Source organism: Podarcis tiliguerta, assembly GCF_965153285.1.
Source record: "Podarcis tiliguerta genome assembly, chromosome: 2".
NCBI classification, from domain to species: Eukaryota; Metazoa; Chordata; class Lepidosauria; order Squamata; family Lacertidae; genus Podarcis; species Podarcis tiliguerta.
Genome location: NC_139535.1, coordinates 110,095,124 through 110,383,481, shown reverse-complemented (window position 1 = coordinate 110,383,481; position 288,358 = coordinate 110,095,124). Strand labels below are relative to the sequence as shown.

The following is a 288,358-nucleotide window of genomic DNA, read 5'->3' as shown; positions in this document are numbered from 1 at the left end:
TTTGTGTTCCTTGTTCAGGATGCTTTCTTCGCATTACTTGAGAGCCGGAGGGGGATGCCTCTCCCTTACTTCTTGGAGGATAACCCTGAACCTCATACAGAAGGATAAAACTGGAGGAATTTCAACTCAACATTCATTTTCGCAATAGATAAAGCAAAGCAAAACAAAACAGCACCTTTCTCATGGAACTGCCACCTTCGCATTGCTGATCTCAAATCAACATTTATGCTCTCCATTGGCAAAAACAACAACAGCACACACCTTTATCTCGAAACCGTGATCTTCTCATAGCTATTCTTTTCCCTTCCAACCCTCCTTTTAAAAAAATCAATCCTTATTCTCCACCACCACCACCCCACCCCAACATCAACCACCAGCGCAACAACTTGTTAATCACATAACTGAGCAGAGTCAATGTTTTTTAGTCAACAGTTACTTAGCTTTCACAGATCTCCTCAGTTGGGTGAAAATAAAGCAGATTCTATTCCAGTCTATGTTCAGAAAGCTACAGTGTGACTTGAGCTCTTGCTAGTGATAGCCCACCCTGGATTTTAGCATGTAAAATGGCTATTAAATTTTAAACCTGAGCTGTTTGGATTCTTAAGGAGACAGAGCGAGCCTTGGCTCCCCGTTTACTGCTTTGTTCTTCAATGCACCTTCAAGGAACATAATATGCTATAACTTATCTGATTTAATACTCAGAGTACTGGCCAGGATATGGCAACAGGAGATTGCCATAGAAGTTACTAGGCTGTAATTTTAGCCTTCCAATCACCGTCAACGTGCCGGTTTATTGAGCGCACACACACATATATATTAGCATCAGTCACCACACATATTCTTTGGAGATATTCTTCTCTGAGATCCTCTCAGAAATCTGAAGCATTCGAAAGAACCAAAGACAGCGCATACGGAAGACACAGAAAGAACGAGAGAGAGGGGGCACCCGGAACACTCGCGGGTGACACTCGGACAACTCTCGAGGCCTTAACTTGAGCCAACTCAATAATTCGATGAGGAATTCTCAAGGAGGGACTCCGTTTTGTCCGCCTTGACAACAACGTCGGCCAGAAACAATAGCAGCCGGCAAAATTCATCTAAGTCCATAAGTAGCCGTATGTGGTTAAGGGAATTGGAGTGGGAGACTCTTGGGGAAGATGAGGGGGGGGGGACTTTAGTGCGAACCTGCTTCCTTCTACCCAGTCATGCCCCCCCCCATTTGTCTCCCCCCTCCCTCTTTCTATTTTTGGAATGACAAAAAATCTGCACGAAACATTTTGCTCTTTTGGATTCCCTGCGTTTTATTTCTTTCTTTATTTTATTTTTTTTAATTGTTTCTCAGCTCTGATCTCGTTGCGTGTGAGTAACGGAGAAGGAGAAGGAGAGGGAGAAAAAGAAGAAGAAAAGGGAAAGGGACGATTGCCCTTGATGAAGACTAACTGACGTAATTAAGGCAGTTTCGTGTTGCCGAGTTAAAAGCCAACCCCAACAACATGAAACTACCTAAACCACGGATCAGCTGCATGAAAGGGCGGAAGATCCACACTCATTTCTGTCAGAAAGGAGGAAAGACAAAAAAAGGGGGGAAGGAGGGGGGGGAGAGAAAGGGGGGGGGGAGAGAGAGAAGAAATCCAAGCCCTTTGTGGGCTCTGGTGTAGTGTCACGGCTGCCTTTTCGCTCTCCAAAGTCAGGAGCCAAGCAGCGCCAGAGCCAAACCATCATCCCCAAGAAAACATTCTTCAAATTAAGGCAACATCTTTAATCTCTTCATTAAGATCCCCCCTTTTCCTCCCCCTTCCCCCCTCCTCCCCCTCCTCCTCCCCTTTTAATAGAATCTGCAGTCAACTCTCCCTGCTAGTAGTCTGTGTCTCTGTGGTTGAAACGTTTAACTGAGCTGCTTGAAAATCCTGAATTATAGCACACTCCGCTATCCTTCACTGGCAAAGTGGCTCTGTTCTGACATTATCCATTTTCAATTGCATATGTAACTGCTATTGCAGCTTTTCCCAAGGAACGGGGAAAGGGGGGGGCGGGAAGAGAAAATCCACAAAGGAAAGAGGGGGGGGGTGGAAGTATGCGTGTGTGTGTGTACAACATTCCGAAATACCACCAAATGTTTCAGTCTTCCACTGCCTTTAGAAGCCCATGCAAGCCAAATTCTGAAATCCAAAGGCATGTGAAAGTGAATACCCGCAAATGAAACATGCTCGGAATAGCCATAGTTCCGCCACCATATAAACAAACCAACCAAAGACCTCAGACTCTATGGTGTCTACCTCTTAGCAAGAGCCCGACTTCATCACCAGTAAGTTTTAAAAAAGAAAGAGAGAGGCGGTGGGGAGGGTGGAGTAGGGTGTTGGTGATTGTGAGGATCAAAATGGAAATCTAGGCACCACCGTTCCTCAAGCCATGCAAATTCTGCTCTGAAATGAGCTGTCACGCAGGAATAAGGAAAACTCGAACCGAAAAGACAACTCCGAAGAAACCCAACCGAACGCCCCATCCGTGCAAAAGCTCAGTCGCTTCAAAGTGGAGTTCACATCCATTCCGCCTTTGCCTTGGGTATACATACAGAAGCACAGTACCACTTGCACCTCAGACATGCATCTTAGCCAAGAAATCGTCTGTCTTACCTTTGCACGTCTTCCACCGTGACATCCCATTCTCGGTGTTTGTTGTTGGTGATGTTCTGTGGAGAGGCTGGTGTTTTGTTTTGCTTTAATAAAAAAAACGTGTATTCCTTTTTTTTTTTTTTAAATAGAGGGATCTCTTCCAGAGGAGGCAAAAGGAGCGTGCTTTTCCTTTAAAAAGAAAAAAGAAAAAAGAAGAAAAAAGACCCAAAGCCATGAGGAGTCTGCATCCCAAGAATGCTGCTCAGCTTCTGACTTGCTTCCCTCCTCCACAGTCACCTTTAAATGCATCTTTTACTGCTGCAGCACATTATATTTGCAGATCATAAAATCCACCTCCAGCGCTTACCAAGACTGTCCTGACATTACTGTTTTATGACCTTGACTTATTGTGGTCACCTGGATAATATTTAAATCAACGTTATGGTCTCTCACTTATATTAAACCCGCTAGGATACTCTCCTGAAAGCCTTAAAAGGATGAGTCCTGGGGAAAGAAAATACTCTACATAGAGAAATAGAAGAGGGGGGAGCGGGCTGCTTCTTTTGGTGCTGGTGGGGTCACTTTGAAAAATACCCAGTTATACACGGTTCTAAGAAATTTATTTGGCTCCATAAAGGAAGATACATGCAAAGGATACCACATACAGAATATATTTAAATAACAGTCACAAAAGGAAAAACCCCAGACGTCCCCCCCATTATAAGATATCAATACTGCTTTATTATTTTCTTTTCTTAAATATAATGGTCGATAGTACCACCTCATTGGAAGGAGACTGCATTACTACACAATGTGAGCATGTTCTCACTGCCACTTCCATGTACAGACACATAATGCAATTCATTTTAGTCATTATCTTTATTATACAATAGGCAGGCTACACCTAGGATATGAAAAGCAAACTTTCAGACGCACCTAGTCCCCTAAACATAAAAAGGCAATAGAAATAGGTCCTTCAGTGTTTTCCCCTTCCCTTCCCTTTGTGCTGCTCCTGAATAACTTAAACATCTTAGAAGCTGTTTTTTTAAAGCAACCGCCTTACTCTTTATTTTACATAGAAACATTGATGCAATATATATATATTCTCATGCTTATACCGATGGATGCGCCTTCGCTCTACAAACTGTAAATACCCAAATCATAGAACTGCACACTAGCCTGAGGTCTTGATTATTATTATTATTATTATCTCTCTCTTTCTCTCTTTCTCCCCCTCCCTCCCATACGCATTGCATTTATACCCAGGGAAAAAAATTAAAAAAGAATACTGCACAAGATTTGTAATGACTCCCACCCCTGTCCCTTCCCTTTATTGAACACTTTCAAGTGAAATTAAAATTGGAAGTCAGTTCGCGAATTCGATTCTCTCTGTTCATTTTCTTGAGTTTCATCCTGCGGTTCTGAAACCAGATTTTGACTTGTCTGTCTGTTAGATTAATACTCTTGCTAATCTCCAGGCGGCGCTCACGGGTCAAGTACATATTGAATAAGAATTCTTTCTCCAGTTCCAACGTCTGGTGTTTAGTGTAAGGACATCTTTTCTTTCTTCCGCTCTTTGCTGTCAGCCAATTTCCTGTAGTGTTTTCTGCCTTTATATCCTCTGTTAAAAATAATATTATTAAATAAGTATCTGTGGAATAGCAAAGAGAGTTTCCTAGGCTTAAGACTGTATTATTATTTTTTAGAGGAAAAAACAATAACAAAAAGAGCACCTTCTTTTAGTAATACAATAATCTCTATACTATACTCAAATAAATGTCTCCGTCTCCCTTGTTTATTATTTACAGATGTTAGCATTCTAATTAAACCATCGCTTCAAGCTAACAGAACCCAGTGTCTCTCAAAAAGCAGTGGATTAAGCCTCCCATTCACAATATTCACCTGGGCGTCAGATGCATAACACCAGATCTTAACTTACACAACGCCAGATCTTAACTAATGGTTTGAAAAACTATGCATACTTCACGTAAGGGATACCCTTAGTGATGCAAAAATGGCGTTGAGGCTGTTTGCACTCTTCTCGGGTGTAGAGTTTTTCCACGTGTCAAACATGTCAACAGGATATAATTTTGTGAAATTATTCCTGCACCTTGAGCACGCCACAAAGGCTCCCCCCCCCGCCTCTTTTTTCTTTTCTGTTTTGAAAATCAACAGTAGCACTTTAATAATTGCTCGAGCAAGCTGTAGCGTTTATGCCACAACACGACGCAAGCTCAGCCCTTGACTCGAAATGGACCAGCTTTTATTTAAAACGAGGCAAAACACAAAACACCATTCTGAAAATTACATTACGGGGATAACTTTCTGTTTGTGTGTTTGTTTAACTGGCTGTGAGTGTTTTGTATCCTCGCCCTACCCACCAATGGACTAGACTCGATTTTTCTTTGACGTTAAGGCTCTGTGAAATGCATCATTTTGTTATTGGCAAAGAATAACTTTCCACACTTAAAACAAAAACGAAACCTACACTTGTTTGTTTTCCACCCCAAAATACTGTACTGACGTTCTCCAAGTAACCCTCAAGCAGGCACATACAATTTCCATAGAGGCAGCCATTGCAACATACTTCAGACGCGCATCCACATACATAAACACCTCGGATTTGAATTTGGATATGCTGGAATGTTGGCAGTAGTAACACGCTAACATTTATCCAAGGTGTGAGTGTGTGAATGGAGGGGAGGTGTTTTGCAATTATAGCAGCCTACGGGTCTAATTTTCCCCCTTTCTTCATTTGTGTGTGCGCCAGATTCACACAATCACTTACTTGGAATTCTGGTCAGAACCTTGAAAGACAAATAACCTTTCCCCAAAAAAACAACTCGAAGAAGCAAACCCATGTTGTGGTTGCATTGCAATGCATCTCACACATTCACCACCACTGCCATTGAACCCTGTAAATTCCTTCGAAAGCTTTCCATTTTTCTAAGCTCTAAAACTCACATTTCCAAATCCCGGCTTGGGCAGGACTGATGAAACATAAGCGGAAATTAAGAGACCATTTCCAACAAAAGAAAGGGTGGAGACTTTTAAAATAGTAGTAGTAGTAATAGTAATATCCATATCTAAATGGCACAGTATGAAATATTGTATTCAATGGCAAATCATTCGTTCCTTCCCGCCGGGGGAAAAAAAAGGAAAGGGAAGTTTGAAAATCTAGGCGGGACATTTCGCAAACAAATCATGATGAAAGGAAAAATATTTTATTCTAACGCTTCTCTCATTCCAAATCAGAACGCCAATCATGTTTATTTATTTCTGCTAATTTGACTTAGACGAAAATATAGGACTTTTGCAGCAAAGAAAACACCTTTGGCTGATACCTTTAGCGATTTCCACCCCCCATAACCTTGACTTTGCAATTTTTCTCTCTCTCCACTAAGGCAGTTGAACTGGCGGATTAAAATAATTCATTTCTCGGTGCCCCGAAAAGGAACGTGTGGGTATATATATATATATATATATATTACTATTTCAGGTGAGAGAAACAAGAAGGAATGGAAAGCCTGCTTCCTTTTGTGGTACCCAAGCAGGCAATGTGCGTATGCATATGTATTGATGAAGGCATACATACGTACATACATATGTATGTACCACAGGTATCCATGTATGTGTCTATGCACGTGCTTACACGGGGCTACATATAACCCGATAATACATCTCTCTTCTGCTTGTTTTCTAAGCATATTCCCCAATGCTTAGGCTCTGAGAGGATTTGAATCCGCACAGCAAAGCCAAACTCATAAAAGGCGTTGTTCTTATCTGAAACCGCTCCCAGTTGCATTTTTGGTCTACACACATTTCATTCCCTTTTTACAACAGAAGACGTTTATGTGGCTCCTCTTTCTTTCATCTTTCTTTCTCCTTAAATAAATACTTAGATCCCCTCTTTTCCAAATGGATCTAATAAAAGCCAGGCAGATCTTCGCCTTCAGGATTGTTTATTTTAAACGCACAAACCACCACCAATGTAACACACCTCATCATAACTGGAAGGCTCTTTTTCCTAGAATACCTAAACTTGAAACAGATGCTCCACGCACGAAAACGCTGGGGATGAGGTGGGGAAGCTGTTTTCTGTACAAACAAGACTCTAGATGCCGGGAACCGCGGTTATCAATGGGGAATGCAGCAATGATAATGAAACTCAACAATCAAGTCCACTCTGAAGTGTTTGGCAAACCATCTCTACTGCCCATCTCTCCCTCTCCCTCCCCCCACCCACCCCCGCCGCACCTTTAACAAGCAACCCAGACTTCGCAAGTAAAGAGAAAGAGATAGCAAATTGTTACCCAGGGGGAAAGAGGAAAGAAAAACGATGGGAGAACCAGAAGCATCAACCACGAAGAAAAGAAAAGGAGGGGAAAACACATACACATTTCTAGCGGAAATAACCTTGGTAGAATTTTCCTGCAAGCCCAAAAAGGCATTCGTCCATACTAAGATTATTTCATAACCTCCCTGCCACAGACTTAGCAACTTAGCAAATATAAAAACCACGACGTTGCTCGCAACTTCACCCAGAGTACGTACCACCCCCAAAAAACACAATCCTCTCCAAAGGAAGGAAGAAAACACACACACAAACACACACACACACACAGCAACATGGACTTCTAATGCTTTTTTGCATTTGCACTAATTTAAATGCTTCATAAATAAACTCCGTTTATTTCGATTGTTGTTGTTGTTATTATTATTATTATTATTATTATACTACTCTTATTTAGGGAAGTGAGCAGAAAGCGTAAGCTGTTTAGAAACGACTGCATTAAAAAGGGCAGAGAGAAAAGTTAATGCATCTAATGAACCACAATGCCAGGGTCATTGCTTTCTTAATAATAATAATAATAATAATAGAACTAACAACTTTCACGATGAATATTGCAATTTTAAAGTCTGTTGCCTAAGGTGCAGAAGAGTCCCCTTACCTTTTGCTTCGTTGTCAGAATTGTCAGTACTGGTGTCTGTGCATTTATTCATGTCCTTCTCAGTTTCCGACGAACTGATTTTGGCAGCGGGGAGACTTTTTTCTGTTTTAATTTCGTTGGCGGACGTGTTCTGAGGGTTATCAGACTTTGCGTTGTCAGGGAAGCTGACTTTAGCTCCTGGTTGGGACAGTGGTGGCGGTTGCTGCTGCTGTGGTTGCTGAGGTGGTGGTGGTGGAGGTGGTGGTGGTGGAGGAGGTGGAGGTGGTGGTTGTGCTGGTTGTTCAAGATGCTCACTCCTTTGGCTGAGACTCGCCCTGGGTTCAAAACTTGCCTCAAACTCGCTTGGGTTGCTGCAGTTTGACGCCTTTTCCATGGAGGAGTAACCTTGGCTGGCTCGGTAGTAGCTGGGCACGGGGACTTCATGGTCATTTAGGCAAGGTTCAGGCATCTGATTGGGGTAGAGGGTCGCCTCAGTGGCGTTTTTTGCTCTTTTGTCAGCATTGTACATACAGCAAGCATTTTCTTCCTTGACATTGGTTGGGAAAGAGCAGGAGGGGAGTTGTCTCGCAACAGGTTGTTCGATTCGGTAAGTATTTTTGGGGTCACACCAGGTGTCTAGCTGAGAAAGGTAAGATGGATAGGTGTTGAGAGACAGGCTGGCGTTATTCACCTCGTCTCTTTTGGAAAGAGACGGGATAATTCCACAGTTCCTCATCATTCCACAGTTGAAGTCGTTCCCAGATTGCATATACATTCCTTGGTTAGAGGAATAATTCTCCCCTCTGCAGGTACCGGCTAACGAGTCCATCAAAAACGAGTTAGAAGTCACATTGTTGGGACATGACATTTTCAGAGAGGGATTTTAAAGAGGAATACTACAGCCAGGGGCTGACATCTTTTTTTTAGGGAAAAATATCAGCACCATAATTATCCACGCATTGGTCCCAACCACGTGACTGTCAGGCCAATGAGGATTGAAAATGGCCTTGATGATTCAGACGCCGGTGACGTCACCGGGGTCAAGTTGTTGAGAGAGGAGAAAACCAGCGTGGAGCAACAGCGACATCTATCAGTTTCTGAAGGGTAGAGAACCCAGGACCTTCACGTTGAACAAAGGAGAGAGACCCCCTTTTCCTCCAGTTTGTTTACCAATGAACGAACGCGTGTCTACAGCAGAGTGGGGGGGAAATAAAGGAAGCGAACGCGTAAATAGAAGCAAAGTCAAATTCAAATTAAAAGGTCAGCAAAAAATCCACCTTCATCTCCCACTCTTTTCTTTCATTCTTACCCTTTCTTTTTTCCTCGCCTAACCCCTTAAAGATAACTCTGATTTCTTGTGGGCAAATAATTAATCAACCCCAAACCCCAAAAGAACTCCCCCGCCATTCCTTCTCCTTATATCGAATTTCTCTTTCTTTTTCGTTCTCTCCCTCTTTCTTCCCCCGCTCCCCACCCCAATAGCTAAACTTGAAATGCATGAAAACTGTTCCTTCAGACATTTTTTTTTCTTGTTTCAGAACTACTTTGGTAGATTCATTTTGATTTGGAAAACAAGCAAACAAACCTCGCTATATTGAATGCAATTTCCTAAAGATGTAGGTCAAAGCACCTTGAGAAATCTGAAGCAGTGTCGTTAGGGTCACTTTATATTAAGTTCAGGTGTTTCTTGCGTGAGGAACCAGCTTAATAACTGAAATGGCGACATTTTAGATTTTGTTTCCTGAGAATCGTTCTTCCTAGTCTGTTATAAAATTGTTCTCTCCGTTGGTTTCTCTCTGGAGTACTTTTGTAAAAATATTTCCCCTGCAAATACTGAATGAAACGTTCTTCTCCTTTCTAACAACCCCCAAACCCGCAAACTTTCATCATTCCTGCTTTCATTGACGCAGAAGCTCTGCACAGGTTTGTTAATAAACTTCCCAAAATTGCATCAAAATAAATATATCAATGGGAGATGGCACAGAAGTATCCTCTACTCTTAGGGTATAAGTCTGGACATTCCCCACCCCTCTTCAGGAAATTACGACAATTAAATAGAATGAAATTTTAAAATATTGGGTATTTTAGGGGTGCTTTATTCAGCAGAAAGGTTGTCCGATCAAACACGGTTTTTTATTTGACCTTATTTTCATTGATTAAACTCCAAGCAAATATCTATGTGTGTTTATTTCTTCTTAATTTCCCTACTCCAGTCTCGTTCAGTCTTTATGATCCCGTCTCCCTTCTGCTTCTCGCTTTCTCCCTCTCTTTTAACTTAACGATCTCAGAATAATAACTGGTATTACAGATATAAAGATATGTTGAACGAGGTGCTTTCATTGTGCTGTTTCCTTTATTAGACGTTTTCTAAACAGGCTAGCAATTAAGCCAAATTATTATTTAGTGTATATCAAATTGACTACACTGTTAGAATCCCGCTTTGACAATGATGTCTATAGTTTTGGGTGGTTGTGTGTGTGGTTTTTTTTTAAAGGAATCTGACACTTTGTGGCTAAATCCATGAAAAAGAGAGGAATAGTACTAGACCATGAGAATATTAATACTACCAATACTTATAATGGCAGCTGGGAACAGAATTAGCTAAACGGCTGGAATCTCAAGATCATTACGACGGATCTGAAACCTTTTAAAGAGTTCATAGTCATTCTCAAGGAGTGGGAGGGAAGGCGTTTCAAATAGAAGAGGAAAACGGTGAGGAAAATTGAGCCAGAAAGTTTGGTAGGCTGTGGGGTTATGTGGAGAGAATTGAGGAACTTGACCAATTTCAGTAATGTATATTTTGGTGTTATTGTTTTAAATGCAGTGCTGGCTGCCCAAAGCCATCAGACCTTGACGACAATGTTTTCTACAACAACTGTTTTACAATTCCACTCGGCTGTTGCTTCGGAAGGGCTTGCAGCCTGCTCGCCCCCACCTTCAAAACCAGCCCCCTCCACATCTTCAAGGGTGAGAAGTTTTAATATCTTAGGCCAAGGAAGTCTTAAACCGCATCATTCTATTTGTCTCAACCACCCCCCACCCCCACCCCCCGACCGCCCCACAATCCACCTCCACCCCGAAATACAGCCACGCTAAGAGCTTTTTTCCCTGCACTTTAAACGCCGTTTGCTTCCTCTGGAAAGCTATTTGAGACTTAATAGCCTCTATTTGTGTTATCTGCATAGGTCTTTTTAAAACAGTTTGATAGAAATCGTTCAGTTTTATGATATCCAACGAAAATTCCACATAATATTTATAAGCAAAGAATAAAACTTTAGCATGGGAACCAATACTTCCTCATTTATAGGTGATGAAATTAAAGACCAATGCAGTTTGGCATTATATGGCTTTTTTCCCGTTCTCTCCCTCCCCCCCACCCCTCCCCCACCCTTCCCTTCTTTATTTTTTTGCAGATCATGTGGCTGACTCAATATTTTTAGGCTCTGAAGCCCTACACGTCTTCATATGTGCATTTTGTGGCGGGGGTGAGAGAGACCAGCATTTGACCCCGTTTCCTTCCCTGTGAGTGAAAATGAAAATGTGTTTCCAAGTCTTTTATATCCTTATTTACTGCTGTGCATTCTTGCTGTGTGTTATATTCCCCCTTTCTCTCTCTCACACACGCATACTAGGAAGCAGGAAGAGGAATTTACAAACCGCACTGTGGTGAAACCTGTCAAATAATTTGATTTTTATCCTCTTCACAGATTCACACACCGCCAAGGAATTTTCAGTGGATGAGATGTTGTACCCATATCTCTGAAGACAAGATAGAGGGCGTTTTAAATGTGTGAAGATGATGAAGATAAAATAAAATGTTGTGGGTGGGTGGGTGTGTACACACACACATAAACATATATATATATACATGTGTGTATATACTGGTGGTTTTGACTATCATTGTTTTCACTGAGGATTATTGACATATTCATACATATGTATTTTAAGGAGCGTAGGTGTCTCGGAAGTCATTTTTTAAAATGTAAAGCCATAGAGTTATTTAATTCCAGGCGTCTCTTGTGGGCTTTGACGGTCAAAGTCTTACCCAAAATAAAACAACAGCCAGAGAGAAGGAGCGAGAGATGGTCATAGTAGATGGAGGGACGTGGAGGAGAACCCGTTTCATCACAAACAGCGAAATGCATATTTCCTGACATCATTCTAGGTCTTTTGATATCTGGCGGATCTGGCGCTGAAGGAATGCTGGGGAATGTCTCCAGGAGACCGAATATTGTTTAAAGTTAAAAATAATTAGAAGTATGATAAACATGGGTCATTAATGGGAAGAGAAATAAAATCCATCAGCCTAAGTAGAACCCCCGTTGGGAAAAATGCTTTAGTCTAATTGCAGAAAATAAATACCAACAAATGCTATTAAAACTTAAAAAGGAGAAAGCCTGTGTGTGGAATAAAGACCTATAACAGCCTGCTCTGGGTTTTTACACTCCTTTGGAAATCAGGGTGGAAATGAAACATGCAGTGCCCCTTATTAAAAAAAAGGAATGGAGGGGGGGGAAGAGGGTAAGAAAGATTGGGGTGGGTGGGGGAAATTATACATATGTAGACTTTAAGTTGGCTCACATGTAGAGTGGGGTTCGGCAGTGTCTTATTCTCTTGCTTTGTGGCTACTTCGGTATGATTTCGCGGGAGTAAAAGCCAGGAAGTGGTTTTTTTAAAAAAGTCAAAGAGGAGTTAAAAAAAAATAATTAGGGGATTTCTTCCTTCCTTTCTTCCCAGTGTCTGGACATATGAGGCAAACTGCAGACGGTCCTGCTATTGTCTTTGGTGTCTGATTGCTCTCTCTGTGAATGCCAAAGGCAGACAGTTCAGTTGACCCAAAAGAGGGGGCGAGGAGCCTTGAAACCCTTTGCCTTCCTAGAGCTTTGCTCTGGGCTGGAGACGGAGGGCACGCGGCTGCGAGGGGTTATGGGGTGGGTGGGAAACACAAACAGGCGCGCTGCCAGAGCACCACATTTCCCATAAAAATCTAAAGAATTTTTCTCCCCCAAAAAAGCAAGCAAGGAAGAAAAAAGATGCACGTGTCCAATAATTCACGTAAAAGCACATCTCAAACTTGCACATAATATTTTACCTGTTCCCTTTTCCTTCTAATTATTTAACCGTGAGTTATGCGTGGAAAGTGTCTCTTACGTCCATTGTATTTTTTAACCAACTTCCCCCCCTTAACATTTTTATAGCGAGCATTCATTTTCGCTTCTAGGAAGTATTTGGTGGCAACACTTTAATGATTACCTTAAATTTGTATTTTTTCCCCCTGCCTGGTATTATGCCCCGTGTTGTGGAGGAAATAATTCTGATTTATGGCAAAGTACACTAGAGTACAATAACAGTGATGCAAAAATAAAACCCACGCCTTTAGATGTTGGCTTAGAAACTGTAAACTATCACCACCAGAAATCTATCAAACTTTACAATCCCTCTTATACTGCTTCCTTCTTTCGGAGTAACTTAAGTCAAAGAATTATGGAATGATATTATGTTCCTTGAGGTGGTATTGAAAAGTGCTCAAGTTATTTCTACCTCCAACATAGAATCTTCAGTCACCAAAAGACCGGCCTGAGGTTGGCCACCTTTCTTTGTTTTGCATGGTGGAGACCAAAGTTGTCCAGAGTTACTTCGTGGTGTTCGCACACACCAGTGACAGTATTCAAGTTGCTGCTCCTATCTCTCTCCCTCTCTCTTTCTACGTGTGTGTATACAGTTACACATATCCCCAATGCACACAGAATGCAAAAAAAAAAGGAGTTTAAGCAATGTTAAAGATTGCATTGGGAACATCAAAGTCGCTGGGCCGCTGGCCTTATCCGTCAGGCTCTTCTTAACTAAAATCACACACTGAGAAGAGAAGCAATAATGTGAATATATTGCCTACTATTTGTTAGCATCTGATTTTTCCTGATACCGTTCCAATTTCAGCTTGAAGGGTGATGTGAAAAAAGCTTTGAATTTGGGGTGTGGGTATCTGGTCCTGATAGATGAGGGGATATCTATCTTTATACCTATCTGGCTTATGAATACTTTATTCTTGCAAACTACTTCGTACAATTAGCTTGATAAGTTGACAAAGAAGCAGAGAAGGCTGAAGGGGGTCATACCATTCGAAGCTGCGTTTATTAGGAGAGAAACCATCGTACTATGCCTGGTATTTTCGAAGGATTTTCTGACTTAGTTCCATTATTGGGTTAAAGTGTAGTTCAATTGTTTTCAAAAAATACGTGCTCATTTACACCGCTGCTACCTCTTTTTCTAAGAAAACTTTAAAAATACGAATGAAAGAAATAGTATTTTTCCCAGGGAAGAGAACAATGTTATATTCTTAGTGGGGAAGAAAAAAGAAAAACGCGCGGAATGAAAGAATTTTAGGATACACAGAATTAGTTAACTACCTGTTTTTAAAACAACCCAAAGACAAACTAACGACAAAAGACCTCAGAAACTGTCTTTCCTCCAATGGCAGTATATAACCGGGCAGGCTATCGCATAAGATGTGCAAAAACACATTTCCCGATTATTTCGAAATATGTATTCTTTCCCTAGTTTTGCCCTCGGCTGTTAAAATGTATTAATAGTGATAAGGTGTTGGAATCCTTTCTCCAAAGCGAGAAGCCGTCGGTTCAAACAAAACCTCGGCTATAAGTCCACCTAAAGTCTGTATCCTGCGTCGCTATGTTCCAAAGATCTGTGGCACGACGTGTGGATGCTATTTCATTCAACTAGTTAACAATTCAGTATAGGTGTTTTCAATAGGAAGCGATAAGTGCTTCAGGGAGTTTAGTTATATATGCAAGCGCCCACACTAGCATATCCTTAGTTGTAATGTTGATATCAGCCGCAGCCGCGGCTCATTTTTTAAGGTGCAATTTCTGTGGAAAAAAACTCGATCGGCACAAGGGTATCCAATTATTTTAGCAATCGTTTGAACCGAGACATAAGGTTTACATTAAAAACGTTTGAAAAGAATGGCTGCAGATGGGACTGTACATGTATTGCTTAGATCGGCTCTTTTAAAATGTTGTCGACTTAATTTTAACCACGTAGAGAAGCGTCTTTTTTTGTTCTGCTTTCAGTCCATAAACAACATTGATTGTTCATTTTATTATTTTATTTTTCGCCAGAATAAACATACATATACATTTTTGGGGGGGTACGGCTCCTATCAACAGCGTGATCAATTTTCATTCGCTGCAGCAGAGATTCGAAAGTCTTCCGAGGCTGCAAGCCACATTCTTGTGGTTTCATGTTGTAATTCGGTGGTTATCAAAAGCAGAGAGACCTGCTTGGGTCTAACATATGTTGAACATCCGTATAGTTCGCAACTTTATTAAAAGAGTATAAACGAGGCCTTAATGAGACGCCATTTTAAGGGTGGTTTTTGTGAAAAATATATAGCAAGAATGATGGTGCATGATATAATGTGAAAGCCTGATCAATTTTGCTCTCAAAGTAAACTTCAGATTCATATAAGGATTATCTAAATGGGGGGATTGAAAGTATGGAAGGATGTGGGGGGGCCTATTTTTGCTGTATTGCTATCAATGCCATTCCCCACTGCATTCATACACAAATCCATATTAAAAAGAGGAAAAAATAGGCCTTATCATAGTCCACCTCCCCTTTATCCAATTTTGTGCCCATCAGATGTGCAAAGAAAGGCAAGAGACAAAATTAATCGTACATTCAATTATGCTTTTGGAGAGGAGGGGAGGGAGGTTGCTCTTAACGACCCACAAGAGTCTCTCGCCCTAGCAAAATGGGGGATCGCGGGGGCATTTTATTTACAGGCACGCAGGCATGGCTGGTTCTCTTCGTCGGGGGCTCGGAGGTGCCTCCTGCAGAAGTTACTTGCAAGCAGAGCGGCGAAAGTCACCCCCCTCCCCGAATCCACAACCAGGCGAAGAAGACCGGCTCAAGGCGATAGGAGCTTCAAGTCCACTTGCCAAAGCCACTGCCCCCTTTCTGTCCTCGACAGGCTTCTCCAGGGTCCATTGAGGCCAAGTTTCCGAGCCCCAAAGTCCAAACTCTTTGCGGACCTCCAGTGGTGGTGGAAAGCTTTGCCCAGGGCGATTGGTCTGGCGGCTCTTTTGCTGGGTTGCTTAACAGGGTTGCTTTATTTACATGATGCCACCGGCGAGCAGGCTGCACAGTCAAGTTTATGTTTCTCAACTCCAGAACTCAGAGGAGGAGGAGTGTTCTCTGGGCTGCTCTGGGACCACTTGCCGAGAGGTGCGTGGGTCTGCATGCCCGTGAACTGCCATGTTCAACATACAAGCTGTAGCCTGCACAAACCACGCCAGGCACACGCAGAAATACACCCGGACGCGCACACATCTCCATCTCCCCCAGCTCTAGTGCCCACTGATGGTTGTGGTGGGGGGACCAGCTTGCACTTCGCAAACAAACAACAAACAGCAACAATAACAAAACGGGAGGACTTATTTCTTGCACTCCAATTAACATTTAAAAACAGAATAAGTCCTGCCCAGAATCCAATTAAAAAACTCGCCCCTCACCTTCCTCACTCTGAGCTATATCTCCCAACAATGTCACCTCCTAGCAGCTTCCAATACGTTAAGGAGGGATTCCAGGCAGGGGGACAGGAAACAGGTTCGCTTAGCTGTGTGTTTGCACGTCACACCGAGAGGTCCTTCGCAATTAGCCTGTGTGCCATTAACGTGGCTTTACACCGAGATCCCCAGCCTATGAGGGAGAGGACCTTATCCTGATGGACCTTCCGAGCGAGAAATAAAGTTGTCTTATGCAAAGCCCCAAATGCGTGCTAGGAATTTAGAGGGAGGAGGAAAAGAAGGAGGGGGGGAGAGAGGGAGAGAGAGGAGAGGGGCACTTGTAAAACTTTTATGCCAAACAAAGTTATAAAAACTTTCCATGCGTTAAGATATCAAAAGGTTTATAACAATAATAAAGCTTGAATGTGTGCTGGTGTGTGTGTTTGTGAGAGGGGGGGGGGGGATAGAGAGAGAGAGAATGAGAGAGAGAGAATTCCAATATTCCAAGCAATATTAAATCGCTGAGCAACTGAGTTAAATATTAAGTACCATAAACACCAGGCTTGGTTCGAAATCGGTATTTGTAATGCGTGAGTCCATATATATTCAAATGGGTGTGTGTGTGTGTGTGTGTGTGTGTATCCCACACCCACAAACCCACACCCACGTATCGCCGCCTGCTGCTGGACTCTTAACTCAATAGGCGGGAACATTTAAAAAAAAAACGAAAAAAGAATCTGAAGGCCTTTCTGATTCCGGTTTATTACAAAAGGGTTAAAGGTGATGGACTTGACTCCATTGAAGTTCAAAGACATCATATATTCACATTTTTTGTTGTTGTTCTTGTGGTCTTCGTCTCTCCCCACCCCCCACCCCAAAACACAATGCAACCAACATAACGCTAGCGTATAAAGTACAGTTGGCTATTAGGCTATATTGCCGCTAGATGCCTCGACTTTGGGGAGGGAAGGGAGGCAGAAGGCTAAAAAAATTACACCCCTGCTCCTAAATGGTACCCCCTCACTCCCCTAGCTAAATAGTCCCCTTCCAAAAGAAAAAGGAAAAACCCCGAAGAACATTAACGGGTTATCCCTACCTCGCACTGCTGCTTAATACCCTTGTAAAGTCCCACATGGTCTATAAACTTGGATTTTACAACTGGCATTCCATTTTAGCTCGAGAAAACTTTGAACTAGGCCTCCAGTTTCATTGTGTCGCAGCCCCAGCCAAAGACGTGGAAAAGGAGGTGGGATGGGGGGGGGGCGGAGAGGAGAGGAGAGGGGGAAAGTTAGGAGTCAGAGCGTGTGTGTGTGTGTGTGTGCAAGGGGGGGGGGACTGGAAGAAAGCTAAGCAAAGACACCCTTATTTGTTTACTATTTACTGCGGAAGTCTTTTTCTATGGCCAGACGGTGGTAATTAAGGAAAAATTAAGCTGTTTAGTGCTGCAGTCTTTATTACAATGTCTAGACTAGTCGCCCCCTTTGTCCAGACAACGGCCGCAGTCACGGGGTATTGACTGGACTTTCTGACCTGGCGATGGGCACCTTATTGCACCTACGTTTTAAGTTTCTCCCTAACCTTGGGAAAGTTTAGAAGTCGCCCATTAAAGAGAGGCGGGCGCCTTTCTCCCCCATCAGAAAGATGCGCCATTTTGTTTCCTCTGTATTCCCCGCGTGTGAGTGGGGTGGTTTTGGCTCCACTTTTCTCCTAAGGGCTGTTTCGGACCTTCTTTGGTCCACCTTGGGTTCCAATGCACTTCCCACACCCTTCTGTGCTCTGGGCACCACAAACCAAAGAATCGCCCGTGACAAGGACATATTTACAGTAGACCTTGAGTGTCTAATCCAAGGAAGAGGGAGGTTATAGGCCCTACATCCGTATTCGCCAGACTCTTCAGGGAACAACCGCGCCACCACACACACGCACCAGGAGGAAGAAGGGAGAAAAACAGATAAATGCAAAAATAAAGCAGTTTCCATCCCGTGTATGTATATGTCTGTATGTCTGTTTATATACAAACACGCACATACCCCTATTATTACACATAATCTTTCCCCCTCATCTCTTCTAATGAGAAACATTCCTGTTAACATAACCCTTTCAGATAGCATCATGGCGAACTGGAAGATGGATCTATCAAGGAAGCTAAAGTTTCTTTTCTCTCTGCCTCTTTTCTTGCAAACGAAGCACATTTTTGTGGGTTTCCCCATCGCTGACAAATCAAACCGAAAAGGCAACATCAAAGTATTTGCGTTGCAAATGGTTGCATTTAGAAGCAACCCGTGAGGAACTCACATTGCCTGTGAAGGAGAATATAATTTTGTTACAGCTTGCCCTTTAAGCTAGAGACACCTTCAGACACCAAATGTGAGTAACACGAGGATTCGTCAAGAATCAATTGGTAGATTTAGAGTAGGAGACAGACTGACCATTCAGAATTGTTATATTCTCCACCACCACACAAAATTTTAAAAATACATTCAACTAGTGATGAAAGCGTCTTCCTGCGCATTCCCTTATCACTGTGAAGAAAATTACATTTATTTAACGGAGGGAGGAGTTGTAAACGTAAAATTGCGCTTCTGTCCCTATGTCTGTGAGTTGAACTTGTTTTTGTTTAAGAGAAGGAATTAAGTACTTGACTTTGCATTTGTGCATTGCAAGAGGCAAAAGGGGAGGGGGAGGTACTTTATCCTTGACATTACGAAAATTTCCGCTTCTTTTGTGTTTTCAATCAGAGATGCGCTCATTAGCAGACATCACATTAGTTGTGCTTTTTAAAAAGAAAAAGGGGGAAAAGCACGTTGCAATATTGCTCATTAAGCACCAATTTCAGCATATTGCAATATATTTCTCTTCCAGGGTGGGGTGGGGGAAAAGGGAAAAGAAATAAAAAGATTAACTACATTGGGAAAACAGACAAAGACATCTGGAGCCAAGCACAGGGCTGTATTATTGGGCCAAGAAATTCCTATAAATTTGAATGCAATGATGAAAACAATGAACTCCACAACAAATGTCTAGTTAAACGCAGAAGGTTCATATTAATTTGGCTATATCATATCGCATACGTATGTGTGCGTATATACAGTATATATATATGTATGCATGCGTAGGTACACACACACACAATTTAACCATTTGGCCATAGGAAAGTCCATGCCACGTTGACCGCAATGAGTCTTTTAAGAGGGAAATACTAATAAAATGGTCAAATAAAATCATAATGTAGAACAGCTTGAAATGTCTTTATTTGCCACAGAATTTCACAGAGTTTCCCGGGATTCACTTCTTTACATACACAAAGATTTATTTATAATTGTGGTTGTTACTGTTGTTCTTGTTCTTGCTGCTGCAGTTTGGTCTCCCACGTCCAGGAAAGAAAGGGAAAAAAGCATTTACATACCATTTAAGAGACAGTTATTGCGAATTTATTGTAGTCCATTCCCCATTCCTCCCCCCCCCGCCCATCCCCCACCCCTACCCTCTCTCCAGATGCAAAGAGGGGAAGAAAGAAAGAAAGAAAAAATCAAACCTGGGACTGCATAGAATATGAATATATAAAAGATACATGAGGGAATCAATGGAAATCACATCCTTATAGTGATACCAATTCTTGGACCGGTTATTTAAATTAGATTTCAATGAACAACAGTCCTTGGCATGTACAGCAGTGGAACCCTGATGGAGTGGAGTGCGTGTGCACGGATGAACACGTGTGGGTAGATACACACAGACACACACACATCTGCACGCACACTCAGACAAAGCCCTCCTCCCAACCGAAGACAGGGAGTCTTTGGGAGGTGCTTTTGCGTAGATGCATCATCAACTTGCATATCAAAATAAGGAGAAGTAGGTGCATACTGTCGTGGACACAGCACTGTAGTTTCCTCCATCGAACATAGATGATGATGATGATGGTGATGATGAAGATGAACTGAACAAAACAAAACACCGATGATAAAAATAATTCCATTTCTTCAAGACTAAACGTTAAATTAAAAGTTCGTACACTATTCAAGTCCTTTCAACGTTTAGGTAATCGGGAAAACTGTATAAACCCTGAACCAGGTCCCAAACATACAAATATAAGGAAGGACGGAGAAGGTTGAAAACTCTGAGGGTTGCTTGAAGACTCCACAGTCAAACCGTGCTTGCAACTTCCCTTCTTCATACACAGAATACTTCAACGAGCAGAGGATGTATTTTTTATTTTTTTATTTATATATATATATATAGATATGTATATATAATATACAAAAGAGGTTCACAATAAGGGATTTCCAGAGAAATACTGCAGGCGGTCTCTGCTTAGTTTTTTTTCTTTCATCCTTCTGTTCTGAAACCAAATTTTAACTTGTCGATCAGTGAGATTCAACATTCTGGACAGCTGCAGCCTTTTTTCTTTGTTTATGTAGACATTGAAGAAAAATTCTCTCTCTAGCTCTCTGATTTGGAATTTCGAATAGGGACATCGCTTCTTTCTTGTGCGGGGGGCACCTTTAGGGGGGAGGGAGGGAGAAAAATATAACCAGGAGGGAGTGAAAATAACTAAGCAAATGACACAACAGAGCCCCAATAACCCCCCCCCCCATCACCAAGAGCTCAAATGCATCGCTTCTCTCTCACACGCACACCCATCTGGAAGCACATCCTACGGCCATGTGTAACATCCTAACAGACATGTGTACCACAACACAGCCATGAAGACAGCCTTTCCTGTTCCCAGCCCATGATCATTTCGCCCTGTTTTGGGGGGATTTTCCAAAGGGATTCCTGAGTGCAATAATCAACAATAACTGCTGGGGGGGGGGGAGGAAGCCGGCGAAGCAGCTGGGAAGCATACACGTTCAAACTGCAAATCTGCCGCCTTTCTTACAGAGTCAGCAGGAGCAGCGTTAGAACTATGAGGGCTAAGAATTCTGCTCTGCATAAGTTTTTGATTATCGGGAACGCCACCCTCCAAATACATTCAGCACACACATACACAGAGAGAGAATCAAAGCAACATATCTGAGCAGTCAAAAAATGGGAAGCAATGTGTTCCCCAAGGCAGCAAACAGAATTGCAAATACAACGTGTGCGCGCGCCTGGGTGTGGGTGTGTGTGCCGGTGTGTAAGTTCATGCAGGACTTAGCATTCCATTCACCTATGAATGAAAAAATAAATAAACATCCATAATGCATTTGCTTGATCAGTTGCTTCGATTTAGGGTTGTTGTTGTTGCTTTAAAAATGAAAATAAACCCACTTACATACGAATATCTAAAGGCATCTGAGTATATAAAAATATACTTAAAGTGTGTGTGTGTGTGTGGTAAACACATTTAATAGCAAAATAAGCATTGTCTATTTGAAAAGAAATCACCCAAAGAACTACGCTAAAGCAATGCAATTTGCAGGAAGAAAAGCAACAACAGGAGCAAGAACGACAACACAGGATGCACTGAGGACGTGAAAACGTTGCATTCCCTTTCCCCACATTCATAGCAATATAGATATATATTTGAATTTCTGCATGCATTTTCAATAAGGGGAAAAAATAACACCACCCGCCCCCCCCCCCGCTCGCTCGCGTGCATCTCTCAGTGCCTCCTCGCGAGGACAGGAAGCAAGAGCAGTGTTCTGCCCAATTGCCTTTTACCCTCAGAAGCCCGGGACCAAATCCTTTTAAAATGCTCATGTAAGTTCATGATCAAAGTTAATATTTGTCACCATGGTGTGCTTTTAAAATTTCACAGACTCTGAGATACTGTGTCTGCGCCTAACATCTCCATTTTTCTCAAAGAGCCTTTCCCATCGTAAAAATTCTTCTCGTTGCAAGAAAGAGCTTTGTAGGTTATAATAAAATCCTTTGAATGCTTATAAAACTCCACATAAAATTTGACCGACAAAACAGCGGGCTAGTCCCTTAACCTTTCCATTTACTGCTTTCTCTACCTACTCGAGTTGCTGGTTTTGCTCCCTTCCTTGTTGACAGAGGAGGATGAAGCTGACGAGCCCGGGTTGGTGTTTTCTTCCTCGTCTTCCGGGTCTACGCCTTGGTCGCCGCGGGATGACAGCGCGGTGGGCTGGGAGTCGGTCTCCAGCTTGCTCTCGGTCTTCTGCAAACAGGTCTCGGGCGGGTTCTCGGTGGAGCAGTAGGCGTTTTCGAAGAACCGGTCGAAGCCTTGCGGGAGGACACTGTTTTTGTTCATGCTGGAGTAGAAGCCAGTGGACGCCGGGTGGTTGGAGCTGGGGTGGTGGTGGTGGCTGTACACGCTTTCGTTTTTCATTAGCATTTCGGTCATGGTGGAAGGCGGGAGGCAATCCCTGTGCATCAGATCTTCCGCGGAATAACACGAGGCGTAATTGCTTCTATGGTGCCATTTATTCGAGGGGTCTAGCCCGTAGGAGACCTCTCGCACTGGCTGCACTTGAGAGAGGTTAGTGGAATAAGGGTAGGAGATTTGGCGAGAGGGGGCCTGTGGCAAGAAAGATGACACAGTTGAAAATTCTGGGACGTAATAGGTGCAGCTGGGGAGGTAGAGATTGGAAGCGCAACCTGCTCGCTCTCCAAAGTCAGCACTCCGCTCTTTGCGCGACTGGGAACAGAAGTTTCCTAGGTTCACTGAGTTAAACATCTTTCTCCTTTTCTTGCTCCTATAGATAGATGTTTTGGATCCGATGTGCAGAGGGGGAAAAATTTGGGAAGGCGAGATGACGCGCTATCCGTCTTAGTCGCTCTCTCCAGGACACGTGATCCAAAGTAGATATTGTCATATATCAGTTTGGAGCACTTAGAAGCGTAGGAGTGGTTCACTTAGGTAAGATCTCAGAGGTTCAAACGATTGGTTTTCAAACACCGCAGAAACATTATGAAAATCAATCGCAGATTTGTATTCATTTTCTTCCAGGCACACCCCTTGTAAGCATTCAAAGCAGATAGCGAGGGGATGGCTGGCGAAGTTCTCTCTCTCTCTCTCTCTCTCTCTCTCTCTCTCTCTCTCTCTCTCTCTCTCCTATTTGGATTTTGCTTTCAGTTGTTCAGGAGGATTCAGATATGGGGTTGGGTGGGGGTAGCTCAGGGGTGGAGGAGGCGAGGGAGGGTCTAAAGGATGTGTTAACTGTAATTTTCCCTCTCTTACTTTTTTTTTTAGGGGGTTCTTTCCATGCAAGTCACATTTTAGGCATGATCAGACATATTCTTTTATTTCCCTTTTCCTTCTTCTCTTCTCTGTCTTTTTTCTTTTCTTTTCTTAAAAATGTGGATTCAACTGTTAGAAGCCCAGGGGACTGGATAAAGATTCGTCAGTAAGTTTTCAAACATTTTTCAAGATCTTGCTCCAGGAGTCCGGGGCACATCCCAATATAGTGGGTGTGGGTGGGATCTTTGGAACAGATAGGTATATAGGGGAGCAACTGGCAAGTTTCTCACGTTTATTAATTACTTAGATGCCTATGTATGGATCTCATGTATGCATAAGGACACCTAATCTGCCAAAGAGAATGCACACCTCCAGCAGCATATCCCAAATATGCGAGGAGCCGAATAAACTTTGAAACTTTTCTAGGGATTTAAGCCCGAACCTGAACCCTCTGAGGCATGGGCTTAATGACTTCAGAGTATTGGAATTAGGGAGGATACATCAGGACATAGGACTAATAAATATTCGAAAGCCCCCTTTAACGTTTGGTTAAATATTTATTATGTAAGAGTGGTATATTGAATATTTAATGCAGCTGTTTATTGTCAATCAATGTATGTTCACGGTGCCTTGCGACCTTTATTCTGCCAGCGAAAGAAAAGGCAGGGGGGTGCGCTGAAAAAAATAAATAGGATTCTTATTAAAGTCATTTGTCCTTGTATTTGGTGCTCTTGGAGTCTCTCACCGCCCCCCCTGCAATTCCCTCAGATTTTTAAAGCTGGAAGAAGGAATATTTGTAAAAGGTGTCTTGTAGAACATTCCTCCTGACTTTCAGACAATTGTTAACCTAAAGTGTCTTCTTTCAGTCATGATCCAGAAAGCCATGCTATAAAGGCGTTTAGAGAATATTGACAGTTGATAGAGGCTGCTGGCATATCCAGTAAAGTCCCCCAAACAAAGGATGCGTGCTTAAAACTCTCCTGTCTTTCAGATGATCTGGAGCACACATCACACAGGCTCATCAAACAGATTTTGCGCCTGAATTGACAACTTTTTCATTTGTGTTTTTAAAAAAAGGTCCTGTAATTGGTCTGCAAATAAATAAATAAAAATGTTTAGTTTCCACCTGATGCAAAATATCTCCAATATTCTGTTGTCTTTTTGCTCTCATCTCTGCCTTTATTTCTGTTTTTAATTCACTTTGCTCTTTTCAAAGAAGTGTGTGTGCGTGCGTGTGTGTGTGTGTGTAGGACCCAACAACTTTGCTTTGTTTACATAGAATCCTCCCGCCTTAATCTCCATCGCTGGCTCCAGTTTTGGACAGTTTAAAAGCCTCATAACAAAATTCACACAGCATCAGGAGAGCAAAATGACTTTACTAGTGATATCCTGTCAATTCGTGTTGCAGTAAATTAAACTCTCAGGAACAAATAACAAAGTCCAGGAACATGGCGGGCTGGTATATAAGGATATGTGGGAACTGAGGGGTTGTTGTTTTTTAACGTTATGGTTTTTGTGGTTGTGAAGCTTTTCCTTTGGGTAAGCCTTGAACAAATCCTTAAGAAGAAGAAAAATCTAGCAACTTGGGATACAAAAGGAGACGCTCTGCGATGACCTCATTTGCCCCATAATTCATTTTAATCTGGGAGGCTCTTTTTACTTTTAAAACCACCAGGTAGAGTTTAGTCAGCAGGTAGAACAGATACCTAAGCAGTCTGCAGCGACGAAGACGCCCCAGGAAAGGAAGGGACATCTGCAGAAACCAAAAAGGGAGGATGAGATTAATGAACAGAATGACCGAAACGAAAAATGATTTTCGGTCACGGGGAGGAAACTGACTATATCGGACAGGAGATCAAAATCTTTAAAGGTCGTGTGTGACTCGGGACTGAAGCAAAGCCTTAAAAACCACAGTGGGACTTTTATAGGGTGGGTTCCTTTCGAATCCAGAGTCTTCATTAAGTGATCCTACAGACAAAACCTAAAGAAAACATGGCGGCTCTCTCTCTCTTTCTCGTGAAGCCCTCTGATCAACCTGTCCTTTTAATTTCATACGTCTACGGGCGACGTTCATCACTTTCGACTGTTCTGCGTCTTTGGACTAGGATGCCTCCCCCGCAGAGGGTTCAGATAAACGCGCCTCCAGGTTCCAAACCATTCTGAGCCTCCTCACCAAATACACACCTCTGCGCATGGGGAAGAAGAGATGGGTGTGTGTTGTGTGGGGGAGAGGGGGACAGGAGTAGGGCAAGGCTTCTGCAGGGATGGTCTGTTTTGGCTCTGCCGTTTATGAGTTAGATGCTGCTTTAGACACAAACTTTTAATTAAAGTGTCAGGGAGCCTTTAACTACCCCTTTTTACGCAGCAATATTCATGCTAACTACAAACTAATAAAAATATTGTTTACGGGGATCATTATTTTTCTGCACTCCTTCTTACCAAACCCTATTTATTGAACCTGCCCGAGGTGGGGTGGGGAAACTGAATACATTTGCAGTGCTGGGTGCTGTTTGGGAATGGTTCTGTAACATCCCTTGCAAAGTGAGTTGCCCCAGTCCATTCCCCCCCCCCCACCTCTTCTTCTTTATTCCTTCTTTCCACTTTTCCTAGTGGGGCAGAAATTTCTCCTGTGTCTCATCCGGCTGCATTGGTGGCGAGCAGAAGGGGTCTAAAGCGGGTGGCTGTTGAAAGCATGTGGGGTATAACACACAGGATATCTCCTCTAGGTGTGCGAATAATTTATTGCTCTTAATAGGTAGATATAAGCTCAAGCGAGCCCCAGTGCCGTTGTGTTTTTTAAAGCCCGGTTTAAAGTATAGGATTTGTCGGCTTCCTGCGAAGAAGCACAGAAAAGACAGCTGTGGAGCCACAGCACTTGAATTTGAACCACCAAAGTCAATTCCCTGACTACCATAAAACAGAAGAATGAAGGCTGGAAGTCTCACATTCCTTTTGGTCTCCACTAAAAAAAAATATATAAAACAACACAAAAAAACCAACAGCCCATTGAGCATAAACCGTAGAGTTCTTTGAGTGCTTTACTCGTTGATAGATTTCATATTCACAGCCAAGAAATACTTTTTTAAAACTTTTTTTTTTAATTAGTTGTCTAAAAACCCTCTTTAATATATACGGGAGGGAGAGAAGAAGTAAAAAAAGGAAAAAACCTTTCGAAGTAGGTGCGTTATGACAGTGTCTCCCCAAGTTGTGTGATGGTGTGACTCACTATGAAGATTCATAAGAAAGAGCAGAGCAGGCAGAGAGAACAGGATTGTGTCAATTGCCAGGCAGAGCTTCCTAGGTGTAATTAGACATATGTATATGTTCACCCGGCTGGTTGTCTGTGGCTCGCCAAGTGTACTTCAACATGGCATTGCTGTGTTAATCAGGCAATACATTCCCTTCTTCTGTTGCCGGGTCATTTGCCCGACAGAACCAAGATCACACTATAAACACATTCCAGTATTTTGTTATTGTTATTATTATTATTTAGGCAGAAAATTGTATCCACGTGGACAAGACTTTCTAGGAAACGTACTTTTCTGTGGGTAAAATGAACTTTGAAAGAACCCAGCTCGGATTATAGTTGTGGCGGGTTTGGCCAAAGACATGTTCCCATCGTGGTCAGGACTCCGGTCTCTGGGTTTGTTTGTGTATATTAAGCGAATCAAGACTGAACGGTACACGATGGCCAAAGCGGGTTTGGGAATAACTAACAAACATTTGCCAGCTAGTCTATGGACGGCAAAGATTTGTAGGTGTGGTCGAAACCCGCCTTGGATCTCATATAAACTAGTTTCATCGTCCTCTTATCAGTTTGGGAGATAAATTAACATATGTAAATCAGTGCAAATTTCGATTAACTTCATGGTCCACACCGATTAATGCTTTCATTCAGAGATCGTCATACGGGTCTCTCTTTTAGAAATGTGCAGACTATGACACAAAGACTACCTTCTAGAATATGCATAAATGTAGATATTCTAATCTAAATCTCTATTTTCCCATCTCCCAGCATCTCAGTCATAGGCACATGTACTACCCAACCCTAAAGCTTTTCCTAGGGAGAAATGGGGTCACGAAAATGTTGTTTACCTCTTGCCTTTTGGCCTTTTCTTGGCGGATTTCCCCCGAATTTCAGAATGAAGCGGACGCCCCTAAGGTATTTCTACGGCCTACAATAAGATAGGTTCTCTATACAGGGGGTGAAGGGTTACTTTTGTGAGGTTTGGGGATGGGAAGCCACCCAAACATTTCAAGCAGCCGTTTTCGCATGCCTTCTATGGGCCAAAGAATCCCAAACTTTTGACGCTTTAGGATTGTGACCTGTGAGTCTTCCGCGATGCAGCGCACTGGAAGCAACTGAGTCCCGCTGAATCCTATGCAAGTGACTTACAAGTCAATGTGTTTGGGATCACAGCCTAGGAATGATTTTTTTCCCCGTGCAACAGCGATGCAATTACTTCCCAAGGAAAAATAAAATACCCCGATGTATTTAAATCAAGCCAAAGGGTACTACAAACCTTCGCCAGCAAGCAGATTATCCTCGACTGCTTGTGTGTTCAGGAAATCCGGGGCCAGAGACAATAGCTACAAGTAGGAAGCTCTTGGAAAATATTATTGTCCCCCAATGGCAAAGATAAATTTAATTGGATATAAGCCAGCCTACTAAAGACGACTTCATAAGCTGCTAACGATTCAAAGCGGGGAAGCGGGGAGGGGGAGAATGTTTCAGATCTTCCACAGGCCAGGGTTGCAAGTTCAAAATCATGTGGACCCAATAAAGATAAAAGCTGATAAGCGGTATGCTTCCCAGCCACACGCAAAGTCAACAGTGAGCAGTGTAGCTGCGCTGAGGGATGCCCTGACTAGATGCCCCACGCAGAATTCTACTCTGCGCATTATTGGGGTAATATAAACCATCATAATTGGGAGGATTGCAAATGATACTTGGCATATTGCAATGAATAATAAAGTGCAGTGATTGCTCAGTAGGGTCTGATCCTATGCACACAAGCAAGTTCGATTGAAGCCCATTGTCTACAGAGGGTTGCTTGGCTTTACTCCCAAGAAAAACGTGCATTGGGTTGCAGCCATATCAATATACATGTAAGGATCGTTAGGTCAGTTCCACTAGTTAGCAAGCTAGAAGCGAATAAAAGGAACTCTTACGCCAACATATTTGGCCGACCCTTCCGGTCCAGACACACTTGAATATATACGCTACAAAGCCAAGTTCATTGGAGTTTGCCAATGGCTTATTCCGCTTTCCAAATGAAAGCGGACCTAGTAATTCACCCAAGAAGCCAATTTTCGGTGTGTTTCAGGTTCCTTTCAAAAAGAATAGCTGCACTGGATTGTGTTCAAAAGAAAGTGGGCCATTGACCAACATAATACACAAACGTTTTAAAAGCACCCAACGTTTTAAATAATAAAATTCTACAACACGCAGAGAGTGAATAGACATGCATAGATTTTTTAAAAAATGCTTTATTATCTGGATGAGGTTTTCGGGATGTGGACCATCAAGTCCCATCCAAGGAATTTTTGTTTCACGTGAGAGTTCAGTTTTATTAGCAAATATCTCCGTATGCACGATATAAGCTTTATTGTAACGGGATAGCTTCTTATTAGTATGTGTGAAGGAAGACATAGCAGCCACTGTGAGTGAGATTTTGCCAAAAGGGGTTTAACTTATATGAAACGTTCTGCTTTTGGTTGTGTGTATGAGCTGGATGTTTTTTAGCTTTTTAGTCTACCTTGATACCTAGGTTTCTTTCATTTCAGCCAGCAGGCTGCCTTGTTCCCATCAGACACACCGTGATCAAAGTGAAATCTCAACGTTTTTACAGGGGGGAAAGAAACTTCAATAGCTTATCCTCCCGCTCCCCGATGTAAGTCAGTAGTGCTGGAATCAACCCCAGTATCCACATTTATCAGAATAAAATGAAACAGAATGCCTGGGATAGTTGTGTGGTGACATTCTGCAAACATAGAAACCAGCAATAAGGAATGTTCATTACTTCAGAGCGCCTTTTGGCAATGCTATGAAATATCAGCCTCTTTGTTTGCATGGGGACGTGTGCGCGTGCGCAAGGCAGTCTCTCTCTCTCTCTCTCTCTCTCTCTCTCTCTCTCTCTCTTGTGAAATCTATGTGTCCCTCAATATATGCATATGAGAACAGTTGAAAGTAACTTGATAGCCCACAAGCGCATCTACAGACATCAATTGTTGGAAATTCGCATGAAATGCAACTACAAACGCATGACTCTATATGTGCTTTTCGTTTTGTTTTGTTTTGTTTTGAAATCTGGTGAATTATTATGTCTCATGGTTTCTAGAAATTAGCGGTAGATGAGTTATTTTCAGTGGAGTACAAGATCTAAATGATCCAGTCAAGATCCAGAGTGTGCAAAAATGCATTTAACTTTCAGTCTTGTGCATTCGCTTGGAAACCCTTCTTGAAATCTCAAATTATATTTCTAAAATGAGGTACTTAGTTTAAAAAAATTACTCGGAACAAAACCCAAATGCTGTATTTCTCTGTATGCCATTCCACTTATGAAGTCGGATAGTTATTGTGGTCACGATCCGGCCACAGTTAAATCCCACCAATGTCACTGAGGGACATACTTTATTCACACACACACCCTGAAATTAATTTAAAAGTGACCGTCTTTGGCTGGATCGTGCCCTTGACCATTTACTTGTATTACGGCTGTCCCCCTCTTTTTATTAAACATCAGACTCTTTCTTTCTTTCTTTCTTTCTTTCTTTCTTTCTTTCTTTCTTTCTTCCTTCCTTCCTTCCTTCCTTCCTTCCTTCCTTCCTTCCTTTCTCTCTCTCGTCTCTACCCCGCACTCTCTCTTTATACATATATACATACAGAGTGACTTACGAAACAGAAATTTAAAATATCTGTTTTCTTAGTAACTTTATATCGCTTTAGTTATTGCCTTCATCCTACTAGGATTCAGAACCAGCTGTCTGAAGTGCTGTTTGATGCTTATATTCTCTCCCTCACGCGCACATTCCATCATTCTGCTTTCTTTATCAGACATACTCCCTTTGGGACTTCTTCAAATCTGCTATTCTGTGCCTGCATATAAAAGGATATATTTTTTTTTTACAGTAAGGAGTTTAGGAACTCACATGGTCGCATTGTCCATTTCAGTAAGCGAGAGGGGTGGCTGTAGGGAGACCAAATCCGAAATTGTGCGTCCACTGCACGTTGGAAAAGGATGCAGATTTGTTTGGCTTTGTTCTTAAAATACCTTTAAATGCTAGCAGCGCGATACTAAATATTTTAAACTCGGAGTTCCCGTTGACTTCAAGGATGTGCACATAAGGATGTCTCCTCGTAGTGACTCGCATCGTAGGTAACGTTGCAAGTAGGCTACTGTTTAAAACAAAAATAAAGCAACGCTAATTGATAATGTGGGACTGAAAGGAAAGGACAAGTATATTCCGTGTTGATTTTTAAAAAAAAATACAAACAGAGGCCGTCTTTTTTGAGTTGGAGTCCTGCTTACCAGTTCCCTCCGCCATGCAGGGCAAACGAATCAAAAGAAAGCTCTCCCGTGCCTTCTGCGCCACGCAGAAATCCCAAAACAAACAAATAAACAGGACTGGAAGTTCAAAACGGGGAAGAACTGCAGATAGCGCTGCAAACGCACATCTGGCATTAGTCTGGGAAGAGCCACACAAGCGCGCGCGCGCACCCTGTATAGATTAAGCGGCTTTGGAAACTGTCACTGGGAAATCTGTTCATTTTCTCTAATGGACTAGGAGAACGATTGTTGTTATATTCCTCGCCCATCCCACAACAATATCCTTGCTAAACAGCACGCACGAACGCCGGGTGTCAAGACAATATAAATGATTGGGTTTGGGCTTTTTTTTTTGTTCAGAGGCGTTGCGGCACTGCCGCCTCCGCTAAGTAACAACTGTATCCGCTACCACTATGGAGGAGGGCCATAGACCCAGGCGAAATTTATAGCGGCCCCGGCGTTGCGGTTATGATCTTGCTATGATATTATTTGGGAACAAAGTCCCATTGAGTCCCTTGGAAATCTACTCTCTTGCAAGGGCGTGGGGTTTTTTTTGTTTGGTTTGCAGCTTTCCCTCCCTTACCCCCACCGTCCCCACCGCACTCCCACGTCGCTGCCAATACGAGAAGAAAATGGGAAGCGGTGCGGGGGGGGGGGAGCTACTTGGATAGCCTAAAATTATGGGTTGACCTCGATCGAGATTTAATTCTCATGCTCCCCTCCACCATCTTGCGGTGGTAAAGAAGCGAACCTGCTCTTCTCCTCCGTCTCAGCCAAAACAAGGACTCCAGCCATTTTTCATATGTTTCCTTCGAGAGGAAGACTTATCTTTTACCATAACGTGAACAGCTTTGCCACTGAGAGGGAGGGGCGCTTTCTTTTGGGGGTGGGTGGGTGGGTGGGAAATAAATAAATAAATCCTCTTTATTCACCCACTAGCCACCCACTTTCGCCTCTCTCTCTGTCTTTAAATTTCCTCCCTTTCCCTTCCCTTCCCTTCCCTTCCCCTCTCCTCCATCCAGCCCTTTTTCCTTGTCGCGATATCACCTTATCGGTTCAATCTATGTAAAGACCACCCACCCACTCCCCTCTTTAACCTCCGAATCCCTGGCAGATCTCCTGTGCGCAATTAGGCCCGTTCTGGGACCTCCGACGGACAACCTGTGATATGAGAATGTCTATAATCCAGCCTTCCACAGTAGACAGGCTGCTCAAGACATTGCAGGATCTCCCCTCATTTCCGCTCTTATTAATTTCAGACGCTCTGATCTACCCACCCCATCCCTCCCACCTCCTCCTTTATTTAAAGATTATACGATTAAGACAAGAAAATCTAAACCCTCCTTTCCCTTATCCCCTCCCCCCACCCATTCCCCCCCTCTCCTTACCGAGCGAACTTCATTGTTTTCTGGAGGAAACCGTAATGTTGAGACATTAAACCCTAATTGGGCTTTTCTTTATGACGTTTAATTTCCTCCATCGCAGACGTGTTTGCATCTTGCTGAAAGAGGAGTTGTTTGAAGTCTGCAATCCCGGAGGGGGGGGGGAGGAGAGAGAGGGAGGGGAAAAAAAACTTTCCAAGCAGCGGTCGTCATGCGGACTTCTGGTCTCATTCCCACATAGTCTCACCCTCCACGCACCCCCACAGCCTTCCTCTTGATCGTTGCATTCAGATAGCCCCCCCCTCCCTCAAAATAAGAATGGTGATGTAAAAGAGAGGGGGAAATGGGCCGGGGGGGTGTTTAAAAAGAGAGACAGAGACCCATATGTTTACTTGGGTAAGAAATGCGATGGCCAGTTAGCTCTGTTGTGACAAATCCATGAAAATGGAGGACCGCCGTATACCATATAAGGTAGGATGCTAACTTGACCTTCACTTTGTAATGGCGGCCCCCGCCCACCCAGACAGACTGTTGTAAACAGAAGTCATCCGACCAAAAAAAAAAAAAAAAAAAAGATTAGCACCGGGCAGACAAGGTCTCGCAGAATTGCTAACACATTTGCTGGTTTTTAAGCTGCGGCAAACGAGGTACAATATTCTCTGAACTACAGTAGGGGACGGAGTGGGGGTGGGGGGTGGAGGAGGAGGAGGAGGAGGAAGAAGAAGGGGGGGCGGGCCTCATCATTGGAGATCAACAAAGGTCTCCCCAGATCTTTAGTTTGCTGTATTAAAGGGTTGTTAAGAGGGGGTCCTTCAACGCCGGGCTTCGTATAGATTACAGCGTCCGGAGCTGTTGCGGTTGAATGTGGCCTTGAGGTAGAGGGTGGCTGGGTGACTGGGTGGGGGGGTGGCCGGCGCTTCTCTTAATGAATTTATCTGTCCATATTCTTAAAAAAAAAACAGCAATTCTTCATTATGACGACGACGAGGACGGACGATTTACGAATTCACTCTAATTTTAATGCAGGAGGCCATTCAGAAAATCGCCTCTGCTTTTATTTAAATCTATAGAATGTTTTGTTTACGTCAATCTGAAATGGAAAGTGTAAAAAGAAAGCGCGTGTAGCCTCCCTGCTTTCCTTTTTAAGGAGAGTCTCCTGACTCGCCATTTCCGCAGCAGCCAAATCACAACAGTGGCAAAAAGTTTGTCAGAGTGCAGAAAACAGGTTTAGTTTTGCTTTTCGAAATGCTGGGTTTGGGCCCAGGAAAACGCTAGGTCCGTGGTTGTCAGTGCGGGGAGTTCAGGCTTGTATGATGGTGGTGGCGGCTGTTGGGGGGGGGGGCGGAATCGAGACTGTAGCTGATCATATAATATAATTTATATAGCATATCCTTTTCCTTGTCAGTTACCTAGACATAATGGAGCGCTATCGATAGACGGGTCATGGATCCCGATCCACTGCACGTATTAGGCGATCGTCTCCATTTAAGTCATTTTATTCCCCTTTTAAACCAACCGAGTAATAATGGCTACCAAGTTATTGCATCTTTCACAAACTCAGAACTTTTAAAATCAGCGCCGCATACTTCACTGATGCAACGCCGCCAGTCGTTTATATAGATGAGTAACTAGGAAAGGCACGACCAAAGACCAATTAATTTCAACGAGGAAGAATTAAGCACGTGCTTAATCGACAACAAGGGGACTTACAAGCGCTTCACTTTGACTGGATCCTGCGCTTTCAGGAATACAGAGGAGGCAGTAAACTATAGGTATTGTTAGGCTGATACTGTATCTCTACATTCTGACGCAGATAACTGGCATAGCAAGCGGAGCATGTTTGTTTGCTTGTTTGTATGTTTATTTGTGTGTGTGCGCGCGCGTGGATAAACACAACATTCTAATAAGACTCATCATAAGCATGAAAAAGGGTGAACGTGTTCAAGTCTCTGTCGCCAAGCACAACCACCTATTGCCCGGTCTTGGCGGGCTAATCGTCGCCTTCATTTCAAAGCTGCCGGCTCCCTTTGATTTTAGCAGCAGCTACTGGGAGGTGTGTTTTGTGGGTGTTTAAAGCCCTTCGTTTGGTGGCCCTACGTGTACCTCTGAGACGGAGTACATGCGTTTTCCTTTGTCATTTACATCCAGGATTTGTTCCTTTGAATATTTATTCCTTTATTCCTATGGCTGCTTTGTATGGCCCCTCACTGCCCCCAAAAGTTGCACTACCACGCAAATGCATGCAGAATGTGCAAATATTTTGCCCCCACTCAGTCAGGAATTCTCGAGGGACACAAGGGGTGTCGGCAGCAGGACTTTGCTGATTGTGCAACCTTTAAAGGACAATTCGGTGGAACTCACTCCTCAACTGCAGTAAATGGCAGAGCTCTCGCAGATTTTGATGGTGAGTCTGGAAGGCGCTGGCTGTTATTAGGACTGCCTCCTACTCCACCCTATTTCATATAATAATAATACTAATAATACTAATGATTCTTTCTTTCTCAAAACCTCACACAGCCTCATAATAGATTAATAGTTCTTCATCACAATGAGATGAATTTTCACATGCCCTTTAATTATCATCTCATCTCCAGCGAACACGGGTTTGGAGAAGGTAAAGGGAGGGTCTTGGATACAACTACAAAGATGCTTCCCCCCCCCCCTTGGGAAGATTAATGTTGGCTGTGATTCTTAAAAGATCTTCAGATATAGCCCAGGCTGCTTGCATAACAACAATCAACTACCACAAGGCCTTCATCACATCACTTTATTAAAGGGGGAAAGTATTTTTAGTCCGTCTGTTTCAGACCCAGCCAACCCATAAACAAACATTCTTAAATGCAAATGTGGTCTTATTTGGGTTCCAGAAAGGCAAATGAGATTTCTAACTTTTGGGCATGCCATAAAAGGAGAGTTTTTAAAGCCACCTTCACTCTTAATTATGGGAAAGCCCTAGTTTCCAAATATAGGAAAACGACTCAGTCCAAGTTAAGCGTCAACTTGCTTCTGAGTAAAACTGGATAGGATCCGGCTGCAAAATTTATCGCTTTCAAGTGGGAGAGATTTAAACACCTGCTTTGAGGTTGCAGTTATAGGCAGTCACATTTACTTGGGAATAGATAAATAGGGGTAGGATGAGGGAGCACATCTCTCTGAAATCTATAGAACTCCATAGCCCTTAACTCGAGCTAGACTGTGTGCACATTTCCTTTCAAATTAAGGTTATTGGGAATAATAATAATAGATACACGTAGACATAACCTCATGTTGTTGTTTGTTTGTTGGTAAGTGAGTGGTTTTCTTTAATTGATTCATCAACTCTGCTGGTTAACATAACCTCACAGAAACAAAGGCTGGCTCTAAGAAATTCTAAGCAAACTCTTATGGCTCCTGCAAGGAATACAAATGTATCCATCTTTGTATCTTTCCTATCCTTTTCATCTTTATTATCACTCTTGTTAACAACACCAGCGAGGCTTGATACATATATCTCGTTTAAATGCAGTCAGCCATGAAGCCACTGCAGTTGGTTGCTACAGACATATTAATTAATTTATTCTCTCAACAGTAAAATATTGCTGTGTCTCCTTGCTACCAACCAAGTCATATAAAAATCAGGGTTTATTTTTTTACCCCCTCTGCAGTTCATTAGGCTTTACCTATAAGTTTCCATTTGAAATGATTTGCTTTAAAACTAATTACTCGTATTCTATTTCATTTCCCAATCCCGTGGTGTAAGATGGATTCAAAGGTGGCGTGGGTGGCATATGTTGGTAAACATTGCTAATTATTCCCACTCTGTCTTGATTGTGTATTTATGAACCCACCCATATAAAAGGGGGAGAAAATACTCAGTAAAAGGTGCGCTGGCATATTGATGATAATGGCACATGTTACTTAAAAGAGTGCAATGTCGCTAGGGACAGTGTAAGATGATAATGTAGCAGCCGAGATTTTGTTTAGCAGGTTTCCACTTTGAGAATAAAATATTGGACTCACTCACAGCGCATTCCAATACACACCTACTCAGAAGTGAGCCTCGTTGAGGTTAGGCAACGTGGTGCCCTCCAGGTGTGGTGGACTGCCAAAGCCTATCAGCCCAAGGCAGCATGTCCAGTGGTCAGGGATGATGGGAGTTGGAGTCCAACATCTGCAGGACACCACAGTAGACTATTCATGGTGTATATAGGACTGCAGCCTCGGGGTGAGGAAGAAGAGAATGAGGACCAGAATTATACACTGGGATGACAACAGAAGGCCCAAGCATAGGCTAGCCCTGCACAATGTCTACAGTGCTCCAGGTGTATTCAGAAAAGACTGTTTTTGGGCCATGGCTTCTAGGGAATTTCAGGGACCTCTGTTTGCCTAATTCAGGGGTAGGCAACCTAAGGCCCAGGGGCTAGATGCGGCCCAAACCCCTTCTCAATCTGGCTTGCGGACGGTCCAGGAATCCGTGTGTTTTTACATGAGTAGAATGTGTCCTTTTATTTAAAATGCATCTATGGGTTATTTGTGGGGCATAGGAATTTGTTCATTATTTTTTTCCAAAATATAGTCTGCCCTCCCCCACATGGTCTGAGGGACGGTGGACCGGCCCATGGCTGAAAAAGGTTGCTGACCCCTGGCCCTAATCCCTGAGTAAATGCACTGGCACATAGCTTCAATTGCAATCTCACTTCCAAACAAGTGAGCAGGGCAGACCACTTGCCAGGGGAGCTAGTTGATGGTTACACCTCCTGGGCTGAAACACTTCCTTAATCCCAATGGCAAGGATTTGATCCTCTGTGTTTGCATTTGCTAAAGAGAGGTAAGCCCACATCAGTACTGTTAAGATATTTATTTACCCCTCCAGGGATATCTCTTCTGGTGTGGCTGAGGACTAGTATAGAAATAAAATCAGAAATGAGGGGAAAGTAGATGTTGCTTTCATTTAGCAACATCTAAGAGCCCTCTCTGATGTGGTTTTAAGCTCTTCTGATGTGTTAGCCCTCTCAAATGGAAAACAATGGGACTTAAAGTGTGTTTAACTCTGACTGGATAGGATCTATCATTATCATGATGAAGAATCCAAGAAAAGGTAACCACTTTAAAGTCCTGTTGATTACGGTAGTGTAATCAGAGTTAAACACCTGATTAACTCAAAGAGCTTTTAATTTTGAGTAGATCGCACCCGTTTGTGTAACTAACTCTACTACTCCCACATTGCACCTATATGATAGCGTACCTAGGGTGCCATTAATATAGGGTGCTATATTAATATTTACATAATGTTATGTGAATATTCATTTTTAAGCTTTCCGTTTAAAAAGGTTGGAGAGATTAATAATGAGGGCTATAATATTTCCTCCGGAACACGCCTGGCCCCAATCTTCTGATCGCCCTTTGCTCTTCGGTGTCCCGAAAGAAGACGCATTCGTAACAAAGCCTATCCTTTTTCGAAAATAGACACAGTTTGTACGTGGCAAATGGCGCCTAGTGTCATACACGAGCGAATGACCCTATATAATGGAATTTCATTTTTTTAATGCCCTTCACGGCGAGATTTGTTATGTTATCTTTTTTGCTTTCTCTTCAGCCTGCGGGGTCTTTCCAAAATACCAGAAGAGCATGGGAATGTTTGCAAAACATTTTTGGCTGCAGCCGTTGACGGGATGAAAGCCAAGGCAAGGGAAGAGACAGACAGATAGCTTTGCCGCAGATCCTGCGTGAAGTCCAAGACCAAGGCTTGCTGACCCCCAAGCGAGGGACCATTTGTCAAGAGGGAAGACATCCCGTGCGTCCGGGAAACCGCGAGAAACAGTATTTCAATTGTCTTATATATGCTTCAAAATAGCACCGATTATGAATTCTCAGTAAGTAGATATGTGGCAGTCACTGCAGAGGCTAAGCTTACCGAAATATAAGATAGATACAGGGATTAGAGAGAGACAGACAGATGGATAAGATGGACAGACAGAAAGCGGAGGCAGGCCAACCAGTATTCCACATTTGCACATTAGCACGAGACAATGGCGTTTTAATAATTTAAAATAAAATATTTTTTTAATCACTGGCTTGCACTTTTTTTAAAAAAATAAAAAATCCATGCTAACATTTCCCTACTTGGTAACTTGAAGGAAATGTGTCAAATACTTGTTAGCATTGTTATCCGGATCATAAAATCTGCCTTCTTACTTGGGAACAAGTTCCATTGGAATAACTATGTATAATGCGATATGCTGCTGCTGTTGGTGGTGTAATAAGAAGGAAAAGGACATCGTGTTAAACCCGTCCTGAATGTTGGATGGTCGTTGTGGTGGTGATGCGTGTGGAGCTTACCTGATACTGGCGAGCAAGCAAAACACATCGCTGGGGTTTTCTTGGGACTAGTAAGCATCGCTTCAGATCTATAATATATAATTACGCTTTGCACCATCTTTCTGCACTGAACAATGACTATTATGTGCATATGTTCAGCCCCAGAGGATAAATTCTCTATTTCCCCCCGATAACACATAAAACATTTGCTCACAACCCTTTCGGTATAGAGAACACCTATAGTAAAATAATAATAATAAGGATAAGGATAAAGTATTACTTGTTTTTGGATCAAGCCTATGCGCTTTTGCATATTTCCCATTATTTTGGAATAATTTGCACTGCTGAAATACAACTTAACTGGGTGTGTGCCTGTTGTTGGGGTTTCCCCCCCTTATTCTCTTGAAGGCAGAATTATTCTTTGCAATTCAGGAGATGGGGTTATACTTTCCGCTTCTTAATGAATTCATTTTAAAGCCATAGCTATGAAATACACCCCTATATAAAAAAAGCAGAAGCAGAAGCAGCAGCAGCAAGCAAGCTGAGGAACAATACGCACTTTTACTGCGAGCAACAATTTGTCCTAGCCACTCACTGGTAATAAATAAGTTTTATCTATTTGGGTGAGTGTTTAAGCGTCTTTGGAACCAAGCATTCCCTCTTCAAGGTGAACCGATCCACAATTTTCTACACAATTTATGCCTCTATATACAATCCAGGCTTGTTGGAGATGATCCAGAACCCTATTCACTTCTGTGGAGCCCTTAACAGTCTTCATATGACAACCAACGTTCCGTGCACACCTCCAGTAAAAGAGGCAGAAATGATATTTGTGTGGGTACTTCTTTCGAAGAAATGAGAGTGAAAAAAGAAGAGAGAAACCTTGTGAGTGAAATCTATATCCTTTTGAAGCCAAGGGCAAGTCTCCAATTGATTTTAATGGCGGTGAATGACATCTCTTGAAAGCACGGTGGGGAGTGATTCAGTGAGATGGGCACCCCTAAACAGATGCACTTGAAAGAAAGTCCTACGGAGATACACCAAGGTCCTCTGCGTCCTTACACAGAAGCAAGCCCCACTTAGTTGAATGCAGGTTACTCCCTAGTAAAGGGTGCATAGAGACGGTATTGCTGCTGCTGCTAGCTCTGAGTGTTCAGAGCGCTTCGATCCCTACAACAACCTTGTACGGTAGGTCAGTGTTATTAAAGGTGAGCAGGGTGAGGTTGCCAAGTTAGTAGCTTGTCTAGCGCCTGCTAGGCTGTAACGCTACACAAATTTACCTGCGAGTTAATTCCACTGAACTTAATGGGGCTTACTTCTGAGTAGGCATGTAGAGAATTGAACTCTTAAGGGCCGCAGCGAGGTTTGTGCCAGGGACTAGCCCTCAGCGAAACTTGCTTCTAGATAAGCACCTTAGGCTCGAATTATTACAAGGAAAAGAACGCACATAGCGTTTTCTGTGCTAGAGGAACCAAGAGTTACCTATCTATACCTCGAGACATCCATAGCCGCCATTATGAGCATTTAAATGAATTTGTGCCGGATTCTTAAGGGGAGCAGTGTGAATATTAGAGGAGTCGGTGAATGTTTAAAGGATCAGGGCCCCGTTGTCTTGCAACTTCCCATAGATCTCAATTACTCTTGATGTATCATAGAAATAGTTTCCCTTGAAATGGATATTACATCCTAAAAGCTTCTGGGCTCATATCCAGCCCAGGTACTGAACTATATCGAGTTCCAAATGTAGAATGTTCACCTACAAAGGCACTATAGCCCTGTGAACAAAGAAGCAACGTTTTATATCATTCGTGTCATTAAATTTTAACTCATAGCCCGCTGCTATAATTTCTTCCTGGACTTTATGAAGGATTTCCTATTAATTTCGCGCGCAAACACAAGCACGCACACACACACACCCGCTGCTCCACCCAGTATTTTAAATGCGTGCGATGGGGTCAGAGCTGAATTCAATCGGATGCTGTTGCCGACAAATAAGAGGAGGCTGACCAAACCTGGTATGTTCACCTGGTATGCACACACAATATCCAAATCAGTGCATCCCCCGTGATCCGTCTCTGCTACCGATACGTGTGCGAGTGTCGTTTGGTCACAACTGCAGCTCCTGCACACCGCAAGCCAAGCAGCCTCTCTGGCGCGTCAATATTATGTATGTTCAGAAGGGGGCGTCGCGGGTTGGGGGGAGGAGAGAGGAGTTAGCAAACTGCATCACCGATCTCTAACAATTGCCTTCGCGCAATCTCTTTCTTTCCTTAATGCACCTATACCATAAGAACACAGGACCTCTTTGCAAGGAAGTGCCTTCTTCTAATAACAGGACTAAAGAAAGCGGAGAGAATAGACTGGCATAAGCTCACACCTATCCTATTCCCACTTACTAAGAGTCGAAGGCGCGAAGGATTCTACACGGGGATGAGCAGTTCTTGATCCGCTTTTTGGAGATGGTCTCTCCCTCCTCCCCTTCACAATCCACTTATTGATCTTTTAAAAGGTTTTTGGCGTGCGTGCGCCTGCCGGTGTGTGTATTAATGCATTGCTCCAGCCGCCACTAAACTTTATGGTTGAACCGAAGACCTGAAAGGTGGATAAAGCCATTACATGTAAATCTTCCTTTCCAGAGGAAGATTCCATCTCTCTCTCTCTCTCTCTCTCTCTCTCTCTCTCTCTCTCTCCATACATACATACATACATACATACACTCCCATCCCCTACCACTCATACAACCTACACAATTCATGAAATTTAAATTGACTCTGTGGAATCGCTGCTATAAAGGCACCTGGCTGGATATTCAGAAGAGAGAATAAAACACGAAGCCAACGGGAGGAATAAATATGGGCTTATTGAAGAAGATCGAATCCAAGGCTCGTGAGGGTTTTTGTGTTTTGTTTTGGAGGTGGGGTATTTGTTTTGTTTTTGTTTCTATTACAAGAGTTGCAGATTTAAATTAAAGTGTCTCTTAATCTTAAAAAACATCGATATAATTTTAAATAAATAAATATCTTCCCCCTTTAATCTAGGGGAACTTTGTCTTGGCCTCAGTTGCTCCTGAAATAGAACAAAAAGAAATAGACTGGTGACACTTCTCTTTCCCAGAGAACAAAATATCAGTAATGATTCCGTTTATAAACAAGACCATCAGGAGACATCCCCCCCCCAAAAAACCCCCTTAATATTCGCATTAAACGTTAACATCCCAGATTCATTTACTCTCTTATCTTCTTGGATATATTTTTTTAATTATAGGTATCATTGTGCTCCGAGGCATCCCTTACTTTACAACCTATTTTATATATCCACTTAATTATTTTTTTTAAGGGAAACATGATCTATATACCTCCAAATGTTTCATTGGCTTATTTCTGTGTGCGCCTTACTCTTTTACTAAGCTTGCTCGGTCCTCCTACAGTCGATAGTAAATCACCAACCAGAGGTTTGAAACATTTTATTTATTATCAGAAATCACATAATAATACATTCAATTTATTATTATTATTATTATCGTTATTATTATCATCATCATTATTATTGTGAAACAACTTTTTACATGACTATATAAAGCCGGGGGAACGTGCTATGGACAGACATTTGCATAGGCCCTACATATAATAGCTTGAGGTAAGAAACATTACATATGGACTATATTGCCAACGATGCATATTTAACAACAGCAGGAAACTAGACTAGAGAATAACAAGCGAAGGACCGAGCCACAGACACCGGGAACTAACACAAGACGAACAGAATTCACACGGAATAATAATACTTCAATGCAATCTGAACGAGAATATTGCATATATTTCAACTTCTTCATTTTCAAATTTTAAATTATCACTCCCCCCTCGCTTAAAAAAAATCGTTGAAGTGGCAATTGAGAATCGCCTGTTATGTGCAGTTACACACCAAGGAGACCATTCTCAGGACTCAAGAATCTTGCTGGTGGGTTGTGTATTGTATTTCTAAACATAAAACTCCTTCGCTGCAGATAGAAATCGCTCTCGGCGCGTAAAATATTAACATCAAGACAGTCTCTCGGTCTCTTTCTCTCTGTCTGTCGCCTGCCACAATTTAAAACGAACGCTGCGTTATAACATTGCTCCGTAAACGCTCAAAACCCTGGTAAGCCAGCCGCCAACCCCTTCCAAAACGCAACCTTTTGCCAGCGAGTAACATATCACAGCTTTTCAAGAGGAAGCGATGGTAGCAAACCCAAGTACAATACTGATAAGTCTGATTCCTCGAACATGTTCCTCCTTTACCGCACAGACACAAGACTTCCCTTCTAGATTCATGCAACACACCCCATTACATTTCAGTTGGCTGAAAGTCGTTATGATGACCGAAAATGCTGCTTCTTTCTTATTAATATTATTGAGAAAACTGGGACAAAATGGATGATGGCAGCGCTACCGGCTTAAGCGGTTTCAAGGGACTGCTCTGTCCAAAGGAGGCAAAGCACAGGCTGGACACAAGGGGAATGGCGTTAGACTGAAGCCTACAGTTTTCTGTTCTTCAAGGTACCTTTTTGGAGAAATAGGTAGGCGTCCTCCACATTTAGCCGCCTAGCAACACAGACACCCACATGCGCTCTGTTCATTGCACATAACTGGGGGGAAAAATATATGGATGTCTCTCACACACGCGCCCCCCCCCCCCAATCTATTGCACATAATTGTGACTGGGTACCTATTGGATTCAAAGCCACTCACAGGCAGAGGATGCCTCTACTTTTACAAAGGTTAGAGTTTGTAAAGGGGAGGGGGTGATATACCCAAAGGGTGATACTGGGATGGGGGACCTCTCAAAACTCTGGATATTGGGAGGGGGGCAGGGGAAAGCGGAATAAAGACAAGGAACGATGACACAGCCATGGGAAGCAGACCTAAATATAAGGCTTGCAAGGGCGGAGAATGAGCGGGGCGGGGGACACACAGAGGCATTTTAAGGACTAGACGGCATCCTTTGCAGCTCGTAAAGGCGAGGCATTCCTGCCACCGGCCATGACCATGAACGCCGGGACGGGGAGCCACGTGGTGACAATTGAGTCTGGCCCAGGAAAACGTTGCCTTTGTCATAAAATTAATCCCCTCCGATATAAAAACGAATGAAGCAAAGCCTGTCGTAGCAAAACTCGCCGCTTAGACCGTCTTGACCCCCCCTCACCCCACTTTGCTGTTGTGGCTCATTTGTCACTTCGTCCAGTTCCCGGCCGCCCCCCCCCCCCCGCGGCCCGAGACATTTTTTTTTTTTTTTAAGTATGCAATTAGGAAACCAGCAGAACAGAACGAGAATAGGTTCCTGGACCCCGATGGAATAAGTACCAGGAATATCAAGGGAACTTATTCCCCAAATCAATCATTTAACGGGCTGAGAGGGAGAGAGATTCCTGTCGGGTTACTTTCACGGTTGCAGCAACCCTTGTCTCCCGCCTCCCCTCGCGCCTTCCTCCCCGCATTGAGTGGGAATTTAAGGAATGGGAGTTTAAGCAATGCCCAAACCTGGCAGAGCTATTAGGAAATCTCATGGTTGTCTGAGGCAAGAGCTGAGACCGACAAGGCAACCCGCTCTGCGCTTCCCCTTGCCTGCTTTGGGACTGTTCTACACCGGGGAAAGTACAAAGGGGAACCGGCGGTGGGGGTGGGAGTTAGAAGGATGAATGGATGCGTTGGGCAGAAATTACCGTATATCCCCCAAAGCAGAATGCGTGCGTTTGTGTGGCTGTAGTGGGGGGGGGGGGGGAATAAGGCGACACACCCCATAAATGTTCAGAGTCATCAGCTGCTGCCTATGAAAAATCAGGAATGAAAATAAGTGTGTGTGCATGTGTGTGTGAGAGAGAACACACACACAGACAGCCACACGCACACACACGCACGGGAGAGAGAGATAGAATTCTTGATTCTTAAAGGAGAACTGCCGTGATTAAAAATAAAAATCTAACTAAATATGAGGAAGATTAAAAGAGGGGAGGGGTGGTGGAGGTAGAGGAGAAACATCTCATTCATTTCGAAAATAGCCACCATTAAAGAAAACGTTTTTAATGCCAGAAGAGAACTCTCTATCTTAGAAGGAGGGAAGCTATTAATAGCTTAATTAGCTCCAAGGGGCTGCCACTATAGTTAATGTATAAAAGGGGGCATCTCCCCACCGCCCCTCGCCACCATCTTGATCATCAATAAACACAGTCGCATAATAAGCGGCACGAAGTCTCCTTCAGTGGAGCTATTATCAAAACACAATTTGAAATTATTGTTAGGCGTTCTGTCCCGCTTATGGGGTTGTGGACAGAGGAGACCCACGCAGGCGGCGCGGCTGGGCTAGGAACGCGAGAGGTACCGCGCAATTCTACACAGGTCTACTCTGAAGTAAGCTCCCCTGCTAAACCCCAGCATGCCAAGGAGTATAGGGTTGCAGCTGTAGCCTCTGAAAAGGTTGCATTTTTATAATACCCTAACATGACAAATCATTCCTCACTTTATGGGGTATTGGATTAACTCGAGGTGGGTTTCTCCCCCCCCCCGCTTTTTTTGGTGTTTTGCAGCCCAATCATAGGCGTTGTTTACTTGAAAGTATTCCCACTAGGTACACTGGGTCTAGGTACAGTGGGCATCCTCAGAAGCGCGCGTGTGGGCACCGCCTGCCATTGGAAAAGCCTTGGGAGTGGATGTCTACAAAATTCCATCCTCAGCTCGTCTTTCCCCCAGAAGAGCATCCGAGAAAAGCACCCATATATTTCCCACCCGCCAAGCACGGGGGACAGCCAGCTGAACCTCGAAGTTCCACATATTGGACACCCCTATTATTATCGAGATAGATACGCTGCAAACATCTATCTAGGTACTGAACTTTTTTCCGCCCAGTGTGCCCTGAAAATAAACCCTGGCAAACATAAAACACTGGCTCGCCATTCTCCATCAGAATGGTTACGGTTGATTTAAGGTGAATGCCACATCCACTTAAGCTTTTACTCCAGAGAATGAAAAATCCCAACACACTAAACCGAGATATATATAGGACAGTGACTTTGCTTCCTGGAATGCTCTCTTGCTGAGGACCGGGTTACCGACCAAACAAAGCCAAGGCCAAGGCAATGGAGACCCTCCCTCACTCTGCCCCACACAAAACAGGGAACCCTGTTGCTTAGAGGGGAAACCCTACCTGTGAATGCTCGCACACGCGTAACAAGAGCGAGAGTGTCGGGCTCAAGACTCACATTCAGAACATACTCAACGAGACTGACTGACAAATCTTGGTGAACCATACATTAGAAAAGCCACGCTGATTGATGAAGGGGGGGGGGGGGTTTCCTTTCTGCATATTCACATTTGGTTCTTCCCTAACAGGTCCAGAAGTGGAAGAGAAGCATCCCAACCCCTCATACTCTCTCAATCACACACTTATAACGTAGACACGCCTGCTGTTGGCTGGCTTTCTTTATCTTTTTTAAGGATACTGACTTTCGTTGGTTTGTTTTGTCTTAAAGGAAAAAATAATAATAATCTAAACTGGCTATTCAAACCAGATCAGGTAAGAGTCCCGGTACCACCAGTTGTGATGAAGAAGGCCGGAGAGTCTCTGTGGGGTTTTTTTACCCGATAGCGGACTTGTCTGAACTTTAAAAGAAGGAAAGGGCTTGCTCTCTCAGGAGGAGTCTTTTCTTTTTCATACGCCGGTTCTGGAACCAGATCTTCACCTGCTGGTCACTCAGGTTTAACCGATCTGAAAGCTCCCTCCTTCTTTGGCGAGTAATGAATTCATTGACCATAAACTCCCCTTCCAGCTCCGCTAGCTGTAGCTTAGAATAGGGTTTTCGCTTTTTCCGGGACCTTGTGTGCATCGGGTACCAGGGAGCACCTAAGAACAGCGTGATGGAAAGGAGATTTAAACACATGGAGGGGAAGAGAGAAAGAGAAAGAAAGAAACGAAAAGAAAGAGGGGAGCGGGTAACGCTTTAAAAAAGGGAAAGCTTCCCCCCTCCCTTTTTGACCCACACACGGCTCGTTATTTAATAATATGAGATACACGTTTCTAATGCGCAATCCAGTAAAGATGCTTTAACTTCGAGAGAAAGGTGGGAAGAAGACCTGTACATCTGCGTTTTAGATTCCAAGCTCCTGGGCTCCTGTGTCACCACGCATACCACATAAGTCATACATTGCAGGTTTTCGGAACTATTAGGATTTAAGGAGAGATCGGAGATAAAAGCTGGTTAGGATTCTCTCTCTCTCTCTCTCTCTCTCTCACACACACACACACACACACACACACCGCTGGACTTTTATAACCGGTGGCAACTTTGGCTTATTTATCTTACAGAAAAATAAGCAACCTAAGCTAGCTCTTACAGATCCCGAACAGCCAAAAAGTACCAGCACCATCAGCTAGAATGAATGCTAGAGTGTCTCTGCGGTTACCGTGTAAGACCTCAAGGCACCAGATGGGTTGGCATGCCTTAGGTATCCAGTTTGGGAGATGTCAGATCTGAAGTTTAAGGACGAGGAAGCCTCTGTCTTCAGAGTCCCAAAGACAGATTCTGCAGAGGGAATGAAACATCTCCAGCAGCCAGGGACGCTTCACAGGAGACGAGAACCAACTGGTTCTTGTTCCTGGAAGTGTTTGCTCACCAGAGGATCAGGCACATAACGGGAAGCTTTATGAGAGAGAGTTTGTTTGGGTTGGGTTTGTTTTTGTTTTTTTGTATTTTGGCAAATGGTGTCTCAGCACTGCGTGGAGATATATACTTTTTCTTTATAGAACCTTCCCGGTTTTGTATGGGGATGGGCTGGGATGGCGGGAAGGCGAGAATTGGGTTTTGAAAACCAGGGGGTTTGTTTCTTTTTTTTAATGCAGCGCTTGGCACCATCCTTAGAATGGGTTTTTACCCAGGGTGGCTAATCTCACCGGGGACAGAAAACCCGTGGAAGTTTAGCCCTCCCAGCCCTGTAGTCAGACTTCTACCAAATCTTCCAAATACAATCACACACCCTTCTACATTTCATTTCTGTTGCAAAAGCTTCACGCACCCAGTGGCAAATTGTCCTGCATGTAGCGTGCCTGTTCAGATTCGGGAGGAGGGTGGGGGGAGAGAGAGAAAGAAAGAGAGGCATGAAAATCTGTCTATCTGGGCCATCGCGATCTCTTTTATGGGATATTTACATGTTTATAGGCTTTTCTTTTAAAAGAAGCAGCACCTAATAAAGCACGAGGCATTTGAGTGCTACCCCTAGTGGCCTCGGCACAAATAGACATGCTTCAGTCCCAGCTGCTAATTTCATGGAATTTATAACAGCAAGAGTCGCGAGCAGACTTTTTCAAGCAAGAGAGAGCGCGCGCGCGCGTAAGAGAGAGAAAGAGAGAGGGAGAGAGAGAGAGAGAACACAAAATAAGAATAAAATAAAGAAAAGGCATTGCATAAATTCGCTTTTCTTATTCGTATATATATATATATTTCCTGGTCGCACGTTCTTACCCCCAGCGGAAAGATTGCTTCCTTGGTTGATAGGGGAAACCATTGTGGACGGCTCGCTGGTGGCGCCCTTATTGCCTTCATTGAGTAAGGAGGAGCTGGAGTCTGACTCCAAAGACTGACAAGAGGGGGGATCGTGGGGCACCGCCTCGGGAGCCGGATAGTCAAATTTGCCGAAACTGCCGCTCATTCCATTGGGGATCCCCGATTCGAGAGGCATCAAGGCATTGTCCCTAACCCTCTCCTCCCTTTTGAGGGGAGCGTTCTCGGAGCACGCCTCCCTATAGTAGCACTTGCTCTCTTCCACTCTAGCTAGGTCGCAGGCTCGGCTGAAGGAAGGGTTAATAGACACGGGGCTGCTGAGATAGGGCTGGGGGTATCCGTTGCAGGGTTCTGAGGATGCCCAGGGCAGAGAACAGACATTGTCCCTTCTTGGGTAGGAGAGAGACGGCAAGCCGGGCAGCTGTCCTCCGGAGGCTCGGAAATTGGGGAAATAGAAGGTGTCTCCCGTATGGATGTTCACCAACGGTCCCACAAACCCAGGATTAAGGAGATTATGTTCGCCCATTTCCGCGGGCCTGACCAAGAGCTTCTAGTTTATTGCTATCTGACATTAAACATAGTTAAACCTAAAGGTCCACCCTATTGGTCCGCAGGGGTCACGTGGGCGCCAACTTGCGTTGGAGAAAGGGTGCCACCCACCTTTAGCAATTTGAGACAAAACAAAACACTAAGTTCTGCCTTTCGGTTTTTTATATGCTTTTTAAAAAAATCATAAAACATTTTATAAAATAAAACAACGGGCTTTAAGCACTGGCCTGAGAAACCCAAAGCACTGTAAAAAATAAAAAAAAATTAGTCCGTCCCCCCCACCTTAAAGAAATGACACCCTTCTCCCCCAGCTGCTTTTAGGGTCCCTTCAACAGCTGGCAAAATTAAGCAATTTTCTCATTAATTAGCTCCTTTATTAACTAAAACAGTTGAAATTTACAATATCTCTCAATAAATTACTATTAGATATTGTGTCATATAAAGTTTACAGGCTCTTTAAGGAGACGAATGAGTCTAACCGCAACAGGCTCATATTTACAGATGATAGGGCGAAAGAGTTTTTAAATCTCTTCAACATTTCCACCTTTAACAGGGCGGAGTGCGGGGGGCTTGTGCCTCTGCGCCGCCTCCCCCCCCCCCCCAATTCTGTTTATTTATTTATTTTTTAAAAGATCCAACAGCCTAGTTAGGGTGAATTTGTGTGTGTTTTTTTTCTGGGGGGTGGGTGTGCAAACATTGCCACGGCCAATTTCTGAGGGCTTTAAAAAAGGAATGATCACCCTTATGAAAATTAGATACATTAAAACAAAGGGAACTGGCGGGCGGGGGGGGGGGCGTCGTTTTATCCGCTCCGCTCACCTGAAATAACAGTGAGGAGGACGCGTTAGCGGACCTTCAATTAGTACCCACTCAAAGTGGGACGAATCGGTCCTTTCTAAAGCTCTGAGCTTAGAGGAAGGAGGGAGGGAGGGGACCCCGAAAATAAGAGCTGGTTCTGTCTAGGAGAGAGACTGCTGGGGGCGTCCTCTTCAGAAATCCGATATACTGTGTCAGAGAGATCTCGCTTTGAGAAAGGAACCTTAAAAGGCAATCCCGATTTAGGAATGATCAGAACTAAGCTTCGTGGAGAACAAAGGGGAGAGAGGTTATCTTATGGGAAAGGGGGGGTATATATATATTTATGGGGACTGCATCCCACGCCGCCACCCCTCCAAAAAAAAAGAAGATCTGAGGAATTTTCTCTGCTACCAACTTCCAAGACTACAGAATTCGACGACAAATTACCGTAAATACTCATGTATACGTAAAAACTGATTTGTCGGAGGTCTTGTCGAAGGCACCGAACCCTCGACACCCCACCCCATATAAGCAAACCAACATGAGGAATGGACGGCTACATACCTTTATTTTTATTTTTATTTAAACAATAGCAACCTGCCCCCCTATATTGATGCTCAAAACCCCGGTGTTATTGAAATCCCTCGGAATACATTACCCGGGACTTCCTTTACATTAATGGCTACTCCCCCTTCTCCCGACACGCTCCGTACTTTAGCTCTGCCAGCTATGTAAGAAGGGGGGAAATCACGTGTTAATCAAATAAACACTTTTCTTTCCTAGTTCTATTAAAGGGCCAGCTCCCTAATACCCCAAATTTCCCTTCCAACATGCTCCTCATACACCTAGGTGTAAGTGGACATCCTTTTCGGGCAGATACGTACCTTAATGTGAGAACTTTGTATCCAGCTAAACACTGTTAACCCGTCATTACTTAAGGTTAGTACATTATTATTATTATTAAAAATTCAGGTGCAGTTCCTTGCACTGCTTTGGTTTTAAATGGAGATAGTGCATATCTCTTGACGGAGTAAACCGTTTTACAGCCAGCAAGCGCAGGATCGCCGCAGATGGAGTATAAATTTGGACCTCTTTTAGGGAAAAATAATAATCGTTCTTTGCTTTAATCATTCTACCTTACATTCTCCAGTAGTCTTCGTGGCTTTGTTCTCTTATCGGCACCGGAACATTAACTTTAGCCTCGCGGAGACATTTTAATCCTTCTTTCACTCGCTCTAACAGCGAGGGGAAGAGATAACAATAGTTGCAGAGGCACCGAGGTTTTCCATCCAAGAAGACCGTATCGTTTCTATATTATGAGATAACGCCCCATCCTCTCAAGAATAAAGAGAGCGAGAGAGAGAGAAAACACCCCAGATTATTCTCGTTGGCAGCAGGTCTCGAGCCATCTTAAAACCCAAGGTTAAAAACCTGGTGGTATCTCTCGGTTTGGCTGCAACCGTGTCCACCGCGAGACCTTTTCAACTCTTGTTGAATTCAGTGAGCTAGAAGCCGGTTGACTCTGTCAAGACCGCAGCCCATAACATCAGGGAAGCAGGTTCACAGGTACACAGCGTGACACGTTGATATATTTCTGGCCGGTTTAACAATGATAAAGCTTTATTAGTATTATTTTATTTGGAAACACCGCCCCTCCTCATTGCACCCTTTGCAGCGGTTCACACTGGAATAAATGATGTCGGAGGTCCAAAGGAGGCAAGGGGGGGGGTGAGTCTCGGTGACGGTGTTTAAAGTCTCCAGGTTTCTGTGATAATCTATTTATTGCCAGTAAGGATGCCCATTTCGGTGGGAAAATAATGACGATGATAATAATAATCTGACGGTTATGATTGTCTTCTCTTTTCTTTTTTTAATCCACCCCGTTTACTTGCAGCAAGAGAATGTAATTACTTTACTGCGGTCCTTAAAATAAAACATTCTAAAGACTCGACTAAGGCTTCTTCATGAATAATTTATACTACTAATTTAGAAGAGGAAGGGGGATATATTCTTTTGGAGGGAATATACATATCAGACTCTTTCTTGAGGGATTCAGGGATGCGTGTCCCCGCCCCCCCCGGGGGACCCAGCTCCATGCATTTCTACGTCCACATCGGATTTCTTTTTAAAAAAATTACTATCACATCAAATACCCTAGACCTCGCCCCCCCCCCCCGACATACAGACATTCAGCAACAGCAGTAGCTATCGAGGAAAAACATTAATACAAACAGGCCTGAAATCTACCATGAAGGCATAACGTTAGGTAGGAGAGAAATGTGTCGAAATTTCTCCCCCATCGTCTTTGGAGGCGCCTGTCTTTGATCTAAAGGCATTTTGGATATTTCTGCAGAACCAGTGGAACGCTCCTTCAACGATCCTTTGAAAATGGGGTGCCCACAGAAAGTCGAATCCGAGCCGAGATGGCGCTTGAGCCAGTTCAAGGTCACTGTCTAGTGTATTAAATGGGCTCTACATCTTATGCAAATGACTGTCTTGAAAGAACACCAGCTCTTGCTAGAGGAGAGAGAAAGGGAGACAGAGAGAAAAAAGACCCTCACTGGGTGGGGGGAAAGCTTGCTCTTCCCCGTCGACTCTTTCCAAAGCTTTGTTCCAATGTTATCTTCAGCATTCTGAGATCTGCAATAAAGTATATATTTCTCTCTCTCTCTCTCTCTCTCTCTCTCTCTCTCTCTCTCTCTCTCTCACACACACACACACACACTGATTATACTCCCTATGCCCTCAACTTTTCACTTTCTTTATTTTTAGATTTCTGCTTCCAGCAGCTCTTTACCACCGCCTAAGCTTCTCCCGATTAAAACCCCCGCAAGTTCATATAGTGCCATCCTATACCCGATTCCCCCAAATGTTGTTTAAAATTACATTAAAAATGGACTTAGCAAGACCTGGCAATTGCTGCAAGAAAATACAATTGAACTTAACCTTCTAGCGGAAAATTCCTTTCCCCAACATAAAAACTATACCGCCTTCTATTTCCCCCGCTTCCTTTTTAACACCCAATTGACATAGTCTCAACTTCTCTTTTGTGAGTATGTTACCGAGCAAAACCCAAACTCCGCCTGCAGCCCTAATTTAATTGAATAGCTTGATCACTAAAATTAAAATTAAAAAAATAAACAACACCTCAGACCATCTACTGACATCATTCCATCCTTGAAAATGTCCTTTTTGAGACTAACAGAATATACTTATTAAGAGTGGACCTTACAAGTGGTCTCTAAAGGTTGATAAGGACCACCAATGTTTATGGAAATTATTCTGTTTTAGCTTATCTGAGTGTGAAAGCTTGAATAGATCAAATTGGATAGTTCTTATGAAATGCAGGCGGGGAGAAAAGATGGAAGGGAATAACAGAATGAAATAGACACAGCAAAAGAAATGCAGAGAGAGTAAATCCTTTGGAAATCATATATAAAATTAGATTTTAAAGCGTTTTGCATGGACTTTGAAATCAAATTAGAAGTTCCGTCTATAGTCTCTCTCTGTGCATTGAAGAGTTAAATGCTTATGATGCAGCTACATTTTCCCCAACACTGCCAGCAGAGGCTATCATTCTCCTGCTGGATTTATGTAAACAACTGCCTGCATCTTCAGTGAAGCAAAAGTATATCCCATAGAAGGCGAAGACAAAATAATTATAAGGGTTTCCTTTGTTTGGAGGGATGTTTATCTACATCTGTATATCGTCCTGCCTTGCTGTGCAATGTGCTTTTATGGAGCAGAGAAATCAATTTAATTCTGAATACATTGAAATAAACCTCCTTGCTCTCAATTGGGCTCACTTCCAAGCAGAAAACTTTGGATCTCAATATCCAAAAGTTTTCTCAAACTTTTGTTAAAGGGTGACAAAATAAAGCAATCTAAGGCAACTCTCTCTCTCTCATAGATCTATGGATTTATGGAACATACTTCACTGGTATGGTGTGCATATCTCATCCTCTTTTATTAATAAAACAATTCTAAATGTAATTTCCTGGACTGAGGGTACGAAGGAAGGAAGATGATGAAGAGTACAGCGATTTAGCAACTTACCTCAGCTTATAGCTTGGTGTGAGAGCAAGCTTCCCCCTCCCTCCGTACAAAACAGCAACTTTAAAAACTTTAAAAAAACAACAACTTCAAGTGCAAGTGATACATGACTAGGAAATGGGGAAGTGGAGGAAAGAGGGGGCGCCTTTTACTATAAAAGGCCATAGTTAAGAAGCTACTCAAAGCACTTAATACAAAGGAAAGAAAAGGCTAAACCTGGGAAGCTTCCTTTTCATGCCTTTATTGTTGGCCATTAGGCCGTCTGTCTAGACTTGAAATGACACCTTGTTTATCTGTAAACAGAAGCAAGGGACACTTTGGAGAAGATCAGCCCCTGAGCTGCTGCTAGAAGATCAAGTCCTGAGTTGTTGCTGGAAGATCAAGGCTCTAGCCTTGTTGAGTATTATGAGCGAAGCTCGTGATGTCAAGGTCAAATAGGCCGCATAGTCACGGTCAAGGCTAGCCCAGCAGTGACGTTATAGCGTTCCCAACCAACACCAACGACCAACAAACTTACTCAGCACAAGGTGGACGGTCCCTGTGCATTCAGGGAGAAATGGAAAGGAGAGGGGACACAAAACCATCTTCCATGTCTGTGAAATCCACTGACAACCCCGCCTCCTAACTCCCCACCCCCAAAAGGTTGAGAATTCTGGGTGCAAATACATTAATTAGATTACAAACAGGTTCCAGGCCCACAGCACTGGTCAATTTTACTGGTAGGTTTGTCGGAGACTAGGCTTCACTTTTTTTACAATATCCTTTCTCCTTCCTCTTCTTCCTCACCAATTCTGACTCCCCAAAGATGGTGAAGGTTGTAGAGACACGAGTGCTTCTTTACGATCACAGGTGCCTGTTAAAGTTTAGAGAAGGAAGGAGAACAAGAGGAAGTAAACTTTATACAGCCGTGAGAAAAGTAATGGCGGAAACGGACCTAAGAGGGTACCATAACATGATGCAGAAATCTTTTTATTTCCTCGAACCCTGGTCCTTAAGGTATCTCTTTTATTAGGGGAAGGATAGAAGGGTGGATAGATGGAAGGAGGCAAACAAAGACAGACAGACAGACAGACAGACAGACAGACAGACATATATACCTATAGGAGAGTGCGCGTGTGCGCCTGAGCAGACGCTTTATTCCAAGCACTTTTAATGTTTTTATAAAGTTTCTTCATTTGTGTACATTGAGTCTTTAGACGTCCATATTCCCTTGAAGTCAGCAGCCAATGTGCCTGGTGTTGGTGATTCTGGGACGCACTTCAACGCCCTCAGAATGAGTTGTTTTTGGCTTCACCCATTGATCACTTTCATACAACTCTTCTCCGGATTGCGACACTTAGGATGCGGTAGGAAGTGAGGTGAGTTCTGGTACAATTCAAAGCAACACAATTCTGCAGCACCTTAAAAGAGACTGTTGCTCAAGCCCTTCGCAGACTCCTCTTCGGGAGATATTCTCAAGGGGTCACCTAAGTTGTTATATAGGTAATAAACATGGGTGCCGAGCGAGTTTTACGAAGTGGGTCTCCCAAAGCTAAGAAAACTCGAGGCTAGTCCAAGACACAACACATTTCCATGCCGATCACAGATGTACATTTAAAATTATTGTGTGTGTGTGTTTAGGTTCAGTAAATATGGGGAGAGAGCGATAGAGTAGTACACAGAAGATCCGATTCCCATCTAGGGGATACTATTGAATGGTCTGGAAGATGCCGAGTCCTTTTCTGGCTGTAACATCTCGAGTTATTATGAACTCCAAAAGATCAATGAAACCCCTTTCCAATCAGCCTGGATCGAACGGATAGCGATTAGGGTTTGAGTGAAGTAGGATGGAGAGAGTTTCCCCCCCTCCAATTGCAGGGGGCTGGACCCAGGGATGCTGCCCTGTGTCCTTCTCAACTTAACCCAAAGCAAAGTGCTCAACAAGATCTGAAGAGGAGCGACCGGATCTGTCAACCTGGTAGTGTGTGAAGTTGGTAGGAGTCGCACCCCGATCTTCAACATACTTAGGTGGAAGCAAGGGTGCCTTTAAATATATCCTCGAAGTTAACATTAAAGGGAGATACGTTAACCCACATCATGCAAAGCCTAAGGCTGCAATCCTGTGCAAGGTTCGGAGTGAGCCACATGGAAATCACTGGGGATTTGCTTCCGAGTAAGCACACATAGAATTGGGTTGCTTATTCCTTCAGTCAATGGGTCTGAACTCCCAGTTCATCATTCAAAAGATCATTTATTTTGAAAGGTTTTAGGGGACTAACTTCCCTTTAAATAATTTGCAGAATGAAGTGGACACCAGTTTTAAGAAGAAAACCCGAGTCTGCAATGCTGGACACGCTTACCTAGGAGTGAGTACCAGTGAACTCAGCTGAGTAGACATGGATAAATCAGCTTCAAGAACTCGGGCAGAATTTGATGGGCAACATTTAGTGATGTTGTCCCACGTCCTCCTATTAACTTGGGGGGGGCGGGGGCGGATAGGATCTAATACGTTTGTAAACCGCTTCGAGGTATTTTCTTACAATCTAGCGGTATATAATCTGTATGTAATAAAGCAAACAAAAACTAAATTTCACCAGGAGCTCAGAGAAACTACAAGAGTTTCGTATTTTGCGGGGGGCGGGGAGGAGATGTTTAAATATGTTACATTTTGCTCTCATTCCCAATTTAAATTCTTTATTTGGCTGTTGATATTGTTTTTAGACATAAAGCGCTTTCTTTCAGACATAAGAAGAGGGAACAAGACGAAAACAAGAACCAACTCACAATATGAAGCAATCAAGTCTGTAACTTGAAAGTAACGAGCAGTTCTTATATGCACAACTTAAGCTGGAATCGTTGGATTTAAGCAGATACACAGTCCGATGTACAGGCCAGCTAAGCTAAAAAAAAGGGGGACCTCAGTCTATATTAGTGGAAACTGAAGACAAAATGGCGTCGCTATCTCAATATCTAGGCTTAAAGGGGTTGCGAAATCAACTGCTGTACCGCCCGAACGCCTTGCACTGACTACATCGCAACTTCATCCCATTTAGGCTTATTGGCTTGCTCTTAAGTCACCAACTTTAGGTTGGGTCTGCAATCAATTGCTTTTGGGTTTTATCAATAGTAGATTCAGTTGCTTAGGTAAAGCATATTATTTGAAAATCAATGGGTCTTGCCTGTTAAAAAAAAGGGGGGGCGGGGGTACGATCTACTCTAGCTAAACACAGCATAGCTAAATCCAGTGAACTGGCATATTCCTAAAGAGAATCATTTTCAATTGGAATAAAACGGATCTTTTTGATCAATGCATTTAAGATGGAGTCGTGGGCTTGTGGGAAGAGGGAGAGGTAATGATTCTATGATTCTATGATTCTATGATTCTATGATTCTATGATTCTATGATTCTATGATTCTACGATAATGGAACTTCAGTAAGCAGCAATTCAGATACCCTTCCTATTACCCCATAGCGAGACCCTGCTATAAGAACTCTTTGTCCATGTCCAGGGGTCATAACTGACTAAACTGGTCCAGACTAGACTGAATTCCATATGAGGAGAGTCATGGTATTCTATCTTAATCGGACTTGACTTGAACAGAGCGATATCTTTAGATCTCCCAAACTCAGGAGGGGTGCCTGCCCATATATATTTCCAGATTTTTTATTATCATTGTCAAACCCCAAATCCCAACTGAGCTTAGGAAACTTGAACCGATCTATTTTTCACCTTCTACCTGGGTTTAAAAAACAACCGCCAAAGGACCCAACCCGGGTGAATATTTATAGTTTCTATATTTAAGACGGGAAGGGCGTGTCCGGTGCATTTCTCTTCGAAACCAGAAAGAGAAGGGGTTGTCTTAAGAGTACTTCTACACCACGTACCAAGAACATGAAGAAGGGGGAAGCGGGGTGAGGGCTGGGTAAGATCTCAGAAATGAAAGAGTTCATAACAGATTGGATGAGTTGAATTCAGGGCCTATTTGATTTCGGTGGAGGGGAAATGAGAATCCACCCAGTCTTCTCTTGGCCATCTTTACTGGTTGTGAGTGTGGTGGACCTCCATAAAACATGGTAGACAATCCATACGCTGTTGAATATATGCGATAATTTTATAAGGTTCTGATCATTAGAGGGCATCGAAGAGTCTACTGTGCGTTGGCGGAAGGGGTCAAATGTTCTTGGGCCTAATTTACAGAAAGTTAAGCGCCTAATGCCCTCATTCTGTGAATACTTCCTTGGAAATGCATTACATTGATATTGGTCAGGCTTTCGTGCTAGTAGTAAACAGAATTAGGACTTGGATGCAACAAGTCCCGTAAGATTCACATACCCCATTTAACTTACTCTGAACGGTCTTCACATAACAAAGGTTTGGGATATTAGGTACCTAATTAACCTGTCGTGCGCCCCCCCCTCTTTTTATTAACCGTCCTTTGCACTGCAGACAATGGATCACAACCCGGCAGCGTTGGGGGAGCTTGATCCACATAGATTTTTAAGGGAATTGAAAAGTGAGCATAGTAGTACAGTACATAGGATCGTGGTCAGGAAGGGATTCTGTAGGACACGCAACATATTCAAAATGCATCTTAGGATATATTTAAAAGTTACTCGAATCTACCTTCCTACCTATCTGCCCGCACTTGCTGTCAGAGACGGAACACTCTCAGGACCGGTTGTACGGGACATTGGTGACTCCATAGGCACTCAATGTACGTAAAACCAACATTGGCTTAGCCTACATCGCTTTCAAGGCATTTGCCGCTGACAATTTTACGATGTAATTAATTGGAACAAATATTAAGGAGGGTAGGTCTTGCCTAAGGAAACAAAACTAGTAACTACTGAGACTGGATTTAAGAGATCTTTGGATTTCCAAGGAGCTTTTTTGATCTGGTACTTCCCTCCTTACTTATTTAATATGCAAGGTTTAGCGCTAACTGAGAGCAGATGCACTTTTGGAAATCAGGAGCTTTTCAGCTCGACCCTACAGGTATTTACTCAGGAACAAATCTCACCGGGTACCACGGGATTTATTCGCAAGTAAGAATATAAGAAGATTGGAGCCCTCCTCTGCTGAGCACTCTGGTTGCGATCCTATACACCCTAAACAGGGAGCAAATCTCACTGAGCTCAGTGGGACTTACTGCCGAGTAGACCGCCTGCCTCTCATTCGAAAATCAGTCCCAGCGTCTTAAACAGGACGTGCTCCGGAATGAGGACGCACAGGGCTACAACAGCTCTCAGGAGACGGTAGTTGAACTCGCTGAGGCAAAGGAGACCTTTTCAAAATACTGTACAGCTTTCTGTGGCAGGGCAAGGTCGGGTGGTTTACTGGTCCTTCAGCAAAGTAATTTCCCATAAAGATATGAAGTCAAATGCCAGATTCGCTTGCTACAGCACCTCTCAATGAGGTGCGCTACTCCATCTTCTGCCTGCAGCTCCCTGTCCTATCTCATGTCCCAGCTATTCCGTCCGCTATTTGAAACAACCATTGAAAGTCTTCTAAGCGCATCTCACAACATATTCAATACCTCCTATGAAAAATGTTAAAATATCCACGTTAGTTTCTCCCCCCCCCCTCATTTCCCTGCAAATGTTCTCATCGCATCACCTTTATCTCAATAGATTTCAGTCGGCTGTACATGGGAGAAACAGGTTGGGATCCGTATGTGATCTACTTATAAGTCACTCATCTAAACGTGTGTTTTTTTTTTAATAAAAAAACAAACAAGCCAAAAAACAAACAAATCTGGGTTGAAAAACCAACCCAGTTTGCACTGCAAGCCTTCTCCACGCATGCTTCCCTCCTGGAGTAGTCCTATTGACAACAATGGAATTACTCTTGAGGAAGCAATGTGAGAATCTGAGTCCTCTTTTTTTTCTTTCTGGAAAAAGCCGGATTGGCTTGCGTATCAGTCTGCGTAAATCTGAACCTTTCTTAAAAAATTGAGGGGTGGCGGTGATATCAACTCCCCACTTCTCCTAGTATCAAAAAAAATAAGGTCAGCTAGCCATATGAGTTTTTCGAGGCAGAAAAAAGGGGAGGGGGGAAGAAAGAGAGAGATTTATTTTTAAGAAATGTATTCTGCATTCAGTACATATCATTCGGACACCACATTATATACATATACAAGACATTTTTTTTCTTTAAAAAAATGGATCGCTTTAACATGGAGAATAAAAACACTGACTGCTCTTTAGTGACTGATAATGGGGTGAGGGGGGACAACAACAGAGCAACGTCGCGCACTTTCCATACTGTCGATGGAGAACAAACATTCCAGGTTTTTTGGCGGAAACAAACAAACAAACAAACAACAACAACAACTCAACCTCAGTGAGAACATATTCCAGAAAATTAAAGGTAATAATAATAATAATTAGAGACACGATCCTCCAGCATTAAGACTTGGAATTTATACCCAAACTTGATTCCTTGCGCCCGCTATGAAAATCAAGCCGATCTGGAAGTGGCTATATTCGGCTGGATCGTGTCCTAGGAATTACACAGCCACGGTGCCACTTCAAATTCAGAAGTGACTTCAAATTGTTGCGTGCAATACGGTCTAATATCAGGAACACAGCAACAACAAAACATTCAGGGTAGCAGCCTTATTATTATTTTTCATTCATTTTTTTTAAGGTCCACGTTTAAAAACAAACAAACAAAAGAAATCTAGGATTTCTTCGCTGGATCCGCTGTCAATACCTTCTTCACAGATATATATATATCTATTTCTATATATATATATATTTATCTATTTAATTATAATTATTATTATTTTTACACCATCAGAGACAGAAACAGCCAAAGAAATGGAAAATCTTTGTTCAGCTGCCAGGGGAGAGGTTTGGACTATGATACAGAGCTACAAAATAACATTCAGGATTCCAACGTAGCAAATCTACATATTTGTATGTGTGAGTTCTCCCCTCCCCTCTTTCTCCACCCCCCTCCTTGCTAAATGTGCACATTGAAAACCATATCAAAATGCATGTTTAAAAAGGGCGACCGGATTCACAGTTCGAGACGGCAATGCAGGGACAAAATAAACCGAAGATGGCGGTTTAATGCCCGCCCCCTCCGCCTTGGTGTTTTTAAATAATCAGATTATTCAAAGAGTTCGAATGCGTGTTCTTATTTATACAAATTTACCAGATAAATATTTGTATTTGTTTGTTTGTTTCTCTCCCCCTTTCTTTTTTAATTTTATCTTTTTCCCCCTCCGGAGAGATTTCTTTGTCAGGTAGCGTGAAGGTGAGGTGTCTTAGATTTGCTAACGACTTTTTTCTCTTTCACCCTGCGATTCTGAAACCAGATCGTGACCTGGCGCTCGGAAAGATTAGTGGTCGCCGAAATCCTTCTTCGCTTCTCTTTGGTAATGAACTTGCTGGCGGCGTATTCCTTTTCTAATTCTTTCAGCTGGATTTTCGTGTAGGGGACTCTTTTCTTTCGACCCCTACGGTAGCTGCTCACTTCGGGCTGGAGAGGTACCACATCTGTAAAGATGAGGAGAACAGGAAAGGGGGGGAAAGCAGGAGAGAGAGAACGTGGAAGGAGAGAGAAAGAAAGAGAAAGAGAGAGAGGGTGTATGTTACATTAAACAGCATCTGGTAAACTAACTGGACAATGTCTGTGCTAGACATTATGGAGAGAACAGAGAGAGAAATAAGGAAAAGGAGTTTGTATGCGTGTGGGGAAAAGGATATAAATTAGAGGAAGAGGGGGAAATGCGAAGAGGAAAGACCGAGGGAAAGAAAGAGCGGGAGGTGCTGGGACTCGGATGGGCTGGCTGGCTGGCTGGCTGGCTGAGCAAAGTATTAATATATTAGCATTGGGCGGGGGGGGGGGACTGCTACTATTCCAGGCGATATTTGTCCAGGACAGATATAAAGAAAGAGCACCAAGTCACGGACCAGGCATTTCGCAAGCACAGCACCCTTAACGTTAGCTCCAAAATTAGTAAAAATTGGAGACAGAATCTAACCTTCAGCTCTTCACTCCCCTTCTAAGCATCCGGTCAATTTTAATCTGTCGTTTTAAAAGACAGATCCTCTGATAGCCTAGGCGACCTCATTAATTATGCTAGCTCGTAGGATCCGGGTAGGGGACTTGGTGAGGGGAAGCAGCCGTGTGTGTGTGTGAGTGTGCGCGTCTGTGTTGTTCTAGAGACGCTCCGCACTGATTGATCTATGCAACACAAGGAGCATCTGCAAGCTTGAGGGACCTTGAACTAGCCTTTCCACATCCTTTGTCGCTTATGGTAGAGGCATTAAATAAAATAAAAGGGCCCAGCGGCTTTTTTGACGGTACTCACGCTGTTGAGAAATGTTACCTACCTACTCCTGGTCCAGAACCGGCTGGGGAATCAATGAATTCTCATCACCCCTAATGCATTCAGTCTTCTCCTTAATAGCCCCTTATGCTAAGGCTGTCTATGCCAATTCTTCATGATTAACTGTAATCACTTGCGCATCAAGTCCCTCCCTTCCCATGGCTTCTTGATCTAAAGGTGCAGGCTTAAGACTCCATACGAAATAAGGGCGCTTTGCCGAATAATAATATAAACACTGAAAAAAGAGGGGATCTCTATCGAAGCAAAGCGAAAATCTCTCCAGCCGGTCTGTTCCATAACAGATATAAAATAAAGAAACAGCCTGAACTGCTTTTGAAGACACTTCTCCGTGCGATTGCTCTTCCTTTGTTGCTAAGAAGTGTCTACATAAGCAACATTTACTGGGAATCCTATCAAGGCCCAAGGATAGGAAAGCAAGACAAAATTGTGGTTCACACTACTGCGAGCGCGCTGTCTCTCACACACCTCTCAATGTTTGGGAACTGGTGTATGGGGACTTAATAATATTATCAGAGCTATACAAAAATGGGATCAGAATAAATAAGGTAATGGGGCGGGTTGGGGGTGGGGGTGGGAAGAGAAGAGAAGTTCATTTACAACGTCTTCCACCTTCCTCCCGAGCAATAGTAACGCACGGAGCAGGTCCCTCCAACCTCAACTACATTTTAACCAGGCGGGTGAAAGCAATGAAGATGGGGGAAGTCATCTCATGCTAGGAATCCTATGGACCTCTCTCCCCCACTCGCCGAACCCTCCCTTCAGCTTCCGCAAAGAAGTCTCAATGCCTTCTTTTTTAAAAAACTAGCGCGGGGTGGGGGACTTTCCCCTAGCCATCGACCCTTCCAAGCTCTGACACCAATATGTGGCTGCAACACAGTTAAGATCTAGATAGGCCTTCTCTCCCACACTCGCTACACTCTGATTCCTCTTCCCATGGAAAGGGAAAACCCATCATGCAACGCTCTGCGCAGGCATTGTTGGCAAGCCCTGTCTTATCCGATGGGGTATCCCCTCTCCAGTATTCCTAAGATAAATGTATGTGTGTGTTCTCCTCCTAACCCCACCCCCTTATTTATTTCCCCGGTTACTTTATCTTAATCTCTTCGCTCCAATCCATCCATTCGAATCATTAAGAGGGGCCTGCTTATTGATTACAAGGTGGGGACCCCAAGAGCAAAGGAGACGTCCGTTGGTCTTTCATCTTTCTCCCTCTCCCTCTCCCTCTCGCTCCCTCCCTCCCTGTTCTAAGTGGTAAGGCAGTAAGATAAGCCCGGAGCACTCCCAGCTTTCAGGGTTACTCGCAGGCTGTCACTCATTCCAGATTTCTAACCAGAGGCAAAAGCAGCGCCTTATTTCTCGTTCTCTCCCCACTCGTCTTACAAGGTTCATTTTGTAAGATTCATGTCACTTGACAGCTACTTCTGTAATTGCAATATGATTTACTGTACCTTTACGAAAAGCCCAGCCTTTCTGAGTAAAGAGAAAGAGAGGGGGAGAGAGGGGGAGAGATGCCACCTCTTCCTATGTTCTGAAATTTAATTTAAAATATTCAAAGCGTGCGGGGCGGGGGGGGGGAATCAAAGAAAAAGATAGAGATCCAGGTAAGGGAGCCAACGCAGCGAGGGAAGGAGGGGCACACACGCACATACACAGACAGACACAGGAGTGCAGCTGCCAAACTGGCTGCGAAAGCACCCTGGAGCTCCAAGGTACGTATCTGAATATGAGAACCGGCTGCTTTGTTTCACCTTCTTCCCCATACGTGCCCATGCAAGCGTCCCAAAGCCTATTTTACCTGGGCGGTTAAAGATATAGCATATGCACGCGATCATGCTGCCGGAGCAAAAAAGCGCAGAAGTCGATCTCAAGAGCACCCTACCTGGGAAAGGTGATTTCCAGAGATGGGTAGACTGTGATTGCTCCTTCGAGCAATAGACCTGCCCGTCCCAACCATTAGAAAGAGCCCAGTGTTGGTATCCTTCCATGGGAAGCAGCGCGTCGTGTCTTGGTTCTGGGTGGCCACTGATACCTGGAACCACTGATACGTCCAAATAACCAGGAACCGCCTGGTAGGAGCTGGCAAAGCTCGGGTAAAAAGCAAACTCTTTGGCCCTTGAGGATAGTTCTTCGCTGGGGAGGGAGCCGCTGGGCTCGGGGTATTTTTCAGCTGGGTGGTACGAACAAGGCTTCTGTTGTAAGTTCACGTTGTGGGAATGGGACAATCGGCATCCGTAGTAGCTGCCTCCAAAAGGATAGCCATAGCCCAAGGTGGCGTTGGAGGAGGCTGGTGGCGCGGGGCACTGCCTGGCGGCATCTGGAGCAGGTATATCCGTGTAGACAGAACCCTGGTGAGTCCCAATGGTGCTGGAATGACGACCCAATACCGGGTGACTGATTAAATCCCTGCAGTGGGTAGCTGGGCAGTTCCCACTTAGCCCTTCCATTGCTGGGATTTTATTCTGGTTATTTTCATTCGGGTTCTCCTCATACACGTACATGAAGGTATCCGCCCAGCGTGGATGCAAGATCAGTGAAGTCGTCATATCATGGTCTGCCCGAGCTTTTTAAAACTCGACTTCCCAAAGAGAGACACCTAATTTCCCCAACATATTGTTTACGCAGGAGCATGCGCAGAGGCAGCGGGATGGGTTCGGTTCATTAAGAAATCCGCCGGTCCACGTGACCTGTAAATAGCTCTCGCTGCAGTTAGCTCGGCCATGTGACCCTCCGGCAGCCCTATCACATTGTTCCTCTTGGCTTGGGGAAGAGAGCGGCGAGCTCCCATTGGCTATCTCTCCGCGACAGAAACAGAAATCCTTAAAGGCAAAGGGAGACACCCATTGATTGTAAAGAGCGTGGGGAAATAAATAAGGGGAATGTGGGTGTTTAAAATTTGGCCGACACAAAGAGATTGGGATATGCCATGCTTTGTGCCTTCAGATATCCTCAGGATTAAATATCAAACCAATGATAGGAATAATATACTTCAGAAAAGCAATTATATGTATATTTAAAATGCCCTATCGCTATATAGCATTGACCAGGAGCCTGGTCAATGAACCGCAGAGGGGAAGGGTAACTGGGAGGCTGAAAGGTGAGGAAAACCTAGAAATTGTAATACCAAGGGATATGATATAAAGCGAGGTGGCAGGTAGCAGCCAGTTTATCTGATAAAGAAAAAATAGTGACTATCTGAAGAGGCGCACCAAAAATGAGAGAAGCTCAAATTCTAGAAGACCAAATGACGGACTAGAGCAAGTGAGCTGGAGCTGTGGGGGGCTGGGGGCGCTTCTTTTTTTTTTATTCTTAAAATTCGCTTGCTGTCTGTCTGGCTTTCTTCTCCGCCCTCCCCCTCCCTGCATCTTCTCTTTCTGGGAATCAAGTATTGGATCTTACGGGAAGTAAGGAATCTGGACATTTATCGCCCAGGAAATTGATTTTCTCTCAGTCTGTTTCAGTCTCAAGAGTGAATGGGGAGATTAATATCTGTTTGCTAAATAAATAAATAAATAAATAAAAATCGGCGGATACATTTGCTCAATAGAATTGTGTGTATGTTTTTCTTCCAAAGTACAGAATCTTATTTTTCACAGAAGAAGGTATGTGAATTTTTAACCCCTTGTTTGCTTAACAAAAGATCAACGCATACCTGCTCATTATAATCGCTTTAGCTTTTATTCTAATTATTAAAAATACAATTTCCCACAGAAGGGACATATATGACATCTTTAACTCCTCCTTTGTTCTTGGAGGGGTATTTCTCTATTTCTTTTTTGCTGATGATCAGTATTCTGCTGCTTTTGGGGCATAAAAGAGAAAGAAAGAAAACCGTCCGTCACCTCGCAAGAATATAATAGATGCCTCCAAAACGTTTCGACGTTTTATGGGGTCTGTTCCTTGTATGAGTCCAACCCAATAATGCTTAATCTTTCGTGCTCAACCAACTGGGGATGTTTTAAAGGGACTGGTTGTGATTATGATATTATGTTATTAATTTTTAATACTTGAGTAGTAAATATCGCAGCAACAATGCCTACTATTGAAAGTGTGTGTGAGATATATATATATAATGTTCTCAGTGTTGATTTGTGTGCGTGTGTGAAAGAAAATAAATGCAACTCACATCATACAACGTAAACAGGATCGGAGATGGATGGGTTATAATTAAACAGATGAAATAGAATCGCAGGCTACTCTGCCAGAGATTGATGGCTGCGATACACACACACACACACACAAATTTCTCGGGGACTCATGTCTCCCCAACCTTCAGAATCCTCTCACTGGCCGTTCCTGATTAGATTCTGATCGATGCTTTTGAAATAATGTGAAATTTAACTGAAGAACATCAGGAGAACAGGCTCCTTCCACTTCCCTCCCTACCCCCACATTACAAAATATAAGTTTGACAAATCAGTGCATCCAGATATGAGGATGATAGTGTGCTAATGAAGCTGGAGCAAAGAATTCATAGTTCAGACTTCCGTCCCGCACACAGCTTACAAGCCAGTGCTGTGCGTGCTTACGCGGGGAAGAAAGTCTTACCGAGTTCAATAATATGTACTTTCAAAGAATGGTCGGTAAGCTTCAGTTCAAGTGAAGTCAATGAAATCCCATTGCAGCCCAAGCCTCAGTAGTGATCAAAGGAAGCAAAAAATCTTATGGAACTCTCACCGAACTCTGCATACCCTAAGCTGTTCTTTTCAGTTGAGAACGTCAATACAAACAACTCTATATGTGATTATAAAGGCAGGTGAAAGTCCACTTGCTCTATGTTTTGTTGGAAAGAGAGTACCAAATGCATGTAGTATAATGTATGTGTTAAATAAACATTAATTCACCAGTTAAAATAATCATCATCATTTGCCCATTGTTTGGGAACATGCCTATCACGTTTGGAGTTCTCAGTATGAATTTCCCCCAAATAAATACATATATTTTTTTAAAATCCTCAAATCGCAATGTCTCTCTTTGCAGCAGCATTTGCTGCCTCCAAATTCCTTAGATCTTCCCGTCCTCAAACTGCCATGGTCCAAGTGGAAACTAAGACAATTCCGCCAAAACCCCCAACAAAGAACCCTGTCTAGAAAATGGCTTTCAGAAATGAAGTCTTTAGCAAACGTTTGGTTTTCTCCTGGAAACGTTCTGCCTTCTCAAATGGACTCCATGCTTTTGAAGCAACCGTCGCCCGAAGTCCTTCGGCCACAGCAACCAAATCAGTCCGAAGTCCAAGGTCAAGGCAAAAGAGACAAACTGGCTCGCAATTAGTGTCTAGACAGAAAAGAATGAACTTCACATATAGTGCCTATGTGGCTGGGAAGCCCTCAAATCCAAAGGAACGGCCATTGCTAGAAACGGGGAGTTGGGAGAGAAGGGGGTCACTTTAAATAGTTGGAGGCAAAATAAGGTTAGGGAACCCTGGATGAAATCACATTTTAAAGCAGCGACAAGCAAGACGCTTCAGGTTCCTGGAGTTGGTTGCAAGAGTTGGTGTCTAGAGTGGTTCACATCCCAGTGACCGGTTCTTCAGAAGATATACCTCATTAAAATATAGTTGTATATATATATATATATGGGGTATATGGGCAATTGACAATATCAGCCCAGAAAGGGTGGGGATACATGCATGAAAAGCTGGACTTCTAATGTGGGTGATGGCGGTGGGGTGAGAGAGTGGCTCCGGTAACAAAGGACCCAGTTCTGTGCTTGCAGCAGCGAGGAAGACTCTTCCTGCCGGAGGAGAGTGAACGTTCCGAGGTTGCCTTAGGGCAGAGGAGACACAATCTGGAAATGGACAGATTGATGGTAACCATAATAAGGGACACTACTGGGTTGTGCTTGGTTTTGAATTCGTGCAGAACAAATACCTCATTTCTAGGATGCTTGCTTGCTTGCTTATTTATTTATTTATTTATTTAGGTGTGCTTCCTGAGTAAGGAGGAGAATAGTAGTAGTAGTAAATAAGCAAAAGATGTCCGGTATTTATTTATTTATTTATTGAATGAATGCAAGGCCATTTACAATTCCTATTTCAATGACATATAGGTTTAATTAAAATTGGGGTTTTTACAATTCCGTTTATTGTGGCACATTTGCGACAGGGAAAAGGGGAGAAACCGCAAAGACGAAAACTCGAGGAAAATTTGCACATTTCATGCTCCGGGAAATTAACACTGGCTTTAAACTTTGGTGGAAATTGTAATATAAATAAGGCCGGAGGAATGAATCCATCCAGCCTTTTGTAAGAAATGCAATGTGTGTGTGTGTGTGTGTGTTTTAAAGGAAGTGGGGGGTGGGTTTGCATTTCTTAAACAGCAGGTTTATCCCACGGCCTGGCGTCCCCTTCATTTATCTGCCTTGTCTTGAGCTGCTTTTCATTTCATAAATTGCTTAGCGGTATCTCATTTAAACGGGCTGATCTTGCTAAGATACGGAGCTGTGGATTGATAGCAGGAGTCAATTCTAGTGGGTTAATTAACTTAAAAATGCATAAGGAGGCTTCTATCTTCGGGGGAAGAACACCGAGCAGATCTGTTTACTACATTTGCCGTGATGCAGTATATGAAAAGGGCCCCAATGCAAAGAAAGAAAGAAAGAAAGAAATTTTCCTGGACTATATTAGAATCAGGTATCTGTTGTTATTGCCGATAAGGGGTACATATCCCAACCGCCTCCCCCGTGCATGTTGTAGACATATTGACATAGTGTTTCATAATCAGAACAGTCTATGAGAACAATGCGATAAAAATATAAGTGAGAACACTGAAGAATTTTCGGTATGGAAGTCGACATATACTATGAAGTAAGTCTCACTCGGATCAATAAAGCTTACTCCCAGGTAACGATGTATAAAATCGTCCCACATGCTAGTAAGACCCATCTATATGCCTGGGATCCGACTCTTTATGTGTGAAAAAAACCTGTTCAGCCGAAAACAAGTTTCATAAGAACAATAACATAAATTTCAAATTGGAAACCAGGAGGAGGAAGCAAATGCCAAATTCTTTATTAGTTTGATTGCAAAGTATATGATCTGATTTAGGAAATGAGGGGTGTATTTTTAAAATAATTAAATCAAAGCCCATCAATTGTTTGGGAACAATTGTCAATATTATACAGATCGTTCCTTGGAACTTAGGTATTATCTATTGTAGGAGACAGAAAGTCTATGAGAGCGGTAAGTTTATTTCCCCCAGTACATTATTGTTAGAGAACGTTTGTCACCTGGGCGGATTTTTTCCATGCTGTATGACATTTCTGTCAAAAGTCCAGAAACTAGCCTGACCTGATTAAGACATGAATCCAATACCTTCCATTTGTAAAGTGCTAGAACCCGGTGATGCAAATTCATATATCTTCTCACCCCTACAAAAATTAGAAATAAACATGTTTCCACTAAAATATATACTGTTTATAAACAGAATCTTAGCACAATTCTATACATTCTGATCAGAAGTAAGTCCTATTGAAGTCGGCAAGGTTTGCTCCTTCCGCAAGTATAGGACTGCAGTATTACAGTGCAATTCTAAGCAGGACTACTCAGAAGTAAGCCCCACTAGGTTCAGTGGTACCTACTCCCAGGTAAGTGGGCATAAGATTGCATCCCTAATGTATGACCTGTGGGTAAAAACTTTTTTTAAAAAAGTGTAGATCTTAATTCACTACAGTGGGGACATGTAAGTATATTTTCATGCGAATTAGGGCATACAAACAGTGCGGGGGGGGATAGCACCCCCGGAATACACAGGGATAGTTAAAGGGGTTCACACAGCCAACAAAGTCAATAGGAAGCTGTGGAAGTTAACATTTCATAAGCACACTAGAAGACCAGCAATCCAAAAGTAGCTCCTTGGGTTCCCAGATATATTTATAACTTCCTCAACATACCCATCTGGTGTAATGATTTATTTGTAGTATGTGTTGTTATTTCAAAGGAAACATTTTTAAACACACACAAACCATAGGTATCATTTCCATTTTCCTGCCACTGGTGGCTTTTGTGGCATCTCTTTATTCTTCCTCGCATTTCAGCCCACTGGTGGTTCCACCACTGAATTTTCTTTGTCCATAAATAGTCTGTAATTTTGGCTTTTCGGACCAGTTGCTCCCCACACCGCTGCAGAATCCCCATGACAGATTCCCACAGTAATCTTTATATTAGCATTTCTAGCCCTTCCATCAACAAGGAAATCTGTTGGGTCTGCCCGTCACTCGCCACGAAAGCCCCTATAATAAATATAGGGTTGGAAGGGAATTCTCTCATTCCATCAACATGCTGGGCAAGGAACATAGATTTTGAGCCATCAAGGGAAAACAAAATGCCCCGTACGGGGATATTTTAGCATTAACTGCATATAACTCCCCCCTGGAATGCAAATTTAGCCAAGAAATTGTAACTCTCCGTCTCACTTTATTCAAGTACTGTACGTTCTTTCTTCTACATCCCCCCCTTTTCTTGCTTTGTGTGTGTATAAATATGTGTTTTCTTTAGTTTTTCAAAGACTCGTCTTCTGTTTTTGTTCAAACATGTTCAGTACAAAGCTAAAGCTTTGCAAACTTCTCCGCTCCATTTTGGAGAAAATTAATGGTCATGGTTCCTTCACGGCAGAACTGAATGAATATAATTGTCCCAGGGTTTTTTGGATTCTCTCCAAGGTGTAGCAGAAGACTCTGAAAGTTTGTAAATCCCCCCTCGCAACGGACTGACTGCACGCAGGGTTGTGAGTGAAAAATGGCAGGTCAGTGTGTGTGTTCATACGCAAAGCTATGGGAGACAATAGGCGAAGCATCCACCATCCTATTTCCCCCACTTATTTTTCCCCTATTGACCATCATGAATTCCAGCAATTCACTTCTAAGCACATTTCTAAGATGTCCTCGGAGTACATCGGCTTCAAAGAGAACGTTGACATCATAGGCAGAGACGGTTCTCCAGAAAATCCAGTCGCCGTTCCTCTGCTCCTTCCTCCACGGGTTGGGGCCCAAGGAATCGTCACCGAGTGGAATTGCCTCGAGAAATGGGTTGGGATAGTCCATGTTTTTAGCCATTCCTCGGAGTGAATTTCTGCCCTCCTAGTAACATGTCACGTCCTGGAGGCCTGCAGAAGTCTAGAATTTCACAGGGGCCCAGCCTCCTGGCTCACTTGTTCATTGTTTTGCCTGGCGCTGCAATGAGAAGAGCTCTAATTATTATTACAATAAAACACGTGTTCGTGGGTGCTGAAACCAGTGCATTTATTTATCTGATGATGGTGGTGATGGTGATTATGATGATACTAATAGGACCCCTCCCTTGTCTTCCTTTGTTCCTTGTCATCCTTTCTCTATCCCACCCCCTTAGAATTTTCGCAATAGAGGCGGTTCAATCTCCCTTGGCCGTCTTTTTCCCCATCCCATCCCTCAAGAAACGGCGCGTTTCTTTTCTTTTTAAAAAAAAGCATAAAATACCCTCTATTTTTCCTCGCCTTATTTTCTGTAGGGTAGTTCCTTCCTTCCTTCCTTCCTTCCTTCCTTCCTTCCTTCCTTCCTTCCTTCTTCTCTTCCTTTATTTCCTCTATCTCTTTAGGGAGGCCCTCAAACTTTTCCCCTTTCCATTCTCATTCCACTCCTTTCCTCCAGGGTGAAAGTGAAGATGGTCTTGCTTCTGAATGCTAGGGATAAACAAACAAACAAATAAATACCTCTTTCGTCGTAGGCTCTGACACATCATAACCTAATGTGACGTTCCTTCCAGCTGGCAGCGCTATGTAGTTCTTTGCAGCGACTGAATGGAAGCAGTCACAGCATGGAATACAGGAGGTCAACTATCCCCTTCATTAGAGCGTGCCCCCCCCCCTTTCCTCCTAAAGGAGTATTCGCATCTTTCACCCCCACACCAATACACCCCCTCTACTCACACACGCATACTCTGTCTCCTTCTCTCCCTATAAGCATCGGTCTTAAGGACAAAAGGCTATGGGAAAATGGGGGACTTGTTCCAGAAAGTGTGTGTCCGTGTGTGTGTGTGTGTGTGTGTGTGTGTTCGCGCGCCCTTTATATATTCTTAGTTCCGATGACTTCTCCGTGATGATTTTACACTCTTTTTAATAGAGCACTTTACCCGTTAGGAAATGATTCAGAGGCAGACAAATAAAAATATCTCCTCCAGCTTAGTGCCCTGTCTGGTCGGAAGTCCAAGTTCATTTCCAAGTTAAAAGAGGCGGCAGCCTTTCATTCTAAAGTCACAATGAGAAGGAGGGCCCCCCGTTTGGCCTTGTTGTTTGTGTCAACAAACGGGACACCTCCGAAGGTATTTATCGCTTTGCATCGTTTGGTCGACAATGTTCTTCAGAGGCAGCTGAAGGAAGCAAGGGAGATTTTATGTCTCTTCCTCTCTCTGGGAGTTCTCACACTTCATTTTTTAATTTAAAATAATAATAATATGATTTCCTAAATGAGAGTATTCGGAAGTCTAACAATAGAATTATCCATCTCCACACCCTGAGTCTCCCTGATGCCAGAATAGTTGTTGACTATGGAAACCATCTAAGGAAAAGGATATTGCGATGCAACCAGCAGGCCTCTGTGGGAAAAATCAGTGTCTTTGATTACATAAAGTTGTATTCAACAGCACTGAGGCAGGAAGGGTGTCCCATCAGGTATGTAACAATTCTTACTTTGTTTTCTTTCTTCCTCTGCCTTCCTCTTTTTAATTGCATTTATAATCTCTTTCTCCGGCTAATCTATGGGGAAACCATGGAAGCCTCAGGTTGTGATGTTGAGCGCACCTATTTAGCACCTACCTAAACAGGAGAAGGTTGACTTGGCAATAAAGTTGGTTGGCTGCAAATAAAGAATTGGAATGCTAGGCTGCAAGCCTATACACCCTTATTTGGGATTAAGCCCCGCTGAATTTAGTGAGACTTACTTCTGAGCAGCCATACATAAGATTACACTTACGCAATGGGTTTTTATATTTAATCGTTGTTGTTTTTGAGATGAGCATCAAATTTCAGCAGAAAAAAATTATTTCCACCTAATGCCGAAATCCGGTGTTGGCAATGTAACTGCTGGAAGAGTTACTGGACGTCATTTTGACGTCCAATGAAATGTACAGTGAATGTTGCAACTTTTTTTAAAGCCCTCAATGATCTCCCAAATATCTTCTGGGGAATGCCTAGACACCTGAGGTTTGCATATGCTAGAGGCAAAAAGTAGAACTTTCCTAGTCTCTAAAGTAAACAGGAAATGGTTTCTTGAAACTTCCCGATGCGATCCACCCCCGATTTTTCAGATGCCCTCAGATTACTCAAGTTGGCAATAAATTCATGTAAACAACAACAACCGGACGTCCATTCGCTATATGGCCACTTGGAGCCTCCATCTCTGGAAAACCATTGCCATGATTTTTCCTGCCGCTCCAGTAGCCTTTTCGTTGTCTTCGCGAAAGTCTTATCCTGACGACAGACTTTCGACTGGATAGCAACAATGCCCTGTACATAAGGGGCTATCTTAAATATTAAAGATAATAAACGCCCCTCACTTGTTGTATGATACCTTCGTGGACTCAGCCGGCACAACACACACACACGTGTCTTTTCTTTATATGCCTACTGTGCGTTCATCGTATGTGTTTAGGGGTATATTGCTGAATAGAAGACTTTCCCCCTCAAGAACGATCATTTCTAATGGCTATATAAATTCTCCTTTTCAAAGTTAGTGTCAAAAGTCTGCCAAAGTCTGCCAGAGTCTTCCCCTTGTGAGCTCTGTCTACAGTTGTTTAGTGGGATTTGCTGCAACAGGGCATTAAAACAAATTTATATTTTACTCCCCCAACGCCTGTGCCTTTGTGCTCATGTTAAGTCATCCTCCTTGCATAACTCCATTTCATCATTGAGAACGGAAAGGGACCCTTAAACCAGAGAATTGTCAATTCCTTCCACCCACACGTACATGGCTGAGGGACCCGCCATCTTTCCTCCTTGGATACGAAGATAACCATGCATTTCAATTGTAAGCAATGAAAAATGAATCTATGTTAACCGTAAGGAACAGAGAATCATCGACCTGCGATAATACGAAAGCAGCAGTGTTGGCTTCTTGTTCCTAAAAAATGCAAGGGCAAAACCTCTCGTTTACTGCAGTACAGCAGAATCTCAGTCTATGAGAATTACTTGGCATATTGTAATCGAAATTATATTCTGTATGTGTGTGTGCGGGAGCGAGAAAGAGATGAGCACATGCTTACGGAGAAGGAAGACCCACTGATGTTAAACTTGCTTAGGATCGCTCTGCATGTTTGTCCTGGGACGTACACTGGGCTGGTGGATTTAGTAGACTTTCCATAATCAGCAAGAATTCATGGAGGCGCGGGAAACTATAGGGCAGATAATATTAATTGACTGATTAATTCACCGACCCTGAAAAGGGTGGCACACTCTGAGAGCCAACACATAAACTCGAACAATGTCTGCCGAGTATACAGTTTACCCACCACGCTGCCAAGGGGTGTCACCTCTCCACGCTGCTCTGCAGCGTTTATGGTCAGCTGCTGAGCTGTGCAACAGGAATGCGCCTTGTAACGTATACCACCAGAGGTATGAATTATTTACAGTCCGCATTTCCAGCAGCAATCTCACACATGTGAGATATGAAGGCTTTGAAATGGTCTCAGTACCTGGCTCGAAAGACTCCTTGCCCTAGTGCTTATCAAATGGTGATGTGTTGGTTTCCCTTAATCCACCTCTAGGAAAAAGAGTTGCTCCATTCATACTGTATGTACAGGATGGGGATTTTGACAGATTTCTGACAAATATGCCGAAGGGCTACTGCCTTGTCTTCACATGATATTGAGAAGGCTCAAAAGTCGAGGGGGAACAAACAAATAACCAGGCAGGAGGATTCTCATTCTCTTCTCTATTGTCCACACGCTCCTGTGTGTGCTTAGGCAGACAATGATTATAACTACATAATATGCTCCCGAGTTCCTATATTGTTGTTGTTGTTGTTTAGTCGTTTAGTCGTGTCCGACTCTTCCTGACCCCATGGACCAGAGCACGCCAGGCACTTCTGTCTTCCACTGCCTCCCGCAGTTTGGTCAGACTCATGCTGGTAGCTTCGAGAACACTGTCCAACCATCTCGTCCTCTGTCGTCCCCTTCTCCTTGTGTCCTCCATCTTTCCCAACACCAGGGTCTTTTCCAGGGAGTCTTCTCTTCTCCCTGGCCAAAGTATTGGAGGTGGCCAAAGTATTGGAGGTGGCCAAATTATAGGAGCCTCAGCTTCAGGATCTGTCCTTCCAGTGAGCACTCAGGGCTGATTTCCTTAAGAATGGAGAGGTTTGATCTTCTTGCAGTCCATGGGACTCTCAAGAGTCTTCTCCAGCACCATAATTCAAAAGCATCAACTCTTCAGTGATCAGCCTTCTTTATGGTCCAGCTCTCCCTTCCATACATCACTACTGGGAAAACCATAGCTTTACCTATACAAAATAGTTACATATAATTCAAGCATAGCAGTTTTATTTATTAAGTTAAACTGTTGGTTGTTGTCCATCAGTGACTAAGTTCTGGAATTCTACCGTAGATGTACGATTTTTTAAAAGTAAAAGTTCTGTTTAATCTTTGAAAGTTCACCATAACTCATTCCTCTCTTCGGCCATCTTTATATATACCTTATTTTGTCTTCTTATGCAGCTTCAGCATCTCTCTGTCCGTCCATCCATCCACCCACCCTTCCATCCATCCTTCCATCCAATCAGGCTCTCTGTTTGTCTTTTCATTCCCACTTACATTTTCTCACTTGGTTTCCAACAAACCTTTTTTAAAAACTGAGAAACTTACATCAATACTAAATCACGGTTTATTATCACAAGATTATAAAGTGCTTTGCAGTGTTTTCCAAGCATTTCTGTGCAGCGTAGTGGTCAATTGGGAGGTCACCAGCACCGTCGAAACAAGTTTTAAAAAGCAAACAATAAACTAGTTAGACAGATAAATAGATAGACAGATAGAAAACACTGCCAAAGAACTGACACACTCACGAGAGAGCGAGTTTCCACTTTACAGCACTCTCTTAAGCACCCTGAATTCAACCCAGAAGAAAAATTAAGCACTTTTAAAATCCTTTAGAAATTAATGAGATTCTGTGTATACTTGTAAATCCTATTTAAGTATGCTGAACTTCCTCTGAGTTGAGTTTATTTGGAGACAAGTCCCACTGAAATCGCTAGGATTAAATCCAAGTTAGAGTCGTGGGTGTAGAGCCCGAACAGGTTTATATGGCGTGAGCTGCGATGTTGGCAACAGCCTATTTCATTTGCTTAGGAAAAGGTCATTCCGTAATGGGTGAGTTACACTTCAACCCAGCCTACACTTGGAAACAATAATTTATTGAAGCTTCCTACTCACTGAGATTCGGACTGAAAATACAAGGCTGCGATTTTCTGCACCCTGATTTATGTGGAAGCCCCACTGAACTCAATGTTGATTTCAGAGCAAACACAGAACTGGACTTTTTATCTCCCACTGGTTCGAATGGCACTTAACAACGCTTAATTTTGTCTCCATACCATATTATTATTATTATTATTATTATTATTATTATTATTATTATTATTATTTTGTTTGTTGTTGCTATATTATTATTATTACTGTTGTTGTTTTTTTGTTATTGGTACCATTACACTAGTATCGAAGAATGAATACAATCCAGCCGAAGTTAAGCGTTTTCGGTCAAATGGTTGTGAATCAGTCAACCACCTCCTTACTTCTCTTCTGCTGAAATCTAAATTTCGCTAAATTGGGACTCAACTTTGGTATTCATCGCATCCTGCTCCAATTCCATTGTGACGTGGTAATGTTTAATAGCCGACGCAGCTCGGAGCCAAAGAAATAAGAAGGCCACCAGCAACCGTTCCTTTGATTACACAGGAATATTTCATGTGATGCCTCACTGGAACGTGTGAATCTATTTTAATTGTTGATTTCCCCGTTTAACATCTGAACAACAACGGAGAGGAGCTCCTTGTATTCTTTTAGTTTATTCATTAATTAATGTGGCAAGTTTAAGGTCCTGACATCCATTTTGTTTTGCCTCTGCGCAGTTGTTGTCAATAGATTTACTTTGTGTTTATACCCAAAAGGCAAAGTCTATCCGATCTAGTGTTTAATTGGGTTGTGTTTCGTAGTAAACAAATAAATTAAAATGTACTTAACCTTACCCATCTGTACTCTGTGCTTTCCCACCTCATCCCCCGCCCCCTTTCACTTAGGTTGTTAGTCTACTTTACTCACTAAATTGTTCCCATCGGAGTAGCGAGCAAAGATATTAGAGAGTGTCATTAAACGAATCTCCTTTTATAGAAAACATGCATTCAGTCTATGCAACTCTATTAAGGTAATAATAATACTAATAATACTAGTAAAAGACGCCCAGTGAAATAGTGGGCCTTCAGGAACAATCATCCCAAGAAGAACAATATATGCAACTCTATAATGAGTTAATATACTTCAAATATGGCAACTAATTAGAATTCAAAGACATATGAATAGGCTCGCAACTAATAAAAAGTTTCCATCCTGATTGCCTCTTCCTTAGAAGCACAAAAATAGTCAGACACCGCAGGATGCCTCTTGGGAAATATTCCATATAGACATTTTTGTTATGTTGACCCACAAGAAAAAGTTCACATTTAGGGCAATTCCTTTGTTAAGCCAACTAAAATGCCACAAAATACCGCGCACGTTTCCGAGTTCTCCAGAGCTCTTCGTTAAGGCTAGATGGTAAACAAAGGAAGGAAAGGGGAGGGATTGGCAAACGCTGCCTGGATGGGGTTCACGTTTAGTCACAGTACTAAGATGAAATGTGGGAGGAGGGAGTAGGAACCCCCTGTGTAGAATTTAGAACCTACGTAGTCATGGATCTCCGTTCCAGCCACGTAGACTATGGGAGGTAGGTCCCATAGACCACAACCCCACGCAAGTCTACTCAGAAGTAAGACCCACTGAATTCCATGGGACTTATCGCCATAGACGTGTGTGCACTGTATAGAATTGCAATCTTAATTTCGAGTGTGTTTACCCGGCGCATATAGATCTGTCTGTGGGTCTCACTCCTTTTATTCTCGCCTGAAAGCCAGTGTTGGCTGGGATCAATTTTTGATAAGCTGTTTTTCAGCAGGAAGTCAACGTGGCTGCTTCCGAAGAAACCCCCACCATTCACTGAAACTGGGGCTTGTGAAGGAACGTTCGTCAGTGGTCGGAGCCTTCTGACAAACCACTGGTTTAATTAAAATAGTTTAAACTTAGAGTGGGATATAAAAGAACGTGTAGTTCAAAGTTTCCAAAGTTTTCAAGAGAGGACCACGATGATCCCATTTCAGGTTTTATCTATTTTCAGAATTTTTGTTAGAGCTGAATCAAGATAAAACATGAGAGATATATAGTCATTCTTCCCCACCCCCCTGCCGCCCAGATTGTTAGATGGATAAATTTCCCATTGTTTCGTAAGACCCAGACAACGAACTTGTCGCGTTCTGAAAGGAATAACGAGATAGCGGTGTTTGTTTATGTTTCTATACATAGATAAATCCATTTTTATTATTTTATGTAAAGAGTGGAAATGTATGCAAAACTATGATCTCTTACAGGCTTGCCTTGCAGTTCTGCTGCAGAGCGAAGACCTAGACTCGCAGCTTAAAGTCACTCCTTACGCAACTTGAATTTATTGATATTTCTTCTCCCCCCCCCCCCCGCTAATGTTCTGCATGTGGTACAAAATAAGCGTTTGTTATAAGCCGCTTTGTGCACAGCTTACTGCAGAAAGGCGGCATATAAATGGAGGAAATCAAGTCAACCAAACTTACTTAAATGGAAATACTGGAATTAGAAAAGTTCCAGTCGAGTCAATATGTATCCTAAACAAAGCATTCACTTCTTCAGTTGACCTGTGGAGGGAGAGGACTGTGTCTCCTGCAACAAAACCGCATCTGGAACATAGCTCCTTAGAGTAGACCTTTTTAGCACACCGGAGAGCTTCTAATGGGGGGGGGGGGGACCAGAGGCGGGAAGGCATTGACAAACTTGCTCTCTTTAAACTGAACTTTTGCACTTGCTTTCAAGAACATTATCGGGGTGGGTTACAGGCCCCCTTGGAGACTCGCTTTCCATGCTAAATAATTAATTAACGCGCAGCTGCATCGCGGCCGGGGCGCTCCCGGCTCTTCATACGGCCTGCAAAACTTGCTCCCAAGAAATCATTATACAACTGGGCTGCTGTTGCTTCTCTTTGGCTGCCGTCCTAGGGTCGTGTGCGAGTCATCCGACTCTTATTTTTCTCCCTCTCACTGCAAGACTTTCACGTCTCAGACAGCCGAAATTTAACAAGCATCGCTTGGGAAGAAATGGAAAGGCGATTACATCTTCCGCCCCCACTTTAAAAAAAGAAAGCAAGAAAATAAAAGATGTGGGAAACGTTTAATGGGATGTATAAAGAAATTAACTGCAATTCTATGAGCACTTACTTCGGAGTAAGCTCCAATGAACTCAGCGGGAAGGACATGCACGTGAATGTATAATATGGTCGCCATGGGCAGCAAAATGAACACGCGTGTTGTTTTGCTTGCAAAAACAAAGCGATTTTTAAGGAGAGGGTGCACGTGTGTTACAGCATTTTATCCGACTGGCGATTTTCTTCTTCTTAAATCTGGACCCAGCCAACATGTACACCCGCAGGCCTCAAAGAAGGGACATCCAAGGCTTTTTTTGGAACCATCCCAAACGAAACAGTAACTTAAGCTAGAATGCTGGCGATCTGTTCCCTGGACTCAGTGCTGGACTTCTACCCTTTCTCTCTAAAAGATACTCTGGAAATTTGGGATTCCACTCACTCCTCACTGCATGAGGGAAAATCCACAGGCCATTTATCCCCGGAGCATATTGGCTTCATAAGATTTTAAGACATATCCAAGAACGTGTGTTTAGGACTGAAAGCATCGCTCAGCCGAAGGTGAGATATTTCCGCCAATACCAACCACGTCAAATCTACACCTTGAAAAATGTCCACTCCTCGTCCTCCTCCTTCTATTTTATCCTGCTTTAGCAACAACAAAGAGACCTGCTGGCACCTGAAGGTCTAAGGAACTCATTGTGGAGTAAACTTTCTTCGTGGGCCCGAGCCTACTTTATCCGAACCCTCCTCTACTCTAGCGATGCTTTTATCGGGAGATATTCGCTGGTGCGTTTAACGCAGCTATTCATTTAGGAGACAAGAAGGCTAAAAGATAAAGCTAAATTAAGCGTCAATTGAGTCATTAAACCTCAATCTCCAAATGTAATCAAGATGCTATCATGATTCTAGCCTAACTGATGCTCAGAAGCATTTTAAACACATCCCAGAGAAAGTTAAGCATTTTATTTTTTTAAGTCTTATTGATTTCAAAGGGAAGACTCGAACCGGCGTTTATCTCTTTTTCCCACGGGAATAAATGTGGTGTAGAAAAGCTTAACTTCGGGGGAACCGTGCGCTTTGTTTGAATAGAATGGCTACCTCGGTTCTCCTAAATTATATATATATTTTCAAGTAGCCGAGATCTTTTCCAGCAAGATACATGTCCCACTTACATATGAGTTTACTTTAAAAAATATACATGGCATTTACTTAGAGGTACTTTCCATGGAAAGCAAGGATGCTTATATCCAAGGGACTGTTCTTCTCCCATCCCCCCCAAAAAAACGTGTTTAGGATTAGGGTGCAAAAATTCAGTACGTTCTTCTGGAGCTCCTGGAAAGTGAGGGGCGGAAGAGTCGGGAGTGTTTGCGGTCAGATTCAAGCAACTCAGTTCTTGTTCCCTCAGATGTATAAAACTGGAATGAACAATACCTTCCATATCCAGAGTAGGACACGTAGGCAGCCCTGGGAGGACAGTCAACTATGATCTATGGGCATCAAAGATCAACCCGAGCGCCATCCAGCCCGAAGTTAAGGCATTGTCACGTCCACTGATTTCAGTGGGGGAGAAGGTGCACACGCCTGTCTTATAAAGCACATACTCAACCCTCCGCTTAAAATCAGTGACACTCAAAAAGTGCCTAACATTGGCTGAATCGTGCTCCTTTTTGTTAAAAAGTAGTATGTTCTAAAATTAAAATTTGTCAAACAAGGTTAAATAAAAATGACACCAACAGCTCAGTTGGTCTAGAACTGTAGCCATCTTTATTTTCCATCGTTTTGTAGCCAACATTTCGGGAAGAGTGGAAAAAAGAATTCCATTAAGTAAACAAGGGAGCTGTTAATTCCGAATGTATAGGGGAGAGTGCCTGGAGTAATACCATTCTTTCTGATGGAAATGTCGCATCCTTGCCATCGAATTCCATTTGAAACTGAAGGATGTAAACATTTGGGACCGTATGTGCGTGGCGCTGGAAATATATATATTTCCTAGAGAGGGTTGGGTGGGAGAAAGGGATTTTGTGTTTTGTTTTGTTTTTCAGCATTTTAACAATTTTATTGTGTCATGCACTTTTGTGGACTTACTGTTCACTATAAATGATGTGGGAAGCCTTATCCAGAGTTGCGATAATATATATGTGCACACATATGGTTGAAAAGGGGATTGTAAGCAAGTACAGGGTGGGTGATAATTAGGTATCTAATTAACATACCTAAAACTCAGGATACAGTTGAGGAAATGGACTCTGGTCCATGTATGCTGATGCCATAGTATATATATTTAAGGTGCCACAAGACTATCTGTTATTTTCCCTGCAAGAGACTAGCACTGCTGGAAAAATCTTCCAACAGTAGTTGTAAACTGCCCTGAGCTTTGGAGAGGCAACATGGTTATGATTTAAATTAACAAATAGTGTTGGGGGGAGCAACATTTTGATTGTGTCTATTTTTGGCTTAAAAGGTAAAGGGACCCCTGACCACTAGGTCCAGTCGCGGACAACTCTGGGGTTGCGGCGCTCATCTCGCTTTTTTGGCCGAGGAAGCTGGCGTCAGCTTCCAGGTCATGTGGCCAGCATGACGAAGCCGCTTCTGGCAAACCAGAGTAGTGCACGGAAACGCCGTTTACCTTCCCACTGGAGTGGTACCTATTTATCTACTTGCACTTTGATGTGCTTTCGAACTGCTAGGTGGGCAGGAGCTGGGACCCAGCAACGGGAGCTCACCCCGTCACGGGGATTCGAACCGCCGACCTTCTGATCGGCAAGTCCTAGGCTCTGTGGTTTAATCCACAGCACCACCCGTGTCCCTTATTTTTGGCTTACTCAGCAAAAATTAAAGCAGAGGAAAACTTCAGCCAGACTATGAAGTTCTCTTTGGAATCAAGCAGTAGTTCCACCTGGAATAGGAAAATGCCTTTGACCAAGTCTAACCACTGACCTACCTAACTTATAATTGTCTACACTTCCTGGCAGTGACTCTCCAAGGTTTCAGGCAGGGAAGCTTTCCCATTTCTATCTGGAGATGCAGGGTATTGAACCCTGGGCCTCCTGTGTGCAAAGCAGATGCTCTAACACTGAGCTCTGAACCAGGGACTGTTCAATATACTTTGCTGCCTGAGGCAGATAAGATGACACCTCTCTCATTCTATGTACAAAAGGTGGCCGTACTGGAAGCTGAATCTTATAACGGAACAGCACTCTCCACTAAAATTTATCAAAATTTATCAATTTTCTCAAAATTTTTCTTCTCCTGGAAAAAAGGCCTCCATGATTTTCCTGCCTGGAACCTCCCCCACACATTTGCACACATACACAGAATAGGAGCGTCAATGGTGCCCCTCTGGAGGCTTCACTCAGGGCAAAAAAACCAGGTAGCCTACAAGCTATGGCACTACCTCAGGGCACTTGAAAATTTCTTTAGGTTTTCAAGGTGGGTAGGGTTTTTGAACAAAGGTGCATGCCTTTTTCATTTCAGTAAATATTTTCCCTGCACTCTTCAGCCTCCTTGGCCATGCTTCCTGATGTGAAAAAGCCCCATGGGATGACTTTCCTCATGATGTCTTCCTCTGGGTCTTTATTGAAGCATGTTTAAAGTTTTTTGTATGGAAGAACCCTCAGGTATGTGAAGCCACACCAACCCCTGTGGTCTGAAATAATACAGAGTAAACATAGGAATACTATCTTCTTGAGAATTGGGCCGTCATAAGCAACATTTTGCTAGTAAAATACAATCAGAAAGGGTGAGAGGAGGAAAACAGCCCACAATGTTGTGTTTGTTCATAAGACACAACACAGAATAGGTAGATTCTGTTCTGTACACAAGTATATCCATTGTAGGCTAGCGACAGCAGCGACTAGGACAAAAGTGGAAACAGGCTCTGAGACACTGCCTTTCTTTGGCATAAGATGCACACATTAATGTATTCATATTCCAGTTCATCCTGTCCATTGCTGAATGCTAGCAGCGTAAGACTGTATCAGATACTTCTCGGTTATCATTCCCATCTTCCAAGGAGCTTAAGTAGGTGGACATAGCTTTTGTCCTCACAGCAACCCTGTGAGTATGTTAGGAAGAGAGGAAGTGACTAGGCCAGCAAGATTCATGGATTTTCTGCCAGGGGTTCTCCAGCCCTAGTTCAGCGGTGAAATCACAGCACCACAGTGATTGGCAATGACATGTGTACAAACTATCAAGCAATTATATACTTGTTTCCTTAATTTCCACAAGTAGATTAATTTATTTAAAAATCTGATATCTTCTATGGTCTTTAATGTTGCCATGAAAGATGGAGAGAGTGGAGAGAGCAGGGGAGAAATGCAGGAGGAGGAGGAGGGAGGGAGGGAGGCAGGGAGGCAGGGAGGAAGGAAGGAAGGAAGGAGAAGGAGAAGGAGAAGGAGAAGGAGGAGGAGGAGGAGGAGGAGGAGGAGGAAATGCAGTGAACAGAAGTTAGGAGGCAGGCAGGCAGATAGATGGACCAATGGAGAAGGAGGAGGGGGGGAGGGAAGGTGGACAGGAGCAGAACATACCCCAATGGTTGTGGAGGAAGTCACTGGCAGAGCATAAAAGTGAAAAAAAAGCTAACTTTTTGAATTTCTGGTCCATGGTCTCTCCTGGCTTTGGAGGTGCTGATACATCTCCTTGCCAAAACACAAGGGGCAGTGGTGGGCATTGATACACCTTCTTGCCAAGGGTGCAAGGGAGGAGGGGGTGCAGATATAGTTCCTTGCCAAGGGCACAAGGGAGCCTAGGTATGCCTCTGTGCTGTGAGTGCACTGACAGGATTACTCCTCCAGAGTGACTATCCTGCACTGACCTTCCTGCTGCCCTGCCCCTTTCCCTCCAGGTAAGTGGCAAGAAGACAGCATCGTGGCTCCACACAATCTATTCATCCTCCTTGCTGACAAATAAGAGGCATTATTACAGTTCAAAGAGCAACTGTGGAGCAGGGACAGAGAGGAGTCTGGCCAGGGGAGAATATGTGCCCTGGAGGGAGTCCTGGGAGCCAGATAGAGAGGTTGGAGGTTCGTGATTTGCTCCTAGGCATGAGAATCCCCATCCCAACATATTGGTAGACTGGGACTAAGCCACATTGGTCTCAGTGGAAGACAGAAACTTATTTTCTCAGCTTCTCATTCAGTAGCATTTGGCAATCGCCTCCCACACTGCTTTGGTACAGGCGTTCATGGCTCACATCAAGATCTGTTGTTGCCTACATATCCTACTACTAGTCAGCTATGTATACCAACTGCAGTAGCCTTCAGCTGCTCAAGAGAAGCACATTTGTTCAACATTTATACATCCTCCAAGAGGTAATTCCAAAGGAAATGAAAGAGGGAATGTCCAAAACATGTTTATAAAACAAAATGCTTTAACAAATTCTTCCTTTGTGATATTTTTTGATATGAAGCTGAACCAAGAGCACTAGATTTGGACATAGACATAGATTGCTACAATATTAAGATAATCCTAAATGAGAGCTGAAGATTCAGTAGTTAGTTGGTTTCACCTTGTTTAGGGTTGTGAATTATTTTGTAAAAATATATGTAGATTAGAATAACTTTTAGTCTCTGTAAAATAAATTACCTGCTTGTTTCATTTTGTATTATGTCCCTCTCATCCTCTGGGATTACCTGGGAAATGCCTGGGAGTGGGGCAAAGGAGGTACAATATCTGGTTATAGACAGAAGGAGATACTGGGAAGGGGTAAGGCAGGCCATTTGAAGAGAAAGGGGATCTCAGCATTTAAGATCTGTTTCACCTTCTGGTCCTCTCTTTAACAGCAGTATTCTAAGCAGTAATGCTTAGAAGTAATGCCAAGCTACTTTCATGTTTTAAGGCTGCTGCTTAGTGCCTGGTCAGTTCACAACAAACATTGCTCACCTGATCATTTTATTTCTTATCAATAATATGGGAAGTGCCATTTGGATTTTTCTTCCTCAGAAACTGCTGCATCCTCTCTTTCCTTTCCCTTGTCTGTGTGCGCAGAGCGGCGGTGACTCGTTGTCTCTCTCGGCTTCATCTTGGATTGGCGACTGAGTGTGGAACTATGCAACTCTGAATTCATGCTCAGAATCTGCACAACCTTGAGGTGCCAGGGCAAGAAACAGTAGCTCACCTTAAGGCCCACATCGAGTCCTTGGAGGGCATTGTGCCTGAGGATCAGGTGATCCTCCTTGGCGGAACCCCCCTGGAAGATGATGTGGGCATTGGGCAGTGTGGCATCAGTGACCTCACAATGCTGGAGGTTGCTGCATGCATGCTGGGTGGTAAGGTCCATGGATAAGGTATATGGATACTCCAAGACCAACTACACTTTATCTTTACTCCTCTCTCACTTTCCTTTTCAGTGGTCTGGTGGCTTTGATAGGAAGCTGCCTTTAACTGAGTCAAACCATTTGGTCCATCCAGCTCAGCATGGTCCATACTTGGCTGGCAGTGACTCTCCACAGTTCCAGGCTGGCGACATTCCCAGCCCTACCTAGAGACACTACCTAGAGAGCCAGTGTGGTGTAGTGGTTAAGAGCAGTAGACTCGTAATCTGGTGAACTGGGTTCGCTTCCCTGCTTCTCCACATGCAGCTGCTGGGTGACCTTGGGCTAGTCACACTTCTTTGAAGTCTCTCAGCCCCACACACCTCACAGAGTGTTTGTTGTGGGGGAGGAAGGGAAAGGAGAATGTTAGCCGCTTTGAGACTCCTTCGGGTAGTGATAAAGCGGGATATCAAATCCAAACTCTTCTTCTTCTTCTACTGGGGACTGGATCATGGACCTTCTGCACACAAGGCAGCTGCTCTGCCACTGAGCTCCAGCCTTCTGGTTCTCCGCAGGTGCTAACAAGTTTTGGGCTATCCCTATGACCAATATACCCCACTAACCTCCCAGTGAGAATGCTGCAACTCCCATTATCCCCACTACCAGCACCACACACTGCTTATACTGAGGGATACTTCACATGTAACAAGAAAAAATAACAGAGAATCTATATGAAGCCCTAATTTAAGCTAGGTTTGAGAAAGATTTTTTCTATTTAAAGGATGTATTCCTGCATGGGCAACCTCCTGGGAGGCCAGTGGTAGGAAGAACCAGAGCCAAAAAGTGGGTGGAGTGTGGGAATGTTCAGGGAGGCAGAAGAGGATATATTGCTTAATAGTATTCTTAGCAACTTGCCCTAGCAAGTTCTATAATTTAGCAGAGTAACATTCTCTTTTTAAACTTACACAGTGGATAACTTGTTGCCAGGCTTGCTTAAGCCTCTAAAATAAGTTTCCTGGTAATTTCCCTTCTAAAAAGAATAGACATGACACAGTCTTGTATAAAAGATATAAAATAGTTTACTCACACATTCTGTTCACAGATGGATCCCAGAAGGCAGACTTAAGTCACAAAATCTATACACTTGGAATCTATCCCATAAGGAGGTAGTTCCTTTGTCCTCTCTTGGCTGGAGGCCAAGAGAGCATCTCAGGCTAAGGAGATGTTGCTTCTTTGAGGAATGGAGTCAGAGAGAGAGAGATGGTTGCCTGCCTGTGCTATTTTGTTACCTGCACAGGTAAGGTCACACCCACCTCTGGTCACATGTAGAGGAAGTTTGTTGCAGCCCAGGAGGAAACAGGAAGTTTATCTACTGGCTGGACAAACATTCTTCTCTAGGAATGTTGTATTTGACTGTTCTGTGTTTCACATCCCACATGGAGTAACAGATGGGCCACATTCCAGCCACCCAAGAACCAGAGGTGTTGCACCTCTCATGCATACACCTTGCTATCGCTGCAATCAAGAGGCATCATTACAGTTCAGGGACACACTGCATCCAGCAAGAGTGATGGAGTGAGGCACAAAACATGGACGGGGAAGGATGTGCCTTGGGGAGGATCCCAATGGCCATATGGAGAGGCTTGATGGGGGTCATATTTGGCCCCCAGGCCTGAGGTACATGCACCCATGCTTTAGGCGAATATACAAAGATTACATTTGCATGAGTTCTTGATATGAGTGCAGAATCTTCCACACCCATATTGCAGCTCTCTGCAGTGAAGATGTACAAGTTTTCCTTTTACTTAATGGCCTTGGACCAGAAAAAGAGAACCCTGAAATACTTGTGTTTCTTTTTCTTCATAACCTGTGAAGTCGTTAATTAAGAATAATTTAGTCCTTTTGAGGAAAGGGCATTTCCACAAGGGACACGGTTGCATAAACACAATGTATATTTTATTGGACTTCCATCAGTTTTGATTCTGTTTGACTAATGACTTTTGACAAATGACAAATTTATGCTCACATATAAAAACAGATTCTGAGGGAAATGTTGTGAATGTCTGAAAATAGATACACATTTTACCATTTGTCCAACATACACCACTGAATATTGATAGTTCACTGAATTTTTGGACATTTACAAAACATGACCAGTCCCAGACAGTAGCATGCATTTTGAACAAACTGTGTTTTGAATTAATTGCAGTTTTAAAAAAGCATTTTAAACTGCTTTTTCAAAGACAGCCTCATATACAACCCATGACAGTAGTGCAATGTGGAGATTCCTAAACCTCCATGACTACCAGGATGCCTCTGTCCAGAGGGAGCTGTGCATCAGCTGATGAAAGGTCTTCTGAGACTGCTTGGGCCTCCAGCGTCAAAGACAGATCAAGGAGCACACCCAAACTGCAAACATTCTTCTTAGTGGGTGTCCAGTTCGGTCTAGAACAGGTTGAATGCCACAACTCCCATGTAATATGTTAATGATTGCTGCAAAAGGATAAGGCTGCTGGACTGTCTCAAAGACCTCAGCTTTGTAAATGAGCAGACAATTTCTTCTGTGCAGTTTGGTGCCTCAAGAATTGTACAAGATTAGTATTTTTTGTTGCCTTGTAATGTGCAACTCTACTTCTATTACTATTTGTAGTAAATAAAAATGTATTTAAACTATATCTATCATGTATCTATCTATCTATCTATCTATCTATCTATCTATCTATCTATCTATCTATCATCTATCTATCTATCTATCTATCTATCTATCTATCTATCTATCATCTATCTATCTATCATCTATCTATCTCTATCATCTACAGTGGTACCTCGGGTTAAATACGCTTCAGGTTACATATGCTTCAGGTTACAGACTCCGCTAACCCAGAAATAGTACCTCGGGTTAAGAACTTTGCTTCAGGATGAGAACAGAAATCGTGCAGCGGCGGCGCGGCAGCAGCAGGAGGCCCCATTAGCTAAAGTGGTGCTTCAGGTTAAGAACAGTTTCAGGTTAAGAATGGACCTCTGGAACGAATTAAGTACTTAACGTGAGGTACCACTCTATCTATCTATCTATCTATCTATCTATCTATCTATCTATCATCTATCTATCTATCTCTATCTAGGTTATGCTAAGGTAGGGGTGGGTAACCTGTAGCCCTCTGAGGTATTGTTGGGCAGTGAAGCCAGAAATTATACATTTTCCTAGTTACACATAAAAGACAGCTGTGATCTCTTAAGTCAAAAGAGTATTTTAGTTTCCCTTTTTCACTGAAAATTCCTGCTTTCTGTATCACATTTTCTTAAAGCTAGTGTTTTTTTGCTTTTGCGCGCGCGTGCGCGTGCGCGCGCGCGCACACACACACACACACACACACACCACTTATCTATAGGGAAGGTTCATGTCACTGTGAAGGATGACACCAAAAAGGACCATAAAGGACATTAAATGGAGCAGACACAGTCCACAGCCTTCTAGTTGGCCCTTATTTAAAACATGCACATGATGTATTCCCACATATTAATATCATGTCCCATATTGCTGTCCTGGGCCAATAACGTTTAGTTTCTTGTCCATTTTTAACACAGAAATGTGGCAGGGCTGGAGCTACTAGAGATGTAGGACCATTACCATAAAGACCTGTTTGCTTGACTGAATTTCCCATTCCAGAGCTGAAAACTGGCTTGCATCCAAGGGTGCCCTTTCATTACCATCAAGTTTTCTCTGCTCATGGAAGGGTTGTGTGAGGAAGGTGATCCCAAATTCATCTCATTCACAATACCTTTTTGATAGCCCATTAGAATTCACCCTCCATCCTGTTGTTGTTGTTTAGTCGTTTAGTCGTGTCCGACTCTTTCTGACCCTGTGGACCAGAGCATGCCAGGCACTTCTGTCTTCCACTGCCTCCCACAGTTTGGTCAAACTCATACTGGTAGCTTCGAGAACACTATCCAACCATCTCGTCCTCTGTCGTCCCCTTCTCCTTGTGCCCTCCGTCTTTCCCAACATCAGGGTCTTTTCCAGGGAGTCTTCTCTTCTCATGAGGTGGCCAAAGTATTGGAGTCTCAGCTTCAGGATCTGTCCTTCCAGTGAGCACTCAGGGCTGATTTCCTTCAGAATGGAGAGGTTTGATCTTCTTGCAGTCCATGGGACTCTCAAGAGTCTCCTCCAGCACCATAATTCCAAAGCATCAATTATTCTGCGATCAGCCTTCTTTATGGTGTATTGTTCTGCGCTGCACTGCAATAGGTTTTCTATTAGCACTTCCTTTCAGACTCCATGTGTGCATTTTCTCCTCTGGCTTACTGTTCTTTGGATCAAAGACAAATGTCTATATGTCTTATGTCTTATGTCTTCAGGAACCAAAGCAACCACAACTGACATCCTCTGAGTGAGTTCACACCTGAGGTCATGTAGTACAGCAGTCACAATTGTGTCCTAGAAAGCCCATTGTTCTGATGCAACCTCATTCATGACCTCTCTAGATGGCCTTAGGCAAGGTATCATTTCTCAACCTCAAACCCTTACAACATCAAAAGCAATACTGACCTACCGGTACTTTACAGGGTTGCTGTAAGGATTATTATAATATTGCATGTGGAACATTAAAAATATTCTGAATGACTGGGGAAATGAGGAAGGTGTCCCAGGCAAGTTCGGATAAATAAATCCAATGACTATCATGCTAGGTGATTTTACCTTCATTATGAAGACCATCACCCTGCTTTCAGAGCCAGATCTTAGAGGAGAATGGTAACTCACATGAAGAACTGCTGTTCAGCATCCACCCTCCAAATCACTGTGATTGGAGTGGCCTCAGGACACAATTCACTGTGATTTCTAACTAGACCTATCTATCTATCTACCGTAAATATAAAATCCCCTCCCCACTACTCTTCAGCCCTTCCCTCTCCTCTGCACCTCTTCTGCTTTCTAGCTCTGGGAGTTCCCCCAAACAGTTTGATTTTATTTCTCAGAAAAAGAAAGGCAAAAGAAAGGAAAAGAAAAGAAAAGGTGATCTCTATCTATCTATCTATCTATCTATCTATCTATCTATCATCTATCTATCTATCTATATCTATCTATCTACCTATCTATCTCAAGGCTGTTAGACACCTTGTTAATGGTTTACATTTTGGATCACTATATTAAACCAGTTCTCTGCCTACAGCATCTCTCAAGGATTGTTCTTCTCAATTTACATGACACAAAGAAGTTGATTGATCCAACTAACTGTGTTGCTTCCTAGGTACATTTTTTTAACCAGAACTTTTGTAGAAGACTTCAGATAGTGACCGTCTGCAATCCTATATACTGTAAGCCTTGTTCAACTCAACTAGACTTACCTATTAGTAGACAAACATAGGACTGAGACGTAGGCTATTAGATATTTGTGCACCACTATCCTTCTCTTTCTGAAATATCCATATACTTTTTCAGTCCTGGTGCAACATTTTCCAAATGTTGAGGGACTAAACTGAGCAAGAAGCTGGTGGAGGACTTTTTTTTTTAACATCAGAAGAGACTCTTGCTAAACCCAGGTGATATTTCAGCTCATGAAGACAAGGAAGAAGGCCAGTGGAGAATTTTAACATTACGCTAGAGACAGGAGTAGCCAAGGACTTCACAAATTTATATTTTTGTATTGGATCTGTAAAGCCAAGGCAGCAGGGAATTCCAGAATGCATTGTAGGCTGGTGTCTGCTTCCAGTCTTCATAGATCCACATGGATTGGAGAAATGTGTGTGTTAGATTATATATATATATTTAAAAAGAACCTCATGTCTACAGAAATATTAATGTGCACCTGAGAGACGTGGAGGAATCATTTGGCAAGCACCTGTCTAGCAAACTCTTCCCCGCTCCTGTTTTTACACCTTCTAAATTTCTGATCAAGAATGTCTTCTGCCCTTGAATTCCACTTTTGTTATGAGGCATGAAATAGTAAACCAATATACATGTATTGTTTAGTACACATATTGATGTGTGTCTGCGAATCACACATATTTATGCAAGGACTGATACGATGTTGGGCAGTTTAGGTGACAAAATCATTTTCTGCAACTAGCAGTCTAGGAACAATTGGAGTATAAATAGGCTTTATACGGATCCAAAATCTACCATATTTGTCTGGTATGACATGATGTAATATTTCCATGCAGTGTCCCTCAAAATGATGGATGTTTTCCAGGTGGGGAAAAGGCAATATATGTTCCAACATTGCTGACGTAAGGCTCAGTCTAGGAATGCTGTGAAACAGGTGGAAACATCCATCTATTTTAGTAATTCAGGCACTTGTGCTTAAAGCTGAGTTGGCATTATCAAATAGAACTGAGCTCTTCATGTGACTCAAACTTGTATTTAGTAATAATAACTGGAGCAGTCAACTTTAGTTGATTAATCAGTGCAATGCACCAAAAGCATGCTCCAGCACTCCTACACTGGGATGTGATTAGATGTTAGGAGAGGAGATATTTATTAGCTATTATCCTTCCTTCCTCATGTTTGTAAGTTCAGCAGAGTGCCATACCTTTGCAGCATTAAATGGGAAGCTTAGATTGGCTAGTTTTAGCATTTTAGTTTAAGTAAACCTGGATGCCTTAAGGCAGACTGGATTTCCCCCTTAAAACAATAATCACACAAACCGTCTTGTAAAATATAACAATACCTTTTCCTCACTCAGAATACTTGTTGAAGAGTAACAGAGCAGCTTTGTTCAGGGAAGCTTAAAATGGTAATTCATACTTAAGTCTAACTTAAGTGGAGTCTGAACATGGAGCTCAGACTTAGCAGATGCTTTTACATTGCCAGCATGGTGATGAGAGCAAGGGAGGAAGAGCAAGAGAGGAAGAGAACGTGTCCAGGCAGGTAGGAGAATATATATGGTAGCTACGCCCTACTCCTGTCAGAGCAGTGTTAGAGTATCTCTCACAAAGTCTTCTCTAGGAAACTTACAGGAAACTCTGTGAGATTTAGTTCCTATCATGTGCCCATCTAGCATAATATGAATTGTTGGCTTTGACTGAATTTTAAATCTCTGTTCTCATATCCTGAACAGCAACTCAAGGTGGCAGGTATAGTTGAAGATCCCAAAACCCAATAAATAAAAACCAGAACATGTGATTAAAAACATAGGAAATATGTTTTGGCCTTTCTCAGCAAGTAAAATTCCTTATTTTGCATTGATACTTCAATGTCTTGATATTTTCCTCTTTACCATACATGTTAAAAAGTCATTTTCAATATAGTAAAAAACAAACAAACCACCTTTGCTTCTGTTGAAAAGCTTTTCATTTTGAATCCAGTGTAATATCAAATCTACTTCTACCCAGCAACCATTGGCTGCTGCTTCCCCTGCATCGATCATCTCATGTCTTATTGGAAGTTTGACTTCTCCTTGGAAAATGTTCTCCCTCCCCTCCTGTGCTGTCTTTATGTCAACATGAAATACCATCTAATTCATTTCTTCTTTGGTATCCTGTTAAACATTTTGTGGCCTGCCTAGTTTTTGCTTGATAGGCTGTCCTCTGGTCATCCACATCTACTTGAATCAGAACATTGTGTATCTACACAATAGCAAATTGCTTCAGAAAGTGATGAACATTCTCCCAAGCCTTTTGTTGTTGTTGCTGCTTACTTTTGGTTCTATTGTGTGACCAATACCAGATCCCCCAGCCTGGTACCCTCCATATATTTTAGACTACAACTCCCAACAGCCCAAGCCAACACAAAAGCTGGATGGGGCTGCTGGGACATGTAGTACAAAACATCTGGATGGCACTAGGTTGGCAAGGGCTGTATTAAACACAACTGAAGAGTTCTGAAGTCCATATTAGGGTAATGAATTTATTAGACCAGACTGAATAGTAATAGTAGTAGTAGTAGTAGTAATAATAATAATAATAATAATAATAATAATAATAATAATAATAATATATAATATTGCATTAGCCCACCTTTTTTTCTCCAAGGAACTCAAGGTAGTGCACATAGTTCTTCCTGCCCTAATCCACACAACAACCCTGTGAGATAAGTTAGGCCAGGCATGGCCAAACTTGGCCCTCCAGCTGTTTTGGGACTACAACTCCCATCACCCCTAGCTAACAGGACCAGTGGTCGGGGGTGATGGGAATTGTAGTCCCAAAACAGCTGGAGGGCCAAGTTTGGCCATGCCTGCTGGCTGGGTTAGGCTGACGGGCAATGCCTGGCACAGGGTCACCCAGTCAGCTTCATGGCCAAGTGAATATCACAACATCAAATTTTAGTTGATTATTTTACCTTTGGCAGAAGAATAGTATAATGGATTAGAATGGTAAGATGGTAGGAGCTAGATTAAAAGATGATCCACTGGACTTCCAGGAAGAAGATACAAGAAGTGAAGAATATAAATTGCATTTCCCCCAACAATAATTTCAATCTTAGACAATTGAGCATGTTAGGCTTTGAACATTTATGGCTGATGAAGGCCATGAATGAACAAAAAATGTACAGGGTCAAATCAGTTGTTTTAGTATAACAACTGTCCTATGCACCTTCACTATTCTCCATAGTAGAGATAGGAAACTTGTGGCCCTCTAGATGTTGTTAGAAATAAGTTAGGAGATCCTGTGTAAGTAGAACAGATTAGGAACTGCATGAGGAAAGTGGTGAGGTGAAGAAAAGATATCTCAAAAACCAGTTCTGCATTTTAATTAGTAAGGCAGGATTCCCCGGGAGCTTCCATTTAATCTAAACTCCATTTAATTCAACTGTAAAAATAATTGACAGAAATGAAGGCCTTCTGTCCAACGTGAACTGAAACAGATGAGCAATAAAAACCAGCAGGTCTTTTAGGGAGTTTTCTGGACAAGCTTCTGAGAAGGTCTAACTATCCGAGATAAATATTAGCTGGGATATTCGCTACCACCGATGGTGAATGTGCGATGCCATGTTGAGTGGCCAACGGTCTGTGCGGGCTAATAAAGGCTGGAGATCCGGTCAATTAAAGGGATGGTGAGAGTGAGAGCCCTGTGTGTACAGGCAACCACGCATTAGGTCACTGATGGTGCCTGCAATGCATTATAGACCTGAACTCAGATTTGGTAGAGAGGCTATTTTGATCTGCACGGGAAGACTCGTGGGGGGGGGGGGGAAGCCTCAGAGCAGCCCACAATGGAGACATTTCTTTGGGAAAAATGTAGAAAGAGGAAGACGAACGGTTGGACTCCCTTCCATGGTGGTTTACGAAGTCTGAGCAGGAGGTATGCAGCCATTTTTTGTTGTTCCAGCAGCCGCGCAAACCACGGAAAGAATTCAAGAAGGGTTTTTGCTCTGCAGTTCGTCCAGCCCCTTCACCGCCCCGAGAGGCTGCGGCTTACAACCATGTCGGTAAACTGATCAGCCAAATAGTATTTTGGTGGGGATGATGGGGGTACCTCCATATTCTTTATTAGACGGTTGTTTTTGAGTTGCTTGGCGTCTTGACTCACGCTTTCCACCACTTGGCCACCGACCACAGTTTGTTTTGGAATGTGCTTTCCTTTCACACCCCTTTGCACACACTTCTCTGCGATATTTGCGATATTTCTCTCTTGCAACCCACCCACCCTTTTTATTAAATATAGAGAGGTCCTTTCTTTCCAGACGGTCCGGATGCAATGTTTCAGACGCTTTGGCGTGGGCTTTAGTTTGAAGATTTAAAGAAAAATATAGATGGGATCAGGGATCATTCATTGTCAAACTAAAGAAGCGCAGTCGAAAGTGATTGGCTTCAATGATATTCAGAGCAGACCCACTGAAATGAATAAACACGATTAACTTAATTTCAATGGGTTTACTTTGAACAGGACTCAACTGAACCCAATCCATTATGGCCAAGCAGGCGCAGCACATATGCGTGCGCGAATACACACAGAGAGTGTTGAGGCAAAGTCACACAGGGAGAAAAAGCAGCAAAACTTGAACTTGATGATCGGGAGAATATAACTCCTTTAGTAAATCTCCCGATTGCTCATTTACTCAGTATGTTAAAACAAAACTGGGTTACAGCTAGGCGGACCGACATTCAGAAGAGATATCCTCCTCTCATTGCCTTAATACTGTACCTGTTTAGTCCATTGCGGCCCTAGTAGTCATGCTGCCCAAATCTATGCAAGTTTTCTCAGAAGTAAATCAGGCCGAAGACAGTGCCACTTACTTCCAAGTAAGGAACCGAGCCTTAGCTCTCTTTCTTCAGGAAATGTGCTGATAGTCATTCGGCAAATATGCCTAATGAAAAGTAAGCTGGGCTCTGCGAAAGGACAGTTTTGCGCAGTTTCATCCCTCTCAAACCTATTTACCCGGATACAAGTCTCACTGATTTCCAAATTCCTAACGTTCAGGAAGGCATGAAACAAATCAGGATGTGCTCATTAGAATTTGTTGACCAAAACAGAAGACATCATCCCTAAAATTTAAGGCCGTGGTCTTCTTGCGAGTCCTATCAAAACTCATAACACAACGTCTTTCCAAAAGTTAGGTTGGTTTTGAACCTTTTGATTTGTGAGAGATTTAATCCGTGTGTGTGTGTGTGTACACACCACTGCGGCTAGTTTAGTAGAATGGCAAAGATATATGTTAATAAAAATAATATTTCTGTTTCCTTGCAGTCATTGTTTGCGTACCATCCTACTGTGCCTATGAGTTCTTTACAATCTATCTTGAGAATTAAAAACGTGGACAGTACTAGCTCGGGACACTTTAGACATAGCTGGATTCCCACTCACTCCTCAAAAAAACCCCTCTAAACTCAACTATCCCAGGATCATGAGTCAGTCAAAATTAAATGCTTCAGATTTCTCTAGACCTCAGTGGGTCAAAGTAGTGTGTTTAGGATGGCATCCAAATCTCTCCTATTGCAATCAATAGATCTTAAAAGTTTTTAATGGTGGCTGGACCCACGCTAGGATTCCAAAGCAGTGTAAGAAATTGTATCTTATCATCTGTCTGTCTATCTACCACCTTACCTGTCTATTTACCCTCCTACCTAACCTTCCTAGCCCAACTATCGAATTATTAGCTGTGGATTGCGTTTTAAGAAATGTTGTAGTTTTCTTCAAATGCCTGAAAGTTGACTATGTTGGAAACCAGAATTAAAGGGCTTGTTTTCCATTATTTTCCAAAGACGGTTGTTCTTAAAAGGCAACTTGGAATATGCAGAAAAACCGTGGTTAGCCAGGCTGGGTCATTTGAAAAATATAATCTCCCACCTGTTTTAATTTTTCCATTTTTCAGATTTGGGGGGCTTTTCTATCGTGTTTTTAGAGCAAAAACGAGAGAGGGAAGTGGTGGAAAGACGACCGAGGAAACATCGAGGCAACTCTGTTGCAGTATATGTTTTAATTCTAGTTTTGGAGAAAGCGGATAGCATTTTAACTCTAAGAAGTCAATAAATCAATTTAAAAGAAAGTTAGGTTCGGTACATTGTGTCTTCACGTTTGTAAATATACCCAGAAATGCAGTTCAGTATAATTTTTGCTCCCCGCCCCCCACCCCGCGCCAAAAAATAAAATACATGAACTTGTCTTAGGAAAGAAAGCAGGAAATGATCGGACGTTTTGCGATCAACATGGTATTTGCGAGTGTATATAGCTTAAGAACAGATTTAGAGTTTTAATTCTAGAAACGGCGGGTTTTGTATAATTCAGTTCAACCTAGCAATCCTCCCATACCATAAAACACCGGATTATCTACATCTCTGATATTTCCAAGGGCTTAAAAATATCAACCGATTAATTATGCCTAAACTTTGGTTTTGGTTTCTGCAAGTTCATATCTAGAATACAGAGACCATTTGAATAATTTACGTTTTGTTTTTAATATATAAAACGCAAATAATAAAGTCCCGCAATTATAAATTCATGAGGAGGGTGGGAATGAAGACACTAGTTTTAAAGCCCAGCATTTATAGTGTTTTTGTGTTTAAAAAATCTGTTTGGTATTTTCATTTCGCATTAAAAACGACGATGTATTTATTCTTTTTTATCCAATTTCTAATTCAATAATAATAATTATAATAATAATACCCCGCCCATCTGGCTGGGTTTCCCCAGCCGCTCTGGGCGGCTCCCAACAGAATATTCAAAACACGATAAAACATCAAACATTAAAAACTTCCCTAAACAATGTAAAAACTTTCCCACAATGTAATGTTAGCTGCAGATTTGTAGGGAAATCATTTAATGGTTTGGGGGGGGGGGGAGCGGCGGCGGCGGCGGTTATGTCAACTAGTCTGTTCTCTGACTAGAGTTTTGTTTTTTGTCAAGTGATTAATTTATTTAAATTTTATATGACTCACTTATTAACTGGGCAGCAAAGAAAAACAAAATGTTTGAACCAAGCAAGATCGAATTCGTGCACAAGTTGGCTGAGGGTATGTGGGTGGGAACGAAGCGATTTTTAAAAATAAAAAATATTGTATTCAATTTTATAGGCTTTAAAATAGGACTTTTAAAGTTTCAGCTTTCCAGCATTAAAGTTCTACAGTGGAGAGTTTAGAATCATAATGTCAGTACCGGGAGGATAACGGTATTCCTTTACGGTCAAAGTTGGGCAATTCTTTACTCCGTGAAGTGACTTCAACGGGATGATGTAATATGGGTGAAGATTGCCGCCTCAAGTCAAACTCTCAAGGGAAGCAATACACGTGGGCTCCATATTACAGGTACCTCTCTCTCTTTCTCTGGTAGTCAGCTTACTTTGGGAAAATTCAACATACCACATATGATGTACTTTAAAAGGGGGAAAACTCATACTGATTTCTGTGGACATCAAGGTGGAGTTTATTACTAGAGCAGTCAAGTACAACATTTTCCTGTTGCCTAGAATGGACACACAGAGGAATGTGGCTCCAGACAGGGAGGACTTCCTGTAATACCTGTTCTGGAGCTTTCTCTGTCTGTGTGTGACCAGGTAGATGGGCATGACCCTAGCTGACCAGATAAAAGGGCTGGTCATGCAATCATCTCTTTTTTGGGCTCTTACTCTCTTGCTCTTACTGGCTCTCTCCTGGCTCTTAGCCAGCTCATGGCTCAACCTTCACATAGGATGGAGCCCACAAGCAGAGTCTGAGATGTCGCTCAGTCATCTTTTCACTGTAACTACAAAATAATGGCTGCCTTCAGATTACTGCTGTGAACTGAATGTGAGTAAAACTTTATTCGTACTTTTAAAGAAGACCGTGTTGTGTTACTATTATTTTAAGAGAGAAATAAAGGGGTAACTTACCAGGAACAATCCAGACCGGATTGCTTAATTACAGGATTCCAATGGATCATCATCAACTTGCTTCCAATAAGTTGCAAAGGGAATGTGCTCTGCTGTTTACTCACTAGCATGTGTGGGGAGTGATAATATCAAAACACTACCGTATTTTTCCATCTATAAGACGCCCCCCCCCATGTATAAGATGCCCCCTATTTTGGGGGGGGGGCAGATTTAAGAAAATAGGAGGAGATATATCCTTGTATAAGACACCCTCTTAATTTTTGACATTATTTTTTTAGGATAAAAACCTAGTCTTATACACGGAAAAATACAGTATATTCTCTCCTTTCTTACCATTCCCCCAATTTCAGCATGCTTATTTCCTCCTTTTAAATCAATGGTACATTAACAGAGCAACAGAGTCAACTCAGAAATAAACCCCACTGAGTTCAATGGGGCTTGCTGCCAAGTAAGTGGAGATAGAATCACAGTATTAATGTGATAATCTTGGACTGTTTTCACAATTGCTTGCCTTGCCGAGTGGTGTGTGAGAGTTTAGCTCTCAATGAACAGGTATATGCCTACTCATTCACAGTTTTCCCTTGGCATGTGTGTTGTGAAGCATGATTTTCAGCTGTTGTAAGCATGCTGAGTGATAAGGCAGCAATTGAAATGAGTGAAGGAATGAGTTCCGCTGAAATTAAGGAAGGGTATGTTTTAGCTCTAACTAAAGCTGGTAATTCTATGTGATATGGACAGATAAAATAAAAACAAAACCTGCTCCATTAGGTCAACCAGTTTCTTTGTTTGTAGGATGGATGTGTGATATCTGAAGACAGGCCATTCTCCATAGTAGCTCCATAGAAATAATCAGATTTAATTTCAGTGGACCTTCTCTGAATGTGTTCTGGTTGAGTGTTGGGTTGAAATAAACGACAGACGAGTGACAAGTGTCATATGGGAGGCATCTCTCGAGCATGTCTCGGAGAGTCCCTTTTATTGAATATTACAGCATTGCCACGTATGTGCTTGTTGGTGATTGGTTAACACAAAGACAAAGCAAGGGTTGCATATAGGCATTAATCATCAATAGATTAAAGGTTGGGAAAGGAACACAGAGTTGGACAGGTATGAAAACTAGTGATTGATATAGCAAAACTTAAAAGGGCATAACCATTGTATTCCATAGATGTGGTCAACCATGCATTAGGAACAGGTAACCGAACATTCTAGGGTGGGTGAGCACAGAATGCTTCAGCTCAGCATGTGCAGAAACAAAACTTCCCATCAGTTGAGTATTACTCTATATCTGTAAGTAAACTGTGGGTTGTATTCACCCTGGTGCATTTCATCCTAAAGCCACTTTCCTACAATAAGAACATTGGGATTCCATTATTTATCAGTTATCATATAGACTTCCTAGCCCCTTTCTTACTCCTTCACAAATCCACCAATCTAGCCAATAAATAAGCACAACATGTTATTTCATGATATCTTTGATATGTGGTGTGTAGCATTTTTATTAAAAAGCGGTGTACAAATGTATGGAATGACTGAATGAATCCATCCATCCATTGGCTTAACTTTCCTCCATGCAACACACATATACACTCTTGGCATGCAGGTATCCATCCATCTGAATGATGAAATACGTCTGCTTTACAAATATTCTGACTCCCTTCTACCTCTAAATGAAATGTAGCTAAACCACCCAAACATCCTGTCTGCCTGGTTTGGTTTGCCATTGCCGCAGAAGAGGCCTGAATGCTTTGCTTGGGCTCGAACTCCTAATCCTTGGTGAGTGGGAAGCGCTTGAATGGGGTGTGTGAGGAGGGGCACATGGTTCAGACAGGAAAGGCACTGGCAAGGTTAATGAACAGCTGCTCTCCCCTCCTTTAAGGCCCTACGCAGGTGATTTTGTTCATCAGGACCACCTATGCAATTTCTGGCATCATCAGCGGTGCTGTCAAGGGAAGGACTTTGGGGCAGACGTCCAGAATCAGAACCATCGTGTCCCCAAACGCACAAGGACTGCTTCACTACATTTTGGATTACTGAAGAAATGACATGGTGCACATTGCCATCTTAAAAAGTAAGACTATCAAGGCCAGAGTCTACATTTATGTAACTGCACCCCCCGTTATGAGTAAAAGTATAAAAAGTAATCTGCTCTTTTTAAATTTTCTGATTCAGTCTGGGACATAACCTTTGAAGTATCTGGGTCTTGAAATCTTGCAACCAATCTCCTCTCCAGAAAACGTGCAATGGCGCTTGGAGGGTGTCCAATATTGTTTTAGGGAAGAGGGAGGAAATTCCAGGGAAATCCGGTGGGTGTGTAGACCTACTGCATTGAACATCATATTCATCACTTAACCCTATGGAGTTGTTGCATTGCTCCCAGCTAGTGAGGTGATGTGTGCAAAATACTTGCTTATTTTCTGTCTCCCTACCCCAGCATCATTTCACATAAGAAAATAGGAACCTGCCTGCCTGCCCTATACCGAATCAGACCATTGGTCCATCTAGCTCAATATTGTATACGCTGATTGGCAGCGGCTCTCCAGGAATTCAGGAAGGGGCATTCCCAGCTCTACCTGGAGATGCCTTGGACTGAAACTGGGATCTTCTACATGGAAAATATGTGCTCTATCACTGTTTTCAGTAAAGAGGTGGGAGGATTGACCGAATCAACAAATACCAGTCCACCACCATAAAAAACTCTGGGTTGTAGCCAATGCTAGTACTGGTCAGAGTAGATCCACTGAAGTTAGTGGACATGACTAACAGGGTCATTAGTTTCAATGGGTCTACTCCGAGTAGAATTTAGTTGGGCACAGCCATTTGATTTTTGTGTGATTAGGATGGCAACTCCAACTCCTTTTGGTGGAAGCACAGTGGGATGTTCTGGAACCCATACCCATTGCAGTGGATGGTCTGGAAGGCTATATCCAGCACTTTTTCTTCTCTAAAAAATGTTTAGGGATACTCTCATTTTGACTCAAGAAAATCACCATTTTATATTTCAAATCGGGGGAAATAAATACAGTAAATGGACAAAAGTTTAAAGAACATATATTACCTCATATTAACACACATCCACATTCCACACTGCTTCACACATTAGATGCTTGCTTCCGTCTGAGACTCAGAAAATGCCAGGAAAGGAAATGAAGCCTGGAGGTGGTAACAACGAAACTGACCAATCACCATGCTAGATTCCAACTCCTACTTCACACATTAAATGCTCGCTTCCATCTGAGACTCAGGAAACACCATGACAGGAAATGAGGCCACCATCGGGGGTAGCAACAGAACTGATGATTCACTGTGCTAGAGAAGAAACTAAAATTTTAATTTTTTTTTAGTTTCTTCTCCCATTACATTCACAAAATGATTTGGGGTGTGCATACCTCTGCATCTCCCCCGAAAAAAGCACTGGCTATAACTAATGGTGTAAATAGAACAAACTTCTTGTTGGTACAGTTAACCTTAGAGCCTCACGCCTCCACTTCTAACCCACTCTTCTTTAAACATTACTCTACCCCACCTGCGGCAGATGGGAGATAAGGTGTTAGGAGTGGGGAATGTGGGACCTTCCAGATGTTCCAGTTCCCACCATCCTTGACCACTGACCTAGCTGATGGGAGCTGGAGTCCAGCAGGTTTCCCAACACCAGACACAGCAATGCTTACGGTTCATCATGGGTGTCAGAAAAGAAGAAGCAGTTCCTGCGCTCTTCTAATTTTCAGGGACTCTGGAAACCAAGCAGTGTTCAAACATTCCTTAAAGGCATTATGAGAACAGCCTAATTTGACATCTTTAAGAGGAGATGACTGGCAACGACATTGATTTATTTAATTAAAAGGTGTATCCCAGTGTGGCGATCATACAGGGTCCCCACACGTTTCACCATCTATTGATCCCTGTGCCATCACTTGATTTATCGCTGCCACCACCCAGGCCCTACCTGGTATAATACTGAGTCCAGTCAGGTTTAAATTGGAACATAAACTTCTGTTTATTTATTGCAGTTTAACAAGCGTGTGGTTTCATAAATGGTATCGGTCAATTACAATCATAGGGTGCCTATCCAGACCTATAACTTCTGCTACCTGCTCTCACTCACTAAACCACCCCTCAGATATTTACTTGTCCTCCTAGCTCCTAACTGTTCCTGACTCAACTTATTTCACTACACTCACTCAACCTACCCACAGACTCTATCCCAATTCACTCCCACTCCAACCACCCACCCAATTCCCAACGAACTCCCCTTTCACCCCTCCCAGAGCTGGTTTTATAGTCCCTCTGACTCCACCCCCCCGGGTTCTGATTGGGTAACTTGTTTAACTAATTCTCCTCCAGCACTCTCATACGTTAACGTCACACCCAGTACCAATTACCTGACTGGCCCACATTTCCTAGCGGGGGGAGGGGGGAGGGTTATTGCAATGCTTCACCTTAATGCCATCATTATCCTTCCCCCTCCCCAGTCATATTATTATATTGTCCCATGTGCTCATTCCTTTCCTGCAAATAAGGAAGAAATGAATCAATTATTTTCCCCTGACCCTTGAACTTGTCCAGGGAAGCCCCCTCTGACCTTTTAAATAGCAGAACGGCTAACTGCGTTTTGCAGTGGTTCAGGCCCATTCACCCTTGAACTTGTCCAGGGAAGCCCATTCATTTACTACAAGACTTTTCCTGTCCTTAGTTGCAGCATAAACTCATTCAAACTTCAGGAAGCTACTCAAAAGCTGTAGGCTTGGAAGTAGGGCAGGGCACAAGTTTTCACTTGTGTTCAGCGCCAAGGAAAAGTGAGATGGGAAAAGGTAATGGGTGATGCTATCTCACCTGTTTTGAGGCTGAGCTTTGTTGTTGAAACCAAATTCCAGCCTGCTGTGAAAAGTGCCTTTGAAACTTTGTAATGTGATCATGACTTCCACACGGTTTTGAATACGCAATAATCATCCATATTCCATACACAGGGAATGCCATAATAACAATAATAATAATAATAATAATAATAATAATAATAATAATAATAATAATATATTTATACCCCACCCATCTGGCTGGGTTTCCCCAGCCACTCTGCGCAGCTTTCAACAAAACATTAAAACACAATAATTCATCAGATATTAAAAGCTTCCCTAAACAGGATTGCCTTCAGATGTCTTCTAAAAGTCAGATAGTTGTTAATTTCTTTGACATCTGATGGGTGGGTGTTCCACAGGGCGGGCACCACTACCGAGAAGGCCCTCTGCCTGGTTTCCTGCAACTTTGCATCTTGCAGTGATGGAACTGCTACCTCAGAACGATGGGAGTGGAGACGCTCCTTCAGGTATACAGGACAGAGCCCTGTTAGGGCTTTAAAGGTTAGCACCAACACTTTGAATTGTGCTCAGAAACGTACTGGGAGCCAATGTACGTCTCAGTGGCTGCTTCTAGTCACCAGTCTAGCTGCCCCCTGAAGGGCTACTCTTTATGTAGGGGATGCGGGTGGCGCTGTGGTCTAAAAGATTGAACCTAGGGCTTGCCGATCAGAAGGTCAGTGGTTCGAATCCTCGCAACGGGGTGAGCTACCATTATTCGGTCCCAACTCCTGCCAACCACGTCAAAGTGCAAGTAGATAAATAGGTACCACTCTGGCAGGAAGTTAAACGGTGTTTCTGTGCACTGCTCTGGTTCGCCAGAAGTGGCTTAGTCATGCTGGCCACATGACCCGGAAGCTGTCTGTGGACAAACGCCAGCTCCCTTGGCCTATAGAATGAGATGAGCGCCACAACCCCAGAGTCATCCGCGACTGGACCTAACAGTCAGGGGTACCTTTACCTTATTCTTTATGCTGCAGTTTTTACTGAATTGCTTACAAGAGTTACTCTTATCTGAATAAATGCCATATTTGGCTGTCTTTCTCTTGCTATGTTTGGTAGCTTTCCACGAGACATTTACAGAAGCCGCAGTGTTAAAAACAGGTTTTTATGTATAGTTACTACTATTATTTCCAACCTCAAGAAGAAATAGAGCATTCAGATCATGGCTTGTTTGGGTTCTCTTTCCCTCCTCCCCACTTGTCCACAAGAAAGTCTTAGTTCATACAGGACTGGGAGTTGGAATATTAATCTTGGAAGTACTACCATACCTAATTGGCACAGTTACCTGCACGTAAAAGCATTTAACATATACAATATATGTGTCTGCATTTCAATGCAGAAGCTTGTTGGGACTGACCGCCAGATAAGTGTGTATAGGAATGCAGCAAGAGTGGCTGCTAGGGCAGTTTTTAGCTGGGCTTCCTTGGACTGGAACGATGCCCCTCAAATAAATGTACCTCATAGTTATTGTGCAGCATGTGGTATAGTGGTGGTATTTAGTACATTTCAGTCAAATACTGATGCCTGCCTACAGTGGTACTATCAGGGTGGGACTCTGGGGCAGAAAACTAAGACCCAACCCAGCAGAATGAGCAGGTAAGCTCTGCATTGCAGCAGGGCTGTCTAACTACCTTTTGAAGCAAGCAAAGCAATGGAGGTACCCAGGGGGTGGTGAGGCGGGCCCCCACCAGGAGCGCAGGTGATGGGGGGCATGCAAATTCGGCTAAAAATATGTCCATAAATATAAATATTGATTATTGCCTCATAAGAAATGGTTTTGAATAGAGGGTGAATTGAATGGGGGGAGGCATTGGAGGAGAGGTGGAAATAAGAGCTAATTTGTCTGTGGCTAGGGACCTGGCTGGCGCTGTGGGTTAAACCACAGAGCCTAGGACTTGCCGATCAGAAGGTCGGTGGTTCGAATCCCCACAACGGGGTGAGCTCCCATTGGTCGGTCCCAGCTCCTGCCCACCTAGCAGTTCGAAAGCACGTCAAAGTGCAAGTAGATAAATAGGTAACCCTCCAGTGGGAAGGTAAACGGTTTTTCCGTGTGCTGCTCTGGTTCGCCAGAAGCGGCTTAGTCATGCTGGCCACATGACCCGGAAGCTGTACTCCGGATCCCTCGGCCAATAAAGCGAGATGAACGCCGCAATCCCAGAGTCGGTCACGACTGGACCTAATGGTCAGGGGCCCCTTTACCTTTACCTAGGGGCACAATCTGGACGGTTCTGCCAGGGGCGCAAGATCACCTAGCTATGGCTCTGGAGGTACCCCTGTAAGATAATTAAGTCCAGACCATAAAATTACCTCGCTCCTTCTCTGTCAGCCTACACTAGAAACTTCTATCAGTCTTAAAATACTTAAGCCACCAAGAACACCATAAAAGAATATTGGGGATTTGTACTGTGGGGATGTGAATAGATGCTAGGAGATGATATATTTATTAGATATTACCCTTCCTTCCTCACGTTTTTGAGTTTAGCAGAGTGCATCCCTTTGCAGCTTAAAAGGGAAATTTAACTAGACTAAAATAGGATTACATAATCCTGGATGCTTTAAGGCGGCCTGGATTTTCCTGGTATTACCCTCTTTTCTCCCCCTTAACACAATAATCACAAAATCAGTCTTGCAAAAGATAAAAGCAACATTTACTCACTCAGAATACTTGTGGAAGAGTAACTGATACAGGAGCTTGGTTCAGGCAGGCTTAAAATGGTAGTTCTGTTACAAAGACATAGTTAAAGATAAAGGGACCCCTAACCATTAGGTCCAGTTGTGACCGACTCTGGGGTTGTGGCGCTCATCTCGCTTTACTGGCCGAGGGAGCCAGCGTACAGCTTCCGGGTTATGAGGCCAGCATGGCTAAGCCGCTTCTGGAGAACCAGAGCAGCGCACGGAAATGCCGTTTACCTTCCCGCCAGAGTGGTACCTATTTATCTACTTGCACTTTGACGTGCTTCCGAACTGCTAGGTTGGCAGGAGCTGGGACCGAGCAACGGGAGCTCACCCCGTAATGGGGATTCGAACCACTGACCTTCTGATCGGCAAGTCCTAGGCTCTGAGGTTTAACCCACAGGGAGTCTGAGCTTGGAGATCAGACAAGCAGATGTACTCACATTGCTGGCAGAACGGAAGGAGATGGAAAGGCGGGGTGTGTCCAGACAGGTGGGAGAATATATATAGTGTCTATCACGGAGTGCTCTCTATCAAGATTACAGGAAAACTCTGTGAACTTCAGCTCCTATCCTGTGCCTATCTAGCAAAACATGAACTGTCAGTTTGACTGCACTTTAAATGCCCCACAGTACCTTGGTGATGTTGTTGGGAGTTCTCTGCTGCAGACCACCCTCCTACAATAGCTAGAATTCATTGGATGAGGGAATGTGAAGCAAAGACTATATTATGGACACACTCTAAAATAGGAGAAACTTCCCACTTCCCTTTTCTCAAAACTAGAAAGCTCCCAAGTCTTTCAACACAGAGATGATTCTCCAGTACTGTACCTAGATGAGAAGTTCAGCCGCCCTGTACCACTCAGGTAGCTTTATCCTGCGCTTACGCCCATACTCTGAGAAGTCCAACGAATTGTTTTCGTCACAATGTACCTGTTATTACAAGGCATGTAAAATATACAAGCGGTACTCCAGAATCATCAAAATAAGTACAGCACGCAGCAGGTGCCTCAACTTGCGGGACCTTATTAACTTCGCAGGCTGAAGAAGGAGTTTCTCTTTGAAACTGGGATCAACGGGCTTCAGTCCTGTTTGCTACAGCTGCTCCGACGCTTCCAATAATTCTTGCTTCGGAGATAATGAAAATATATCATTAATTGTAAGACGTATTGTACTTATTTTGATGATTCTGGAGTACCGCTTTATTGTACTACATGCCTTGTAATAGCGGGTACATTGAGACGAATACAATTCGTTGTACTTTGCTTGCCATATATTGTGTCTTTGTATACGGGCCCGAACCCCTGGTTTTTCTATTTGTGTATGTTTTCATACAGCGGGCTCCTTATTTTTGTGCAAACTCTGAGAAGCGCAGGCCGGCCAGTTCCTCGGGAAAGGCGCGGAGTCAACTTGCGCTTCACGGTTTGGGGCTTTAGGAATCTCACGTTCATAGTTAATACTTTTATATTTCCTAGTTATTTAACTTCTCCCTAGACGCCTTTCTCTCCCGCCGCCCGCCACTTCTCCAACAGAAGCTCGGTTCTTCTTCTTCTGTTTTATTTTATTCCTTAGTTTGGGCTCTAATTAATTTTTTAAGTATCTTTTTATTCCTCCTCCTGCTGGGAAATGGTTCTAGTTTAGCCCTATATACTTTTCTCCCCCTCCGTTTTTTCCCTCCTTTTCGCCCTATCTGGAGCGGCGGTTCAATAAATAACTTTAATGAGGATGGTTTAATTGCTTTTGGATGCGGACTGCAGACGAAACGTTTGGCTGAATTATTTCTTCGGGAGGAGAGTCTGAGTTTACTTTCCTTATCCAGGCTGCCAAAACTGTCTTCATAAATACTCTCAATCTTCTCTCTCTCTCTCTCTCTCTCTCTCTCTGTTTAAGTGACTCTGGCGTGTGTGCTTCGAGGGGGTGGGGAGATCATTGGAAAGATGCTTATCATTTTTTTCTTTATTTACCATTCCCCATTCTGTTCTGGAAGACGCCTCTAACCTGAGAAATGTATTCCATTTGAAAGTTTCTTTGCTGAGCCTGAGACTCCTTAATCAAGAATTGCCCCCCGCCCCCGTAATGTTAATCCTCCCACCCTTTCGTCCTTTTCCCGCCTAATTTTAAGTTCCGCGTAAATCCAGCAAAATAAACATGTCAGCTGGGGAGACTAACAAGTCAGGCCGCCGTGAGTAACTGCCCTGCCGATCTGACAAATACGGTAGATTATGAGCCGGAGTGCGCCATCCATTTGAGAGAGACAGAGGGACTGAGTAGGGCTCCCTGTTGGCTTGGGAGAGAGAGGGTAGCTTTAAAATTGATGGCTCTGTGCGGCCCGTTATTATTAATAATAAAACGTCTCCAGCCTGGTGAGTAATCTTGAAAAGGGCTTTTTGAGTGGCGGGCTCTGAAATGAGTTACCGCTTTCCCACGGGACGCGGGCTGAATCTGGGAATTGGAGAATTCGTAGGACCGGAAGGAAGAAAGGAAGATCCTATATGTACTAAAAGCGAGCTGCCTTATCCAATGGAGGATGGTCCATTAGGGCATGTGGGGCGCTGCCCCACCAACTTCCGTCGTCCCTCAGTCAGCCCACACCTGCCTATTTTCTCTTTTTCTGTCAACTTCCACTTCCTCAGTTTCTGTAAAACTCAAGAGCAGGCATAGGCAAACTCGGCCCCCCCCCCATATCTTTTGGGACTAACAGGACCAGTGGTCAGGGATGATGGGAGTTGTAGTCCCATAACATCTGGAGGGCCGAGTTTGCCTATGCCTGCTCATGAGGGAGGAGGATGCCAAACTAGAATTAATTGGCTGTGCTCTCTGGCGCCACCTAATGGTAGGCTCCCTGTCTTCCTCCCTACCGGGTCTAATGGACACCAGCCACCATTGCAGTTATCCTAGCGTGGATTCTTATGCACCTCAAAAGGCATAATCTTTGCAGAACGAGGAGGTGTCTGCAGGCTTAGGAGAACCCAGGGAGAAGTGGCAATGCTTAGTGGGTTGGGAACGCTGACTGGCTATGGAAGGAGGTTAATGGAATGGGGCGTCCTGGGAAAGGGCATGGTTGGGTGGAGCCCAGAGCAGGAGTGCTCCACACAGCAACATTATGTTGCATGACTATGGAGGCCCAAATTAAGGTCTGTTGAATATCAGGGAAAGTGGGGCATGGGATTGGGTAGAGAGGAAGAAAAATGCATTAATGGACAAACATGGACCAAGGTAGCCTTTCAAACATTGGTGGTTTAATTGATCAGGACTAGAATATCTGCTTTACTTAAACCAGCTAAGGGAAGTTCAGGGTCTTCACCATTGGGAGACAATGAAAGGTTGGCATACTACCACACCATGATTTACAGCAGCATTTCCCAACCTTGGGCCTCCAGCTGTTTTTGGACTACAACTCCCATAATCCTCAGCTAGCAAGACCAGTGGTTAGGGATGATGGGAATTGTAGTTCGAAAACAGCTAGAGGCCCAAGGTTGGGAAACACTGATTTACAAGATTGCAACTAACCTTCGGTAGAAATTATTATGTCAGGCCCTTAGAGAGAGTCATTAGGTGAATGCAGCACAATTCAATAAAATCTACTCAGAACTAAGTCCCACTGAATTCAATGGGGCTTAACTCCAGTTAAGTGAGCATAGGATTTGTGGGAAGATGTGCAGGTAAATCACAAATGCATGATTGCTAGATAGTCATATCCTCTAAACTTCTGTGGCAGAAGGGGAACAACACAAACTTAACATTTCCTTCTTCCTGTCGCTAAACACTCCTTTTCTTACCTCCAGTGGGGCATGATGTCTGTTAGCTCTCCTCCAAAGAACACACTCAATTTTGAACTGGACTATGGACTTCTGCGACCTTTACGGATTATTGGCTGCCTGGTTTTCATCACTGTAACTGTTGAATCCCGGCAAAACGTTTGAGGTGAGTAAACCTTATATTTTCTAGTTAATAGTCAGAGAGTGATTTCTTTGCTAAAAGAGAAACATAAATGGGAGAAGATAAGAATCTAAGTTGGCCTAAAACATCCTTGGGTATCATAATTGTTATAAAAGGTTATGCAACCTTGGCCTAATAGCTTATAGAGAGATAAGCTGCACACAGGTGGTGATTTTAAGTCTGCTGAAATAGCTATGTGCATTTTTATGCAAGTGAGAAAGGGTAAAGATAATTAATAAATAAGATATCATCTCCTACTCATCTAAGTCCATCCAACAGGATTGACCCTGGATTCCCATGACACTGAATGACAGTCAGTTGCTAGTGTTTTTAAACAGCAGATGGGAAGGAAAAAAAAACCCGGAAAAGGAGAAACAAGGCGCAACTGTCCCTTTCTCTATCTGCATTTTGGTCCCAGATTAGGATGCGTTGTTTTTTCAGGCCTATGGAAAGGAATAATGTGAGACCTAGACAGCTGTTGGGTTGTTTGATCTTCTGATTATCTGATGCTTTGGGTTGGTTGTGGTTATATTTGTTTTATCTTTTGTTGGTTTTATGGTCATTGCATTGATTTGTGCAATTAATAGATGGTTGTGCACCACCCTGGGAATGTTGGGGGTCGAAGGACCGAATACAAGTGTCATTTATTCATTTATTCATTCAATTTATACCCTACCCATCCTCCCAAGCAGCCTGGGGAAGCGATAGATAGATAGATAGATAATAGATCCTTCACTTTGCTGGTTACGTCAATTCATATGGAGGTCAGAGTACTGTGTAGTTCAATTCAGTATGCTGAAGGCATTGCTTAAAAAAACAACAAACTACAACAGTGTAGTCATTAACAGTTTAAGGACCCTTGGGTCTTTTATTATTTTTTAAAGTATTGTTCAAACTGTGTCCAGGATCTGCACACCCACTGAAGGGACTTTTCACCTCTTTAGTAATACATAGAAGACTGCTGAAGTCAAACAGGTTAATCCCCATAGAGTTATGGAAGGGAGATAATTCAGGAGTAGCCAACATTGTGCCCTCCAGATGTTTTGGACTACAACTCCCATCAGACCTGACCATACTGGCTGAGAGTACTGGGAGTTGATAGTCCACAGCACCTAGAGGGCACTGCATTGCTTACCTCAGTTAATGAAAGGAACAAACGCGATCAAAAGGTTTAGCTAGGAGCCAAGCAAAAACATTCCTTTATAACCAGGGCTTTGGCTGATTAAACACTGTGTGGTTTTTAAAGGTGTTTGTGAGAGATGGGGGTATTGGGTTGTGTCTTTTTCTGTCTGTCTGTTTTTATTATGATACGTATTTTGTGTTCTCATGCTGTAAACTGCCCTGTAACCCCCCGTGATCTTCGGATGGATCATAGAATCATAGAGTTGGAAGAGACCACAAGGGCCATCGAGTCCAACCCCCTGCCAAGCAGGAAACACCATCAGAGCACTCCTGACATATGGTTGTCAAGCCTCTGCTTAAAGACCTCCAAAGAAGGAGACTCCACCACACTCCTTGGCAGCAAATTCCACTGTCGAGCAGCTCTTACTGTCAGGAAGTTCTTCCTAATGTTTAGGTGGAATCTTCTTTCTTGTAGTTTGGATCCATTGCTCCGTGTCCGCTTCTCTGGAGCAGCAGAAAACAACCTTTCTCCCTCCTCTATGTGACATCCTTTTATATATTTGAACATGGCTATCATATCACCCCTTAACCTCCTCTTCTCCAGGCTAAACATGCCCAGCTCCCTTAGCCGTTCCTCATAAGGCATCGTTTCCAGGCCTTTGACCATTTTGGTTGCCCTCCTCTGGACACGTTCCAGTTTGTCAGTGTCCTTCTTGAACTGTGGTGCCCAGAACTGGACACAGTACTCCAGGTGAGGTCTGACCAGAGCAGAATACAGTGGCACTATTACTTCCCTTGATGAAAGGCAGTATATAAATTTAATAAAAAATAAAAAAGGTTTGGGACATTTGCAGTGCAATCATGTCTACTCAGAAGTCCTAATTAATTCAGTGGGGATTTCTCCTGGGTAAACGGGGTTAGGTTTGCAGCAGGAGACTTCAGTTCTAAACATGCTTACTAGGAGGCAAGCCCTATTTAATACAGTGAGATTACCTTGAAGTCAATATTGTTACAATAGTCGGGTGTTTCCCGCTCTCTCTGCCAAACAGTGGCCAGAGCCCACGGGGTTCTACGCACTCCCTCAGGATTTGCGCTCCATCGGAGAATTGAAGATGATGCGGGGAATGCCGTAGCTTTAAGAAATTTGGTTTATTCACATATTCACACCTTCAGTGTGCATGAAGGGAGTCCAGATCTTACAGCACGGTCATCTCAAGAGGGGTTTGTCTCCTGCAGCAGTCCAGTCCAAGGCATCTCTCCATTCTCCTGTCCCTAAACACCAAGCCTCTTTTATTCCATTGCATTCTAGTGGTCAGGTCTTTTGATGTTTTGAAGTACCAAAAGCTAATTTCCTCAGGAGTTCGCTGAGTTCATCAACAATTGTAGGATTAAAGACTGGTACACAATTAGGACATTTACATTGTTTAATCAACTTCACATGCTAATTGCTAATGCTCAGAAGTGGGTACACGCCTTCCAATACGCATGGATCTTGATCACATTCTCTAAGCCTGACACAGTTTTTACACATAAACATCTCACACCCCTTGCACAGCCTCCTTTCTAATACACATTGAGACGGTCTTATATCCCAGTTATATAAGTTCGAATTAAATACTCATATTTACTAAACCTAAACATTTAGCCACAGATCTATTACAATATGAATAGGATAGCACCGTTACAAGAGTCCCGATTGTTCGGGAATATAAAACCGAGGGACTGAGCGGAACTGCCTATAGAAAAAGGAGGGAGAAACTCCTATGTAGTTGTCAATGGAAGAGGGATGAGACGCCCTGCAGTTGCCCTCCTACTCCCAGCATCAAATCTCAATGGGTTTGTTCTTTCCCAGTCCAGGGAATCTGTTGGGACACACAGACTTCTCCAAATAGCAGAAGGAGGCGGCGGTTTCATCGTAAAATGAGAGCCGGCTTCTGAGCCAATCGACCACTGAGTCACCCTGAGGCTTGGCTCCGGGTTGACTCTACTTGGCGAAGGAGCTCGGTTTCTTTCACTAGAACAAACAGCTCGTTCTCCAGTGCCAGTTCCCTCCGCCTGACAGCTCAGCTCTCCCCGGAGGAGACCAGGGCGCTAGTTCAGATGTCAGTCGGACCAACGTTCTGCAAACTCCCAGATGAAGGAAAGAAGCATTTGTTTTGCTCATACAGTGGTACCTCGGGTTAAGTACTTAATTCGTTCCAGAGGTCCGTTCTTAACCTGAAACTGATCTCAACCTGAAGAACCACTTTAGCTAATGGGGCCTCCTGCTGCTGCCGCGCCGCCGGAGCGCGATTTCTGTTCTCATACTGAAACAAAGTACTTAACCCGAGGTACTATTTCTGGGTTAGTGGAGTCTGTAACCTGAAGCGTATGTAACCCGAAGCGTATGTAACCCGAGGTACCACTGTATTCTTTTCAGTCCTTAGGAACCCAAGAAGCGGCCTTATACCGAATCAGACCACAGGTTCCTCTACCTCAGTATTGTCTATACACTGATTGGTGGTGACTCTTCAGGATTTTGAGCAGGGTTTTCCAGCCCAGCCCTACCCGGAGATAACCAGGCTCGAACCTTTATGCAAGGCAACTGCTCTGCCGCTCAGTTACAGCTCTTCCCCAAGAACCTCAGGGTAACTATGGCAATGCGAAGAGAACAAATATTTTGAAGCAATGGACTTTGTGCCTTTAATATAGTGCACAGGCCAATCTCCTTGTTTAAAGCAATAGTCACTCCGTGAGCTGATACCAGTGATTTCGTACGCCAATCAGTCAATAACCAACCAACCACATGCGTTCTGATTACTCTTCAGATTCCTTTCCCTTCTTTAAATCACATCCCTATTCTTTGGGCAACTCGTTCTTTCTGTCAAGAGAAAGACAACAGAAGAAGGCAATTGTGAGGAAAGGGACTACAAATGTGATGGTATTGAATGAATGAATTTATTCACAGACCAGCTTCAACACACACAATATCACAAATCATAAAAAAATATCAGAAATACAAGGGACAATATGACAATGACAAGGATTTAAATATAAAAATTAAAATTAATTGTTAGCGTTCCCCCTGTAATTAACATTTAGGGGATTGGGCATTATGGGATACCACTTGCTTCCTGCGATAAATGTGATGGTAGTCTATTATGTGGTCACATGTAGCCCTCGTTTATGAGTACAAGTAAATTTCTGGGCTCTCTGTTTCAAAAGGATTTCATGGAGTGAGCAAATCTACCCGAAAGATAAAATAAAACAACTAAGGAGAACTTGAGCGTTTGAATTTTTATTTTCTATATTTGTTTTGGTGGGGAGACGACGCGGAGGATACGAGATAGATTTATACAATTACGGACCGAGAGAAACGAAGGAAATCTCTCGAGCTCCCCCCCAACAAGCCCACTTTTATTAAAAGTGTGTGCGTTGTTACTAGACTTCGAGCAACGCAATGAAATGGGGGGGGGGGTGGAATCCGAACTACCCAAATCAATTGTTTCTGTGGTTGATGGCTATCATTTTTAAATGGCCCTTTAAAAAACCAGTTTAAGACAAACCCATGAAGAGTAGAACTATCAGATGGCATGGCTGTTAACAATGAGGGATACGTGTTCAGAGAGAGTACGTATATCCCAAACAACAGGTGAAGGCGATCGTATTCAAATCCTGCGTGTAGACTTCCAGGAAGCAGCTGGCTGGCACGGGGCAACATAGAAAACTGCCTTATACAGTAATGAGTCAGAAACTGGGGACCATTTGCATGCAGGGCAGATGTTTTACCACCGAGCTATGGGACTTCGCTGTAGGAAGAGGATGCTCAGTGAGATAAACAGACCTCCGGTCTGTTCTAGCAAAGCGGGAGTGAGGTGGCGGAGACTTACTTGGGCTCCAAAGGTGTAGCGGTGGTGGTGGGAGGGTCAAAGGGATCGAAGATCTGCGACTATTTCTGCAACTGGGTATCTGTCTCCAGCGTCCTATAGCCACTCAATCAACATGAAAAGGGAGCTTTCTTCCCACTCTTTGTGCTTAATGGAGCCAATCAGAGAGAAAGGAGATAAGTCAGCTGCTGAGGTCTGGCTCTTAGGGTTATTCTGGGCAAGGTGTGCGCAATGAGAAGTTGTTCCATATGCTCCAAAGCTAAGCATTTAAGGAACACTGAAAACACAAGGTGCTTACATGTCAAGAATACAAGTGCACAAGTTCTGTACAATGGAACTTCAAGAGAAACATCACCTAAGTCCTCTGAAAAAAGTTATTGGACTATTCCAAATCATTTGCCCATGTTTGTGCACAGAAAAGAGTAGATTAGGCTGAAAGGCAACTCATGAATATCTGCACTGGCCATTGCAACGCGCCCCCAATTATCCCTATCGTATAACTGGAAGATCATTGTATAATCTTAGAAGGAGGTGCGGCTGTAAGGTTGTGTGGCTGTGACTATCATGAAATGATCATTCACTTCTGAATTTGCCACTATGCCACTGCAAACAGTAATGTTTGCTGTATCTAAGGTGCCTCTGGTTGCAGTGGTGTCTTAGGCAATTTGAGATTCTGGACTTCATAGCCTTTCGCACCCACCCTTCTTGATAATGAAATGTGTAGTTCTTCACTTCTTTCAAAGTGTGGTTAGCCAGCCCTGCTGCGTTGGAGGGTCCTGCTCGTTCTGCTGAGTGGGACTCTGAATTTCTACCCTCAAGTGGTGTCCTGATGGAACCATGGCTCTGCGGCGCGTGGATAGTTGGGAATGAATTTGACATGGCTCGAAAATGACAGGAGGAGTATCTCTCTCACCCCGCCGCCTTGTGCAGTATAAGGCTGCAACCCTAACCCCATTTACCTGGGAGTAATCCCTATGTAATTCAATGGGACTTACTTCTAAGTAGACACCATTAGGCTTGCAGCCACAGACACAAACGTTCCTCTTCTGGTGACACATAGGTCTTTTGATCACTGTAGATGGTGACAGCAGTCACGAAATTAAAAGACTCCTGCATCTTGGGAGAAAAGCAATGGCAAACCTAGATAAAGCTTTAAAGTATAGTTAAAGCTATGGTTTTCCCAGTAGTGATGTATGGAAGTGAGAGCTGGACCATAAAGAAGGCTGATCGCCGAAGAATTGATGCTTTGGAATTATGGTGCTGGAGGAGACTCTTGAGAGTCCCATGGACTGCAAGAAGATCAAACCTATCCATTCTGAAGGAAATCAGCCCTGAGTACTTACTGGAAGGACAGATCCTGAAGCTGAGGCTCCAATACTTTGGCCACCTCATGAGAAGAGAAGACTCCCTGGAAAATACCCTGATGTTGGGAAAGATGGAGGGCACAAGGAGAAGGGGACGACAGAGGACGAGATGGTTGGACAGTGTTCTCGAAGCTACCAGCATGAGTTTGACCAAGCTGCGGAAGGCAGCGGAAGACAGAAGTGCCTGGCGTGCTCTGGTCCATGGGGTCACGAAGAGTCGGACACGACTAAACAACAACGGGTCTTTTGACACTGTGTGACACCCTGCCTTCCTTCAATACACGCTTGCCACAGCAATACAACGCAATCTTGTTTCCAGGACGAGTTTTGCTTTCCTTCATCCGAATCGCATTGCAAACAAACTGGAAACAAAAGGGGCCTTCAAGGAAACCTAATGCCCTAAGGGAAGATACTAGGATGGGAAGGTAGCCCACTTGGCAAAGCCGTAGGCAGCTGGAGGAGCAGGGGCCCTGCGCCAGAATTTTGCATTCTTGCCACTGGATGCAGTTGTGGGAAGCCACGAGTGAAAGTATTTTATGGGATAAGACCGCTCGTTACATTCCCGTTGGGATATTGAGGAGGGAAGAGGATTGGGCCGTGAAGCTCCTTTTACCAATATTCGTATTATTATTTATTGGATGTATTCCCTGCACCTTCCCGCAAGGAGCCCAGGGCGGCAGTGTACATACCAAAGGGGCCATCTCCCTGGGGCCCTGGGTGCCCGAGCACCCATAAAATTCCCCATGAAGGGGCCGGGCACCCGCAAATTTCGGTCCCAGGGCCATGCACGCTGCATGGCACTCACGGCCCGGCCACTCACGGCCGCGGGGGCCAAGCTGGCACTCCTGGTACCACCCACTTCTAGGTATATCGCAGGGGTCAGCAAACTTTTTCAGCAGGGGGCCGGTCCACTGTTCCTCAGACCTTGTGGGGGGCCGGACTATATTTTGGGAAAAGAATAATGAACGAATTCCTATGCCCCACAAATAACCCAGAGATGCATTTTAAATAAAAGGACACATTCTACTCATGTAAAAACACGTTGATTCCCGGACCGTCTGCGGGCCGGATTGATAAGGCGATTGGGCCGGATTCGGCCCCGGGCCTTAGTTTGCCTACCCATGGTATATAGGACTGGGACCGTGGAAGAAAAACCACTGTCTATTTGTACAGTACAGTGGTACCTCGGGTTAAGAACTTAATTCGTTCCGGAGGTCCGTTCTTAACCTCAAACTGTTCTTAACCTGAAGCATCACTTTAGCTAATGGGGCCTCCTGCTGCCGCTGCGCCGCCGCTGCACGATTTCTGTTCTCATCCTGAAGCAAAGTACTTAACCCGAGGTAATATTTCTGGGTTAGTGGAGTCTGTAACCTGAAGCGTATGTAACCCGAGATACCACTGTATCTTACTGCCTGGCTAAATGCCCGCCCCCGGCCGCTGAAATATCTTTTGCATTAATAGGTACTAGTGAGTCGAGAAGCTACAGGGGTAAGTAAAGAGGGGCAGAGTCCTCTATGCTTGAAACTCTTTGAAGGCTCATCTTTTTCATCAGCCACGTGCTTCAGGCTTTCCTGTTGAAGTCAATGGGAAAGTTGGGCTGGACTCGACTCCCTACGCTAGCAGGGGACGGGGAGGGTTTTACGACCCGCCAGCCTGTAGGTTATAAATAACGCGCCATGCACGTGGTTCGAAAGAACCCATTTCAATAAAATTGAGCGCGGTGACAAACGGTCAAGGATTAAAATGAATAATATATGCCGGGCTGTATAAAAATTACAGTCTTACAAAACCAGCCTATAAATTTAAATTTCCGCTCTAGACTAGCGTGTGTGTGTGTTTGAGCAGCTCCAAATTGTTCCTTGACAAGACCAGCCGTGGCTTAGGAGCAGGCAGTTATCGCTAAGAGAAACACACATTTGTCCTGGGGGATGTTGCGGATGTCCTCATACACACACCCCTTTACGTGTGAAGTCGAGTCTGGGTCACCAAGGCTTCTGCCACCGCAACTTTACCAGTTTTTAAGGTGCCGCAAGATGTGATAGCGCGGTCGCATATTACGTTTACTCAAAAGTAAATCCCATTGAGTTCAATGAGACCCACACTCAGAGAAGTGCGGGTCGTGTGTAATACGCCTGGGAGTCAGCCCCGTTAAATTCAGCAGGACTTACTTCTGAGCAGACACGTGTAGGACCCCCGATGCTCGTGTACATTTACTTAGCGCGAAGGGATGGGGAGAAGAAGCGCCGCTCGTTAAATAAATGTCTGGCGACTGTCGGGTCCACTTCCGAACAGAAAAGGAACTGTGCCAGAAAACGCGGTGGGCTGGAGAGGCGGAAATGTTGGCAACGGTATTCTGTTCACCTCCTCCCCCGACCAAATACAGCTTTGTCCTTGCTTTTGACCGGTGGGAATGTTTTGCATGAAACATCCGCCAGAAGACAGGTGGCTCCTGTGACGTCACAGTGTTAGTCAGGCAAGAGGATGACGCCACGTCTCGTCTGATCTTACCGCTTAGCGGAAAAGGATGAAGGAGTAGAGAGGGCTAGGCTGCAGGATGCTCTTTCAGTCCTCCATTGATGCAGAGAACCTGGACTCGTGGATGCTATGATCAAACTTTTCCTGAAAGGTTAGCTCTCCGTTGCTTTGACGAGCCTTCATTTTTGGGGGTGTATGTGTGTGTAAAGCAGATTAGGAAGCTCTAAATACCTCAGCTGTTTTCTCCTCCACTCCTGACCAGATTTAGACTGTAAACTCCTCAGGGCAGGGCTCCCTCATATGTTGATGTTAATTTGTGTAATTGCATGCCTATGCTAATGAAGACTAGCTTTGGACGAGGGATCATCAGAGGGATTAAAAACTGGTTCAAGCGTGATTTTCTCTTTTGTTTACTTGGAAACTAATCCGGACTAGAGGCTGTTGATTATGTAGCTCAGGGGGTATAGTCATTCCAGTTAAATTACCGTAACATGGAATAGAGGAGGGCCCTGATTCCGTGTATAAAGGTGTCCTAAGAATCACTGGAATACCAGTTGTTGGGAATCACAAATGGGGAGAGTACTATCGCCCTCACGGCCTGCTTGTGGGCTTCCTATTGTGGGCCTACTTGTTGGCCACTGGGGGGACAGAGTACTGGACTCAATGGGCTTGATCTAGCAGGTCTCCACTTAGACAGATAAGAATGACCTGGAAGCAAATATCAGATTTGAGGAGCGTGCGGCTACCTCTTTGCGTTTACATACCGAAATGCAGTCGCGTTATTTTTTTGCTCGATATGTCGCAGGGCTCAGGTTAGGCCCTCTCGGAGTCAAGAACGTCTTCAATCTTAGTGATTTCTTAGGCGTCAAAACCGATTAGTTGTTTTTGCAAAGACTGATTGCTGCACTTGTGAATGGTTTCTTCATGGTATCTGGGCAAGGGCTCATCCATTCTCGACGTGTTTAGCCGTCTACATCACGTCTCAAACCCCCCCCCCCCCCAGTGTTCTCATATATCTCTCTCTAGCAAGTTTCCGGAAGGCTCTGTGAGCCTCAGCTCCCTGATGCAAAACAGGAATTGTTGGTTTGACTGCATTTTAAATACCCCACAGTAGTTAGGCTTCCCAAGAAACCATAGGCATTTTATTTTATTTTATTTTATTTTATGTATTACATTTATATGCCACCTTTATCTTCTAAGGATCTCAATGTGGTGTTCACACGTGTATGTACACAACTATATTACGTTAAGCCAGATTATTTATTGGGGACAAGTTTACCAGCTGGTGCAGGCAGACAAACACATATAACTTCAGGAATATATTCCAGATAAATGGCAATTATGTGAACTGACATCATCGTTAAAAAGCGTTGCCATTTGTTCTGTTTGTGGGGCTCTATCTGTGATGGCCCATTCCCACGCATGCAAGTTGTCCTTTCCTGTTGCACGTGTGAAGGAGCTTCAGGTTTCACCTCTCTCTCCAGAATGTGTCTCCCCCAATATCCGGGCTGTAGCTGCGCTTTCCAGAGCTCTCCGAGTCAAATATTTTTGACGCCACGCTTTGAGGTGGATTACATGTGCACGTATATCACTTGATATTTCATAACTCAGTAGTTCAACTGAATATGTGAATTGCTTCCTCTTAAAAAACGTTGTGTTCGAGGTAATGTGAAAAGATGGAAAACCAACTTCGGTGCTTCCTTAAGGCGTTTGGAGGAAAGAAGGGATATAAATGTAATAATACATTTTTTAAAAAAAAGTTCTGCTGGTAATGGTAATGACGACTGTGCCAGACATGTTGCCTGCTGTTTATGGCGAGCCTCTTGTTTCAACAGCCAAAGATGGCATTAAACAGGCCCGACAGGCTTGCATTTCTTTCAAACTCGGTCATGTTTTTAAAAAAGGACCATATAAACAATGCGTGCCATTGTTCTTAATATTTTATCTCGCACCATTGTTATATACGGCGCTTCGGAGAGTCATATAAGCAAAAGGCCAGATCTCTGCCCCGGGGGAGATTACAGTTTAAACCGCAAGAGGCTAGGAAGAATATCCGGGAAAGCAATTACCCACTTGGGCATGTGGACTAAAGGAGTGAAGGCAAAACTTGGAGAATGTAAAATATGCATACCAACGGGAATTTAGAAATATCTGCAGCAGGCATTCCAAATATGACTATATTCAGCTTAATTATGTTACAGTGGTACCTCGGGTTACATATGCTTCAGGTTACAGACTCCGCTAACCCAGAAATAGTACCTTGGGTTAAGAACTTTGCTTCAGGATGAGAACAGAAATCGTGCAGCGACAGCAGGAGGCCCCATTAGCTAAAGTGGTGCTTCAGGTTAAGAACAGTTTCAGGTTAAGAACGGACCTCCGGAACGAATTAAGTTCTTAACCCGAGGTACCACTCTGTATTCCCTGTGATTGATTAGTTTCAAATAATTATGCAATATAGTTTTAATTAATTCTGCAACTGGTTGTTCCTTCTGCCCTCTCTTCGCATAAGGAAAGCAAAACAAAAATCGCCTCTGGGTTACAGGAGGATCGGTCCATTCCTGCCGGATTAAACAAAAGGTGGGCTTCATTCCAGCGACGCGTGTTTCTTAATTCACCCTCCTACGGTCCACGTTCTGTTGCGGAGTCAGCAGAGGAACCTGAGTGAGGAGGGCAGAAGTTGCAAAAACAATCCCTCCTCTACTTGACATGAAACAAAGACGCGCTGGAAATGAATTATTATCACGCTTTTTTCAAATTAACCACGTTGTTTCCTCATTGGAGTGGCTTTTTGTTGTTGCTGCTTGTTTTTGTTTTCCCTTTAAAAGTTCAATCTGGCATCAGGATGTCATCAATCTGCCTTATTATCGCCAGTCAATGAAATACACATTGGCTTTTATGATGTTGCTTCTGAAGCAAACCGAGATACACAAAAGCGGCGGGATTCAAGTAGCAACCAATAAAAAGTTACTGGTGCCGGGAAGCGGCAGACGGGTTGGAAGTGAGGAAGGGGCGCGGGGGGGGGGGGGGAGGGAGGAGAGACAGGGCCGGCGAAGATCTGCGGTCCCTGTCTACCATCTGCGGTTCGGGTGAGGAGGAGGACGATGACGTCAGCGCCCTCTCAGCATCCTATTAATGCCTCATTTTAAAAGGCCCGAATGCCGCCTTTGAGTCGGAAGGGGAGGTTGCCCCCCCCCCCACCGCCAGTCACGTCCCTCCCTGATACACGACAGAGATAATGAAACCCAGGACATAGGCAGCTGAGCTGCTTTACACCGAGTCAGAACAACTGATCCATCCCGTTTAGTGTTGTCTGCACTGATTGGCAGCTGCTTTCCAGGGTTTCAGGCAGGGGGCATTCCCAGCCCCACCTGGAGAAGCCAGGGCTTGAACCTGAGACCTTCTGCATGCTTTGGTGTTGAGCTGCAGCCTTTCACCACCAGCTTTATTGAGCGGACAGTTTAGAAACAACCAAGCCCTGCACTAAGATTCTTGGGAGTGTTATCCCTCTCCCAAGTTTTAGGATGCTCTCTTATACACCCACAAAGCCCCGCCCACTACGGACAGGTGTGGTACCACAAATTCTACCAGACATCTGCATTATGAGCAGTTAAAAAAACCCCTAATCATCCTCAGCACTTGGCAGGGTAATTCAGAAGACCAAACTACCCTGGGATGAGAGAACTCGTTGTTTTATAAAAGGAAATGGTACCCCTGACCGTTAGGTCCAGTTGCGGATGACTCTGGGGTTGAGGCGCTCATCTCGCTTTACTGGCCGAGGGAGCTGGCGTACAGCTTCCGGGTCATGTGGCCAGCATGACTAAGCTGCTTCTGGCGAACCAGAGCAGTGCATGGAAACGCCGTTTACCTTCCCGCTGGAGTGGTACCTATTTATCTACTTGCAGTTGACATGCTTTCAAACTGCTAGGTTGGCAGGAGTAGGGACTGAGCAAAGGGAGCTCACCCCATCGCGGGGATTTGAACCACCGACCTTCCGATCGGCAAGCCCTTAGACCACAGCGGACGGGGGGGGGGGGGACCTCAGTTGGAACCCAAATGTGGCTCTCTAAGCCTCTTTCTCCCCAAGCCATATGCCTTTCACTGGCCTACTTAAGGGCTTTTGCCTGGCTGCTAAGTGTCCTCTTGAGCTGTGACGTTGCCATCTCTCTGGATGAAGAGATCTCTCTAGAAAGAAACCTCTGGCTTTTGTGTGGCTTACTGTAGTAGAAAGATAAGAGTCACACCTGTCACTCTGCCCACTTTTACCTGTATGGGTTCAAACGTTTTCATGTGTTCATACGTGAACGCGTCAGACATGGAGCCACCAGAGTAGCTCACTTGCAGTGACCACGAAAGCAATGCAAATACTTCTTGTTCACGGGGCCTTGTTCATACATGCATGATTGACATGAAATACATCTTGAGAGACCTTTCTCTGCTTTGGAGAGACCCAGGAGTAAGCTCCATGGATTAAGGGTGGCGCTGTGGGTTAAACCACAGAGCCTAGGACTTGCTGATCAGAAGGTCAGCGGTTCAAATCCCCACGACGGGGTGAGCTCCCGTTGCTCGGTCCCTGCTCTTGCCAACCTAGCAGTTCGAAAGCATGTCAAAGTGCAAGTAGATAAATAGGTACCACTCCGGCAGGAAGGTAAACGACATTTCCGTGCGCTGCTCTGGTTTGCCAGAAGCGGCTTAGTCATGCTGGCCACATGACCCGGAAGCTGTATGCCGGCTCCCTCGGCCAATAAAGCGAGATGAGCGCCGCAACCCCAGAGTCTGCCACGACTGGACCTAATGGTCAGGGGTCCCTTTACCTTTACCTAAGCTCCATGGAATGCAGTGGGGCTTACACCTGAGCAAGCACACGCAGGCTTGCACAGTCGGTAAGCTAGAAACCAACCTTGTGCAGTCCAGTAAAGTAGCCTATAAAGAAGCCTATATGTGAGAGAGAAATAGGGAGAGAAATTGTTGAAGGAGGGACAGCAGGGAAAAATATATGCCGATGTGAAATGTGCAGGCTTCTGTAAGAGAGATCACAAGACGAGTAGTACTGTAATAACAATTATGACTTTATTTATTTCATTTGTAAAATTATTTATATGCTGCCTTTTGGGTCCCAGCCCAATATCATAAAAGCTCAATAAATACAGTGATCTAAAGCAATCAAAATTAACAAAGGCATCATCATTAACAAATATTTAAAAGGCCAGTGAAAACATTTACAAAGACTAGTAAAAGACTTACTGCACTCTTCAGTATGCCAGGTGCCTCACAATTCTTAACCATTTGGTTAGAGGCATACATATGTGTGGTAAGGTGCATTTTGTAAGACAGTGTTCGTGGAAGACAATCTTACTCGGCTACGAGTGAATGCCAAAGAAGAAGGAGGAGGAGGAGGAGGAGGAGGCAGCTGTGGAACAAGGAAGCCAAAATGATTTTGTTATCTAAATATGGGGCTCCATTTTCTTCTGTCTGCTCTGAGTGAATTCTGGCACAGAATCTTCAAACAAATGCTCTGGAAGAGGCCCACTGAAACATGTGCAACTCCTTAGGAGCAAACAGCTTGAAGATGATAGCCAGAATTGATAAGTAGAAGTTTGGTATAGAAATTGAGAGTAGATAGAGAGAAGACCCTCCAAGACCCTCTAGATCAGTGGTTCTCAACCTGTGAGTCCCCATATGTTGTTGGACTACAACTCCCATCATCCCTAAGCTCTGGCCTTGCTAGCTAGGGGTGATGGGAGTTGTAGTTCAACAACATCTGGGGACCCACAGGTTGAGAAAGGCTGCTCTAGATGGTCATTTAACCTGTGCTGACCTTCCTTAGGCCAAACTACTATGCTTAGGGTTGCTGACCTCATTTCCTTCTCCCTCCTTCTCCATGCCTCTCTCTTAAGGGGAAACATCAATTTTCTCTCTCCATCCAGGGGTGGCAATTTCAATAAAATATGAGGGGGGGGCAAGTAAGCTCCATGTTGCATAATCATTCAGAAGACATGGCACATGCACATTTTTTGAATGGCAATGCCCATCAACTTGGGGGGCCCTTGGCCCCCTCAAATATTTTATTTTACGGGCCAAAAGAACCTTGGCTGCTAGGAGTTGGCTCCTAGGTCTCCCTCCATGCTGCAAGAACAAGCAGGGCCTGTTAGCTAGAACTAGGGATCTTTCATATCAAATATGTATTGTATGTTTGTATGTATGTATGTATGTATGTACGTACAGTGGTACCTCGGGTTACATACACTTCAGGTTACATATGCTTCAGGTTACAGACTCCGCTAACCCAGAAATAGTACCTCGGGTTAAGAACATTGCTTCAGGATGAGAACACAAATCATGTGGCGGCAGCAGGAGGCCCCATTAGCTAAAGTGGTGCTTCAGGTTAAGAACGGACCTCCAGAACGAATTAAGTACTTAACCCGAGGTACCACTGTATTGGAGAACAGCCTTTACCAAAGGTGTCATGGACCACCATGATCAACTCCCACCCAGAAACCTACGTCTCCATTCTGGAAGGCCGTGTGGATCCAGAATTGGCCTCCACAGTCACTTATGGACTCACTGTTAAGACCGTGTTCATGGAAGACAATCTTACTCGGCTACGAGTGAGTGCCAAAGAAGAAGAAAAAGATTTCTTGCAATGAATGTAGCTTTCTTATTTTCCAAACTCAGGGTCTCAGTGTGATTATACCCAGGGCAAAGTGTGCTCCTCCAGCAGGAATTTCAGTTTTCAGTTCAGCATCAGCCAGCATTTCAACTCCAAAGTCCAATATCTTATACGCCCCCACACAAGTACATACTGAAATTTTTACTCCTTAACATCATTTTGCATTCATCCAAGTAACCTATACATTCCTTTCAACTGCTGCCAAGAAGCATAAAGGGTGTTCTGCCCCTACAGGGGTCAGTTATTTAGTGACAGCAGTTCTCTGTGTTAGTATTAGGTAGAAGGAATAACAATGCTTCCCCTTTAAGGAAATATAGTGCTTTCTCCCCTTTTTAGACCCCAAGGCAGGTTGGGAAATGTAGGCACAGCCATAGTCTACTTTCTATTGGCTCTGCCAGAGAGCGGGGCGGTGGGGGGGGGGAATACCTCTGGCAGTGGCCAAAGCAGGAAGAAACCTTCCTTCCTCCTTCGTAATCTAGTAGCAGTCTAGTTATGGCAAACCCAAGAAGGGCGAACTGATTTCGTCCTTACTGTTCAGTCTGGAGATTTCTCTCTTTTTCTGGATAGTATTAACAAAACTCCACAAAGCTCTCATACATAGATTTACTGAAGATAATATAATCAAGGCACACGTAGAAATATTACTCCCATTCCAATAGGCTGTTGTATGGTTCTGAATGAAGGTGATTATAAACTCTTTATGAAGTTCTCTGTGGAGCTCTGTAAAGATGAATTGAGCCAATAGTGTGAAGTGGAATTTCCAGGGTTCAAATTCTAACTCAGCAATTGACTCAGATAAAGGGTCCTTAAGCAAGTCATTGTTCTTCTCAAAGGAGCCAGCTCTTAGGGAGCAAAATCCAAGGTTCCTTCTCTCCCCTAATATTTTTTTTGAGAGGGCCAGCCCCCCCCCCCCCAAGTTAATGGACATTGCCATTCAAATGGTGTGTGCACACCACGTCTTGTGATCAATTATGCTGGGTGGGGCTTATCTCAGTCCCTCCAATATTTTATTCAAGTTGGCATCCCTGGTTTGTTTAGTCTTGGCTGTGGGCCACAACCCCATACACATGTACCTGGGAGCTCAACACAACTTATGAGGAAACATGTATGAGTTGTGCTGTCAGAGGTATTACAAACCTACCCAGTGGCGTAGCGTGGGGGTGCAGGGGGGCCCGGCCGCACCGGGCGCAACATCTGGGGGGGGGGCGCTCGCACTCGCAGCTCTCTGCCCCTACCTGGCTCACTCACTCTCTCTCACTGCAGTGCTGGCTGTGCAAATCCGATCCGAGCCGCCGGGTCGCCGCCCACTGTGGAGGGGAGGGTGCCAGGCGTGCGGTGCGGTGCGGAGAGAGAGCGAGGGACTATCTGGGGGAGGGACAGTGCAGCGGGGGGGGGGGGGGCGCAAATTACTTGCCTTGCCCCGGGTGCTGACAACCCACGCTACGCCACTGAACCTACCTTACAATTATTCTAATGCTTGTTGAAACCAGAAGTGAAGTGATTCAAACATTTAAAACGTATTTTGTAGATGTAGAGTTTTCCTGTTATCAAAGAAGACTCTAACTAGCTCTTGAAGGATGAAATATATATTTTATCCACTGAAATGAATCAAAAAGGGGCAGTGGAGGTTAGGATACACCAGGGTGCATTAGCTGAACTTACATCTCTTCTCAACAGTAAATAAAAATTAACAACACTACCCTTAAAAAAAAATAATGAAATGTCTTCAATGCAGTTTTCTAAAGGAAGTTAGCTCTCTCTCTCTCTCTAGCAAAGAACATTCCTGACAAAGGAATGTTAGTGTGTGTGATAACCTGTCCCCAGATCCAGAAAGTGCTGGTGTGAATTCTAACACTACATAAAAACTTGGCGTTTCTCAGAACTCCCCATAAAACGAATGTAAAAGAATTGCTACCCGCAATTCATCTGCAGCTTTACAGTTTTTGCAGCTTCTAGGGATGACTCAGCAAATCTTCCTCCATTATCTCAGTAACTGGAGCTTCAGCCGAAAACTCCAGTCTCTAGACACCGGTGTCAGCGACACCTGACGCAGCAAAATCATATACTGCCGAGTCATAAGTGATGGTCCGAGGAGTCTGAACTGAGGGCGAAATCCTGATCCATTAAATTTAGTGGGATCGCCATTAGCTTTAATGCGAGCAGGACTTCAGCCAAAGTGAATTAAAGTCAGTCGAAGGATAATGTTTTCGTTGATGCAGCACAATATTTGTGGTGTTGATCTTGTTTCCTTCCCCCACCCGCAGTACTGGAATTACGACGAATTCATATCATCTACCAAAAGATTATAAATATTGAGTGCCGTCCTCCCCCTACCCACCAAGCCTCAACCTTCACCGGTTCCAAATGTGTGACCCAGATGTAACCATTTCCATTTACACCTGGAGTGTTGAAGTAGACTAGTTAATTAAATAAAAACTAAAGCAGAATTAAACAGCTGTAATAGCGTTATCTCACAATAAATCTCTCCCAAGAAATAATCGAGATCCAATCCCGCTGGGAATCTTGTATCTAACAAAGTATGCAAAATATGTGTCTAACTTGGTCCCCTAGTTTGGAAATAGAGACCCCCCAAATAGTTTATTAGCTCAAGGAATAGGGGCAACTTAGTGGGAGCCCCAACTTGTGGGCTTCCCAGAAGCACATAGCAAGCCACTGTAGAAAAAAGTTCTATCAAGTTCAATAGAGTTCCTTGCCAAATAAGTGTGTACTGTACAGGACTGTGGCTTTAGAATACATCCTTATACATACCTACCCAGGAAAATCCGTATAGAGATGTAGCCTCAACCTGATCCAGCAGGGTTATTTTTCTTATTACCTTTATATTGACCCTGTAACGTTATAGACTCTTTAGAGTCCCATGGACTGCAAGAAGATCAAACCTATCCATTCTGAAGGAAATCAGCCCTGAGTGCTCCCTGGAAGGACAGATCGTGAAGCTGAGGCTCCAATACTTTGGCCACCTCGTGAGAAGAGAAGACTCCCTGGAAAAGACCCTGATGTTGGGAAAGATGGAGGGCACAAGGAGAAGGGGACGACAGAGGACGAGATGGTTGGACAGTGTTCTCGAAGCTACCAGCATGAGTTTGACCAAACTGCGGGAGGCAGTGGAAGACAGGAGTGCCTGGCGTGCTCTGGTTCATGGGGTCACGAAGAGTCGGACACGACTAAACAACTAAACAACAACAACGTTACAGAAGATAATGTAGAAAATGGACCCAGATCTCCAGGTGCTAAGGCAGAAGGTTGATCCAGATCTGGATGATCCACTCCCAATTGTTTAAGGATAGCAATAACAAACCGGCTCTTTCCACCTCCTTTCTCCCCTAAATCAAGTTGCTGAAACAAATACAGGAGTGTGGTGCGAAAGGATTGTGAGCTCAGCGCTTGAACCAATTCCTAGGCTGAGTTTCAAAAGGCATATTGTCCCTTAATTATGTTTCTCTTTCCCTCCCCCCCCCCCATTTCACACCTGGCTTGGGTTGGTGGATCTCGAGGTCCTGGTTAAAAAACGAAACAGATCCGTTAATACTAAAGGTTTGTCCGCACCTACCACGCAGGGCTGTTGCACGGTTTACTCTACAGCAAGCTGAGGTCCATGAAATGCTCTGAGCCCTGGAACTCGCTATATAAAATTATTGAAGGATAACTAAACAGCATCGAATGTACTTTTAGACGTCGGCGCAGAATACGTCCTTGTGCTTTTCTGGTTTTTGCAGCCCCGCTGCTTTCCAAAAACAGCCTCCGCAGAAGGAGGGAAGAATCATTTGTCCGACTCAATCGCTCTGGGGCTAAGCTTTACTCGGGGCTCAGGGCACTGGCTGGAATAAGGTGAACTAGCTCTTTATTCGTCAGGTACAGAGAGCTCCACGCGCTAATCAAAACTGTGTTGAAAGGCTCCCTTTGGAAACAGTACGCTTTGGGCTCAAGGACAGTCTGGATTTGACGCAATGAAGGATTGCAACGACGGTCGCTTCCAAGTTTCAACGTTCAGCAGGGTTGCAAAAATTATAAAAAATAAAATAAAAAAATAAAAAATTAGAGGTAATCCCCCACCCCCGTCAGGAACCTTTACAAGGGAGAACAGCCACCCCGCCCCAACAATCATGAATTGGCTTTTAATTACTACGGGGCAGGCTGAGTTTAGAAAGCGTTTGGGGCTGTGGCAAGGACGATCGCTTTCGGCCTTTGTTGCTACAGCCAAAAAGAAAGGATTTATGGTGATGATTCATTTATTCTATACAGCACCTTCAAAGTACTTGGCGTTATGTAAGAAAAAGAAAAAAATAGCCGTCCGTAGTCCCGAAGAGTTATCAACCTAAACTATGAAAGTAGGGCATGTAGGGAAGAGAAGATTACTTTATTCAGGAGAGACTGGTTAGGAGGCGATCCTTTCTAAATATGCAGAGATATTCTATTATATGGGTAACTTCTCATGTGGGTAGATGCTTTGAGCAGGGCCAGATTTAGGTTTGATGTGGCCCTAAGCTCCTGAAGGTAATGGGGCCCTTTATACGCCCACTTATAAATTGTCCTTTGTCAACATCAAATTGTCACTGCTTTTTTGTGTTGAATATATGCTGCATGGTAATTTATGGACCTAGTAGGTATCTAAAGCCATTTGCACATAACAAAATATGTATTTTATCAAAGTAATTGTTGAACTGAAATACAATTAAGAAGTATATTAATAGTGAAGGGATGCGGGTGGCACTGTGGTCTAAACCACTGAGCCTCTTGGGCTGCTGATCGGAAGGTTGGCAGTTCAAATCCCCTTGACGGGGTGAGCTCCTGTTGCTTGGTTCCAGCTCCTGCCCACATAGCAGTTCGAAAGCACATCAAAGTGCAAGTAGATAAATAGGTACTGCTCCAGTGGGAAGGTAAATGGCGTTTCTGTGTGCTGCTCTGGTTTCACCAGAAGCAGCTTAGTCATGCTGCTTAGTCATGCTGGCCACATGACCCGGAAAAACTGTCTGCGGACTAACGTCGGCTCCCTTGGCCAGTAAATCAAGATGAGCACTGCAACTCCAGAGTTCATGAATGGACTTAACTGCCAGGGATCCTTTACCTTTTTTATATTAATAGTGAATTTTTTCGGGGGGCCCCAAGAGAGTGGGGCCCTAAGCTATAGCTTGTTTAGCTTATACGTAAATCCAGCACTGGCTTTGAGCTTCCTGGAGCTGTTAACAGTTAATAATTTATTTTATTTACTATAGCACACTAGTGGTTCTCTTGTAGCAAACAGTCTGGGAAGTACTGGATTGTGGGCTTAAGCAAGAAACTTTACAGGAAAAAGTCATGTTTGCTATATTCTCCCTTCCTCTGTGGTGACCTACATTCCAGCCTGCCATACATGGCTGCAACCAGGGGTTTAGGGATCCTTTTTGTGGGGAATGGAGGTCTTCCCCTGCGACTGCAAAACTCCAGGCAGGGTGGGATCTGTCACACAGCTGGCAGGTGGGCATACATCCTGGCAGAACACAAATGGTGCAGGCTGCTGTAGGATAAAGCAGGCATAGGCAAACTCAGCCCTCCAGATGTTTTGGGACTACAACTCCCATCATCCCTAGCTAACAGGACCAGATGTCAGGGATGATGGGAACTGTAGTCTCAAAACATCTGGAAGGCCGAGTTTGCCTATGCCTGGCATAAAGCAAGGTTTGCCAATCTTTGCCCCTCCAGATCTTGCGGGACTCCAGCTCACAACATTGCTGGCAGCAGGGCATGATGGCTAGAGCTGATAGGAGTTTATCAACATCTGGCAGTTAGCCCAGCCCCCTTTCCAGGTATAAAGCAAGGCAGGTGACAGTGACCTCAGAGAAGATGCCACAAAATATAGTATTTGTTGTTTAGTCATTTAGTCGTGTCCGACTCTTCGTGACCCCATGGACCAGAGCACGCCAGGCTCTCCTGTCTTCCACTGCCTCCTGCAGTTTGGTCAAACTCATGTTGGTAGCTTTGACAACACTGTCCAACCATCTCATCCTCTGTCGTCCCCTTCTCCTTGCGCCCTCCATCTTTCCCAACATCAGGGTCTTTTCCAGGGGGTCTTCTCTTCTCATGATGTGACCAAAGTATTGGAGCCTCAGCTTCAGGATCTGTCCTTCCAGTGAGCACTCAGGGCTAATTTCCTTAAGAATGGATAGGTTTCATCTTCTTGCAGTCCATGGGACTCTAAAGAGTCTCATAGTCAAGGTCATTGAACCCAGGATGACTTCAGAGTGATTTATGCTGTGATTTCAGAGTGATCGGCTTTGCTTTAATCTGCACAGAATGGCAGAAGTGTATATGTTGCAGTGCTGTGTATGCTTAATGTACTTGACGACGCATTGCTCTTCTGGATTAATTAGTGGTACAAGTTTGCACATATATATGGCTTGGAACAACTCAGCAGAAATTTGTAAGCCTATAAAATGATTTCAACAAAGCAGGGGTGGTTTGCTTTTGCACCACTGGAACTGAATGCATTTCTAGCCATGGGCTAGAAGAATGTACTTGCCACACAATATGACCATGTTTCTCACTGGGAGAGGTGTCTACAAAATTCAAATTTTCTCCCATAGTGGGGTACTGCAAAGGCTAGACAAATTGCTGGTGGGAGCCAGCATGTTATGGTGGTTGGATTATTGAGACTGGGACTTGGAGGACCAGGGTTTAAATCCCCACTCAGCCATAGAGCTAACTGGGTGACCTGGGGCCAGACACTATCTCTCAACCCAACCTACTTCACACAGTTGTTGTGAGGATAAAAGGGAGAGGGGGAAAACCATGTATGCCCCTTTGAGCTCCTTGGAGAAAATGTGGGGTATAAATGTAGTAATCAGAGCAGCAGTAGTAAATGACAACAACAGCAACTACAAAGGACTTGTGGGCTGCAACAGGCTTTGCCTGACATAAAAATAAAACTGTGCAATTATCCCAGAGAATTCAAATCTCAAAACAAAAGTATGCAGATTCACACATTGCAAAATGTACTTTAAAAACAAAAGCAACTTTCCTTCCTCTTTGTGCTCTCTCTCTTTAAAACTGATGAGTCCCTCCTCTGTTGGACATAGAAAATAAATAATAATAATAATAATAATAATAATAATAATAATAATAATAATAATTAATAATTTATTTATACCCCGCCCATCTGGCTGGGCTTCCCCAGCCACTCTGGGCGGCTTCCAACAAAATATTAAAATACAGTAATGCATCAAACATTAAGAAGAAGAAGAAGAGTTTGGATTTGATATCCCGCCTTTCACTCCCTTTAAGGAGTCTCAAAGCGGCTAACGTTCTCCTTTCCCTTCCTCCCCTACAACAAACACTCTGTGAGGTGAGTGGGGCTGAGAGACTTCAAGAAGTGTGACTGGCCCAAGGTCATCCAGCAGCTGCATGTGGAGGAGCGGAGACGCGAACCCGGTTCCCCAGATTACGAGACTACCGCTCTTAACCACTACACCACACTGGTTCTCAGGGCTGCCTTCAGATGTCTTCTAAAAGTCAGATAGTTGTTTATTTACTTGACACCTGATGGGAGGGCATTCCACAGGGTGGGCGCCACTACCCAGAAGGCCCTCTGCCTGGTTCCCTCTCACTTGGCTTCTCGCAGTGAGGGAACCACCAGAACGCCTTCGGCGCTGGACGTCAGTGTCCTGGTAGAATGATGAGACTGGAGGTGCTCCTTCAGATATACAGAAGAAATTATTTGACTGTAAGGGTAAAACAACAATCCTGTGCTGCCTTGGAAAGTATTTGACTTGTACCCAGTGCTGTGCCAGCAGGGTTCAGCTATATCACGATGCAACTTCCATGTCTTCTTCTCTCCCCATAACCCCCAGAATCGGCTCCTGAAAGCCCTACTACCCTTCAGAGCTGATTTTGAGGGTGTAGGAGTGGGGCTGAAGGGGAAACGAAAGGAACAGGAGGTCCCAGCTTGTGTACACAAGCCCCTTGCCATGCAGCCCTTTTTATCCAAGGAATTTTTATTTTTTTACCTATCAACTTTTATTTCCCATTTTTCTTTATTTCTTTTTCTTGGGGAGGGAAGCGCTGCATCTCCCCATAAGATGAAAGACCACATTGAAATGCAAAGCATGATGATGATTGCTATACTTTACTTTTTATATGCTAGGTGTTGCAACATTACAGACAACGTTTGAGAACCATAAATGCCCATGACTGCATCAAAAGAAAGTTACAAGGAGAAACCAATAATTATTGTTGAGCGAGAGAGAGAGAGAGGAAAAAAACCCCAACAGCTCAATCAGAGGAAGCGGAAAGCCAGCCAGTTCACTTTCCTCCTGTCATTTCTTCCCGGTATGTTCTTCTCTCCACCCCAACAACAACAACCCTCCACCTTCTTTTCTAATAAATTACCAGCCATACTGTTAAACACTTTACTGGCAGCCTTTAAGAGCATTCTGTCCCCTCAATCCCTAATGCTGTGCTATCTGGCAAAGGTGTTTTTAAACAGTGGACACTAACTGTATTGATTTTTTTGTGAACTTGGAGATGAATGATAAACCTGGGTAGCTGCAGTGATTTATGGCATTTGCTATATCAGGAATGCACTTTCATATTATGCTGCTGTGGTATATACAGTCTTGGCGAACAGAAGTTGTTTTTCAGGCTAATGATGATGGTGGTGATGATGGTGCTTCCAGCAGTAAACATGGAGTTTTGCAGAGGAGCATAAGCAAGGGCAGACAAAACAATAAATAAAAGATCTACAAGTAAAACTGTGGTACTTTGACTGCAGTCAAACCCATAATTTTATCAGGAGACTCTGATACAGTGGTACCTCGGGTTAAGTACTTAATTTGTTCCGGAGGTCCGTTCTTAACCTGAAACTGTTCTTAACCTGAAGCACCACTTTAGCTGATGGGGCCTCCTGCTGCTGCTGCTGCGCTGCCGGAGCCCGATTTCTGTTCTTATCCTGAAACAAAGTTCTTAACCTGAAGCACTATTTCTGGGTTAGCGGAGTGTGTAACCTGAAGCGTATGTAACCCGAGGTACCACTGTATTTGCTCCAATAGCTTAGAACACAAGGATCTGTCTGTGTATATATATAAAAAGTTCTGTCCTATTAAGCAACGAGTAGAGTCCAGAATCTGATGGGTACTTAAATGACAAAGTGATGCAGGTAGGAAGGAACGTGTTTGATTCTTAATTACACAGAATTATGGTCTAATTCCAATGCTGAGTGAACACAATGGAGTTTGCTTTGTGCTTGAAATGTAAGAGCAGTCCTGGGCTGAGTGCTCTGACTGCCAATTAGTTTCTGGGCCCAATTCAAAGTGCTGGCTTTGACCTCTAAAGCTTTAAACAGCTCAGGACCACAATACCTTAAGGATTGCCTCTCCCTATATAAAACCAAGCCAAACCCCACAATCATCTTCTGAGGCCCTTCTACATGTGTCCCCTCAAGAGGTCTGGAGAGCAGCAACATGGGAATGTGGAATGCTCTCCACAGGGCTGGCTGCAGAAGTTGCCGGAACGAGGCATAAAAGACACCATCCAACCTCCTTAGGGTCTTCACTCCTTAGGGGCTTCACCACCTTCTTGACCATAGATCCCACTACTGGTCTTGTCCGCTCAATCCTCCTGAGCCTGTCTTTGCATACAGAGGAAGACCCTAACTCACCAAGGGTTTGAGATCCATCCACTACTGTCACCTGGTTTATCCGGCCAGTCAAAGCCATTCCTGGGGTGAAACCACATAAACTGGCTGTCCCCATCTTTCTCTGCCTGTGTACATATACAGGTAGCCAACAGTGCAGCTAGGTCTGGATCTCAAGCAAAAGTCCAGAGTGGCAGTTGGTAGGGGCAGCATCATACATCTTCTTCTTTGGTGATCACTCGTAGCCAAGTAAGATTGTCTTCCATGAACATCGTCTTAACAGCGAGTCCGTAACGACTGTGGAGGCCAGTTCTGGATCCACACGTCTTTCCACAGAAGAGACATAGGTTTCTGGGTGGGAGTTGATCATGGTGAGGGTTTGCCAAATCTGCCTTCCTCTTAGCATGTTTCTTCCTTTCATCCTGAGTTCAAGCGTCTTCAAAGTCCACGACACCTTTGGTAAAGGATGTTCTCCAATTGGAGTGCTCGCAGGCCAGTGTTTCTCAGTTTTTGGTGTTTATACTACATTTTTAAAGATTTGCCTTCAGAGAGTCTTTAAACCTCTTTTGTTGACCACCAGCACCACACTTTCCATTTTAAAGTTCAGAATAGAGTAGTTACTTTGTAAGACGATAATGAGGCATCTGAACAACATGACCAGTCCAACAAATTTGATGTTGAAGAATCATTGCTTCGACACTGGTGATCTTTGCTTCTTCCAGTACACTGGCATTCGTTCACCTGTCTTCCCAAATTATATGTACATTTTTTTGGAGACACCATTGATGGAATCTTTCAAGGAGCTGGCGATGGTATTTAGAAGTGGTCCATGTTTCACAAGCATATAGTAAGGTTGGTAGCACAATAGCTTTGTAAACAAGTATTTTGGTTTCCCTGTGAATGTCCCGGTCCTCAAACACTCTGCGCCTCAATCAAGAGAAAGCAACGTTCGCAGAGCTCAGGAGGTGCTGGATTTCGGCATCAATGTCAGCCCTCGTGGAAAGATAACTGCCCAGGTAGGAGAGGTGATTGACACTTTCAATTGTTACATTACTGAGTTGGATTTATGGTGCTGCACCTTGGTTTTTTGGACATTGAGCGATAGGCCAAGCTTTTCATAAACTTCTGCAAAGATATTTAGGATGGTTTGGAGGTCATCCTCTGAGTGTGCACACATTACATTGTCATCAGCATACTGAAGCTCTGTGACGGAGGTTATGGTTCCATTACTCTTTGCTTTCAGTCTACTCAGATTAAAGAGCTTTCCATCTGTTCGATATATGATTTCTAACCTGGTGGAGAGTTTCCCTTTGACAATGTGTAGGATCATGGCCATGAAAATAATAAATAGAGTTGAGGCAATAACACAACCCTGTTTAACACCTGATCCCACTGTGAGTGGTTCACTTTGAGAACCATTGTTATCTGTGATTGTTGCTGCCATATTATCATGGAGGAGTTGAAGGATGTTCACAAATTTATCTGGGCAGCTGATTTTCAGAAGCACAGTCCACAGAGCATTATGAAGGTCAGGTCAATAAATGCCATATGCAGGGCTGGCTTTGCTCTCTGCATTTTTCACAAGGTTCATAGGAACATGCAAGCGCAATCACCATGACAAGGTGATGATCCAGTGAGTGAGAACGTCATACATACTAGCTCCTGGGCTGGTGTGCATATGCATTGGGGCTGATGGCCTAATGCCAAGTGGCACAACTTTTTAAAAACTTTTTTTGTTTTTTAATTAAAGTCAGGAGTGGTTGGCCAGGCATGTGCACCTAGTATTATTTTATTTATTTCTAAACGTATTTCTATACAGTTATGTAATAAAAAAACCAGGGGCACGTAAAGCATTAAAACATAAGAACGCAATTAAAAACAATGCAGAAAAATCATTAAAGAGTATGGCTAATTGTTTTCTGTTCCACCCTTCTGCCCAAAGCAGCCCAGAGTGGCTCAAAGGGCTACAAATGCTCATTTTATTATAATTATTTTACTTAAAAATATATTACCCTTTGTCTACAACAAACTGCTGCTTCCCCCCCCCACCCCCACATCAACATGTTTAGCCTCAGGGAAGCAGAAGCAAACCCCATTTTTAAACCCCTGTAGTCTAGAGATGCTGCTATGTGTTAAGTGATTTTAACATGAGAAAGTGCACATGCTCAGACAAATTCCTTCCTTTTTTCTTCTTCTTGAAATCAGCGTTGCTAAAATGTTGGTGCAAAAACAAATGAAAGCAGATCAGGAATGCAGAAGCAGCTGTAAAATGGAATGGTGGCGGGGGGGGGGGGAGATGAGAATAGACCCTACTGGGCTACATGGACGGGGGTGTGTGGAAATAGTCTGATGAAAACTTCCTGTGTTTTATAATAGACAAGTGGAACCTTTAATGCAGTGTTCCAGTGTGGAGTGCTCCTGTTCAGGGTTCCAGACAGACAATCCCACCATGACATCTTGCCTGAGATTTCTGCCATCCCCACCCTGTAACAGTCAGCCAGAATTCTGTGCTCACTGAGCATGCTCAGACCTCATGGAGCTGTTCTGGGGCTCTTCCTTTTAGGGTTCCCTCTTCCCCCCTTTTGGTACCTCTGCAAACCATGGTGTTTTCTTAGTCTGCTGGTGGATGGCACTGGTGTTACTTCCCTAGAAAAAGAGGTGCCAGAACTTGCCATGGATGCCTCCGATGTTCTCTTATAATGGCAATGGCACACACCCAAGAGGTGCCAGAACTGAGTTCTGTTGAGTTGCGGCTGAAAAAAAGTCCTGGGTGGTACTGTTCAGGGTACATGGTAATTCATAAACATGGCCAAACCGAATATTCCAGTGGCACCAATGGGAACTCCCTGCCATTGCGAACAGCAGGCACAGCAGCTGGGGTGTGATTCTGTTTGGGACAGTGGTTGGAGCTAAGACTTAAAGCCCCTCTTACATGCCTCATGCCATTGTTCCAACCCACTCTCCCCATTTAAGAAAGAAATCATTCTCTTTTTTATAATTAAAGATTTTCTTGTTTTACAGAAGCATGTGTAATGTCTCTCGTATTTTTTCCATGTAACATTTTTACAAATCAGTTTCATTTGTTGAGATATTGGGGGGGGGGGAAGATGGGGGGGGTGTCAGGTGGCAATGTTTCTATTTTGCTTAATGTATGTAGGGTTTCGTGCCACCGTTGCTTGTGCCGGTTCTCCGCTGTTTACTTGTGTTCCTTCGGTGGTGAGAGAGGTTGGGGTTGGCCTAGGGTGTGGTTGTTTGTTTGTGATTGGCTGTGGTGAACTTTGTTTTCGTGTGTGAGTGGGATGGGTGGGTGTTTTGGATCAGGTTAGCCATATTGATTTGTATACTGTTGGTGGATTATTGTCATTGTCTTGTTGGGCTGTGTATGTGATAAAGGGGAGCCATACCGGGGTAAAGGTGTCTTCTTCTGTTTGTCCCCATGTCAGTTTCAGTTTATTGGTTAATTTTTCCAGTAAGGCTGTTTCCCATACCATTTAGTACCATTGGTCCATGCTTACTCCTGACAGGTCTCTCCAGTGTCTGGTTATGGTGTTTCTGGCTGCTGAAAGTAGGTGGGTTATGAGTTCTTTGTGGTGTAAATAGGCATTGTTGTCTTGGAAGATGTTTAGTAGGGCCAATTCTGGGGTGGTGTCTAATACTTGCTTAGTTATTTTACATATTTCTTGTATGGCTGTTGTCCAGAATAGTTGGGATTTGGGGCACTCCCACCACATGTGGAGGTATGTGCCTGTGGAAGTGCACCCTCTCCAGCATTTTGGTGAGGTTCCTGGGTGTATTAGTGCTAGTTTTCTTGGTGTTAGGTACCACCTGTAGGTGAGTTTCAGAGTGAGTTCTTTTCTTTTCGTTGATACGGATTTAAAGGGGGGTTTAGACCACATTCTGGTCCTTTGAGTGGGGTTAATCTCATAGCCTATGTCAGTCTCCCATTGTTTTTTGATTGCATCTATACAACCTAAGAACATAGGAAGCTGCCTTCTTCTGAGTCAAACCATTGCTCCATCCAGCTCAGTAGTTGGATGCAATCAGCTCTCCAGGACTTCAGACATGGTTCTCTCCCAGCTCTGCTGGAAGAGGCCAGGGACTGAACCTGATGCTTCCTCTGTATACTCAGCCACCCACAGCCCTTCTCAAGGCTGCGGTACGTGACCAATTCCACATCTAAGTTTGGCCCTCAGAGTGGTTCACAAAGAGGATGAGCATGTGTTGGTGAGCCCCATCTACCTTCCCGATGGAGCTGTGATTTCATAGGTCTGTCTGTCCCTTCCCCCACTTCCCTCTCAAGTGGCTGCAGATCTGTGAGAGAAAATTGCACAGTGCCTCCAGGAATACGATGATGTGGTAGAATGTTTGTTATATGGGTCTCACCCAAGTTTGCACGTCAGTGGCCCAAGAGATTATCCCAGGCATGAAGAGCTCTCATTATTTCTTAATATCCAGTGTCTTGATTACAGGTTGGATAATTACAGCTGCACGGCTTGCAGTTGGAGCTTGGTGGCTCAGAGAGTTTCTGAAGCTGCAGTGTATGTACAGTTTCTGAAAGCAGAACAGGAATGGTGTGTGTGCGTGTCTGCGTGCTTGGTGATTCACGAAGGCCTTTCTTGCAAAGAACATAAATCATGGGAAGGATTCGTAAATCAATCCTTTCCCGAGCCCCATAGCCCACAAATGCAAAGGAGCTGATGATTGAAAAGGCTGTGCTCTGTAGACAACATGTGAGCCAGGAAGCCTTTTTCTTAAAAAAAGAAAAAGAAAAAAGGATTAAATTTAAGAGAAGGCTTGATGATCTAAAAGCACCTCACTAATCAAATGCAAACAGGGTGCAAGGACAGATGTTAAAAGGAGACAGGCAAAGAGCTTCATAAACTTCTCACAGCTACCATGAAAAACATTCCCATAATGTACTAAAGCATTCCATTTTGGTCATAGTTAATGCCTTCTAAGAGAAATCATGAACCTAGGCACTGCTACTTTTCTAGAAAAAGAGATGAACACCTTCCTTGTTCTCTTATAATGGCAATGGCACATACCATATTTTTTGCTCTATAAGACTCACTTTTTCCCTCCTAAAAAGTAAGGGGAAATGTGTGTGCATCTTATGGAGCGAATGCAGGCTGCGCAGCTATCCCAGAACCCAGAACAGCAAGAGGGATTGCTGCTTTCACTGCGCAGCGATCCCTCTTGCTGTTCTGGCTTCTGAGATTTAGAATATTTTTTTCTTGTTTTCCTCCTCCAAAAACTAGGTGCCTCTTGTGGTCTGGTGCGTCTTATAGAGCGAAAAATACGGTACCTGAGAGGTGCTGGAGCTGAGTTCTGGTGAGTTCCAGATGAAAAAAACAACGATGAACATAGTCTTGGAAAACCCAGCTCTTTCTTGTGTGCTAGGCACCAGGATGGGAAACCTCAAGCTCTGGGGACAAACAAGGCCCACCAGGCATCTCTGTCCGGCCTATGAGACTTTCCTCAGGCCATATTCTCTCTCCACAAGTGACATCCATTACCAGTCTTGCTTTGCACGCTCCTTGAATGTTTCTACCTGACTGGAATGTGTCCTTGAACATAACTCTTTATGTTTACCTGGATGGAGAACAGAGAGAGCTGTGTGGAGAGATTAGCCAGCTGTGCATAGGTAAAATTTGTATTCTATACCCTCCAAGTGTCCCAATTTTCCAGGGACAGTCCTGGAATTACAGAAACCATCCCGGTTTCTGATTTGATCCTGGAATGTCCGGGTTTCCCTTTTTCTTCTCTCCTACGTCTTGGAGAACAATTAAAAATGGTGTGCATGTGTGTGTGTAGGTGCAAATACTGAATCCTGTTTAGACTGAAAATCAGATACTTGCACCAAATGAAGGAAATAGTGAAGCTGGAATATGAAGCCCTTCCTGTAATTTTGAAGGGAAATGTAAGCAATCTACTTGAAATTCTTTAACTGCAATGCTTCAGCAGCCAGCCATTTTTTTAATGAAATGTGTGGAGTGTTTATTCCTTTATTATAAATGGAACCTTACACTGTCTACTCAGGAATTAAGTCCCACTATATTAAATGGTCCTTACTCCCAGGTAATTGGGTAAAGACTGTGCAGCCTTATTTTTTTACTCAGAGCTAAGTCCCACTGAATCAATGGGATTTGCTCTCTGGTATGTTTTTGATCATTCTCACTGTTGTTGTTGTTGTTGTTGTTGTTGTTGTTGTTGTTGTTGTTGTTGTTGTTGCTATATTCTACCTTTTCCCCTGACAATGACTCAAGGCAGCTTGTAGCTAAAATTTTATTTCATTCCATTTATCTGTGGCAGGTGTTGTATCTTGCACATTTCCCCCCCTGTACAACAATCCCAGTAGGGTGCCATCGCGGCTGCCCCCCTGCCCGCACTGGGCGCTATGCCCTGCAGGCGCCATGCCCCCAGGACACGCGCCACGCCCCTGCAGGTGCCATGCCACGCCCCCAGGATGCGCACCAGCCCCGCCTCCTCCTGTTCTCCGGCTCCCCAGTGCCGGAGCATGAAGCTCCGCCACTGCCTGTGAGGTAGGTGAGGCTGAGAAGTTGTAATTGGCTCAAGGTGACTCATGTAGCTTGTGTATATGATGTTTACGTGCACAGGAGATCAAATGTGGGAGAAGCTTCCTGATGTAGAATAGAATGTCCCTATTTTCATCTGAGAAATCTCGGAGGGTATGGATTGATTGCTCTATTCATTTTTGACTCTGGTCCCCCACATGACTGGCATGTGGTCTCTGGAAAATTGCCCAAAAAGGGATGCGGTCCGTAGACTGAAAAAGGATTCCACATCCCTAACATGCATGAAAAGCCACAACTATGGCTGCATTGCAACTTTACCCTGGTGACTGTTTTATAACTCCACACTCGATTCTTAAGTCAATGAATGGTGTGTAACACCTTTGGAAATACCTGGGGACTTTTAAATTCTCCAGGTGTTCTTCTAAAATTCATCACCGATTCCTCTTACAGTATCTTTCCCTTCCTTTCCCCCTGTTAAGAAAAAACGATTTCAAAGTGCATTTTAATGTACAGTAGGTTATGCAACTATTTTTATGCAACTAAGAGATTGCTCCCTAATTGTTTTAATGTTGTATCTTAATCTTTTAATTGTATTTTAATCAACTTGTTTTTATTATTGGTTGTTAGCTGCCCTGAGCCCAGCCTTGGCTGGGGAGGGCGGGGTATTAAAAATAATATTATTATTATTATTATTATTATTATTATTATTATTATTATTCACACAGCACATGCATTAAATCTAGAGTGCTGTATTGGCATTGCTCATTTTATTATGACCATTAATGATTGTATGAGCTGCATGTGTGTTTAATATAGTCCTACAGAAATATAGACAATGTACATAATACACAGTTCTGTCAAATTAATCTGATATAAAACATCAACAACTGCTTATGAGCTTGATAGGCACTGCCTTGCAAATGTCCAGTCTTGTTTAAATAGATTGTAATCTACCCCTTTTCATGTATGCTAGTACCCAAACAACTTTTAAAACTCTATGAATTCATCACCATGGAATGTGAAATAATGAAGACACAAATGAAATGGATTTTTCAAAATATTAATTAATTAGCTACTGGAAGCTCTTGAGATGTGACCCAATTTATCAACCTCTATGACCACAACTGCTGCCAAATCTCCCCTGACTTTGCTCCCTTGCTGTCTTTCTTTGTGGTTCTTCAAATGTTTCTGGATTTCATCCAATATCTGGCCAGAGAAAGCATGGTCGATGGTTAGGGAGGATTAGGATCTGAAGTCACACAAATAAAAACAAACAAGAGAGAAAACTAAAATCTGCATTTAATGGAGGTATGCCAGAAAAAGGAGTCAAAGACTTTTCAACTATGGAGGAACATTCAAACATACACCCATACCCACAGCTGCAGTCTGAAGGGGCAGTGGCGTAGCGTGGGGGGTGCAGGGGGGGCCGGCCGCACCGGGCGCAACATCGGGGGGGGGGGCGGCGTGCTCACACTCGCAGCTCTCTGCCCCTACCTGGCTCACTCACTCTCTCTCACTGCAGTGCTGGCTGTGCGAATCCGATCCGAGCCGCCGGGTCGCCGCCCACTGTGGAGGGGAGGGTGCCAGCCGTGTGGTGTGGTGCGGTGCGGTGCAGTGCGGAGCGGAGATAGAGCGAGGGACTATCTGGGGGAGGGACAGTGCAGCGGGGGTGTGTGTGTGTGCAAATTACTTGCCTTGCCCCGGGTGCTGACAACCCACGCTACGCCACTGTGAAGGGGTATAGTACCATGTTGCATTTCTGAGACATTTGAACTGGCTTATTGTGTAGCATGAGCAAGGCTGGCTGGGTGTCACTGAAAAAAGGGGAGATTTTCTGGTGTGAGGGGAAATATACCAGAATATGTCACGCTCTGGCCGGAGAGGTAAGGCAAGATAAGGGCACAATCATCAGTGTGGGACATATTGCTCCTACCACTGCTGTTATTACTAACAGCACTTTACAATAAAATTAATACAACACAAATAAAATGCTACGTATACCGTAATAACCTATAAAACAAACTGTCAGCACTATTCATAAAATCAATTACATGTCAAATGAAATGCCTGGGTAAAAAGAAATGTTTCAAGGCATTTCCAAAGTGGCAGGAACCCCTAAGCAGGAAGTTTACCACTCCAGAAAAAAATAAATCAGAGAATACATTTTGTCCTGGGTTTATTATGTAGCATCCAGGGGTAGCCCAAGTTTTTTTCTCACTGCCAGAGGTAAAGGGTAAGATTCGGATTTACGTATAAGCTAAACAAGCTATAGCTTAGGGCCCCACTCTCTTGGGGGCCCCCCAAAAATTGAAAGGGGAAAAAAACCTGGATGTACATTACCAAAATATAAGATAAGAAACAAATAAAATAAAACCGACATACAGCAACAGTGTTTTGTGTTGTGTAGGTTCCTATGATGTAAGTAATGGGCCCTGCCTGCTAGCCTGCTCCCTAAAATATCACTGGTTTGCTCATTTCTATATATAGGGTGCCTACATTCTGCATGGACTGGTTGCAAATGGCTTTAGATACCTATTAGGTCCATAAATTACCATTCAGCATATATTCAACAAAAAAAAAACCGTGACAATTTGTTGTTGACAAAGGACAGCTGGACATATAGAGGGCCCCATTACCTCCAGTAGCTTAGGGCCTCATCAAGCATAAATCCAGCCCTGGGTGAGAAACACACACACACACACACACACACACCTACCTCATACAGAAGCAAATCGAATCTTACTTCAGTCTTACTTCAATACTGGCAGCATCATTCACTGTTTGTGAAGGAAGCAGTCTAGGCAAGGAGTCTTAGGGAAGGGTGCATATGATCAATGCATATCTGTTCTCCAGTATCTTGCTACTGCTCCCCTCTCCAAACACCCACTGCCTGAGGCAGCTGCCTCAGTCTGCCTAATGGTAGAGCTGGCCCTATCAGCATCTACAGCTGAATGGTTGGGTAGCAGACAATGCGAAGGTTCATTGCCTGTCGCCCTGGAGAACTGCTGCTACTGGGGTAAATAGTCTGACCTGGAACAACGGGGCTTGTTGTGCCCTTCAGTGTCCTGTCCCCTATCCAGATCTCAAACCTTGTCTTCCTCCTGGGTTTTGAGAGAGAAGCTGGGAGAGCACTTTTAGAAACTAGACAATCTTTTCCCTCAATGCTACTGAGAAAGCTCTTTCAATTCCAAACAGTTTCGACACTGAGCCAAGGAGATCTCATCCATCACTACTGTCATTTTTGTACATGAAAAAGAACTTAACTTTTTGTTCCAAGAAACACTTAGTTAGGGGAGCTTTTGCCTGCAGGCTGAAATGGTACAGTGTATGACTTCAGCTGCTTACTTTTGAGAATGAGACCTTGGCTACAGCCTGGAATGAAGACATAGGGGTGAGGCCAAAGGTATAGCCTCAAACATTTCTCTGAAGAAAATAAGGATGCCCTATTCCATAATAAGGGACGCGGGTGGCGCTGTGGGTAAAAGCCTCAGCACCTAGGACTTGCCAATCGAAAGGTCGGTGGTTCGAATCCCCGCGGCGGGGTGCGCTCCCGTTGCTCGGTCCCAGCGCCTGCCAACCTAGGAGTTCGAAAGCACCCCCAGGTGCAAGTAGATAAATAGGGACCACTTACTAGCGGGAAGGTAAATGGTGTTCCGTGTGCTGCGCTGGCTCACCAGATGTGGCTTTGTCACGCTGGCCACGTGACCCGGAAGTGTCTCCGGACAGCGCTGGCCCCTGGCCTCTTCAGTGAGATGGGTGCACAACCCTAGAGTCTGTCAAGACTGGCCTGTACGGGCAGGGGTACCTTTACCTTTATGCCATAATAATGATAATAGTAATAATAATAATACTCGGGGTGGCTTCCAACACATATAAAACATAATAAAACTATATAGGGCTGCCTTCAGGTGTCTTCTAAAGATTGTATAAATGCTTATCTCCTTAGCTCTAGGGTCACATAATCCCATACCCTCCAACATTTATCTGATGAAAATAGGGATGTCCTAAGGAAAAGTGGGAGCTTCTGGGATCAAATAAAAAACTGGGAGGGCTTCTGTAAATTTGGGATGTCCCTAGGAAATAGGGACACTTGGAGGGTCTACAAAGGTATCATGGAAAAGGTGGGATTGTGGGATGTGTTTGAAGGGACGGGGGAGAGAACTCACTTCAGTATACATATGTTCAGGAAGGGATTTCTACATATGTAGGGCAAAAAATGGGCAGTAATTCACTATCATGGGCAGAGGGCAACAGGAAGGAAGAGCTGGAAGAAAATGCTAGAGAAGGTTGTGAGAATGCTATAAAGCTAAGGATCAGGGTTTTGTGCTGGATACAGAAGCAAATGCTGAGAGTGCCCTCCTCTTCTGATCCTGCACTAGTAACAATTAGTATCACTCTAGATAAGGGATGGGACGCGGGTGGCGCTGTGGGTTAGACCACAGAGCCTAGGGCTTGCCGATCAGAAGGTCGGCGGTTCAAATCCCCACGACGGGGTGAGCTCCTGTTGCTCGGTCCCTGCTCCTGCCAACCTAGCAGTTCGAAAGCAACGTCAAAGTACAAGTAGATAAATAGGTACCACTCCAGTGGGAAGGTAAATGGCATTTCCGTGCGCTGCTCTGGTTCGCCAGAAGCGGCTTAGTCATGCTGGCCACATGACCCAGAAGCTGTACTCCGGCTCCCTCGGCCAATAAATTGAGATGAGCCGCAACCCCAGAGTCGGCCACGACTGGACCTAATGGTCAGGGGTCCCTTTACCTTTTTAGATAAGGGATGGGGTATATTTAGTCCTCTTGGATTCTAGCTCCTATCAATCTCAGCTAGCATGGCCAGTGGTCTGAGATTGATGGGACTTGTAGTCCAGACAGCTGGAGTTCAATAGTTTCCTATACCTGTTTTAGTGCTTTGTAATAGGCGTTCCCCCTGAAATTTAAGGAAGTTGCATAAATCACTGTGTGCAAAAGGGATAAGCTTCTCTCATGATGCTCATCTCCAAATACATCGGGGGAAATCAATAAAGTGCTTCCAAACTGGAGATTAATATTTTAAACATTGCATTTATAATATGGGTCATTGTTAAACAGATTTAGTGTGTGTATAAGACTTCTCTATGGAAAGGGTGAATTTGGATTAAATGGAGTGGGGGCAATTTCAGACAGATTTCAGATGTTCCAAAAAAAGAAAAGAAAAGAAAGACAAGACTTGCAGGCATAAGGAGAACCAAATCCACAATAATCAGAAATGCACCAAGAGTGGCAAGACCATAAGAAAGACAGGTTGGTGCTCCTACTTTAACTCAGCTGTTCTCCTGTGAATGTATTGCAAGCCAAGAAGCCATAAATCTGATCCCTTTATACGCAGCTGTTTTAAATGATTTCCAGTAATCTGGAACAGTGATCCATGGCCAAACATGACTGCTATGTGCTTTTGCAAATTCAGGTAAAGCCCAGCAATGTGGAGGCAATTGAATTCATGTGCAAAGGTTTTCATCTCTCTCTAGACATAACTGGAATCTACTGTTCTCCTTTTAAAATGACACACCAAAACAAGAAAGATAGATTTTTTGCAGGTACTTTAAAACCATGCTTGGCAAACCTGTAGTACTATAAATTATCTGCTAATACAATGAAAGAATGCACCCAAGCAAGAAAGATCAATGAACATTGTCGGTCATTAAGAGGGGGAAGCTGAACATGAAACCTCTAAAAAATGTTAACACTAAATTTATCATTGTCATGTGTCTCTCTCCCTCCTCCACCATTATTTACAGAGTCTCAGAGGCTCCTTAGACAAATAGTTCATTGCGTAGTAAAATTCTTCCTTGAAAAATAAACTTCAGCGTGCAAGTGGTGGACTACAGGACTGAATATTCCTCTGTGGAAAATAAATTATGTACATATAGAAACGTAGCATGTCAGGATGGGAAGCTAGGTTAGAAGCCTTCTCCTTGACATCTAGATTTCTAAGTGTAGGGAATTCTTCTTCTTTAGCATTTGAGAATTGTGACAGGGGCAAACTGTAGGCCCTCCAGTTCTTTAACCATGTCATTAATATAAAAATTGATCAGGAAAGGCGCCAAAATGCATCCCTGTTTGACTCCAGTAATGGTCTTAATTCTAGTGGTGAGATGGCCAGCCAGATCCACCTTTACTTGTATCGATGTGTCAGTATATAATGTTTTGATGAGAAATAATAGACGGAGGTCTATATTTGTCTTTTCCATTTTTTGCCACAATGCGTGTCTTGGGACCGTATCGAAAGCTGACTTTAGATTGATAAAAGCGACATATAATTTTTGCTTCAAATTATGGATGTATTTGGGACGCGGGTGGCGCTGTGGGTTAAACCACAGAGCCTAGGACTTGCCGATCATAAAGTCGGCGGTTCGAATCCCCGCAACGGGGTGAGCTCCTGTTGCTCGGTCCCTGCTCCTGCCAACCTAGCAGTTTGAAAGTACTTCAAAGTGCAAGTAGATAAATAGGTACCGCCCTGGCGGGAAGGTAAACGGCGTTTCTGTGTGCTGCTCTGGTTCACCAGAAGCGGCTTTGTCATGCTGGCCACATGACCCAGTAGCTGTACGCCAGCTCCCTCAGCCAGTAAAGCGAGATGAGCGCTGCAACCCCAGAGTCGTCCGCGACTGGACCTAATGGTCAGGGGTCCCTTTACCTTTATGGATGTATTTACATAGCAGAAAGTTCATCACAAAGCACTGGTCCAATGTGGATTTCCCTCTTTGGAAACCTGCCTGGACTTCAGATAACAACTTATTTGTATCTGCCTTTAGCATTCAGTTATGTAATTCTTCCTTTTACATATATAAAAAACCCTACCGTATTGGCTTGAATATAAGCCACACCCGAATATAAGCTGCACCTTTAAAATTGGAGGAGGGGAGAGGGGAAAAAATACCTGAATACAAACTGCTCCATTTTCCCCTGCTCCTGGCTGCATACGGGGGGGGGGGGGGAGAGAGCTGTGCTACATTGTCAGCGGCCTTTTCTCTTCCTCACTCTCTCCCTTCCCGGTCTTGGGGCAGAGAATGGGGGACTACGTCCTGGGTGGGGGCTGCTTTGCTGTGCTCCTGGCGCCGTTTGCACCATGCTTCTGGCTGCATAATGTAAGGTCGCGAATATAAGCCGCACTTTAACTTTTCATGGTTGGAATTTGGGGAAAAAGTGAGACTTATATTCAGGTCAATACGGTATTTCAAATCCAGTGCAGATACCAAAATGGGATTTTAAAAATCCTGGACAAATGCCAGAGAGACAACAGAAATGGCACCATGTAATGAATAGGATTTGGGGTGGGGGTGGAATTTGATTCAGTTTGCATTTAAAGGTGGACTTAGCTAATTCACAGCTTCCAAAACTACACACAGACAGCAACACAGCAATCCTTCAAAATTCCCTGGCACATATTTGCACCAGCTGCTTATTTTTAAAGCCGGGGGTTCCAACACATCCCTTTAAATTTTTGTTCCATTGCCCAGCTGATCTTATGGCTGAATGAATCTCACTGATATTTTCCCTCCTGTGCAAAGAGAACACTATTCCTTTTTAAATTTCATTTCTCTATTGTTTTTAAAATGTTAATCCTGCCAAGTAATGAAGTGATTTCAAAAATTAACAAGAATGAAAAAGTGCAAAATGTATAAATACAAGTAAATTGAGTAGTACTGCAATCTTCACCATATCTTCTCAGAAGTAAGTTTCATTAAATTCAAGGGGGCTTATTCCCAGTTAGGATTAGGTTAGGATTGCAGCTATTGCATAGGAACTACAAAACTAGCTCAAAAGGGAAGGATCCTTACAGCAGCTGTAGCTTCCTTGTTTTGTTTGTTTCTGCATAAAGAAACGCTTGTCCTTTTATTTTATTTTATTTTCAATTTTTTAAATTAATTTTCCACATTTATAATGGAAATCACATACAAAACACACACAAAAAACACATTACAATACTAAAAACAAAAAACAAAAACAAAAACACTTATTACTTCTAAGACCTAATTTAACTTTCATTGTTAACCGACTTCCTCAAATCTCCCCTAATTGAATTTCATTGTATCGCCTTGTAACAGTTCTCCAAAATCATATGTCTAATATAATTAACTCCTTCAATTTACTATCCTCTTCTCTTTTATTGGTATTCTTATCTTTAATGCTTTACAATCCATTCTTATTCTAAGCCTAAGCCTATTTGATACTTCCAAGTAACTTCTAATTATCTTATATTACAATATTTGGCTAAATATTCCTTGAATTTCTTCCAATCTTCTTGATACTCCTCTTCTTTCTGGTCGCGGATTCTTCCAGTCAGGTCGGCCAGCTCCAAAAAGTCCAACATCTTCATCTGCCATTCTTCTATTGTTGGTATTTCTTGAGATTTCCAATTTGTAGCTAATAGCAGTCTTGCCGCTGTAGTGGCATACAAAAACAATCCAATTCCAATCCTATATCACTTGTCCTTTTAAACTCAGAAGTTTGCATAGTGTCAGCAAAACCACAAATTGCTGTTGATTCCCCACCCGTCCTGTACTCTGTAGGTGGTACCAGGAGAGGGCAAGTGGCTTCTTCTATGTGCTCCAATTATTGTTCTTTCTTTTTGAAATCTATTATGAGAGTCAAGGTACCCTCTGCCCATCAGTTTCTTCTGTCCTGTCCACACAATATTTTCCCCACCAATACTATCACTGCTGCACTCTTGTGTAACTCAGAGCAGTTCAGATAACAGTGGCTGTTCCCATATTACATGAAAGGGTATAGTTACATATAGCCTGTGTGTCATTATATATAGCTTGTATATAGTTTGGGGGTGAGTATAGCTAATTACCATATTTTTTCCTCTAGTTTTTGGAGGAGGAAAACAAGAAAAAAAAATTCTGAATCTCAGAAGCCAGAACAGCAAGAAGGATTGCTGCACAGTGAAAGCACCAATCCCTCTTGCTGTTCTGGCTTCTGGGATAACTGCACAGCCTGCATTCGCTTCATAAGACGCACACACATTTCCCCTTACTTTTTAGAAGGGAAAAAGTGAGTATATAGAGGAAAAAATACGGTATGTGATTTGTCCCAGGGTGTGCCAAATTCTGATGCAAACACTCTCACACTAAATAATGTGAGCTGCATTTTAAATAATAATAATAATAATAATAATAATAATAATTTGCACAATGTATTCTGCCTTTTACTATATGATAACAGGGCAAGGAGTCTTAAAGAGCACCAAATTCCCACTCCTTAACTACTGCCTCATTGCCCCACTCAGTCCCCCTGCCTTCACCCACCCCACTGCCCCTTCTGAGATTTGAGCAGACACTGCCCTGTGTCTTCTAGCCTTGAAGTTGAAGACACCTTTTAGCAAGACGAAGTGCTAGAAACATGGTCCACAAAGGCTGGTCCAGGTGAATCACCTTTTGATCCTGTATATTTCAAAGGATGTGCTTCATTCTCATCCATCAAGGTAAATGGAACTTAAATGTTCTCTTCCTGAAGTCCTGCTGCCAGCCAGTGTTAGTAACACTGGCCTGACTCAGTAGAAGGCAGCTTCCTATGCTCCTGGCATCATCAAATTTATCACACATGTGTAAATAGACCAAGTATCATGAATTTCCACAGTGGTTTGCAGCCAGGCAAGCAGGACTTCCCAGTATGTGTTTTGAGAGCAAAACAGAAGGAAGTAATTTCTAGTTTCCTGTCTCTAATTCTGATGACTTGTCCAGCTTGATTTTTTTCCACCAATTGTTCACTCAGTAGTAACAAAACTGAAAACAGCACCAAGGCATTTGCAGTGTTTTGTCTCTTTTGGCTTGCTCTTCAGCCATTGCACAAAATATTTTTTGTGTCTATTAGTTTTCCCAGTAATTCATTTGGTGGGTATCTTGTCTTAACTTGTACTTTGACCTAATTACACAATGTGTTACATTCTGCCAACTGCAAATGAATGCTTTCTCACATTTGTTTGCAGTTTTTTAAAAAATAACAATCTAATAAAGGAAATTTGAGAAAGTATTCAAACAACAACAACAACACATTTCATTGTTGGAGGGGAAAATTGTGTGTCCTTTTGTCCTCTGCCCCAAAGTGACAAGTTCCTCTAGACCTGTGGTCAACAACATTTTTTAGCTGTGGGCCGGTCCACCGTCCCTCAGACCATGTAGTGGGCCAGACAATATTTTTTGGGGAAATAATGAACAAACTTCTATGCCCCACAAATAACCCAGAGATGCATTTTAAATAAAAACACACATTCTGCTCATGTAGAAACACCAGGCAGGCCCCACAAATAACGCAGAGATGCATTTTAAATAAAAGGACACATTCTACTCATGTAAAAACATGCTGATTCCCAGACCATCCGCGGGCCGGATTTAGAAGGCGATTGGGCCAGATCCGGCCCCCGGGCCTTAGTTTGCCTACCCATGCTCTAGATTCTGGATTGAAATATTTTTGAAAACTATCTGTCAGTCAAAAACCCAAGGACACCCATCAGTCAATTTTTTAAATTAGTTTGCTTTTGTAATATAGCATAGCCACTTCACAGATTTGTCCCACCCCACTTGTGTTTAGCTGGTGCAATTGTGTATTCATGTTGTTCATTGGGTCCTAATGTCCCCACTGTGGAAGGACGTGTGGATCCAGAATTGGCCTCCACAGTCACTTACGGACTCATTGTTAAAACTGTGTTTATGGAAGACAATCTTACTCGGCTGTTCAATCAAGTTTCCCATGGAATAGCCAATTCAGTCATGTCTCTACCTTACATATGACATCAGGTATGGTGCAAGCGGCTGTGGGTTGTGGAAAAACATGGGCCAGTTGGGGCCCACCCCATGCCAAATTTGACTCATGGGCCTGAGGTTCCCCCACCTCTGTTCTACAAGCTGACTTGCTATCATTTCTGCCCACATTACACATTTGTTTTATTACTCCTCAACTAAAAATGCTCTCCAAGTGACTTGGAAAAATATAGAAAACACCATTTTATTAGCAAAACCAAAACAAACTTATTACAAAAAAAAAATCAAAACACTGATGGTGTGCCAGCTAGGAGAAAAACAGCAGGAACTTCCATTTCAGTAGCCAGGAAAAGTTTTCAGAAGAAGAAGGAAGTCTGCCAGACAGGTTTTTCTATTTTTGCTCTGCTGCTGATTTCCAGTTTTTATGATGTTGTTATTTATACGTGCAATTTAAATGGTTATTGGATTTATATTGGCTTTATTAATTTATATTGTGTTGTAAGCTGCCCTGAGGGTTCTGTGGATCTGTCTATGGTTGGAAAGAGAAAAGGGCGAGGGGGAAAAAAAGGTCTGGACAAGAAACCTTAGAAGGGTGGGTGCCAAGAAGAAAGACGAATGCCCTGTATCCCAATCAGTCAGAGCAAAACTTAAGCTTTCTGGTCTGAGAAAAGGTCCATATATTTCAAGAAAGACAAGGGAAATGCCTCGATCCCATTTTGATCACAGGATCCAAGCTTTGGGAGGGTTCCCAGCAGCTTGAACGGGGCGGAACCAAATCTGAAGCTAGCATAGATGTAGATTACAGCCTCTGCTGTTGTTCCATTATATTAGCTAGCTGTTACAACAGGCTTCCTCAGCTTCGGCCCTCCAGATGTTTTTGCCTACAACTCCCATGATCTCTAGCTAGCAGGACCAGTGGTCAGGGATGATGGGAACTGTAGTCTCAAAACATCTGGAGGGCCGAGGTTGAGGAAGCATGTGCTAGCAGGTTCCAGAGCTTCACACCACCTGCAACTTCCAAACTGTCATCAAGAACAATCCTATGTAGAGTCAGGGCCATAGCTACGGGATTGTGAGGTGGGCCCCCACCAGGGGCGCAGGTGATGGGGCGCGGGCGCAAAATGGGCTAAAAAAAGTCCATGAATATCAAAATCAGTTATTGCCTCATAAGAAATGGTTTTAAACAGAGGGTGTATTGAATGGTTGGGGGGGGGGTGAAGGAGAGGCAGAAAGAAGAGCTACCATATTTTTTGCTCTATAAGACTCACTTTTTCCCTCCTAAAAAGTAAGGGGAAATGTATGTGCGTCTTATGGAGCAAATGCAGGCTGCGCAGCTATCCTAGAAGCCAGAACAGCAAGAGGGATTGCTGCTTTCACTGTGCAGCAATCCCTCTTGCTGTTCTGGCTTCTGAGATTCAGAATATTTTTTTTCTTGTTTTCCTCCTCCAAAAACTAGGTGCGTCTTGTGGTCTGGTGCGTCTTATAGAGTGAAAAACACGGTAATTTGTCAGTGGCTAGGGGGTGCAATCTGGACAGTTCTGCCAGGGGCGCAAGATCACCTAGCTACGGCTCTGTGTAGAGTGCACTGCAGTAACCAGAGATAGACAAATCTGTCATTTTCACTTTCAATTTCTCAATTCTGCCCCCAACAATGTTAAATACAGTTCCCAACTTTTCTACAGCCATTTGCATTAAAAAAAACACTCATGAATATTAATCAAAATTTCTCTTTATACCCACTTTTTCTTAATGCGCACATTTTTGTACGCAACTTTGACTAAAACAAACATTTTTGCAAGCGATTTCCTCCAATGTAACACATTTTTTAATTTTCACTACTGCATACATTTTAATGCATTTTACCCTGGGATGTGCATTTTTGTACATTTTACCCATTTTTGTACACTTCAGTTGGAGAACTAAAAAATTTGGTGGATGGTGCATTTTGAAGGATAATTGTGTGTTGGTTCCCAAATTGGTTCAGGAAGTGCAGAAGTGCAAATTATACTACCTAATTCATTAAAATACTGCAGGGAGGGTAAATTTATCTCCCACCCCCAGCAGGTACCCAGTTGGGAGGTTACTGGGGTATACTAGTGTGTTCTGGAACTGAACAGTAAGTTGGCATACATTTGAGTATTTCGATTGTGCAATATGGTAGCTTGATTTGCGACATCAACCCATATGAAACTTAATCTGGGTTACCAAACCTATCTGTGCAAAAACAGTTTATATTAGGTGAATAGCAGTCACACTGCATCATTCAGGGGTAGTCAATGTGGTACCCTCTGGATATTCTTGGTCTACAACTCCCATCTCCCCTGGCCATTTGGCCACACCAACTGCAGCTGTGGGGTGTTATTGTACAAAAGCATGTGGAGGGCACCACATTGCCTATCCCTAAAATAATATAACACACCCACGCCCCACATCATCTTGAGTTATACAAGTTTTTAAAACCCTGACAATTTTAAGGGGCAATTCAGTGAAATTCTTCCAGTGAGACTGCTACAGGATGAGAAATGGATTTTAAATATAGATAATAACCCCCTTGGTATCCTTTAAAACAAAGTAGAATGTGAGTTTGGCTGTGCATAGTCTTACATGCCTGAAATGGCTTTTGGAACTGGATTTACGTACCCCAGCATGGTGAGAAATGTCTCAACAGTTGCATAACCGAATGAGACAAAACCATTTTCTAAAAGCTGCTGCGTCTGCAGTGAAATCTTCATTACCATCAATTATCCTCGGAGAGACATCAGGCATCATCCTTGTTATATAAAATGCAGGTCAATTGCTTGAAGAAGCAAATTTGCAAGGTGTGGAACAGGCAGGCGGAAAATGCAGGGTGGAATTTTCTTTGTCATCTCAAGGTACACTTAGTTGAAGCTGTAATCCAGGGGTCAGCAAACCTTTTCAGCTGCAAATGCCTGACCTAAGCTGGGATCCCCACATCACTTGCTGTGAAGTAAGTCAAACAAAAACAACAAGGAGTCTCATCTTGCCAGTTATTACTTTATACAGAGCAGATGCTTTTTATCAAGTTCCAATTTAATGGAAGCATAGTGTCAATTCTATGAATGTTTGCTTGAGAAATCCCAGTGTGTCCAACAGGGGTTCCTTCCAGGAAATTTGAGTATAGGATTTCAGCCTTGGTCAGCAATTCAAGACAAGCTTACTAGGAAACAAATCCCAATGAGCTCTATGGGATCTGTTGTTGTTGTTGTTTAGTCATTTAGTCATGTCCAACTCTTCGTGACCCCATGGACCAGAGCACGCCAGGCACTCCTGTCTTCCACTGCCTCCCGCAGTTTGGTCAAACTCATGCTGGTAGCTTCGAGAACACTATCCAACCATCTTGTCCTCTGTCGTTCCCTTCTCCTTGTGCCCTCAATCTTTCCCAATATCAGGGTCTTTTCCAGGGAGTCTTCTCTTCTCATGAGGTGGCCAAAGTAGGGCTGATTTCCTTCAGAATGGAGAGGTTTGATCTTATTGCAGTCCATGGGACTCTCAAGAGTCTCCTCCAGCACCATAATTCAAAAGCATCAATTCTTCGGCGATCAGCCTTCTTTATGGTCCAGCTCTCACTTCCATACATCACTACTGGGAAAACCATAGCTTTAACTATACGGACCTTTGTTGGCAAGGTGATGTCTTCGGAGCAAACATACTTAAGATTGTACTGCAAGATGCACACTTAACATGGGAGGAATCCCAGTGGGATCAGCAGAATTCTTTTTTTAGTAAGAATTAGTTGAATTAGATGGCAAATGTATGCTCACTTCAAAGGCAGATCTAGGGGAGCACAACTGGTTTAGAGCTTCTGGGGTGCTGCAGCAGGCACCACAGCAATGGTGTCCAACAGAAGGCAAGAGGTGTGTGGGTTGGGGAGGTGGATTTTGGTATCACACAGGGTACCACTGGAATTTGAGTCACCAAGGTCTGTCACTGCTCCCTTTCTCTGAAACAAGTCCCATCGAATTCAGTGGGACATTCTACTTGAGCATGTAGCATATTTGCCTTCTTGACTTACAATCAACATTTTATGGTTCAGATTTTTGATCTTTCTGAGCCCCGCAAATACAAAACATAAAGGTAAAGGTAAAGGTACCCCTGCCTGTACGGGCCAGTCTTGCCAGACTCTAGGGTTGTGCGCCCATCTCACTCAAGAGGCCGGGAGCCAGCGCTGTCCGCAGACACTTCCGGGTCACATGGCCAGCGTGACAAGCTGCATCTGGCGAGCTAGCGCAGCACACGGAACGCCGTTTACCTTCCCGCTGGTAAGCGGTCCCTATTTATCTACTTGCACCCGGGGGTGCTTTCAAACTGCTAGGTTGGCAGGCGCTGGGACCGAACGACGGGAGCGCACCCCGCCGCGGGGATTCGAACCGCTGACCATGCGATCGGCAAGTCCTAGGCACTGGGGTTTTACCCACAGCGCCACCCGCGTCCCTTATACAAAACATAATGGTGTATAATTTTTAGTTTGGGCATATGGTAGACCTCTACAATATTCTTCGCAGCTGATGTATCTGCTATTACTTTTGGCTCCAGCTCATTTTCAGAGTGCATTGCTCCACTTGCCTAATTAATTCCAGCTTGAATCGGTACAAAAGAAATTACCGGCAGTCTGGTCTACTACCAATTTTGCATCCTGCCTACATCCCTCTTCCTACTACTTCAGTACTTGATGACACATAGGGTCAACAAGAACTTGGCCCAGAGTACATATAAACTTCATTTACACACAGCATTTATTGTTCTAATGTAACTGTTATGGCACGATCTGATAACTCATAAAACGTAACAGGTGCACAGCACATTCTAATGTGGAGACATGTACTAAGTTACACTAGCTCCATGCAACTACTTGGCTCTCCAAATAAAGGCCCTATCAGTGCCGTACAGTTAAAGCAGTACCATGCCACTATAAACAGCCATGGCTTCCTTCAAAGCATTCTGGGAATTGTAGTTTGTTAAGGGCGATGAGAGTTGTTGGGAGACCCCTCTTCCCCTCACAGTGCTACAATTTCCAGAGTTCCTTGGGAAGAGGGATTGATCGTTAAAACCAGGGGTCAGCAACCTTTTTCAGCCGTGGGCCGGTCCACCATCCCTCAGACCATGTGGTAGGATGGACTATATTTTGAAAAGAAAAATGAACGAATTCCTATGCCCCACAAATAACCCAGAGATGCATTTTAAATAAAAGCACACATTGAACTCATGTAAAAACACCAGGCAGGCTCCACAAATAACACAGACATGTATTTTAAATTAAAGGACACGGTCTACTCATGTAAAAACACACTGATTCCTGGACCGTCCACAAGCCAGATTGAGAAGGCAATCTGGCCCCCAGGCCCTCGGTTGCCTACCTGTGAATGGCAGCACTGTGAATAAGGTAAAGGTAAAGGTACACCTGCCCGTACGGGCCAGTCTTGACAGACTCTAGGGTTGTGCGCCCATCTCACTCAAGAGGCCAGGGGCCAGCACTGTCCGAAGACACTTCCGGGTCACGTGACCAGCGTGACATCGCTGCTCTGGCGAGCCAGAGCCGCACACGGAAACGCCGTTTACCTTCCCGCCAGTAAGCGGTCCCTATTTATCTACTTGCATCCGGAGGTGCTTTCGAACTGCTAGGTTGGCAGGCGTGGGACCGAACAACGGGAGCGCACCCCGCCGCGGGGATTCGAACCGCTGACCTTTCGATCGGCAAGCCCTAGGCACTGAGGCTTTAACCCACAGCGCCACCCACGTCCCTAGCACTGTGAATAGTTTCATATAAAATCTTTGGGTGGAAGAGGTGGTGGTGGAATATGACCATACATGAGAAGAAGGCATAGGAAATTATAGTTTCCAAAACTGGTCTAATGACCAGCCATAAAACGTATTACACTTTTTTTTAAGCCTTGAAAATATCTTTCCGTTGGTAACACTTTGCTCCATTTTTAACAAATATCCCTTCCCTCCTTTGGCACAACTTCGCTACTCCCTCTGATGCATGACTTTATTGATGGTCCCTCGCTCCGGATATGCAGGGAACATTTCTGGATTTTAAAAGCCCGGGGAGATTCTGCAACATGCTTGTTTGCACAGCTATTTTACCACCACAAAAAGAAAACTGTACAGAACAAGAAACACAATAAAACTCAAATGTGACAAGTCGGTGGGCTTGCAACCCGTCCACTACACAGTACAGAAAACTATAATAATAACTTTCAGATTTGATAAAATACAGCAAAGCGTAGGATTTGGTCTGCTGGCTTCTTTACTTCACTTTTATATATAAGCTTGCCAGGAAAGAGATTTTGCTTTCCATCTTAACCAAAATACCTTAGATATTTATAGAAAATAAAATAAAATGGGGTTTTGGAGCAGAAAAGTGTGTTGATGGTGATCACAATGACAGTAACGCCAACAACACAATCAGCAGTACATATTGCTTGAGTACTTTATACAAAAAACAAACCAGGTCTCTGATGCAAGGAGCATACAATCTAAATCTAATCAGGGGGTAACAGCGAAGAGACTCCCTTCACTCTATGAAATGCAAGTATTAAAGGAGATGATTGTGAACAAACTTATTTGCATGTACCCTGGCTTCATTTTACTTGGGGATGAAGCAGGAGTGCCAACTTCAATTAATTTTTCTTTTTTTTGGGGGGGGGGGACGACACTAAGACTTGTTTCTGAGTAGTCATATATACAATGACACTGTAATCCTATACAGTGCATAGCATACGTACTGACCTGTCAGTAAGTCCCCTTGAACTCAGTGGTTCATAATCCTGATTAAGCTCATGGAGCTAAGCCAAAGGCTTCAAAGAACAGGTGGATTTTGACCTGTACATTTGCCCAGTTTGCAGCGGCTGCAAGAAAACATAGGAGAAAGTTTGTTCAACCAATGTTATGGGTTGTTACACTTCCTCTGGTATGTCACTGCAGGGTTTTATTACCTCTATGTATTGTTTATAGCTATAGATTTGTATGATTGAGTGTTATGGCCTGCAGCTAGAACAATAAAAAGTTATATTATTGACATTTGATATAATATAGATCAATAAATTATCTATATTTGACTTATTTTCCAACCTGAACTCGGCACTTTTCAAAAGAGACTTAATGGAACTGGAGAGAAGATAGTTTTGCAAATGGGGACAACAGCCCAAGGAGAAAGGGCTTGCCAACCCCAGAGGCTTCTTTTAAAAACAAAAAGAATCATATGGAAGACTTTATGGTTTGCTTGGATTCCACACCCACTTCCATAGAGCTCAGGATATTTTTAAAAACCCACTAAAACACACCACTTTAATATATCACCCTATAAAACAGAAGCGCTCATAAGACTAATGACATTAAAAGCCCAGTTTGACCCTGTGCTCCCTCCGTTCCTGAGTGACCTGGGGAACAAACAAACTGGCCAAACTCTTCTGCTTTTAACAGCTAGCTTGATTTGCAGGAATCGGTAGGTTCATAAGCAGGGAGAAAAATCTTTATCCCCTACTAATGTTCATTGAAGGGTTGGCGCTGTGGGTTAAACCATAGAGCCTAGGACTTGCCGATCAGAAGGTCGGCAGTTCGAATCCCCGCAATGGGGTGAGCTCCCGTTGCTCAGTACCTGCTCCTGCCAACCTAGCAGTTCAAAAGCACGCCAAAGTGCAAGTAGATAAATAGGTACCACTCCGGCGGGAAGGTAAACGGTGTTTCTGTGCGCTGCTCTGGTTTGCCAGAAGCGGCTTAGTCATGCTGGCCACATGACCCGGAAGCTGTAAGCTGGCTCCCTCGGCCAATAAAGCAAGATGAGCGCTGCAACCCCAGAGTTGGTCACGACTGGACCTAATGGTCAGGGGTCCCTTTACCTTTAATGTTCATTGATCAAGGTGCTGTTCCAGATGCCAGTTGTTGTTGCAGTCATGCCTATCTGTGGGCTTCCCATAGGGGTACCTGCTTGACCGCTGTGAGAACAGAATGCTGGTAGGGTTGTTTCCCAGATGGTTTGGTACCAGTGGTCCATGTTGACTCCTGACAGGTCCCTCCAGTGTCTGGTTAGGATGCTCCTGGCTGCTGAGACCATGTGGCTTATGGGTTCTTTGTAGCGTGTCTGTACTAGGAAAACTAACCAACAAACACAAACTAGCATGGGGACAAACAAAAGAGGACGTCTTCATCCCGGCGTGGCTCTCCTCTATTATATACACAGCCCAACAAGACCACAACAGGAGCACACAGACAGCATATGAATCGATATGGCTAAGTTGACCCAACAACCTCTGCCCCCCTCACACACACAAATGAAATTCGCTGCAGTCAACTAAAGGCTAAGGTTAAGAACTTAATTTGTTCTGGAGGTCCATTCTTAACCTGAAACTGTTCTTAACCTGAGGTACCACATTAGCTAATGGGGCCTCCCGCTGCCGCTGCATCACCGCTGCCGCACGATTTCTGTTCTCATCCTGAAGCAAAGTTCTTAACCTGAGGTACTATTTCTGGGTTAGTGGAGTCTGTAACCTGAAGCGTCTGTAACCTGAAGTGTCTGTAACCCGAGGTACCACTGTACACCATGTAGAAGAATGAAAGTTCTCTCTCCCTGATCTCTCCCCACACCACTCTTCGCTCCCAACTGTATACCGTCTATAATATTAGTGTCTCACATCGAATATGAATGATCTGTAGAAAGAACTCTATGAACTGAAAGCAGAGGTGCCGTATGTACTTTTGTTACCCAAGAAAATATTGGGTAACAAATGAATGCTGGATTGGACGGGCCTCTAGCCTGCTCCAGCATGTCTTATGTTCTTAACAGAGGCCAATAATAAAAATTTAAGATAACTGACTCCCTTATCCTGCATTTATCATGCAGATTAGAGGCAGTTCTAATCTAATTCAGTTCTGATGTGGTCCCTGCTCTTCTGCATTTGTGTAGAACAGGGATTTGTCATGCATGACTGAAAGGGGAAAAAAGCTGACCCTGTTTCTAATCAATTTCCAGGAAAATCCTCAAAAGTCCAATTTTTGGCAAGTCTCAGAGAGTTCTGATGCACGTGGATGGAGCACATGTTGTGCCTGCAAAAAGGTCTCAGTTTCAGCTATATTGTAATTTTTTAAATAGCATATCATTTTTCAAAACTGAAAGGTTCTCTCAGAGCAGCTTCCCATGAGAAGGCTGGTTTTATTATATACCGTATTTTCGCTCTATAAGACGCACCAGACCACAAGACGCACCTAGTTTTTGGAGGAGGAAAACAAGAAAAAAAAATATTCTGAATCTCAAAAGCCAGAACAGCAAGAGGGATCGCTATGCAGTGAAAGCAGCAATCCCTCTTGCTGTTCTGGCTTCTGGGATAGCTGCGCAGCCTGCATTCGCTCCACAAGACGCACACACATTTCCCCTTACTTTTTAGGAGGGAAAAAGTGAGTCTTATAGAGCAAAAAATACGGTACATACAGTACATATATGCATACAATAAGACAACATCAGAATCCCATCACGAGAACCACACATAATTTAATAATAAGAAGACACCCTTCTCCAATTTGCCTGATGTTCTCTGGCTTCAATCCCAGGGATGTTCAGAAAGGAATGGGCATATATGTCAATTCTGTTTTTTTCTTAGTTTTACATTTTTTCAGCTCTCCACATTTCTGCACCAGTCTTTTTTTTTAAGTCCTCCTGAAAACCCAACAGTGAATTTCTCCTAATGTATAAATGTCTGTATGCAATTTTACGTAATATACATTTTTGTATGAAGCAATTTCCCCAATAGAATGCATTTTAAATGTTATTTTCACAAAATATATGCATTTTTATGCATTGTTTTCCCTAGTATGTGCAATTCTGTAAACATTTCTTGGCTGGAGAACTGCCTGCAAAATTCAGAGAAGGGCAAATGAATTTTCGGTTCACATTGGAAAGTGCAAAGTACGACTCTCCCATCCCTATCCCTAGATAAGGAAAAAGTAAAGGTAAAGGTAAAGGGACCCCTGCCCATTAGGTCCAGTCATGGCCGACTCTGGGGTTGTGGCGCTCATCTCACTTTATTGGCCGAGGGAGCTGGCATACAGCTTCCGGGTCATGTGGCCAGCATGACTAAGCCGCTTCTGGCGAACCAGAGCAGCGCACGGAAACGCTGTTTACCTTCCTGCTGGAGCGGTACCTATTTATCTACTTGCACTTTGTGCTTTTGAACTGCTAGGTTGGCAGGAGCAGGGACCAAGCGATGGGAGCTCACCCCGTCGCAGGGATTCGAACCGCTGACCTTCTGACTGGCAAGTCCTAGGCTCTGTTGTTTAACCCACAGCACCACCCGCGTCCCAAGGAAAAAGTAGTTTTGTAGAAATACTGATCTAGAATTTATTCTTTTATTTGTTTAACAGATTTCCTCCAACCTCCCCACCCCACTCATCTCTATGAATGTGAATATCTTTGTAAGACAATAATAATTTTTAATAGCTGTGACTGATATGAAAAATCCCTATTTCAGAAGGCCAGCCCTACCATTAGGCTTAGCGAAGCAACCGCCTCAGGTGGCAAAGGCTTAGAGACAACAGTAGTATTCCCCCCTCCCCAATCCTCACCCATTTGAAACTACAGTTCTCAGAATTCTTTTTCTGTGTGTGCACGCACAAACATACTTTAAATACTGTATACGGTTTGCATGCAGTCTGAGATTCAGCTCTCAGTCAAGTCAGCTTTTGAATAACGAATGTGGATGTGTGTGGTGCCTTCTTGTCCTTTGGATCAGGAAACAATATGCATTGGGCTAACTGTGAGTTGAGGCTGCAATCACACTTACATAGGTAGTAAATTCTATTGAAATCCAGAGGGTAGCCTTCTACCCAAACATGTTTGGGTCTGCTGGTTCCCAAGAATAAAATAGGCGTAAAGTCTCAGTTGGAACGAGAGTTGAACGAAAGAATCATGGAACTAACTGGAGCCATCCCATTCTTTTGTAAAGCCAAGTTACTCCCATTTTAGGGTAAGCTTAGATGTGCAGAATGTCTAGGTGCTTTTTTTTTAAGGGGACAATTACAGACTGGAGGCCTGTCTCCCCAATAAATCACCATCAAAGGTTCTCCCACGTCAGTAGAACACATGTACTTACAAGAATTATGTGTGTTTGATGCTAATAAAACCAACTCGATTCACATGTAGGCTGGCCCTTGCTCATGCAACAAGCTTGTGGGTGCCGCCAAAGTCTGTGCAGAGTGGGAAGAAAAGGAGGCTGTGGAATATCAAAAGGAAGGACCCCCCCTCCCAGGCCCACCATTCTTTGCAAGAAGAGTATGACCGGATCAGGCCCAATCAGTTCCAAAGACCACCTCTACATGACTCTGCACACCGCTGAATTTCAGAAACACAACCTGGCGTTCCTCTGAGTCCAACCTCTGTACCTGCAACTATAATCCAAGTGTTTTTAATGACACCTTGGACTAAAGGTACCAATTAGGCATGTTGGGATAAGAACAGCCTTCAGCTGGATCAGACTACATTTTTCTGAAACAACAAACAGTCAAGAGAAAGCTCGTCTCAGTTTAGGCACCTCTTTGAACTGCCCTGGCAGTTGGTGTTGCAATATGACCGACGCAACTGGTTGGCACTTCACCCCAGCTTGTCCACCTGCTTATTCAGCAGTTTTGGGATGGTGGAAAAAGGGCGGCAGAGAAAAGAAAGAATATAAGCTGGCCCCCAGATTGGCAGAAGGTTCGGCTAGATAACCCTTAGGGGTCCACTCCAACTCCATACAATTCTATGATTACACTACTTTGTTTTGAATTGCCTTTTAATTTCATTCCACCAGAGTACACAGGTTTACAAATTAGCCGAAGGAAAAGTGACAAATTTCTGCCTCAAAAGCATTTCAGTCTGAAGCTTGATAACTGGGGGGCAAGTTAAAGCAATTTAAAACAGGCTTCTGTTTTTTTGTGACAGAGGGAGGGAAACTTTATTATTAACATTATTCACACTTTGAATAAATCTGTAATTTGAGTGCTTTAATTTGCAAAGTGCTGGGCAGTCTTCTTTATGGTTGCCCTTGCAACAACTTTGTGAAATAGGTCCCTGTTTTTCTCATGGGTCAGATGAAAATCTGGGGCTGATAAAAACCTGCTTTGCCCAAGACCACAGAGCCAATCCATTATTAATTAATTAAATTTGTATACAGTACAGCCCTTCATCCAAAAATCACAGGGCGGTGTCACAGCATAAAAATACAAAATGAAAACACAAAATACGTAATAAAACTAAACCAAAACACCCCCCACACACAATTATTGCATTATCCATGGCCGAGGTAGGTTTCCCATCAACTTAGCTTTCCCAGAAACTAATTCCAGTAACTGTTTAAGGAAGAAAATAGCAGATGTGATGGTGGTGGTGTCTCCCCAATCCCTGCCACTTCCCATTTTTAAATAAGAAAAGAACATTTTAATTCCAGAGTCTTCTAGGCTGCTGTCCTCACACAATTTCCCAGGGAGAAAGCCCCAGTGAATTCAATAGCAGCCCTTACCAAACTACAGTACCCAGAATTCTTTGAGGCAAACGTGCTTCGAATGGGCTTTAAAGGTACAGTTTGCACACAGACTAAGACTGTACACTGTTAGGCTGTGGTCCAATGCACGCTTACCAGAGAGTAAGTACCATTGAATACAGTAGGGCTTAATCTGCAGTAAACATGCCCAGGATTGCATTGTTAGTTCCTATTAAACACAGGCAGTAAGTCAGTAAGACTGACTAGGCATTAGTCTTTGAGAAATGTTCCAAAATCACTACCAATCACCTCTTTCCTGCTTACCACCAGTAGTATAATAAGGATATAACGCTTTCCCAGAACCATTATAGCGGTGAACGCCTGCTAAACAAGACTGCCGCGGTCGCACTTGACGGGAAATAATGTCACAGCAGTAGTAGCAAGTCACTGATATAATCAGCACAGTCAAAACAGGGTCGTGTAGACGGGATGCTCGCGGCAATTAAACCGCACGTGTGTATGCGTCAGCCTTTATATCCGGGTGCATAGGATGTTCCAAGCGTGGTTGAAGAAAGTGAGTCCAATAAGTTTGGGCTGATAACCTTAAAAGTACTTCTTCCCACTTGAACTTAAACACGGGATGACTGATCCGTCTAGATTGCAGTGATGGCCAAACTTGGCCTTCCAGCTGTTTTGGGACTACAGTTCCCATCATCCCTGACCACTGGTCCTGTTAGCTAAGGATGATGGGAGTTGTAGTCCCAAAACATCTGGAGGGCCGAGTTTGGCCACCCGCTTCCCGGCTTAAAAATCTATGCCTGCCTACCCCAACCTGGTGCTCTCAAAATATTTTGGGCTGCTAATCGGCTTGGGGAAGTCTGACCTGTGCCGATGGAGAGGCGGCGAGCTCGGGAGGGGGCTGAATGAGTCAGTTAAGGAAGAGTTTCCTGCAGTAGCTTCTGTGAAATTAACAAGAAAGCCACAACGCTTCCTAGCCACCCAGAAGATCCCTTAAACTGGTAAATAGTCTAGGAAGAAAGTTATTCTTACAGGATTGGTGGGGCGAATTCCCGTTCCCAAGGATTTGCCCTTTCCTATTTGAAGAGCTGGACCATAAAGAAGGCTGATCGCCGAAGAATTGACGCTTTTGAATTATGGTGCTGGAGGAAACTCTTGAGAGTCCCATGGACTGCAAGAAGATCAAACCTATCCATTCTTAAGGAAATCAGCCCTGAGTGCTCACTGGAAGGACAGATCGTGAAGCTGAGGCTCCAGTACTTTGGCCACGTCATGAGAAGAGAAGACTCCCTGGAAAAGACCCTGATGTTGGGAAAGATGGAGGGCACAAGGAGAAGGGGACGACAGAGGACGAGATGGTTAGACAGTGTTCTCGAAGCTACAAACATGAATCTGACCAAACTGCGGGTGGCAGTGGAAGACAGGAGTGCCTGGCGTGCTCTGGTCCATGGGGTCACGAAGAGTCGGACACGACTGAACGACTAAACAACAACAACATTTGAAGACCTCGGGTCTACAGGAAAAGAAAATGGGGGGGGGGGGAGAGAAGCGAATTGGAGTTCTAAGTTCTTGAAAAACTGATTACCAATAAACATGGGCATAGCCAGGATTTATGTGGGGGAGGCAGATCACCCACCTGTCATCATCCTTTGTCTAGTAGATTCGGAATGAAATGTCTCAACAACAGTACATAAAATCATAGAATGGTAGAAGGGACCCTTGGTGTTATCAGTACCACCTCTAACGAAATTATTTTCTTTTGACCCCAAGTGCTGAGAAAAATCTGCCAAAGTCTTTCTACGATTTCTACTTTTAGTTTAGTATTTTTATTTATTTACTTGATTTAGGGTGGGGCAGCTGCCCCCCCCCCCCGCAACGCCCATGCTAATAAATCCTCTTGATTCAGATGCGGTTGGAAGGTCCAAAACTCGAGCAAAGTTGAGTTTTATTTGACCGGGGACGCGCGACGTTCTTTGCCTGCGCAATGCTTCTTCCGTAGCCTGCCCTCCGGGCACTTCTTAGGAAATTGTGTTTTTTTTCGGCAAAATCACCTGTTTGAGCCGCTTTACTTCTCCCGCGTGCCAAGCCTCGGTATTCTGTCTCATTCGTGTGATCGTGTGGGAAAGGATTTAAAATTCGCACGCGCACACATGCATATATACACACGAGAGAAAGAGAGAGCGAGAGCGCTATGTGTCGGTTTTGCTTTCAATTCCCTGCAAGTCCCCCTCCCACCTCCTCGACTAGAAAAAACTTTGTTAGCATCTTGCTAAATAAATAAATAAATCTCACTTACCTTAAATAACAACATAAGTAGAGTTGAAATCTGATTTTTTAGTCCCGTCTAGACCTTTACAGCTATAAATGCATACATACAACGAGGGGGTACTATTTACTCAAAATGAAAACGATGAAAGAGACACGTCCTTCCCTTTAACAAGAAATGACTAGGCTATTTATTATTATTATTTTATTATCGCCTATTAAAAAATAGACGTAAGCCTGATGGAAGACGGGAACTACTTAAAAATATACACTCGTCTGCCTCCAGTGCAAGATTCAGGGTAATTGTGTCTTGCCGTGCAATCCAGCATATTCCCATTTTCTCCCAGAATCATATTCAGAATGTGATTTTAAAAAACCAAAGCAGACTGTTTAGGGGAGAATCCTAAACACAGTTAAGGTCAATGGGCAGATCCACACACCATACATTGAAAGCACACCCGACACACGTTCAAAGCACACGATTTCCCCTAAATTACCCTGAGAACTCTAGTTCGTTCGGAATGCTGGGAATTATAGCTCTGTGAGAGAAAGGCTGCTGGGCTCTATGGGGAATGTAGCACCCCTATTTAGTCACATTCATTTGACATTCAATGCACACCGCTTAGGGTCACTTACACTGTCTCCCCTCGCCCCGGTCCCCACAACAACCCTGCGAGCTACAGTACAATGGTACCTCCAGCTAAGTACTTAATTCGTTCCGAAGGTCCGTTCTTAACTTGAAACTGTTCTTAACCTGAAGCACCACTTTAGCTAATGGGGCCTCCTGCTGCCGCTGCGCCGCCGCTGCGCGTTTTCTGTTCTCATCCTGTAGCAAAGTTCTTAACCCGAGGTAATATTTCTGGGTTAGCGGAGTCTATAACCTGAAGCGTATGTAACCCAAGGTACCACTGTAGATTAGTCTGAGAGGCAGAAACTGGCTCGGGGAGCTTTATGGCCGAGTGGTGAGTTTATACTTCTGGGAACTGCGGCATTGCGGGGAATCGATGACTCGATGGCGCGTCAGCACATATGGATTTATTTCTAAGCAAATGTGAATTAAACTAGATTATTAGCCGCCCTGAAACCTCACTTCCCCAGCTTGTTTGCATGTTTTTTAAATGCAGCATATAAGCCCCGAATGGGGCAGTCTGCGGGTTGGGCGGCTTGCTATATGCCACGGATAGGCGACCAGTGGCCCTCCAAGCCCCCGCTGTCTGGGGATGATGGGAATCATGGGCGTAGGGTAGTGGGGGGGGGGAGGACCCGCCTCCCCTAAATCCGGTAAATAAATAAAATACTTAATTAAAATAATAAATAACATCAATAAAAATACTTAACTAAAAGTAAAAATAATCAGAATATTGGAAATTGAAATAGCAGATTTTTCTGAGCACTTGGGGTGAAAAGAAAGTAAAACAACTGTTGTTGAGACATTTCATTCCGGATCTGCTACCAGTGGTTCTCAACCTGTGGGTCCCCAGATGTTGTTGCACTACAACTCCCATCATCCCTGAGCTGTGGCCTTGCTAGCTAGGGGTGATGGGAGTTGTCGTTCAACAACATCTGGGGACCCACAGGTTGAGAAAGGCTGTGCTAGACATAGCCAGAAAGAGGATGGTGACAAGTGAGTGTCCTGTTTCCCGTAACAAATCCTGGCTATGCCCATGATGGGAGTTGGAGTCAGCAAGAGGTAGAGGTTCCCCAGGACGCGCCTGGCGCCTGACTCTGGTCATTCAAGCTGAGTTTCTTGTCATTCGCTGCGCAGAATGCAGAAAGAGGAGCCTCTCTGCATGGAGATTCTCTGAAGCCCGAATCTGAGCTGCCTTCTTGGGCAAAGAGAGTTCAGCTTCCAGGCACAGCCCAGAGGGACCTTGGTGTTCTTCACAGGAGGCGAGGCGGGCTGGTTTCCAGGGCCTCTTTTCCTTGCCATTTCCCAGGCTTGGAGAGGGACAGAGAGACTTGCCTTCAGTTTCAGAACGCTGCGTTTTGTTTCTTTCATCGAGATTACGGGTTGTATTTTGCGCACAACATCTGAGCTCCAGGGACTGGGGCGGGACAGAGCTCGACAACGATCATGTTCTCGGAAGCGGAGAAGCCAATTTAATACAAATATAATAAATAATAATAAATATTCGGCGCAATTAGGATTTATCAGATGTACTAACAGGAAGATCGAGGGCACGATGCCGGTAAAGATAAGGACTGAAACTCCTCAGGGGAGATACGCCTGGCCTCTAGTCCCTGTGAGATTACTCTTGTGGGATTTAATAGTATTGCTTTTGTGTTTAATTACTGTGTGCAAATTTAATTTTTATTGTCAACCGCGGGGGATATTTGTTAGAAAGGCGTAAATGGCTACGTGGCCTGCGCGCAGCCTTGAGAGGCGGCGTTTAGGCAGTGACCAAGCTCACCGTGCGGCCCGGAGAGTTTGCCAGTGGTCGGTGTGGCCCTTAAGCCGAAACGCTTCAGCCTCCCGCGGTCAAAGAAACAAATCTGCAAAGACTCGCCGGTTTCAATGGGGAAAGCTGAGTCGCTGCTTAGCTGGCTGCTGTTGAAAGGTCTTGATCCTTGCATTGCGGGGGGTTGGACTAGATAAGCCTTGGGTCCCTTCCATTTCTACGATTCTTTGAACCTAGGCCTCCTGACGCTGCCAGACTCCCGCTCCTATCAGCCCTAGTCAGCATGGCCAATGGGAGTTGGAATCTCGCAATATATCCGGAGCGCACTGACCCTAACCACTGTATCACAACAGTGCCGGATTTACGTATAAGATAAACAAGCTATAGGTTAGGGCCCCACTCTCTTAGGGTCCCGCAAAAAAATGTAAAGGGAAAAAACCTGGATGTACGTTTCCAAAATATAAGATAAAAACAAATAAAACAAAACCTACATACAGCAACCGTGTTTTGTGTTGTGTAGGCTCCTATTTGTTATATGCAAATGGCTTTAGATACCTATTAGGTCCATAAATTACCATATAGCATATATTCAACACAAAAAACAGCGACAAATTCTTGTTGACAAAGGACAGCTGGACATATAAAGGGCCCCATGTATGGCAACGTGATTGAAAAAAGCAGCGGAAACAGCTCTAGAAGATTAAAATCACTGTTTTTGGGTACGTTCCCAAAGAAATAATAATAATAATAATAATAATAATAATAATAATAATAATAATAATATTATTTATATCCCGCCCTCCCCAGCCGAAGCCGGGCTCAGGGCGGCTAACAACACTAAAATAGTGCAACATTATAAAGTTCAACAATTTTTGGGTTTCCCTAAAAATAGCTCAACAACTTTGCGGGTGCCATATATTTGAAATCTGGCAACCCTAAGGAAGAATACCTGGGTTCAATTTCCTGCTATTAGCTATTGGTCATCACTGTTCAAAGAGAATGCTGCGTCAGTGACAACCAGTTTCTGGGGAGCCGATCACGACTTGTGTCGGTGGGAAGCTCATGCCTTCCTGCCCTGCTTGTGGGATCTCCAGAGGCACCCCAATTGCCACTGTGTGGGAATTAGGCTTCCTGAAATTCATAGAATCCTAGAGTTGGAAAGGACCCTGAGGATCATCTAGTCCAACCCCCTGCAATGCGGGAATATGCAGTTGTCACGCAACTGTTGCGTTATCAGCAGCATGCTCTAACCAACGGAGCTTTTGGATGCTACTTGCTTAACTTAGATGGTCTGATTCGGAAGGGCTCACCTTCAGGTTCTCAGCTTGAGCCAGTCTCCGTCTTTCAGCCTAGCCTACCTCATAGGATACGGTTGTACGTGGGCGTGGGATGCGTGTATGGAATGGCAAACCTGATAAATCTGGAACGGGTGCAGAGGAGGATCAAGAGCCTGGAAGCCAAGTCTTATGAGGAGCGGTTGAGGGAGCTGGGTATTTTTAGTCTGGGGAAAAGGAGACTGAGAGGAGATGTGATAGCCACCTTCAAATATCTCAAGGCCCGTAACGTGGAAGATGGACAGGAAAAGCTGTTCGACATTGGAACAATCTTCCTCTGTGGAGTCTCCTTCCTTGGAGGCGTTTAAGCAGAGGTTGGGTGTCCATCTGTCATGGATGCTTTAGTTGAGATTCCTGCTTTACAGAGGGTTGGGCTAGATGACCCCTTGGTGTCCCTTCCAACTCTACAGTTCTATGATTCTGGACTAAAGGGCAGGGGAATGATGCACAGGATAGGGTCATTTCACCGCTGAGTTGTTCGAAAGTACTTCGTGTTTGAGCTCCTTGTCCTTTTAAAGTTTTGTGTTTCAGGAGAAACGGAAGGACACTATAACTTTTATTAAGGGCTGAGTCTTACTTTCTGAATACAAAACCCTCTTACACAGGAAAAAAGGAAGAAGGCCTATATGAGTACGGATTTCTGGATAAAATAACTAAATAAATAAATAAACCGCTGGCGGGTATTTTCATTATAGATCGGGAGTTTTAAGAGTCGCTGTGTTCTTAAAGTTATTTTCCCCTCCGATAAGGGTTCTGCCTTTTTGATGCTGTTTCTATTTCGGTCGTTTATTGTTTTAATTGGTTTCTCAAAGGGGATCGCCTGAGCTACTTGAACTTCAATCGCCTGGGTTATTTTTGTTCATGGAAAAGTAATAGGCATATTTAAATAAAACGCCGCCACCGGTTTTTTGGGGGGTGTTGCGTGGTCCCTACAGTGTTTCAGCGATCATATGCAGTGATTGGGCGCACATTTTCCTAGGAGGACATCAGTTTCCCCAGTCATTTATACAACTCGCGCCTTCAGCAAATCCTCAAATTTAGCACATCCTAGAAGGCTGATCGGTGACAGCAGCCACGAAATTAAAAGACGCCTGCTTCTTGGAGAAAAGCAGTGACAAACCTAGACAGCATCTTAAAAAGCAGAAACATCACCTTGCCAACAAAGGTCCGTATAGTTAAAGCTATGGTTTTCCCAGTAGTGATGTATGGAAGTGAGAGCTGGACCATAAAGAAGGCTGATCGCCGAATAATTGATGCTTTTGAATTATGGTTCTGCAGGAGACTCTTGAGAGTCCCATGGACTGCAAGAAGATCAAACCTCTCCATTCTTAAGGAAATCAGCCCTGAGTGCTCACTGGAAGGACAGATCCTGAAGCTGAGGCTCCAATACTTTGGCCACCTCATGAGAAGAGAAGACTCCCTGGAAAAGACCCTGATGTTGGGAAAGACATCACAAGGAGAAGGGGACGACAGAGGGCAAGATGGTTGGACAGTGTTCTTGAAGCTACCAGCATGAGTTTGACCAAACTGCGGGAGGCAGTGGAAGACAGGAGTGCCTGGCGTGCTCTGGTCCATGGGGTCACGAAGAGTCGGACACAACTAAACGACTGAACAACAGCAATGATGTTTCTCCTATCTACAGAGGGGAAATGGGAACAGGAGAAACCATGTATAAAAAAATGAACATCTTTAAAAATATTTATAGTAATTAATGAAATCGGCCGGGGTTAGTTATGTGATTATGGGTCCACCCCATCCCAGGGACTCGGGGTGGGTAACTAGTATATTATTCAACACACAAACATCCGGGTACCTTGTGAAAGTGTACCTTGTGAGAGTGAAAGTGGCGGAAACCATCCGATGGGGCTCAGAGGAACGCGCGGAGGTGGGGGTGACGGTCGCCAGTTTATTAGATTAAGAGCATCTCCGGTAAATAGCATAGAGAACTCGCTGGCGCCTTCCCAAGTGTAACCCAGACAAAACGGAGACATGAAAGTCACTTTAAAAAAAAACCCAAAACACAATTATTGAAGCTTTATGCCCCGGCTTGGATCGCTGAATAGGGGATTGTTTCCACGAACCCAAATAAGGCAGCAATCCGATGTAGGATTACGTGGGACAAGCCGCATTGAGCAAGTCCCATTGCTTCCAAGTAAACACGTACATGATTTTCCCATTCCAGAAGCAGGAGAGGTCATGGGCGTAGCTAGGATTTATTTGCGGGGAGGGGCAGGCTTTATGTTGGGGGGGGGGGAGAGGCAGAACCCAGATATCTTCAATGCAGTTTGCCAGTTAAGTAGTTCTATTTATTTACTTGAATGGGGGGGGGGCAGCTACCCCCTGCCTCCCTGGCTACACCCATGGGAAAGGTGTTTGCCTACTGCAGCAAAAACAAGAGTCTCGTGGCACCTTGAAGAGTAGCCCATTATATTGTGGCACAAGCTTTTCTAGACTAGATTCCTCTTTATCATATGCACGAAATGTTATCCTGATGACAAACCTGGATTTCCATTTTTTTAATTTCCTAGTTTAAACCACTTAGAAGCTATTTTGCGTATAAGCGGTTTATAAATGATTGTATCATTAATTACACACGCAAGCATTTATATAAAGTATAATTATGGAGAACCAGTGTGGTGTAGTAGTGGTTAGACTGTTGGAACTAGGACCTGAGAGTCCGGGGTTCAAATCTCCCCACTCAGCCATGACTCTTACTTGGTGACCTTGGGCCAGTCGCTGCCTTTCAGCTTCAATCATCTCACAGGGCTGTTGTGTGGATTAAAGGAGGAGGGGAGAAACATTCACGTCACCCTGACCTCCTTGGAGGAAAAGGGTTGTGTGTGTATTATAATATAATATAATATAATATAATATAATATAATATAATATAATATAATATAATACAAACATGATGGGGTTGTAAACACTAAGATTAGAGGGAAATGAAATGCAGAAAGTGCAGAGACAGTGATACTTACATAATTTACTGTAATCATTTACAAGCCAATTGTTGATAACACAGACATCCTGGCATTGGTAAGCTCATTACCACATGCAGTGTATTGCAAACGCTTTGTCCCAATTCAAAACGTTTTGTGGCACCTTCAAGACTAGCAAGACCTGGGGGGCGGGGAAATATAAAGACTTGTGGAGCGAAATACTGGGAGGTGAAGGGGTATGTATATTTCCCTTTCACATATATAATATTCATATCTTTTGGGGAGGAGGGATAGGGGACAATCCAGTAAAACTAGGTATTACCCCCACCCCCACCCCATAGTAGTTAATTATAAGCAACTGCTGAACTCTTTCATTGCAATCAACCGATTAAAACTTTCCGAACTCTGTGGGCTGTGCCTTATTATTTATACGTCTGCATTTATATTTATTTTTGCAAGTCGCTTTCAGTTCAACTTTTAGGGCGAATAAAGCGACTAGCAAATATAGCAAGCAAGCAAAGAAAGAAAAAATGAATCGGGGGCAGAAAACTTGTGGTCTTCCAGATGTTGCTGCTAGACCCCCAACTCCGAGACTTGAGAGGAGATGTTGACAGCCACCTTCCAACATCTCAAGAGCTTTCAAATGGAAGACGGAACAAGCTTGGACCCGAACCAATGGATTCGGGAAAGGAAATTCCGACTAAGCACTAGGAAGAACTTTTAGATACGAGCTCCTAGACAATGGAACAGATTCCCAGGAGAGGTGGTAGACTCTCCTTCCTTGGAGGATTTTAAGCAGAGATTGGGTGACCACCTGTCATGGACGATCTAGTTGAGATTCCTCTATTGCAGGGGGGTAGACTAGATGACCCTCGGGGTCCTTTCCAACTCTACAATTCTATGACTATTGGGGCATGTTGAGGGCAGCTGGAATCCAACCTCATGGTGGGCGGGGGCACAGGCTCCCGTTCCCTGTCCTACATAGGAGGGTCAGGAATGTCTAGGCAACACGATGACCATGTACATTCGCAATAGACAATCTTCCTTCAAACCATAACAAGTACAAAATGAAATCTTTGGTCTCAAAGTCTCTGAAATCTTTAAATGAAGCGAGGTACCAGACTTCGTATGATGAATGTTAAGCTGTGAAGCTTTGTGTATTCAGCAAAAATGATGATGTCCAAAGTCTGGTACCTGGCTTCATTTAAAGATTTTCAGAGACTTTGAGACGAAAGATTTCATTTTGTACTTGTTATGGTTTGAAGGAATTCTAGAAGAAGAAGAAGAAGAAGAAGAAGAAGAGTTTGGATTTGATATCCCGCCTTTCACTCCCTTTAAAGAGTCTCAAAGCGGCTAACAATCTCCTTTCCCTTTCTCCCCCACAACAAACACTCTGTGAGGTGAGCGGGGCTGAGAGACTTCAAAGAAGTGTGACTGGCCCAAGGTCACCCAGCAGCTGCATTTGGAGGAGCGGAGACGCAAACCCGGTTCCCCAGATTACGTGACTACCGCTCTTAACCAGTACACCATACTGGCTCTCAATCTCTATAAAGATTGTCTATTGCGTATGCGCATGGTCATCGTGTTGCCTAGATATTGCTGACGTTCTCTTCGCAACACAGGGGTTTGTTTGGCTACGTAGGAAGAAGCACCCGAGCTCTTGCAAACGTTTCTTCCTTTTCCTTTGTATAACTTTTTACTGGATTTTGCAAAAGAAATACAGATAAAACAGGTAGTGCAAGTCAACAGACTGTGGCTGTCATGTATTCAAAGATATTTCTTCTGTCTTTCCCTTCTTCTGTATTTCTCCTTCTTGAACACTCTACTCTTCTAACCCTTCCCCCCACTTTTATTTCCTTATCTCTGTGCCTTTTTTTTTAATGTGCGGTGCGGGTGGGAGCAAGGAATACCTTTGAGAAAACCAAGGCGCTTTGGGCGATGGATGAATCACTCGCGAGTCACCGCTACACGAATTCACGTCCCTTCTAAGCTTTAAGGCGCCAGGCAATAAAGACCCAACTCCTGTCTCATGTCAGCCACAAAACTCCCACTGACTTTAATGGGGCAGAATCGTCCCTCCAACCCGTCAATTTTATTCGCACTTTTTCAGAATTGCTCTTTCAATTTGTACAGATACCTAAGCAAGGGGGGGGGGGTTGGAGATAAATATGCCTTAACCATTAATGTTATATCCTTCCTTTTAGAGGGGTGGGTGGGGTGGAAAGCTGTCTGAAAACGATGCTGCCAGAAAGCCTCTAAAATTTTCACTACCACGAGACATAAGAAACCATAAGTTCTTCTGCATCCAAAGTTTATCTCTCTCCCCCCCCCCATTCTGCTTTAAAATTGGAGGCGATTCTTGGAAGCTTGCTGCTTTTAAATACGGCTTTTTTCATTTCCCGTCGTGAAACTCATTTGCACGAAACCAGCCCTTTAAAAAAGAAAATGGCAAGGCTTCTAAAAAGGTAATTTACGGGATTTTTTAAATAATAGAAAAAAAACTACACCAACAAGAATTTAATATTTAATGCCTTTTAAAGTACCGCATTTTCCATCAGTTCTGCTTTTATTATTGAGTATAATTGAAGGGTCGGAGACAGTCCCAAAATCCAACTGAAAGTAATGGGAAAAGTGCTTAACTGTACAAATATTATGTACTTACTGGACTTACTCCCGAGTAAATATGCAAAGGAGCGGCATGGTTCAACTGTGCATATCTACTCAGATGTGAATCCTATTAAATTCACCTTAAACCAGCAGCCTAAGCCTAGCGTTACTTACTCGGAAATGCGCCCGAAATACTTCAACAGGCTTACTTCTCAAATAAGTGGCTAAAGGACTGCACCTCTCGCTGCTGATTTTTTTTTTAAAATCCAACCTGTATTTTAAATTGAAGTTTGATGTTGTAGTGTTAATTTATTTTTATTTTGTGCATTGTTGTCTTGGTCAACCGCTTTAGAAGCTATTGCAGTGAAGTGGGATATAAATGGTTTAAATGAATTTGCAGACCGCTTTTCCGCGAACGCGTTCAACGCGCTGTTACTTCTCAGAATAAAACGCACTGCACAGGTGAGAATATTCCATGTATAGATGTATATGCAAATAAACGTTCCATGCACACAAACACACACACCTTAAAAGAAAGATTCAGATTTTATCCTTTGTTCGCTGCCAGTCCCCCCAGACGAGATATTTTTGCGCGCAACAGTTGGAGATGCAAGCAGCATCCATCATCTTTAAATATATAGTCGAGGCAAGAACTGACTTGAACTCCTCCACCTTCTCTCCCACCCTCCTCACAGTACAGTTTTCTGTACTTGTTAATATTATTTCAAGGCACCAGGGTTTATTGATCTATTAGGAGAGCGCATAAGCTCATTCCTTTACTCAGCCTTGTCTAGACGGAAACTTCATTTGCGCCAATCTTGTCACTGCATCATTCCCATTTCCCCCTCCTCCTTCTTCTAGCAGAGGAAAATTCACAACCACACTTTCAAAATACTTCGCAACAAGGGGAGTGAGGCGGGTCGGCTCAGGGTGGCTTTCAGGATGGCAAACTACCTGCATTTTGAAAATAAATTCCTCTGAAACGCACCAATTCTTGCAAACTGTAAGAATCGCGCCAGTAAGGCTGCAATCTTGTACAGTATACAACTTTCCCGGGAATAAATCCCAGTGAACTCGATAGGATTGACTTCTGATCAGACATGTGTAGGATTGTGCTGACGCATGATTAAGTGTTCATCATCATTATTAATAAAAAGTATAATTAACAGCGGTGCTTAAGAGCAATTAACAATAATTAACAGCTATATTTTCACAACAGTCATCTAATCATTTTTACCTAGCGTTTTCTGAGTGCGAAAGATCGCTGAGATAATGTATGAGAAGTCTGGAGAACTTCACATGAACGATATTCGTAATTACGCCAGTCCTTCAAGGCAGGGCAGAAGATGGGAGGGGGAGAAGCTTGCTTCGGGCCGATGGAGTTTGTTGCAGCGATTTAAGATCCCAGCACAATAGGAGAATAAATATCCACGTTAGGTATATTGGGACAAGCGAGCTACGAGTGGATCGAGCTAAGAATCTAAAACCCTCACGGGGATAATCTCCACGAGACTTACTTTTCCATAAAGGTGGATGGGACTGAGTTGAACTTCTTAAACGTTTAAGGATTTCAGACAGCGTCCCTTGGTACAACTGAGCCCCTGAGGGAATTCCCAACACGGATTAAACCCCCGGAGTGATTTCAACACCAGGACATTTGAGCATGCGCAGAGTGCCCTTCTTTCACCGCAGAGTAAACAGATGGGTCCTCATCCTCATGAGATGGCCAGCTAAGATCAGGGAGGGTGTGTAAGCTGCCAGGGAAAAGGAGCCCCAGAAAGAAAGATACCTCGAACTTTCCCTCCTCGAGTTAATTTCGCTTTCCCAAAGAGAATGAAAAGAGCAGCAGGAGAAACGGTATAGCTGCGCGGCTGCCCTTTATTTTTTACCGCGCATCAGTCCCGTGGAGACGCTTCGCCGCGGGTCTGTTCCGCGTGAAACCATCTCCTTGATCATAACGGGGAGCCAAAGAGATGCTCTTTAAGTGGCGCCGCTTCGGTTGAACGGGACTGCTGAGCTCGTGCGTCGCAACTTCATCCTTGACATGCGTACGGGGAAGCAAGACCCACTGAGATCCAGGGGGCTTACCCCCAGGTATGTAGCTCTAGGACTGGAGTCTTAATCTCCCCCCGGTGCCATCAGTGAGATTTGCAAGTCCCATATTATGCACGTAAACGGATGCAATCCTGTTCACACTTACGGTACTTGGAGGTGAGCCCGGTTCAGTTCACAGGATCTTGGGCATGTTTGCTCGAAAGTGAACCCCACCAAATCACGTGAAAATGGTGTACTTGAAAACAGACCCTACTGTGCTGGCTCAGGGGGGTTTACTTCTGATTAAACACTTCTAGGACCAGACTTTTAAGTCCCATTGAGTTCAATGGGCATCGTTTGCAAGTAAACGTGTTTGAAGTTGCTGCATCTTGGCCACTCTCCATTTTCTCCTCCTCCTTTCCCCTGTTTCTGAAAAGTCTACTGTGAGGCATACACCACACTCTACCTGTTTATCCAGATGGGCAGGCTACCCGACAGGTGCAGTAGATAAGAACGGGGAGGAGTTTTAACTTCGTGGGTGATGCACCCCTTCATTTGCATCTAGCAGGTCCAGTCCCTGGGAGCTGAATTTAACTGAACAGATAGGAACACTGGAAGTCGCCTTACTTACACTGATCAGATCACTGGTCCATGTAGCTCAGTATCATCTATGCTGACTGCCAGTGCCTCTCCTGGCTTTCAGGTAAGAGACAATCCCAGCCATAGGTGAAGATGCTGGAAATTAAACCTGAGACCCTCTGCATGCAAAGGTAGATGCTTTTTCACTGAGCTACAGCTCTCCTGAGATGGAACTGGGCAGGACAGATCACTGATGGGTGTTTTGAGAGTTGTTGCTCCCCCCCCCCACCTTCTGAATAATGCTGAAGGCTGCCCTAACACCTGAAGCTTCACTTTTTACTGCAGATCAATTATACTTCAATTACAGGGGCAAATAAAGTAGACAGCAATATGGATAATGGGTAGGAGAATGAAGGACATGAATGAATGAACGAAAAATGGCCATCTAGTTAACATGTCTGTCATCGTTTTATTGTCTTTTTATTTCTCCTGCCTTGTCCAGAGAGCTTAGGGAGGATTAAAATCTTCCCCAAATTGCTACATAAAAGCAGACAAGCCTTGTTTATCACAAGGGAAAGCAAGCAAGCAAAGGATGCAATCTCAGTCACCTGACAGTAGATATCGCTGAATGCAATGGGGCGTGCTTTTGAGCCAGCATGTGTAAGATCAGGCTTGCATGGTACTTTGAAAAGCTAGCAGTCTTTCCTATGTCAGCAAACCAGGAAGGGAAAGGTGATGTGTGCCAGGGGTGAAAATAGGCTTTATTTAACCCAGGTCAGGGTCAAACACCCAGGTTGGCACACATATGCCCTTGCACATTTGTGAACACATACATATGTGTGCGCACATACACACAGCCTGGGAGCCTCAATGACGCCCCTCTGGTGGTTTCACCCTATTCCAGCACCTTGTTTGTTGCTGTGGCCAATCAGACACCTGTGGGAAGCACTCAAGTAAGACATGATCCCAACAACACTGCCCCCAGTTGGGATCCCAGCAAATGACGTTTAGGGGCATACAGCCTCTAATCCTGGAGAGCCAGCGTGGTGTAGTGGTTAAGAGCAGTAGACTCGTAATCTGGTGAACCGGGTTCGTGTCCCCGCTCCTCCACATGCAGCTTCTGGGTGACCTTGGGCTAGACTTCTCTGAAGTCTCTCAGCCTCACTCACCTCACAGAGTGTTTGTTGTGGGGGAGGAAGGGAAAGGAGAATGTTAGCCGCTTTGAGACTCCTTAGGGTGGTGATAAAGCAGGATATCAAATCCAAACTCCTCTTCTTCTTCTCATTTCATCCTTAGAAACAACAAAGATGCATTCTGCCCCTCACTCCTTTAAACTTCTATATTAATGTTTTGTTTTTGCCACATTTAGTCAGTGCAAACTCCCACTGGTCACTAATAGGGAACATAAAGAGCTCAGTATTGATGCATACAGATGATTTAGTGTTCATCTTTCCTGACTGGGCCTCAAAAATTTCGTGAAGGTGTTCAGCGCATACTGTAAACAGGAAGGTCTATCTATAAATTGCTCTAAGACCAAGATCATGGGTAGGCAAACTAAGGACGGTGGGCCGGATGTGGCCCAATCGCTTTCTCAATCCAGCCTGTGGATGGTCTGGGAATCAGCGTGTTTTTACATGAGTTGAATGTGTGCTTTTATTTAAAATGCATCTCTGGGTTATTTTGGGGGCATAGGAATTTATTCATTTCCCCCCTCAAAAAATATAGCCCGGCCCACCACATGCTCTGAGGGACTGTGGACTGGCTCACGGCTGAAAAAGGTTGCTGACCAAGATGATGATTATCATTAATATTTATATGTTATTGAAAATATTTCAATTAAAAGAAATAAAGTAAATAAAAAAGAAAGTGTGTGTGTGTGTGTGTGTGTGTGTGTGTGTGTGCAATTCCATACATGCTTGCCTAATATAAAGATATAGAAGTGAAATTATTATAATAATACATATACATTTATTTATGACCTACTACTTGGTCACTCCAAGACCAAAATAATGAGTTTTTACAAACACAGTCCTAGGTATAAATGGTGCTTAGATCAGCAAGCTATAGAACAAACTCACTCAGATACCTGGGTGTACTCTTTATTGAAACCCTCTCTTGGAAGTGTAATAAGATATTAGTGGAAGTCAAAGCACAGAAAAACATAGGGGCACTGATAAAGTTCTAATACAATAACTTTATACAATGACTGAATCTGCCCTAAAAAAATACTGTAGCGAAGTTCTTACTCAAATGCTCTGTGGTGTTGAAATATGAGGCTCTGATTTGAATGCCACTCAAGTTTTGAAAACTGTGCAGAATAAAATTAGTTGGAAGGTATACTCTCTGCCATCAAGAATATCAGCAATTTTTCTTTGTATGGAATCCAAGTGGCCAACAATTAAGGCAAGAGCAGACTGCGTTCAGTTAAAGCATACTTTTAAAAAGTGCCAGTATGCCAACTCTGGAAAGCAGCTTGTCAATATGTTTTAGACTATTATTATTTTCCAGAACTGAGCTCTGCTTTGACCTCGATTTAAGTGTCAATTAAGGGATTGGCTCTTCTGGAGTTGAAGGGACTTGCAACTAATCAGAAACACCAAATCCCCCCCCCCCCCTGGTACCTACTCTTGAGAACAAATCATTTTAGAGCTAAGTTTCCTTAAGAAATGCTTCTACTGAGCTGCATTTTCAAGTGATGCCCACTGCAGTCTTGGATGGCTGCTACAACAAGGTCCTATACGCAGACAGACTTTGTATTTGTGGTCAAAGTCAAGTGGAAGACATCAATCATTATCTGTTAGCTTGCCCCTTATCTAGAAATCCAAGCAAATACTTTCTGGAGTCTTTGTTCACACAAGCAGGCAGGCATTCCCTGGCAGAAATGGTTCACTTTTTTTGAGTGAACAGCGCTTTTTTCCTAAAAAAAAATGTTTAGGGGTACTCTCATTTTGACTCAAGAAAATCACCATTTTATAGTTCAAACCGGGAAAAATAAATACAGTAAATGGACAGTAAAAGGTACGAAGATTCACAAAATGTTTAGGGGTATGCGTCCCCCCAGAAAAAAAGTACTGAGTGACAAAAATAACTTCATAATGCACTGTTATGCACTGGCTGAAAAGAAAATCAGGGAAAAGGAGTTAGATAGAATCATTATAAATTGTTGTGGTGATTTGAAAGGTTTAATCTGAAATCAAGCTGAATTTGAGTTTGTTGGTGTCTAGTAATTTTTTCTCTCTTAGATCATGGATGTTGGCAAATTGGATTTTAGAAAGGCAAAATAATATTAGAATTGGAGATGCACAAGAGAAACTGCTTTAATGCTCAGGAACTTGGCAAAGTCTTTTATATTGCGGATTTTTATATTGTGGATGTATGTTCTGTATTATTTTAGTAATACTATTGCCTAATACAAAGTTTGTCAGGAAAAATAAAATTAGGAACTGAACCTTATAACAACCCAGGGTTAGGCTAAAAGTCTGTGATTTGCCCAAGGTCACCCAATGAGCTTCATGGGTATATAGCCTTGTCATTGTTTCAGTACCAAAGATGTATTTGTATTTCCAGGCATTTGGGCAGCACCAATGATATTATATTACAATTAGACTATTAAATCTTTCATTGTAGTGTGTGTGTATGTATATGTATATATATGCAGCAACATACAGATTTAAGAAACCTCATAGATAGTAGCCATTAGCCTCATCTACTATGAATTTCTACAGATCTCACTTTAAGCCGTCTAAGTTGGTCCTCATCACCTCATCTTGCGATAGAGAATTCAATACTTTGCACTGTGTAAAGTAGTTCCTTTTGTCTGTCCTGAATTGCCTACGATTCAGCTTTATCGGATGGGCTCTGGCTCCTAGCATTATGCGGAGGGATGGAAGTACTTGCCGATTTTTGTTCTCTCATTTTTTTCAGTCTTAAATTCAGTTCACCACGTCTTATGAGGGGTGTTTGTGTGTTAAAAAATCATTGTGAAAATCCGGTATCGGTGCGCATACTGTTTTGGAAAGAGGGAATTTGATAGATTTGGCTTTAAATGCATACTGATTTGAATTTCTCCTCCATCCCTAATAGAAAACAATAAATGAGATCTGAGAGTGCCCATTTTATAGGCAGCCTAAATGACTAGGGGCCTGGAACAACTCTTCTAGGGGGAAATGTTTGGGAACGTTTGGGGCTTTTTAATTTGGAAAGAAGGGGACACGATCATGGTTTAAAAATTATGTTTGGTGTGGCAAAAATGGATATGATTTTTCTTTCTTTCTTAAAAGGTGGTTGTCTATCTAACTGCAATTCAAAGCAACTAAAAACAAGCTAAGTGTGTTAAACCATATATCCCATGGATTCTGTGATGATCGCCTCCCCCCCCCCAGTTTCCCAGCTTTTTGCTAATGGGAAGGGGAGATCCTTTGGGGCATATTTTCAGATCAACCCCCACATTTGGCACAAAAGAAACAACAGAGACAGTAATCCTCAGGCTGCGCGGAAAAGTGGCGTTCTAGTGGGAAACAGGTAAAACAGGTGATGATAGAACATAAGCCCACAGGGAAAGCCGGAATATGTTTTCTTCTACAGCTCATTCAGCATAGGTGAAAATCCATTCTGCCTTTCTGCCCTTCATGGGATGTTTGCTTGGAGCCAGAAAGATGTAAACCTAGCTGCTACTAAGGCTGAAGTCCTATATACACACTTGCCAGGTAGTAAGAGCCGTTTAAAAAATGCTTTATTTATAAATATCAGGATATTGTCCTTGAGGTCTTAAGATATTCTCACTTACAGCAGAAAAGTTCCAAATAGCAGCATATTTCACAGGAAGCATTCGGACACTGTTATCATCATTAATATATAAAAGAGGTTTTTGCTACGTAGTTGGAAAATGAGTCTTTGTCCATTAGTATACCTTAATTTTTGAATTTTTTTCCAGCAGTAGTTATGGACCAGATTTGGCAGTTTGACAACATAAATCCTTACCCCTCTAAATATTTCCACTTTCCTATTGATTCGTTACTGTTTTTATATTTCTCTCTTCATTTGGGACATCCCATAAACCCAGTAATGCTAATTAGGGGATTGGTATCAATTCTTGTTTTGTTATTAAATTGATTTCTAGGAGTGTCCACTGGGTTACACTCCGACCAGAAGTGGAAATATGTACTTTTTTCCTTTGTTTTTTTACAGCCCCAGCATTTTGGGGACAGATTGAGACTAATGTGTGAGAAATCCCTTGTGTACAGTGTCGCCAAAAGATTATTTTAAGAGTAGATGCTAGAATCTTTGCTGAGATTGATTTCATAGGCTGCTAGTTCCATATTCTTTCCCATTAAATAGGGTCAAGAAATTACCTAACCCAATTCCTTTTCCTAACATTTTTGTAATCCTTATTTACTTTTGCTAATGTTCTATAAATTTGAGTGATCTGTCCTTTGGCATTAAAATTATGTGCCGCAATCATGTGTTAAAATGATGTTATTTTTCTTTGTATTTGTTTACTTGCTTGTTCTCTCCTTTATTTTGCTGTAAAGGAACTACCGTATTTTTCGCTCTATAAGACACACCAGACCACAAGACGCACCTAGTTTTTGGAGGAGGAAAACAAGAAAAAAAATATTCTGAATCTCAGAAGCCAGAACAGCAAGAGGGATCGCTGCGCAGTGAAAGCAGCAATCTCTCTTGCTGTTCTGGCTTCTGGGATAGCTGCGCAGCCTGCATTCGCTCCATAAGACGCACACACATTTCCCCTTACTTTTTAGGAGGGAAAAAGTGAGTCTTATAGAGAACTTGGCTAAGTTCAAATCAAGAGTGCTCTTGTTCATTTAAAATTTCTTTGATTTCTTGATCCGTTTTAGGCTGGCCATTATTATGGAAATCTCTAATCCTATACAACCCCTTCACTGACCATTAAAAATAATAATCTGGATTTTATCCTTTTTATAGAGAAGTGGATGTTTAAAAAGAGAGTAAGCAGAAACTGGATAATAATCAGCTGGTTCCAACTAGCTTTGAAAATTGTAACTGTAGTTTTTAGGAAGGGACTTTGTACTTATTATTATTACCCTTCCTAGGTACTAGGCATCCCTACTTATTACCTCAATACAATTTTTATAAATTTGGAATCATAGTCATTTATTCTAATCTTAGTTCAGGTGGGATAATAAATAAGTTTAATGGTATGATCTGCTTTTAATTCAGGACTCATATATGGAATTACTTGCACAATAAATGTATTTTCTATACAATCAAAGGCTTTCAGAGGTATCTAAGACATTGAATTTAGAGTTAGTTTTCTTGCAATAATGAATAACATTCAGTAATCTTCTGATCGGGTCTGCTATGAACTTATGCATCAGAAAGGTGAACTGAGCCAATTCAATAAAATGTGTTATACTTATATTGAGTTTATTTGCTAGAGTTGTATTAAAAATCTTATAATCTACATTATGTGATGTGATTGGCCTGTGGGAATCAAGCTGCCTTATATATTTGATTAAGGAATGAGTATCATTCAGATTGCCTCCATGCCTCTGGGATCTGGGAACTTAACAGGACTTAGCTTACTTCGTTTAGTTGCTATTTTGCTAATGTTGTTAATATTGTTTTATAGATTATAAATGCCATATTGATTTGTTAATCATATAATATGAGTTTTGTTGTAATTGTGATGTCATCTGTAGCTTGACAGACCGCTCTTCTTCCCAGGCTGAGAGGGAAAATGGTGACAACAGGTTATTTAACTGGGACAGTGACTTTTGCGGCTGTTGTTAAAGTTGCAAAACAACGAAGCATGGGATGGAGCGATAGAGAAATTTCTGGAACAGCATTGGGATATTACCTCTGCCCAAGGCATGATGGATAACAGCAACAACCGGGAGAAAGACCTAACATCTTACAAGGACAGAAAGAAACACCACAGAAAATCACCATACCATCAAATTTAGCATGTAGGGGTCTACTTTATCTAAATTATATAATTCGGTTCAAAGACTCCAAGTGGATAATGCACTATCCTTGGGCCCATCAATCATGTAAAAATTAATTTTCTTCTGTTGTCTGTTAAGTCCAGATGGATTTTTGAGTTCAAGCATTTGGGATCAGGGTAAAAACAAAACGTGTTGGCATTCACTTTACTGTAACAGATGTACCTTAAAATATTCTTTTTTATTTTTATTTTAAAAATATTTTATAAATTATAAATATACAATCATTAAAAAGAGAAAAGAAAAACAGATAATAAAGGAACAAGTGATAATCATTAAACGGTAGACCTTATATAATCATGGAACCTCAACTGCAATTCTGCCTGCCAGTACCTCCTATTATGCCCACAAAGGTCTTTGAATTCTATAAAGTGACCGAGCTTTCTAGCAAGGCACCTTCATGGATATCTATATACATTGTTCCATATACATTTATGCTTACTACTGAGAGTTTCAATACTGTATATATTCAGTATATAAATAAAGTGGAGGAAACGAAAGTATAAATTGATGTAAAATAATAACCTAATATTAAAGGTAAAGGTACCCCTGCCCGTACAGGCCAGTCTTGTCAGACTCTAGGGTTGTGCGCTCATCTCACTCAAGAGGCTGGGAGCCGGCGCCGTCCGCAGACACTTCCGGGTCACGTGGCCAGTGTGACATCGCTGCTCTGGCGAGCCTGCAGCAGCGCAGCACACGGAACGCCGTTTACCTTTCCGCCAGAGCGGTACCTATTTATCTACTTGCACTTTAAGGGTGCTTTCAAACTGCTAGGTGGGCAGGAGCTGGGACCGAACGATGGGAGCTCACCCCGCCACGGGGATTCGAACCGCCGACCATATGATCGGCAAGTCCTAGGCACTGTGGTTTTACCCACAGCGCCACCCGCATCCCCGAACCTAATATTACAACATTCCTAAACATAGTAATAAAATAATGACAGATTTTCTGTAAAATGTTTTCCATGTTTTCTTCCTCTGCATTTAATAGTATCAGCCAACATATAAACTATGTGTCATAATCTGCTCATCCGATCTCTTAATCATGGGGTGTGTGTGTTTCTGCCTGTCTGATTGTAATTCTCACTGCTGTTAATAAATCAGTACTGTACTTTCACCGTCCTTTCCCAGTGCCTCGGTTTTTGCATTCTCCAAGCTGAATTACTTTTGGATTACATAATAATTGACACCCTGTCATTTCCTTTGTATTATATAAGATCGCTTCCCGATATTTTCTAATATTTGGACCTACAGGAACTGGAGCTGGGGGGGGGGGACAGGAAAGAGGCGAGGAAGAGAGGAAGTAAGTGAGAGCAGACACTGTACATTCACAGTGCAGAAATCCCAGGCCACCTCCTGTGGCAGATGTGGATAGCTCACAAGGGCTCTGCAGCTGCCACACCCTCACATCTGCATGTCAGGGAAGATATATCAGAAGAGGAGATCATGATTCATGTCAGGTTTCCAAGAGCTGTTCTTAGATATATTAAACATGATATCCCTTCTTCCTCTCACCCCACGTACCGTATTTACTCAAATGTAATGCATACCTTAAGGGACGCGGGTGGCGCTGTGGGTTAAACCACAGAGCCTAGGACTTGCCAATCAGAAGGTCGGCGGTTTGAATCCCCGCAACGGGGTGAGCTCCCATTGCTCGGTCCCTGCTCCTGCCAACCTAGCAGTTCGAAAGCACGTCAAAGTGCAAGTAGATAAATAGCTACCGCTCCGTCGGGAAGGTTAACAGCGTTTCCATGCGCTGCTCTGGTTCGCCAGAAGTGGCTTAGTCATGCTGGCCACATGACCCGGAAGCTGTACGCCGGCTCCCTCGGCCAATAAAGCGAGATAAGCGCCGCAACCCCAGAGTCAGCTGCGACTGGACCTAATGGTCAGGGGTCCCTTTACCTTTACCTTAATGCATACCTCCCCCCAAAAAAAATCCCCCCCACACTTTTCCAGGTACAAGATGAACCTTTTCCTTCTTAAAAAAAAAAGCATGTTAAAATTTTTTTGGCGGGGAGGTGTCTTATACACAGGGAGTGCATTGGGTGGATGTAGGACTGGTTGCTGCTGCAAGCCGGAGATTGTCCTTGGCTATTTGGTGTGTTAAAAATCTTAAAAAGTAGAGACATCACCTTGCCAACAAAGGTCCGTATAGTTAAAGCTATGGTTTTCCCAGTAGTGATGTATGGAAGTGAGAGCTGGACCATAAAGAAGGCTGATCGCTGAAGAATTGATGCTTTGGAATTATGGCGCTGGAGGAGACTTTTGAGAGTCCCATGGACTGCAAGAAGATCAAACCTCTCCATTCTGAAGGAAATCAGCCCTGAGTGCTCACTGGAAGGACAGATCCTGAAGCTGAGGCTCCAATACTTTGGCCACCTCATGAGAAGAGAAGACTCCCTGGAAAAGATCCTGATGCTGGGAAAGATGGAGGGCCCAAGGAGAAGGGGACAACAGAGGATGAGATGGTTGGACGGTGTTCTCAAAGCTACCAGCATGAGTTTGACCAAACTGCGGGAGGCAGTGGAAGACAGGAGGGCCTGGCGTGCTCTGGTCCATGGGGTCAGGAAGAGTCGGACACGACTAAATGACTAAACAACAACAGCATTTGGCGTGTTATTGGTGGCTGTGGCAAGGGTTGGTTTTTATTTGCTGTCGCTGAGGCAATTTGGATGGTGATTGGCGGTCTCTGCGGGCCAGGAAACAGCTGATAGGCGGCTTTCAAGCGGGTGAGCAATTTTCGGTAATCCCCTTTAAAAAAGCTCAACAACTGTGGTCCACTCCCCCCCCCCCAAAGCTCAACAAATCTGTGCCATCTCCCCCCATTTTCCCAATTTGGAGTTCCCCAAAAAAGGGGATGTCTTATACAAGGGGGCTTGTTACATCGTGAAAACCAGGGTGCACAATAGATTTGATGGCACATTGCATTCAAGTAAATATAGTAGGTTTTTTAAAAAGAATATTTGTTGCTATTGCAATTAGATTTATACAATTTAGATCAGGGGTCAGCAAGATTTATCCGAATCGTGGGCCGAATCGTGCGTGTGCCTGCACAGACGTGATTTCCGGCGCCACGGAAGCGAGTCCCCATGCCACACTGCGCCAGTTTAGTGCAGTGCGCAAGCAGGCAACTCAGTTCAGGGGCGGCTTGTGGATTGGTCAAACAAGCTGTTTCCGGTCCATGGGCCTTAGATTGCTGACCCCTGATTTAGATCATGGACTCAGCCAACATGGTCAATGGTCAGAGATGATGTGAGTTGGAGTCCAACAATCTCTGGTGGACCATAGGTTCCTCATTTCTTACTTAAATCAATAAACATTATTAGGAAGTTTTACCCATTCCGGCACTTCCTGTTGCGAAATACATCATGGGCTGAATTGCTCCCTGCTGTGATGTTGTACAGGCACTGCTGGGGGTGGGGAGTGGAAGAGGAAAATTAGAAAATTAGTAATTAGAAGTGTAATGGTGATACTTAGTGGTTTAGGCTATACTGCACACGTCAGGGGTAGGGGTACCTGTGACCCTCTGATGATGTTCTTTGCAACCCTGGGCAGCGTCCTGGTGAACGCAAGCAAAGTTACTTCTTAGTGAGCAGTAAGATAGGTTTCAGTCTGTGCTTTCCCCCTCTTGTCTAAAAGGATACTCCACCTCTTCCTGTTTAAGGTGGTGGTTTTAACTTTTAAAGCCCTATATGGCCTAGGACCCTCGTACCTACGGGACCGCCTCTCATGGTATGTCCCATGGAGGACCTTATGGTCCTCAAAGAAAAACATCTTGGAGGTCCCAGGCCACAGGGAGGTTAGGTTGGCCTCAACCAGAGCCAGGGCTTTTTCGGCTGTGGCTCCAATCTGGTGGAACACTCTGTCACAAGAGACTAGGGCCCTGCGGGACTTGACATCTTTCCACAGGGCCTGCAAGACAGAGCTGTTCCACCAGGCCTTTGGCCAGGGCATAGCCTGACCCCCTTCTTTGGCAATCTCACAGAACTCTAGCCCAATGGTTGCCATTAATTTGATTTGAACTGATTTTATAATGAACTGATTTTAGAATGTTGTATTATTTTACTGTTGTTAGCCACTCTGAGCCCGGCTGGGGAGGGCGGGATATAAATTATTATTATTATTATTATTATTATTATTATTATTATTACCCTCTTTTCTTCCTAATGTAACACTCATGTCTCAACGAATGAAACTGATCTGTAGAAAATGTAACTTGAAAAAAGAGACATTGCACATACTTTTGCCAACCAAGAAATCTTCAATAAAAATATGCTAAAAAATAAACAAAAATAAATAAATAAAAGAATTTGTTTTCATAATCGTGTTGAAAGCAACCCTAGTTAGTTCTTCTGGGAACAGATAATGATGACAAACAAGAAAATTCAGGGAGCAGATAAAGAATCTCTCTTAGCAGGCTAGGCCCTATTGCAGGCACAGGCAAACTCGGCCCTCCAGATGTTTTGAGGCTACAATTCTCATCATCCCTGACCACTGGTCCTGTTAGCTAGGGATGATGGGAGTTGTAGTCCCAAAACAGCTGGAGGGCTGAGTTTGCCTATGCCTGCCCTATTGTAAGTCCCATGGCCTATGGCCCTGGTAGAGAGCAAAGACCTGCATATTCTTCTTAGCAGAACTCTTGAGTTTAAACACAGTCCCTTGTTCCTTCTGGTCCTGACAGGAAAGAACCCACATCAAACAAACCTGTATGTGTAAGTTGCATGGATGGAGACCACCCACCCCCATTCATCTTTTTTCCTCCAGAGATTCAGTACCTTGCTGGAATTCGCAGGCTTGCGGTTGGTTGCCATAGTCATTAAGAAGATATGTGGGAGAGAAAGAAATCCAATGTCATGAATCAGTCTTATTGTGGCCTCCGAGTCTTAGTGTTCCAACCTGGGCTTGCGGGCTTACAAAAACGGCAATGTCTTCTGCAGTCATTCTTTGTCTGTCTATCTGTGCAAGCAGAGGCTGTGAGCAGAAACACGGCCAGCGAGGAGCCAGGCAGACTGGGAAAAAGGTGCTGCCATGACAAGTTCCTCGTCTTCGCTGGGCTTGTGTTTAGCTCATTTCCAGATAAGGCCTTGGGTGGGAGACGGAGGGAGGAGGGAAAAGAAAGAAAGCCCAGCAGCAGCTGACATTCCAGCAAGACTCGAGGGCTATAAATATGCGGCTTTACCACCCAAGGTCTTCCCTCTTGGTTTCGGGACGGGTGATAAAGGAGCCATTGTGCAAGGAGTGGTGGGAGATGGCCTGTGTACGGAGCACATGTGTCTCCATTGTATCAAGAGTATCCTTGAGCTCCTCCTCCTCCTGCTATTCAGATCAATAATGGGCCTTTAACGTGGAAGGAATGTCCGTTCCATTCTCTCCCATTCATCTCATCTTTCTGTTCAATTCAGTCATGCCTTGTTATTGGCCCTAACAAGTTGAACAAGCATTTGGGCCAAAGCATCTACAACAGGCAAAGGCAAACTCTGGCCCTCCAGAGCTTTGGGACTACAGTTCCCATCATCCCTGACCACTGGCCCTGTTAGTTAGGGATGATGGGAATTGTAGTTCCAAACATCTGGAGAGCCGGAGTTTGCCTATGCCTGATCAACAAGGAGAGGTGCTCCCTGCATGTCTGGACATCAGTTGATTTCTCGTTGCTTGATTGCTCGGTACTTGATTATTCTTAACCACATGCAGGAACAGCAGACCCTCCAACTTTACCAATTTTCCAGGGATGTCCCTGATTTAGAGAAGCCATCCTGGTTTATGATTTGATCCCAGAATGTCCCACTTTTCCTTAAAAGGTAAAGGGACCCCTGACCATTAGGTCCAGTCGTGACCACTCTGGGCTTGCGGCGCTCATCTCGCTTTATTGGCCGAGGGAGCCAGCGTACAGCTTCCGGGTCAGGTGGCCAGCATGACTAAGCCGCTTCTGGTGAACCAGAGCAGCGCACGGAAATGCCGTTTACCTTCCCGCCGGAGCGGTACCTATTTATCTACTTGCACTTTGATGTGCTTTCGAACTGCTAGGTTGGCAGGAGAAGGGACTGAGCAATGGGAGCTCACCTCGTTGCAGGGATTCAAACCGCCAACCTTCTGATCGGCAAGTCCTAGGCTCAGTGGTTTAACCCACAGCGCCATCCGCGTCCCTCACTTTTCCTTAGGATGTCCCTATTTTCATTTGAGAAATGTTGGAGGGTATGGAGTTAGCCAACCCCCGAGCTGTCTGAAGGCAATCCTGTATAGTAGTACCTCAGGTTACAGACGCTCCAGGTTACAGACCCCGCTAACCCAGAAATAGTACCTCAGATTAAGAACTTTGCTTCAGGATGAGAATCACACGGTGGTGGCACAGCAGCAGCAGCGGGAGGCCCTATTAGCTAAAGTGGTACCTCAGGTTAAGAACAGTTTCAGGTTAAGAATGGACTCCAGAATGAATTAAGTTATTAACCCGAGGTACCACTGTATAGGGAAGGTTTTTTAAAAATGTTTAATGTAATAATAATAATAATAATAATAATAATATTAGTAGTAGTAGTAATTTATTTATACCCTTCCCATCTGGCTGGGTTTCCCCAGCCACTCTGGGCGGCTCCCAACAGAATATTAAAAACGAGATAAAAGATCAAACATTAAAAACTTCCCTAAACAGGGCTGCTTTCAGATGTCTTCTAAAAGTCATAGTTGTTTATTTCGTTGATATCTGACAGGAGGGCACTTGGAGGGTCTGCTGTTCCTGCATGTGGTTGAGATTTTCCCCAAAGCTGCACATACTAATTTATCTGAACAAATTCAGATATGATTACTATAATCGAAACAGAAATACACTATATTTCTGGTGGGGGGGGGGGGGGAAGAAGTATGAGCTGTGCCTCACACCTGCTCTTTTGGCTGTCCTCGGTGCTGCTAACTGTTGACGGACCATTTCAAGCATCTGCTCTTGCTCTCATCCATTCTTTAGTTTCTGTATCTTTAAATCAGACACTACGAATGAGAAAACATCTTCAAACAGAAGAATGCCCACTGACTGCTCTTCAAAGAGAGGGCTGTCCTCTGCAAAAGTACAGTCTCTTGAAAGGGCCTTATCAGGATTCTGTCTGGATCCTCTTTGCATCCTCACTGTACATGTCACACACACACACACACACACACACACACACACACAGCCATTCAGGCGTTGGGCGAATGAGGTATCTGTCAGAGCTCTATGGTCAATGCATGCCTCTGTAGTGGGACAGTTGGCCTCATTCTCACTTAGAGGTTAAGTGTGCAGCGAGGTCAACAATCTCCAGAACTCTCCCCCGATGGATGAATTATCAGTGGTTGTCCCATAACACAAAGCCACCGCTTCACAAGTAATGCTTTACTTGTTATTTTTGTGTGTCAGTGCATTTCCTGAACCATTTCCTGCCAAGCCAGAAGAAAAAAGAGAGGCAAAATGCAGAGCACAGGCAGAGTAATGTAACCCTGGACTATGATAATGCTTCTTGCCTGCCTGTATGCAGAACAGATGTGTATGTGTGTGTGTGGAAAATGCTGACTTTTGCATGGCTGGAATGATGCTTACTATACAAAAGTAAGAGTCTCATTTGTTGTTCCTACCACCTTTGCCTCTAGACCCACGCTGGTGGCGGTGGTGGAAGGTTCACAATCAAATGAGTTTTAATCAGTTAATTAAATCTGGGGAAAATATACATATTAATATTTTGTGGGTGTGCTTAAGAACACAGTCTCTTGTTGTTTAGATTATGTCTGTAAGGGAAACCCAATCAGATGGGTGGGGTATAAATATTATTATTATTATTGTTATTATTATTATTATTATTACTTCAGCAGACAGTATGTTACAAGAGGTGTTTCCCACTGTGCCAAAGGGGAAACTCAACTCTTCTGAAATGGCATTTTGCTACCTACCTCATTGACCCAGATACAAGACATCCAGAAATATAGGTTGCACGCCTAAAATGAGATCTCATAAATCACACCTTCTCCACATATGAGCTTGATTATAGGCTACACTGAGGTTTTGTACAATCCAGTTTTTTGTGGCATATATGCAGACCAATATGGTACAATTTGATTAAAAAGCTAATACAGTGGTACCTCAGGTTAAGTACTTAATTCGTTCCGGAGGTCCGTTCTTAACCTGAAACTGTTCTTAACCTGAAGCACCACTTTAGCTAATGGGGCCTCCTGCTGCTGCCGCCCCACTGGAGCACGATTTCTGTTCTCATCCTGAAGCAAAGTTCTTAACCTGAAGCACTATTTCTGGGTTAGCGGAGTCTGTAACCTGAAGCGTATGTAACCTGAAGCGTATGTAACGCAAGGTACCATTGTATATAGCTTGGGGATGTGTTGCCTTATTAATCAGAGAGCACATTTTTAGCTGATCAGTTTTTTAACAACCAAGGCTGTGATATTAACCCCACTTACCTGGGAGTAAACCCTATGGAATTCAATAGGGCTTATTTCTGATTAGGCATGGTTAGTATTGTGCTGTTAATCCAACTAAGTAATTAACTGAAAGTTACAGCACTACTTGTGTGTAATCAGTCCGACAGAGCGAGCTTAGCATTTACTTTCAATTTGTCCAGTTTTTGCTTCCAGCAATTATTTTCTTGCTGTGTTTTCCTCTGCCAGATTAAAGGCCTCTGAAGATAACTAATTACTGAAAAGCACGTAAAACCAGAGTCCTTACTGCAAATTACAGCCCAGTGTAAAGCTGTAAGGAATTAAAGCTAAGGTAAATCAGAACAAGGCAGGTTTAAAGCGAGCGTGAATCACAAGGGGAATTTCATCATTCTTAAGCCTCCATTTAATTAGGGGGAAGTCTGCAGCTCAGTGACAGAATGTTTTGCATTCAGAAGGTCCCCCTAGATTCAGTCTCTGGCATCTCCATATAGGTCTGGGAAAGAACTCACTGTCTGAAATCCTGACTGTGAGCCACAGTCCGTATAGACTAGGGGCAGTCATCACAGTACCCTCCACCTGCTGCCCAATGTGGACCACAGTTCCCATCAGCCCTGACCACTGACCACATGGGTTGGGGATGATGGGAGTTGGAGTCTACCAACCTCCAGGGGGCACCATGATGGATACCCCTAGTGAAGACAACACTGAGATTGATTATAGGAAAAGGTAAAGGGACCCCTGACCATAAGGTCCAGTTGCGGACGACTCTGGGGTTGCGGCGCCCATCTCGCTCTATTGGCCGAGGGAGCCGGCGTACAGCTTCCAGGTCATGTGGCCAGCATGACTAAACCGCTTCTGGCGAACCAGAGCAGCGCACGGAAACACCGTTTACCTTCCCACCGGAGTGGTACCTATTTATCTACTTGTATTTTGGCATGCTTTCGAACTGCTAGGTTGGCAGGAGCAGGGACCGAGCAACGGGAGCTCACCCCGTCGCAGGGTTTCAAACAGCCAACCTTCTGATCGGCAAGTCCTAAGCTCTGTGGTTTAACCCACAGCGCCACCCACGTCCGAGATTGATTATAATGTTAACTATTTAAACCAACCAACCAGCATCTGAGGAGAAGAACTTGTGGCTTTCCACATGTTGATGGAGTACAGCTCCCATCAGCTTCAGCTATCATTGCCAGTGGTAAGCAATTATGGTAATTGTAGACCAACCAGTTCACAAGCATGCAGGGCAGCGAATGTAAATTTCACCTGTGTGCAGTTGACTAGTTTTGACACACATCCACATGCCTCTTCTTCTAGGCAAGAAGAGGCATTATCAAAATTCAAGGACACAGCAGGGCCAGTGAAGGGTGTGGACTGTGGAAATCTCCAAAGGCCAGAGGGGCATTCAGCCCTCATACCTGAGATTCCCTCCCTGCCCCTACTGGGGTAGACAATACTTAGCTAGGCAAGACCAATGGCCTGGCTTTGTATTAGGGAAAGGCAAGAGATTAAATCCACTTCACGTTTAAAAGCAAACTTGCCGGATTCACAAGATGCGGCCCAAAACACAGCCACCCTTTGAAATCCACACTTCTCTGAATTTTGCAGTGCAGATCTCCAGCCATGTGTTACGAAAACGCATGTGCTACCGTAAAGTGTGCATATGCTTAGTAAATCTGGGTAGAGGAGGAAATGAAGAGAGCAAGAAAACTGGAAATGCTGGTGCTCGTCTAGCTTGTGGTGTGATTGGACTGGCCAAGGCTTAAGATCTTTGACAGTGGCACTGTATACCAAAACCTACATGCAGAATGTAAATGTACCTATAGAACTAGCAATTATTTGGCTTTGTTTAGGATAAAAAGCAACTGTTTAATCTTACGGCTCTGTTAATTGGGGTTTAAACCAATAAGTTGTCTTATTTTGTATACCTTGTAATTAAAGTGGCAGTAAAAAAAAAAAAAAAGTATTCCCAAATGCATTATATTAGGGGAAGTTGCTTTACATAAAGGTGTCTGTTAGGCAAAACTGCATACAAAATACCTGTATATTAAAAGAAAATAGTAACCATCATGGGAAAGGTGCTTCCAGCTCCCCACGCCTTGCCCTTCAAAGCCTTGCAAGTGGCTGCAGAAGAGGGACTGTGAGGGGCGTTCCCAGTGCCAGATTTATGTATACGCTAAACAAGCTATAGCTTAAGGCCCCACTCTCTTGGGGGCCCCAAAAAAGTTAAAGGAAAAAACCTGGAAGTACATTTCCAAAATATAAGATAAAAAATAAAATAAAATAAAACCTGCATACAGCAACAGTGTTTTGTGTTGCGTAGGCTCCTATGATGCAAGTAATGGGCCCCACCTGCTCCCTAAAATATCACTGGTTTGCTCATTTCTATATATAGGGTGCCTACATTCTGCATGGACTGGTTGTATTCAACACAAAAAACAGTGACAAAGGACAGCTGGACATATAAAGGGCCCCATTACCTATAGTAGCTCAGTCTCATCAAACCTAAATCCAGCCCTGGGTGTTCCCAGGTCTAAGGTGAAACTGTGAAGCTTTCTTGTTCTTTTTCCTATTGGATACTGCATGTTTTTTTTTTTTTATGCAGCCTTGTTGCACTTATAGTATTGACCTGTGTCTTTTTTGTATGTTGGCGCTGTGGGTTAAAGCCTCAGCACCTAGGACTTGCCGATCGAAAGGTTGGCGGTTCGAATCCCCGCGGCGGGGTGCGCTCCCGTCGTTCGGTCCCAGCGCCTGCCAAGCCTAGCAGTTCGAAAGCACCCTCGGGTGCAAGTATATAAATAGGGACCGCTTACCAGCGGGAAGGTAAACGGCGTTCCGTGTGCTGTGCTGGCTCGCCAGATGCAGCTTGTCACGCTGGCCACGTGACCCGGAAGTGTCTGTGGACAGCACTGGCTCCCGGCCTTTAGAGTGAGATGAGCGCACAACCCTAGAGTCTGGCAAGACTGGCCCGTACAGGCAGGGGTACCTTTAACTTTACCTTTATATTTGCTATTGTTTTGCTATGTTACTATGAAATTGTTATTATGCTATTGTTCTGCTATGTTGTGAACTGCCGTGAGATCTACGGATGAAGGTTGGTATATAAATTTAATAAATACAATTAAAATATGATGAGATTGTTTTGTAGTTCTTGTTTGAAACGCATTTCCGTTTTATCTGTTGTCAGCCGCTTTGAGTACATGTACGGAGAAGAAGCATGCGGATAAAACGATTGAACGAATTCACAGTAGAAGCCTAATGCATTTTCACGAGAACTTAAAAAAGCCCCAGAAATGGGGATAAATGAACTCGATTGACAAAAATGAGAAACTGAAATCGACAGTCACCCAGCCCTACTCCTTACAAGTTATTACGATATAACTGTTCCGTTCTTAGCAATAGAGCTCCTTTCAAGCTCCAGAACTATCTCAGTCTAGTTAAACTATGCTTGCACAATGCCTCACACTTCACTTAAAATTATTAAGTACAAGCCCAATCAATCCAACAGTGCCTTTTGCTATTGACTTCAGAGGAATCAGGACTGAAGCCAAGGGTCCCATTTGCAAATTAATATTCTATATCCTCTGAAACTGATGTCATTCAGGTACTTGATCCATTAATTATTTTATGCTGTGGAATTTAAATAATATGCATAAGTAACTCTTTCATCCAGTAGTTAACATGGGCAAAACCAAATAAAATCTCAAGTGAATATTGAACTGTGTTGAATAGGTTTTCTCTTATGTAAATTGCGTGGATTTCAACCTAGATGTTTGGAAAAGCCATCATTGGTCAGTGACAAGTCTTACATTTCTGTATCTGTACAGTTTTAAACAGGAACTGAAATTTCTCCTTTAAAAATAAAACATGGAACTGCATCAAACCTGCCAAGCTGTTTGTGAACAACACCCTAATCCTAGCTGGCACAAACTTTGATTTGACGTCAGTCATGGCATATAATGTAATGCCTGCACAACACACTGACGAGAGTGGATGTCCACTCAGATAATTATGCAGATATTCACAGAAGATACGAAACACTTCTTCCAAAATGTTCTTCGAGTGCCGATGTTGAATATTCTTTGGTTATTCCAATATTTGCTGCCTATTTGGCATGTGGCCTTGTCATTCAGTGACAAGTGACATTCAGTTAGTATTCAATGTAATTGATAATTTATGGTAAATCTTTGGTAAATCCGATTTACTTGATTGTTTAAGCAATTTCTATCCTGCAGCTTCAAGGCAATGTACAACAATAAAACACCATAACACCTTAACTGCAGTTCTCTCACCAGCTAGATAATATATACAACCAGAAAGTACAAAGCCATTGGAAAGCCTCGTTGTTGTTTAGTCGTTTAGTCGTGTCCGACTCTTCGTGACCCCATGGACCAGAGCACGCCAGGCACTTCTGTCTTCCACTGCCTCCTGCAGTTTGGTCAAACTCATGCTGGTAGCTTCGAAGACAATATCCAACCATCTCGTCCCCTGTCGTCCCCTTCTCCTTGTGCCCTCCATCTTTCCCAACATCAGGGTCTTTTCCAGGGAGTCTTCTCTTCTCATGAGGTGGCCAAAGTATTGGAGCCTCAGCTTCAGGATCTGTCCTTCCAGTGAGCACTCAGGGCTGATTTCCTTCAGAATGGATAAGTTTGATCTTCTTGCAGTCCATGGGACTCTCAAGAGTCTCCTCCAGCACCAGAATTCAAAAGCATCAATTCTTCAGCGATCAGCCTTCTTTATGGTCCAGCTCTCATTTCCATACATCACTACTGGGAAAACCATAGCTTTTACTATACGGACCTTTGTTGGCAAGGTGATGTCTCTACTTTTTAGAAAGCCCCAGACACCACTAAAAGCTGCACCCTGAGAGAATTTGTTGTTGGATTCCAGCTCCCTTCAAGCCCCATCCAACATAATCAATTGTCAGGATGATGAGAGCTGTGTAGTCCATCCACACAGAACATGCATTTAAAAAAACCCACAATGGCTTCCAAAACACACAGATAAACCCAGCCAAGAAACACCAGCAAACCAGGAGTGGCAGTAGCAATGAAGTGTAGCAAGTTACTTGAGTGGCACCATGATTTCTAGGAAAGAGCTACACAGCCCCTTCCGTTGTTGTGGATTCCAGCTCCCATCCACCCCAGCTAGCAAAGCCAATGATCAGGAATGACAGGAGTTCAGAAACCAACAACATCTGGCAGGCACCAAGTTGGAGAAGGCTGGCTTTTGTTATCGAGCTGGATTCAGTAAGATGATTCAGGAGGATTTAAGAAGACGAAGGAAGGAGGAGGACTTGTTTTGCCGCCCCCCCCCCCCCAAAAATTGTTCAATGAGAAAGAGAGAGAGTGAGGGAGTGAATGAGTTCAGAGGGGCCCATTCCCCGAAGACAAAAATTGCTGGCAAATTGCTTGAATGTTGATTGTTTCACTGCAAGCCCTTCCCTTGCTACAAGCGATATTAGAGCAATTATGAACACGGCTTCTGGGAGAAAGAAGGAAGGGGGAGGAGGGGAGAAACTCAACAACAACCCATGCAACTCAACCCTTCTGCAAAAAGGTGCTCTCTCTCCACCCCCCCTCCCCAAAGTGAGTCTGTTTGGCACATCTGGTTCTCTGAGATGATACATCACACTGGCTCCAAAAGCTATAATCAGAGGTTTCAGGGTGTGTAAGCTGGGCACCAGCTATGTGCTGAGATAAGCTTGCACATTCTTTTCTCTCCAGAAGGCAAAGAGGCCCAGAAAACCCCAAGGTAGGTTTGGAAGATGGTGTGTGTGTGTGTGTTTGTGTGGAGATCATCAGAATGAGGAAGCCCCTTTCCATTCAAAGGCTGGGTACTTTTTCCAGCCTTCCTTCATTCCCAAGCAAAATACTTTAGAACAAATGAAAGAGAATTTGTCAGGGTTAATTCTCCTCCTCCTTCCCCCATCCTTTGGAAAAAAAGGAAAGAAGACAAGAGAGTCGTGCAAGCAGTGTAAGTGTTAATGCCGTTGTCTTGAAAAGGTGATGTTTGTCAGGAATAAATCATTTCTTGCCTTTTAGCTGTGACGATAATTACATGGTGCCGTAACTATCTGCACAAACTGTCAAAGGAAATATATTGTGAGCAAAAGAAGAAAAAAAATAGTAATAATAATAAATACCCTCCAAGCTGGCTAGCAGGGAGAGAGACGTTAAGGTGTCTCAATGCGTTCAGGCACAAAAGAACTTTGTCTGGATTTATGTGGAGACAGGAGCAAAGTGGGGTTTGTTTCATGTCCTTTCTTGTCCATCAGGAGACACTTAATGCAGTTGTATAAACTTAATGGTTTTTTGGTTTTTTTTTAATTCAAAGGGAAATTTGAAAAGCCTCAAGGTCTGTGAAACATAGGGGTTGTTTAATTTCTCTCCCCATACCTGACAAAGATATATGGGACAAAATGCTTTTTAAAAAATACCACGAGTTGTACGATCAACATTTCTTAGACATTTGCTGGTTGTTTTTTTAAACCACCATTACCCCCGTGATTTACATCACATTTTAACTTTGAAAACACTTAACAACCCTTGTCATGTTTCCCTTCACAATGATCCTGTGAAGTAGACAAATGTCCCCCCCCCCATTCTACAAAATGGAAGTTTAGGCTGCTTACGATGTACCCAGCCGACATATCTGTAATCATAGGTCATTCACTTAAAGAAGGGGAGGGGAAATGTCAAGCCCAGGACTGAAGGTGGTCTTTCAGGCCTCTCTGTCTGGCCTTGGAGACTCCCATAGGCCATGCTCCCTCTGTTCATCACTCATAGTCCCTGCTCTTCACTCTCGTGTGTCCCCCCCCCCATCACCACCCAACAGGAATAGATCTGTGAAATGCAGCAGTCTGATGTTTGCAAAGCTGTAATGTTGCCTGCTGTACAGAATTAAAAGTCACGTCTGTTTACCCACCCGGGAAGAATGGCAGATGAAGCTGATGGACTACATGGAATTGGCTGAAATGACTGGCAGAATCCGAGACCAGGGAGAAGAGTTGGTGGAAGAAGACTGGAAAAAATTCAAAGTATATTTACAGAACTATTGCAAAATTAATGAATGTTAGAAGAATACTGGAATGAAGTTATGTGGTTTTAGCAGAAATGTTATATAAAGAATTAAGTAAAAATTGACTGTTAAGGGGTTAAAATGGAAAATTTAAAGTTAGATTGTGTTAAGATAGATTTTAGAACAAAAATTGAGAAAGATGGAAAGGATTTGCTGAAATAGCTAATTGAACTAGAATACAAAAAAGGGAGGTGTGAGGAGGTCGATGAAACTAGTAAATGAAAGGTAAAGATATGGAAATATTGGATGTGTTTTTAAATGTTTTTGTTTTTCTTGTTCTTTGGTTGTAATGTTTTTTTCATTTTTTTCTTGTTGTTTTTTCTTTTGATTTTTGACGTATTGTCTGTTAAACTTTTTATTGCTTCTTTTTTCTTTTTTCTGTAACTACTAAACTTTTAATAAATATTATTTTTAAAAAATAAAATAAAAGTCACGTCTGTTGCTCCACCCACCATTGCCACAGGCTCCACCTAATTTTTGCCTCCCACCCCACCCTTTGAGGTCTCAAAGATTGCCCTTGGAGAAATCCACCCCCAGGCTTAATCCCATACCCCTCCCCAAGTGTCCCAATTTTCCAAGGACAGTCCGGGAATTACAGAAGCTGCCCCGGTTACTCATTTGATCCTAGAATTTCCCAGTTTTCCTCTCCTCTACGTCTCAGAAAAAATTAAAAGTGATCTGTGTGTGTGTGTGTGTAGGTGCACAAACGAAGTCCTGTTTATCCTGCAAATAAGGTGCCTGCACCAAATGAAGGAAATGGTGATGCTGGCATACAAAGCCCTTCCTGTAATGTTGAAGGAAAAGGTCAACTAATCCGCTTTAAATTCTTTAATTGCAATGCTTCAACAGCCAGCTACTCCTTAGGAAACACAGAGAGTGTTGATTCCTTTATTACAAAATGGAGCCTTACACTGTCAACTCGGAAATAGGTCCCACTGAGTTCAATAGGATTTACCGTACTCTCTGGTATGCTCCTGACGGACGCGGGTGGCGCTGTGGGTTAAACCACTTGCCAATCAGAAAGTCGGCAGTTTGAATCCCCGTGACGGGGTGAGTTCCCATCGTTTGGTCCCTGCTCCTGCCAACCTAGCAGTTCGAAAGCACAAAGTGCAAGTAGATAAATAATTACTGCTCCGGCAGGAAGGTAAACAGTGTTTCCATGCGCTGCTCTGGTTTGCCAGAAGTGGCTTAGTCATGCTGGCCACATGACCTGGAAGCTGTATGCTGGCTCCCTCGGCCAATAAAGAGAGATGAGCACCGCAACCCCAGAGTCAGTCACGACTGGACCTAATGGTCAGGGGTCCCTTTACCTTTAGCCTTTATGCTCCTGAGCATTCTCACAGTTTCCATCATTGTCATCATCATCATCGTGACATGAACTGAAAGTAGCTTACAGCTAAAATTTTATTTCATTTTATGTATCTGTGGAAGGTGCTGTACACAATTCCTTCCCTCACATATTCTTTCCTTTACAACAATCTTGTAAGGTAGGCTCGGTGGAGAGGTTGAATTGGCTCTAGGTGACCAGTGTAGTTGGGTATATAACGTCCATGTCTTTAGCGAGATCAAATTCCTGACATTGAATAGCATGTCCTTGTTTTCATTGGAGAAGTATTGGAGGGTAAGGAATCTCCACTCGTGGCTCAGGGAGCCAGGGCATGTCATGGGGCAAGGTACACTGATATCAGGGGGAATTAGCAATCAGAGAACAGAAGACCAAAGTTTAGAATCAAACTTGTTACAAAAGAGCTAGAATTCAGTGGTGGCCAAACTTTGCCCTCTCGCTGTTTGGGGACTGCAGTTCCCATCATCCCTGACCACCGGTCCTATTAGCTAGGGATGATGGGAGTTGTAGTCCCAAAACAGCTGGAGGGCCAAGTTTGGCCATCACTGCACTAGATTGATTAATATACCAGGAAGGATTACAGAAATAAAGACGCACTCGGCTGGCAACATTCGAATTGGGCCAGTAACCTTGGCGTTAAATCTAGGAGGCGGCAGAGATGGGAGGTATTTAATGCCACATATGGCGACAATAAGGCACCAGACAGGAACGCATAGAGCTGAATGAGATTGGAGAGAGAAGCTGCATTAGTAACAGTGACTGCTGACAACTTTCTGGGGAAACTGAGGAGCTGGAAAAGCAGAAGTGGAGGAAGAACAAGAAAACCAGAGCACATGCATTCTCTCTCCTAGAGAAGGACTGGGGAATCAGCCCTGGGAGCCAAATGTGCCTCCCTCCCAAGGCCTCTCTGTCTGGTCCTCAGGCTCTCCTCAGGCCACCATCCCCCCCACCTCACCAGCTCGGCTCTGCACCCTCACTGAGTGCTTAAACTAGGGTTCAGCAAACTTTTTCAGCAGGGGTCCTGTCCACTGTCCCTCAGACCTTGTGGGGGGCTGGACTATATTTTGAATATATATATATATATGAATGGATTCCTATGCCCCACAAATAACCCAGAGATGCATTTTAAATAAAAGGACACATTCTATTCATGTAAAAACACGTTGATTCCCAGACTGTGCGTGGGCTGGATTTAGAAGGCGATTGGGCCGGATCCGGCCCCTGACTTAAACTGTGACCATGCCTCTGGATGGAGGATGGAGAGATGTGGGTGTAGAATATCTTATCTTTCACATGACTGGAATGTAGCCCAGGGCACAAGGGAAAGAGTCATATCTATTGCTCCACCCACTTTTGCCCAACACTGGCTTGTGGCCCATGGAAGCTTCCTCATGAGGGAATGAGGTCCTCTGGCTTAGAAAGCTTCCCCACCTGTGTCCTGAAGGGAAAGGGAAAGAAGGAAGCTTCTTCTTCAAAGGGAGACACTTACAGTCATCGGGGCCAACTTGACAGATTAGAGAACTGGGCAAAAACAAACAAGATGAACTTTAACAGGGAGAAATGTAAAGTATTGCACTTGGGCAAAAAAAAGAGAGGCACAAATACAAGATGGGTGACACCTGGCTTGAGAGCAGTACATGTGAAAAGTATCTAGGAGTCTTGGTTGACCACAAACTTGACATGAGCCAACAGTGTGACGCGGCAGCTAAAAAAGCCAATGCAATTCTGGGCTGCCTCAATAGGAGTATAGCATCTAGATCAAGGGAAGTAATAGTGCCACTGTATTCTGCTCTGGTCAGACCTCACCTGGAGTACTGTGTCCAGTTCTGGGCACCACAGTTCAAGAAGGACACTGACAAACTGGAACGTGTCCAGAGGAGGGCAACCAAAATGGTCAAAGGCCTGGAAACGATGCCTTATGAGGAACGGCTAAGGGAGCTGGGCATGTTTAGCCTGGAGAAGAGGAGGTTAAGGGGTGATATGATAGCCATGTTCAAATATATAAAAGGATGTCGCATAGAGGAGGGAGAAAGGTTGCTTTCTGCTGCTCCAGAGAAGCGGACACGGAGCAATGGATCCAAACTACAAAAAAGAAGATTCCACCTAAACATTCGGAAGAACTTCCTGACAGTAAGAGCTGTTCGACAGTGGAATTTGCTGGCAAGGAATTTGGTGGAGTCTCCTTCTTTGGAGGTCTTTAAGCAGAGGCTTGACAACCATATGTCAGGAGTGCTCTGATGGTGTTTCCTGCTTGGCAGGGGGTTGGACTCGATGGCCCTTGTGGTCTCTTCCAACTCTGTGATTCTATGATTCTAAGTTATCTAGGTTTGCTTGGAAGATCTGTCACAGGGGAACTGGGGCAAGGTTTCTTAAGCTTCCTGCAGGAGAAGACCATCAGAGCCTCCTTTTCACCCAGAGGCTGCTGTGGAAATGGAGGGGCTGTTGAGGTGGCAACAGATCCGGCCTCCAAGGAGTGTGCAATGCATTTCTTGGAGGCAGAATCTGCTGCCCCTGTGATTCTGCTGCCTGAGGCGGTCACCTCACCTTGTCTCAGGAGTGTGTCAACCCTGGGTGGTAGTACCTCAGGCACGGGGAACCCTCCCTCGGGGCTCCAGGATAGCCAACTTATTATGTGTCTGGAATTGCTTAATCGGGTTAGAAGTCAGGCATGGCATTTTCCAGAGTTCTCACAGTTGCTTTGCATACCTAACGAGAGTATCTTGTGGATCAATCTATCTAAATCAGCAAATACAAATGACGATCTTAACCTGGGTGCCTAAGTGTTTACTTTACACTCCTTCTCAGACCTTCTGGAGATTTCTGGAGTCAATCATGCTAGTGATTCAAATGAAAGCAAGGCCGAATTTCTTGGTAATGTTGTTGGTAATGAACTCATTCCTGGTGAGGCCCAGCCCCATCTGTCCAAACTTGGGGTTTGTCTCTAGTTCTCAGTGTTCCTGGTGCATTGCTGGGGGGATTGTTCCAGTTCCTAACCTTACAATGAATTCCCTGTACAACAAAAAGGAACATGTCAGGGAGAAAGCTATGCATGACTTCCAGAGGTTTTTCACTTCTAGCGCTAGATCTAGATGATAACATTAATTTGAAACAGGAGTGACCCTCCAATCTAGGAAAAATCAGAACTAAATCCTTTTGAACCCAATGAGATCCCAGGTCCAAATTGCATATTTCATAGAGTTACGTACAGCTTCAACTTTTTTAAAAGGAAAGAAGTCATTGGCTACAATTTTGAGTAGAGAAGCAGTACGTCGGGAGGAGGTTCTTAGCCCCTTCTTCTGTCAACCATCCTCCCCCCACTTAAAATTGCTCATCCTCGGCTACTTTTCTCCCTTCAAAGTATGGGTTGTTAACCATTTTGTGGACGGGGGCACATTTTGAGAGAGTGCTGGGAGCACCAGTCTTAAAATGGCTGCCATGGGTGTGCGGAAAAACGCAGAATGAGGCAGAATTCATTCATACTGAAGTGGGCAGATAAGATTAATCAAAACATAACAGTACAGTGGTACCTCGGGTTACATACGCTTCAGGTTACATATGCTTCAGGTTACACACTCCGCTAACCCAGAAATAGTGCTTCAGGTTAAGAACTTTGCTTCAGGATAAGAACAGAAATCGGGCTCCGGCGGCGCAGCGGCAGCAGAAGGCCCCATTAGCTAGGGTTGCTTAACTGTGCTTGCGAGTAAAGATCACACGAGGACATATTGATTAACCTGCATGATGCAACTAGTCATGTGATTGCATTAACTATGCATAAAATCAAGACAAAAAGTAGATTAGCCAGAAGTATTGCTGGGGTGGTTGGATAGGTTGCGACAAGATGCCATATGATGAAACTGAAATGTGCACATAGTGACTGCTCCCCAATACAGTGGAGATTGCAGCGCACTGTATTCAAGGCTCCTCCATGTATGATATTAGGTTGAACTGAAGGCTTCAGCCAGCCTGCTTATACAGAGCTCCAGTACAAGGCAACAGTAACAACTTTCTGTAACTATCCAGTCACTGAATGTCACTTTCAATTCCTTATTTGCATATGTGGACCTGAGTGAAAACTATCTACAGTATCCCCCTGCTGGCCCAGGGTGAGAACTTCAGTACATAACATATGATATTCAATTTCAAGGCGCTGAGGCAGGGTTTGAAAGCCCTTTCCCCCTTTATTCAACTTTTGGAGGACTACATGCCAGTGTTGGCCGGGGCTAGAGGGAAATGTGGGTGATCATAAGTGATGGACCTGCAGGAAGGCAAAGGCCTTTTGGAACATGCTATATAATTAAATTAGGGGGGGGGGGGAATTAAAGTGACTTTTTCCAAGAGACCAGAATTCTTCCTGCTGGGGATACTAGACAGTGAAATTCCAAAGGAAGCCTCAGCGCCAGTATTTATGTATGTGACTACAGTGGCAAGGATTCTCTGAGCTCAGAAATGGAAGGAGGCGAGAACACCCTCAAAGAAAGAAAGGTTGATGAAAATGTTGGAATATGCAGAGCTGGCAAATTGTTCCCTCTTCCATGTGACTGTGCCCTTGAGATATTTTAAGATGGCCATCATAGCTCCACTCAGTCTCCTCTTTTCCAGAATACCTTAATGAACTGCAGTGCCCAGCCATCTGTGAGGGAAAGAATATGTTTTGAAAACACAGTGTGTACAAATCACTAGTTGGATACAACCCACCGTAGATAGGGCTATGAAACGGCTATATGCCCCTTTCACTCAGAGGTGTAGGAAGGGGGGTGCGGTGGGTGTGGCACACTGAGGGGTGTGTGTGACAAAATGGCAGGCGAGTGGGCGGCACACCTCATGCCCTGCGGCAGCAGCTCTTCTACCTCCCCCTTAAAAAAAAATATTTAATCATTTTTTCAATACAAACAACAACCACAAAAAACACATACAACAAAAAGCACAATAACACTAATAACACAATTTAACAATTCAGATTTGACTACTGATATAGAATCATAGAATCATAGAATCATAGAATCATAGAATCATAGAATCATAGAGTTGGAAGAGACCACAAGGGCCATCGAGTCCAACCCCCTGCCAAGCAGGAAACACCATCATCATCACCATCAATAGTTATACCTATAATTACACCTTTTTAACAATATATCCCCACCTCTCCTCCCCCTACTTCTCACCACTGTCCGCCTTATCGCTTAAGTATTCCTTCCAGATTTCTTCATATTTATCCATTCTTAATTTGCGTCGACATGCAATTCGTTCAAATGTAGCTAGTCTGTCCATATTGCCAATCCATGTGCTCAATGGAATCATTTCGCGGCTCTTCCAATTCATCAAAACAAGTTTTTTTTTTGCTTCTAATATGGTACATCCATTTATTTTTTTTACCCCTTGTAATCCCCCCTTGTAGGGACGCGGGTGGCGCTGTGGGTTAAACTACAGAGCCTAGGACTTGCTGATCAGAAGGTCCGCGGTTCGAATCCCCACAACGGGGTGAGCTCCCATTGCTCGGTCCCTGCTCCTGCCAACCTAGCAGTTCGAAAGCACGTCAAAGTGCAAGTAGATAAATAGGTACCGCTCCGGCAAGAAGGTAAACGGCGTTTCTGTGCACTGCTCTGGTTCACCAGAAGCGGCTTAGTCATGCTGGCCACATGACCCGGAAGCTGTATGTCGGCTCCCTTGGCCAATAAAGTGAGATGAGCGCCGCAACCCCAGAGTCGGTCACGACTGGACCTGATGGTCAAGGGTCCCTTTACCTTTACCTTAATCCCACCTTCCACAGTAGCTCCATTGCCGGGTCATGTCTGACCCGGCTGCGGAGAGGAGGAGAGAAAGCAGCAGCTTCCTTGCCCCTCTCCTAACCTGAACTGTGGCACGTGGGAGGGCACCCCTGCGGCCCACCTCCCTCGGGAGTGTGCCCGCCTGGGCAGCGCGGGCATATACTTTGCCACTGCTTTCGTTAGCAGAGGCTGCATGTTTCTGAATGCCAGTTGCTGGGGAGCAAGGGTATTGTCCTTGTGGGCTTCTGTGGCGATCACACAGGGTCCCCGGACATTTCACCGTCTATTGATCCCTGTGCCACCACTTTATTTCCCGCTGCCACCACCCAGGCCCTACCTGGTGCAATACTGAGTTCAGTCAGGGTTAAACTGGAACATAAACTTTTGTTTATTCATTGCAGTTTGACAAGCGTGTGGTTTCATAAACGGTATCGGTCAATTACAATTATGGGGTGACTATCCAGACTTATAACTTCCGCTACCTGCTCTCACTCACTAAACCACCTCTCAGATATTTACTTGTCTTCTTAGCCCCTAACTGTTCCTGACTCAGCTCATTTCGCTACACTCACTCAACCTACTCACAAACTCTAGCCCAATTCACTCCCACTCCAACCACCCAACCACCCAACTCCCTACGAACTCCCCAACCGCCACCAGAGCTGGTTTTATATTCCCTCTGACTCCACCACCCTGGGCCCTGATTGGGTAACGTGTTTAACTATTTCACCTCCAGCACTCTCATATGTTAACATCACAGCTTCCTAAGAGGCTTTTGGTTGTCCACTGTTAGGAACAAAATCCTGGATCAGACCGGTCTGCTTCAGTCTGCTCCAATATGCATGCACACAGTGACAACATCCCATGTGTATTCTTCCCTTTATTTTCTGTTGCGGCTTTGCCATTCTGTTATGGTTGCTAACTGAATACTTTTGTTCAGTAAACTGCTAATGAATGGATAGTAAAAATGGATTCTGCGTACCGTAGTGGTGGCCAAGAGACAGATACTGATGAATTGGAAGAATAGAGATACGATTCCCCTTGATCAATGGCTTGACAACACGACAACACTGGCAACATATGAACGGACAGCTTATAGATGCAGACTTTCTTTGGATAATTACAGTGATATTCGGAATGAGTTTACACAGAATATATTAGGTTATTGAAAATTATATGTGCATTAGGGTAATAAGAATATACACATCTGTATATTAATGTATGGTAATGTAACAGTATTTTTCCTTTTTTCCAATCTCACTCCTTTCTTTCTTTCTTTCTTTCTTTCTTTCTTTCTTTCTTTCTTTCTTTCTTTCTTTCTTTGAAATTCTTCTGTTAGACTGTTTTTGTATGCCACTACATACTGGGAGCCAATGCAGGTCTTTCAAAACCGGTGTTATGTGGTCTCGGCGCCCATTCCCAGTCACCAGTCTAGCTGCCGCATTCTGGATTAGTTGTACTGTAGTTTCCGGGTCGTCTTCAAAGGTAGCCCCATGTAGAACACATTGTAGAAGTCCAAGCAGGAGATAACCAGGGCATGCACCACTCTGGTGAGACATTCTGTGGGCAGGTAGAGTCTCAGCCAGAGTACCGATGGAGCTTGTAGACAGCTGCCCTGGACACAGAATTGACCTGTACCTCCATGGACAGCTGTGAGTCCAAAATGACTCCCAGGCTGTGCACCTGGTCCTTCAAGGGCACAGTTACCCATTCAGGACCAGGGAGTCCACCGCACCTCCCCGTTCCCTGTCCCCCCACAACAGTACTTCTGTCTTGTCAGGATTCAGCCTCAATCTGTTAGCTGCCATCCATCCTCCAACTGGCTCCAGACACTCACACAGGACTTGCACTTCCTTCACTGGTTCTGATTTAAAGGAGAGGTAGAGCTGGGTATCATCTGCATACAGATGAACACCCAGCCTAAACCTCCTGATGATCTCTCCCAGAGGCTTCATATAGATGTTGAAAAGCATTAGGGAGAAGATAGAGCCCTGAGGCACCCCACAAGTGAGAGCCCAGAGATCTGAATACACATCCCCCAACACCACTTTCTGGACAGGGCCCAGGAGAAAGGAGCAGACCACTGCACAACAGCGCCCCCAGCTCCCAACTCCTCTAGGCGGTTCAGAAGGATGTTATGGTCTGTTATGTACTGATGTTCTCACCCTGGGCCAGCAGGGGGGTACTGTAGATAGTTTTCACTCAGGTCCACGTCAGTTATTTTAGGTGGGAAACCCTGGGTTGTTGTTGCTACAGTGTTGACAGCCGGCTCCTATAAAAGCAGGCCGGCTGAGCTGTTTGCTGTTCAGTTCTGTCCAGCTCACAATAAAGAGCTGCTCTGGAGAAAGCACTGTGTCGTCTGCTATGTTCGCCCACAACTTAACATGGTCGGTGGTGTCAAAGGCCGCTGAGAGATCCAGCAGGACCAGGAAACAGCTTCCACCTATCCCTAGCCCACCAAAGATCATCGACCAGCACCACCAAGGCAGTTTCAGTCCCATGATGAAACCCCCCTATAGAGCAGACAGTTTATAATTAACATGCCTTACTATTTTGCTAGACACAGAGAGGGAGACTGACTTGGCTTGCCCGCATTCATACTTCCAAAAATTCCTCCACCTTTGCTTCAGTCATGAGTCACATGATTGCCATAAGTGGCACAGATACCTCCTATTTATTAAGTAGAGCATTTTTTTTTTTTTAAAGTCACAGGACTCAGTAATCTTTGCATGCTCACACAACTCCACATCATGCCTTTACTTGCCAGAGCAAGTGTCTGAAATAAGTGGTGAGTGACAGCCAGGCCTTTCAGTGATTGCCAGCAAAGGGTAATAGAGCTCAGGTTTTGGGCAAGGCAAAGAGGAGCTCAAGCAACAAGGGTGTGACATGTACTGGTGCTGCACAATTATCTATCCCAAATCCCAGTCAGAGGGCCGGCCCAATACATTTTGACACCTGAGGCAAATGACAAAATGGTGCCCCCTTCCTTGCCAGGGAAGAAGGGATGAGTGAAAATTGACACCAGGAACAAGGGAGGAATAAAGATATATATTGGGATCTGCTGTCCCAGGGGATCCTGCCACCTGAGGCGGACACCTTGCCTTACTTCATGTGTGGGCTGGCCCTGCCAAGTTATCTGATCAAAAGCTTTCTTAGCTTCTTCTTGCACTTTGACCTTCCTAGAAGGGTTCCGTGCACAACATTATAATTTGACAGTTCAGCAGTGACACCCCAGATGTAGCTGGACTAAAACATTGTTACTGACCACTTTTCAGAAGTCGGTTGTTGGGATACAACATGGAGATCTGCTCTGTAATGGTAGGGGGACATCCTTAAATGGACCACTGGGGATGCTCAAGCTCTTGGACATGCCTCATGTAGCACCACTTTGGGTCCTAGCCTGATGGGGACAGAGTCCCATCTCCTAGGTGTGACTGGGGAAGTGTGTGTGTGTGTGTGTGTGTGTGTGTGTGTGTCAGACACCTGTTTGTGCATGCAGTTGTTCATCCACCAAGAGGCATGCAGGCAGAGGCGTGCTGAGTCATGCTTCTGTTTATCTACAGGCCTCTACCTGGCTTGGGGTCCCCGCTCTCTTTAATTCCACAATAATATACAATGAAAATGAAATGTGTGTGTGTGCATAAATTAGAACTTAGTCACAGGCAATTTGTATTTGGATCAAATTAAAAATGTCCCATCGCAGCATTCTATCAGGAGAGAAAAGCTGCGCTCAGACTTGCCAAGTGAGAGTATTGCAGGGACAGGATATGCTTCTGTCCTGGGAATTACCCATTCCTTCTGATCAGTTTCAGCTCAGGTCTGCTTCACAGCTTGTAGAGAAGGAGCAGGAGGAAGAAGAAGTAACAGTAGTACAGTGGTACCTTGGGTTACATACGCTTCAGGTTACAGACGCTTCAGGTTACAGACTCTGCTAACCCAGAAATAGTACCTTGGGTTAAGAACTTTGCTTCAGGATGAGAACAGAAATCGTGCTCTGGCAGCGTGGTGGCAGCGGGAGGCCCCATTAGCTAAAGTGGTGCTTCAGGTTAAGAACAGTTTCAGGTTAAGTACGGACCTCGGGAACGAATTAAGTACTTAACCCGAGGTACCACTGTATGTAATTCTCAAATTTCCTTTGCATGGTTGAACCTTCAACAAAGATAAGAGAATCATTGAATTGTTACAGTTTGAAGGGGCCACAAGGGTCATCTAGTCCAACCCCCTGCTATGGAGGATTTTTTTTTGCCCAATGTAGGGCACAAACCCACCACCCTGAGATTAAGAGTCTCTTGGTCTACCCACTGAACTGCAAGGATTTGTTTCAGTATAATTTGGAATTCATTGCTGTCCCACAAGCAGCGCTTAGCAGCTGACAGTATCTGTCAGCAAACACGCAGCAGCAGTCAGCATTTTATTTTAATTATTTAAATGATTTGTCTGCAGTCTTTTTTTGAGCAAATTTGACTTCAAAATCTCAAGACAGCTCACATGCGGGGAGGGAGCAATAAATTCCACAAGTTTAAATAACAATAAAAATCAAAACAATGAAGCAGCAGCAACAACATTAAGTCTAAACCATTTAACATTAATCACCATGCACTGCTGTAGACCGTAGTAGATTTTATATCCATTCATTTCAGGTTAGCCCATCAAGACAGGTGATTTGCAATGTCAACTTTCAATTCCAGAATTCAAATGGCAAGTTTTGGGGGTCAAATTTGGAGGTCAAAATCTGACTGTGAAAACATTGCAGAATGTTGAGTCATCCTTAAAGGGACCCCTGACCATTAGGTCCAGTCGTGGACAACTCTGGGGTTGTGGCGCTCATCTCGCTTTATTGAGGGAGCCGGCGTACAGCTTCCGGGTCATGTGGCCAGCATGACTAAGCCGCTTCTGGTCATCCTTAGAAGAGGCAAAAGGGAGAAGGGGCGTAGCCTATTGGTAGAGCATCTGCTTTGCATGTAGAGGGTCTGACTTCTAATCCATAGCATCTCCAGGTAGGGCTGGGAGATACTTCTGTCTGAAACCCAGAAGAGTCACTGCCAGTATGTGTAGACAATGCTGTGCTACATGGACCAATGGCACCTTCCTATGTTCCTAAATCTATGGACAGGAGTAGCCAACATGGTACCCTTCATACGTTGCTGGGCCTCAGGTCTTACCTTCCCTGACCTTTGGCCATGCTGACTGGGGCTGATGAAAGCTGAAGTTCAACAACATCTACAATGGCTTGGATCCAAAGGTGTCTTGCATGAGTGGAAAGGTGCTTTCATAAGGCTGACTTTCTTCATTCTTCCCATTTCCCCATCCCACTGCTTCTCATATGCCCCTCCCCACAGTGTTCCAGAATCATAGAATCATAGAGTTGGAAGAGACCACAAGGGCCATTGAGTCCAACCCCCTGCCAAGCAGGAAACACCATCAGAGCACTCCTGACATATGGTTGTCAAGCCTCTGCTTAAAGACCTCCAAAGAAGGAGACTCCGCCACACTCCTTGGCAGCAAATTCCACTGTCGAAAAGCTCTTACTGTCAGGAAGTTCTTCCTAATGTTTAGGTGGAATCTTCTTTCTTGTAGTTTGGATCCATTGCTCCGTGTCCGCTTCTCTGGAGCAGCAGAAAACAACCTTTCTCTCTCCTCTATGTGACATCCTTTTATATATTTGAACATGGCTATCACCCCTTTTATATATTTGAACATGGCTATCATATCACCCCTTAACCTCCTCTTCTCCAGGCTAAACATGCCCAGCTCCCTTAGCCGTTCCTCATAAGGCATCGTTTCCAGGCCTTTGACCATTTTGGTTGCCCTCCTCTGGACACATTCCAGTTTGTCAGTGTCCTTCTTGAACTGTGGTGCCCAGTCTTGACCCTCAAAGAGCAGAATTTGAGAGATGCTGGGAGCTGTAAAGCAGGGGTGAGCCAGAAAAGCCCCATTGTGGAGCACTTCTCTGGATTCAACTCATTATTTGCTCTTCGCCATATTTGTCCTTCTGCACTTTGAAAAGTTGCACCAAGGAAGCTTTTCTGTGCTTTCTGGCCAGCTCTTACCGGTGCCATGGTTGGGCTTCCTCGTACCGCTGGGCATTAGAGTAAGGTTACCAGACGTCCCCGTTTCCTGGGGACAGTCCCTGGATTTACAAATTAGTCCGCATTCAAAATCCTATCATTCCTATTGAAGTTGAAAAGTGTCCCCGGATTCATTGAAAAAAATCTGGTAACCTTACATAGAGGACTCACCTTGATGACAGTCATGTAAACAGAAGATGCTCCACTTATTTAGAACCACATCAGAGTTCCATGGACCCTTTAGATGCTGTTAGACTCCAACTCCCATCAGTCCCAGTGAACATGGCAATGGTCATGGACCATACAGCCCATAGTCCCAACAGCCCTTGGAGAGCACTGCACTGGCTAGCCCTGTTCTAGAATTGGATTGCCTAGTGAGATCATAGAGTGTACACAACCACGACATGGTAATAGAACATGTCGTCATATTCAGAAGTGTCCCAAGGAAATTCCAAGGTGATCCAGGGAGTTTCAAAGGCTACAAAGAACAGGAACAGAGCAGACTGGAAAGTTGATAGATACTAGCATAATTCAGTCCAAGTCCTACATCCATGGAGGCCAATGTGATGCCCCTCACCCTGATGTTTTCAAACTGTAGCTCCCATCAGTCCCAGCCAACACGACCAATGGTCAGGGATGATGGAAATTGCAGCCCAACAACACTTGAAGGAGCATCTCTACCCCCATCGTTCAGCTTGGACACTGAGGTCCACCACCAAGGGCCTTCTGGTGGTTCCCTCAGTGCGAGAAGTGAGGTTACAGGGAACCAGGCAGAGGGCCTTCTCGGTAGTGGCGCCCACCCTGTGGAACGCCCTCCCACCAGATGTCAAAGAAATAAACAACCATCTGATGTTTAGACGACATCTGAAGGCAGCTCTGTTTAGGGAGGTTTTTAATAACTGATGTTTTAATGTATTTTTAATGTTTTGTTGGAAGCTGCCCAGAGTGGCTGGGGAGAACCAGCTGGATGGGCAGGGTATGTATGTATGTATGTATGTATGTATGTATGTATGTATAAATTAATAAATGAATAGATGAATAAATAATTTATTATTAATAATATTATTATCCCTGCTCTAGATTGTGAAACACTGTTTGGCATGCATGGCCATGCACAAAAGTGGAGCCTCCTGCAGCAGTTTTTTTGGTTCTCAAATTTCAGTGGCGCCCTGTGTGACGCTAAATTATTATTATTATTTTTTTGCAAGTAAATTTTTATTAATATTGCTCATTTATACATAAGAACAAATACAAAATTTATACCATAACTTGCGCGTATCACATCAAATCAACAAATCAAAAACACAACACAAAATTCTTTTAGGCTCAGCCGAGCCGTAGACTTCCTTCCACACTTTTGGTAAGTATCAGATAAATTTGTATTCACATATTTCATCGTTTTAATCCTGTATCATTTACTGTTAGAGTTAATTCAGCCCCGCCAGTGTCGTCTGAAAATTAGTTCCAAGATAAGTCAAATATTTATTCCAATTGTCATGAAATTTCTGTTTGTCTTGATCCCTTAATCGTCCTGTTATTCTAGCGAGCTCGGCATAATTTATCTACTTAACCTGCCAATCACTTATACTGGGTATAACTTCTGTTTTCCAGTTTTGCGCTAACAATATGCTCTTCTTTTTTAATTTCTTTACCCATCATTCCTAACAGTGTGATGCTAAAATTAAGCACCCCCCACTTCTCGCGCTCTGTTCTACAGCACTGTTGTGGCACCCCCTGTGGCGTGGCCGCATGGGTCGTGCTGCCCTAAAACTCCCTTGGGCTGCAGGTATGGATTACAGTGGTACTTTGGGTTAAGTACTTAATTCGTTCTGGAGGTCCGTTCTTAACCTGAAACTGTTCTTAACCTGAAGCACCACTTTAGCTAATGGGGCCTCCTGCTGTCGCTGTGCCGCCGGAGCCCGATTTCTGTTCTCAACCTGAAGCAAAGATCTTAACATGAGGTAATATTCCTGGGTTAGCGGAGCCTGTAACCTGAAGCGTATGTAACCCGAGGTACCACTGTATATGCTTTCCTCTGTGGCAGACACACAGCCATTGCACTCCATTACAGCCATCCTCCCTTGTGTGGCAGCTGCCAGTCCTGAATCATGAGCTGAGAGAAGAGATCTCTTCCACCCTTGTCTTCACCACAGGATGCAAGGCGGGACATGACAAATACTTCGGATAGCACAGAAATATCTCCCCTTTAATTGAGCTTCTAAGTCAAGACAAACTCAGCAAGCATCTGGTGTTCTAATTAATTCCTACTCATTCACGTTGAATGGCCTTAACTCAAGAGTTGCTGGATGAAAAGAGCATACTCTGCGTGGCGCTGATGGTTGATCAGTGCAGAAAAAGGGGCTTCCTTTTCTTTAAAATATGTATAGCGTGAATGGCAGTAGATGGGTCATGATCAAGATATTTCTTTTCCCAAAGCTTCCTCCGTCAGCTTTTTTCATTTGCTACCTATCACTTGCCACCACATATATACGCATCTCCCTCTCTCTTTATTGCTAAAGATATTTGCATGAAACCCATTTCCTGCTGTTCCCCCCTTCCCGCTCCGAGTCATAATCCACTGTTTGTGATATTATCGTTTCCACGGCAACCGCTTGAGATGCCACAGAGGGCTGCGAGGGCTTCAGATAGGAGGTTGGATAGATGCAGCTGGTGAGAAAGAAAGAAAGAAAGAAAGAAAGAAAGAAAGAAAGAAAGAAAGAAAGTTAAAGAACAGTCATATTTTCCAGCAGTGATGATTGCCATGCTTTCTGACACAGAAAGAGTAGAAAAGGTGGAATGAGGTATGCATATGTTCCTATGTCATTGTCTTATCAAATACAGTGTTACCTCGGGTTAAGTATTTAATTCGTTCCGGAGGTTCGTTCTTAACCTGAAACTGTTCTTAACCTGAAGCACCACTTTAGCTAATGGGGACTCCTGCTGCCGCCGCGCCGCCGGGGTACAATTTCTGTTCTCATCCTGAAGCAAAGTTCTTAACCCGAGGTACTATTTCTGGGTTAGCGCAGTCTGTAACCTGAAGCGTATGTAACCTGAAGCGTATGTAACTCGAGGTACCACTGTAGCAGGGCAGTATTGTATGTGTTTCATCTGGAATGCTTTTTAAAAAAAGCAAGGAGAGATTTGTACTTTGCACCAAGGAAAGGTAGAAATGGAGTCAAGGGATTCATCCTTCTGTGGCAGTTTAGACAGCTCTCCCATAACATACCCTACAAGTGTCCCAGGGAAAAAAAGGGAATATCCCATTTCCCCCCGTGAGAGGACTGTGGCCATTTTGGGCACTGTGATATCTCGTGATTTTGTTTTTTTAAAAAAATAATATTTATTAAATATTTTATAATTATAAAAAAGGAAAAAGAACAGTCAAGAAAAACAATACATGAATTCAATAAACAATACAATACAACAATAAAAAGAATACAATACAACAATACAACATAAAACACACACACACACAAAAACAGAAAACAAAAAGACACATCCAAATTTTATATCTATATCTTTCATTAGCTTATTTCCTTGACTTCCTCGCACCTCCCTTTTTTGTATTCTGGTTCAAATTAACTGGTTCAACAAATCCTTTCCCTCTTCTTCAATTTTTGTTCTATAATTTATCCTAACACAATTTAACTTTAAATTTTCCACTTTAACACATTAACCCTTAATATTCATATAATTAAATAACACTTCTGCTAAAACCGATATCTCGTGATTTTGTGCCATGATCTCATCCTGAAAAAGAAGTGCTTTTAAGGTGCAGGGAGAGCGTGGGAAGGGGGGATACAGGAGAGGATTTCATTCAAAATGGTCAGATGTGGAAATGGGTTCTGATCTGATGCCATAGATCAGGGGTGGGGGAAATCCTAGATCAAGGTTGGCCCCATTGGGCCAGATTGCGATCTGTCTCCAGCCCCATGAACCAACCGTGACTGACTGGTGGGTCAATCAATCTGACAGTCACCTGACATTATGACGACAGATCGAAAAAGTGGCTTCACCCACCCATATTTCAAAGCCCCTTGCACAGCACTTCCCAAGCTCTTGAAAGCCAGCTAGTTGCGATACACTTGAGAATTGCAACACAAGGGCCAGATGGTGAATGGAAGGTTCAATCCTGCTTCCTGCAATGTGCTCATGGGGGGAACGGGAACAGGAAGAAGATACGGCATCTACTTTCCCTGCCCCCTTCCTACCCACAAACTGATTAAACATGCAGTTGGAAGGGGATAAGGGACATGGGCATAGTCAGGATTTTTGTTGGGCAGGGAGGACTTTGTCAGGGGGGGCAGAACCGACATGATTGGTCAGTTAGTTAAGTATTTCTATTGTTTTACTTGATCTAAGTGGGGCAGCTACCCCCTGCCCCCCTGGCTATGCCCATAATAAGGGACAGAATACACTACTTCTCTCAGCTCCTGTCCACATGTTTACTAGGGATGTCTCCAGCCTTGTATATCCAACTGGCTTAACTCAACTCAACTCTTTGTTGAGCCAGCATGGTGTAGTGGTTAAGAGCGGTGGACTCGTAATCTGGTGAACCGGGTTCGCGTCTCCACTCCTCCACATGCAGCTGCTGGGTGACCTTGTTCTAGTCACACTTCTCTGAAGTCTCTCAGCCCCACTCACCTCGCAGAGTGTTTGTTGTGGGGGAGGAAGGGAAAGGAGATTGTTAGCTGCTTTGAGGCTCCTTAAGGGGAGTGAAAGGTGGGATATCAAGTCCAAACTCCTCCTCCTCCTCCTCCTCCTCCTCCTCCTCCTCCTCTTCTTCTTCTTCTTTGTTCTCTCTCTTTTTCTACCATGTGAACCTGACCAGTAAGGATGTCTAAGCTGGCTGCTCCAAGCTCAGATCGCATGGCTGTAGCAAGCTGTTTTTGTGTTTCTATGCAAATAATTTAGAAACTCTAACCATTTTGAAACTAAATTAAACTTCCAGTCTTTTCTTGCTGCTGTATGGAAAAGCACCTGAATCTGACCTTTGAAGAATTTGTAAGTAAACTATTTTTAACTTACCAAATGTGTGGTCTCCTTCTGTGCTAAGGGAAATGGTGAACTTTGGCAGAAACTTAGAAGGTGATATTTCAAAGATCTAACAGCCTTCTCAGTGATGGCTCCGACCTGGTGGAATGCTCTGTCCCATGAGACCAGGGCCCTGCAGGATTTAACTTCCTTCTGCAGGGCCTGTAAGACAGAATTATTCCGCCTGGCTTTCAATTTGAACCTGGCCTGATCTTTTATTCCCCTTCCTTTCCTTCCCCTCCCCTTTTTATCAAGATTACCCGCTCTGGGATCCCACAGCTAATTCTCCCCTGGTCTCCTCGCTGGCCCAAATGGGACTAATTTAGCCAGCTAGTCCTGGTGATCATCTAATGTTTATTGGATGGATTTCCCCCCTAAACTGATTTTTGAATTCTGAATTTATTATTCACGTTTTATACTGTATTTTGTGCTGTTTTTTGTTGCATCAATTAAGTGTTTTAAATTTGTTGTTAGCCGCCCTGAGCCCGGTTTTCTGAACCGGGAAGGGCGGGGTATAAATAAAAATTTATATTTATATGTCCATGCTTTACTTTGCTGCATGCTTTGTGATTTCAAATCTCTGTAGAAATCATGGTTTTTGTATCTGTACTTTTTATCAATTGTATACTTTAAAAGGGGATCAGAGAAATTCATGGCGAGAAAGACTACCAGTGGCAATTAGTCATGCCAGCTACGCTGCAACCTCCTCGGTCAGAATCTTTACCAATAGCTGGAACCCACGGGATAGGAGAGCGTTCTGTCCTGCTTGCAGGCTTTCCATAGGGGCAGCTGGCTGGCTACCATGAGAACAGACTATTGAACTAGATGTTCTTCTGTTCTGGTTTTGTGATCATGCTGTACATTGCTCTGGGAACTTTAGCAAGTAAGTAATAAACTTGATCATATAGAATACAGGATAAAATCCCATCCCCTTGTGCAAAGGGTGGAGACTGAGAACTGGCACCAGTGTTGTGGAATGTCTTCCCTGCTGAAATATGAGAGGCCCCATCAGTGCTGGCATTCTGCCGACTCCTGAAGGCACACCTGTTTCGGCAAGACTTCCCCTGAACTGAACTTGTGGTTTTATTGTCTTAACTGTTTTTCATTTAAATTATTATGCTTCTTAATAGTTTGTTTTGCTGTTTATCTTAATTCAGGACGCTTTAATGCCTGAACACATTTGCTATTGTGTATTTTAATTAGGGGTACATTTCATAGTTGCAAATCACTTCGATGTCAGTTTGGCATACTGTATATGCCGTTGTCAAGGCAGGAGTCGGGTGCAGGGAAACAATAACATACAAGGTGCCACAGAAGTCAACTCTTTATCAATAGAAACAAAACAGCTCTGATGACCTAGTGAGCACAGCAACTGCCCCAATGAGGCAGTTGTGAGGACCAGAGGTCTTTGGCTTCCCTGTCTTTGCTCCGCCCTGTTCATACCTCTTCAGGTTCTGTGAGACCAGGGAGAGGGCAGCTGGTCGCAGCAGGAGTAGGAGACTCCCTGTCTGATCTTTGTCTCTTGCCCACCCCCCCACCCCACTCTCCAGTCTCCGCTTCTGCCTCTGATTCTAGACTGCTCTCTGCCACAGACTTTCCCTGCTCACAAAACCCTGTTACCGCTTCAGCTTCTGATACCTCCTCCTCCCAGTTTGCTCCCTCTTCCCGCTCTGGCCACGCATCATTGTCTCAACACAACTCCCTGGGCTCTGAGCCTTCTTTCCTTGGGGGTTTAAATGATGAGGGGAAAAGAACCCCTACCTTGAGCAACCTGGAGAAAAAGATGGGATATAAATGCATTAGATAAATAAATAAAATCTCCCCTCCTTTGGCTGGGACACAAATTTTTGAATGAAGGGGGGCAATAGAAACTTGAGAATTCTGGCTCCTTTCTTTAAGATGCAAAGGAACGGCCTGCTTTTCTATCTGAGACATACTGTGTTCGTAGGGTAATTAGAAAGCCTATGAGAAACACTTGAGGGAATTGGGTATGTTTATCCTGGTAAAGATAGGGACGCGGGTGGCGCTGTGGTCTAAACAACAAAGCCTAGGGCTTGCCAACCAGAAGGTCAGTGGTTCAAATCCCAGCGATGGGGTGAGCTCCCATTGCTCAGTCCCTGCTCCTGCCAACCTAGCAGTTCGAAAGCACATCAAAGTACAAGTAGATAAATAGGTACCGCTCCAGCGGGAAGGTAAACGGCGTTTCTGTGTGCTGCTCTGCTTCGCCAGAAGCAGCTTAGTCATGCTGGCCACATGACCCGGAAGCTGTACGCCGGCTCCCTCGGCCAATAAAGCGAGATGAGTGCCGCAACCCCAGAGTCGGCCACAACTGGACCTAATGGTCACGGGTCCCTTTACCTTTATCCTGGTAAAGAGGAGATTGAGAGGAGAAAGGACCACCGTCTTCAAATAACTAAGTAGCTGTCACATGGAAGATGCAGCAAGCTTGTTTTCTCTTGCTCCAGAGGTTAGTACCCAAACCAATGGCTCCAAGTTACAAGAAAGGAGATTCTAACTAAACATCAGGAAGACCTTTCTGGCAGTAAGAGCTGTTTGACAGTGGAACCGACTCCCACAAGAGGTGGTGGACTCTCCTCCCTTAGAGGCTCTTAAGCAAAGGTTGGATGGCCATCTGTCATCTTGCCGAGACTCCTGCATTGCAGGGGGTTGGATTAGATGGCTCTTGGGATCCCTTCCAGTTCTAGGATGCTAGGATTTTATAAGATGGAAATGATCGGCTGTTTAATGGTTTTGATGCATGCCTGTGTGTGGCACAACAAGTGTTGGAATGTAGGATTTAGCACCTCTGGTTCTTTGCTCCGGCCTGCTATAGGAACTAACAAGAATATATAAACCTCCTCAGGGTAAACTTCTGGGAAAATTGCTTTCTCAGCAGAGAAAGGAATTTTGAACAGGTTGGACTAAATGTTTGCACGCGCATATAACCTTCTTTAGAAATGGGGAGGGAGGGAGGGAGCCCGTTACATATTTATGCAACCGGGACGAGAATCCACATGACCCCTGCGCTTAGTCACTGGGGCACAGAGGAAATGATTTTGCTGTACATGTATCAGATTTGGGGATGGGAAAGCCTCTTTGCCTGAGAAATCTCATCCTGAGTTTTTGGTTTATTTATTTCATCTCCACTTTCCAATAAAAATGAATGAAAGAATACCAAACGGTCCATAAATATGCAACAAAGCAGCAGCAGCAGCACATCACAATAATAATTTTAAAATCAATAACCAAAAGGCTAGCAGCAGCAGTCAAATATTATTTAAATGCAGGAGTCAGCAAAGGCCCAGTTAAATAGAATAGACTCCACTGCTTGCAAGAAGATAGACAGTAGCAGCCGCTACTCTGCCTGCAAATAATATCCACTTAGGTCAAAAGGGGGAAAGTTATTATTTTTGTTTTTTTGTAGGACACCTACAGAGTGCCTTGGACCATGGTGGGCTCTTTTCTTAAGTGCTGAACTGGGGCATAAACCAAATATGGTGGCCAGTGTCCACCCGTAACTGTCACTATCATCTCTCCATATATCCTGATTCACATTCCCTTCTGCAATCTAATTTCATCACCTCATTAGCTTCAGAAGAAGATTGGGTGTCCATGTTTCCTCCTTTATAGAGCAAAGTCCTTTATTTGAATGGGTTCCAGAGGGCAGTTCTCAATCTGAAGACATCCTCTATATGCCACTCTTGGTTTTTTATTTTGTTAACAAAATGAATGGGATTTACAGAGTTGGCTTCAAACATCGGTCGGGGACCTAGCAGAAGTGAATTTAGGGTCTCACTGGGTGCAGAGCCTTGGAGGAACCACAGGGAGCGGCACAACCGTGAAGCAGAAGGAAAGGCGAGAGGCGGGGGAGGAATTTTGTTTGTTTTTCCCCATATAATTTTTATTAATTTATTTTTTAACACAATATTTCCAACATTGCAATAAACTCTTTGCTCTGCCGAGCTCGTGACTTCCCTCCATCCCTTCAATCGGTTTTGTGTTTTCAAGTCTTTAAAACCTCAACTTCTGACCTTTATGTCCTTATAATCAACTCTGTCTCTTTAGTCTAGAAAGTTGTAAAAAAAAATATGTTTTCGTTGCAGGATTTATTTCAATCCTGCTAGTGTCTTCATATTTTTTACAATAATTATTTACAATAAATTTACTGCAGCCTCTTTGAAACGTTTGGTCGTCTTGGTTCTAGATTCTACCAGTCAGCTTGGCTAATTCGGCATGTTCCATCATCTTCACCTGCCACTCCTCCATCGTTGGCAATCCCTGCAATTTCCGCTTTGGGCTAATAAAGTTCTTGCTGCCGTCATGGCGTACATAAATAATCTTTGATCTGCTTTTGCGATTTCAGGCAGGGGAGGAATTTTGGCATCGCACAGGGTACCACTAAAATATGAGACCCCAAGTCTGCCACTCCACCCAGGGTGGGCTAGTGATGTGTTGTGGAAAAGAGGAAATGCACCATCGCCATCAATAAAGAGGGAGGAAAACAAACAGAAAACTACATATGTCCATTTCTATCTACAGATCAGATTTTTGAAAGAGCAGCTATGAAATATAATCCATCTCACCATAGTGAGGAAGGTGGTGACCATGTCACCTGTGTGTCTCCTCAGTCTGCTATCCAGGTGTGGATAACTACTGAAGGGCAACTTCAAGCCCCCCCCCCCCCCATTCTGATGGGGCCTTGTGGTGTAGTGGTTAAATGCAGTGGACTCGTAATCTGGTGAACCGGGTTTGATTCCCCGCTCCTCCACATGCAGCTGCTGGGTGACCTTCGGCTAGTCACACTTCTCTGAAGTCTCTCAGCCTCACTCACCTCACAGAGTGTTTGTTGTGGGGGAGGAAGGGAAAGGAGATTGTTAGCCGCTTTGAGACTCCTTAGGGTAGTGATAAAGCAGGATATCAAGTCCAAACTCTTCTTCTTTGAACTAGATCTGGGGCAGGTAGCTCTTCAGACAGAGGACTGTCCTCTAATAACCCCTTTGAGAAGGGCACATGCCCACAGCGTGCAGTCAGTGGACTACTCCCCTAAATGTTCCCCTGGCGCTCCCTTCCCAAAACACAGGAAGCTTCTTCCTGGCTTAGGGAGAGAGACACGGTGCTCCAATGGGGTCCAAGAGCCCTTCAGCCACTGCCCCAAAGCCTGCCCATCCTGTCAGAGGCTGGTGCCTTCTTCCAGAAGCCAGGGACACTTCTGCTTAGCTTAGAAAGCGAGGAGCGATGCTTACACATGTGACATTGTGACTCTCCCCTCTCCCAATCGCCCTTGCAAGCTGGAGCCTCTGGCCCTAACTGTTCTCCTTTGAAAAATTTCACCACACGCCACTGGCACATGCTCACCCTTCTGGGACCTCAGTTGGTGTGGTATGATAATTTCATCTCCACACATCATTATGCTGCAAGAGAGAGGATGATGCCTGCTGGAACAAGAAGGGGAGTGGGAAAGCCAACAGCCAGCACTGCAATGGAGTCCTGTGCAGGCCTAGATTTCTACCTCCTCCATAAAAATCACAACTCCCATTCTGAATCGGTAATCTTAACAGGAAAGCAATGAACGGTGTCAAATGGAAGTGGCTCGTGAGCCCCCTGGTGGAGCACCAGACTCCCTTGTACAGCAGTGGCAACTTTGGCTAACTGCAAGAGGAAAGAGTCGTGCTGGCCTCTCTGCCTTCAGTTGATATGTATATGGATCTGCAAATTCCCTGGTTCAAATCTCACCTCAGCCACAAACTTCTTCGGCAACCTACTATTTCCTAGCCATCAATCCTTCCTCCCACATGTACAGTCCACAGAGAATAAAACTCACCTACTTTCCTTGGTTGTTGCAAGAATTCTCTGGTGGTATTTTCCTCTATTTATTTATGATGTTTTAACCTATGTTGTAAACTGCTTTGAGTTTTGTTTAACTATAAGTTGTATACAAGCTGCCCAAGTAAATAAAAAAGTTACTAGAAAAAAATATACAGCGGTATCTCGGTTTTCGAACATAATCCATTCTGTAAGACGGTTCGAGTTCCGAAACATTCGAAAACTGAAAACTCAATAGATGACAGCCAGGCCTCAGGATCTTGCACTCAGCGGAAGCTGTGTTTCATGTTCGACTTCTGAGGCGTGTTTGAAAACCGAAGCATTTACTTCTGGGTTTACGGCGTTTGAAAACCAAAATGTTCATCAACGGAGACGTTCGAAAACCAAGGTACCACTGTACTTGAGGTGCTAGTAAAGGTAAAGGGACTGGTTTGCGGCGCTCATCTCGCTTTACTGGCCGAGGGAGCCGGCGTACAGCTTCTGGGTCATGTGGCCAGCATGACTAAGCCACTTCTGGCGAACCAGAGCAGCGCACGGAAATGCCGTTTACCTTCCCGTTGGAGCTGTACCTATTTATCTACTTGCACTTTGACGTGCTTTCGAACTGCTAGGTTGGCAGGAGCAGGGACTGAGCAATGGGAGCTCACCCCGTCGAAGTGCTACAAACAATAAAAATGTGAGATATGAACATGGGTGTAGCCAGAGAGGCGAGGGGGGCAGCTGCCCCTCTAAATCAAGTAAATACATAAAAATACTTAACTAACTGACCACTGTGTCCTAGATAACTCAGTTCTGCCTCCCCCCCTTCGCTATGCCCATGGACTGCAAGAAGATCAAACCTATCCATTCTGAAGGAAATCAGCCTTAGGTGCTCACTGAAAGGACAGGTCCTGAAGCTGAGGCTCCAATACTTTGGCCACCTCATGAGAAGAGAAGACTCCCTGGAAAAGACCCTGGTGCTGGGAAAGATTGAGGGCACAAGGAGAAGAGGACGACAGAGGATGAGATGGTTGGACAGTGTTGTTGAAGCTACCAGCATGAGTTTGACCAAACTGCAGGAGGCAGTGGAAGACAGGAGTGCCTGGCGTGCTCTGGTCCTTGGGGTCACGAAGAGTCGGACATGACTAAACGACTAAATAACAACAACAAAAGCATTAAACAAATGATAGCATCTCATATCAATGAGATAAATGAATAAAATTAAACAACCCACTGATAATTCATAATAAATTCTAACAATAGAAAAACAAGAACATTATCCAGAAAAAAGAATGCACCTCCAAAATGAATTCTTGAACCCCATAACAACCAAAGCTCATCCTGATAGTTTTGTGAAAGCCTGAATAGCAGAAGTTGCCGTTGTAGCTGGAGTTGTTGTTGTTGTTTAGTCGTTTAGTCGTGACCCCATGGACCAGAGCATGCCAGGCACTCCTATCTTCCACTGCCTCCCACAGTTTGGTCATACTCATGTTTGTAGCTTCGAGAACACTGTCCAACCATCTTGTCCTCTGTCGTCCCCTTCTCCTTGTGCCCTCCATCTTTCCCAACATCAGGGTCTTTTCCAGGGAGTCTTCTCTTCTCATGAGGTGGCCAAAGTATTGGAGCCTCAGCTTCAGGATCTGTCCTTCCAGTGAGCACTCAGGGCTGATTTCCTTCAGAATGGATAGGTTTGATCTTCTTGCAGTCCATGGGACTCTCAAGAGTTTCCTCCAGCACCATAATTCAAAAGCATCAATTCTTCGGCGATCAGCCTTCTTTATGGTCCAGCTCTCACTTCCATACATCACTACTGTGAAAACCATGGCTTTAACTATACGAGTTGATGTTCTGCACCTGTAAACCCAACCGATCATTATGCTCTGCAGGAGAGGCTATACCGCAAGTACCATCTTATTCTGTACAACGTCAGAGTTGGGCTTTTCATGTGGCGAGACCAACCCTTTGGAAGTGCCTGTTCACGTCCATTTTCATTCCTTCTGAGCAGGAGATTTTTATCCCAACCGGTATCTGTACTGGATAGTTTTTACATATGAAATCGTTTTAACTGTTTTAATATACAAGACTACTTTAAATTGTTTAAATGTATATAAATTTTTTAAACTAAAAAAAAAATCTTTTTTTTTTTAAATTTAATTTAATCTATGTTGTGAAATTGCTTCAAGATTAATTTTTTGTCGGAAGTGCTTCATGAATATAGGGGTAAACCTATTGATTCTTGCTTCTTTCTCTCTCCTTGCCCCTTATTTGCTTGTTTATCATTTATGAAACAAATTGCTCAAAGCACCATTCCTGCTCTGCCTTACCACCCCCTTCCTTCTGTGAACCTGTTCTGCACCTATTTCTTTCAAATCCCGCTTTGTTGACTTGTATCCCTTTTCTGGTATTCCCAGATCTGATCCTGGCCTCAGTTTGGTTAAAAAATGGTCCACATCCCTTAGACTTCCAGACAGCAAACCAAAGTAAGAAACTCTACAGTCCTAAAATGGCACATTGTTCTGGTTTTGCTGAAAATCCCACCCTCCTCCTCCATGAAATCAAGATGACTTAAAAAAAAAAAAAAACCCTGATAAACCACAATCTATGAATTATTCCCTCTAACCCAAACATCTGAAACTCATCAAATACAAACTTCAGATGAGCTCCCACTGGGAGCCAGTTCTCTAGGCCTTCTATGGCTTTTACAAGCCAGGCCATTGGAGGCTATATCCTCCATAGCGCAACTGAGAAGGCCACGTAAATCACACACCTTCAGTGGACTAAACCCAGAAGTTTTCAAAACGAGTTTTATTACGTCTCCTCTAAGCTCCCCCCTCCCCTTCCACCTGATGCTCGTCGATCACTCATCGGCTCAGGTATCAAACTTTCTGGACTCCTGCTAGAATCCAATCCCTGTGTGAATCATCCGTGTAGTCTCAAACCCTCTTTTCCGGACAACACCCAAGAAACAGCTGGCCAAATGTTTCTGGTCCACACCACTCCAACAGCCATTAAAATACCCCCCGGGGAAGGAATTCTCACAAAGGGAGCTCTTTCTCTCTACCAATTGCCTCCCGCAAAACTTTTCAGTTTTCCCACCCTGCCAGCCTTCCATTTTGTTCAGCCCGAGAACGCCCGTCTGGAAAATGGCTGTGAATCGGACCGCACGACTCCCGGTTTCGCACAGGATGTGGGAAACGGCTCCCCTACAGGACAGGATTTCGGCGATGAAATTTCAAGGGAAACAGTGCTGGCAGGAGTGGAAGTGGGAGGGCCTCTGCGCTAACACCCCCACAAGGCCGCAAAGCATCCCTTGACCTGAATCGAGATCGGAAGCGGGGAAAGCACAAGCTCCCCTTCATTGTAGGCAAACATGAAATACGGCGTCTCCGGGGAGCCCTGCTCAGTGTTGTCAGCCCATAAAATGGAATCTTGCAAACAACTTTTCAGTGTCCTTCCAAGACGGGTTACCGCACAGCACCATTCCTCCCAGTGTTGTAATTTAAGTGCTCCATGGGGTCCGAGTCCCTTGCTGGGATTGCCAGAGCTCTGCATGCTGCAAATAATATTCTGCTTTTTCCATCTGTGACTAGATTTATGGCCCAGCGGCAGCCCCCTTCTCCGATTCAGTCCCATCTTCGAGAGTGGATGCTGGAATGCAGCTCATGTGATATTTTCCTAAACGTCCCTGTAGTGCCATGAAACCCAGTTATAAAGAAAACAAGGACATGTTTTAACAATAAAACCAATGTGCATGATCTAATTAAATGGCATAATAAAATTAGGAAATAAATGCACTAAGCATGAAAACCTGTTCCTTGAAAAGTGAATCAAATTGGCTCCTTTAAAAAAAAAAGGAGAGAGAGAGAGAGAGAGAGAGAAATGTCGCTTACGTGGGAAGCTGCGGGGTCTTCGTTCACTCACCGGCACAGCAGCAGCAGCTAGCCTTGCTCATATTTTGGTTCTTCTTCCCACTGGGGGGAAATTAAAAAACCAACAGGCACAGGATGAACTTGCATGCTGGAAAAATGATTTTGCAGAGCAAGCTATATAAAGGCCTAGAAGATAAAGCAAAAAGGAAGGAAGGAAGGAAGGAAGGAAGGAAGGAAGGAAGGAAGGAAGGCGGGCAGAGACTGTGGACACATTCACGCTACAGACCTAAACTGGTTTCAGAGTCAATCCCACTTCCTAGGGAACTCTGGGAATTGTAGTTCCATGAAGGTGATAGGCCTCCCCGAACAATTCCTAGCACCTATAACAAGCCACAGTTCCCAGCATTCCTTGGGGGAAACCATGCCTGTTTAAAGTGGTCTACAATTGATATAGTGTGGATGTAAATGTAAAGGGACCCCTGACCGTTAGGTCCAGTCGCAGACGACTGTGGGGTTGTGGCACTCATCTCGCTTTATTGGCGTACAGCTTCCGGGTCATGTGGCCAGCATAACTAAGCCGCTTCTGGCGAACCAGAGCAGCACACGGAAACACTGTTTACCTTCCCACCGGAGTGATACCTATTTATCTACTTGCACTTTGACGTGCTTTCGAACTGCTAGGTTGGCAGGAGCAGGGACCGAGCAACGGGAGCTCACCCTGTCGTGGGGATTCAAACCGCCGACCTTCTGATCGGCAAACCCACGTCCCCCTATAATGTGGATGAGGCCATACTAAATATAGCTTTATTCATCTGCAATAATTGTGTGGCAGAGCATTTTGACAACCTCCAAGCCTTTGTCCACACAGGTGCCCTAAGCTTTTTATTCTCCTAACTTCCAAGTGTCATTGAGTCTCTGGGGATGCTTCAGGAATTTGATATTTGGGAAGTCTGGTAAGGAACTGATCTGATTCGCATCCCCCTGGCTTAAAGTGCAGATCAAAACTGAGTTATGCCCTGGATTTGGCACTTCCAAATTCCAAAAATTTCCAATGCAGTTTTTGGCCAAAATAAAAAAAGTTTCAAAATATGTACAAATATTTATTTTGAGGGGAGAGAAAATGCATTTGGAGGGTGTGGGAAGTATTTAAAAATTGATGTTTGTTGTGGAAATGGAGTAGAATGGATATATGGGTGAACACCAATGAAATTGTCATGGACTGGAAACAGTCCAATTCATCCACTCCCATTCTGGGGCATCTTCTCACATTCTAACAAAAAATAATAGACAAGCATTCAAATGAAGTGGAAGTCCAGAACAGGCAAGGCACATGTATTTCACTTCCAATCTACACCATCAAAATGCATGTGGTACAGCCTTCCTAGGGCTATACCACTTCAAAGTGAATGTGCGATAATTACAGTATTGAATGCTCTCCCATGTAACACCACCACCAAAATATCCTAGCCTTCTCTTGACATATAATAATACAATCAGGGGCGTACGAAGTGGGGGGAGGAGGGGGTGGGCCGCCCCGGGTGCCACTCAGGGTGTGTGTGACAAGATGGCCCGTGCCTCCCCCAGCTGTAGAGCGGCTGAGGGCATGTACAGTCAGTATGGGTGCTACTTGTGCAGTGTTCTTACAGGCTGCTGTGCGTGCGCACTCAGTATGGGATGCCGCACATGCGCAGTCCGTACGGGATACTGCACATGCACACTCCATACAGACGTTGTGCATGCGTCACCGGGTGGTTCGCCTCACCCCTCAGTGTCCCGTCCAGATGCCGGAGAGGGTACTTCTGCCACTGAATATAATAATAATAATAATTTATTATTTATACCCCACCCATCTGGCTGAGTTTCCCCAGCCACTCTGTGGTTCCCAGCCTAATCGAGTGTTAAACACAATACAGCATTGAATATTAAAAACTTCCCTAAACAGGGCTGCCTTCAGATGTCTTTTAAAAATATGATAGCTGCTTATTTCCTTGACATCTGATGGGAGGGCGTTTCACAGGGCGGGCGCCACAACCGAGAAGGCCCTCTATCTGGTTCCCTGTAACCTCACTTCTCGCAATGAGGCAACCGCCAGAAGGCCCTCGGTGCTGGATCTCAGTGTCCGGGCTGAACAATGGGGGTGGAGACGCTCCTTCCGAGGCCGTTCAGGGCTTTAAATGTCAGCACCAACACTCAGAAATATACTGGGAGCCAATGCAGATCTTTCAGGACCGGTGTTATGTGGTCCCAGCGGCCACTCCCAGTCACCAGTCTAGCTGCCGCATTCTGGATTAATTGCAGTTTCCAGGTCACCTCCAAAGGTAGCCCCACGTAGAGTGCATTGCAGTAGTCCAAGCGGGAGATAACTAGAGCATGCACCACTCTGGCAAGACAGTCCGCAGGCAGGTAGGGTCTCAGCCTGAGTACCAGATGGAGCTGGTAGGCAGCCAGCCTGGACATAGAATTAACCTGTGCCTCCATGGACAGCTGTGAGTCCAAAATGACTAGTTTTCTACATGCAGGGTATGTGTTTCAAGGAGGGAGAATTCCAAGATGTAATTTCGCACTGCCATTCTAACTGTACATTTAAAGCACATGACTTTCCCCAAGGCATCCTGGGAACTCTACTTTATTAAGGGTGCTAGGAATGGTAGCTGTGTGAGGGGTAGCAAACTACATTTCACAGGATTAGAATAGAATCATAGAGTTGGAAGAGACCACAAGGGCCATCGAGTCCAACCCCTTGCCAAGCAGGAAATTCTTGGGAGCAGGGGTGCAATGCACTTTATACGGATGATATCCATGCTGCCTGTGAGATAAGATTCCAGGAGGGTTCTACCACTTGCTTCCTCTGAATATGGAAACTGCTTTTCTTCCAACCATTTGCATTTGAGAGGACACCCTTGAGAGAAGAAGGAAAGTCTGTTGTGTAGGAGTCAAAAAATAAACAGGAGGAGACTGTTCTAGCACCACTGCTATGTAACCTAACCTACATCTTTTGTACAGTTTATTCATGCCGCTGGAATGTTGTAAAGTAAATGGAGCCATTGTCTAAATAAGAACACTCACAATTTCCTTCCCCCTATATGGGACTTACAGTTTAAAACCCGGAGGATTATTTTGGGATTCTATAGCTCCAATTCCTGCGACCAGGATCTAAGTGCTAATGTGTTAATGAGTACCCAAACTCACTTTCCCTTCTCCGTAATTTTATTAATCTAGATTTTCAAGATAGCCTACAAAAGAGAACCAGAAAACAAATGCAGTGGTACCTCGGGTTAAGAACTTAATTCGTTCTGGAGGTCCGTTCTTAACCTGAAACTGTTCTTAACCTGAGGTACCACTTTAGCTAATGGGGCCTCCCGCTGCTGCTGTGCTGCCGCCACATGATTTCTGTTCTTATCCTGAAGCAAAGTTCTTAACCTGAGGTACTATTTCTGGGTTAGCGGAGTCTGTAACCTGAAGCGTCTGTAACCTGAAGCGTATGTAACCCGAGGTAGCACTGTATAAAACAGATCAAAAACATCAGAAACAAAAGCAATTATCATAGCAACAGTAAAAATACAAAAAGCAGTAGATATAAAATCGGTTAAAATCATGGGCAATCTTTCTTTTTTAAAAAAAAAAAAAGAGTCTAAAACATGGCTCTCTGGACACCCCAGTCATGTTGCGGCTTATAAATAATAGTAATTATTATTATTTCTGGCACCAGAGGTCCTTCTCTAAATATGCCTGCCTCTCTGTAGGCTTTTCTCAAAACCTACCTAAAGTTTCTCCTAATCACATTACAGTGTGGGGAATAGGGATGCCACAAACTCCTTGGTCAGGCACTGAACTGGATTGAGCAAATTGATTTCCACCACACATACATAGAAAATAGCTCAGTTTATGCTAAGCCCATAGCCAAGCCCAATCAGACCCCATTGTGCCTCTCATGATCTCAGCAGAGAACTCAACAAGGTCTAATCCTTCCCTCAAATGCCGCATAGTGTCCCTCCCTCCCTCCTCCCCATCTACCTGCCCCCATTCCACCCAAATCCCTACACCAGTGGCGTCCAAACTTTTTTTCAAAGAGGAATTGAAGTGAAGGGCCATGGGGGCTGACCAAAGTTGTGGAGCTTTTCTTAGGATTTAAGTTGTTGAGTTTTTCTTAGGATTGGAGTTGTTGAGCTTCTTTTAGTACAGTGGTACCTTGGGTTAAGTACTTAATTCGTTCCGGAGGTCCGTTCTTAACCTGAAACTGTTCTTAACCTGAAGCACCACTTTAGCTAATGGGGCCTCCTGCTGCTGCCGTGCCGCCAGAGCATGATTTCTGTTCTCATCCTGAAGCAAAGTTCTTAACCTGAAGCACTATTTCTGGGTTAGTGGAGTCTGTAACCTGAAGCATATGTAACCTGAAGCGTATGTAACCTGAAGCGTATGTAACCCGAGGTACCACTGTATTTAACTTGTTGAGTTGTTTTTTTTTTAGGATTTTGCCCCAGGAAACTGCCATGGGGGCCAGATTAAACTGACCAGCGGGCAGGATTAGGCCCCCAAAATGGAGTTTGGACATGCCTGTCCTACCCCGTCCCTCCACCAGCTTACTTTGCAAGTTTCTCTGATTACTGCAAATGGAGCAAGGATCAACTCTGTTTCCCACAGTTTCTCAGTACAGGAGCCCTGGGAAATGTCTTACATAGCAGGGCAGGAGCTGGGAGTGCTAGGAAATATATATAAATGCAGAGGGGTAGGAGGCAGAATGGTCTTCCCCATCCCAGCTCTGTTTTTAAAAATATTGGATGCAAGCTAGGGCTGCCATACGTCCGGAATTTCCCGGACATAGCCGGGATTTGTCTGTTGAAAATAGTGTCTGTTACAGAACAACAAACCCCTGTGTTGCAAACTTAACACAACAAACAACACAAGCAACACAATGACCAGTATACTAGATAGCACTACAATTCTTATTGCATAATATACATAATTTAGAACAACAAAAACAAAATGTGTACACTACTAAATTCTCTAATATATTTGAATGGCCACTAAAAAGTTTTACTGCTTAGCCCACAGGATAGCATCTATTACTTTGTTTCAACTATAGTCTTATTATACTTCTACAGACTTTCAAAGATTGACAGACGTGTGTTCACTTGATTTCAAATATATTGAAAGCAGTACTGAAAGTATGTTGGTATGACCAAGTCCAGAGTCCTGTTATAAGAGATAGCTGGGGTTGAAGAGAATTTGAATTGAATTTATTACAGCCTCAGACCAGACTCACATACTGTACTAAACAATGGTTTACCCATGTATATGCCCTGCAACAAGGCGGACGGCAGTCCGTTGAATCTAGCAAGGGTAAACGACTGTCTATATTTAGGTATTTGTAATTTTGACAAATAGGGACGCGGGTGGCACTGTGGGTTAAAGCCTCAGTGCCTAGGGCTTGCCGATCGAAAGGTCGGCGGTTCGAATCCCCGCGGCGGGGTGCGCTCCCGTCGTTCAGTCCCAGCGCCTGCCAACCTAGCAGTTCGAAAGCACTCCTGGGTGCAAGTAGATAAATAGGGACCGCTTACTAGCGGGAAGGTAAACGGCGTTTCCGTGTGTGGCTCTGGCTCGCCAGAGCAGCGATGTCACGCTGGCCACGTGACCCGGAAGTGTCTTCGGACAGCGCTGGCCCCCGGCCTCTTGAGTGAGATGGGCGCACAACCCTAGAGTCTGTCAAGACTGGGCCGTACGGGCAGGGGTACCTTTACCTTTAATTTTGACAAATATGTCGCTTGGGTAAACCCTCTCCCATTATCTTCTACATCCCAGAGTCATTGGCGAATTGTTACTTTATCCTAAGGTAAAAATCGTGAAACATGTTGGATGGTGTCATATTCAGAATGTTCTCAAGGGGGGTTGGGGCAGTGTGCTTTTTTAAAGTGTGTGTGTGTGTGTGTGTGTGTGTGTGTGAGAGAGAGAGAGAGAGAGAGAGAGAGAGAGAGATGTCCAACAGGTAGATCGTGGGGTGTCCGTGGTAGATCGCTGGACCCTTCCTTCCCCCACACAAAAAAGCTCAACAACTTAACAACTTTGACTCCCTTAAAAAAGCTCAACAACTTTGGTAGATCACTGCCAGTTTTTTTAATACTGGATCTGAAAGTTGGACATGTCTGGTCTAGGGCATAGGCTTCTGTTCCTGGATGCTCGGACCACTTCCTCCTGCTCCTGATACCTGGCACTGTCTCCCAAATTGTCTGCAAAAGGCCACAACTCTTATAACATACCCCTCAACTGCCTCAATTAAATTGAGACATCCCATTTTGGGGGGCCTATACTGTTGTCTCCCAGTATGTTTCTAAGCACAGTTCAAAGTGTTGGTGCTGACCTTTAAAGCCCTAAACAGCCTCGGCCCAGGATACCTGAAGGAGTGTCTCTACCCCCATCGTTCAGCTTGGACACTGAGGTCCAGCTGGATTGCAGTCTCAAGCTTGAGCCCATTGTTTTCTCAGTGTGAATTACCTTTGGATTTCAGGCAGAAATGACTGGCAGAATCTGAGACCAGGGAGAAGAGTCAGTGGAAGAAGATTGGAAAAAATTCAAAGTATATTTACAGAAACACTGCAAAATTAATGAATGTTAGAAGAATGCTGGAATGAAGTTATATGGTTTTAGCAGAAAGAATTAAGCAAAAACTGATTGTTAATGGGCTAGAGTGGAAAATTTAAAGTTAGATTGTGTTAAGATAAATTACAGAACAAAAAATTGGGAAAGATGGAAAGGATTTGCTGAAATAGCTAATTGAACTAGAAGACAAAAAGGGAGGTGTGAGGAGGTCGATGAAACAAGTAAATGAAAGGTAAAGATATGGAAACATTGGATGTGTTTTTAAATGTTTTTGTTTTTCTTGTTGTTTTGATGTACTTTTTTTGTTTTTCCTTTTATTTTTGATGTATTGTATGTTAAATTTTCTATTGTTTCCCCCCTTCTTTTTCTTTTTTTCTGTAACTATTAAACTTTTAATAAATATTATTTTTTTTAAAAAAAGAAAACTTTTTCAGCCGGGGGCCGGTCCACTGTCCCTTGGACCTTGTGAGGGGCCAGACTATATTTTGGGGAAAAAAATAAAATGAACAATTTTCGCCCACCCGCAAAGAGGCCTGAAGATGCTTCGCTTTACGTGTCCCAGTTGTCATCCCAATAGCCGCAGTTGGGCTTCTCCAGCCAGCCAGGCGCTGTGGCGGGGTAGGAGGCTGCGTTGGCCGGTGAAGACAGAAGCAGCAGCCCCGGCGGAGGAGCAGCGGATGGAGGCAGGGGAACCAGGGCGTCGCCAGAGCTTTTAGCCACCACCTGCTGCTGCTGCTGCTTCCCGTGAGACACTGTGGAGAAGAAGACAGAGCCGCCCGTCAACCCGCAAGCGGCAGCCATGGCCACCGCAACAACCCACCTGAACGCCATTGGAGGAATGAAGGAGGCAGGCAGGCAGCGATGAAGAAAGCGCGTGAGGAAGCAGCGTGGAGAAGGGGTGCGGAGAAGGAAGGAAGGGCAGACTGAGGGAGAGGGAGGAGGAGCAGAAGGAAAAAGCAGCAGCAGCAAGCAGCCAGTGTCACACACCCTTTTCCCAGAGCCGCCCTGCTGACATGGACAGGTGGGTGAGCCAACTCCCACCATCGACAATGCCCAGTGTGGGACAAGATTGTTCCATCCCTGAGGAGAAAAGCGCCGCCGTGTGAGGGAGAGGGAAAGAATGCATGCGCTGGCGATCCATGTGTGGTAGAGCCAGTGTGGTATAGTGGTTAAGAGCGGTAGTCTCGTAATCTGGGGAACCGGGTTCGCGTCTCCGCTCCTCCACATGCAACTGCTGGGTGACCTTGGGCCAGTCACACTTCTCTGAAGTCTCTCAGCCCCACTCACCTCACAGAGTGTTTCTTGTGGGGGAGGAAGGGAAAGGAGAATGTTAGCCGCTTTGAGACTCCTGAAGGGAAGTGAAAGGCGGGATATCAAATCCAAACTCTTCTTCTTCTTCTTCTTCTTCTTCTTCTTCTTCTTCTTCTTCTTCTTCTTCTTCATGTGGCGATTCCCGGACCGTCCACGGGCCGGATCTAGAAGGCAATTGGGCCTGATCCGGCCCGCGGTCCTTGGTTTGCCGACCCACGTTGTACAGGCTGCTCAACAACACAAGGTGATAGTTTTGCATTTGTCCAATCTATGCTTGAGACAGTTGAGCAACCAACAATCGTTATGCTTAACTTGTAGAGGTGAGGATAAGAATCACAAAATATGTCTCATACAGAGACTAGGGCCCTGCGGGACTTGACATCTTTCCGCAGGGCCTGCAAGACAGAGCTGTTCCACCTGGCCTTTGGTTTGGACTCAGTCTGACCCTTATGTTTCCCTCCCTTTATGGCTTTGATCTATGGGCTACTTTAAAATGAGGCTGCATTTTAAATTGCATTTTAACCTGCATTTTAAATTGTTGTTGTTGTTTTTCTTACTATGTTTTTACTGTAATTTTACTGGTGTTAGCTGCCCTGAGCCCGGCTCTGGCTGGGGAGGGCGGGGTATAAATAAAATGTATTTATTTATTTATTTATTATACGCTCCAGGATGTCACTGCGAAAAACTGGGGCGTGCTCCTGCACAAGTCACATGACCCACACAATATTGCACTTTGAGCTCACACCCCAAAATGGGATGTCCCAATTTAATTGGGGCAGTTGAGAAGTATGATATCTCATTCCTTCTTTTGAAGGGAGGCAGGATTAATTTATCCCGTGTGCGTGTGGACCTCAGGGTAGCTGCTTATCTATTATGCAAATGGTGTTTTTTACATGCTTGCAATAATAGGGATTCTACAACTTCCATAAGAAAAATACCCCGCTGCTTTGAGCTGCAGAGGTTTATTCTGTCTTCGACATTTAACCTGAGCAAAGCAAAGCCTGAATGTAGAATTGGACAGACGTGCACATAGGTTCCTGCAACGTGTTCTTGGTCTTCTGACGGCCCGTGACTTTGTAAGATCATTTTCAGAGCAGGGATGATTTCTGAGCAAATGACAAGTGAGCGGAAGGAGTGAGTGGATTGGCATGAGTACCCAAGAGGGCTTTGAGTCTGCGAGGCAGCCGGTTTTTAACTTTCCTCTCTGCTTTGTCCCTTTGACACTTGCAATAAAAATGGAGCATCCTCTTTCCTCCCCCTGCCCTCCCCATCTCTGCTGTTTATTTCCATCTGTCAGTCAGCCAATCAATCACTCCCACTCTGTCCCTTGGAAACATATGCATCAACTTGCATAACCCGGTGGTGTTAAATAATTAAGCTGTAGCACATAGTAAAAGCTAAAAAAAAAAAGCAAGATGCAAGATGCATCTTACAGCTGGAGGATAAGATCATTTGGCAACATTGGAGGAGATCAAATATCTGGCATGAGGAGAAGGAGGCGCAGGATGAGCTGATATCCATTGCGATGGCTAGAGCCTCTTTGGAATAGTCATTTCTCAATCTTCCTCGATGGCTTCTTCCTATGAAAGGTCAGCATTAAAGAGCTCTCTGGGTCCCCCCTCCTGTTTTCTTATGAAAGCACTTCGGATGTGAAGAAATTGTCATTCATTTTTTAGTTTCTTTTTTAAAAAAGGAATAAAATAACAGCAGGAATCATACTATAGTACAGTGGTACCTCGGTTTAAGTATGTAATTCGTTCCGGAGGTCCGTTCTTAACCTGAAACTGTTCTTAACCTGAAGCACCACTTTAGCTAATGGGGCCTCCTGCTGCTGCCACCGCCATGCCGCAATTTCTGTTCTCAAAGTTCTTAACCCAAGGTACTATTTCTGGGTTAGCGGAGTCTGTAACCTGAAGAATATGTAACCTGAAGCATATGTAATCCGAGGTACCAATGTAATCTGAATCTATTGGTCCATCCATCTATCGATCCCTATTCAGGTGATGAAAAAAATGTGTGAATAAAATGTGACATAATGTGTGAATAAATACAGACTCCGCAATCAGCCTTCTTTATGGTCCAGCTCTCACTTCCATACATCACTGCTAGGAAAACCATAGCTTTAACTATACGGACCTTTGTCGGCAAGGTGATGTCTCTGCTTTTTAAGCAGATCATGGATCACTGCCTTGTCATGGCAAAGGGGCTTGAATAACTCAGAGAAGCTATGCCATGCAGGGCCACCCAAGATGGACAGGTTATAGTGGAGAGTTTTGACCAAACGTGATCCACCTGGAGCAGGAACCGGCAAGCCACTCCAGTATCCCTGCCAAGAAAACTCCCTGGACAAAGACAACAGGCATATAAAAGTGCTCTGCAGTATCTTGCGGAATTTCGGCAAGATCTTGCCGGAATCGGCACGGGATTTGAACCCCAGACTCCCAGCTCCTAGTCAGACACTCTCACCACTACACCGTAGTGGCTCTCTTTTCCGAGGGAGAAAACGGAAAGGCAGGTAACAGAAGTGTAGAATACAGACAGGTCAAAGGAACAGCAGCAATCTCAGAAAGTGCTTCTCTGCTTCTTCTTCTGCAGCTTTCTTCAGCTCCTGGTGGAGTCTGGAAGGCGGAAGACGAGGGAGGGCCCAGCGGCAGCTGGTCGAATGGACTAATAAGGGCATAATGCATTTTGTGTGCCAGCCCAGCACTGGGAACTGAAATTGATATGTAGAACAATAAAGGGCTATAACAACCTGTCAGGGACCTGTTTCCACAGCTCCAAACTTAATAACTGAAATAAAATAATGTTATTAGGTACTTGGTTACATTAAGTATCTTGATACAATGCTTATATTTTCTCCACTGATGTGGTGACTGGCTCGGTTGCCATACCTTGGTCAGGTTAAAAAAGGGCAACCCAGGTGGTCAGGTATGAGATGATCTACGTAACACCGCATAGTCTTGAGCAAACTGATTTTGGAAAAGCAGGAGGTAGGCGAAGGGTGGATCTTGTTGTTCGTTATTCCGCAGATGCTCTTATGTTCTCATGATTTCATCCTGACAACAGCCCTGCAAGGTTGGCCAATATTACTATTTCCTTATCAGAGTTAGGAAGTGAAAGCTTTAGTGAAGGCATGGGGAACCTTTGGCCTTTCAGATGTTAAAAAGGTAAAGGTACCCCTGCCCGTAGGGGCCAGTCTTGACAGACTAGGGTTGTGCGCCCATCTCACTCAAGAGGCCGGGGGCCAGCGCTGTCTGGAGACACTTCCGGGTCACATGGCCAGCGTGACATCGCTGCTCTGGTGAGCCAGAGCTGCACACGGAAACGCCGTTTACCTTCCCGCTAATAAGTGGTCCCTATTTATCTACTTGCACCCGGGAGTGCTTTCAAACTGCTAGGTTGGCAGGCGCTGGGACCGAACAACGGGAGCGCACCCCGCCGCGGGGATTTGAACCGCCGACCTTTCGATCGGCAAGCCCTAGGCGCTGAGGCTTTTACCCACAGCGCTACAATTTCCACCATCCCTGGCCCATTGGAGCAACATCTGTAAGGCTAAGGGTTACATTAAGCATCTTGATACAATGCTTATTTTTTCTCCACTGATGTGGTGACTGGATCGGTTGCCATACCTTGGTCAGGTTAAAAAACACCCCATTTAAGTATTAGTGGCTTGCCCAAAGCTTTTGTTCTCTAGAGGACTTTTTAGCTGCCTTCCTCCCTGGGCCCCATTTTTCAAACTTAAGGGCATGGCATGCATTACACTGGGCAACAATTTTTTACTTTTTGAATGTTGTCTAGATTTCTACAACTGATTTAGGGTATTTTTGCACTGCTGAATCAGGAAATGGCATCCGTTTCTCTCCATCAGGTCAGTTTTTCTGTAAACTGAATGGTTGGCATTGATAAAGGTAAGTACACGTAAATTGCATGTTGCTTCACCGTTTTTCAAACTTCAGGGCTTGAACTTCTGTTTCTTGGAACTGCTGGAATGCTCAGCAGCACGGAGGTCTCTCTTCAGAGTCCAACAGTAGTCAGCCATCATGACTACGTCCCAGCGACCCTGATACCTGGTCTCCATCTCTTTCAAGTCCTGATGGAATCTCTTCCCCTGCTCGTCACTCATTGAACCCAGGTTCTCAGGAAACCGGTCCATATGTGAAAATAGGTAGTGCATCTTGACGCTCATGTTGCAGCCCAGGTTTCTGAAAGCACTCAGCATGTTGTTGACAAGTTCTGCGTAGTTTCTGGCCTTATTGTTGCCAAGAAAGTTCTTCACTACCAGAACAAATGCCTTCCACGCTTCCAGTTCCACTTCGTTCATTGAGTTTCCGAACTCTGGATCTCTGATGAGCTGACGGATCTGAGGACCGTCAAAGATGCCAGCTTTCAACTTCTCCGTGGTCAATCCTGGAAAAGCCTGGCACAAGTAAATGAAGCAATCACCATCCTTGTCCAGAGCCTTGGTGAACTGCTTGATTAAGCCGAGCTTGATGTGCAGCGGTGGGAAGAGTATTCTGTCTCTGTCCACCAGAGGGTCGTTGATGACGTTCCTTTCTTTGCAAGGAACCAATTCCTCCCGCACAGGCCAGTCCTTCTTCATGTAATGCTGAGCACGGTCCCTACTATCCCACATGCACAGAAAACATGGGTACTTGGTGAAGCCAGACTGTTGTCCCAACAAAAAGTTCACCTTCTTCAGGTCAACACAAATAAACCACTTATGCTGATCATAACCAATTTTCTCCAGCACATACTTCACCACTTCATAGTTCTCCTTCAGTGTACTCGAGTGAGCCAGGGGTATAGAGGCAAACTGGTTGCCGTTGTGTAGCAGAACACATTTCAGTGATCGCTTGCTGCTGTCAATGAACAGTGTCCAATCTTTGGGTTCGTATTGTGGCACTCCAAGCTTGAGCAGAAGCTGCGCAATATCTGCACAGTACACCAAGTCCTTCTCTTCCGAGAAAAATGGAGGTACTCTTGATGCCTGTTGTGCAAGAAGCTGATGCGAGCACTGTCAGAGAGGAGGTTTTTTTCCTTCAATCTGGATGCCAACAGTTCGGCAGAGTCCTTTGACAAGCTGAGGTCGCGAACTAGATCATTCAACTGCTTTTGGGGAAATGGATGTGGAGCATCATCTTCAAGAACCACTTCTTCTTCTTCATGTCCTTCAACACTGGAGGCATCTTCGTCACTAATGTCAGGAAGTTCTCCGAAGATAGGCACTGGAATTTCATCACAATGAGCTACAGGACAACGTGCTGATTGAAGAGCAGGATACTTCGTGGGGCGGCTGCCCCATTAACTTAGTTTTGATCCCCCAACTTTATGCTTTGCTGGACCAATTTATGGAAGATTTGGAGGTTTTATGACTTCAAACTGATCCCTTTTCGACATAATCACCCAGAACTATCGGACCTGAATACTTCTTGTCATTAAAGTAATCATTTCCAATCAAAACAATTATTTGATAAGGCATTTTACCCCCACCAACTTCTTCTAAAATGCTCCACACAAGCGTACATGTGAACATAAACGTAAAAAAAGACATGTGGCCATAGCTCAAAAACTTGACCTGATTGAGCAAAACCAATGTGATTTTTGGATTCAGCGCATCAGATTCATCCTAAATCAGCTGAAAAAACACAGACAACAAATTTGTTGTTGACCAGTGTTATCATTCACAGCCTTAGTTTACATGTAGCTTAACATAGGTCAATTTATTTTGAAATCACTTTTTTATGGCTCTATTGAACTCTTTGCCACATTATTTATACGTTAATGCGATGGATCCCTCCGGATATCCCACCGTCTAATAAATAATGTGACAAATCATTAAGCAAGGTGATAAAAATCAAGCCATTTAAAAATACATCAACCTGTGTTGCCTTCATGTAAAATGAGCTCCAGGGGCCTATCACAAAGATGTACACATTCAGAACTTGGCGAAACTTGGCTCATTGAGTAAAACAGACCAGAGAAGCCGATGGCATGAGCTATGGGAAGGGTTTTTTTGGTTAAAGAAACACGATCGATTAAGGGCCAAATCCCATGGTTGACTCCCAATGCCCTGAGGTGGGAGAACATGGTTTCATAGTGTGGTGCATAGCTGTCAACTTTTCCCTTTTCTTGCAAGGAATCCTATTCGGAATAAGGGAATTTCTCTTTAAAAAAGGGAAATGTTGACAGCTATGGTGTGGTGGTGTTATATACTGTGGGGCAAGAAGCACACAGGCAGGTCTCATGTCATCTAGCCCATCTGGAGATTCTTGCGGGTACTCTTATGTAATTAATGATGGTTTCTTCCATCTTTATTTTTGTTGCTGCAGCTGCGGCATTCTGCCCCTGCTCCCAATATTAAGAAAGCTGTTTGTCCAGAGATGGAAGGGAACGGGATGCTGATATCTTCACCAGAGGGTGGGAAAGGTAAAAGTAAAGGACCCCTGGATGGTTAAATCCAGTCAAAGGCGACTATGGAGTTGCAGCACTCATCTTGCTTTCAGGCCGTGGGAGTCGCCGTTTGTCCACAGACAGCTTTCCGGGCCATGTGACCAGCAGGACTAAACTGCTTCTGGTGCGACAGGAACCAGAGCACATGGAAATGCTGTTTACCATCCCACCACATTGGTACCTATTTATCTACTTGCACTGGTGTGCTTTCGAGCTGCTAGGTTGGCAGGAGCTGGGACCAAACAATGGGAGCTCACCCCGTTGCAGGGATTTGAACTGCTGACCTTCCGATTGGCAAGCCCAAGAGGCTCAGTGGTTTAGACCACAGCGCCACCTGCACTCTGGATGCAACAGCACTCTCTCTGCTTGCGATTTCCGGCAACTGGCATTCAGAGGCATGCTGCTTGCAACAGTGCAAGTAGAACCTAGCCACTGTCCGTTTCTCATTTTCCAAATTTTTCTTTCTCCATGTTTCCATGTCACTCGGCAATCTTTTTAAAAAGTCCTTCTACTGATAATTCAAGCCTTTATCGGGAGAAACTGGCAACTCTCCCAGGCACCCGGCTTGGTCTCCTGTTGACCTCCCTGGCTGCATTCCCCCAGTGGCGTAGCGTGGGTTGTCAGCACCCGGGGCAAGGCAAGTAATTTGACCCCCTAACCCGTGGATTTGTGCCCCCTAACCGTGGATTTGCGCCCCCTAACCCTAACCCCCAGATGTTGCGCCTGGTGTGGCCGGCCCCCCCTGCACCCCCCACACTACGCCACTGCATTCCCCAGCAAGATCCAGGCTAGGTCACGATAGGCGATTCTTCCCAAACGTGGGAAGAACACACCCACTCCCTCCTGCTCCCCCGGCAGGGAAAAGGAGATAGACAGAAACGTATTTAAATGCTTTTATTTCTGTCTTTGCAGCATTACAGAAAACATGACTGCTCTCTTCAAACTCCAGCAGTCAAGTGACAAAGACTTCCTGTACAAGAGCAAGAGGAAGAGCTCATATTACACTCTGAGCTAATTCCGGTGCATCGCCCTGTGAATTGACTGTCCCTCTGTTTCCCACGGACAGTCCCAACATTCCCATCATGTTTTGTTTTCAAGCTAGCAGTTTGCAGCTGCATTGCATCCATATCGTAACATTCAGAGGCTTGCTGCTTGCAACAGTGCAAGTAGAATCTAGCCACTGTCCGTTTCTCATTTTCCAAATTTTTATTTCTCCATGTTTCCATGTCACTCGGCAATCGTTTTAAAAAGTCCTTCCACTGATAATTCACCAGCATTTTACGGCAAATTTCTCCTAAATTAGATGTTTGTAAAGGCATGTTTATGGGACGCAGGTGGCACTGTGGGTAAAACCTCAGTGCCTAGGACTTGCTGATCGTAAGGTCGGTGGTTCGAATCCCCGCGGCGGGGTGAGCTCCCGTTGTTCGGTCCCAGCTCCTGCCCACCTAGCAGAAAGCACCCCTAAGTGCAAGTAGATAAATAGGTACCGCTTTATAGCGGGAAGGTAAATGGCGTTTCCGTGTGCGGCACTGGTGCTGGCTCGCCAGCTGCAGCTTCGTCACGCTGGCCACGTGACCCGGAAGTGTCTTCGGATGGCGCCGGCTCCCAGCCTCTTGAGCGAGATGAGCGCGCAACCCTAGAGTCGGACACGACTGGCCCAGACGGGCAGGGGTACCTTTACCTTTTTAAAGGCATGTTTGGAGACTCAGGCCTAGATAAGTGGTAGAAGGAGATGCAAGGTGTGTGTATCTAACCATTGAACAATTCCTCCCAACAAAGGGATCAAAACACATTGGAAACTATTTCTGTTTTTTTTAAAATAAAGTTTTTTATTTATACAAGAAAAAAACACCAAAAAACCCCCCAAATACCAAATTACACACAAATTACAAAAATAACCATAGACACATAATTTTCTTAGCAAACAAGAAAACATCTATTGGTCTTAACACTAAAGACCCAACCTCCCGTCTATTTCATATTTCAAATTCATATTACTTATTGCCAATACATATTATCCATAAATCTGATTTCTTATATCTACCTTGCAACTATTACTGAAGTTCCTCAAATGCTGCAACAGAATTTAAACTACTATATTTATTTTTCAGATATTCTTTGAAAACCTCCCATTTAGAAACAAATTCCTGTTTTGATTTATTCTTTATTCTTTCTGATAAACCATCTAATTCGGCATATTCTGTCAGCTTTTGGATCCAATCTTGTACAGAGGGGATTTCATTACTCTTCCATTTTGCTGCGATCAAAACTCTTGCTGCCGCCGTCGCATATAAATAGATACCCTTCCTCTTTTGTGGAATATCCAAATCTGTTATTCCCAGGAGGTAGGCCTCTGGTTTTTTATTGAAAGAGATCTTTAGCATTTTTTTGCAGTTCTGCATGTATACTCTCCCAGAATACCTGTATTTTCCTACATATCCACCACATATGGTAGAATGTTCCTGAGTCTCCGCATCTCCAACAATTACTTGACACATTTTTATACATTTTTGAAAGTTTCCATAGTGTTAGATACCACTGATGTTGCATTTTTTGAAACTATTTTTTGAAACTATTTCTGAATTACACTTGTTCCTCGTGCTCTTAAAATGTCCCTGTTATCAGTTTGGCTTTCCTCTGCTGCTTGAAATGTTCATTGAAAAGGAACCTCAGTGGTGCCTCGCAAGACGAAAAGAATCCGTTCCGCGAGTCTTTTCGTCTTGAGGTTTTTTCGTCTTGCGAAGCAAGCCCATTAGCGGATTAGCGCTATTAGCGCTATTGGCAGTTTAAGGGCTATTAACGGCTTTTTAAGGCTTAAGGGATTAGCGGTTTAGCTGCCAAAAGGCTATTAGCAGCTTAGCGCTTCAGAAAAAGGGGTTGGGGAGCGGAAAAAAAACTCAAAAATTTTCGTCATTTTCGTCTTGCGAAGCAAGCCCATAGGGAAATTCGTCTTGCGAAGCGCCTCTGAAAACGGAAAACCCTTTCGTCTTGCGGGTTTTCCGTCTTGAGAGGCATTCGTCTTGCGGGGCACTACTGTAGTTCGAGTTCATCCCTTACCAAAACAAACTATGAGTTCACGTTCATGCAAATGAACATTTTAGTTCATAAAAAGTTGATCCTTTCAATAAAAAACGAAAAACCAGTATTCAGAATGGTACAATCTGCTGTGTCAAAGTATAGGGTTTAAAAGTAAACAAGGGGCCACACACAAGTAATAAAATGTCTGACAGACAGTCTGTCAACAAAGTGAAACTTTCCCCATAGTTGTGCTTCCATGCTATAAAAGGCTTCACCTGTTCAAATTGTGCCAGCCAGGCACCGTCCTGTGGCCCTTTGGCTGTTGTTGGACTACAGCTCCCATAATCCCTGACCATTGGCCAGTCTGGTTGGGGCTGATGGGAGTTGGAGTCCAATTCCTTGAGGCCAACAGGTCCCCTGCTCCTGCTCCTGGTTTTTAAATAAGCTCTGTAAACTCTTTGTTCCAAACTACTTTCAAGTTGTATTTACGCTGGTGATTTACTGCTGCTGGATTTAAAAATAAATAAATCTGCTCCTTGTTTTACATGTATGTTATGTTATGGCGCTACTGTGTTATGTGCTATTGCTTTAATTCCTTTTCAGCAAACAAATATGTTTTAGATTATGTTTTTCTAATTTCACGGCCTGCTATTTGAATGGTTTTAATATTGTGTGCCTCTTTGGCAAAGGCAACCTAATTTTTTTGAAAATAAATCAACTAGTAAATAACATAGCAGTCAATTAGGCAACCTAATTTTTTTGAAAATAAATCAACTAGTAAATAACATAGCTGTCAATGTTTTCCTTTTTTAAAGGGAAATTCCCTTATTCTGAATAGGATTCCTCGCAAGAAAAGGGAAAAGTTGACAGCTATGGTAAATAACCCTGACATCTAAGGACATAACTAAAGATGTTACCAACAAACATGGAGCCAACGCTGCTCCCAGATTTGTTCTCTCAGGTAAAGTGTGGTTCAGGGGTCAGCAACCTTTTCCAGCTGTGGGCCGGTCCACTGTCCCTCAGACCATGTGGTGGGCCGGAATATATTTTGGGGGGGGAAATGAACGAATTCCTATGGCCCACAAATAACATTTTAAATAAAAGGACACATTCTACTCATGTAAAAACATGCTGATTCCTGGACCGTCCGCGGGCCGGATTGAGAAGGTGATTGGGCAATTATTTGACAGATAACAGAGGAAGATGGAAAGGAATTGCTGAAACATTTGACAGAAGTGGAATACAAAAAGGGAGGTGTGAGGAGGTCGGCAAAACAAGTGAATGAAAGATATGATATTGAAATTGTTTGAGTGTTTTAAATTGTTTTGTTTTGTTTTGTTTTGTTTAATATGTTTAGTGTTATGTAGTGTCTTTTTATTGTATTGTATTGGTTTTTATTTTTCTGTTTTTGTTTGGTTTTGCAATGTTTAAATTGTTCAAAAAGCAATAAATATTATTATTTTTTTAAAAAAAGAGAGAAGGTGATTGGGCTGCATCCGGCCCCCGGGCCTTAGGTTGCCTACCCCTGGTGTGGTTCTGTGTAAGACAACATTTGATGTGACATAATCACTCTGTGTGTTCTCCCTCCCTTGCCTCACCTAATTGGCTGCTGGCAGTGGCGTAGCGTGGGGGGGTGCAGGGGGGCCGGCCGCACCGGGCGCAACATCTGGGGGGGGGGCACTCGCACTCGCAGCTCTCTGCCCCTACGTGGCTCACTCACTCTCTCTCACCAACCGTGATTTGCACTCTTGCCGTGTGTTTTTGCTTACCTGGATTTTGCTTACCTCATGTAGATGGAGGACGGAGAAGGGTGTGTGTGTGGGTAGAAACTAGCTTACCGTACACAGGTAAAGGTAAAGGGACCCCTGACCATTAGGTCCAGTCATGACCGACTCTGGGGTTGCAGCGCTCATCTCGCTTTATTGGCCAAGGGAGCTTCCGGGTCATGTGGCCAGCATGACTAAGCCGCTTCTGGCGAACCAGAGCAGCACACAGAAACGCCGTTTACCTTCCCGCCAGAGTGCTACCTATTTTTCTACTTGCACTTTGAGGTGCTTTCGAACTGCTAGGTTGGCAGGAGCAGGGACTGAGCAATGGGAGCTCACCCCGTCACGGGGATTTGAACCACCGACCTTCTGATCGGCAAGTCCTAGGCTCTGTGGTTTAACCCACAGCGCCACCTGCGTCCCTTTTCCCTTCACCCATCCGTGAAATTCCACACATGCATGGAGGAATGTGGGCTGTCCTCACACTTGCAATGATCTTCCACTTCTCTCCATTTTCAGTTTTCATTAAAAGAAAAGCAAGGCATGGCCCTCTTACTTAAAGAGTGATAGGACAGAAGATGGATGGTGGGTGGAGTGGGGTGGAATCATGCAAGTTGTTTTGGATCCAGCTGTTTGATAAGAAATAAACCTGCTCCTGGCTTCTAAGATCCAGATTGATTACTGTCAAGTATTGGTCATTTAATTAAACTTCATTACAGTTATGTAATAAATGAAACAATTTTAAGCATCCCCGGCTACTCACATTTAGGTTTCCCACTGACAATTTCCTTACCTCCCAGAAGTTCTTTATACCTCCTTCTCTGTGTACTAACCTACCTTGAAACATCAAGATCAGGCTGAACGGTCAGGCTTAATTAATTGGTTACATTCAGCAAATTGGCAGCAAGCATGTTAAATTATACAAATTGCAGGAGGCCAGTATTTTTTGTCATTTAATCTAATGAAATTTTTTTGTTTGTTTATTAGATGCAAATGCCAATCATGGTAAACAGCAAAAGGGAACCATTTATTTAAGAAAATGAGATGGAGTCAGTTCTCTGATTTCATGGCCACAGAAAGGCAAGGAGGAGGAGCAAGAGGTAGGGGCTGTTGCTAAAAAAAGAGGTCAATTTGCATATGGTAATTTATATGGAAGGATACACATTTTAAAATAAGTATAATAATTTAAAAATAAATGCAAAGCATAGTGGAGAAAACACCAAGCGACCAGTAAAACAGGTTTGAAGTCCTTATTGTGATATTGGTTTCATAGATTTTGACCTGGCAATACAGTGGTACCTCGAGTTAAATACTTAATTTATTCCAGAGGTCCGTACTTAACCTGAAACTGTTCTTAACCTGAAGCACCACTTTAGCTAATGGGGCCTCCTGCTGCTGCTGCGCTGCCGGAGCACGATTTCTGTTCTCATCCTGAAGCAAAGTTCTTAACTCAAGGTACTATTTCTGGGTTAGCGGAGTCTGTAACCTGAAGCGTCTATAACCTCAAGCCTATGTAACCCGAGATACCACTGTATATCACAAATCATGAGGTGTGTGAGGGCTGGGCGATATATCACCCCAAACCAGTTTCAAGTCCATATCATGATATTAATTTAATAATTTTTGACCTGGAAATATATTACGAGTCAATCTCTCTCTCTCTCTCTCTCTCTCTCTCTCTGTGTGTGTGTGTGCTATGCAAAAATCACAATGTGTGAAAAACTGAAGCCAGCCAATCCATAGCTCCATCCTTATATACCACATAACATCAGTCTTGAAAGACCTACATTGGCTCCCAGTAGGTTTCCAAGCACAATTCAAAGTGTTGGTGCTGACCTTTCAAGCCCTAAACGGCCTCGGTCCAATATACCTGAAGGAGTGTCTCCACCCCCATCATTCTGCCCGGACACTGAGGTCCAGCTCTGAAGGCCTTCTGGCGGTTCCCTCACTGCAAGAAGCCAAGTTACAGGGAACCAGGCAGAGGGCATTCTCGGTAGTGGCACCCGCCCTGTGGAACTCCTTCCCACCAGATGTCAAAGAGAAGAACAACTACCAGACTTTTAGAAGACATCTGAAGGCAGCCCTGTTTAGGGAAGCTTTTAATGTTTAATAGGTTATTGTATTTTAGTGTTCTGTTGGAAGCCACCCAGAGTGGCTGGGGAAACCCAGCCAGATGGGCGGGGTATAAATAATAAATTATTATTATTATTATTATTATTATTATTATTATTATTATTATAGAAGCTGGACACAACATCTGGAATAGCTTAATTGGTAAAGCATGAGTCTTTTAAGCTCAGAATTGTGGGTTCAAGCCCCACATTGGGCAAAATATTTCCGCATTGCAGGGGGTTGGACTAGATGACCCAGCGTGGGGCTTGAACTCACAAGCCTGAGATTAAGATTCTCATGCTTTACCAACTGATGCCACCTTGTACCACTTTCACACTGTTATAAACTTTGTTGTGTTATGGTCTGATGAGTAGGTACGAATGAATGAATCTGAATCATCTATATGGATATTGTGGGATGTGAAACACAAGAGCAGTCAAGTACAACATTCCTAGAGTGAACATGTTTACACATGGGGAGGAATGTTTGTCCAGCCAGCAGGTAAACTTCCTGTTTCCTTCTGGGCTGGGACAGACTTCCTCTGCATGTGACTTGAGGTGGGTGTGCCCTCACCTGTGCAGGTAATGACAAAAGCATAGGGCGGGGCAACCATCTCTCTCTCCCTTTTTTGACTATATGCATCGAAGAAGCAACATCTGCTTAGCCAAAGATGCTCTCTTGACTTCCAGCCAAGTGAGGACAAAGGGACTGTCTTCTTATAAGATAGTTTCTAGGTATATGTTACTTTTCTAAGCTAAGTCTGCCTTCTGGGGTCCTATTGTGAACAGAATGATGTGTGAGTAAACCTTTTAATACTTTTATAGAAGACTGTGTCGTGTCTTATCTTTTATGAGGCAATAAGGGGAAAATACCAGAACAGTTATTATAGAGGCTTTAGCAAGCCTGAGCAAACGCATCCGCTGCAAGTTTAAAAAGGGGACTGTTACTCTGCTAAATTGTGAACTTGTTAATACAAGTTGGAAATGCTATAATCGAACAATATATCCTCTCCTGCATCCCTGAACATTCCCACAGATATAACATAGGCTGGGATCAATTTCATATGTGCCACTTTAAAAGCTTTCAAGCCTTTCTCCCTCTACTGGTGTACATGTGTGAAAGACAGATACGCCATTTTAAATAGCCTTCTATACCAGTCCCCCCCCCCCCAATGATTGATGGTGATGCAGGAAAGTGAATTTACAACTGCATTTCAACTTCCCTGCACTTTTGGTGCTGCCTGCGAACAGATGTTTTCTATCTGAAGCACATTTTTTAGTCCTCCACCCAGCATTCCCCCACCTCCTCCAGAAATGTACACACTCAAGAATGGTTTCCCCCACCCGCTTCACATTTTGACCTCCTCTCTCCGTACAGAAGTGCCTCTCCTTTGGTTACAGTGAGCAAACAAGACTTGGTTCCCTTACAAAATCCTCCTAGCTTTCCATGTCAGTGTGCATGGTCCGTGCCCTCTGCCCTGTGATATGCTTTCCACCTTTAGTTGCACTCACTTCAATTTTCGGAGCTTAACTGAGGAGCCGAACTTTTGAAAAAGAGATGGGGAAGCTGTGCCCTTCCCTGTGTTGTTGGACTCCAACTCCCAATCAGTCTCAGCCAGCATGGCCAAGAGTCAGGGATGATGGGAGTTGTAGTCCAGCAACACAGGGAAGGGCACAGGTCCCCCTTCCTGGTTTCGAAACAACATTTACAGGGGAGATTTGCAGATCCTCCAAGTGTCCCTATTTTCCAGGGACGCCGTTGATTTAGAGATGCCGTCCTGGTTTCTGATTTGATCCTGGAATATCCCGCTTGCTGGAGGGTATGGTAAAGGTAAAGGGACCCTTGACCATTAGGTCCAGTCGCAGACGACTCTGGGGTTGCGGCGCTCATCTCGCTTTATTGGCCGAGGGAGCCGGCGTACAGCTTCTGGGTCATGTGGCCAGCATGACAAAGCCGCTTCTGGCGAACCAGAGCAGAGCACGGAAACGCTGTTTACCTTCCCACTGGAGTGGTACCTATTTATCTACTTGCACTTTGACGTGCTTTCGAACTGCTAGGTTGGCAGGAGCAGGGACCGAGCAACGGGAGCTCACCCCGTCGTGGGGATTTGAACCGCCGACCTTCTGATCGGCAAGCCCTAGGCTCTGTGGTTTAACCCACAGCACCACCTGTGTCCCTTGGAGGGTATGGTAGGATGCCCCTATTTTCACGGGAAGGTATGGAGTTATCTGACCCCCCATGCCGCCTGAAAGCAACCCTGTACAGTGGTACCTTGGGACTCGAACGGCTTGGCTCCTGAAAAAATTGGCTCCTGAACGCTGCAAACCCAGAAGTAAGTGTTCTTGTTTGCAAACGTTTTTCGGAAGCCAAACATCTGACACTGCTTCCGCTTGAGTGCAGGAAGCTCCTGCAGCCAATTGGAAGCTGCACCTTGGTTTTCAAACTGTTTGGGAATCGAACGGACTCCTGGAACAGATTAAGTTTGAGAACCAAGGTACCACTGTATAGGGAAGGGTTTTAAAAAAATGTTTTATCATGTTTTTATATATTTCGGAAGCTGCCTAGAGAGGCTGGGGCAACCCAGAAAGAGATGTGGGGTATAAATAGTAAAATTATCATTATGGAATGGGATGTCCCTATTTTCATTGGAGAAATGTTGGAGGGTATGGATTTGATAGGTGGGAGAAGGGTTAAGCACCCCTGCAAACTTGTCAGTTTTCGTCTGCAAATGCTGCTCCCTGAATTATAAACAAAACATTACATTGAGGACCCTGCATTTCCCTTGTAACATCATTGTACATCTCCTCCTTGAATATATTTTAAAATTATAAGTTTCCCCTATAAAACCTGTTTAGTTGATTGACCATGTTAAATTAGCAAGATTTCTCTAGAAGTCACAGTGGTACCTCGGGTTAAGTACTTAATTCGTTCCGGAGGTCCATTCTTAACCTGAAATTGTTCTTAACCTGAAGCACCACTTTAGCTAATGGGGCCTCCTGCCGCCGCCGCACGATTTCTGTTCTCATCCTGAAGCAAAGTTCTTAACCCGAGGTACTATTTTGGGTTAGCGGAGTCTGTAACCTGAAGTGTATGTAACCAGAAGCATATGTAACCTTAGGTACCACTGTATTTGATTTTCCCCTCAGCATCAGTGAAAGGAGAGGCTAATGACCAAGATTAAGCCACAAAAAAAGTATTTTTGGGGGTGGTTGCTTTTCTATATCTTGCAGATGTAGAGGAATAATTTCATGCAATCTAAAATGGGGTGTGGGGTAACTGCCCCATATGCCCTCCCCAAGTAGTACCCCTCATTTACAGCCCCATTTCCCCTGTGCTAGGATTCCACATTCTTCAAGATGCTTCAGGAAGTATCTTACAGATAGAAGGGTTATGCGTGTGTCCTTTTAAACTGGTGGGTGGGTAAGGAATCATTCCACAATAACATTTGCTATTCTGAAACATTTCCACTGATTCCCCATGCTGACTGTTGGTGAAGGTATTTGCATGTGTTGGCAAAGTTAGCGGAGTCTTAATTCCAGGCATGTTTCTAACATTAAAACTGTATTTATCTTGGAAAGATGCAAATGTTCTGTGTACTCAGTAAACAGAAGTGACCTCCTCAGTATGGAAAAGGACTTGCAGTTCAGCAAACGTGTCAGAATAAAAGAAGCAACCCCTTAATGATTTATTTGGGCTTCCCAAAAGTTTCAAATAATGCAGGTACTTTCCTGGATGCCTTACCAACTCCCCCCAGTATGCTTCTATATTTCTAAATCAATGGATAGCCAGTAAAATTCTATATGTATCTACTCAGAAGTAACCCCTATTTTAATATTGCGTCTACTTCTTGTTTTATAAGCCGCCAGCAAATGTGTGCAGCCAAATGAACCCAGTAAAAAATAAGCTTAACTAAATAAACGGAGTTCAATGGGAATTTCTCCCAGGAATGTTTGTATAGGATGGCTCCCATACTATCCCTTTATTTAGAACTATGGAAGCTGAGAATGGGGAACAGATAAGGTACACACACATACCAAGGCCATTTCTCTCTGTGCGCAAGAAATATACAGTGGTACCTCGGGTTACATACGCTTCAGGTTACATACGCTTCAGGTTACACACTCCGCTAACCCAGAAATAGTGCTTCAGGTTAAGAACTTTGCTTCAGGATGAGAACAGAAATCGGGCTCCGGCAGCGTGGCAGCAGCAGGAGGCCCCATTAGCTAAAGTGGTGCTTCAGGTTAAGAACAGTTTCAGGCATAGCTGTCAACTTACAGATATGAAAATAAGGGATCAGCAGCCAAAATAAGGGATTTTAGTCAACCAGCAGCCAAACAAAGCCTCAAGTGGTGGTTCCCATAGCGCAGCAATCCGGCAAAGGGGATGCAGCAAGGAAAACCACCGTCACCTCTCTGCTGGGAAGCACTGAGCAAAGGTGAGTCCCCAGGCAATGCGGCCGATTTGATTGGTACAAGGTATGCAAGCTCCACCCCCCAGTCGTTCTTAGTCTCCTTATTGGGTGAGCAATAAGGAGGGAGAGGAGCTGCTTCCTTTGAAACCCGGGAAATTTAAGGGACATCATCAATAAGGGACAGCAGCGGGACACAGCGCTGGGATAAGGGACTGTCCCGCCAATTAAGGGACGCTTGGCAGCTATGGTTTCAGGTTAAGTACAGACCTCCGGAACAAATTAAGTACTTAACCTGAGGTACCACTGTATCCTGTAAGATAGCTGCCCGTGGAATATCCTCGAATCTGTGAGCGCTTGGAAGACCTGCTTATGTTGGGAAATGCAGCAGTTCAGCTCTCAGATAACTCCTTCATGTGAAATCCAGAGCAAGTTAACTGAGACTTTGCTTTCCCCCACCCTGAAAAAGGACCATTGGCAGATTTCCCACCAAATAACCCCGGTGTTATGTACTGAGTTGAATAGGATCCAAACTGCAGCAGTCTGATGGTCCTAGAACAATAGGATCCAAAAGGCAGCAGTCTGATTGGTCCTAGAACAATGCAGCAGTATGATTGGTTGGCAGGAACCACCCAATCATGCTCCAGATAGAAGTGAATCCACAACCTGATTGGCTTACAGTAGAATTCCGGAATTAGCCAATCATGTGCAGCCCATTGTGTAAATAATGTATATAAGCAGATACTTTGAGGGGACTTTCATTCATTCCTCCTCACCACTATGAGCTGAATAAAGAGCATGAAATCACTTTGCGACTCTGAGTATATTTCACCCCCCACCACTTCCCATTTTATTTACTTATTTTGTGGCCGCCCCTGTTTTGCATGCTTCCTTCCAGTAACTCTGGCAGCCAAGCTGGTGCCACACGTATTGCTCTGCTTTCATTTGGATCACATCAGTGGGGCCGAGAGGAGGGAATCTTGTCATCTGGGCAGCCCAGGGCCTCCCTACGCACTGCTCAGGTTGCGTCCCCAAGAGGTCACTGTGGTGCTGCCACAGCAGCAAAAGCAACTCAGGAGGCAGCAGTTATGAGTTAGCAGTCTCTGCAGCCACAGCAGGTGCTGTGAATTGGTTTGACTTCATCACCCCTGAAGGCACACTCCATTGTGTCTCGAGACAGGTGGATGCCAACAATAGGTAGCTACTGCCAGTGTAGTGTAGTGGTTAAGAGCGGTAGTCTTGCAATCTGGGGAACCGGGTTCGCGTCTCCGCTCCTCCACATGCAGCTGCTGGGTGACCTTGGGCCAGTCACATTTCTTTGAAGTCTCTCAGCCCCACTCACCTCACAGAGTGTTTGTTGTGGGGAAGGAAGGGAAAGGAGATTGTTAGCCGCTTTGAGACTCCTTAGGGTAGTGATAAAGCGGGATATCAAATCCAAACTCTTCTCCCCTGTGGTGTTCCAGAATAATGCCATTTACAGTGGTACCTCGGTTTTTGAACGCCTCCGTAGCAGAACGTTTCGGAACTCAAACGCCGCTTCCGTTTCAAGTTTTCCGTATTGAGGCTTCGGTTTTGAGGCTTCTGTTTTCAGTTTCCGAATGTTTCCGAACTCAAAAGGACTTCTGGAATGGATTACGTTCAAAAACCGAGGTACCACTGTACTACCACCCTTTTGCTCTTCCTCTTTCTCTCCCCACTCCCCTAATTGTTCTCTGCTGCACCGTTGGCACTCTTATTTTCCGTAAACTGCTTTATTACAATCAAGCAGTACATAAATCTTGTGAAATAACTACGTTGTGCAACAAATATTTCAAGCTCCTTGGGGCAAGGATCTGCCTTTTTGCATTGATGGTGTAAACAAGGTCGCCGTTTTTCTGAACCTTAATCCGTACATGTTCACTCCTTGAGTTCTAGGCTTACAGACACTGAATGAGTGTTTGGAGAGAAAACGTAAGGAAACCACTGTAGCTGTTTCTGGGCTGTGCCCCTTAACCTACATTGTAGGGTAATTGCGAGGCCCTGAAATGTCCTCACACGGAAGGCTGTGCAAAAGGTGAACGTGCCAACTGGGCTGATTTCCTGAGCAAAAAAAAGATCTTCTCTCTTCCATTACATTTACGAGGCCGTAGGGAAACCCCCATCAATGCACACATTATATTTCATTATGCAAATATAAAAATCTTCCGGGTTTGTTGCCTGTGAATGTTGGCAGGTATGAAGGGGATTTAATAGAAATGAGGAAGTGGTTCTCACCAATGAAGTATATTCTGGATTGCTTGCCACCCCTCACCCTGCACTGTATTTTAAAAAACGAACCGTAAACCCACTCAGGGTTTCGAAACAGCTGCAAGAATTTGCAAGGCGTAGGCTTGTTTTGCCTCCCTGGCGTTTATTCCACCATCTTGCCCTTGGGTTTTTGCTGTGAGCATTTCTTACCTAAGGTCTTGTGCAAGCATTCATTGCTTCCATGAGATGTAATTGCCTTTTGGCATTCTGCGAGATTGACTTTGCCAGAACGGTATTGTAGCTTGAATCTGTGGCTCATGTGTTACTCCTCTGCAGGTTAACTGACCACCCCTTAGTTAGGAATTGAATTCAGATCTGTATGCTAGGCAAACGTGTTCCTAGATGATATTATTTGGAAACCAGCACAACAAGGGTAGCTGAACAGCCTGTGATATAGGTCAAAAAGAGGTACCAGAGCTATAATAATAATAATAATAATAATAATAATAATAATAATAATAATAATATAACAATTTATTATTTATACCCCGCCCATCTGTCTGAATTTCCCCAGCCACTCTGGGCACCTTCCAATCGAGTGTTAAAAACAATACAGCATTACATATTAAAAACTTCCCTGAACAGGGCTGCCTTCAGATGTCTTTTAAAGATAGCCGCTTATTTCCTTCACATCTGAAGGGAGGGCGTTCCACAGGGTGGGCACCACCACCGAGTAGGCCCTCTCTCTGGTTCCCTGTAACCTCACTTCTCGCAATGAGGGAACTGCCAGAAGGCCCTCGGCGCTGGATCTCAGTGTCCGGGCAGAATGATGGGGGGTGGAGACGCTCCTTCAGGTATACAGGACCGAGGCCATTTAGGGCTTCAAAGGTCAGCACCAACACTTTGAATTGTGCTCAGAAACGTACTGGGAGCCAATGCAGATCCCTCAGGACCGGTGTTATGTGGTCCAGGTGGCCACTCCCAGTCACCAGTCTAGCTGCCACATTCTGGATTAATTGCAGTTTCCAGGTCACCTTCAAAGGTAGCCCCACACAGAGTGCTTTGTAGTAGTCCAAGCGGGAGGTAACTAGAGCATACACCACTCTGGCAAGACAGTCCGCAGGCAGGTAGGGTCTCAGCCTGCATACCAGATAGAGCTGGTAGACAGCCGCCCTGGACACAGAATTAACCTGTGCCTCCATGGACAGCTGTGAGTCCAAAATGACTCCCAGGCTGCGCACCTGGTCCTTCAGGGGCACAGTTACCCCATTCAAGACCAGGGAGTCCCCCACACCCACCCGCCCCCTGTCCCCCAAGAACAGTATTTCTGTCTTGTCAGGATTCAACCCCAATCTGTTAGCCTCCATCCATCCTCCAACAATCCCCATTGTTGCGATGGGAGGGGTTGTGTGTGTGCCTTTTCTGTATATTGTAAGGACTGATGCAAATCCAGCTTGAATCTCCACATAAGACTACCCTGTGTGATCCAGTTCAGCAAAGGCCAGGACGTTCTGTACTGGCAGTGGGAGGCAACGTTTGCTTTCATTGCAACAGCACCCTAAAGCACAGCTATACCATTTCCACATAGTGGTGAATGGTATCCATTTAGTTAGGTGAAAGACAGCGAAGAGGTACACACAGACACACTCCTGGGGTGTGGCTAAGCCAGCCCTCTGTGTAAACAGTAGTTAGAAGCACGAACTGAATGTTAGAATCTCTTTTTTGCAACCTGATCCTCTATTCAGAAGGCACACTGATTTTATTTAAGCTTCCTTTGAGATTACAGCCTCAGTCAAGTTAGAGTGGGACAAAATGAAAATGTTGGGTGTGTGCATACATCAGAGGTTAAGGGCCACTTTCCCTTCTGGGGAACCTCCTAGGTACCATGGGCCAGTGTTAGGGTTGCCATGTGCCCTCTTTTTCCAGGACATGTCCTCTTTTTCAGGGGATAAAATTTGAGACAAATTGCATTTATTTGCTTTGAATGGCCATCATAGCATCCTCTTTTTTTGCTCTTCAAAGTATGGCAACCCAGGATGAAAAAGTGGCCTCTTGGACCATGCCCTTCGCCAGAGCCTAATCTGTATCATAGAATCATAGAATCATAGAATCATAGAATCATAGAATCATAGAATCATAGAATCTAGAATCATAGAATCATAGAGTTGGAAGAGACCACAAGGGCCATCGAGTCCAACCCCCTGCCAAGCAGGAAACACCATCAGAGCACTCCTGACATATGGTTGTCAAGCCTCTGCTTAAAGACCTCCAAAGAAAGAGACTCCACCACACTCCTTGGCAGCAAATTCCACTGTCAAACAGCTCTTACTGTCAGGAAGTTCTTCCTAATGTTTAGGTGGAATCTTCTTTCTTGTAGTTTGGATCCATTGCTCCGTGTCCGCTTCTCTGGAGCAGCAGAAAACAACCTTTCTCCCTCCTCTATGTGACATCCTTTTCTATATTTGAACATGGCTATCATATCACCCCTTAACCTCCTCTTCTCCAGGCTAAACATGCCCAGCTCCCTTAGCTGTTCCTCATAAGGCATCTTTTCCAGGCCTTTGACCATTTTGGTTGCCCTCCTCAGAACGCTGCAAGGAGGCTGTATTCTGCTGGAAAGACTGTATACTACAACTCAGCTGGTAAGATGCTTCTGGGACAACCACAAGCTGGACGTGATAGAATTGGCCATTGTCTGTTGCTTCTCCCCAGGCTGATACGTTTTAGGTCATCTCCTCCTTGGAAGGTAATGGAACAAGTCACCATACAGCCCTATAAGGGTCTGGTAGCCTTTGAGGAGCTGGCTGCGTATTTCTCTAAGAAGGAGTGGTTCTCTGCTGGTTCGTGACCAAGAGACTCTGTACAGGGGAGCAAAAGTGGACAGAGCGATGAATGTAAATTTAACTTTGTACGGTAGGCTAATTTCTTTTCTTTTCTTTTTTTGAAATAATTTTTATTTGATTTTGCAAGTGTAAGATTATAACAATACCAAATACATATCCCTATTCAGAGATTTCTCCAAATCTCTAGACTTCCCACCTTCCCCTCCATTGGTCCTATTATCAACCTCTTCAACTGCGTATTATTTCCTCGTCTAAATTTTATGTCTCTCCATTTTGTCCATAATAATTTCTATATGACAGTGGTACCTCTGGTTGCGAACGGGATCCGTTCCGGAGGCCCGTTTGCAACATGAGCAGAATGCAACCTGCGGGTCGCGATTCGCTGCTTCTGCGCATGCGCGTGGCGTCATTTTGCGCGTCTGCGCATGCGCAAGTGGCGAAACCCAGAAGTAACCCTTTCTGGTACTTCCGGGTCGCCGCAGGATGCAACCTGAAAACGCTCAACCTGAAGCAAACGTAACATGAAGTATGACTCTACATGTGTTATTGCAATCCTGCTATTGTTTTCATCTGCTTACAGTGAAGAAGAAGAAGAAGAGTTTGGATTTGATATCCCGCCTTTCACTCCCCTTCAGGAGTCTCAAAGCGGCTAACATTCTCCTTTCCCTTCCTCTCCCACAACAAACACTCTGTGAGGTGAGTGGGGCTGAGAGACTTCAAAGAAGTGTGACTGGCCCAAGGTCACCCAGCAGCTGCAGGTGGAGGAGCGGAGACGTGAACCCGGTTCCCCAGATTACGAGACTACCGCTCTTAACCACTACACCACACTGGCTCTCAAGTAAATTGAAATTCCCCCCCATTCTTTATGAAAGTTTTGGTCTTCTTGGTTCCTGAGCTTTCCGGTCAGTTTTGCCATTTCGGCATAGTCCAACAGCTTAGTTTGCCATTCTTCTCTGGTAGGGACTTCGTCTTCTTTCCATCTCTGGGCAATGGTAGGCTCATTTCTTCACACACTCCTCTCTGTCCTCCAGTCAGAAGAGCAAGAGGCGTCCAAGTTGAAGGACACATTCAGACCAGCACCAGGGTTTGAATTATGGCTGCCTTGGGACAGTCTGGAGGGCTAGATGGAGAGGCCCCTGCACCAGAGGCCCCCACCCCTGGATATGCATAGCTAAGTCACCCTGAGATGATACCATGAAATAGAACTGAACTTGGCTGGCAAAAATAGATCTTCTGACACACCAGCCACCTTACGCAAACAAGAAAACTGGCCCGCTTCCATTGAGCCTGCTGTCGTCGGTCCTCCTTGCTTGCCTCCGGCACTTACAAATGATGTAATGGGCTTGCCTTGTATGACAAAAAGACTAATAATTATGATTAACATCAGACAATTATCTTGGACCAAAGAGTCTTTCAAAATAGGCCTATCTCATTATGCTACTTATTCTTATTCTTTTTAAAACAGCTCAACAAGGTTCTAGTATTCTTGTCATCCCTGATTGGCTATACAGTGGTACTTTGAGTTACATACGCTTCAGGTTACAGACGCTTCAGGCTACAGACTCCGCTAACCCAGAAATCGTACCTCGGGTTAAGAACTTTGCTTCAGGATGAGAACAGAAATCGTGCTCCGGTGGCGCAGCGGCAGCAGGAGGCCCCATTAGCTAAAATGGTGCTTCAGGTTAAGAACAGTTTCAGGTTAAGAACCGACCTCTGGAACGAATTAAGTACTTAACCCGAGGTACCACTGTACTGGGATGCAGTCTCAAAAATGATAGAATGATCTCGATACGAATCCAAGGCAGACCTTTTAACATCACAGTAATCCAAGTTTATGCACCAACTACTGGTGCTGAAGAAACTGAAATTGACCAATTCTATGAAGACTTACAACACCTTATAGAAGTGACACCAAAGAAGGATGTTCTTCTCATTATAGGGGATTGGAATGCTAAAGTAGGGAATCAAGAGATAAAAGGAACAACTGGCAAATTTGGTCTTGGAATTCAAAACGAAGCAGGGCAAAGGCTAATAGAGTTCTGTCAAGAGAACAAGCTGGTCATCACAAACACTCTTTTCCAACAACACAAGAGACGACTCTACACATGGACATCACCAGATGGGCAGCATCGAAATCAGATTGATTATATTCTCTGCAGCCAAAGATGGAGAAGCTCTATACAGTCAGCAAAAACAAGACCTGGAGCTGACTGTGGCTCAGATCATCAGCTTCTTATAGCAAAATTCAAGCTTAAACTGAAGAAAGTAGGAAAAACCACTGGGCCGGTAAGATACAATCTAAACCAAATCCCTTATGAATACACAGTTGAAGTGAGGAACAAGTTTAAGGATTTAGAATTGCTGGACAGAGTGCCTGAAGAACTATGGATGGAGGCTCGAAACATTATACAGGAGGCAGCAACGAAAACCATCCCAATGAAAAGGAAATGCAAGAAAGCAAAGTGGCTGTCCAATGAGGCCTTACAAATAGCGGAGGAGAGAAGGCAAGCAAAATGCGAGGGAGATAGAGAAAGATACAGGAAATTGAATGCAGAATTCCAAAAAATAGCAAGGAGAGACAAGAAGGCCTTCTTAAATGAACAATGCAAAGAAATAGAGGAAAACAACAGAATGGGAAGAACCAGAGATCTGTTCAAGAAAATTGGAGATATGAAAGGAACATTTCGTTCAAAGATTACCATAATAAAGGACAAAAGTGGTAAGGACCTAACAGAAGCAGAAGACATCAAGAAAAGGTGGCAAGAATACACAGAGGAACTATACCAGAATGATATGGATGTCTCGTACACCCCAGGTAGTGTGGTTGCTGACCTTGAGCCAGACATCCTGGAGAGTGAAGTCAAATGGGCCTTAGAAAGCATTGCAAATAACAAGGCCAGTGGAAGTGATGGTATTCCAGCTGAACTATTTAAAATTTTAAAAGATGATGCTGTTAAGGTGCTACACTCGATATGCCAGCAAGTTTGGAAAACTCAGCAGTGGCCAGAAGATTGGAGAAGGTCAGTCTACATCCCAATCCCAAAGAAGGGCAGTGCTAAAGAATGCTCCAACTACCGCACAATTGCACTCATTTCACACGCTAGCAAGGTTATGCTTAAAATTCTTCAAGGAAGGCTCAAGCAGTATGTGGACCGAGAACTCCCAGAAGTGCAAGCTGGATTTAGAAGAGGCAGGGGAACCAGAGACCAAATTGCAAACATGCGCTGGATTATGGAGAAAGCTAGAGAGTTCCAGAAAGACATCTACTTCTGCTTCATTGACTATGCAAAAGCCTTTGACTGTGTCGATCACAGCAAACTATGGCAAGTTCTTAAAGAAATGGGAGTGCCTGATCACCTCATCTGTCTCCTGAGAAATCTCTATGTGGGACAAGAAGCTACAGTTAGAACTGGATATGGAACAACTGATTGGTTCAAAATTGGGAAAGGAGTACGACAAGGCTGTATTTTGTCTCCCTGCTTATTTAACTTATATGCAGAATTCATCATGCGAAAGGCTGGGCTGGATGAATCCCTAGCCGGAATTAAGATTGCTGGAAGAAATATCAACAACCTCAGATATGCAGATGACACAACCTTGATGGCAGAAAGTGAGGAGGAATTAAAAAACCTTTTATTGAGGGTGAAAGAGGAGAGTGCAAAATATGGTCTGAAGCTCAACATCAAAAAAACCAAGATCATGGCCACTGGTCCCATCACCTCCTGGCAAATAGAAGGGGAGGAAATGGAGGCAGTGAGAGATTTTACTTTCTTGGGCTCCATGATCACTGCAGATGGTGACAGCAGCCACGAAATTAAGAGACGCCTGCTTCTTGGGAGGAAAGCAATGGCAAACCTCGATAGCATTTTAAAAAGTAGAGACATCACCTTGCCAACAAAGGTCCGTATAGTAAAAGCTATGGTTTTCCCAGTAGTGATGTATGGAAGTGAGAGCTGGACCATAAAGAAGGCTGATCGCCGAAGAATTGACGCTTTTGAATTATGGTGCTGGAGGAGACTCTTGAGAGTCCCATGGACTGCAAGAAGATCAAACGCATCCATTCTTAAGGAAATCAGCCCTGAGTGCTCGCTGGAAGGACAGATTGTGAAGCTGAGGCTCCAATACTTTGGCCACCTCATGAGAAGAGAAGACTCACTGGAAAAGACCCTGATGTTGGGAAAGATGGAGGGCACAAGGAGAAGAGGACGACAGAGGACGAGATGGTTAGACAGTGTTCTCGAAGCTACAAACATGAATCTGACCAAACTGCGGGTGGCAGTGGAAGACAGAAGTGCCTGGCGTGCTCTGGTCCATGGGGTCACGAAGAGTCGGACACGACTGAACGACTAAACAACAACACCACTGTACTGGCTGGGGCTTATGGGAGTTGGAACCCCAACACCATCGGCAGGGCCATACGCTCCCTGATCCTAGTCAGTAATGAAATAAAACCTCAGGCACAATTTTTATTTTTGAAGGGAACCGTCCACGAAAAGCCAGCTATGAATTTGGCTCTGCTAGCAGGAGAAGGTAGTAAGGCAGGTCATTCCATAACATATCATAGGCTGGAAACAGAAGGATGTTGGGTGATATTCTTTTTTCTTTTCTTTTAAAAAATATTTCATGGTGTTTGAGCAAGGTCTGAGAAAACATGCCTGCAATGAGGCCTAAGCCAGAAGCCACATTAAAAAAAGAAAAAAGAAAACAAGCCCTGCAGAATATAATTTTGGAAAACCTCAACATATTTTTGGAGGCAGGCTCAACTTGTGGTTTTGGAATATTTGAGAACAGCCGTGCTGCAGATGACGGTTGTTTTCATTGGGATTTCGTGGTACCTCCAATTCTGCATTCAGCTTTAAAGCATATGATCCTATAGGAATTCCCCATATAACCCGTGATGGTTTCCAAACATTTTGAAAGTCGAACGGACTTCCGGAATGGATTCCGTTTGACTTCCGAGGTACCACTGTATAGTGCATTTCTATCCAACTAAGGAGGGACGCGGGTGGCGCTGTGGGTTAAACCACTGAGCCCAGGACTTGCCGATCAGAAGGTCGGCGGTTCGAATCCCTGTGACGGGGTGAGCTCCTGTTGTTCGGTCCCTGCTCCTGCCAACCTAGCAGTTCGAAAGCACGTCAAAGTGCAAGTAGATAAATAGGTACTGCTCCAGCGGGAAGCTAAACTGCGTTTCCGTGCGCTGCTCTGGTTCGCCAGAAGCAGCTTAGTCATGCTGGCCACATGACCCGGAAGCTGTACGCCGGCTTCCTCGGCCAATAAAGCGAGATGAGCGCCGCAACCCCAGAGTCAGTCACGACTAGACCTAATGGTCAGGGGTCCCTTTACCTTTACCTTTATCCCACCAAGGAACTCAAGATAGCATACATAGCAACTCCCTGTTTTATCTCCACAACACCCCTGTGAAGTATCTTAGGCCGAGAGATAATGAATGACTCAGGGTCACCCAGTGGACTTCATGGGTGAGTGAGAATTTGAACCTGAGCAGGCTTGGTGGCCACCATCGTCCCTTCGTTGGTACCCCAACCTCCTCTCCAGTTGCAATAATGCTTCCACTTCCTCCATCCACATTGCAGGCGTTACCACGACTTCCTCTTCTCCTTCTCAGCGGTGTGACATCTGTCTGCCAATAGCAGAGTGGGATGACAACAGAGATGAGATGGAGCTGTCCAACACCCATTGAGATTGGTGTGTGCTTGTGTTAGAAAGACACACAGAAGCCCCATCCACTTCAATGTCCTGTCCTACACTCTGAGAGCTGGTGTGGTGTAGTGGTTAAGAGCGGTAGTCTTGTAATCTGGGGAACCGGGTTCGCGTCTCCGCTCCTCCACATGCAGCTGCTGGGTGACCTTGGGCCAGTCACACTTCTTTGTTGTTGTTTTTTAAAAATAATATTTATTGCTTTTTGCACAATTTAAACATTGCAAAACCAAAAGAACAAAACCAGAAAAATAAAAGCCAATACAATACAATAAAAGGAAAAAAAGAAGAAAAAGCACTACATAACACTAAACACATAACCAAACAAAACAATTTAAAACACTCAAACACTTTCAATGTCTTTCATTCACTTGTTTCACTGACCTCCTCACACCTCCCTTTTTGTATTCTACTTCTGTCAAATGTTTCAGCAATTCCTTTCCATCTTCCTCTGTTATCTGTCAAATAATTATCTTAACACATTCTAACCTTATTTTACTTTTAAAATTCCATTAATCTATTTATACTTAAATCCTTATAACATTTCTACTGAAGCCATATAACTTCATTCCAACATTTTAACATTCATTAATTTTGCAGTATTTCTGTAGATAATCTTTAAATTTTCTCCAGTCTTCTTCCACCGACTCCTCTCCCTGGTCTCGGATTCTGCCAGTCATTTCCCCCAGTTCCATGTAGTCCATCAACTTCATCTGCCATTCTTCCCAGGTGGGTAGATCTTGTGTCTTCCAATACTTCACAATAAGTATTCTTGCTGCTGTTGTTGCGTACATAAAAAAAGTTCTGTCCTTCTTTAACACCAATTGGCCGACCATGCCCAGGAGAAAGGCCTCTGGTTTCTTCAGAAAGGTATATTTGAATACCTTTTTCATTTCATTATAAATCATCTCCCAGAATGTCTTAAGCCTTAATCCTTCTTTGAAGTCTCTCAGCCCCCACTCACCTCACAGAGTGTTTGTTGTGGGGGAGGAAGGGAAAGGAGAATGTTAGCCGCTTTGAGACTCCTGAAGGGGAGTGAAAGGCAGGATATCAAATCCAAACTCCTCTTCTTCTCTTCTACATCTGTACAGTACCAGTTACTTGTCATCAAGGTCCTCTCCACACCATGCATTTAAAACACAAAGCTTCCCCACAAGAAACTTGGGAACTGTAGGATGCTAGAACCAAGGATGCTAGAATTGTAGCTCAGTGAGAGGAGACTACAGTTCCCATAATTCTTGGGGGGGGGGGAGGAGCTGTGTGTTTTAAATATGCATTTAATATCTTTTAAATGTATGGTGTGGGTGTGACTCAGCTCTGCTTGCTCTCAAACACAAATCAGCCTAGGAACTCTGTGTATTACAGTAATGTTTTAACACATGATTTCTATTAGCTTTCCTGTGTCAAGGGAACTTAACTCCTGTGTTGAAAAAAGGGGTGACCTTTCTAGATCAGGGGAAGGAGAAAAGTAGCTAGTGAGATATTTCTGGGTGATTTGCAGTAGATCAGCCAGGTTTCTGTTTAATGTGCACAAATTTGCAAAACATTTGTCTCTCATTAATATAATATATTTTGTGTGCCATTTTCACTAATTATGATATATGCCCATTTTCACTAATTATGACACTTTGCCCTAATATACCCTAATTTTTGTACAGCTTACTTGGCTGGAGAACTGCGTTGCAAAATTTGGAGAAGTGCCAGTTTCAAAGAATGGGTGTGTTTCGATAAGTGCATTGTGCAATGTAGGTATGTTTTATTTTAAATGTGAACAGAATGGAATTTCTTCCCCAATCCCTTGCCCTGTGGCAGCTGAGGCAAGGCAACAGAGTGGAAAGAGCACTTGTCTGAAAGCTTCAAGAGATGTTAGGTCAGCTGAGCATCCTTGAACCTGCAGTGTACCCTGAACCAGGAATCAGGCCATAAGCCAAGGACGGGGAATCTGTGACCCTCCACATGTGGTTGCACTCCATCTCCCAACAGCTCCAGCAAGCATAGTCAATGGCCAAGGATGGTGGGAGCTGGAGTCCAGCAACATCCCTGCAAAGGGATATCAGATGGGGATTCAGACTGTGACCTAGACCAGCAAGAAACATAAGCCAGAGTCTTAAAACCTTCCTGGGCAGATTTATCCATTGCCAATGAAGAGACTCTTGTTTATCTGTCCTCAGCCATCTTGCCTTGTCTTCATGGTCACCCAACTTGACATAAACTTCATGGAGGATCAGCTACTATCCATGACGGCAATGTTGTTCCTCCACTGTCAGAGGGAGTATGTCTCTGAATACCATTTGCTGGGAATCACATACCTGAACTTACCTTTCATGGCAACGGTCACCTCTCCAACAATACCTGCTTTTGTATTTTTCCATGTTGCCACCCACAAAAGAAATGCCTGTGTTATGTTTCAGCTTAAGTGCATGTTTATGTTACTACCTTTTCGTTGGTAATTAATTGAAAAAAATCAATACACAATTTTTTTTAAAAAAACCCCAATGGGGAGTATGCTATTGCACTCAGGTCCTGCTCATAGGCATGTGCAGAGGGTGTGTGTGGTTTTGTTGTATGGAGTGGCAGCCCAGCCCCCTCAGCTGCCAGGATCCTCCTGAGGACGAATCACGGTTGTCCACAGTTATGACCTTTAGAAAAAAAAGTTTACAGCCATCAACGCTCAACCCTTCCCACCATAACCCACAAAATTTAGGAGATGTGGTGTTGTTCTTTAGTTGTTTAGTCGTGTCCAACTCTTCGTGACCCCATGGACCAGAGCACGCCAGGCACTTCTGTCTTCCACTGTCTCCCACAGTTTGGTCAAACTCATGCTGGTAGCTTTGAGAACACTGTCCAACCATCTCATCCTCTGTCGTCCCCTTCTCCTTGTGCCCTCCATCTTTCCTAACATCAGAGTCTTTTCCAGGGAGTCTTCTCATGAGGTGGTCAAAGCATGGGAGCCTCAGCTTCAGGATCTGTCCTTCCAGTGAGCACTCAGGGCTGATTTCCTTCAGAATTGAGAGGTTTGATCCTCTTGCAGTCCATGGGACCCTCAAGAGTCTCCTCTAACTCCATAATTCAAAAGCATCAATTTTTCGGCAATCAGCCTTCTTCATGGTCCAGCTCTCACCTCCAGAGATGTGGTAGGTATATAGAAATCTCTCACATTTGGGCAGTCAAACCACAGAAGCCACAGAGCTGGAAAGTCAAGTTATAGTTTGATGGGGAAAAAATAATGTCCTTTATGATTATGAGTATGCATTCAATAAATGTTCACCTTAAAAAAATATCTAGAATGAAATGTGCTTTGGATGCCTCTAGCCTTGCTTGTGGGCTTCCCATAGGCATCTGTTTAGCCACAGGATGTTGGATGAGATCGGTCTTTAGCCTGATCCAGCAGGCTGTTCTTAACTGGGACTGAAACTGAGCAACAACTAGGACCCTTTATATTGCTTTCCGCAATATATCTTCTTACTGCTCTGATCCAGTTTCCTCCCCTTCTTCCTTTGAGCCATGCTCATGCATGTGGCATGAGCTCAGCCTAGAGGAGCAGCAAAGTCTTTCTTGTCTCTCCTTTAAAATAAAATGCAAAAATTGACAGCTCACTTTATCATCTCAGTGTCTCCAGACCTTTCCCTCCCCGCCCCATATGCAAAGCAGAGAGAGGTTTGGCGGAGGACAGCCAGAGCTAACACACAATGTGCCTGCAAAAAAAAAGAGAGAGCGAAGGCGTCTGCCATCAATTGCCTCCATGGATGGGAAAACAAGAAATCTGCTCTCTTGACACCGGACCTGTAGGGGAAATCGCAAAAATATACACCGCCGAGGGTTTTCTTTTCTCAAGGCTCATCCAACCGCACGTTTATGAGCAGAAAGGGACTACTTAGAATAACACCAAGTAGCATTATAAACATGCAAACTCATAACAAACAACCAGATGCAATTTTCACCAGCATGTGAAAGTACCGCCATATCATTTCCCCTTCAATACACCGAGCCAGTCTACGCAAATAATCAGCCATAAATACATACATACAAAAAAAGAGTTATATGCGGCCTCCTCGAGGGCAAGGCCATTCACTATAAATGTGAAGCTCCTTGCGGAGATCAACAGGGTGGAAAGAAGACTGTCAGCCATGCTAAAACTTCTCGCAAAGATCTGTGCCAGAGGGGTGGGGGTGGGTGGGGGGACATCCCGTGTCTCCTTGCTAATTGTGGAATGAGATGGCAGCTGCTAGGAGCCTGTGCTGTTCTGACATCTGCTGGAGAGAACCAGAGCTTCCCAGCCATATGTCATAAACCCAATAGGTCTGGTCACTAATGGGGAGTTGCTTTTTCCTGAAGCTCTCAACCGAGGTCACTTTTCCTGCTGGGGTGCTCTGTAATTCTACCATTCCACATGAAGCAAAAGCAAAACATTCTTCCCCTGGAAGAGAACCCCTGCCTGATATATATATATATATATATATGCAGGTTTTGGTGTCCTCGGGTGTCTTCCCGTGTAAAAGTTGGGGTGTCTAGGCGACGTTTCGACGAGGTCTCACTCGTCATCTTCAGGCTGGTGCTTTCGGCTTCTTGTTACTGGAACAGAGCAGGATCTTAGTGTTTGAGTTCCTATAAATACTGTTGAGGAGGTGTGGTGTATAGCCTCCAATGTTCTGGGCAGAGAGGGGGTTCCCAGGCTAGTGTGCCTTTTCTTCTTTTGTTCCTTAATTACTTGAGGGATATCTTGAGTGATTTCTTGAGTGATTTCCTGAATCCCACTTAGGTGGGTCATTAGGTGTGGATTAGTTGCTAAAGCCTTCGTGTCTTGAACTCTTGAACTTTGTGAAGAGTTTTTCTGAGAAGATGGCTGTACTGCACTTGGTTGTGCTCTGGCTTGGCTTCGTGTATAGGGGCGAGCTGTGGTTTTGTGGCCTGTGCCAGCCAGATCTGTGTAGGGATTGCAGGGGGGTGCAGCATCCGGAGGTGCCACCCTGGTTTGGCTACTGGATGGTGTCTGTAATTTATCTGTGGAGAGGGTCTGGGTTTGGGTCTGGTGTGGTTGATTGGTGATGGCGTTCTGTGTGCCTCTGGATCTGGTGTCAGATTTTGTGGGGAGGGCTAATTTCCAGATGTCTGGCAAGCGGGATGTGTCGTCACGCTTGTTCATGTTGTGAGGGTGTTTCTCTATCTCGATGGCTTCCATGATTATTCTCTTGTGGTGATGTTCCATGTTAAAGAGCAATTTGGAATCTGCAAAATTAATTTCGTGTCCTGTTTCTTTCATGTGTTGGAAAAGAGAGGAAGTTTTTTCTTCTTTTTTGACGGCATTCTTGTGTTCTGCGATACGTGCATTTATTCGTCTGTTTGTTTGTCCAATGTACGTGGCTGGGCAGACTTTGCAGGGTATTTCATAGACCCCTTGGTTTTCCAACTGAATTTTATCCTTGGGGTTTCTGAGGATATTGGCTATTTTTTGGTTGGTGCAAAAGGCTGTTTTGATATTGTGTTTATGGAGGATTTTGCTAATTTTATCTGTAGTGCCCTTGATATAAGGAAGGAGGGCTATGCCATTGTTTTCTTCTGTGTCTTGGTTTTTGGGGGGTGTTTCTTTTTGGATTAGCTTCGTAACCCTGTTTTGCTGGTATCCATTGGCAATTAACACATTTGAGAGATTCTGTAACTCAGTTGTCAAGTGGTCTTCGTCAGCCAGGCGTTTGGTTCTGGAGATGAGAGTCTTGGCTACGGAGTTTATTTGTGCAGGGTGGTGGTGTGATTGTGCATGTAAGTAGCGGTTGGTGTGTGTTTTTTTCCGGTAGATAGTGTGTCCTAGGGAGCCATCAGGTTTTTTGTAGATTAGGACGTCAAGGAAGGGAAGTTGGTTGTTGGCTTCTATTTCCATAGTGAATTGTATTTTGGGGTGTAGGCTGTTGAGATGTGTGAGGAAGCTATCCAGTTTTTCCTTCCCGTGTGGCCAAATTACAAAGGTATCGTCAACATATCTGAGCCAAAGTTTGGGTTTGTGTTCTGACTTGTCTAAAGCATTGGTTTCAAAGTGTTCCATGTACAGGTTAGCGATGACCGGTGAGAGGGGTGATCCCATAGGTGCTCCTTCTATCTGTTTGTATCTTTGTCCATTGTGGATGAAGTACGTGTTGGTTAGGCAGTGGTTGGTCAGGTCCAAGATGTATTCGGGGGGATTGTATTTGTTTTGAATGGCTGTCAAGGCTTCATTAATGGGCACTTGTGTGAAGAGAGATACAACATCGAAGCTCACAAGTAGGTCATTGGGTTGTAGGTTTTGCTTCTTTATTGTTTCTATGAACTGGAAGGAGTTTGGAACGTGTGAAGAGATGGATTCTGCATAGGGCTGAAGTTGCTTGGCGAGAAATTTAGCGAGATTTTGTAGAGGTGAGCCTATGGAGCTGACTATTGGTCTGAGTGGTGTTCCTTCTTTGTGTATCTTGGGGAGGCCGTGCAAAACAAAAAATGGATACCAGCAAAACAGGGTTACGAAGCTAATCCAAAAAGAAACACCCCCCAAAAACCAAGACACAGAAGAAAACAATGGCATAGCCCTCCTTCCTTATATCAAGGGCACTACAGATAAAATTAGCAAAATCCTCCATAAACACAATATCAAAACAGCCTTTTGCACCAACCAAAAAATAGCCAATATCCTCAGAAACCCCAAGGATAAAATTCAGTTGGAAAACCAAGGGGTCTATGAAATACCCTGCAAAGTCTGCCCAGCCACGTACATTGGACAAACAAACAGACGAATAAATGCACGTATCGCAGAACACAAGAATGCCGTCAAAAAAGAAGAAAAAACTTCCTCTCTTTTCCAACACATGAAAGAAACAGGACACGAAATTAATTTTGCAGATTCCAAATTGCTCTTTAACATGGAACATCACCACAAGAGAATAATCATGGAAGCCATCGAGATAGAGAAACACCCTCACAACATGAACAAGCGTGACGACACATCCCGCTTGCCAGACATCTGGAAATTAGCCCTCCCCACAAAATCTGACACCAGATCCAGAGGCACACAGAACGCCATCACCAATCAACCACACCAGACCCAAACCCAGACCCTCTCCACAGATAAATTACAGACACCATCCAGTAGCCAAACCAGGGTGGCACCTCCGGATGCTGCACCCCCCTGCAATCCCTACACAGATCTGGCTGGCACAGGCCACAAAACCACAGCTCGCCCCTATACACGAAGCCAAGCCAGAGCACAACCAAGTGCAGTACAGCCATCTTCTCAGAAAAACTCTTCACAAAGTTCAAGAGTTCAAGACACGAAGGCTTTAGCAACTAATCCACACCTAATGACCCACCTAAGTGGGATTCAGGAAATCACTCAAGAAATCACTCAAGATATCCCTCAAGTAATTAAGGAACAAAAGAAGAAAAGGCACACTAGCCTGGGAACCCCCTCTCTGCCCAGAACATTGGAGGCTATACACCACACCTCCTCAACAGTATTTATAGGAACTCAAACACTAAGATCCTGCTCTGTTCCAGTAACAAGAAGCCGAAAGCACCAGCCTGAAGATGACGAGTGAGACCTCGTCGAAACGTCGCCTAGACACCCCAACTTTTACACGGGAAGACACCCGAGGACACCAAAACCTGCATTCCTGTACCCGTGAAAATCTACGAAAGCAAATATCTCACCTCTACGGGGAGGAAACCTTCCAGCTGACAAGAACCTACGAGAAACTAGAAATCCGAAGAGCCACCATCTTATGTGATCTCTTGTTCCTACGCAACTGCCGAGACAACAACTTAATTCCCACATGCTTCCAACTTAAATTCCACTCTAAAACCCCAGCTACCGAAAGGATCCTGAAACGAACTGAACTATCTCTAATCAGAAACGAACTACACAAGAAAAGATACCTACTAAACCAAACCAACAAAGATCTACTCACTCTTCACCTCAAACTCTGTAACAAAATCCACCCTGCACTCTGGGACAAATGCAAACAACTAGCCGTCTGGAGAGCTGAAACGGAGACCTCACACAAGACAGACACACACACCAACAAACTCCACAAACTAGAGAAACGCCAGAAGCCCAGCCACCCTCCACAACAACCCATGAAACAAACAGTACATAACATATCAGACAGGATCCTCACCTCAACTGAAACCAAAGTACTCTCCAAAGGTTTCAACTTTGCAGTCGCCCCGAGACGCATCCCCACGGAAAACATCATATGCGGAGTCGAAGCTAGCCTAACCAAAATCAATCCAGATGAAGCCAATAAAATCAGACTTGAAGTCACCAACATCCTCTGCTCCAGCAAACCACCCAGAAGCAATTTACACAAAGAAGAACAGAAAGCACTCACCAACCTGAGGAAAGACAACAACATAATCATTCTCCCAGCAGACAAAGGTAATGCCACTGTTGTGATGAACACATCGGACTACCAAGCAAAACTATCAAATCTACTCCAAGACCCTACCTACCAACCTATAAAAACAGATCCCACCACCTATCTGGAAAAAACCACCAAATCCAAAATAAAAGCCTCTCCTATCAGTGAAGAAATCCAGCTAAGAATCATCCCCAGAGAAAAATCATCCAGATGCCCCAAACTCTACGGCCTCCCCAAGATACACAAAGAAGGAACACCACTCAGACCAATAGTCAGCTCCATAGGCTCACCTCTACAAAATCTCGCTAAATTTCTCGCCAAGCAACTTCAGCCCTATGCAGAATCCATCTCTTCACACGTTCCAAACTCCTTCCAGTTCATAGAAACAATAAAGAAGCAAAACCTACAACCCAATGACCTACTTGTGAGCTTCGATGTTGTATCTCTCTTCACACAAGTGCCCATTAATGAAGCCTTGACAGCCATTCAAAACAAATACAATCCCCCCGAATACATCTTGGACCTGACCAACCACTGCCTAACCAACACGTACTTCATCCACAATGGACAAAGATACAAACAGATAGAAGGAGCACCTATGGGATCACCCCTCTCACCGGTCATCGCTAACCTGTACATGGAACACTTTGAAACCAATGCTTTAGACAAGTCAGAACACAAACCCAAACTTTGGCTCAGATATGTTGACGATACCTTTGTAATTTGGCCACACGGGAAGGAAAAACTGGATAGCTTCCTCACACATCTCAACAGCCTACACCCCAAAATACAATTCACTATGGAAATAGAAGCCAACAACCAACTTCCCTTCCTTGACGTCCTAATCTACAAAAAACCTGATGGCTCCCTAGGACACACTATCTACCGGAAAAAAACACACACCAACCGCTACTTACATGCACAATCACACCACCACCCTGCACAAATAAACTCCGTAGCCAAGACTCTCATCTCCAGAACCAAACGCCTGGCTGACGAAGACCACTTGACAACTGAGTTACAGAATCTCTCAAATGTGTTAATTGCCAATGGATACCAGCAAAACAGGGTTACGAAGCTAATCCAAAAAGAAACACCCCCCAAAAACCAAGACACAGAAGAAAACAATGGCATAGCCCTCCTTCCTTATATCAAGGGCACTACAGATAAAATTAGCAAAATCCTCCATAAACACAATATCAAAACAGCCTTTTGCACCAACCAAAAAATAGCCAATATCCTCAGAAACCCCAAGGATAAAATTCAGTTGGAAAACCAAGGGGTCTATGAAATACCCTGCAAAGTCTGCCCAGCCACGTACATTGGACAAACAAACAGACGAATAAATGCACGTATCGCAGAACACAAGAATGCCGTCAAAAAAGAAGAAAAAACTTCCTCTCTTTTCCAACACATGAAAGAAACAGGACACGAAATTAATTTTGCAGATTCCAAATTGCTCTTTAACATGGAACATCACCACAAGAGAATAATCATGGAAGCCATCGAGATAGAGAAACACCCTCACAACATGAACAAGCGTGACGACACATCCCGCTTGCCAGACATCTGGAAATTAGCCCTCCCCACAAAATCTGACACCAGATCCAGAGGCACACAGAACGCCATCACCAATCAACCACACCAGACCCAAACCCAGACCCTCTCCACAGATAAATTACAGACACCATCCAGTAGCCAAACCAGGGTGGCACCTCCGGATGCTGCACCCCCCTGCAATCCCTACACAGATCTGGCTGGCACAGGCCACAAAACCACAGCTCGCCCCTATACACGAAGCCAAGCCAGAGCACAACCAAGTGCAGTACAGCCATCTTCTCAGAAAAACTCTTCACAAAGTTCAAGAGTTCAAGACACGAAGGCTTTAGCAACTAATCCACACCTAATGACCCACCTAAGTGGGATTCAGGAAATCACTCAAGAAATCACTCAAGATATCCCTCAAGTAATTAAGGAACAAAAGAAGAAAAGGCACACTAGCCTGGGAACCCCCTCTCTGCCCAGAACATTGGAGGCTATACACCACACCTCCTCAACAGTATTTATAGGAACTCAAACACTAAGATCCTGCTCTGTTCCAGTAACAAGAAGCCGAAAGCACCAGCCTGAAGATGACGAGTGAGACCTCGTCGAAACGTCGCCTAGACACCCCAACTTTTACACGGGAAGACACCCGAGGACACCAAAACCTGCATTCCTGTACCCGTGAAAATCTACGAAAGCAAATATCTCACCTCTACGGGGAGGAAACCTTCCAGCTGACAAGAACCTACGAGAAACTAGAAATCCGAAGAGCCACCATCTTATGTGATCTCTTGTTCCTACGCAACTGCCGAGACAACAACTTAATTCCCACATGCTTCCAACTTAAATTCCACTCTAAAACCCCAGCTACCGAAAGGATCCTGAAACGAACTGAACTATCTCTAATCAGAAACGAACTACACAAGAAAAGATACCTACTAAACCAAACCAACAAAGATCTACTCACTCTTCACCTCAAACTCTGTAACAAAATCCACCCTGCACTCTGGGACAAATGCAAACAACTAGCCGTCTGGAGAGCTGAAACGGAGACCTCACACAAGACAGACACACACACCAACAAACTCCACAAACTAGAGAAACGCCAGAAGCCCAGCCACCCTCCACAACAACCCATGAAACAAACAGTACATAACATATCAGACAGGATCCTCACCTCAACTGAAACCAAAGTACTCTCCAAAGGTTTCAACTTTGCAGTCGCCCCGAGACGCATCCCCACGGAAAACATCATATGCGGAGTCGAAGCTAGCCTAACCAAAATCAATCCAGATGAAGCCAATAAAATCAGACTTGAAGTCACCAACATCCTCTGCTCCAGCAAACCACCCAGAAGCAATTTACACAAAGAAGAACAGAAAGCACTCACCAACCTGAGGAAAGACAACAACATAATCATTCTCCCAGCAGACAAAGGTAATGCCACTGTTGTGATGAACACATCGGACTACCAAGCAAAACTATCAAATCTACTCCAAGACCCTACCTACCAACCTATAAAAACAGATCCCACCACCTATCTGGAAAAAACCACCAAATCCAAAATAAAAGCCTCTCCTATCAGTGAAGAAATCCAGCTAAGAATCATCCCCAGAGAAAAATCATCCAGATGCCCCAAACTCTACGGCCTCCCCAAGATACACAAAGAAGGAACACCACTCAGACCAATAGTCAGCTCCATAGGCTCACCTCTACAAAATCTCGCTAAATTTCTCGCCAAGCAACTTCAGCCCTATGCAGAATCCATCTCTTCACACGTTCCAAACTCCTTCCAGTTCATAGAAACAATAAAGAAGCAAAACCTACAACCCAATGACCTACTTGTGAGCTTCGATGTTGTATCTCTCTTCACACAAGTGCCCATTAATGAAGCCTTGACAGCCATTCAAAACAAATACAATCCCCCCGAATACATCTTGGACCTGACCAACCACTGCCTAACCAACACGTACTTCATCCACAATGGACAAAGATACAAACAGATAGAAGGAGCACCTATGGGATCACCCCTCTCACCGGTCATCGCTAACCTGTACATGGAACACTTTGAAACCAATGCTTTAGACAAGTCAGAACACAAACCCAAACTTTGGCTCAGATATGTTGACGATACCTTTGTAATTTGGCCACACGGGAAGGAAAAACTGGATAGCTTCCTCACACATCTCAACAGCCTACACCCCAAAATACAATTCACTATGGAAATAGAAGCCAACAACCAACTTCCCTTCCTTGACGTCCTAATCTACAAAAAACCTGATGGCTCCCTAGGACACACTATCTACCGGAAAAAAACACACACCAACCGCTACTTACATGCACAATCACACCACCACCCTGCACAAATAAACTCCGTAGCCAAGACTCTCATCTCCAGAACCAAACGCCTGGCTGACGAAGACCACTTGACAACTGAGTTACAGAATCTCTCAAATGTGTTAATTGCCAATGGATACCAGCAAAACAGGGTTACGAAGCTAATCCAAAAAGAAACACCCCCCAAAAACCAAGACACAGAAGAAAACAATGGCATAGCCCTCCTTCCTTATATCAAGGGCACTACAGATAAAATTAGCAAAATCCTCCATAAACACAATATCAAAACAGCCTTTTGCACCAACCAAAAAATAGCCAATATCCTCAGAAACCCCAAGGATAAAATTCAGTTGGAAAACCAAGGGGTCTATGAAATACCCTGCAAAGTCTGCCCAGCCACGTACATTGGACAAACAAACAGACGAATAAATGCACGTATCGCAGAACACAAGAATGCCGTCAAAAAAGAAGAAAAAACTTCCTCTCTTTTCCAACACATGAAAGAAACAGGACACGAAATTAATTTTGCAGATTCCAAATTGCTCTTTAACATGGAACATCACCACAAGAGAATAATCATGGAAGCCATCGAGATAGAGAAACACCCTCACAACATGAACAAGCGTGACGACACATCCCGCTTGCCAGACATCTGGAAATTAGCCCTCCCCACAAAATCTGACACCAGATCCAGAGGCACACAGAACGCCATCACCAATCAACCACACCAGACCCAAACCCAGACCCTCTCCACAGATAAATTACAGACACCATCCAGTAGCCAAACCAGGGTGGCACCTCCGGATGCTGCACCCCCCTGCAATCCCTACACAGATCTGGCTGGCACAGGCCACAAAACCACAGCTCGCCCCTATACACGAAGCCAAGCCAGAGCACAACCAAGTGCAGTACAGCCATCTTCTCAGAAAAACTCTTCACAAAGTTCAAGAGTTCAAGACACGAAGGCTTTAGCAACTAATCCACACCTAATGACCCACCTAAGTGGGATTCAGGAAATCACTCAAGAAATCACTCAAGATATCCCTCAAGTAATTAAGGAACAAAAGAAGAAAAGGCACACTAGCCTGGGAACCCCCTCTCTGCCCAGAACATTGGAGGCTATACACCACACCTCCTCAACAGTATTTATAGGAACTCAAACACTAAGATCCTGCTCTGTTCCAGTAACAAGAAGCCGAAAGCACCAGCCTGAAGATGACGAGTGAGACCTCGTCGAAACGTCGCCTAGACACCCCAACTTTTACACGGGAAGACACCCGAGGACACCAAAACCTGCATTCCTGTACCCGTGAAAATCTACGAAAGCATATATATATATATATATATATATATATATGCATATCTGAACAAATGAGCTTGTTTCACACAGTTTGAATTGCTATAACCCTGATTAGTTTTGCAGATTTGTTTTTTTTAAATAACAATAATATGTAAGACCTTTTGATCTGCAGGATTTGGGATTAAAGGAAATAAGGTTTATGAAACTAGGAAGATTTGCAAGAGGGAACCAAAAGTTGTGGATAAGCGATTGGGTAAAGTGAAGAGGACCGAGCCCACAGAAGGCAAAGCGATGGACATCATTATTGTAAGGATGAGGAAACTGTGGTTCTCCAAATATTGTTGGACACAAATTCCATCAATCCCAACCAGCATGGCCAACGATTAGGGGTGTCAAGACCTATGTGGGGGGCCATAGCTTCCCCAACCCTAGCCTAAAAAGTTAAAATGGAGGGGATCCATTCTGAAATACATTTGGGGGTGGCACTTGGGGGAGTAAAAATGCACTTCAGATAGAGCAGATCTGTTCATAGGAGATAAAAAAAAGACTGAAATGAAATTGGCACTGGCACTGGCAGGAAGAGGAGGAGGAGGAGGAGAATTAATGCTATGATCTAAAGGAAAGACGAGGGTGGTGCTGTGGTCTAAACCACTGAGCCTAGGGCTTGCTAATCAGAAGGTCTGCAGTTCGAATCCCTGCGACGGGGTGAGCTCTCGGTCCCAGCTCCTGTCCACCTAGCAGTTCAAAAGCACGCAAAAGTGCAAGTAGATAAATAGGTACCGCTCTGGCGGGAAGGTAAACAGCATTTCTGTGTGCTGCTCTGGTTCACCAGAAGCAGCTTAGTCATGCTGGCCACATGACCCGGAAGCTGTATGCCGGCTCCCTCGGCCAATAAAGCGAGATGAGCACCGCAACCCCAGTCGGCCACGACTGGACCTAATGGTCAGGGGTCCCTTTACTTTTACCTTTAAAGGAAAGAGCCAGTACTTTATACTGGATTTCTGTTAGCAACAAAAACCCAGAACAGAGCAGAACTTTCTGACCCAAAAGTATGTGCCATGAAAAATTGAATTTTCATGATGTTGCGTTCTGTAGCTATTGATTAAAAATAAACTAACCAGGTTCTTGCCTGGTTAAGACTGCCAGATTTAAAACTGGAGAACATTCATGCACCGTTTGCATCAGGGGTAGTCAATGCAGTGCCCTCCAGATGTTGTAGACTACAGTTCCCATGATCCCTGATCCATAGCCATGACAGCTGGGGCTGATGGGAACTGCAATCCACAGAATCTGGAGGGTGCCATATTTGCTTCCCCTGCTCTGAATTTTCCAATGCCCATGGCCTCTCCTGTCCCTCCCCTCCCCAGCCCTGTCATTTACCCTCCTCTGCAGCCTGCAATAACTGATGGGGTCTTCAGGTGTGCCATACATCAAGTTGGTGGTGCTATGTTTGTGTGTGTGTGTGTAGCAACTGGGAAGCAACAGGCAATGGAATCTGTGACTGCCTTGTCCCCTGATGCATTGAAAGATTTAATGGTGTATGGCTGTTTCCCGGCTTTGAAACGTATTGCCTAGAATATACACAACCTTGAATATGACATGATGAATAGATTGTGGGAAGAGCCATTCAGCTCAGAGAAGTGTGGTGTTCCTAGAGAGATCCAAGGATGCTTTAAAGGCTCCAAAGAACAGGGGAAGAACAGGCTTTTGATCTACACTGGAAAATTCTGAGATAATTCAGCCCAAGTCCTATGCCGAGGGTAGCCAATGTGATTCACTCCAGATGTTTTTGGACTCAAATTCCCATCAGCCTGAGCCAGCATGGGCAGTGGACAATGATGGGAACTGTAGTCTGTAATATCTGGAGGGCACCATGTTGGTTTCCTCTGCCCCACACAGAATGCGTCCCATCTCTCAAATGTAGACCATTTATCCTTTCTGTTTTGGGATTTCTTACTGCTGCTGTGCAGATGAGGGGATCCACTCTGAGAGAATGGAGAGGTGTGTGTTGCAAAGCTGGGAATTGGTCCGGGAGTCCAAAGCCTCTGGCTCGAACCCCTTGCCTTTCCATTGTCCCCTGGGCCATCTGCCTGGGGCAAGTGTTGCGGCACATGTTTCCTTCCACAGTTTCAGCTGGCGATGCATGGAAATTGCATCTTCCTTGTCGGGAGAACATGCAGGCCTGGGCAGCGGATGAGACAAGAGAATTATAAAAGCTGGATATTGCTCTGGTGTAGAATCTTGGAAGTTTTTTTTGTCGTATTTGAAAGATCGTTTCAAGGACGTGAGGGAGAGAGAAAATGAAATAAAAAGTGGCTGGGCGGGTGGAGGGGGAAGAAGAGAAGCAACAACAGGCGGGAAACCAGCTGTGGAACATCTGCATTGTATTACGAACATGTGGATCCCTTCAGACAAGTTGCACACTTCTGAAGGCTGCTAAATCCACCCCTTTCCAAGAGGGTGCAAACATTCACCCCACCCTATCCCAATGCAGGCGACAGCCCAGCTCTATTAAAAGCAGCCGCCGTTATAAGTAGCAGTTGAAAGGGTCTGGATGGGAATTCACCTTACTTAACACGGCTCGATTTAGACTGGGGGTTTGGCAAAGCATCTCCACGAGAAACAAGCCTGTTCCCAAACTGATGGTGTAACCGTTGCTAGAAGATGAGAGGATTTGACAGTTGTCTTGTTTTTGTCTGGTTGCGCCAGAAAAATCACTTTTATAATCTGATTATTTAGAATAATGAAATGTCTTTTAGTATATGGAAATGTCACAAAGGGAAAAGTTGCCTGTCTGTATCAGAAATGGTAAAATACAATAGGATGTGCTACTTATTTGTCGTTATAAGGAGGGTGTTTTGTTTTTGAGGATTGGTCATTCTTTTCCCTGGAAGATGCCAAGAAGCAGTGATTTCAACGATTCTAAGAGAGAAAGGACGCGGGTGGCGCTGTGGGTAAAAGCCTCAGCGCCTAGGGCTTGCCGATCGAAAGGTCGGTGGTTCGAATCCCTGCGGCGGGGTGCGCTCCCGTTGCTCGGACCCAGCGCCTGCCAACCTAGCAGTTCGAAAGCACTCCCGGGTGCAAGTAGATAAATAGGGACCGCTTACTAGCGGGAAGGTAAACGGCGTTTCCGTGTGCGGCTCTGGCTCGCCAGAGCAGCGATGTCACGCTGGCCACATGACCCAGCAGTGTCTCCGGACAGCGCTGGCCCCCGGCCTCTTGAGTGAGATGGGCGCACAACCTTAGAGTCTGTCAAGACTGGCCCGTACGGGCAGGGGTACCTTTACCTTTAACAAGAGAGAAACGAGATTAAACAATTGTTAGACTCATTTGAATTAATAAGCACAACTAAAGCTTCCTTGATTTCAGTCGTTCTGCTCTGTGTAGCAGTAGCATTTGGATATAACCCCTAATGTTTTTTTACTGGGTTCCCTAGGCAAAACAGCTCATGGACTGTACCACTGCAGAATAGATGCTAGGGATGGCTGAATGCTCCTGATATAATGTGTATGGGGTTGTACATAGAGAACTAGGTACAGTGGTACCTTGGGTTAAGTACTTAATTCGTTCCAGAGGTCCGTTCTTAACCTGAAACTGTTCTTAACCTGAAGCACCACTTTAGCTAATGGGGCCTCCTGCTGCTGCCGCACCACCGGAGCACGATTTGTGTTCTCATCCTGAAGCGAAGTTCTTAACCAGAGGTACTATTTCTGGGTTAGCGGAGTCTATAACCTGAAGTGTCTGTAACCTGAAGCATCTGTAACCCAAGGTGCCACTGTATAGAAGAGAAGGGATTTTTTTTGTCTAGTTTCCTCCCTGACATTCTCCTTTTCCAAGTGTGTGTGAATGAATACTTAGTCACAGGGGAGCTTTCAGTCATGCAATCTGCCATTTGCCCCCATAGTACAGTTCAGGAAGGGAGTGACAACAGGGCAAATCATTTGTTTAGAAATTTGCTGAATTTCGTTGTGCTCATTCTTAGCATTCAGAGATAATTCCCAATATTTGTGATGTTATCTTTTTTTTAAAAAAAGAAAAGAAAAGTGTGGTTTATAGGTTCAGCACCACTAATCTGCCACGCACATGGTGCCCAACCATTTACTGATCTGTAACCCACATAATTTGGCGGAATCCTGGGTCACATCCCAAAGTGTCCCCTAGATCTTTCCTGAGTGCAAACTACTGGGATATTTTCCCAGGATAATGTATGGGTATATCCATACAACCTCCCCCTTCCAGACATACCACATGGATACTTAAACATCAGAGTAGCTTAATGTGCTATGTTAGCCCTGGATGGCTGGCCGCTGATCTGCCAAGTCCTGACGACGAGTAGTAGGTTGAAGAGTTCTGAGCAAACGTCAAGCAACATGGGTGTGGCGGCCAAATATCAGATTATTTATTAGTCCATAGCTGAACAGCTTGATGTGATTATCAAAACACTGTAGCTTCCCACAGTCACGTATTGGCTTCTGCAATAGCACCAGGAATACTCGATCTTTAATATTTAATAATACTTAGCATTTAGATAGGGCATTTCAAGCGTTCACATCCATTATGTCAATAATCTTTACAACAGCCCTTAAGGCACGAGCAGTGTTACATCTCAGCAACTCTGAAGTAGGTTAGAAATGAGAAAGAGTGACTGCCTTAAGCTCACCTGGTGAGCTTCATGGCTGGATGACCTCACCAATATGTGCTAAATGCTGTATAAACTAAGCTGGTGCCCTCTCTTACCTGCCTCCCCAGATGGTGTTGGACTACAACTCCCATTATCCATGACGATTGGGCACACTGGTTGAGGTTGTTGGGAGTTGTAGTCCAACAACATCTGGAGGACAGCAGTTTGGAGGTGGCTGATTTAACATTCATGAACACCCCCCCCCCCAAAAAAAAATTGGAGGTTATTCTGACCCGCAAAAACAACACACTCCTGCCACAGGTAAAACAAGAGCAATCAGCTCTGCCTGTCAGCCATCTCCTTTAACTCAGAAAGGATGTTAAAGGCATAAAAACTGTTGTGACTCTAGTTGCTAATCACATTCATGTGCCCATCGCCACTCACCCAGTGTCCGCACACATCAGCCCTCCTCGTACATCTGGGTTGAACCTTCATGCCCTAGAATACCTGAAGGAGCGTCTCCACACACATTGTTCTGCCCAGACACAGAAGTCCAGTTCTGAAGGCCTTCTGGCGCTTCCCTCGCTGCAAGAAGCCAAGTTACAGGGAACCAGGCAGAGAGCCTTCTCGGTGGTGGCACCTGCCCTGTGGAACACCCTCCCACCAGATGTCAAAGAAAAAAACAACTACCAGGCTTTTAGAAGACATCAGAAGGCAGCCCTGCTTAGGGAAGCTTTTAATGTTTAATAGACTATTGTATTTTAAGATTTTGTTGGAACCTGAGTTCGGAAATAGGCCTAAGCACAAGTACTTCTCACTTTATTGATCAGCCATGGAGGATTCTGGTAGCCTGAATAGAAAAGTGGGGTGGGAGACACACTAAGAAATAAATATGACGGCTATCAATAGCAGGATCTTGTCAGTAGTGAACACACAGGATTTTCCTGAAGGAGGGCTGGAGAGTGGGCAAGAGAGAGAGAGAGGGAGAGAGAGAGAGAGAGAGAGAGAGAGAGAGAGAGAGAGAGGCAGGCTCAGTTGCCTTAGCCACTTGCACGGGCTTCTCTTGGTGTGGCAATGCAGGCAGAGAAGAAACACAGAGCGATTGTTTGGGGCCTCCAGAAAATGCATCCCTTCTCCCAAGCTTTTCTACCCAGTGCTGCTTGTGAGGTATCCACCTCGGTCTAGTAATTATGAGGGTCATATTAAGGACCAGAGGCGGCACCCGTTGAGATGATCTCATCTGATGGAATTTTCCATTCTGACGTCAACAGACTTAGCGGCTACTGTGGGATGGGCGTGTAAAGACCTGGTGTCTCAGACCAGCCACAAATATAGAAGCGCAGAGCTGGGTGGGGCTCTGAGGGTCATCAAGTTAAACATCCTCTGTGAGGCCTGAACTGCCTTGTAGCAACAAAAGTTGGTTTAGCAGCCTCTTCTAAAAAGCCCTCTGAGGATATCTCACTGCTTCGACAGGCAACTCGCTCTACTGCCCAGTTGTTCTACTCTGAGAATTTCAGATGACTTTTGTGCTATTTGATTCCCTCACCCAAGCCACACTATTGTATCCAACCCCATAGAGTTTGGGTGTAATCTTCGACACCTCCCTCTCCATGGAGGCGCAGATTGCAGCTATAACAAAGGCGGCATTTTTTCATCTCCGCCAAGCTAAGCAGTTGGCTCCTTACCTCTCTCGCCCTGACCTAGCCACTGTGATCCATGCGACGGTCACCTCCAGACTGGATTATTGTAACTCGCTCTACGTGGGGCTGCCCTTGAGACTGACCCAGAAACTCCAGCGGGTGCAGAATGCCGCAGCAAGACTCCTTACAGGGTCTTCACTGCGAGATCACATTCATCCGGTGCTATACCAGCTGCACTGGCTCCCGGTGGAGTACAGGATCAGGTTTAAGGTGCTGGTTTTAACCTTTAAAGCCCTATACGGCCTAGGACCCTCGTACCTACGGGACCGCCTCTCCTGGTATGCCCCACAGAGAAACCTACGCTCGTCAAATAAAAACATCCTGAAGGTCCCAGGCCTCAGAGAGGTTAGGCTGGCCTCAACTAGAGCCAGGGCTTTCTCGGCTGCGGCTCCAATCTGGTGGAACGCTCTGTCACAAGAGACTAGGGCCCTGCGGGACCTGACATCTTTCCGCAGAGCCTGCAAGACAGAGTTGTTCCACCAGGCCTTTGGTCAGGTCCCAGCCTGACTCCCTCCTCTGGCAACCTGCACAGAATTTTGCTTAACGGTTGCCATTAATTTGACTTTAATTAATTTTTATAATGGAATGTTTTTAGAATGTTTGATTATTTGATTGTTTGATTATTTAATTGTTGTTAGCCGCCCTGAGCCCGGCTTCGGCTGGGGAGGGCGGGATATAAATAAAATTTATTATTATTATTATTATTATTATTATTATTATTATTATTATTATAGTGTTTCTTGGGGGGTCCTTAAGGAACAGACAAAAAAATTTCCTCTGTTTTCCTCAATGTAGTTTTCTATGCACAAACTGGTGTGAGCGCATTCTTCCGACAGCCTTTTAAAGCCATTCAAAAGTTTGAGTATCTTCTAAGGCTGCAGTAAATATTCTTCTATTTCGATTCTTATGCTGGAGCTCTTGATTTTTCTGGGTGATGGAGAATAAGAAATATATCCTGGAAAGCCCCTCAATTGTGAAAAATGTCATATATATAAATCTGTTTTAGTTCTATTTCCCTTATCAGTTGATGCCTTAGCACATGGGTAGGCAAACTAAGGCCCGGAGGCCGGATCCGGCCCAATCGCCTTCTAAATCCGGCCCATGGACAGTCTGGGAATCAGCATATTTTTACATGAGTAGAATGTGTGCTTTTATTGAAAATGCATCTCTGGGTTATTTGTGGGGCCTGCCTGGTGTTTTTACATGAGTAGAATTTGTGCTTTTATTTAAAATGCATCTCTGGGTTATTTGTGGGGCCTGCCTGGTGTTTTTACATGAGTAGAATGTGTCCTTTTATATAAAATGCATCTCTGGGTTATTTGTGGGGCCTGCCTGGTGTTTTTACATGAGTAGAATGTGTGCTTTTATTGAAAATGCATCTCTGGGTTATTTGTGGGGCCTGCCTGGTGTTTTTACATGAGTAGAATGTGTGCTTTTATTGAAAATGCATCTCTGGGTTATTTGTGGGGCATAGGAATTTGTTCATTCCCCCCCAAGAAATATAGTCCACCGCCCCACAAGGTCTGAGGGACAGTGGACCAGCCCCCTGCTGAAAAAGTTTGCTGATCCCTCTGCAGCTTTCTGATTCTTCCTTCTTCCTTCTGGACCAGATGTTGGGACCATCTTTGTGACCAATTAGGGATCACAGAGTGATTGAGATGAAGACATGATGCTCATATAGCCAACAATATCCGACTACAGGATCACGTCAGTGATGGCAACAAATGTCAGTTGAGAGAGGGGGTAGTTTTTTGTGAATCAGTCATGTGGGTAGATCCAGCCAATTGGGGACCACACAGTAAATGAGATTATGTGGCCTAGTGATTACATAGTCACGGGGCAAGAGAGGGCAATGTATGCCCATAGACAAATATTTTGATTACACTGAGCACCTTCATATTCACCACTTCTTCACCCAAGGTTTCAATGGAAATGTTGACTTAGAACTGGAGCCACTGTGGAATACTTTCTCTTACCCCTTTGAGGGTACCTTTTAAATGATCATGGGTGCGTTCATCTTATAACGTTGCCATTTAATCAATTTTTCTTCCGCGTTCACCAGGGAGAGTCTTTTCCGTTGTTTTTGTTTAGGAAAGCATTCGCTGACGATGGAGTCACTTGCTGCACAGATGCGTTTAATTTATGTAGTTGCTGGGCTAGGGAGACTGTTGACTTTATGACTTCTGTTTAAAGTGTTGATTGTTTTATATGATTGTTTTATGACATATTATGGATGTTATCATTGGTGTGTTGCTTTGGGTGTCATATGTATATATGCATTTCTATACTTTTTTTTGGGGGGGGGGAATGGGATGTGTTAAGTTTCAATAGGCCAAATTTGATAAATATGCTGGGGTGCTGAATTTTGCACCCAGTCCAAAATTCTGCATTCTGCAAGGTGCAGACACTGTATTGGGGAGCAGAAGAAAGAGGAAGCTATTGTCCTCCTCCTCTGCTTGTTGGTTTCCTGGAGGCATCTGGGCTGGCCTCTTTGGTAAGCAGGATGCTAGAAGGGATGGGCTTTTCTTATGTTCTTATGTTCTTATGTTCTTATGTTGTTATTATGTTCTTGTTCCTAACA

The 288,358-nt window shown here is 44.0% G+C and overlaps 5 protein-coding genes and 4 long non-coding RNA genes across 11 annotated transcripts in view; 3 read left to right on the top strand and 6 right to left on the bottom strand.

The window, feature by feature from the left end:
• LOC310671739 overlaps positions 1-11,962 on the top strand; it is a 22,378-nt gene extending 10,416 nt beyond the window's left edge. The window contains exons 1-4 of one of the 2 annotated variants that reach the window (XR_014508133.1): positions 8,658-8,803; positions 10,368-10,510; positions 10,957-11,065; positions 11,251-11,962. This is a non-coding gene — a long non-coding RNA (uncharacterized lncRNA). Of the gene's footprint in view, positions 1-8,657; positions 8,804-10,367; positions 10,511-10,956; positions 11,066-11,250 lie in introns of those variants that run through there. The other variant, XR_014508132.1, reaches the window with a different exon arrangement.
• On the bottom strand, positions 3,216-8,514 carry HOXC10 (homeobox C10). The gene is made up of 2 exons (XM_083427829.1): positions 7,565-8,514; positions 3,216-4,233 (listed from the first exon to the last, which is right to left on the bottom strand). Exons 1-2 carry the CDS (start codon positions 8,409-8,411, stop codon positions 3,956-3,958), a joined length of 1,125 nt encoding a protein of 374 aa, XP_083283955.1. The 5' UTR covers positions 8,412-8,514; the 3' UTR covers positions 3,216-3,955.
• A 7,616-nt stretch (positions 11,963-19,578) lies between the features above and the next one.
• Positions 19,579-32,554, bottom strand: HOXC11 (homeobox C11). 2 transcript variants are annotated; one of them, XM_083429031.1, is made up of 4 exons: positions 32,136-32,554; positions 30,350-30,596; positions 22,015-23,872; positions 19,579-20,571 (listed from the first exon to the last, which is right to left on the bottom strand). In XM_083429031.1, the coding sequence occupies exons 3-4, from the start codon at positions 22,691-22,693 to the stop codon at positions 20,339-20,341; spliced, it is 912 nt and encodes a 303-aa protein (XP_083285157.1). In that variant the 5' UTR covers positions 22,694-23,872; positions 30,350-30,596; positions 32,136-32,554; the 3' UTR covers positions 19,579-20,338. The 2 variants fall into 2 exon arrangements, with proteins under 2 accessions (XP_083285157.1, XP_083285158.1); XM_083429032.1 differs by having other exon boundaries at positions 30,472-30,596.
• Positions 32,555-32,700: 146 nt separating this feature from the next.
• On the top strand, positions 32,701-39,318 carry LOC310672215. The gene is made up of 3 exons (XR_014508472.1): positions 32,701-32,776; positions 37,705-37,981; positions 39,146-39,318. It is a non-coding gene; the product is annotated as an uncharacterized lncRNA (long non-coding RNA).
• Positions 39,319-41,874: 2,556 nt separating this feature from the next.
• On the bottom strand, positions 41,875-48,525 carry HOXC12 (homeobox C12). The gene is made up of 2 exons (XM_083428624.1): positions 47,914-48,525; positions 41,875-46,298 (listed from the first exon to the last, which is right to left on the bottom strand). The coding sequence occupies exons 1-2, from the start codon at positions 48,476-48,478 to the stop codon at positions 46,060-46,062; spliced, it is 804 nt and encodes a 267-aa protein (XP_083284750.1). The 5' UTR covers positions 48,479-48,525; the 3' UTR covers positions 41,875-46,059.
• A 5,143-nt stretch (positions 48,526-53,668) lies between these two features.
• On the top strand, positions 53,669-56,628 carry LOC310672076. Its single transcript, XR_014508384.1, has 3 exons — positions 53,669-54,071; positions 54,549-54,710; positions 56,074-56,628. It is a non-coding gene; the product is annotated as an uncharacterized lncRNA (long non-coding RNA).
• A 2,780-nt stretch (positions 56,629-59,408) lies between these two features.
• On the bottom strand, positions 59,409-64,324 carry HOXC13 (homeobox C13). Its single transcript, XM_083427022.1, has 2 exons — positions 63,575-64,324; positions 59,409-60,838 (listed from the first exon to the last, which is right to left on the bottom strand). The coding sequence occupies exons 1-2, from the start codon at positions 64,236-64,238 to the stop codon at positions 60,582-60,584; spliced, it is 921 nt and encodes a 306-aa protein (XP_083283148.1). The 5' UTR covers positions 64,239-64,324; the 3' UTR covers positions 59,409-60,581.
• A 19,456-nt stretch (positions 64,325-83,780) lies between these two features.
• Positions 83,781-242,246, bottom strand: LOC310671666 (uncharacterized protein). Its single transcript, XM_083428050.1, has 2 exons — positions 241,277-242,246; positions 83,781-83,798 (listed from the first exon to the last, which is right to left on the bottom strand). The coding sequence occupies exon 1, from the start codon at positions 241,989-241,991 to the stop codon at positions 241,311-241,313; it is 681 nt and encodes a 226-aa protein (XP_083284176.1). The 5' UTR covers positions 241,992-242,246; the 3' UTR covers positions 83,781-83,798; positions 241,277-241,310.
• LOC310670027 lies at positions 238,285-239,142 on the bottom strand. Its single transcript, XR_014507485.1, has 2 exons — positions 238,792-239,142; positions 238,285-238,464 (listed from the first exon to the last, which is right to left on the bottom strand). It is a non-coding gene; the product is annotated as an uncharacterized lncRNA (long non-coding RNA).
• Positions 242,247-288,358: the final 46,112 nt, after the last annotated feature.

Bases quoted from the DNA above. Each gene is read 5' to 3' on its own strand.
- HOXC10 (XM_083427829.1), bottom strand. From the start codon at position 8,411: ATGTCATGTCCCAACAATGTGACTTCTAACTCGTTTTTGATGGACTCG. The intron at 4,234-7,564 runs GTAAGGGGACTC...TATTTTTAACAG, and splicing joins TTCTGACAACGAAGCAAAAG to AGGATATAAAGGCAGAAAAC.
- HOXC11 (XM_083429031.1), bottom strand. From the start codon at position 22,693: ATGTTTAACTCAGTGAACCTAGGAAACTTCTGTTCCCAGTCGCGCAAA. The intron at 20,572-22,014 runs GTAGGTAGAGAA...TCCCCCCTAAAG, and splicing joins GAGCAAAACCAGCAACTCGA to GTGCCCCCCGCACAAGAAAG.
- HOXC12 (XM_083428624.1), bottom strand. From the start codon at position 48,478: ATGGGCGAACATAATCTCCTTAATCCTGGGTTTGTGGGACCGTTGGTG. The intron at 46,299-47,913 runs GTAAGAACGTGC...CGCTGTTCTTAG, and splicing joins AAGCAATCTTTCCGCTGGGG to GTGCTCCCTGGTACCCGATG.
- HOXC13 (XM_083427022.1), bottom strand. From the start codon at position 64,238: ATGACGACTTCACTGATCTTGCATCCACGCTGGGCGGATACCTTCATG. The intron at 60,839-63,574 runs GTAGGGTGCTCT...TCATCTTTACAG, and splicing joins CTGGAAATCACCTTTCCCAG to ATGTGGTACCTCTCCAGCCC.
- LOC310671666 (XM_083428050.1), bottom strand. From the start codon at position 241,991: ATGTGGGATAGTAGGGACCGTGCTCAGCATTACATGAAGAAGGACTGG.